Here is a 211,114-nt window from a genome sequence, read left to right as displayed (position 1 = left end):
TTTATCACTGCACAATCCTCTGCCTTTTTTATCCTATTGATTTTCATGCTCTGCTGTGTATGCCACTGTGTCTAGGGGAACGAGTGTACTTGTGAGCAACCTTGCAGTTGAGTGGAGATAACTTAGGTAAATTAGAACTTCAGTCAAACTCTCCCCAACCCCAACCTGTCCTCTGGTCCCCACTCTTCAGGAGAAAGAACCATGTGTGGTAGAAGCGGGTGGAACCTGTCTGCACGTCTCCGTCCATTACCATCTGTGTGTTCCCGTTGACTGTGAGCTCTGGAGGTCCAGGGCTTTGCAGTGTGTCCATCTCAGCAGCCTTCAGCTATTTCCCCAGTGTCAGATGAATGAGTGATGCGTGAAAGAATGCATGAATGAGTCTGAAGCAGAGCTGGTAGCCCAACTCTCTTAGAAGACAGTAAATCCCCATGGGCTTGATGTGACTGGGGAAAGGTCAAGAAGCATATCAGTCTTTCATGGGGGAGATTTGTTGGTCCCTGTCTTCTCCTCGCCTATGAAACATGTCTGGGGAAGCATAGAGGATCTTGGGGTAGCCTGAGATCCTGGCATGACAGTGAGAGCTCTAGGGTAGCCCAGATTATTCCTGATCCAGAGGAGCCTCAAGAATCTGGGATGATTCTAAGATAAAGATTCTAGGGCCTTCGAAGTACACTCAGGTTCCACTTACCTGACAAGAACCCCTGGGGGGATTGTGGGACCATAGGGAGGGTTGGGGAAAAAAGGGAGAGACCCTGCATGCCTTCAACTGTCATTTCAATGAGGGAGAGTACAGAAGGATGGGAATTCCTTGAGAAAAGGAATATGAGAATGAGCAGGGAGAAAGAGGTAAGAAATGGAGAAGGGCCTCAGAGAGGGCTGAGGGCTCCTGCCTCAGAGAGGCAGGAGGGAATGATGGAGAATTGGGGTCCCAAGAGCTGTGGTCACAGCAGTTTGAGGGTTGGGAGTCATTGCTGATGTGGGGAGGGAGAAGGCAGAAGTTGCTACATGTTAGAAATGCCAAGGAATACTGAAACCTTTGTAAAATCAGAGACACAAGAGCCAGAAAGCCTCAACTCTCCAACACCCTCCTTTTTTTTTTTTTTAACAAGAACACTGAGGCCATAAGTCAAGCCAGTATCGGGGCCATACAACCCAATAGCCCAGGGCTATGGAGGTAGGGCTCGGGGGTGAAGGCTCCTGTACGTTGCCCCCTGAGTCTCGTGCAGCACCTCTGGACCCCCAAGAAGAGGCAGTTTGACTGAAGAAGTAGCCAGAGTAAAGAAGAAGGATAAAAGGATTCAAAAAAGTCAGGAAGTCTATGAAACTTTGCCCAATAATAATAGACACCATTCAGTGAACAGTATTTAATCCTGTTAAAGCTTTGGAAAGAACTGGCAAATCACTGAGCCTTTCTTGAGTAGAAAGGAATTTCTGATGAAAGAATTTAATTGAGGCCACTGCCCTTCCCCAGAGGATCCCAGAGCAGCCATGAACATCAAGTGTAGCTCTTCTGAGATGCCAGCAAGACTCCCTGTGCCTCCCCAAACCCCTACTTCCCCCACCCCAAAAGAAACCAAACTCTCCTCAGCATGATCCCAAGGACAGGATAAATACATTTCTAATGAAGGATGTATTCATTATGGGTTTAGACTCTACTGTTTCTGGGCTTTCTTTAAACAGTCAACCAATTGAAGGAAGAACTAGGCCTGATATGAAAACTCACACAAGAGGCTCCTATTGTCTAGGACCACAGGTCTAGAGCACCCTCCCCGAGGGCTCTGTGAGACAAGGGAGCACAAATATCAATGCTCATTTCTCTGCCACCTGGTGTTACCGGGGTCTTCACGGTAACAAGGACCCAGAGAGAGCGTGCATTATGTGTTTTGGACTCAGAGATTAGAGATGGCGCCGACAAATCTGAGAGCACGTGAGTCAGGTTAGGAGAAGGAGAAACTGCTGTCAGAGGAAGCTCATTGCAGCGTTGTTATCTGTGGCAAGGAAGTTGAAGGTCACCCAGAGTCCACTGTGGAGAGAGAGAGAGGGGAAAGCTGGCTCGAAGTGCACAGAGCAGCGCACATAGATTTTAAAAGCACAGTGCTGGGGGAAGAAGGGAGAAAAAGAATGTGCATATGACACAGCACCATTTACATAAAATAAAAACACATCACAGGAAATACACAAAAAGATATAGGTTAAATCCATGGTTGCCTATAAGGGAAGGAGAATGGGAGGGGTGCACGGAGGAAAAAGGGAATGAACGCAGGAGCAGGGACTTGTACAGACCAAAGATGACAGTGTGCCTTGAGGTCCATGGGAGTTGGGGTGGCATCCAAGGGCCCTCCTTAAGAAGATCAAAGTCTTTCCTTGTGAGCTTCAGGAAAAAGTCCAAATAAACTAGTGCTCTAGGTTCTTTTCCTACTCTCTGAAGACGGCCTAATCCTTCAGGAAGGAAATCTGCCTGTGCCTGGTGTGTGATCTTATGGGGGCTGAAGGGACAATGGGCCAGGAGAAGAGGGGCCTCTTCCACTCAGTTGCCTCTTGCATGTCACAGCCTATCTGGGGGACTATGGCTTAGGATTCCAGGTGTCTTTAGGGGTACAGGATGGTGGCCCCCAATGAGATAGCAGCAGTAGAAAGAAGTGCTACTATCCACCAGAAAGGATGCATGCTCACGACACTGATGGAACCTTCTAATTAGCTCTGAAACAAATTTTATGCTTGGAGAGGGAGGAAGTCCCCAGAAAACTCTGGGGGTGCATATAATCAATTTGCAGATAAGTAAACTGAGGCTTAGAAAAGTTAGGCAGTTTGCTTAGGTCATGCAACTAATAAGTGGCAGAGGCAGGATTTAAACCTTGGTGTGTGTGACTCCAAAACCTGAGCTCACTGCCAGGTTATAATGCCTCCAGCCTAAGTCTTTGTGTCTCACACACACACACACACACACACACACACACTTACACAGGCATGTTACCAAAGTCACATGTCATGAAACAATCATACTCTGGTTGCTTCTTCCAACCTGAGCCCTCAAGGACACCGTGGAACAGTATTTCTCAGGGGCAGACAAGGGCAGTTGGGATTGCCACAGAGTTCCTTCTGCAAAACCGACAAGAATGGTAAGGAGAAGACAGGGGTGGGAGGTGGAGCACAGGGGAGAAAATGGGGAGGTTTCCCAGTGTGTAATGTGGCTTCAGAAATAGCCATTGAAGACGGATCAGAGAAACGCTTTGCAGCAGACACGTCCTTCTGTGTAATTCCATCTGAGGCCAAGAGAAGAGATGAAAAAAATGACTGTCATCCACGCACTGACTAGTGGGTCCACATGCACTAACTCTTCCCTGAAGCACCTCTCACGGCGGATGGTGATGGGAGAAGAGGTAGTGGAATTTCAGGGGCTAAAGGGATATTAAAGATCATCTCGATTAACTCTTCAGTGGGCGGTGGAGAAACAATTACTTGTGCCAGGCCACCCAAGAACAAGAAATTAGGCCTCTGGCTCCCAGGCTGGTGCTTGCCCACCTTGCCACATGGCTGCCCTCGTCAAGTCAGCTTGGAGGGACGACCCGCTACGGCCCACCAAAGACCCTGCTCCTCCCTCTCTGCTCCTTCTCTGCCAGCATTCCCACTCTCTCTGGGAAATGACTGCTTCTCAGGAGAAGGACGAGAGGCAGTGAGGCCAAGAGACGCCTCTTGGATTGGAGGGCAAGCACCCAGGGGTGAGATTCTGGACAGATGAGCAGTTTGGCCACGGCTGACCTCCTTCCACGCACCTTCTTCTCCAGCCTCTTCTTCAGGAAGCCCTCCCCACATCTTCTAAGCCTGCCCACTCTTTCTTTCTAAACCTGGGGCAGGGGCCATGACCTTACTTTTTAAAATTCTGGTCAATTTATTTTTCAAAGGAAGACCCAGGCCCTGTTACAACCACATAGGGGGCTCTCTCGGCAGGAGAAGCAGAGCCTGTCAAAACAGATTTTCTTTCTTTCCACCAAAGCAAGAGACACTCCCAAAACACAAAAGGCACTGAGAATCCTGTCTCCTTGAGGGATTTAATTATTGCCGGTAGTTGTTCTCCTCTTCGGCAGTGGCATCTTTGCCTCACTGCTTCTGGAGAAGAGGGACATAGAATTTCAATTCTTAGCCAGGCTGGGTGAGAGCCATTCCCCCAGAGGCACTCAGCGGGAGGTAAGATAAGTTGCCACCTACACAGTTTCAGAGGCTCTGAGCCTCCAAACACAGCCACTATTCACTAGCTGATCCCTGAAGTCCACCATCAATTTTAGTTTTTTAGCTTTGGAGTTTTTGACTGTCAAAATTCAAATATTCCTGGAAGGGATGATAGTTATGACCAGCCATTTGCAACTTAGTAGAATTTTTTTTCAGATCACACTCCAAAGGGCATTTTTTAGAGTGAGAGAGAAAATCAGATGGCCTAGGAAGGGAAGAAAGTGGAGAGGGAAAAGGGTCCACAAATGAGAGGGTAGGGAAGGGCCCAAGAGGAGGCTGGAGCGCAGAGGGCAGACGCAGCATGCCTCACCGGCTGGTCTAGAGCCCTGGATCTCAGTGTGCGCTCGGCTTCAGCAGCGCCAGTGCCACCTGGATCCTGTCAGACGCGCAGATTCTGGGGCTCCATCCCAGACCTACTGAATCAGAAACTCTGGGGGCAGGGCCCAGAAGTGTCTGTTTTAACAAGTCCATACATGACTGACTTTGAGACATCGTCAAGGCTGAGAAGCACTGGCTTGCAGCGTCTGTCCTATGCGGCAGGACCGTTCCTATACCCCGCTGCTCATCAAGCTCGACTTCTCTGATTTGCCTTCTTCTCTCTGCCCTGGAAGAGTGAGGCATGAGAAACCACCACCGTGTGTGGCCAGGAGAGTGTTCAGCACGCTGGAAACCTCTGTAGCTATAAGAGGCGGGATGGTGACAGAGCAGGGCTGCCTTTGGCCAAAAGAGCAAGGGCTTGGGGTGGAGCCTGGGGAATTGCTGATGAAGTTTGACGAGTGAAAGTGAGGGAGCAACTGAAGGAAGTTCCCCAGAGCAGCCATCTGGGCTTCTGAGAAACACGAGTGGGGATCATGCTGAGTGAGGTAGAAATATGGAGACAGAAGTCTGCTCAAGCCCTGACTGGGGTCCCATAGGGTGTGGGTTCTGGGCCATGAGGCACCACTGGGTGCCTCCCTTCCCTCCACATCAACTCTCCTTGGGTCGATATGCTCAAGATGCATCTCTTAGGCCAGTTCATCTCCTGCTTATCCCCACCATCCCTCAACTCTCAACCCCCATGCCTTGCCCAGGCAACCCTGTGGCAGAGGCAAGGAGGAGCCCCAAGGAATCAGACGGTGAAGCCTGAAGCAATCCTCTGCAAATTGGACATGGTTTTGAAGTCCCCTTCCCTGCTCTATTTTTCTCCATAGACCTTGTCAGCATCTGAAATATTATGGGGTGGTTTTTGTTTTGTTTAGTTTTTTTGGTCTATTTCCTTCTACTAGAGTGTGAGCCCCAGGAGGGCAGGGATTTTTTTTTTACTGTGTAGTGTATATTTACCTTTCAATCCTCAGGGCTTAGGACAAGGCCTGGCACACAGTAGGCATTCAATAAATATGTTTTGGAAAAAAATGAATGAATCTTAAATTTGTTCCATGATCTATCAATACTTAATTTAACATAAAAATTATCCCCCCCCAATACTTGAGTAAAAATTGATGTCTCACATCTTCCACAAAGTGAGGGCTTCAATGCCTGTACATACCACAGCTCCAGGCTCCACTACAGAGTGAAGCTTCACTTCTGATCAGACAGCCAGGATGAGAGAGGACGAGGCTGGGAGGGTCAGGGCCTCCTTGTGAAGGGAGGGTCAGTCACCAAGGCTCTTGTCTCTGGCCTCAGCCAGAGCAGTGTCTCTGGGAGGTGGAAGTGCAGGAAGGTTATAGCTCAGTGACAGACGATGTACACAAACTTGTCTACCCAGTGCCTGGCACACAGTGGACACCCAGGTTAGCAAAATCTCTATTTGCATCTGAACTCCAGTGAAATCTTGATGAACAAGACATTCAGGAAACAGCCTTGCAAGATGTGCTCTCCTTGACCTCAGGAACTGGGTCTTAGTTCCTATGTTTCCCTGGTACTTGGCACAGTATGTGTCTAGAAGGCCTAAATGAATGCTTGATGAATGAAACATATTGTTTCCATTGATATTTTTTCTGGATATTAAATTATATTTCAGGCCTTGTGGCTGAAAATCATTCTAAAATGCATTTTGCAATATTTCTATGTTAGCCAGTGAAGAGTACTGAACTTCCTCACATCTTCCTACACAAAATCACAGAATCTTGCAAATGGTCATCAGCAAGTACCGCAACTTCCCTGATCATGTATCACTGAGGGATGCAAAAAGGGTGTGTGAGATTGAATTTGTTTTAACCCTAAGAAATCATGGGGTGTTAAAAGAATTCCCTGCTCTTTTTTCTTAAATCTCAGGTTTAGAGCTCATAAGGGATTAAGATCATCTAGCCCCAGGAGCCTAACTTGACAAATGGAGAAACCAAGGCCCAGAGAGGGGAAGGGCACTCAGTATGTGAAAAACATTGTCAGAACTGGAACCTTGGTCTTTTGCTCCCCAATTCAACACTCTTTCCATTTTGTTGATTTGTCTCTATCTCCTAAGACTAGAAAGCAGGGAAAAATTCTGATTAATTCATGTTTAAATTCTATATTAAGGGAAAGATATAAATTTCTTGCTAAGGATATGTTTATTGAACTCTTTATACTTAGTACTGTCTTAGCTACTGCAGGGGACAAAGCAGACACAAAACCATCCCTATCTATTGCATATTGATGATCATGATGATAACGGTAAGTTTCAATTTTTGAGTACATGTTCTATAAAAGCACTGGGTGCTTTACATGTGTTACCACAAACAATTCTCACAGCAGCCTTATAAAATAGACTTCTATGTTAGGCCTCTTTGGGTTGCTCATGACAGAAACCCAACTCATACAAGCTAAAGATAAAATGGAATTAATGGCACACATAAATGAAAATACTAGGAGCTGTCTAGTTTCTGGGTAGGCTGGATCCATGTGCTCAAACAATATTATCAAAAATTTCTCTCTCCTTCCATCTCCTCTGTGTAAGCTTCGCTCTCTAGTATATTCTTTCCATGTGATAGAAAAGATGAGCCCCAGTAGCTCTGACTCCCATTAGCCTTACAGTTTATCATTTCAGAAGGAAAGAGCCCTATTCTGACCTGACATCCACATGAGCCCTCCTCAAGATCTCAATGGATGTTCTTTGGGTTATGCGAGCACATCTGCACCTATCATTACATCTAGAAAAATGAGATACTTTGGCCACTCCATATCTCCATATGGTGGAGGAGAGGTCTTTTATCAGGGGAATGGAGGAGGAGCAATTCATAATCCCATTTTACATAGGTTGAAAGTGAGACTTACAGAAATTAAGTAATTGCCCAAGGCCACGGGGCCTGTTAGAGGCAGAGATGGGATATAAATGCAAAATATTTGTCTCCACAGCCTATGCTTTTAATATTTCCTGATTTTTTTTTTTTGGAAAAAAATAATACTTTAAAATTCACCATTTTAAAAGTGTACAGTTCAGTGAAAAGCCTGTTTTAATCATCATCCCAACTTTGGTGTGATTGGTGCTCAGTTGTGAAGTATGTGGTAAGTAATTTGTTGCTATTAATGGCTGAATTACCAAAGTTATTGAATGATTTACTTTTAAAAATAGAAATCAGAATTAATTAAAGATTACCCATCTAATAATGTCGTCCTCATTTCCTTGTACTACGATATACTCTTTTAGATATAGCCAGCAACACTCCTGCTGAAGAGGGTGCTGTCACCCATTTTTAGTGTTTCCTGGGGAAAAAAATGCTACAGCTTGGAGTACTGCTGTGTCTTCCCATAAATAAAGCTTTCCACATTATAAGAGAGAATGGACATGCCTTCCAAGAAAGATACAGAGTATCTAGAAATATTAGTAGAAATGACAAATCTGGTCAGCAACATTGCAGATTATAAGATTCAAATTAAATCAATACCATTTCTAGATTCCAGTGATGAAGACTAGAAAGAAATACAATGGAAAAAGAGAGAGAGAGAGAGAGCGCGCTCATTCCCTGAAGAATAAAACATTAAGTATTTTGCATTTAACCTAAAAGGACATGCAAAAATCTATTCAAAGAAAATTACAAACCTCTTATGGGGGGAAAAAAAAGACTTATTGAACAAATAGAGCTTTTGGCTGGGAAGATTCTATCTGGTAAATGATACAAAAGCTAATGCAATCTTGGGCCACATTAATACTCTGTTTTAGAAGGAGAGAGGTGGTAATCCTGCTTCCCCTAAGATGCTCAGACCACACTCTTAGGGAAACCCAAACAAACTATGATAGAACATGTCTTCGGGTGGGTGTTGTATGTGGCCAGGCTGGCAACAGGTCTGGAAACCACGTTACACAGGGAACCGAGCAGGTTTCATCTGGATGTTAGAGAACTGTGGTCATTTCCAATGGGTTAGAGAAGATTTAGAGGTGAGGTGAAAGGCTGTGGCACAGAAGTATTAGACTTGCTCTGTGAACAAAAATTATAGGAAGAGAGATGTTGGCTCGAATAAGGTAGCGGCTTTCTGAAAGTCAGAACTGTCATTGATCTAAAGTACATAACCTTAGGTAGAGTTCCCTGTGCTATACAGTGTGTGCCCATCAGTTGTCTATTTTATACATAGGGAGGGGATATCTGTATGTGTATGGCTGATGCATTTTGTTATGCAGGGGAGGCTGACACAACATTGTAAAGCAACCATACTCCAATAAAAATTCATTTAAAAATAAATAAATAAATAAAGTAAATAACCTTGTGAAGCAGGCAGAATGGTGATATTATCATCCCTAACAAAGAGATGAGGAAAAGGTCCAGCAAGCAAAAATGACTTGTCTGTAATCAGCCAAGAGGGGCACATGAGACCGTGGACGCCCCAGTGCAGTTCCCCCTGGCCCAGGCTGCTTCCGGACCCAGCGCTGAGCTTCAAGAGATGCAGCAAAACAGGTGTGAACAGCCAGCAGGATGGAAGTCACAGGAAAGCTATCAATGTCAAAGCGTGACAAACAACTCTGAATATCCTGTGGAGAGAAGGATCAGGCAAGGAGCAGCGATTTCCAGTGGGAAAGTAATGACTTCTGACAACAAACAGGGATCTCTGTCAGGAGAGCAGGAATTTCTGACAGGAGAGCAATGGTTTATGACAGGAAAACAGGGATTTCTGACAGAAAATGTTGACTCCCGACAGGATATTAGTGCATTTCTGACAGGAGAACAAGGATTTCTGAAGAGTGGTGATTTTTCTCAGAACAGTGATTTTTAAAGGAAGTGGGGTGATTCCTGACCACAACAGTGATTTCTAACAGGAAAACAGGGATTGCTGATAGGAGAGCCCGGATTTCTGACAAGACATCTGTGCCCATTACATAGGAGAGTAGTGATTTCTGACAGGTCTTTGACAGGAATGAGGGTTTTTTTGAGGAAGGACAAAAAGCAGCAGCACAAAACAAACTGGAAAACAACAGGGAGGAACCAAATTCCCTCTGAAAATAGGGAATTGTTGGTCCTGGGTGTGGAGGGAGGTTCATCAATAATAAGAAGAAGCTGGATCTGGGGAGGCTCAAAATGGGCGAGATCGTGGGTCCAGCATGTCATTCGGCAGAGGGGGATTGAGTGGGCTGGAGGGAGAGTATCTACAAGATTTACATCACCGATGTGAGCCTAAATGACTACGAAATGCCTTCCCATCAAGAGACCTGGAGGAAGTCGAACAGAGGGAAATCTGCTCCTTCTTCGACACCCCCCCAACCCAGAAATAACAAAGCCTTGGTTTTGACTCAGGAAATTCGAATGAAAGCTTTAGCCCTCTTAATTAATTACAGATCCTTGGCAAAGCGGTAGGAGAGGAGGGAAATGATCTCTCTAAAGCTCTCGCCCTACAGTTATTCAGGAATGAGATCGTAGCTTGGTGAGAAGTTAGCCTTGTGGTAGAGAGGAAAATGAATTAAAGGAGATGGAGGTATCAATAACGAGACTCTGCTAAAAAAAAAAATCCTAGTCGGAAGGGAAAGTGCTTCCCTTCGTCCCGGCTCACCACGCATGCGCCTGAGACTCCCGCGCGCCGGGGAGCCCAGCAACCTGGCCCGGGTCACTGGCCCGAGCCTTTTCCCGCAAGTGGTGAGGTTTCCTGTGAGGAAAAGCCCAGCAGTGCATAGTGAAGCAGGATATGTCTCAGAGGGAAGGAATGCTTTTTCAGAGGGAAGGAACGCTTTTTCTCGCAGACTGAACTCTCATTGACCCCCCAGCTCCAGGCACCACGTCCACCACGTGACTAGATTCCTGCGGGCACGAAGCGCTAGGAGAATTCTGATTGTGCATTTCCCCCGAGCAGCTGCAGCATCCCGAGCCAGGAGCTCCAGACTTGTACTTCCGACCGGATGCAGAACTCCGCACAGCTCTTCACACTCAGCCCTGGAGGCCTGCGGCGGAGATGGACACACACGGTGTCCTGCAGAGAACCACCCCCGCCATCCCCTACCCACCTTTTGCTCTCTCTGGGGACCACTTTCCTCCTACAGACCCAGGGAGCATGGTCTTTTCTTTTCAGCTGCTACCACCTCTCCTCCCTCTTGGGGTTCCTTTCTACCCCACACTTGATTCAGAGGAGGACACAGAATTCCCCAGCTTTCCTCCCTGCGCCCCCCTTGATGCCCCTGACTGACCTTCCAGCTATTTTATTGCTGCACAAGTCAACTAGGAAATAGGATGGTCATTATAAAATTACAGATGAGAAGCAAATTTGAGATTTTTTTTTTTAATCTCAAAAAATTTGCATTTCTGAAGAGAGCAGTGATTTTTCTCGGGAGATGCTAGGTGGCTGGTCCTGCCTCACTCTGAGAACTGCCCTAATAGACCTTCCCAGGCAAAGCCCTTTCCTGCGTTCCTGTCTGAGGAGGCAGGTGAAATCTCTTATGTCCTCAGTGTGATTCTTAGTCCTTCATTGCCTGGGTCACTGCTTACCCACAATTTCCCAGGGAGAGCAGCAGTGGGAAACAAAAGGCTGTTCAGAGCCTCCAGATCAGTTCCTTTCTGTGAAGACTCAAAAAGTCTTCCTAGCTGCGTGATTTGGGGCAAGCTGCTTAACCTTGCTAAGCCTTAGTTACCTCATCTTTAAAATGGGGATAAAAATGCCTACTTCACATGATGGTTGAGGTGATTAAATGAAATTGTGTGTGTGTGTGTAGTATCTGGCATCCAGTAGGCTTCATAAATTTGGTCTCCTTACTTCTCACTGGGGTGAGCAGGGCCACGGCAGGAAAGACCGTGCAGTTTGTGCCAGTCTGAAGGCACCCAGCTGAGCAGCTGAGCCGAGGCTGAAATACCATGGGTGCTTCACTTTCAGTGTCAGGTGCCCTGGGTGGGGCTTTTCCACACAAAGACTACAGTATGTGTCTTGTGCACAAAGGCACCATAGGGCAGGCAGCAGCTGCTGGGTGTCTCTGCTGGCACCCAGCCCACCCTGCTGGGGAAAGAGAGAATGGCACTTGTAAGGCAAGCCTTTATATTACCCCCTGCCTCACAGTTAGACCAGGTTCCCCTCTTTTCCTGCTTGTCATGGGAGGACTTGGCCAGGTGGAGAACAGCTGCCACTGCGATGGGTTCCCCATCTCTCATTAGAGGGGTCTCCTTGAGTGAGGGCTAGCCTGCTTGCACTTCCTCCTCCCAGCAGGCTTCTCACTGGGGGTGATTTTTGCAAGGTCTCAAACTCAGAACCTCTACCTTTATATCCCAGGGACCCCAAAGAGGCTCTCCTTAACCCCAAGCAGGGTTTTTTTTTTCCTTTTCCCCAGCAGGAAAAGACTAAAAGATTGGGGAATTCCCTGGCAGTCCAGTGGTTAGGACGCCGTGCTTCCACTGTAAGGGGCACGGTTTCGATCCCTGGTTGGGGAACTAAGAACCCACAAGCCGCGTGGTGCAGCAAAAAAAAAAAAAAAAAATGGAGTTCAAGGCCCCAGCCATCCTGAATCTCTACATAGCTTGCATGGGAAGGGGCTTCCTGTGCAGGGCTGCCTTGATCATTACCCCTTTTCATCTTCATTTCTGTCTCAAATAGTTGGTAAGACACAAGACAGGGTTACATCTCCAAGAGTTAATCTGTATATTTCCCTTTTGCTGTGCTTCTCACTGGTACACAAGGGCACTCTAGTCCACACTGACAGAAATACACACAAGCGCGTACAATTCAATATCAAAAAAAAAACAAACAACCCAACCAAAAATGGGCAGAAGACCGAAATAGACATTTCTCCAAAGAAGAAATGGCCAACAGGCATGTAAAAAGATGCTCAACATCGCTAATTATTAGAGAAGTGCAAATCAAAAAAAAAAAAATCACAATGAGGTATCACCTCACACCAGTCAGAATGGCTATCATCAAAATAGTCTACAAATAATAAATGCTGGAGAGGGTGTGGAGAAAAGGGAACCCTCCTACACTGTTGGTGCGAGTGTAAATTGGTGCAACCACTGTGGAAAACAGTATGGAGGGTCCTTAAAAAAATAAAAATAGAGCTACCATATGATCCAGCAATCCCACTCCTGGGCATATATCCAGAAAAGATGAAAGAAAATCTAATTCGAAAAAGGTACATGCAGCCCAATGTTCATAGCAGCACTATTACAACAGCCAAGATATGGAAGCAACCCAAGTGCCCATCAACAGGTGATTGGTTTAAGAAGATGTGTATATATATATATATATATATATATATACAATGGAATATTACTCAGCCATAAAATAGAATGAAATATTGCCATTTGCAGCAACATGGATAGACCTAAAGAATATCATACTAAGTGAAGTAAGTTAGGCAGAGAAAGACAAATAGAATATGATATCACTTATATGTGGAATCTAAAAAATAATACAAATGAATCTATGTACAAAAGAGAAAAAAATCCACAGACATAAAACAAGCTTATGGTTACCAAAGGGAAAAGGGAGGTGGGAGAGGGATAAATTAGAAGTATGGGATTAACAGATACACACTATTATACATAAAATAGAAAAACAACAAGGATTTACCGTATAACACAGGGAATTATATTCAATATCTTGTAATAACCTATAATAGAAAATAATCTGAAAAATATAGAAATATATAACTGAAACAATAAATAAATACAGAACCTGGGTTTAGACACAAAAGCTCAGAGAGTGCTTGTGGAACCAGATTTTCTTCTCCCAGAGACTAGACAGAACTGAGCTTGGGGAAGCAGGAAGAGGCAGCTGAGCCGGGATGAGAAGAGGGAAAACACCTGAGTCCTTGAAATGGGGGAGGGGCGGGGGAAGAAGGGAGCCCGTGGAGGCATTCAGTGTGGGGCTCAGTGTGAACCCTCACTGGGCACCAGCTCTCAGTGCTTATAAGGCCTGGAACAGCAAATGACGGCCTGGGGGTCCAGGAGCAGGGATGAGGCCAAGCGGGAAAACCCCACTCCTGAATGGAACTAGGTGGAAATTTCTCTTCGTAAGTAGGAGCAGTGATGAACTCTATGCTGCTGAAGGGTTTGACTGTGGTGAGAATGCTCTTCTCAGAAGAAGGAATTTCCAGTGGAAGAATTACTTAGGGAAAGCTGGAGCCATTTTAGCGAAAATCCTCAACTTAGTGGCACAAAACTGATTGAATTTCTCAGGTAATTGGAATGTCTTTTTTGGTACTGTTTTAAGGAGGAAGAGGTAAATAATAAGAAATCAAAAACAAATCAAGGGTTTATTTTTAAAAGCAACAAAATATCAACACCTTCCAGGGGCTCCCCTAGTCAGCACAATCCATCCCTATTACACTTTTAAAAAAGGGGCAGTTGATGTTCAGAAGGATGACCTAGAATCACTAGGGCATCAGAGGGAAGTTTCAGTTCACTCAGCTGCCAGAATCCCTATTTCCTTTGCATTATAGTGAAGTGGAGCTTGACCATATTTCTAAATTAACACAAGCTCCTTGAAATTGATTTTTTAAGAATTCTAACATCTTTTGGATAAAGGCGACACTGTATATAAATTGAAGGTACTGTTATTTGGGAATGAGCTAGTCTTTGAGAAGAACCCCATGTGGTTGCATCCTGTAGACATTTAACTAGAACGGTTCATGCCAATGGTTCTCAACTGGGCGGGGGGACGGGGGGTGTCATTCCCCCTGGCCTAGGAATATTTGGCAATGTCTGCAGACAGTTTTGGTTGTCACAACTCGGGGGGGGGGGCAGGGTCAGGATGTTACTGCTGTATATTAGGGAGTAGCCAGACATGCTGCTCAACATACTACGATGCACAAAACCGCACTCCACGACAAAGCAGCATTGGATCCAAAATGTCAATCGTGCTGAGGTGGAGAAATCATGGCTTGCGGTAATGAAAAAAGAAGATGTGCTCCAAGTGAGGGCCAATAGGGTGGCGGCCCCAAGACTACCCACAGGCCTCAGGGCCAGGTTCAGCCCTGTCAGCCATTGCTCGGGGCTGGTCTCACCTTACCCAAGCTCCTAGGATGGCTATACGATCTACAGCCAAGACATTCAACTGCAATTAAAATACAACAGTCAGGATGTCTGGCTGCTCTCAGCTGGCAGCAAGGATACTCAGTTGAGCCTGGAGTGGAACAGAAGGAGTTGTTCCACCAGGACCTGAGACTGAGTCTCTAGGTCAGTGCACATGTTCCCGGGCAGGGCTGGGAGGGCGCTGTCAGTGCTCATCTGAGTGGAGCTACCTCCTCTGGCTTCCACTGGCAACCAGGTCTTCTTGTAAACAACACCTTGTTTCTTTGGATACGTTAATGTCATCGGTAAAGTCTGACTTCAACCTGGGGCCAGAGTCCACTTAAGATGATTGTATTACTTGCCTCTGACCTGTTCATTATGTTTACATTTCACTGTTCAATGCAGGATTTCCTGATTTGAGAGCAGAGGGAATTCTTTTGAGAAGCCAACTAATCTGTGAGTGTTTGGTGGTTGAATAACTAACACAGTTTGCTTTAATCTAGTACCAGTATTTGTCAAAATTATTAATAAAATGTAGCAATTAATACAATTAAACCGTGGATATAACTCATAATAGCTTTTGGTCACTATGTATTTTCTTAATCGACAAATACTGTAAGTACAAACATTATCATGTGGGAGCGGGTCTGGGGAAGATTTTGATGATAAAAAGGAGGGCTTATACAGGAAAAAGTTGGGAACCACTGGTTTGACTCTCAGAAGGTTAATTTCCTATATTTCTTAGCTCTTGAGCAGGGAGGCACAGTACCCCGGGGTTGCCCTCCACCCCCATGCTCCAAAGGATCTGCTTGGTCACTCTGTCCCTAGGGACACATTGAGAACAGTGCATGCTTTACAAGTTCTAAAACGTTTTCACATCTGTTATCTCATTGGCTCTTCCAAGCTCCAGTGAGGAAGGTGGAACAGTGGCTATCACTTCTACTTTAGGGATGAGGGCAGGGCTTGGTGACCTGATTCGCCTCAGGATCTATAGCTCCAGAGCTGGGGCCTGGGCCCCATCTGACTCAGGACGCAGAGTTCTTTCCACTCTCCTTGCATTGGTAATAGACCCCTCTGAATGTTCTGATCCACCGAATACCAAACTCCACTCCATAGTAACTAGTGGATAAAAAGATCCAAGAAGTATTTAAGAGTTTTGATGAACTAGTCTTCCATGTACTTCTGAATCCCAGCTAGTTTCTGAGAATTGCACAAATGTAAAGAGAGCAGAAAGTAATGAAATAGCCCAGGTTCTGTTGCCATGGAAACCCATGCTTACCTTAGGGTTCATATTTGGTACAATTTCCTGAAATTCCTCTTGAGGCTTCCAAGTGATCTTGGGGCTCTCTGAACCTCGCTTTTGAAATCTGAAAAGTGAAAAAATACCGAACCAGATTGTTTTATCTTTGACATTCTGTTAGTCTAAATCTATGAGTTCTATTAGCATCATCAAAGGAAGAACACTCTAGGGTAAATGAATGTTTTGTCACCTCTGTGTAAGAGATATCCATCTAATCATTCATTCATTCACCTAGTCATTCAACAAACATTGATCAAGTGTAAGGTACTATGCTAAGCTCTATACAGAGTACAAACTTGAAAACAGAAAAAGTCTATTGAACACAAATCTGTGCAGCTAACCTCTGTAAGAAAATCAAGAACAACTACAAAAAAGTCATTATAATTGGCTTACAACTGATGCTTTAAACCACTTTTGACGAAAAGTTAAGGGCTCTTCTCTTGGAATGTAAAGTATGCAGACAAAGAAAATTTCCTGCAAGTGACTCAGAAATTCTCTGAACTCTAAACAGGCTCTCAAATGGCTATAGTGGTTAGAGAAAACTAGTAATGGAACCCTTTACCTTCAGTTCTCTGTGATGAGAATCTAAAATTTCATCATAAAAACTTCAAAACAAGTTCCAGTGCAACTATCTGAAGGGCAAGAAAAAGAATATTTGTTAGATTTAATCTAGAGTCTGGTATTGACTGCTGTCCACTAAGGGACTTTCCTCCTGTCTTAATAAAATTTTTATACAGTATAAATTCCATTACTCATACAGTATCTTTTCATCTGATCAAGAAGTAACTACATTTTATTTGGTAGGGGGAGATGAGATTGATCTGGCAAATGGAAATCAAGGAGATATTTCTAGATGGATGTTTTTACTTTCACTGTTATATGTAAGATGACAAAATTAGGCAGGAAATTACAAAAGCCTATGACACAAAGGAGGAAATTACTTGTGTGGTACCATGTAGAGAGGATACACTGAGAAGGTGCTGCAGACAGATAAAGTGAGGGGCTCACCAAGCTTTATTTTTTTTTCGTTTCTGAGCATCACTGCCCACACCAATACCGAGCACCATGCCCCGAGCAGGGGTACAAAGATGGGTAAGATGCTGTCCCTGCTTTCAAGGTGCTTATAGTGCATTTGGGGGAAGCTCAGCCAAGTAACTGGACAGTTCCAGCCCAGTGTGATCAGGACCCTAATGAGGCCAGCACTGGGATTACAGGCATAGCAGGGCCCTCACACCCAGGCTGGGGGCCTCTGGTGCTGCCTGGACAGGAGTCCTACCAACATGCTTTCCAGGACTGATGTTTCACCTGTGGCTCTGAAGAGACAAATATATACAAAATCACAGGTGTGATAAGAAACCCCTCAGAGGAAAAACAAGAGACATGAAAATACCATCAAATCCTCTAATGCCTTTATTCAGTTACACTTGGAAAGAGGAGACAGGTACACACGAAGCCTCTGGGGTCGACAACACCTTCCTCCCAGGTTTGCTCAGGTTGTTAGGGGATCTCCAGGGACATCCATTCTTCCCATTAGCAGTGCGTTGGGCCAAAGGATGCACCACGGCTGCACTAATACTCGCTATATTGGATTACGAAGCCGAGTAATTGCCATTTAAGTGTCAAGTAATGGTGAGAGCATTCATCTGTGTTTTCATTCATTTGTACGGCAATTAATTTGTACCTAAATTAACAATAAAAATGGTTATGTGATCCAATAAAGTAGAAATGGTGGCAGGAAAAAAATATAATGTCTGCTTTACCCTACTAGCAAGGCCAAATCACACTTTTCCCCTCTCACTGTTGTCTTTCAGGAGAAGGTTATTTTCAGGCAGGCAGAGCAGGAACCAGGCGTGTGTGCTGGCCCCTGTCAGGGGTCCAGCCTGAAAGGCTGTGGACAGGAAAATGGGATTTGTGGGATGAAAAGTATTGTTGACTTGGAATGGTACAGGCAGGTCACTACTGCAGCCTGCTCCCCAGTAAGGCCAGGAAACAGGCCCTCTGGAATTGTTTAAGGCAAAGATAGACACAAACTCAGATGTTAACACAGAATTAACAAACTGGTACTTTTGGGCAGCATATGGCTAGCAGACACATTTTATTTGTCATGAAAGGGTTTTAAGTCTTTGGATTTGTTGCCAATGTTTAAAAATTAGGCTATTTCACATGAATATTCAGATCTCCAGTTCTCTTGAGAAGCTGGAATATTGTCTGCACTGCATCTACATTCCTGCTTGGCAAAACTTGGTTGGAGCTGAGTTGTCACCATTCCCTTTAGTCAGGCAGCGCTTGCCAGTTTACTGCGGTCCCCACCACTGCCTACTGTCCTGTACTGTGCCTGCCTCTCTCGTTATTAACTTGGCTGGCTCCTGCAGGAGTTTCTGACCCCTGTTTTCACATCTGCTTAGTCACTTACAGAAGTAACCTGCTTTGTTCACTCTTTATAAATCGGCTTCACTTTTTAACTTCTTGGAGCATTTTGTTTTTATAGAGTTTGGATGTCTTGGGCATAGAGGGTTCTCCCTAACCAAAAGTCTTACACCTGCTGCTATGCTGTTTGGTTTGGCATTGAACCTTTTGCCATAGAACTGTAGACCTATCCAAAGGGAAGTTACTTTGGAGAGCATCCTATCCACCTGCCTCATTTAGAAATTGAGTCTCATAGAGGCCAAGGTACTTGTTTAAGTCACACAGAAACTTGAGATAGAGCCAACACTGGAACCAATTCTAGTACTTTTCCTACTACATTTCAGCCCCTTCTGGGTGCTCATTCATGACACTGCATGTCCCAAAGCAAGAATATAATTTCTCAAGTTATTGTTCAGTCTTCCCACCTTTGAAAAGTTTGAACAATGTAGGCCTATTGGGCACGGCTATCTGCACTCTAAGATGGCCCCTGGTGATGAGTTACGGTATTTAAAGCTTATTATCTGATTCCATCTGCTGACTTCTGAGAGCCTTGAACTGGGAGTGAGGCCAACTGGGTTGGAGTCCCAGCTCTCCCTCTTACCAGCTGTGTGACCTTGGGCAAGTTTCCTCACTTCTCTGAGTCAGAATTTCCCAAGTGCAAGACAGGAATGCCTGCCCCACAGGACGTTATGACCATCACAGGACATAACAAACATGAAAGTTCTCAGACAAATGTAAAAAGTTAGATAAACAGAAGTTACTATTACAGGCTATTGAGCTTAGATATCAGAGAATCCGAGAATTCCCTCGTTTTACAAGTGAGGCACTGAGCCTCAGGGAACAGGGTCATGCAGCCAGCTATGGGCAGAACTCAGATTAGAGAGCAAGTCTCAAGTCTTCCCTGCTATTGCCACAGTTGGATTCACAGATCTCAGTTAAAGCCATGTGGGCTCCAGCACGCGGGCAGCTAGCTATGGGGTGAAATGGGAAACGCCGTAACCTCCCCTCACAAAGGTTTGGGGAATCAGAGTCACAGCCTCAGATACAGAACAATTCAAGGGCTCTCATTCTAAGGGCAGAGCCCACATTCACCGGTGGCTGATTCCCAGTCTGCGAGCATGGACTTGGGAGACATTATACTGTGCAAATGAATGCTGTTTTTGCAAATTTGTGGGACCTGCCAGCTCTCTCAGTTTAACTGGATCTCTGCAGTGACATCCAGACATGTTCTGCATTAAATTAGAGCTGGTAATTTCAGAGGGAAACAGCTCTGAAATGGCAAGAAAGACAAAAATCTGTTCCTTGAAAAATGACACCATATGTGCCCGCATCACTGCAGTTAGGGTAAAAGGCTTTTCCTCCCTTTGTTTCTCCTCAAGCCGCCAATGTTAATGTCAGATTTGCAACAGAACCATATACTAATGGAACCCAAATTAGCTCTAAAATTAGCTCTTAACAAGAAACTGGAGGCTAGCTCAAGGCAAGCAGATTTCTCTGACTGTGAGAGACAGAAAGCATTTTAGCAAAGCAGCCGCATATTGATATTCTCAAGCCTCAAAAAAGATCCCTCTTTGCTCTAAGTGAATTGCCCAGGAAGAATTGTGCACAGCCTGCTGTCTGCCTGTGCGTCAGGAACTGGCATCTCAACCTGCAGTTTTAAGAAAGCCTTCCCTCAAGCAAAGCAGCTATTGGGAGTCTGGAGTGTGGGTGAGGAGAAAGGGATTTCAGGGGTCAGATCTGGGTTGGAGACTGGGTCCTGGGGGTGGTAATGTTCCAGATTTTAGAGGATGTTTCATTATCGCTGTTTGTCTAACACCTTTAGAGAACCCAGAGACTATGGAAAAACCAGTGATGGAAAATATTTATATAGATAAGCAATATTTAGCAGCTAAAATGGCTAATCGTGAGTTATCTTCCAGCATCCTGAAAAATTACCATCTGAAAATTTTTCTAAAGAGTATCCTATCAGTAGTAACATTTCTAAGATGTTAATAGAGAGGTGAATTTCATTAATGGGCCTCCAGACCCACCAAGTTTTTGCTACCCCTGGTTCCTCAGTGGCTCCAGGTTGGAATTTGAAGGTCGATGAGTCTACATGTTGAAGGCCACTTTGTTTTTGGAGTTCCTCCAGGTTTGTGGACCAGGGCTGGGGGCAGGAAGGCACAGGAGGTAGGGTGGGTGGTTAGAACCTCTGACACCTACCCAAGGAAAAAAACAAAAGAGTGAAGAAACCAAAGTAAAGAAGTAGTTGGGGAGTAGCAAGAAGATGGCATTAGTTTAGGTGTGGGGTAGTGTGAATTAGTCATCCTTCCATCAGGAAAAATGTATCCAGTTCTTGTAGATGAGGCGCCTATGTTCCCATACACTCCGAGAACTCCTGTTTGGCCAAAGAGCACCTCTGACATTTGGGGCACGTGAGTGCAATTCATCTTCACATCCTTAACACACATTGAGCACTGTCGGTTGAGCATTGGGGTGGCTGGGCTGAGGAAGTCCTCCTCTCAGCCTCACAGAGCTCAGTCTATTGGGATGATAAAATGGGTACATAGAAAACCAAAATATAAACAAAAGGGAGTAAGAACTGTGAGGAAGGGCCTGAAAAAGTGCTCTGGGGCTGCAGATGAAGGAGCGATTAGGTCTGTGTTGTAAGTTATCTGGGGAGTCTACACAGAAGAGGTGACATCTGAACTGGTCCAGGAAGGATGGGTAGGAAATTAGTTCCAGGACTTTTAGACCATCAGAGACCAAACTCTAAGCCTATTTGTAAAGAAAAAAGATGGTGTCATGGAAAAAGCTCTGGCTTGAATTCTAATCCCAGTTCAACGTTAAAGATTGCTGTGTATCTTCAACCAATTCATTTAACTTCTCTGGCAATTAAACAAGATGGTGTATATGAATGTAAGATATAAAACGCTCCACAAATGATAGTTGTTAGTAATGATATGTGTACTGCCTCACAGGGTTGTTATGTGACTTCTTTGAAACTGCTATTCAAAAGAAAGTTGTTTTTATAAAAAAGTCTAGAATCTTCTGGCCCCAGAAAGAACTACAAAGGTACTAAAGGTTTATTGAATTATCAACAACTGAAGCCCAGAACATACTGTATTAGGTTAGCTGGAATTATAACTGGCAGAAACATATTTCTTGTTAAATAAAAAAGAGCCTTTTAAGTGAAACAAGTATCAAGTTCTCTAACGATGCTTATAAATCAATTTTTAAGATGAAAAACTTGCTATCATAATTACTCATTTTTCCTCGTACTACTTGGCAGGACAAATCCCATAAACTCACAACCTCTTGTGTCAATACAAATACATCCATCTCCTCCGATTATCTCTATGGTTTAGGATACGTGGTGCAAATATACTGACATTGGTGAGCGCGGGCTTGCATTTTGTCCTTTTCTAAATCTGCCAAAGAGCTTCAGCAGGTGATTTCTAGCAAATCTTACTCATCAATAAAACAACCTCCCCTTGAATCTATCCTTCAAACTCAAGAAAAAGAAAGACTCCCAATTGAAAACAAAAACAGACCACAAAACTTGACAGTGCATAAATGGGAAGTACACTTTGTTAGGGATGCCATAACAAGTACCATAGACTGGGTGGCTTAAACAATGGAAATTTATTTCCTCACAGTTCTGGAGGCTAGAAGTCCAAGATCAATGCGTCAGCAGTGTTGGTTTCTCCCGAAGCCTCTCTCGTTGGCTTATAGATGGCCATCTTCTCCCTATATCTTCACATGGTCTTTTCTCTGTACCTGTCTGTGGCGAAATTTCCTCTTATAAGGATACCAGTCATATTGGATGAGGGCCCATCCATATGACCTCATTTTACCTTACTTACCTCTTTAAAGGTCTTATCTCCAAATCCAGTCACATTCTTAGGTACTGGGGGTTAGGACTTCAATATGTGAATTGGGGGTGAGGGGGAACAGCCTACAAGAAGGCGGCACTCGGTATCTCGTGTAACCTTTGAAAAAACCAAAAGCCTATAGATGACAAAGATTCACACTCTCCTGCACAAACTGCGCACATCTGTAATGTGTGTTTCACCCACTCATGGAGCTGTGTGTGGCCCAAGAAAGGGCACAAATGGCCCAAGGCCATACCTTTCAGTTAAAGGAACCCCATAGGAATGGGTTGTGGGAAAGGAGGCAGGGCTTGTCTGTCAATGTCAAGGTCAGCTGTGCCAGCATCGGAAGAGCAGCTTCTGGAGCAGGGGGAAGGAAGAGGAGAAGGAGGGAGGGTAGCCGTGAAACTTTTCCAGGAACCACCTTGGTCTCCTTCCCCGACATTTTTAAAAAAGAATTCTTCCTAGACAGGATATCTGGGGGCAGATCCTGAGTCCCTGGAGATCTGATCCCCTCCCAAACCCCCAAGCCTAATGACAGACAACATCTGAGAGGGAAGACACAGATGGAAAACACTGTCTCGCTAGCAATAGGCGCTGCCCTTTCAGATTTCCAAAAAAAATCTGCAAAGAAAAACAAGTGTGTTCAAATACCACTCCACCCCACCCTCCAGATGGGGGGCCTGGGCCCTTCAGTCTGGAAGCTTCCTGATTTTCCTGTGAGAACAATGGGTGTGCTTTGAGGCAAGCTCCAGAATGCCTGTAATTTTTCACCTGTGGACCTTCTTGACAGATACAAGCCTAAACAGGAATGACCAAGGGAACCAGGGAAGCACGGCTTCCAGTCTAACAAAATCGGATCACCTAGAGACACCGGGACTAAACCAGTCATGACAATGACCGTAATTACTGAGTGCCTCCGTGTGCCAGGAACTTACATATATTATACAATTTAATCTCCTCGCTCTGAGGTAGAGATCATTACCTTCATTTAGCAGATGAGGAGGCCCAAATTCAGCAAAGTTAAATGACTCACTTCCCCAAGACCACCAACTCTAAGTGACAGCGCTGGTGTTTGAACCAAAGCTAGGACAGCTGTCCACAGTACCGTGCTGCCTTCCCCTGTGCCCTGGATAGTGGTGACAGAAACCCACAGCCCCTGCTGCTTCCCTGCAGGACTACCATACCTTGGGGGCCACAGTCACTGGAGTCAGCACCAAATGGTCTCTCTTGTGCCTCTCTGCCAAGTGCAGCCTCTCTCAGTGCCCCGCTCAGGACAGCATATAGAAGGCCCTTAACAAAGGGGGACTGAACTCAGGTATCATCAGCTCATGACACAAGCCACACGAGGTCACTGGGGCGAACGCCAGCACGCAGATTCCAGATAAAGGTCCTGGGAGGCCCAGGAGAGTCCTCGCTGGCTTAGCAGAGTGCTGGCCTGTCAGCCACTGATGAGACGTCAGCTTTAGAATGAGAAAAAAAACAAATGTCCAGACCTGAAGGAATGGCCCTCTGTGATCCCTGGTGCCCCTCTTCTCCCCGCTTTACAATGAGGTCCTTAATCTCATTGGGTCCTTACCATAATTTCTAGTCTGAAAGAGCAACTTAATCAAGAAGACAAAGTGGAGAACAGCTATGCCTAACACTGTTGCTGTGTTCTTTTGGACAAATCAGTCCCCCATCACATGCTTTGCTTTACTAGCTGCCAAATTGGACCAATAATGCTGGCCACCTAATTCCCTTAGGGGAAAGCAGAGAGTGTTTACACACAGCAGGGCCTGGAATTCCTGGAGAAAAGTATTAGATAGACACCGTACCATTCAAATGGAATCTGGGCTTGTTTTTACTTTCACTGCCAAGGGTAGAAGTACACAGCATTTCAAATACATCCTCTAGAGCTTTAAAAGCCTTTTTCATTTTCCTGAGTGCTTTGGGAAAGAAGGTACTAATATGTTTTAGAAAACTAGGTAATTTTCCCTTTTGGAATTTGGCATCTCTGGATGGGTAAGGGAAAATCAGATTAAGAAATCAATCTAGGGCTTCCCTGGTGGCGCAGTGGTTGAGAATCTGCCTGCCAATGCAGGGGACACGGGTTCGAGCCCTGGTCTGGGAAGATCCCACATGCCGTGGAGCAACTAAGCCCATGCGCCACAACTACTGAGCCTGCACTCTAGAGCCCATGAGCCACAAGTACTGAAGCCCGTGTGCCTAGAGCCCGTGCTCCGCAACAAGAGAAGCGACCGCTCACCACAACTAGAGAAAGCCCGCGTGTGGCAACGAAGACCCAACGCAGCCATAAATAAATAAATAAATTTATTTTTTAAAAAAAGAAAGAAAATCAATCTAGTGGTTCTACTAGTGGTTTCTACTCACACACACAGACCCTCCTTCTTGGCAGGTGTCAGTCAAAAGTTTACAGAAACACTGTCAATCTGGGGGAAATCCTGACTCATCGTCTCACCCTCACTCACGGAGAGCAAGTATGTGTTTTTCCTTTTTCTTCATGGACACTTGTTTCTTCTCCAAAGCCCTTTCTAGAGAGCTATTGATTTCCTCTGACTTGAATAGGCCGTCAGTAATGCTGGGTCCTCAGGAGTCCCTTTAATGTCTTGTCTTCGTGTGGGGTTGCATTTGCTCGCCGAGGCCCTCAGGGGGCCTGCCTCCCAGCCAGAGGTGAGCAGCCCAAATGGGTTTTCAGGGTGATTCGCATCACAGCCACACGCCAACCTAGGACCGAGGGTGGGGAAGTGAGCTTGCCGGACGCCCACCCTGTCCCCGGCACCTCCACCCACTGCCACGTCCCATCCGTGTCTGGCTCCTGCTCTCACTGGTCACCAGCAGGCAAGCACCTGCTGAAGAGCTAACTGGTAACCCAGGCGACAGCTGCTAATAATAAGATGAAGGACCGTCCCTGAACCAGATACCACATGGGCATCTCCAGAATCTCTCTGGCCTCTCCAAAGGCCACTTGTTTCAGTCCCAGTCTCCACTGCAGACCAGTTCTGTGTGGGTCCCAATAACCTTCACCCAGTCCCGGCCACCACAGTGCTACACCTCAAGGCCACGCCATTCACCACCGTCATGGGGATGGGGCTTACCTGTTGACCCTGACACATAAAGTGCCTCGTGGCCTGCCTGGTGCTCACGCATGTGCAATGTGAAAGAGCAGAGGAACTCATGCCCATGGGCCAAATGTCTCCATAGGAGATGGGAGCTTGCAGATGCATTCTTCTTCCTTCCTCTCCTGACCAAGAAGGAATGTTGTATATGGTTGTCATATGGCCTCTCAGAAGATGGTCTCGTGAAAGCAGAAGTTGTGGTTTTTATACAAGTTGTGGCCAGCTTGAAAATATGCCCCTCTATTGGATCTCCCTCAGCCTCACTCCCCTTTGCCCTTACATCTGCTTCTTGGGGTTGCACACCCTAATAAAGCAGATACTTAAGCATTTACCTCAGGCTCTGCTGTCTGAGGAACCCAGGGTAGACAGTCCTTCATAAGGATGTGAGCATTTTTAAAGGGACATCTTGGAGGAGGAAGGGGGTGTTGAGACTCAAAGAAAGGCAGTCTAGTGATAAGATCATGGATAGTGGGGCTGAAGGAGGGTAAAGTCAATCCAGATTTTCAGAAGGGGGTGTGGGAAGGGAACGATTCCCTCTTTTGCTGCCTTGTCACCGCATACCAACAAGCCTCCTCCTCCTTCTGCCCTTGCTGCGACCCAATTTCCTCTCTGCCCGGCTCTGCTGTGACACGCTTTTTTTCCACTTGTACATTCTGCTTCCCAAGGTGCTTCATCCCAGAGAAACACCTGCTCCCTCTGAAGGAGGTTGCCTGAATTATAAATGAGTCTCCAGCAGAGGAAGATGTGCTCAAGTGAGGGGAAAGAGAAAAACAGGTAAACAGGTGGGTCAGAACATTTCTCTGAGCATCCCAGGACAGTGCAAACTTTGCTTTCCCTTGAGTCCCTGGTTTGAACCCTGAGACCAACCTCAGAATGGTCCGAAATCTCCCTGATCACCACTTTCTTCTTGTGTTCTGGGCTTCTCCAGCTCTGTTCCTTGCCTTGCGCTCTCTCCTCTGCTTGTGTGTGACCTGTCTCCCCCACCCACCCATCTCTACATGTCCAAATCCTATGTATGCTTCAGCCCTCACAACAAAATGCTAGCTCCTCCAGGAAGCCTTCCTGGATTCCTCCGTTGGGCATGATCTCTCTCAGGCCTCAGTTCTTTCCCCTTCTTAACTTTCTTACCTCTGATTGTAGGCATCCTATTAGTGGGACTCTGGCTGATTCTCCTCTGTGAGTAGTTAGTCAGGAAATAATGAGGAAAGGCAGGAAGGAAGGGAAGGAAGGAGACACTGGGGCCAGACAAGTGTCTCCTGAGGCGGGAGTACAGCACAGTCAGTGGCCAGTGTTCTTTGCTTTCTCCTTTTTGTGCACGTCTGGTGTTGCTAATGACAAGTTGCGGAGAAAATCTCAAATTTGCTTCCCTCAGAAGAGGCGTTGCCCAAGGTAATTCCCTCGCTGCTTCCCTTCAGCTCACTGAAAAGCCTGTGTCCAAAGCCCACTAGTGACGGCAGTGTGTGGACTTTGCAGGGAGGAGTTGCATAAGGGCGTGACAGTCAGGGGGCCCAAGCGCCCAGTCAGCGGGGAGAGAGGCTGTGCTGGGGGATGGGAAGCCCCTGCCCTTGGCTTCTCCTCAGTCCTCCTCCCAGCACACAGCCTCCTCACCTTTCACCGTGTTGTCTCCTTTGAGTCCGGTCTCCTCTCCTTCCTCTAACACTCTCTGAGCTTTACGTCTATAGCGACTAGATTTATGGTCTTGCACACTTAGACAATGCCCTTTTGCACATAGGAAGCCCTCAAACACACATACTGAATGAGTAAAGACAGACCATTTCCTTAATCCGAATTGCTTGAAGGGTAAGGAGACCCTATGCTGAAGGCAGGGCAGTCTCCTGGGGACACGGCGAGGCATCTTGGCCATCCACGTGGCTTTCTAGACCTACTGAATCCTCTGCTTGGTGCGGCCCAGGCATCCTGTAGAGCTGCCGGATAAAATACCCGACACCCAGTTAAACTGGAATGTCAGATAAACAATGAATAATTTTTTAGTATAAGTATATCCCATGCAATATTTGGAACATACTTATACTAAAAATTATGTGTCGTTTATCTGAAATTCCAACTTAACTGGACATCCTGTATTTTTATTTGCTTGATCTGGCAACCCTCCCTGGGAGGCTCCTGGAACCCTGTGTTGTAGCCATTCTCTGGCACCCAGTTACAGCCCCACTTCTGGGCCCCTGGGGCCAGGGAGATGTCAACTTCGAGAAACTTCAGGAGTTTCTGGATTATTGATTTCTTCCCCCTCTAAACTATTTTGCAACTAGAAAAGAATGATTCCATTATTTTTCTCTTAGGGTTAATTTTAAGATGGGTTAAAAATACACACTTTGTCTTATTGTATATGCTTATACGTCACAGAAACCACTAAACTTGGAGAGGGGCCTACAGTTTACGGAGCATGGCCATATGCATTCTCTCTTCACCCTCAGGATGACCCTGGAAGCACAGGACAGGAAGGTGGACAATCACCATCTGCTTCATAGCTGGGGAACCAGAGGCCCAGGGAGGTCAGTGAATTACTGACAGTCCCAGGAACGGTGCTGGAGGAACCCAAGCAAGCCCCAGGTCTTAGCTCCTGGTGACCACTCCTCCCTCCTTACAGCCACCTCCTTCACAGGCCACTGGGCTCCAAGTTAATTAGGCAGGAAAGAAGTCTTTGGAGGAAGCTGAAAGTGAGAGGAAGTGCCCTGGAAGGACTGGTGTAGGGAGAGCAAACCAGAATGGCATGTTTTAATTGATCTTTGATTGTGCCAACAACTGCTGGCTCCCAGGGCAAGCAGCTGCTATTTCTGAGTCAGCACCCTCGAGTGAGGCTTGGCCTGCCCAGTGTACAGGAATTTCTGGCTTTTTTTTTTCCCCCAAGCTCTTTGTGCTGGAAATGAGTCTGTGCAAAGCAAAAGTTTCTTCTGCTTTCTTAATTAGTCAATCAGCTCGGAGCCTGGAGTCCTGGAAATACTGCCCAGGGTCACCTACAGCTTCCCCCAACCCTTCCACCCAGTTTATCCTGGAAGCTCCAGGAGACCTGACTCTGCAGATGAAGCTAGACACAGCTCTGAAGACACTGCAGGAAGCACAAAATACTTTGTGAAGGAGTTTAAAAACTTCCACACTACTTAGCAAGTTTGTTAGCATTAGCGGTTATTCAGGGCCACTCAGGAGGCATATGCCCAGCTATAACCCTGGACAAAGAGAAGCCTTCCAATAGGAAAAAAGAAACTCTCTCCAATCTCACTGGAGGCCTTGGGATTTGGAAAAATCTTTTGTCACCATACAGGGAGAAGGACCCTGGTCTTGGAGGCCCTCCTGCCACTGAACTCACATAACCAATGGCTTGCTTGCACCTCCACAAAGATGTTTAACAGGCATCTCAAACCTAACAGAGCTCTTGATTCCATCCCTCTCACCCCCAACATGTGCCTCCCCTAATCTTCCCCACTTCAATAAAAGACCTCACCATCTACTCAAAAATGAACGGTTTTGGCTTAAGTCAAAAATTCATCCTTGCTTCCTCTCTTGTCACATCTCCACAGCCAATCCGTCAGCAAGATCTTTTGGTTCAATCAACACGAAATATCTCGAATCTGTCCATTTCACTTCACCTCCATTGCCACCGTTCCTTTCAAAACCACCGTCATCCATTTGAATAACCCAGTTAGGTCTGTCCACAGCCACCCTGGCTCCATGACAACCCCTTTTCCCATACAGCTTCCCAAGGCCCTACATGATCTGGTTCCAGCCCACCGCCTACACAAAGGGCTTCTCTTCCTTCAAGTAAGAACTACAGTATCACATGACCCTACTTTTAGTACCTGAACCCGCTATTTTCATATTTACTCATCTATGTCTATTGTCATGCCTCCTTCATCCAAATGTAAGTTCTCTATCTTATTCTCTGCTAGATGCCCAGTTTGCCAATGTATTAGTTTCCTAAGGCTGCCATAACAAAGTACCACAAAGTAAGTGGCTTAAAACAAAAGAAATGCATTCTCTCATAGTTCTGGAGTCTGGACTTCCAAAATCAAGGACTTGGTAGGGCCATGCCCCCTCCAAAGTCCCTAGGGGAGGATCCTTTCTTGTCTCTTCTAGATTCCAGTAGCCCTAGGGCTTCCTTGGCTGTGGCAGCATAACTCCAATCTTTGCCTCCATTTTCATATGGCAGCCTTCCCTCTGGGTCTGCGTCTGTTTCTTGTCTCCTCTTCTTATAAGGACACCAGTCACAATGGAGTAGGGCTCACCCTACTCTAGTATGACCTCATCTTAACTTGCAAAGACTGTATTTCCAAATAAGGTCACATTCACAGATACCAGGGGTTAGGACTTCAGCATATCTTTTTTGATAGGCACAATTCAACCCATAACAACCTGGCATACATAGTAGATGTTCAAAAATTATTTTGGAAATGAATGTATATTTTCAACTGGAGTCAGTAGATTACAGTGAGCTGATTTCCAGAGCAGCAAATACAAGGGCCTCAGGGCTGAACCGCAAGTGGTAGGAAGCCTATAACTGTATAATGCCACAGCAACCTACTAGAAAGAGAACATTCAGATAAACTGGTTACTTGGTATTACACAATTTTTTGAAATCTTAGACACTGACTTTACTTTTTTTCCCACTGATTTCAACAGGCTGGCCAACAAGGCAGCCTGCAGTTTATAAATGCCTCTATATGTACCTGTCTTTGGCTCCTCACAGAGGAGTGGGCATGTGTAATGGCTGAAGAGGCCAGGGCTCTAAGGGAGAGCGTGGCTTGCTGAGGAAATGGCAGGGCCAGGATGGGGGGCCAGGTCATTCGGACTCCTTGTCCAGTGCCCCTGAAGGCAGCAACTGTGTGTGTTTCACAGGCCCTGGTCAAGGTCAGTCAGTGTTCATGTAGAGCTGCATGATAAATGCTCAAGAATGAGGAAGAGGACAAGATGGAAGGAACTTGGCTCAGCTTTAAAAGAATCTAACTAGCCAGGACTTAGGTATTCAAAACTGAGACTGATTCTGTACAATTCCATTTGAAAAAAAAAAAAAGAAAAGACTCTAGAGTAACACCTTTTGAGATCATAGCTTCATGGTATTTTAGAGCTGGAAGAAGACACTGTCTTAGGTTCTGGGAAGGGCCTTTGTCCTCAAAAAGGATGAAATCTCAGGAGTGGGATTAAGCCTCAAATGACTCTAAGACCAAAGCGGAACATCCTAAGCATGTCACCAAAGATTCCAGAGGGACTCAGAAGTGAGACTGTGAGTCTCTCTCACTATGATCCTTGAGGAAACTTCATAGGGGAGGGGAGATGCCTTTGATCCAGGTGTGGAGGGGAAAAAAAATGCAAGTTTCGTAGGCAGAAATACATTCTGAGAAGAGGAAATAAATGGCTCGAGCAAAGGAGACTGGAAAGGATTGGATGTGTTAGTAATATGGGCGACAGTAGGGGATTATGACCAAAAAGTGAATTGGGTCAATCAGTTCATTCTGCATGGGGACCCTTCAGTGGGAATACCACCAGCTTGGGGTTCCAGCCCCAGCTCACAGATTCCCCGAGGGACCTGTCCCTGGGCCTCTGGGCCTGTCTCCTCATGTACAATATAAATAAGAGGGTTTTCCAAAGATATTAAGTGAAGCCTCAAGTTCTACAAAGATGCTGCTTTGATAGGCTTTCTTATTGAGATGCCTGGTAAAACTGAATTTTAAGAATGGTTTTTGTGCTTTAAAAATGTTTAAAAGCCACTGGTCTCAATAAACGAGTTCCCTCCAACTGTATAATTCTATTTCTTTATGCTGCAGGCTTCAGAGTTCCTCTGGTTTGTTATTCAAATGAAGCATGACTCATTTAGGATTTACCAGGTCCCTCTGAATTCCCTACAGTTTTATTAAGTCATTTGACCTGTTTTTAGCAGAAAATCCATTTTTATTCATATCCTTAGGAGAAAGAGCCTGGTGCGGCTGAAAGAGTCCTGGGAAGCAAGTCAGCAGATCTGGCTTCATGCTGTAATAACAAATATCAACCATAAAGCAGTATAAATAAAACAATGACTATCTGTTAAATAAATGCTAACTAGTGACACCACCTTGAGCAAGTCTACTTGCCCCTGTGACCCTTGCTTTTACCCTCTCTAAAATCAGGACAATGCCTGCTGGCCTGCCTCACGGCACTTTTGTGAGGCTCAAATAAGAGAATATACTCGAAAGCTCTTTACAAACTGTAAAGCACTCCAAGTATGTAATGTACCAGATGGTGCTGGGGGACTCAGGGCTTGAGAGAGCAGCTCTCCTGGGTGATAGTGGAGGGGAGGTTTGACTCTGAGACCTCAGGAAGTGTCTGATGTTCTCTGACAAGCATTTCTAAGCTTGGTCATATAAAAGAATAAAAAGAAAAAAAAAAGGATAAATGCATGTGCCGCCTACTTAAGATGTTTCACCTCACTCCAAGTCCCAGCTAGCCTTCTCAGCCATAAGGTAACAGAAACTAAGATGTGTCATGAAAACTGGTAGAGGCCTAGTGGAAGGAGGCTTGGCCAAGACAAATCTGCAAGGAAGACAGAGGCAGGAGGTCTTGTCTAGCTTCCAAAGATATTTATCAGTTCTTTGCATTGTTTGTGAGCTCAAGATGGGGCTTATTAATCTATTTCTACCTTTCATTTTACGTCTTTAGGTGTATTTTTTTTATTGAAGTATAGTTGATGTACAATATTATATAAGTTACAGGTATACAATACCTGTGATTCACGATTTTTAAATGTTATATTCCATTTATAGTTATTATAAAATATTGGCTATATTCCCTGTGTTGTACAATATATCTCTGTAGCTTATTTATTTTATGCATAACAGTTTGGACCGCTTAATCCCCTACCCCCATATGGCCCCTCCTCCCTTCCCTCTCCCCACCGGCAACTAGTTTGTTCTCTATATCTGTCAGTCTGCTTCTTTTTTTGTTATATTCACTAGTGTGTTGTACTTTTTAGATTCCACATACAAGTGTTATCATATAGTATTTGTCTTTCTCTGAGGACTTTTTTTAGTTATTGTTGAATTCCTAATTAAAGCCACATCATTAGGCCAATGAATGGGCACAATTTCTCATGCAGTTTAAGAAGCACTGATTCTTCCACTGAATTTATCCACTGAACTTATCCACTGACAATTCATCTATTTACCAAAACTCAACCAATGACACCTGTCCTTCTCTAGCCCAAACCACCATCCCCACAAGTGTCTTTGACCCTGCATTGCTGGAGATAGTTCTTAGATGATGCAAATATGCCAGCCTCCTCAATAAAGGGATTGAAACATCAAGAGAGTGCAGTCTGAGCTAGGCTGCCACACTAGAATGCCAGAGAGAATGCCTTTGCCCAAACACATTCCATCGTTCTCCATCTTGTGGAACCCACATTCCTTAGCCCAGTGGAAGGTCTCCCCAGTCTGGCCGCATTCTGGAGGGAGTAAGGTCTACTGGGGGAAGCCCTGAGCTGGGGAGAGGAGACAGACCTCAATCTTGTCCGCCTCCGCTCCCGAGAGCCAATGAGCATGTCCTTCGGCTCTCTGTGCCTCAGTTTCCCTGCTGGTCCAATCAGAAGGTTGAACTAGTCCAGCTGTAGAGCTCCATTCCTTTCCTGGGGGGCTAACCCCGGGGTGAGAGGGAAGCTGAGCAGTTCTGCTTTTAGCACGTTGATCCCTAAGTTTTCCTTTGGTGAAGGATTCTGCTGCTAAAAAATGCTTGAAAAACACTACTAGCCCGTGGGCTTCCCTGGTGGTGCAGTGGTTGAGAATCTGCCTGCCAATGCAGGGGACATGGGTTCGAGCCCTGGTCTGGGAAGATCCCACATGCCGCAGAGCAACTGGGCCCGTGAGCCACAACTACTGAGCCTGCGCGTCTGGAGCCTGTGCTCCGCAACAAGAGAGGCCGCGACAGTGAAAGGCCCGCACACCGCGATGAAGAGTGGCCCCCGCTCGCCGCAACTAGAGAAAGCCCTCGCACAGAAACGAAGACCCAACACAGCCAAAAAAAAAAAAAAACAAAAAACACTAGCCCTCACCCCGTGACTCTGAGGCTGCCCCCAAAGCTTTCCATCCCCCGCCCCTGCGAGAAGCCCATACAGTCTTGCTGCAGTGACTTTACTCAAAACCCTCACCCAGCGTGTAATGCTTGGGCTCCAATTCCAGCCTCACCTCCTCCAAGAAGCCAACTTACCTGCGAGGATCTCTGCTTTTATCTGAGCAACCCACTCGGTGTAGCCAGAGCCGTGCTGGCCTTAGAGTGCCTGGTGCTGGGTGTCTCAAATGTGCCCTAGTTCCCCAACAAGATTTTAAGACCCCTGGGGGCAGGGACCAAGCTCTGGGTCCAGCGCCAATCCTGGGGCACACGGGATACCTTGTCTAGGGATGTGACAGAAGATGACATCACTGATAGGGCCCTGAAGGCTGCTTAGAAAAGAGTCACTTCCAACTCTGGGCCTCTCCCCAACCCCAAAGAGGGGCCAGTGCAAGGGACAGGGGCAAGGTAGGTTCCCAGGGCTGGCAGAAAGTGGAGCGAGGCGGAGACAGCGCAGAGGCATGCAGCCGGCTCAGGTCCTCTCACAGCGTCCCACCCACACCCCCGACTCCTGACACGCCTCGGGCGACGCTGCTGCCGCCCTATAAACAGAATCCGCAGCTGCACCATATTTCCTCTGGGACTTGCTCTGCCTCCCTCTCTTCCTCGCTGTTCTGAGGAAGAGAACATCTTCCCTCTATGAAGAGACCATCCCTGCCTCGAATCCGTCTCTGCCCTGTTAGTGGGTGAGCTCGGGCAGGTCCCTTCTGCTCTCTGGACCTTGGTTTCCGATGCCCTGCCTTACTGACTTTCCCAGAATTCTGCCACCCGTTTGCCTGGATGTCTTGCTAGGCTCCATCCTGCCTGTGACCCTGGGGCCCTCACTCTTGGCTCTCCTTTGGCTCCAGCTCTGGGTCCTGCGCCGCCAGAGACACCAGCCTAAGTTGAGAGCCCAGGTCCAGCCTCTCCATCAGGGGAGTTGAGACAAAGCCGGCTTGGCTCTTCTGATGCTGTTCACATCACAGACCAGGGGAGCGCCCCGGGGCCCTGCTGTGGAACAGCAGATGCCTTGGGGTCTGGTATCAGTGACACTTTCTGGGCAATAGAGAGAGCCAGCCTGACCTGCGGGAAGGCATCGACTAGAGCTGGCAATGCTGAAAGGAGATGCGCAGCTCCCTGCGTGGCCAGCACGCCTGCCTCCGGACAGAGGCCTGTGGGGTAGGGGTCTGGTTCTGCCACTACAACCTGTGTGACCTTGGGCAAGTCCCCTTCCCATCCACCCTCCCTCCCTTTCAGAAACATTTATTGAGCATCTTGCAATGGCCAAGCCATCTGCTAGGCTGTGAGGCTTCAAAAAATATAGTCCTGGCCCTCGAGAACCTCATAATCTAATTGCGGAAGCAGAAATGTGAATGAATAACTATAATATTTTCCTCCCTGGGGCTCAGTTTCCTTACCTGTAGAATGAAGGAGTTCCAGCCTTGACACTCTGTGATGCTCTCATCACATTAGACCATCTGTTCCCACCGGTCTGGTGAAGTGGTAGGCCACAGTCAGCAGGTCATCAATGGAGTTAGTAATAAATGATGACTTGCATTAAGGGGAGTCTGCAGTGTGGCTTGTGGCCAGCAGATTGCTGTGGTCTGGGTCTTGCTCTCCAAATTTCCATTCTCTCAGCTACTTCAGCTGAAACTGTCAAAGATTATTTCCAGCATATCCAGGGGATCCAAGAGGGATCAGGTGAAAGACAGATTATATGTTGGTGTTGGAGCCAGCACCAAACTCAAGCTCCTTCTGATTGTTGGTCCAGGCTACCTGCAGGCCCACCAGGTCTACATCCTTCCCTTTCTTGGCTAGGATTTGAGGAATATGAAATATATGTCTGGGTGCATAAGAGGCTGTCAAGTTGAAAACATTCCACAGGATTTCTGAGGACACCGTATTAGGTGACCCAGGGTAGTGCTTAACGAATGTTTTCCTGGCTGGTGGCAAATCTCAGATGTTAGCTGCAGAGTTCCTTACTCTCACATCCCCATCTGTATCACACACACATACCCCACACAGCAACCATCCTCCCTCTTCTGTGTCTCAAGTTGAAACACAGCAAAGGGCAAAGAAGATACCCAGGTTATTAGACCCACCCAAGATGTCTTCACAGTCCAATAGAGGGCCTTCAGCCTGGGGTGAGAACCAGTGGAATGATGACCCCCCTCTTGGGAACCAGCAGTATCCTACCAATTCTATATTTATGCAGCAGTCTTGGTCACTTGTCTTTTCTTTCTTTTTTTTTCCTCCACTTGCCTCTTCTTGATATCTTCTAGAATTTGGTTTTCAAGGTCCTTGCCTTACAACTGCAAAATCTGCAGAGAAAGTGGTCCTAGACAGTCCCAGCTCCCATGAGCTGGTAGTTCTAGTTCCCTGATTCAGGAGGACACACCCGTTGGGCAAGCAGGGGCTACCAAAGCACTTCTCATTGCATTGTTCAGCTGGAGCATCAGGCCAGAGACAGAGGCGTGGCCAGGCAAAACTTCCGGGATAATTGTGGAGCTATCAAAAGTCTCGCAAAAAAATGCATCTAGAGATTTTCATCACTAAATGTGCAGTGTGGATGCTGCCCATTCTGTCCAACAAGGAACCATACTTGCTTCTTCCCTGGGAGATGAGAGGGTACATGGAAGCTGGTGGGACAGAGCTGTCTTTACCCTGCACACCAGCTGAATATCAGCCCTGGTCACAGGGAGTCGAGGAAGGCCCCACTGCCGTCTCTGACAGGCTGATATCAAAGCATCCAGCTTGACCAACAGAATTTGGTCTTGTATTTGTTTGCCTTTCCTTTTAGGTTTGAAAGCAACTCTCATCTTCACTGCCCTGTTGTTTGGCAGAACAGCTTTTGATTAGGCATAGAACAATATCTTGCAGTTTCTTCTTGAAATTGCTGGATGAACACGGAGGCTAATAGCGAAGTGTCGCATCGAGACAGTCTGGGGTGCTGCATGGGTCACGGCTTCAGACAGAGTGACTCACAGAGGAAGCCCAGGCCTTCCTGGCAGGCAGGAAGGGTAGCATTTAAATACTGATAGGCCCTGGACCATACAGACAGATGCAGACGGGATGAGGTCCACAAGGACATTGCATCCTTCTGGGGGTGACCTGGACGGTGCCAAAAGCAGAAAAAACTGCCAGGAGCTCCACTGTTCTCTCATTTGATGGGTCTGCAAAGCCTTTTCTCTTGCCGTTTTCTTAAAAGAAACCTCTTCCGAATTGTCTATGATTTTAGTTAGGTTCTAGCCAAGCTTTCTTTTAAAAATAGGACACTTTACATAGATACTGAATTATCAAGCGTTTGTCAACACCAACATCATCATTATCAAAATACCATCCAGGTGTTCGGCTGAGTGGATCCTGGCGCAAGGCAATTTAAATGAATAAACACACTTCTTTGTCATCTTTGGGAATTTAGCCGAGAAGCAAAAAACAAAACTGGTGTGGATAAAAATGTAAAAAGACGTGCAGACATGCACCATGCGCACAAAAGCTGAGCACACAGCATCACGAAGGAATAAAAGGTGAGGTGTCTAATCCTCAGTCACACCTGCATCCATCTGATGAAATGATGGCGTGCTGATGGCTATCAGTCTGGGCTGCTGGATAGAGAACAGTGGACTTGAAGGGTCATTGCAAATTCTTTTGAGTCAAAATGACCCAGACTCGGAGCCCTTGAAGACAGAGAGCATGTCCTGTTTATGACTGACTCCTCACCATCCGTTACAGGGCCCAGCTGTAGTTTGATTATAAGAACTATTATTTTATTGTTGTTATAGTCTCTGCTGTGAATGTCCCTATGTTACCTACTAACTATCCCACCAGATGAGACTGTCATAAGGAGGGTTAACACTCACAGACATCTTCAATTTGCTTGATTTTGTGGCAAGTACAACATATCACTATTCTGGAAGCTCTTTTCCCCAGAATTCTATAAGCTGGAACAACCATCTACGAACACCATTTATTAAGAGATAACAATTGCCAGTACAATGAAATAGGTGCCATGGAGAAATAAAATTTAGTGTTCTGGTCAAATAATTAAATATATGTACAGATCAGAATAGGTTTTTATATCCCTCTAACCCTTAGTCCATTCAGGCTGCTATGCCAAATATCATAGACTGGGTAGCCTATAAACAGCAGGGACTTCTTGCTCACTGGAGGTTCGAAGTCCAAGATCAGGGTGCCAGCATGGTCTGGGATCCACACATGGCAGAAGGAGCTAGGGAGGTGTGTGGGATCTCTCTTACAAGAGCACTAATCCCATTCATGAGGGCTCCACCCTCATGACCTAATCACCTCCCACAGGCCCCACCTCCTAATACATAACCTATGGGGGTTAGGATTTCAACATATGAATTTGGAAGAACACAAACATTCATTCCATAACAAACTCCCACCCCACTCCCCTGCCTTTTCCTGGGGGCTGACAAACCAAAGTTAGGCCAACTCCAGGGGGACAGAGAGCAGAGATTCCCTCAGCGCATCAATAAACAGGAGATACAAGCTGATACAAGGTATCAGCTTGGTCGGGAGCAAGCTCAGCTTGCCTTACAGAACCCAATGACCAGCCCCCACCCGGGTCCAAGCCCAGGCAGAGCAGAACCCAGGGTGGCCAAATGCCTGCCCTGTCTTGGAGGCTGCGGACGCAAGGCAGGACCTGGGAGTAGGAGCAGTGGGTTGAGAACATCTGGAGGGGCAGGATTTGGGGCAGGGAGTGCTGAAAGGAGAGAGAGCCAAATGGAAAGGGCCCTCTGCCCTAGCTCAAAGGATCTAGGGCTGAGGAGGGCCCAGAGATGCCCCAGCTGGAGTAGAAGAGCCACTTCCAACTGATTTGGAAGATACAACTCACACTTGAAGGGCTGTTTGTACATTCTTTGGGATTCCATGGCACATTCATAGACTAAGAGTAAAACGGTCTGAGAAACTGAATACTGCTCTTCCCTTCCACTCTTCAGGGAAAAGCTCTGGATTTGTTTTATAGGCATTTTTTCCTTTCTCCCATAAAATAAAAGGAATCATACTGTCATCAGTGCCCAGCTTCCTCAGCTTTTCCTGTGTCTGATGGGGGCCAGTCAGTCACTGGGACCTCTCCACACAAGTAAGGAGGAGCTTTCTAAGTGGACATTTGTGAAGCCCTGCACGCTGGCTGGGCAGGGCGGGGTCAGGGAAATGCGAAGCATCCCAGGCCTCAGCCTGGGACTTTATTCCCATCCTCTCCACTGTCCTAGGACCGCCCTTCCCCCGACCCCCACCCTGCCCCAGCCCCCAAGGCCTCAGCCTTCACCCCTTGGAGCTGAAATTACACCAAGCCTTCTGGTGGAGATTTACCTTGTTAGCCCAGGTGAAGAGAGGGAAGAGGCTCTGGTCAGAAGGAATGCTTGATGAGTCATCATGCAGTAGGAAAAGGCAGAACTGCAGCAGCTGCCTCTGCCGGTCAGGTCCAGAGAAAGGGTAATTCCAGACCCAGGAGTTCGATGGACAGGCAGCAGGGGGAGAGCCCACGGCCAATGGAGATAAAATTCCTGGAAGTTCTGCTTCCTGAACCCTGGGGCAGGCTTGAGCCTAGCTGGAGGGGCATGGGCTGGGGGTGCCATCACCTGAGTATGGCAACCAGGCCTGACACCCTCAATAAGGAGGAGGGATGCTGAATGAGGATGGAGGATTAAAATGGATTTGGGGTCTGTTCTAGCCTGAGGAAAGGAAACACGTGAGAAAAAAATCTACTTGATTGACTGTGAATTCCAACAAATTCCAGGGAGAGGTGGGATAGGGGTTGGGGAAGTTTTCCATTAGCAGCTCCTTTTGCAAACCTGGGGTGAGCAGCTAACCTGGAATGGGACAGGGACAGGAGAGCCACATGAACGCCACTTTAGTGAACTGCACTTTACAAAGCATGGTCACAACCAACACGCTGCAGAATAGGACAACAGTCCCAGGAAGCAGCAGCATCACATCACACCCATTTTACAGATGAGAAGACAGAGGCAGATGCCAGCACTCGCCCACAGCATTGTTCCTTAAAGCCAGGGCAGGGCTCCCCTGGTGGCGCAGTGGTTGAGAATCTGCCTGCCAATGCAGGGGACACGGGTTCGAGCCCTGGTCTGGGAAGATCCCACATGCCGCGGAGCGGCTGGGCCCGTGAGCCTCAACTACTGAGCCTGCGCGTCTGGAGCCTGTGCTCCGCAACAAGAGAGGCCGCCATAGTGAGAGGCCCGCGCACCGCGATGAAGAGTGGCCCCCGCTTGCCACAACTAGAGAAAGCCCTCGCACAGAAACGAAGACCCAACACAGCCATAAATAAATAAATAAATAAATAAAATTAAAAAAAAAAAAAAAAAAAAAAGCCAGGGCAGACGACCCCTGGTTGTGCACAAGATGAGTTAGTGCTACAGGGTGAACACATTTACTTTAATGGGCATGCATTGTTGCAAAGAGCCATTAAAACCTAACTAAAACCATCAAACTTGTGATTTCAAGGATACTTTGCTTAGGAGGAGGCTATGTTTCAAAAGTGAGTTTATTTAAAGTTCGTTTGAAGTATGAAATAAATAATGTTATGTATGGTACTTGGTTTTGATTTTTTTTAAAAAAAACCATGAAGGTGGGAAACCAAGTATTGATGGTGATTATGATGATGACAGCAACCCATTTCGCAATACTGACTATGTGCCAGAAACCTTTACATATATTAAATCATGTATTCTCATGACAGCTCTGTGGAGGTGGTACAATTATTATCCTCATTTTATGCAGAGGCCTGGGGGAGACCCTGGAAGGCACAGGGTGGAGGGTTGCATCCAGGCTCTCAGACTGCAGAGCAATGCTCACCAGGCAGAGCATGGCCCATCATGCAACTGTGAAAGCACCTGGCTGAGAGCCCGGGTGCGGGAGGTGGGTGGTTTGAGCCGCTGGGGTTGGGAGGGGGTCCATGTGCTCTTCCCGCTTCCAATGCAGAACTACAGGAGACTGAATCTCACCACAGCATTACTTCCCGATTCAAATGAGGACAAGCCAGTGACAACAGACTAGCTCTAGTGCAACCTGTTTTCTGCACCGGGCAGTGATTATGTTGCATAGTTGATGTGAGGGCCTTGGGCAGAATCCCGGCTAACTCAATTTCAGGCTGGCTTTCCTGCCTGCCTGCTAAACTCTTTCAGATGGTTCTGGTTGGATTTGCAAGGCTTTGACAGACAGGTTGTCTCTGTGTTGGGTGAGGGTGGGGTGGGGTTGGGGGGAAACATCTGGAAAATGCCTGAAGAGAGGAAAGGAGAGAAGCTCTGAGTTCAAAGGCTCACTGGACCAGCGTGGACAGGAGAGGAAAGCAGAGGCTGATAGGGCCTGGGAACCCCTCAGCTGAGAGCACAAAAAGCAGTTGCGCTTCTTACTTTCACATGGCAGTTAAAAATCTTCCAGCACACCCTCCAGGTCAGCATGGTATTTAAGAGCAAGAGCTCTGGAATCTCAGTCACCTCTCATTAGCCAGATGCCCTTGCCTCTGGCCGTTTAACCTCTCTGGGCCTCAGTCTCTCCACCTGTAAAGTGGGAATAGCAAAAGTGTTTCTCCCGGAGGGTACTGTGAGGATTGAGTGAGATGGTCCGAGTACAGCAAAGGCTTCGTTCGTGGTAGTTGTTACTGTTATTATTATTATTATCCCTCGGGATGGGGTGTAGGTTCATAACCTCTCTGAGGAGACCTGACTCAGAGTTTAAGTCCAGGCTGATCTACCAAAGCAAATTAAATTTTAGAAAGTTTTAGTTTGATGTATTTAATGCCCCCGAGATAATAAAAAAGAGGCACATGGGCAAGTGTATGGATTTCATGGGACATTTTAGTCAAAGGTAAGAAATCAAAGTGGCCAGGAAAGGGATCCAGAGCTGAATTCATGATCTCTCCCTTAAAACCTACTCTTGCTTAAGTGTTCCCTGTCTCAGTAAATATGCCTCTAAGTGTTGGGGCTTTGAAGCGCTGGGGGGAGGCGGACAGAGGGCAAGAAAATGACAGTTCTCTTCCATTTCCAGGTCAGAACCATGGTTTGGGGCTGGTTGAACTGGTTAGGCGGCCCTGAACTGAAAGTGCCTCCCAAACTATAGGCTTCTAGCCGGGGGCAGAGCCAGCCCCGCTAAGCTCGCTGCGTGGCCTTGAGAACAAACTGGATCACACCCATCTGTGGCAGGGAATGGTGCCTAGAAAACCCAGAAGGCCCTGAGCCGCACTAGCCCGGTCCCTCCTTCCTAATGCACCAATCATAGCCATGGGGACAGAGCTCAGGAGTGCTATCTAATAGGAGTCCCTTCACCTGGAAACATGAGGAGTGGGGAACAAGCGCTCCCCTAACACCCTCCACCTGGCTGCACAAGTCACAAGCCTCAGAGTGATCTCAGACACATGGTCTCCCTCATCCCCGACCCCTCCCCATATCCTGCTCACCACCAAGTCCTGTCAATTTCACTTCTTAAACTTGTCTTGAATCTGTCCTCTGCTCCATTCTACGCCCACTACTCAGTAGGCCAAGACCCTATTATCTCTCACTGGATCCTCATAGACCTCCTCATCCACTTTTGCTGTCTCCGATCTGTTCTCCACGCTGCAGGCCCAACTCCTCCTTACTTTTTTTTTTAACAGTCCCTTGTTGCTCTTTGATAAAAACTAAAATCCATTATACGAATCCAATGCTCTGCTGGTCTAGCCCGTTCCTACCTCCTCAGCCTTGGGCATCATAACTCTCCCTCTCACAGTAGGAACTCCAGCCTCCCTCATTTCTTTAACTTCTGGGAGGGCACAAGCTTCATTCTGCCTCAGAATCCTAGCTCATGCTGTTCCCTCTGCCTAAAATGCCCTTCCTTCTTTTCTCCCTCCCTCCCCCTTCCCTCCCTCCTTCTCCTTCCTCTGGCCAACTCTTGCTCATCCCTCGTATCTTAACTCAAACATCACCTTTCCAGGGAAGCATCCCAGACCAGATCAGGTGTCCCTACTAAAACGTTCAAGGTTTTGGTGAGTTTTTCCTTCATAGTATTTATCACAGTTGGTAATAAGATATTGTATGGTTCTTTGGTTAATGCCTGTGTCCCACACTAGACTCTAAGCTCCATAAAGATAGGGTTCTCCTATCCCTCATCACCCAGCACAGTCACTGGCACATAGTAGATGCCCAGTAAATATTTATTGATTGACTGGATGAAGGAGAAAAATTATTGGGGGAAAAGGTGCAATCCTACTAGATGGTTCTGGAGATCAAATGGGGTAGGAAATTGGGAAAGTGGGGTAGACCAGGGAGACATGGGTTAGGGTGTCTATGTATGAGTTGGGGCAGGGGGAACAAGGGTTGGTCTGGAATCAGAGGCCAAGCTAGCAGCTCCACACTAGCTGTGTGTGAAACATGAGTGTAGCAACATGAGGAATAAATAGGGCAGAGCAAAGGAGGTGATATCTGGTAGGAACCTTCTCAGATGGAAGGCGCACAGGATTTGAAACTTGGCTGGAAGAATAGGAAATGCTATTATTGGCACCAGCCACAGCAAAAATCACCAACAACATTTCTCTGGGTGTAGAGTTTTTCGTCAGGTGAGTAGAGAATTTGTCATTTTGTGGGATGCACAGCATCTAAATGCCCTCTTTAGACCCATGGCATGAGTCTTTCTGAGAGGCAGCCAGCTTTGTTTCTACCTGTTTTCCAAGGCTGGTTCTCTAGCCTTCCTGGTGGGTCTCAGTGCTTCCCAATATCCCTGAATAAATTCCTTTTTTTGCTTAAGTCAGCCAGAATTAGTTTCTGTTGTTTTCAGCCAACAACCATAACTGGTATAGTCTGGTGCCAGCAGGGCAGTGACATCTGGCTTGTCTGTGTAGCCAAGCATGTGGCTGCCAAGGATGCAGACACCCCAGGAGGTGCAGGACTACCCTGGCAGCCCGCAAGTTAGGGCCTCCTGAGGAACAGGGAGGAAAGTTGGCCATTGTGAGCCAGATAGAGCCTTTGGATGGACTCAGGGTTCCCACAGATCTGTGGGTAGAGGCCACATCAGAGAAATCATCTTATTGCTGGGATATGCCCATGGGGTGGGTCACCTAGTACACCGCAGACTGGAGGCCCAGCAAACCCACAGTTGGCTCATAGCCCCCTTGAGAATGCAAAATCCAGCCCCTCCTGGGCCTTCTCGTACTTGTTGTACTTTTCCTGAAGAGACTGTACTCTGGGAATCTATTCAAGATATTTTCCACTTCTAGGACCCTGAGTCTACTCTAAAGAACAAAACATGGGAGGAAATAAGCAGAGAGTCAGAGTGCACTTACCACACTTCCTGATGCCTCAAATAATAGGATGTCGTGCAGGAAAGGCCCTTGGGACCATCTAGTCTTGTGGTCTCAGACGTCAGTGGGCCTCAGAATCATCCAGAATCACCAGGTTAACCATGTGGGTTCCCACAGATTTCTTCAACCCCACAGCTGATCTACTTGGCCTAGGGTGAAGCCCCCAGATCTGGGTTTTGTACAAACTTTCCCAGGCGATTTTAACATGAGTTGTTTGAGAAGAGTGATCCCAGTCCTTCACCCCATCTTACAGAGGAAGAAACTGAGGCTCAAAAAAAAAAAAAAGTCTACCTGACCAAGGCCCCCAGAGAATCAGTTGTTGACCTGGAGCCCAAGCCCAGGCCTCCTGACTCCCACACCCCTGGACCGGCTGCGGCTAGGACAGGGCATGGAAAGTGCTTCTTTCCCAAGTTGCTTGCGTGATTTTGGTCCCCTAACAGGGCCCTCCCTTTTCCGATTGTAAGAAGGGCCGCTTGTCATGGGGAAATGCTGGAAATCAGGATGGATACCCCACTCTTGTCTTTGCTAGAGAGACTGCTGTGGCCTTAGCTGAGGAGGAAACCCTGTGGGCAAAGCCAGGAATTGATACAGCAAGGGCCTCACTCAGCCTGACTCAGTCACAGGCCCAGGTTCCAGTTCTGGGTCTTTCAATGCCCCGCGTGACCTTGGACAAGTCATTCCCCTCCCCGAGTCTCTGTTGTGTCCAGTTCATAAAATGGATACATCTGCGATCTGCTATCTACCTGCCTACCTCGTGGACCTCTGGTGTGAAGGTGCTTTGTAAACTCCCAAGTGCTGCCCAAGCAGGCGGGATTACAAACACTTGGAGATGTGACTGGAATACTGATTTCCACTCAAGGTCCCTTGAGGATGTGCCAGGCCCATCTTGGAAACACCAGAAGAAGCTAAGAAGCTGCCGGCGATGCTTAGGGTAGATTCTCAGAGCCTTCTGGGCTGGCTGGCAGGGAGAGCCCTTCCGCTCACGTGGCACTTCTGCAGCAGAACCTGCCATGGCCGAGGAGCCCCCTCATTTCCGGGTGTGTGGGTCGTAGGCAGGGGAGTCACCGGACCAGCGCCTTCCTGCCGCTGGCCTGGTACTGCCAGGACCCTCTGTCCATTTCTTAAAGTGTCCTGGCTCAGGAGTACTAGGAAGTGTTCAGAGGACCCCCAGGGGTCCAAGAGAAGTCACAGCTAGTGTGGAGCTGCTAGCTTGGCCTCTTTCATGCCACGGCCTGTTTTGGCTGTTAGAGCAGGTTCAAGAGGGCGGGTTAGCTCATTCACAGTATATTTTTCTTTCTCACCACATCACACCTCTCAGAACCATTTCCCCAGCTGGCAGGAGTCCCAGTTTACCTTAAGTTATCAGGACGCCAGGATTCTTACACCATTCTGCCAAAAACTTGCCTTGTCACCTTGCTCAAACCCTTCACCTCTTTGAGCCTGTTTTCTCATCTGTAAATGGGGGAAATAATTCCTGTCCCTCCCTCCATCATAGGTCTGCTGTGTCAAATGAGAACACTGTCAGGGAGGGCTTTGTTGTCATGGTCTTGTAGGAGAAGCAGACAGAGGAGGCCTGGACAGGCAGGGAGATGGGGTGGGCATAGAAATGACCTTCAGCTCCAGGAGGCAGGAAATCTCTGCAGAACGATTTCAGTCCTGTCTTCTCTTGGGGCTGTCTCAGGGTGGTGATGAAGCCTAAAGAAAAGTTTTCCATCAGAGACCTAAGCAGACACTTCCTTGACACAGGTGTGAGGTCACCTAGGCAAGTGCTTTTCAAACCATCCCCCGCCCTTTTTTTTTAGCAGACCCCATTCTTCACAAGATCTGAAAGCAAACCCCTTATCAGTTAATTCTGAAGAATCACTGAGACCCTAGGAAGCACCACTGATTCACTGTGCAGATGGAGGAAACAAAGCTCAAAGCAGGGATGGAATGCTACCAAAGCCACACAATAAACTGGTGGTTAAAACAAACAAATTTCAAAAACCACCTGGAAAGCAGGTCTCTAACCCTCAGCACAGGTGTCTGCAGCTCAGTAAGGCATCAAAGAAATAGGGAAAGTTACCTTCATTTCCAGGCCATTTACATACCCTGAGGGAGGAGGCTCAGAAAGGGGGTGTGGAGAGGTAAATAGGGAGATGTATTGACATCGCTGTAATAAACAAATCTTACCGCAGGGCAGGGAACTCATGGTCTCCTTTGAAAACAAGAATGTTTAGCAGGCTGTTTTCTGAGGCACTGAGTCCCTTGCTGAAATAAAGCAGAAGCAGGCCCGGCAACTCTAGACAAATGGAAATTCCTTCCAGCTGCCTTAGCTCCGCCTTCTGCATTGCTCCCCCGAGGGCTGGCGGCCAGGCTTCGCCAGCGGCCACGAGGAGACCGACCCATAGGAAGAAGGGCCCCAGGTATTTCCCACAATGGTTAACAGGGCACTTGCATGAGTCATCAACCAGAGAGTGGCTTTTTGGTGGACCTTTGGGTCTGGCTTCCTGCCGCGGGGAGCTGACAGCCTAGGGGCGGGAGAGGGCAGAGTCAGACAAGCCAATCACTCCACCACGTTGATGTGGGGCAGGTGCTAGAACAGAGGCACAATCCACACTGGGGGGGGGGGGGAGTGGGGAGAGGACCGGCAGAGACTGAAGGCCAGGCACGCGGCTCTTATCACAAAGAGCTTTACGAGACTCGACCAAGGTCCCACGTCGCTCCTACAGAGCTGGAGCAGGGGGTCACCAGCGGAGGAGTGCGGAACGCAGCCCAGCTGCCCGCCGCGGGGGGCGGTGCGGGGGGATTGGGGGAGGCGGGAGCTGGACGAGACCGGAGGAGACGCCGGCAGCCGCCGGAGCGCCCGGGGCCAACGCGGCGGGGTCACCCTGGCCGCCCGTGGCTCGGAGCAGCTGAGCGGACGCCAGGACCGCCAAGACCGCGGCCGGAGCGCATCGACCGCCGGGACAGACTGCGGCTGCTCCAGCTCTGCCCGCAGGACGTCGCAGCCTCCCTTCCTCTGTTCTCGGGGGTGGGTGTCGCCTCTAGTTTAAAGCAGAGATGCTTTCTGAAAGCAGCTGAGGTCAAGCAGAAGGCCCCAGCTCTCCTAGGGGGGAGATTTCGCTCCCCTGGGAAACAGGCCATTCTGGGGGGTTAATCACCTTGCAGGGGAGCTAGCAGACAGGTTCTTATCAAGCCCTTAATCCCAGTGTCATCTGGCAGATGGCAGGGCACCCTGCCTTCCAAACCCAAGGGACTCCTGGCCAAGAGAGACTCAGAATGTTCCAATGGGAGGGGCCCTTAGAGACTAGAGCTCTGGAGTTTTGTGGCTTTCACACTGTTCTAGATGGAAGGCGAGGCCTGCAGGGTGGTGCAAGGGAGGCTGCGGGGTGAGAGATTAGACCCCACCCCCATTCCGCCCCCGCTTTCATCTGTACTGCATTGAGACTGCAGGAGACATCATTAAAGCAGAGACTGTAACTGAACACAAGTTTGAGGTCCTCTTTAAAGTCTATTGTTCTCTCATTTTTACTTTGTTGTGCATGACCTTGGGCAACTTAAAAACCTCTGTGTCTCAGGTTCTTCAACTGTAAAACAGAAATAGGAATAGTAGTCCGTTCTTAATAGGGTTGTTGTAAGGATTAAGCGAATTAATGCACGTAGTGCACTTAGAACGTATTGTGTTGGGACTTCCCTGGTGGCGCAGTGGTTGGGAGTCCACCTGCCAATGCAGGGGACACGGGTTCAAGCCCTGGTCTGGGAAGATCCCACATGCCACGGAGCAACTAAGCCCGTGCCCCACAACTACTGAGCCTGTGCTCTAGAGCCCACGAGCCGCAACTACTGAAGCCTGCGCGCCTAGAGCCCATGCTCCGCAACAAGAGAAGCCACCACAGTGAGAAGCCCGCACACTGCAGCAAAGAGTGGCCCCTGCTCAGCGCGACTGGAGAAAGCCCATGCGCAGCAACAAAGACCCAATGTAGCCATAAAAAAAAAAAAAGAAAGAAAAAAAAAAAAAAGAAAGAACATATTGTGCCTGGGTCACAGTGTGTTAGGGGTTGTTATTATTGTTATCATTACTATTATTTTTAAATGAGGAGAGTGAGACCTGGAATGGAGAAGGGACTTGCCCAGGTGACAAGGGAACTTGGTAGTAAAGCGGGGAGTAGTACCAAGCTTTCCTGTCTAGATGGAGTTCTTTATGTCTTAGACATTTTGGGATTGATGCTCCATAGAAATCTTTGAAGATAAACAAAAGCCCATTCGGGGGAGGCCACACTGTATAAGGAGCCTCTGGAACAACCTCCGTGATCCTCAGAAAGTAAAGCAGGAGGGGGAGTACAGAGAAAAGGAGGGAGAAAAGAGGAGGAGGAAGAGAGAAAGGCGGGGAGAGGAGGAGGGGGTGGAAGAAGAGGTGTCTGGAGCCCTCTCAGCTCAGCCACTAAATAGGAGATGTCTTAGCTCTGGCTGCCATAGCAAGATAACACAGATGGGGTGGCTTATTACCAACAGAAGTTTATTTCTCACAGTTCTGGAGGCTGGAAATTCCAAGATCAAGGTGCCAGCATGGTCTAGTGAGGAAGGGCCCTCTTCCTGGTTCATAGCTTGTGCCTGTCACTGTGTCCTCACGTGGAAGGGGCTGGGGAGCTCTCTGGAGCCTCTTTTATAAGGCACTAATCCCATTCCTGAGGACTCCACCCTCATGACTTAAGCAACTCCCAAAGGCCCCACCTCCCAATACCATCATCTTTGGGGGTTAGGATGTCAGCATATGAATTTGGGGAGCACACAAACATTCAGACCATATCAGATGATCACATTGGAGATGCCCTTGAGGGGATACCTTCATTAGGTGGAGGAACCAGACCTCAAAAATATTTAAAGCCTAAGAATTTTGTTTGGCGAATAAGGACTAGAGTTTGGGTTGCCCAGAGTCTTCAGCCTGATTTATGGTCAATTTCCGTGCAGTCACAGCCTCCTGAATCTCTCCTCTCAATCTAAGCTGAGCCCAGCTTGGCAGGGACCCTCCTCACAGCCTGAGGAACAATCAGGGCTTGTGGCCAGCAGTTAAAGAGATTCTGATTCGGAATCCTGTCACTTTCTGACTGACTGGGCAAGTATTTAAACGTAAGCCTCAGTTTAATCATCTATAAAATTGGGATTATAAATCTTGCCTCATAGTATCATTAGGAGGATCAAATAGGATAATGCATATAAAGTGCTTAACTCAGAACCTGGCACTAGGAAGTGCTCAGTAAATGCTCATGACTATTATTATCAAACATGGCTGCCTGCCCCATGTGTGTGCAATGGCTTCCGCATCTTGTGTCTAGCTGTGGCCTACATTAGTTAGGATTTGGTTTGCCTCCGAAGAAAGAATTCCAAACTAGTGGTAATGCAGAAAAGACAGAAGTTTATTTCTTCTCACATAAAATCTGAATAGGTGATTAAGGGTGGAAAATAGTTCCCTAGTGTCTGGGATCCAGACACTATCTTATAACACCATACATGGCCTTGACCTCGTGGTCTAAGATGGCAGTATCCAAGTTCCAGGCAGCAGAATGACAGAATGAAGGAGCCAAAGTATGCTTATAAACTACCTCTTAAGGAAGGTTCCTGAAAGCTGTTGTACTACCATGTCTGCTTATGTGCCATTGGCTAGAACATAGTCACATGATCACCTATAGCTGCAAAGGAAGCTGGGACATGTAATCTTTATTATGGGCAACCATGTGCCCAGCTAAACATTGGTGGATGTATTACTATAGAAGGGGAGAATGGATATCAGAGACCTGTAGCAGGCCCTGCCCCAAGCCTCTGGCTTATGCAGGAGAGCTAGGCAGCTGGGAGCCAGGTCCCTGAGCACTAAAAAATCAGGGATGGGAGCATGTTGCTTCTCCTCACCTATCCCCAGTGGCTCAGTCTGCAATGAGAATGTGGAACTGGAACTCAGGCCTCCTGCCATGGGTCAGAGTAAGTCCTATCCTGTTTAACCACCTCTGGGCCCTTCCAGGCCTCAGCTCTAAAGGCAGGAAGAAAACTGGAGAGGCAGCTGACTGCCCGCTCCTGGCCAAGGAGAGAACACTGAGCAAAACAGGGGTTCCGAGGAGCAGAGTGACACAGCAGGTGGGCTCGGCACAGCTTAATGGAATCTTCCATGGTAGGACGCACACCTGAAAATTGTGGCGAGGCTGGGCCCCCAACTAGTGCCACAATCCAAATGCCAAACTGGACAGACAGATCTGCACTGGGGCCTCCCACCCTTCTTTTCCTGATAATGGTAACACTCCAGCAGGCCACCTGGCCTCCGCCAGGGCTCAGGGAATATCTTTCCTTCTCCCTCCTAGCCTTCACTTCACCCCACAAAGGTCTCTGAAAATGGAGGAAAGTTCACCAGCATCTCCCTACCCTGGTGCTTCTAAAACAAGCCCTCAGGCCCTTTCTGCTTCAGGAGTTTCCCTGCGAGTAACTACGAAGGGACAGGCAAACCCACAGTCACAGATGCCCTGGCTCTCCCCTCATGTGTACAGTGGAGGAGCACAGACTAGCGGTGGGACACCCAGCTTCTAGCCCCAGATCTGTCACTAACTCAGGGTGTGGTGTCCCCTCTTCTTTAACTGTCCCTTTCCTCGCTGTGCCTTGGAGTCACCTCTTAGAAATAAGGTTCCTAGGCTCTGCCCCAGATGCACCGGTTCTGTTTTTTCATCAGATCCCCAAGAGATTCACATGCAGTTAGTTTGGGAACCAAGAGGCTGGATGACTTTGAGGTCCAGCTTGTAGTGATATGGTGCTGAGGGTCAGGTCTGTCTGAACAGAAAATACCTCCTTTGCCTGGGATGCACTTGTTTTCCAGGCTCTGAGGCTGAAGACTTTCTGGCTGATAATTCCTTAATCCACCTGCCATCCTCTTCAGGGATTTCCAGCAAGGAGGTGATGCAGGGCTGTAGAGCTTGTTCTGCGTTTAACAGTCAGAAAGGGGCACCTGAAGGAAGAAATTACCTCCTCTGCCCCAGGCCCCTGGAAGGAGCAAGGTGAACAGGAAGGTGGGCTCTGGCCACTAGGGTTCAACTTTGAGTGTTTCCCGATTTCTGTCTCTGCCTCTGGAACACCCTTGGAGTAAGGCCTAGGCATTTCTCAGAAAGGTTGGGATGGGGTCGGGTAGGGATGGGAGAGGGTTATTTAGGCCCTGGCTACACTGGCCGGGATGCCTTCTGAGTCCCTCCCCCATGCCAGGTGATGTGCTAGGGACCTTAAACACTCACCTAACAACCCTGCAAGGTACCCATTGTTACCCCCATTTCAGACATACAGAAACTGAGGCTAGGAGAGACTAGATTATTTGACAGCATTATGCAGTCGGAAGGTTGCAGAACAGGATTCAAAGTCAGGTCTATCCAGCTCCAGAACTTGTGTTCTTTCTACCCAACCTTGCCCAGAATGAAACTTCCAGCAAGCCTTGTTTCTCTCCCATCCTTCTGGCTGCAGGCTCTCTGAACTCCTTCCATCTCTAACAGGGCATCACCAGTGGGCTCCATTCCCCAGGAGCTGCCTGCTCAGGGACCCCCAGATTTGCCCCTTCTTTCTCTGCTGCAGGAAAACAAGAGCTTCCCCAAGAGTATCTTTTTAGTGTTCTGTTGCATTCTTTTGTTGTACACTTAACCGCATAGAAAGTCAACCCCCAATGCTGAAAATTCCAACTTGTCGCATTCCTTGAGTCGGCGTCTACCCCTGCATGTCTGTGCTCAGCTTGAGCATATGGTCTGCTTCTACCTTCAGCCTCTAGACCACGCGCCCAACCCCTGGTGTCACAGAGCTCCTTCCTGATCATTCTGCAAGTGGTCACAGCACTGTTTGCTTGGCCACTTCATGTTGTTGGCATCTGGGCAAGGCGCAGCAGTGTTTTTCCAGGGACACTCACTTTTTATTTTTCCTTTGAGAAAGTCGGGTGACTCCATAAGTAGGAAGAGACCCCTGCCCATTCCCGTCCCCTCACATCTGCGGTCGACCTGGGGCGCTGAGGCTATAAGGGGAAGAAGACAATTTAGGTTGTGTGTAGATTGAAAATGACTATTGTTATTCATTGCTGGTACAATAAAGCATTTCACTTCCTCCACCAAACCGTGGAATCTGTCACCCTGGGTTAAAGTTTCCTAGGAGAGCAGTGAGCTGCCTGCCACGGGATGTCCTGTGCCCAGTACAGCACCTGGCACAAAGCAGAGACTCAAATAATAAAGGGGGCAGAGGGAGAGGGAGCAGATGCTATTAAGCACAGAGGTCCCGGTGCACCTCCAAATGTGGGAACACCGAGGGCACTTGTATTATCCTCGGTATTGCTCCTCCATTCCCATCAAATGCCCTGAAATCACACTGTGCCTTCTGCCAGTTTCTTCCATTGGAGCAAGTCCATCAATCCTGCCAGTATGCAGGGATGTTTATGGTGCCCTTCATTTATTTTTTTATTTTTTGGCCACACCTTGCAGCATGTGGGATCTTAGTTCCCCGACCAGGGATCGAACTTGCGCCCCCTGCAGTGGAAGCACAGAGTCTTAACCACTGGACCACCAGGGAAGGCCTATGGTGCCCTTCATGGTGTCACAGACGTCTCACCAATCCCTAGTGGCCTGCTGCTCTTTACTTGTTTCCTTGAAGGTGCTCTTGAGACTCCACAAAGTGTGTGTTTTCTCATCCAGCACCATATTCTTTTCTGTCTCTTTATTTATTTTATTTATTTATTTTTGGCTGCATTGGGTCTTCGTTGCTGTGCACGGGCTTTCTCTAGTTGCAGTGAGCAGGAGCTACTCTTTGTTGCGGTGCACGGGCTTCTCATCGCAGTGGCTTCTCTTGTTGCGGAGCACGGGCTCTAGGCGCGCAGGCTTCAGTAGTTGCGGCACACGGGCTCAGTAGTTGTGGCTCACGGGCTCTAGAGCACAGGCTCAGTAGTTGTGGCACACAGGCTTAGTTGCTCCACGGCATGTGGGATCTTCCCGGATCAAGGCTCGAACCCGCGTCCCCTGCATTGGCAGGCGGCTTCTCAACCTCTGTGCCACCAGGGAAGCCCCCTTTCCTTGTCTCTTAAGGCATGTCCTGCACTACTTTGCACACCTTCAGTCAGACATTATGAGCCAAAACCTTTGGCTAGAACACAACATGAGTAGGAGAGTGGGAGAGGCCCCAGCAGAGTAAATAACCCAGTAATGGAACAGAGAACAGGCCCAGCCAGGAAGTGGCCAGGACAGAAGCATGCTCGGTGCATTCCCTCCTGCAGCCTGAGAGCAGAGTTTAGCAGCACTGAGAGCCTGGTAACAGTGGGCACTTCCTCCTGAAACCCAGGTGGCTCCAGCTGAAGCTGAGAAGAGCAATCAGCCCACTGCTATTTCTGAAGGCGCCCAGTGTGGTTACTCGGTGAGCTGTAATTAAGCTTATCTATAATTTGATAAGTGGGAGCAGCCTCACATTTTATAGAGTAATTAAGTCTCACTGAGAGAGCAGCACAGGAGTTTCTGGGCCCCAGCATCCCTGGAGGTTGGTCCCCATTCACACTCTCTCCCCTCTAACGCATGCCCATGGATGCTGAGGCCAGGATGGTCCTCAGCCACAGCCCTGGAAATACCTCCTGGCCCTGCTCTCTCCACCTCAGGCCCTCCATCAGTGCCCAGGCCACTGGCAGATCCAGACACAATGGATACACCTGCAGTGAGATGCAGGAAAGGCTCAGCCTCCCTTTCCCCGTTGTTCTCTGCAAAACTGTGGGCTGGAAGAAAGTTGAGTTTAATGCTCCCCACCCATCACTCCTTCACAGGCTACATGGCCAGCCTCTGACTGACTGGTCCAACCCAGCTCCAGGGCCCTGATGGAGAGACTGAGGCAGCCTGGGGGTAAAGGAAGGGGCCCTAGGGATGGAGGCCAGGCCTGGATTTCTGTCTTGGCTCTCCCACTTCCTGGCTCTGTGATCTTGGGCAAATGACTCCACTTCCCTGAGGCTCAGTTTCCTTATCTGTAAAGTGGGAACAGTAGCCCTGCCTAACTCATAAGCCATTTATGAGGATCAGATGAGAGATGATTTGGGAGCACACTTACTTGTGAGGGGGCACATGTGTGTAAGAAATTGTCAGCATCTCTACAAATGTATTATACCCTGTCTCAAAGTTCTTGCTGCTTGAGGGGACTTAGGTGACCATTCAGCCTGATGTGTGTCATCAAGAATGAGAGATGGGATAATCACAGCTGAAACCTTCTGTTCAGACAGTGAGGGGTATGGAAACCTTGTCAAATGAGGGACCTTGGCTCCTGAACCTGACTTGGCCATTTCCAACCTAGTGTTCTGTGCAGTTCTGGGTCATAGCCAAGTGTCAAAGGACTTAAGTCAGAGGTGGTAGATTTCAGCTCAGTCTTTGGGTAAATTTTCCCTAACCAAGGAAATGCCATCTTAGGAAGTAAGGAGATCCTTGTCACTGGAGGGTTTCAAAGCCTGGCCAGCTGCCTGGAGTTTGGGAGTCATGCTTGAGGATGGCTGAGTCCCTTTTCCTTCTCTGAGGTTCCAGGAGTCCTGGCAGCCCTCCCAGCCCTAATCCCAGGCCCTGGGCCCTGGGCCCTGACCAGTATGTGCTCACCCTATACCTCTGAAGCCACAAACCTCACAAACCACCTTCCTTGGTACCTACACACACCAGGACGGCCTTAGATGCTCTGGGTTTGCTTGTTTTCTTGTTTGTTCTACATCGGAGCACTGGGTCCCCAGAGTCCTCCTTGTTCCACCTCCGTATCTGAGGATCCTCAAGCCTTGTGCTCAGACGACCCTCGAGCTCTCTGAGGGCAGCTCCAGAATCTGTTCCTGTCCAAGGTTTAGGTGTTGGTGTTCTTAGAGCATGCCCTCAGAAACGCCCAGGATGGGGCGGTGTGAGCCCAGGCCAGGCAGATTTCCTCCTGGAGGGTCGCTGATGGGCTCCTCCGGCACATCCCCTCCCAGGGAGCAGGGCCCAGAGCCTGGGGGAGGGAAGAAGGAGATGGGGGAGGGAAGGAGGAGATGGCTTATGGGGCAGCGCTCTGTGGTTGTACTATGCGTATGCCTACGGATCTTTCTCACTGTTACATAATTGAGGTATTTTTTTCCCCTCCTTATTTTAGATCCGGGTGCCATCTGCCCAGCTTTTCATGCATCACTAGCTCCGGGCTGGAGGTTAGATCTGACTTGGTCACCAGGTTCTATCCCTCTCTTGGTGAGAGACTTGGGGTAGTTTGCTTCCTCATGTGTAAAATGAGGTAATAACCCCACCCCGCCTACCTCCCAAGGCCGCTGTGAGAATCAGAGGAGAGGAGGGGCGGGGCTGGCTGTGGACTGGGCCCAGCACTGCACAGTGTGCCTGCTTGCTCTCTGGCAGCCAGGGCCCGGTGCTACCTAAGCCGAGAGAGCCTCTGCTTGCTCATGTCTGCACCTGCACCAGAAAGACTTGGTGCAGCTTTGCAGAGCCAGTTCCCGCTTGAAATACAGGAAATGAGCAGGCCTCCCAAGTGGGGAGTCTGGCAGAGCCCACCACCCTGGGCAGCGGAGGCACTCGGAGCAGCTCATGGCAGGGAGGGCCAGGCCGGCTTGTCACCTGCTTGCACAGCCCTTGGCCCCGGGTGGAATGTAAAGCGCAGCATGTGTTCTGTAACAAGGCGCCGTCAGGAGCATCTTGCAAAAAGCTCTCATCCAGCCTCCAGCCATCAAGGGAGGGGCAGTGCGGGCTGAAGGCACCCGTCCGTGGGTCCCCACAGACAGAGATACCACTGGGCAAAGTCCCAGGTGCAAGCCGAGTCCAGCCCACACCCCCCCCCCCCCTGCCCGCAGTGCCAGGCTTTGTCTGCACGCTGCCCCTCCTCTTGCCTGAGGCCTCGCCGGAGGCCCTGGAACCAGAGCCACTTACTCAAGATTACACCACGGGGTGGCAGAGTGGGATTGGGGTGTAGGACTCTCCCCCCATCTCAGAGGCCTTGAGGAGGATCCACTGGTACAGTGAACGCCTGGTTCCTGGCCCAGGGCCCTGTGCGGGTGCCTGTTCACTAGCGCCCTGCCCTGCATAGCTGACCGGTACCTGCTGCTTGGGAGATGGGGTTATACTCCAAGGGGCCCAGGCCCAGAGCTGCAGGCCTGAATAGACAACAGGAGATGGGTCCTAAGGCCTCACTGACTGAGCGAATCCTTCCAAGGGGAGGGTGCTGGAGACAAGGCTCCCACCCAAGGCGGTGCTGGTGGACACAGTTAGTCCCCAGCAGCCCCAGACAGTGGGCGCAGGTGGCAGCCTCCCCTCACCCCCACAAGCAGGGGCAGCTCTGCTGACAGGCAGTGAGGGTCTAGGTACCAGGCGACCCTGACCCATCCACCTGGTTCCCAGGGCTCCTGGGGCCACAGAGTGAGGTGATGGTGAACAGCACCACTCAGGAGACTTTCGTGCTGGCCCTGGATCTGCTCAGACCCCCTGTGATGCTGGGTGAGTCACTTCCCCCCTCTGGGTCTCAGTTACGTCATTTATAAAAGTGGAACAACCACCTCTATTCTGCCCACCTCAGCTGTCTCTTGTAAGGATCAAAACGAGACCTGCCCCCAAGGAGGCTCTCAGCTGCCAAAAGGTGAATAGTAATTGTGAGGTTTTCATTAGCATTGAGATGATCTGGAGGGAAGTTGCTCTGGGCTTTCCAATCACTGGGATAAAAATTAAAAATCAGGGCAGCCTGCAGGCCAGCCTAGCAGTTCTGACTTAATGCCTGATGGTCCCAGCAGACACAGATGCGTCTTCTCCAGTGTTCGGTTTACTGCTGATCCTGACGCAGAGCGTATGACCATCTCCCTTTCCTGCCAGTTCCCAGGCATCCGTGCACACGAGTGACTTCAAGTTCTGCCTACATTTTCCTTTAATAAAATTAAGCATGGAAGCAAAATCTCCCAAGATATAAAAATGAGATTCTGAAAGGCAAGCCTTGTGGTTCAAAACGCTCTTCTTGTTATGTAAAGACAATGACCATCAAGGGTCCCTCCCTGGGCTCTGGAGGGTTTCAGTCTCCCTGCCCACCCTGTCCATCCACACAGGCCCTCTGGGCCTCACCGTGCAGATAGGGAGCTGGGCAGGGCATCCCTGCTTGATGACAGAGGGGATCAAGGCCCAAAAGGCAGGCTGAATTTTCTCGTTGTGAGACCCCCTCCTTCTTTGGCACTGCCTGAGCCCCGTGGCTGGTTCCAGCTCCCCAGGTTCTGCTTTCTCCTGGAACCAGGCTCCACGATTAAGCCAGGCAGCTACTAGAAGAGAAGGAAGAGTTGTTTCTAAAGGGGCCTTGTGTCTTTATGCCTGGACCACTTCCAAGGTGGGGAATCACCAACCCTTTGAGACCTCAGGCTTGGGTGGGAGCTCCCAAATCAGGAGCTGAGGCCACTCTGGCTGCAAAGGAGACAGGGCACCCTCTAGCGGCAGGCCTGGCCCTTCCAGGGCGAGGCGGAAGGGCTGGTACTCAGGAACCTGTCCCAAGGCCTACAGATACCTGGAGGAGGGTGTTGCCTGGTTTGGGTCCAAACATGCAGGGTCTGGGCAACTGCAGGGACACTGGCCTTCAAACCCAAACCCAAGGGCTTCCCTGGTGGCGCAGTGGTTAAGAATCTGCCTGCCAATGCAGGGGACATGGGTTCAAGCCCTGGTCCGGGAAGATCCCACATGCCGTGGAGCAACTAAGCCCGTGCGCCACAACTACTGAAGCCTGCACGCCTAGAGCCCATGCTCCACAACAAGAGAAGCCACCACAATGAGAAGCCCGCGCACGGCAATGAACAGTAGCCCCCGCTCACTGCAACTAGAGAAAGCCTGCGAGCAGCAACGAAGACCCAACGCAGCCAAAAATTAAAACAAGTAAAATAAATAAATTTATTAAAAAAAAACAAAAACCCAAACCCAAGAAGTGATAAAACAGACTCTGCTGATCAGTGACCTGGTTTAATTAAAAATAAGTCCATAGCAGGAAGGTGAGCCATCAATGAAGGCCACCCTGGGCACCATAGAACAGGTGTGTGTGTGTGTGTGTGTGTGTGTGTGTGTGTGTGTGTGTGTATAAGCACCAGGTGAGACAGACAGGGAACTTGGACCCACCCCTGGGGGAGGAGAGGCCACACGGCTCCTGCCAAGAATGTCCCATCAACATGGGTCCCACCCCAGGCAAGACCAAGCGGACCCAAACCAGAAACAAATTACCTCTTAACCAATGAGCACCTCCACACAAGTTTGTCCTAAGATAAGCTGGAGAAACCTCAAATGGAAATCTCCAGAACGTTGCCACCCCCTCCACTCAGCTCTGAATCACTGGCTGCAAGCTGCACACAGCAGCACCAAGGACATGCAAAGAGGTGCATGGTGGGCACATGGTATATATGGCCCAGGTGAGGGTACGGAGCTCATCACAGGATCCTCAGGTAACTGGATCCAGAGCAGCCCCGGAACATAAAATGTGAAATGTTTCTACAGCAGTGGCAGGAACGCACGACTTGGACCTTTATATTTTATATAAAGCAATATAAGCAAAATTGATTTATAAGCAATAAAAGGGTAATTCATGTATCCTCTTTGAGCCAAAAATGCTTCATGTACAAAAGAAAAAAAAAACTGCCCTTTTTACTCATGAGGCTGGTTTAAGGATCAAATGAGATAAATTTTTTTTTTTTTTGATGTGGACCATTTCTTTAAAGTCTTTACTAAATTTGTTACAATATTGCTTCTGATGTTTTGGTTTCTTGGCCCCGAGGCATGTGGGATCTTAGCTGACCAGGGATTGAACCTGCACCTCCTGAATTGGAAGGCGAAGTCTTAACCACTGGACTGCCAGGGAAGTCCTGAGATAAATTTTTTGAACTGATGCTTTGGCTTTAAAATATAAAGGATTTGGATTCTATTTTATAATAAATCTGTTTTTAATATAAAGATGTCTACCTAAAATCGTTGTATAAAATCAATTCCAGAAGGACAGATTCACCATGTTTGCCCTGAGGTTTATGGGCCCTGCCCACCACTCTGCACCCCAGTTGAGAAGGCCAGAGCCATTCACTGGGCACACGAGTTGAGCTGGGCTGCCTGCTCTGGTTAATGCTCAGACTGGTAGTGGGTCCTCCTGGGATTGGGATAATCCACAAGTGGGTAATCAAGAGGTAATGATACAAGCCCCTCCCCCTCCCTCCCTCCGTCCTCTTCCCTACCCCCCAGGGCTCCCCAACAGAGGCCAGTGCGAAACTCCTCAGTGTATGTAGATCCTGTCGGAGATCGCTCCGGGCAAGTGGGTCGTGATCCGCATTCGCACCCAACAGTAGTGGTTCATGGGGTGGTAGCGAGTGTAGGGGGTAGCCGGAGGTCAGGGTGTGGGTGACAGCGCGGATGACGGGGGACGTGTCCGTGGAGCCGCTGTTGCAGTAGGTCTCCATCTTCGCGACCCTCTCGTCAAAGTACTTCCTGCCGTAGTCCTTGCGCACCCCCTCAGGCAGCTCATCCCACATCTTATTGGCGATGGCCTGGATGCGCTCAGCGCCGTAGAGGCTGGTGGTGGCGTTGAAGTTGCCGGGTTCCACCACGCCGACCTTCCCTCCCAGTGGGTGCACCTCGTAGCGCAGGCAGTCAGAGAAAGCCTCCACCCCAAACCTGGTGATGCAGTACGGGGGGCCGGCCGCGTGGGCCATGCGGCCCAGCCTGCTGCTGACGCTGACCGCGCAGCCTGCGGAGGAAGGCAGCAAAGTCCTGCTCACAGAACAATACCTGCAGAGGGTCTGGGGCCTGGCACGTTTCTGGAGGTCTGGCCAGAACCCGGCCTCCTGGCCCCTGGCAGCTATTTTGCGGCCCGTCAGGCTGGGGCTCCGCCTTCTGAACCAGCCAGGGTCAGGGCGCCCCCTCGTTTATAATGAAGGCCAGCTCAGGCCCACACATCAGCATCAGCATCTCTGCTATTTCCTGGGTAGCTGGCTGTTCCCAAGCAGGACAGGGGAGGAGGAAAGAGTGGAAAGCAGGCCTACACAGCGGGAGGGCACAGTAAAATGAGCAACACACAACAAGCTCTGTCTCGCCTGCCATGTTCTCCTATTGCCAATAACCCCAAATTGTTATCACCTGGTCGGGCTCTGTCACCAAGCAGGCAGGGGCAGGGCTCTGAACCTGACTTCAGATCTAAGACATGTGGACAGAGTCTCAGGCACTGGGAGAGAGTGGGGAGCTGGAGAAGCTCTCCCATAGGCCCAGCCTGGGGGTGCTAGGAGCTGACCACAGCCTCTGCCAGCCGTGGGGCAGTGGATGGAGGAGGAGCCATCCAGCCTGCCCAGTAAGCCCAGGCAGACTTGAGACCCACTCGCCCTGGGTGTGCACCCAGGAAGTTAAGGCACAGCCCCACCTGGGCACTGTGAGGAGACACCTTTCAGAAACCTCTATGTTGGAAGTTGCTGAAGGATTGGGGTTTTCTTCCAAAACCCTACAGCTGCTCTCTGGGTTCCTCCCGTCATCGCTGGGACGCTGGGATGGAGGGTATGGATCTTCCCCTTTTTGCCGTAACTGTTTGCTACTATAGGGAGAAAATTTGAGTCAGGGACTTCTTAGGTGGTTTGCTTACATTTGGCTACCTAACGTGGTTTGGGCGTTTGTTTTGGCAATTTCTAATCTTGATTATTACTATTATTATTTTCACCTACTACCACAATTGTCTCCTTGTTTAACTATGGCATAGTAACCCATAGAATGGATATACCAACATTTACTTAACCACACCCCTCTCCATACCTGATGTGTACACACAGCTCTGTGCACAAAGGGGGTTATTTGTCTAGATTAGGTTCCCAGACTGGGATTACAACTGTAATCTTTTAGCCTTTGGTGCAGACTGCTGACCTCTTACCTGATCTACTTTCTGAAAATCACACATCTCTTTCTGCCCCCCGGTCCAGTGCATCCCCGCTGGCCACCATCCACGGCCCCGTGTGGCCCCTGGGGGTCATGCAGTCAGCCAGTGAGGGCAGTGGATGTTGAGTCTGCTGAGACCTATTTCCATTCTGAGCAAAGATGAAAAGGTAGAGCAGGCCCAGGGGGCAGGAAGAAGGTCCCTTTCCAACTCACCTGTGGCCCTCTGGATGAGGGGGAGAAAGGATTTTGTCCCCCGCACTGTGCCCCAGAGGTTTACTTCCGCCACCTCCTTGTAGGTAGGTCTCCATGCTGGTGAACTCCACATCCCCCGAACATTGAGATGCCCGCATTGTTAACCAGGCCCTACAAGCCTGGACAGGAGGGGACAGAACCGCACTCATCACGGGGCTCAGCCTCCGATATCACCCATCAGCCTGCAGGCCATTCCCCTCCTCACTTTCATTCCTTTTCCCCATAACTTGCCAGCTTCTTGTCCAAGGCTCTCGGGACACGTTCTAGAGTCACCCAGGAATGACAGGAGATGGTGAGGCCTAAGCTGCTGGCTGTGACCCTCCCTTCAGTCTCGTGTCCAATTCTCATCTCACTTTTGCCTGCAGCGACTCTCTGACCCATCATGACCCAGACCTCCCCCAGCCTGGAGCCCCACCTCACCTCACTCATTTCTACCCTATTCCCTCCAGTCTCATCCCGCTCCCTGCACCTGGGCACCTGTTTATTCATTCCTGCCTCTGAGCCTTCGCTTGTATTCTCCCTCTTGCCAGAAACCAGGGGAACCTCAGGAGTCTTCCAGGCCAAGCCCTCTCTGGAGGACCAGAGAGGGGACGCAGCATCCAAGGTCACACAGCAAGTTAGAGGCTCAGCCAAGCCTTGATGTCGGGTGGGGGCCCCAGTCCAGCTCCACTCCAAGACCCTCCTAACCACTACTCCATCCTCTGTGAACCATGCACTATTGGCTGGGTGTCATGTGGTGAGCCCCTGGCACCTGGTAAGCTGTTCATCAATATGAACAGTGGACACACCTGGTCTTTACAGGTAGCAAACACCCCTCAGCTTTGTGTGGTGGTCCCACGGGGCTTAGTACAAGGTCAGAGCAAACATACTCTCTCTGAGTGTACTTGGGTTGACTGTTTCCTGCAAGGCCAGCTAAGGGCCACATAAGTAGACTCAGAGAACTGGGTGCTAGAAGGATCACTGGAGTCCGTTTAGCCTGACTACTTCTCTCACAGCTAGGGAAACAGAGGACCCAAGGGGGAAGCCTGACTCCGGTGTGACCAGTGAGGCTGAGGCAGAGGCAGAGCTGAACCGGGGGACGGGGCAATGAGGAGGCAGCCTTGTGCTGCAGGGCCCCCTCTGAGCTGTCTTTTGGGTGCAAGGACTGGATGTGCTGGGGCCTCAGGACGGCGGGACACTGCCTCTTCTTTGTGGAATCCCTCAGGATTTAGTCTCCTGTGGCCATGAAAGTGCCCCTTGCCAAGGCGTAGCCTCAGGGCAGAGCTGCCTCCTGGGGGCCTGACCCCTGCCTGTGGGAACTCTGGCCCTGCTTCACCCCTAGTTAATCATGGAAATGAGTTTGTGTAAATGACAAAGTAATTGGTCTCTAGCTGCTTTCCTTCATGTTACCCAAATTAAAGCTTCGTCAACTGACCTCTGGTGACTTCTCCTTCAATTATGGAGAATTAAGGTCATTTATTAGAGGAAGGAAATTGCCGCTTAACAAAGTGCTCATGACACGCTCACCCCCACTCCCCATGGTGGCCAAGCCGAAGCCTCCCCCCGCTCAACTCTCACGGGTGACCTCACAAAGCCACTCCCCGCCCTCCTCCTGCCCGCAGACTTTCCCCTGGAAGTCTTTGCCCCACTCCTCTCACCACTGTCAAGGCTGCCACTTCACCCTCCACTTTCCACACCGTCAGCCATCCATACTCCTCTCTTATGCAACTTCCACTCCTCCCTTGCCCCTGGCTCCCTCCCTCCAACGTTGTACACAGCAGATGCTCAATAAATGTTTGTCAGGTGAATGACTGTCTGTAAATACCATGTCCCCATATCCTAAAGAACTTTTTCTTAATCATCCTACCCCCTCACACCACCGTCTTGCTCTCCTTCCCTCCATGGCCAGGCTTCTGAGAACACAAGCTACACTCTCCAGTTTCCCATTTCCCTGCCATTCTGGGTCCCAGTCCCATGCAGCTCCAGGGTGTCCAGGGCGGCCCATGCTAAGGACGCCTCCCTCATCCCTCACCCCCACCATCTTCACTGGCCTCAGCCTCTCCCCCTGCACCTGTGTAAGCACCACTTAGGGATCCTGACCCTCACTCCTCCCTTTGCATTAATGATACCCAAGCATCTCCTCCATCTTCCCTGACCCCTTTCTTCCACCTGTCCCCCAATGTCCTGTCCTAGTGCACCTCCCCTCAAATGACACTCAATGCTTAGGCAGCCTCATCTTCTTTATGTTCATGGAAATTTCCAGCTGCTTTGTGTTTGATTCATATGGCACAGTATCACACAACATAAAGTACATACAGTCCTTTTATCCAGCTAAAAATTAATGACATCTGACACCGATAACGAAAAAAGTTTAACTGAACTTGACCTGTGGAAGCACACTATTCCTGGATCACAGCTCTGACGACATGATAAGTAGCAACAGTCTGTGGGTGCAGGAGCTCGCTGGAGTCCTCAGCCAGCATTCTGAATAAACTCATGATGTTCCTGCTGGTCTGGGTGACAGCTGTTTTCCTGCAACAGCCCCATCGCCACCTCCGAGTAACTGTTCCAATGTACCCCTGGGGAGTCATGGCTCTCTCCCAACCCCACCTCCTCCTCCCGACCATCACTTTTACCTGAATGTCCCACAGGTCCCCAACTCATCCTAACCAACCAACACACCAAGTGCCCAGTGGCCCAAGCCTGCTCCGCTTCCTTGCTAATAGTTTCACTGTCATCTTCAACTCCTCCAGCCCCTTCATTTCTTCCCCATCTAATGAGTCTACAGTACTATTAATATTACTGAGAAAGATCAAAAGGACAGCTGCCAGGCCCTGAACTAAGCACTTTGCATCCATTCATTCACCTGATCCTCACAACCAACCTATAAAAAAGTACGATAGATACTAAATTGTTCCATATCTGGATGAGGCAACTGAGGCTCAGAGAGGTTAAGCACCTTGCTCAGTGTCACCCAGCTAACCAGTGGACAGGAGGGCATTAGGACCCAGGTCTGTGTGAGGACACAGCCCTTGCACTTAACCCTGTGCTGCTGTTGCCTTCCTTTGCTGCGTCATTAGAATCGGTGCCTTCTTTCCTGTGTCTACAGCATTAGTTTGGGTCCTTGTTGCCTCCCTCCTACGTTGTTGGAGAAGCCCTCTCAGGTCTCCCTGTCACAGTCTCTTTCCTGCTCCTCCATCCTGATCTGACCCCCTCCGGCAGACTCTCCTCCTCGGTCAACCACTTCCTGCTCCTATGCTTCCCTTCCGGAGTGGGGCGTGCGAGGCCTCCTTTCCCATGCTTCTCACCCACTCCCCACCAAGGACTCTGCCCTCTCTGAGCCTGAACAGCCTGCCACTCCTCTGACATCACGGCCCCTCCTGCCTCCGCTGCTTCCTGGCTCTGCTCAGCTCCCCTGCCCCTCACCCTGAGAGCAGCTTTAGTTGAAATACCCCTGCCGTGGTCAGATTGACATGTGAGCCTCACAGATGGACAAGCTGAGACCCTCACAGGTGAGGGGACAAGCCCAAGATCACACTTCTAGTAAGAGGCTAAGCCCAGAGTAACTCCAGTCTTCTCACTCCCAGACCAAGAGTGCTCCAGATGTAGGGTCTTCCCTGTCCATGGCATAATGTCTCCAGTGCTATAACTGTTCCTCATAGTTCCCACCGTGAAGCCACTGACTTCCACTTGGCTGGTGCCCAGCTACAAACTTCTCCTCCCAGCTCATACCCTTTCGGGTGCTCAGCACACTACCAAGTATACAGTAGGCACTCAATAAATGTTTACTCAATGCAAGATAAGGGATGGTTTCAAGATCAGGCCAGGCCCACAGCCTGCTGGTTGGTCTACTCACTTGGCCTTTCCCTGCAGTGGGGAGGAGAGGGCTGGTTACAGGCTCTGGATGTCCAGTCCCTCAGAGCCCTGCTGGGGAGCAAAGGGGCTCATGGCAGATGGCTCACCAGCGCTAATCTGACAATCCCCTTCATCTCACCACCACGGCTGGCTCCCCTGGCTTTGGCAGCAACTGTTCCACAGAGCCAGGGTGAAAGGCATCAAACTCGCCATCAAAATGTGCCCTCCATGGTGGTGGCAATGGGGGTGGGGAGAATGCACTTGTCTCCCTGAAGGTTCCTGCTGGGGTCGATGGGTGGAGTATGAGTCAGAGCGGCCACCAGTTTAGGAAAGGCATCTGGTCTGAAAACTCAGGGAGGGCACCACCTGGAGGTCAAAGACAGTATTGCCTCAGAAGGCGGGAATTTGCACTGTTTTACCAGGAAAAAGACAGTTGGTGGGGGCGGGCAGGAAGGGAGAGAAAGAGGGAGAGAGAGACATGTGCAACCACGTATCTGACAGATTTATTTTCTTTTTCAGACCTAAAAATCTTCACATCTTTCTTCCAAAAAATGCAGTATTGGTTAAGTAAGGTCATGGTGAGTGGTTTAATAACCCTTCCTGAAATGCATCGAGCGGAAAAAAGCAGCAGGGAAAGGTTTGTGTGTCAGGGTGGTGCTGGGGTTTGAGCCCAATCCAAGGGCAGGGGGTGAGTGCTCCCCCCTGCAACGCAGGGTCCTCCCCGCCTTGCCCAGTTAGGCTAACTGGCCAGACTAGTACAGGGAACGGAGGTGATTCTGCCCTGGTGGCAGAGGACAACAAGGACCAGGGTCTGTGTACTCAGGTGCATCCCTTAAGAGGTGCCCAGTTGTTCCAGCTACAGTTGGGAATAAGGGCATCGCCACCTGTCCTGACCTGCTCAGGTTAATGCAATAAGGAAATTGCTTTTTAAAAAACCTGTTATATGACAAAGCTCTATGCAAATTCAGGTATTATTAAACAGGAGAAAAGTGTCATTCACTCAGCAAACATTTCTTGGGCCTCTGTCATGTTCCAGCACTGTGCTAAGAACACAGACACAAAAATAAATAACTCAGCCTCTGTTCTCAAAGAGTCAAGTTTTAGGGAAGGAGGCAGATGGGTAAGTAAACAATACAGGGTGACTTTGCTGTATGAAAGCTTGTGGGAGGTGGGAGGCTGCACAGACGGTGGGGTGGGCAGGGAAGAGCCTCCAAAGGCAGTGCCAGCTGAGGACATTAACCAGAGGGGGCCTGGGGATGGGACACTTCAGGAGGAGGGGCACTACGGTCCTGCCGTAAGCCACTGCAGGCAGAGCAGAGGCAGAGGAAGTGGTGGGACATGAGGCTGGAGAGGTGGGCAGGGGTCTGCTTGGGGGCAGGGGTGAGCTGCTGGAGGATTTGAATAAACTAGACATCACTTATTGTTTACCCGCTTCACACTGTGCTAAGCATTTGACATGCATTATCTCATTAGTCCTCACGTCCTAAGCAGGTTGTATTACCATATTTCTTGTATTCTATGACACATATTTTTTTCACCATAGGGATGAGCTAGGATCAATGTGAAAATTAAACACTGTCAGTCATAATTTAATTGGTAGTGACTTTTCTCAGTGGTCTACAGAACAGTGATGCATCTTATGAGAGGAAAGGAGTAGCTGCCAGAGGATGAAGTGATGGAGAAATGCCCACTCTCAGCCGAGGGCTTGCCTGGGCTACATCTGGTACTGAAACAAACATCCCCAGTAAGGCCAGAGCGGGAAGCACGAGGATGGTCAGCATGCATCCGCGGTGGAAAGTTCTCTACAGGTTGGGCTGAGTGTCAGTGGTTTGAACCAGGAGGCCCCTAACCCCAGGTTCCCCAGGGAGCCTGCCCAGTGGCCCTGGAAGAAGCAGCACGGCGTGGCACCAGGAATGCCAGCCACATGCAGACTCACCTCTGCACAGAGCAGCCAGGTGTGAGGCTCAGTCCACGCTGAACCCCCCTGGTATGCCAGTCTTCCCAAACGACACGGTGTTCCAGCTATGGGGGAGCAGGCAAGCCTGGAGCTCCTGCTGCCGTCCCCACGGAGGGCTCCACCAGAGAAGAGCTCCCTGGACGCCATCTTCACGTCCAGAGGCTGGAGGGGCTGGTGCCCACAGACACCCCTCTTTCCCACAGACAGCACGTGGACATTAGGAAAACACATATCTTGTTTTAATTCAGTCTTCATATCGTGGTTCCTCCAATGCCCCTTGGGGTAGAGCCCGCGTGGCCTGAGAGTCTCCGAGGGATGCGGATGTCTACTCCCGATAGCGTGGATTCCAGCTGCTATCAAGAGCTGAGTGACGTTTCCTCCTCTGGACTTTGTTAACCCTGCTGCCATCTGGCAGCAGCTCCTCGGGCCCCACGCCAGACCTCTCCTGTGCCTCTAGCCAGCATCAAGTCAATGCCCCCGCAGTGCCCGGGGGAAGCCCCTCACTCTAGGCCAGGGTAGCGGCAGGAACGTAAGTCTGGCAGCTTGGCAGCTAAGAGCCTTCTCACAGAGGAAACTGGGGGTTAATCTCACGGCCCACAGCTTCAGGCTCAGCATTCAGGCCCCAGGAGAGAAACCCCACCCTCCTACCTTCTCCTGACGGACCTCCCAGGAGTCCTCATCTGCCTCTGAGCAGCGTGCATGTCTCGCTGTCAGTTTGCCTCCAGCTGTTCAAAGGAAACTTTTCCCAACCCCCCTCAGCCCGCAGCCCGCAGCCCGCAGCCTATGGCAGTCTGTCCCCCTCTGGATCCACCTGTCCCGGGGCCCAGGCTGCACTGCCCGGGCCACACTGCCTCTCTGGCTCCAGGGTTTCTGTCTTTGTCCATGTCTGTCTTGCTGCTCAGGGACAAGCATTCGGTCCTACTGTGTTGGTGCCTGTGTAACCGGTTTATTGATAAACCCACTTCTTTCACTATCCCTTTCAACTTCCTCTGTAAGCTATTTTACCACCCCTGGATGAAATTTCAGGCAAGTCTTGTAGCTTTTCCACTCATTCTCAGATAACAGAGAACCTCTTTGTTTTGGCAGGGAGTCCAGTTCAGTCTACTAATCAAATAACTCCTGTCCAGTCTGGCTTGAATACCCAAACTCTCAAACTTATATCCAGTTTAGATATCCAGTTTGGATCTAGAGACTGTCATACAGAGTGAAGTAAGTCAGAAAGAGAAAAACAAATATCGTATATTAACCCATATATGTGGAACCTAGAAGAATGGTACAGATGAACCAGTTAGCAGGGTGGAAATAGAGACACAGATGTAGAGAACAAACGTATGGACACCAAGGGGGGAAAGTGGCGGGGGGGTGGGGGTGGTGGTGTGATGAATTGGGAGATTGGGATTGACATGTATACACTGATATGTATAAAATGGATGACTAATAAGAACCTGCTGTATAAAAAAATAAATAAAATAAAATAAAATTCAAAAAAACACAACAACTTACATCCAGTTTAGAGCCTGCCCTGACCCAGGCCTGGCAGGGCTGTGGGAAGTGGGAGTGGGGTGCCAGGTAGCAGGGCTGGAGGCTGGCCTTCTCACTACTTTCTAGTTCGTCCTCCTCTCCTATTCCTTAATCTCTGACCCTTCCAGGGCTGGATGCAGGGGTTGGCTAATGAAAGGGCAAGATGTAGTCTTCTGAGGGTGGTGCCATTGTTGTCTGCTCTTGGAGCCCTGGGACGGCAGATACACAAGAGCTGGTCTTCCCTTCTTGGGACACTTTTGTGGTTTCCGCAGAGATCTTTCCACTGGACCATTCCCTCCTCTATCTGGGCATCTCCTCCCTCAGCCTGGGCTTCAGTGGGACACCCTTCTGGCTGAGTCACACACCCTCCTAGAAGTCTCACTGCACAGGTGCCCTTAAGATGACTCCAGGCAGCTCTCCCATTGTCCATATCAAGTCCAGGCGGCAGTGTCCTGCCTGGGTAGAAGGACAGCCCTCTCTCTAGGGGCTCTCTTTGCTCTGCTTCCAGATGAGCCACTCCACCCTCATTTGGGGGCTTTTAGACTTCTTTTGGTAAACACTAACACACCATTTTGTGACCTCCAAACTCCAAGGCACAAAATGTAAGTTCTCCAAGTAAGTTCTCTTGAAGCCCACCTCATTTTAGTTGAGACCAGAAGGAAAATAGCACAGCACCCTAACTACCCTTTCCAACCTTTCAACCTCTTCTACCTCAATTTATTACAACATCAAGGCAGGTCATGGGCTAATCCCAGCAGAAAGGCTTCACAGTCTCTCAGCATTTATCGTTAGGCGGTCTAGCACCTCAAGGCAGAATGCGAGGACACTCAGCACATATTATATGTGAGCGTCTACCACATGTATTAGAAACATGGTGACAAGAGGAACAAGTCTGGGATGTTGTAATATTACAGGATGAGCCAAAGGAGGAGCCAGCAAAGGAGACGGAGAAAAACCAAGAGTGCAGGTGTCCACAAAGTCAAGAAACAAAGTGTGACAAGCGGGAGTGATTTATTTGGTCAAAGCTGCTGACAGGTTGCGTATGATAATGGTCTGAGAAGTAGCCAATGGATCTGACAAAATAGGGGCTTACTGGCATCCTTGATAAAAGCCATATCAGAGGCATTCAGAGCCCCTCCTGGTCTGGTCCTGCCTTCCTTTCTCAGCTTCCTCTTCCTCCACAAAGGGCACTAGGCTTCAGCTACCTCAAAGTACCAGTGGTGTCTGGATATGCCACCTCCGCCCATCACGGGGAATTCCTGTTCGTCCTTCCAGATGGTGATGAAATGCCATCTTGGCCCACCAAGCCTTGCCTGCGCTCCCAGAGAGGCAATCTGTTCCTCCTCCGACACAAATCTTCCCACTACCACCCCCCATGCTCATTCACACTACGCCCCTCTCACTTACTGGGCTTCAGCCACAGAGGTCTCCTGCTGTTTCTCTAGCCCCCCAGGCACACGCCCTCCTTGGGGGTTTTGGCTTGGCCGTCCCCTTTTCCCACACGCATCTGCAAGACTTGCTCCCTCACTTCTCAGTGAAGTCCTTCTTCCCTCTTTAAAACTGGGCACCCCTTCCACCACATTCACCCTCCATCTTCTTTTCCTGCTTATTTTCCTCCATAGTTTTATCATCCCACAGAGAAGCAATTTACTTATTTACCGTATTCCTTGTCTATCTCCTCCCCCCACGTAAACTCCACAGGGCAAGAACCTGTCACTGAATTGGTACATGCTGTAGCTCCAACAGAGAATGTTGTTGGATCATAGCAGGTGCTCAATAAACATCTTTTGGTGAATAAACAAATAAACAGAGTGGTAGGAGCAAAAGCCCCATCTAACTAGGTTGGGGGAAAAAATGGAAAGTAAATGAAAATATCTAGTACAAGAAACCCTCTCGGGGTGCTTTTCTATAAAGGTAAGCAGAGAAATGGGGTGGTAGCACACACAGGAAGTGGAGTTGTGTCGTGGTGTGTGTGTGTGCACACGCATGTACATGTGCCAAAATGATCTGGTAGAGAGTGAGGGGTTAATGATGTGGGAGGGTGGAGACACCTATCTGGTGGAGCCAAGTCCTTGAGTTGGCCTGAGGCACTGAGATCTGAAGCACAAGAGGAGGGGTAACTAAATAAGAGCAGACAGAGTGTTTGGCAGATGTAGCCAGACTCTATCATGTGGCTTAACATCTCAGAACCAGCTTGGAAGACTAATCTCCCATTTTCAACTCCTGCAGCACTTTATCCATAGTCCCTAATGGCTCTGACCATTTTCTGGTTTGCGTAACTAATTCAGACCTCTAGTGACTTCTGCCCCCTCTAGCTCTTAACCAGAACAGACAGACCATGACACCGTAATAGTCAAGAGGTAGACACCACCAGACATAACCTGGCAGTGACCTTGCCTGGTATTCTCCTCAAAGTACGTGTCACTAACTCATAAAATCACCACTGCAGGAGTGGAAAGACCTAAGATCACCCAGTCGGACCCTCTCATTATAAGTAAGAGCAGACTGGGGCTCGGGGAGGGGAAGTGCTTGCCCAGTTCCCAGGTTAGTGGCTGATCTAAGACTAGCACCCAAGGCCCTGACTCCCTCTCGAAAGCTCCTCTGCAGCATTAAGTCCAGGTGTGCTCCCACCTTGTCCCTGGACAGGCCAGCACAATGGCACAGGTGCTGAATATATGAATGAGGAATTTTAAAGGCACAAAATGTTTTGAGGCGTCACGACTCCTGCCAGGACCTGTTAAGGCAGGTCCACATTATACAGAGAACCCAACCTTAAGCATGGCCACACCCATTTCCCCCCAAATCCCTTCACCATTAGAGGGAGTAGGCACTCGTATAGCTTTTGAGGGGAGCACTTTGGCAGATTTGAATAAATTCTAAAATCTGCACACCTTTCCACCTAGCACTTTCACATCTAGAAATTCTTCCTAAGAATTACTAATGAAAGATAGGTGCAAGACTATTCACTGTGGCTTTGTTTATAATAACAAAAGTAAGAAATACAGTGCACAGATGAATTGCAGTTACTTTGGGGCAAGAGACTGAAATGAAAAGACGTCACTTTTTTACACCACATACTTCTGTATTGTTTGAATCTATTAGGAATATGTACTACTTTCATAATGCAAAAGAAGTAAAAATTAAAAGGACAAATAAACTCTTCTCTGATCTAGAAATATGTTCAGACCATGACAATGTAAATTACTTTACTATTTGTACTTGTTTATATTATTGAATTTTTTACATTGAACAGATATTGTTTTATAGATATTAAACCTAGTAAAAAAAACAAAATTCCTTCCCAGGGTTCCTACTGCCTTCAAAATAAAGAAAAATGCCTCATCCACTGAGCAGAGACAGCAAGTTGTCCAGAATACCTATTCTTCCCTTCTTCTATAGCAGTAAAACCCCTGACTTAAAGCAGGGTACATATTGTTTCCTAATATCAATTACATTTCTTAGCATCCCTAGCACTCAGGAAGGCCAAGTGACTAAGCTCTGGCCAATAGAGTGACAGCACGGGTGCCAAATGTGCAACTTCTGGATCATGGCTTTAAAGAACAGTAAAAGAAGCACTCACAGTAAGAGAAATACAAAGTAAAACTATACTGAGATACATTTCTCACCTAACAGATTGGCAAAAATCAAAAGTTTGAAGCACACTCTGCTGGTGAAAGTATGAAGAAACAGGTATTCTCATACGTTACTGGTGGGAATATAAAATTACACAACCCCTATGATAGGAAACTGGGGGATATCTTTTAAAATGATGACTTATTTCCTTAACCCTTTGACCTAAGAGTAATCTCATTCCTAGGAATTTACCCTAAAGATAAACCTCCAAAAAATATGTGAAAAATACATACTCACAAGGTTATTCATTGTGGCATTATTTGTAATTGCAAAATATTGGAAAACAACCTAAATGCTCATGCGTATATAGGAAACCAGTGCAGTGAACTATGGTCCACCCACACAATGGAGTACTATGATGCTGTTTAAAAAAAGTGAGGAAGATCTCTGTGAATTCACATGGAGTGGTTTCCAAGATATATTGGTAAGTTTCTTAAGTACAAAAGAGTATACACAGTATGCAAACATTTGTGTAAGAAGGGGTAAATGAAAGAATGGAGTGGAGTAGAAAAAAATAGGAGGTGGGAGAGTAACACTACTTTGAGTTTACCTTTTTATATAATTTTGACTTTAGATGCTTGTTAATGTTTTATATCTTCTAAAATTAAATAAATCAAGAAGAATAGGAGGAACAAAATACAAACAAATGAATCAAACTTTTTCAAATTAATAATAATAATAATTAATCCAAGTAACTTTAAACACAGTGCTTTGTATACCTTTGGTCAATAGGTAAAAAACACTTTAAAGAAATCTTAAACTCTACTGTGGTGGCCACAGTAGACTTCCTTTCAGGACAACCTGCTGTGGGAGCAGCTGACAGAAGGTCTCCAGCTGCCGCAACTTCAGATCCACTGCGGCATGAATGCCATGGCCATGGCCATATGTGCCTGAGTTACTCTCAGCCAATGGCCAAGCATGACAAAACTACAGGGCCATTCCTGCCTAAGGCAGGTCTCCTCTAACAAATAACCTTTGCTGGGGACGTCCCCATCGTCCCAGCCGAGACTCTCAGACTGAACTGCAGTCTGACCTGTGCCTACCTATTCCTCTTTTCACAGACCTGCATTGCAGTCTAAAGGATTGCCCTGACTTTTCCTGCCCTCTGCCCTTTAGCCATTACAGGCATTCCCTAAATCAAGCTCTTGTACATCGAATCCTATTGCAGCACCTGCTTCTTGCAGGATCTGGCCTGACACAAAAACTTAGTAGCTTTGCTGTTTGTAATGGTATGAATGTAGCAATTCTGAAGCATTTGTGTATATATTGTAGGATTAACTAAATTAGTAAATATATCAATATAGTTGGGAATCAGCATGCTAACTGCAGGAAAAGAAGAAACAAATATGGAATGAGGGAAGCAGGAAGAATGCTGTTGTGTTGAATTGGAATAGGTCAGTATAACCTCATGAACTCTGTGTGTGTGATATTTATAGGAAATGTATACAGGAGATAGATATAAATAGATATAGTGTGGGTATATGTATATATGTGGGTATGATTATATATACGTCTTCTAGCTTCGTCCGCTGAGGAGATCAAGGAGCAGCAATGCCCCATTAGCAATGAGAACATCTAATGCCCAGATGTTGGTGTCTAAATTCCATTAAAAGGAACCAGGTAAAAACACATGTCTACACAGAGACATGTATGTGAATGTTCACAGCGGCATTAGTCACAATGACCAAAAATCCAAACATTTTTATCCAAATATCTATCAACTAGTGAATTTTTTAACGTAGCATATCCATACAATAAAATACCAACCAGTAGTAAAAAGGAATGAACTACTGATACATTATACAATATGGATGAATCTCAAACACATTATGCTAAGTAAAATAAACCTGGCACATAAGACTACTCATTGTATAATTCCATTTATTTGAATAGTCCAGAAAGGCAAATTTAAAGAGGCAGAAGATCAGTGGCTACCTAGAACTAGAGGTAGGTGTGGGTAGGTGTGCAAATGAACAAGAGGGAAATTTTTGAAAGTTGGAAATGTCCTAAAAATGGATTGTGGTAAAGGTTGCAGAACTTGCTAAATTAGGGGAACTGTCTCCTAATTACTTTTGCAGCTTCATGTCCCAATGCTTCCTTTCATGCATCCTAAATTCCACTTTATGAATCCCAGTGGAGCCTCATACTTCCAAGCCTATGGTTAGGTTACTTCTTCTGTCTGACAGGTCATTCCTCCCAGTCTCCATCTATGACAGCATTATTCATTCTCCACGGCCCAGAACAAATGTCACCCCTTTTGTCATGCCAGAGTCAATCCCTTCCTTCTGTGCATTCTCATTAAACATTCTTTGCACAACCCTGAGAACACTCTCCACTCTAATTCTTCCAGCTGTGTCTGTGCATGGCTGTCCCATCACCACTGGACAATGCTCCTTGGGGACAGGGATCAGGTCTTACTCTTCTTCAGCACCTAGCAAAGTGTCAGGCACATCATTAGCATTTGGCAAATGAATGAATGAATGAATGAATGAATGAAGCTATGAAAAACAAGAGACACGGAAGTGAATGGAAAAGATATCAGCTGTTGTAAGCAACAGATGAGCCAGTTGTTGGGAAGGCAATTAAAAAACAACTACAAACACTGGCCCAGGTTCTGGGCAGTACTGATATTAAATACTCAGCTTGAAGTAAGATTCTGGGAAGATGGCAGACTAGGAACCACCAGGAATCTGTCTCCCCACCTAGACAATAAGTGCACTGGCAGAATCTGTCTAACATAACTATTTTGGAATTCTAGAATCTGTTGAAGGCTTGCAACTTCCAGGAGACTGTATGGATAGTAAATTGCGGTTGATTTTGGCCAATCTAACCACTTCTATTCAACATATTACTGGAAGTTGTAGGCAGAGCAATTAGGCAAGAAAAAGAAATGAAAGATATCCAAACTGGAAAGGAAGAAGTAAAAGTATCTGCTTGCAGATGATATGATCTTACATGTAGAAAACCCTAAAGATTCCACAAAAGTAAAACCCTGTTAGAAATAGCAAGTGAATTCAGCACAGTAGCAGGATAAAAGTCAACACACAAAAATCAGGCACATTTCTACCCGCAAACAATGAACAATCTGAAAAGGAAATGACAAAAACAATTCCATTGACAATAGCATCAAAAAAGAATAAAATACTTAGGAATTAGCTTAACCAAGAAGGCGAAAGACTTGCACAATGAAAACCACAAAACATTTCTGAAAGAAATTAAAGATGAAAGAAATAAATGGAAACACATCCTATGTTCATGGATCGGATGACTTAATACTGTTAAAATGTCAATACTACCCAAAGCAATCCACGGATTTAATCCAATACCTGTCAAAATCTTAATGATGTTTTTTTAGAGAAAGAGAAACCTATCCTAAAATTCATATGGAATCTCAAGGGACTCCAAATAGCCAAAACAAACTTGAGAAAGAAGAACAAAACTGGAGGACTCAGACTTATTGATTTCAAAACTTACTACAAAGCTACAGTAATCAAAATAGTCTAGTACTGGCATAAAGACAAACCAATGGAATAGAATTGAGAGCCCAGAAATAAACCCTCATATATATGGTCAAATGATTTTTGACAAGTGTACCTTGACCACTCATTGGGGAAAGGACAGTCTTTTCAACAAGTGGTGCTGGGAAAACTGGATATCCACATGTAAAAGAATGAAGATGGACCCTTACCTAATACCACACACAAAAATTAACTCAAAATGGATCAAGAACCTATATGTAAGACCAAAACAATAAAACTCTTAGAAGAAACATAGGGCAAAAGCTTCATGACACTGGATTTGGCAATGATTTCTTGGATATGACACCAAAGGCACAAGTAACAAAATTAAAAATAGGCAAATTAGACTTCATAAAAATTTTTTAATTTTGTATATCATAGACACTATCCCCAGAGTAAAAAGGCAACCCACAGAGTGGGAGAAAGTATTTGCAAATCACATATCTGATAAGGATTTAATATCCAGAATATATAGAGAACTCCTAAAACTCAACAAACAACAAAAACATACCATTAAAAAATGGGCAAAGGACTTCAATAGACATTTCTCCAAGGAAAATATATGAATAGCCCGTAAGCACATGAAAAGATTCTCAACATCAAAAATTATGAGGGAAACACAAATCAAAACTATAATGAGATATCACCTCACACCCATTATGATGACTATTATCAGAAAAAAACCCAGAAAACAACAAGTATTGGCAAGGATATAGAGAAATTGGAACCCTTGTGCACTGCTGGTAGGAATGTAAAATGGTACAAACACTGTAGAAAACAGTGTGGCAGTTCCTCAGACAATTTAAGATAAAATCATCATATGATCCAGTAATTCTACTTGTGGGTATATACCCCAAAGAATCGAAAGCAGGATCTTGAAGAGATATTTGTACACCCATGTTCATAACAGCATTATTCACAATAGCCAAAATGTAGAAGAAACCCAAATGTCCATTGACAGATGAATGGATAAGCAATATGCGGCATATACACACAGTGGAATATTACTCAGCCTTGAAAAGGAAGGAAATTCTGTAATATGCTACAGCGTGGATGAACCTTGAGGACATTATGCTGGATGAAGTAAGCCAGTCACAGAAAGACAAACACTGCATGAGTCCACTTATATTAGGTACTTAGAGTAGTCAAATTCATAAAGACAGAAATTGTAATGGTGGTTGCCAGGGACTGGAGGGGAGGGGAGAATGGGCAGTTATTGTTTATATTAGGTATAGACTTTCAGTTTTGCAAGATGAAAAGTGTTATGGGGATGGATAGAGGTGATGGTTGTACAACAATATGAATATATTTAATACCACTGAACTGTACACTTAAAAGTGGTTAAGATGGCAAATTTTATTTTATGTGTATTTGATTGCAATTTTAAAACCCTACCAAACAATAACTATGTATAAAGGGACAATGATTATGAAGATGACCCATCTCTTACCTTCATCAAGTAGCCAGCAAATACAAGGAAGCCTTCTGAATGCAGATGCTTGGCCAAGGAGAACCCAAATCCAGAGTCAAAGCCTGTAACCAAGACAGCTTTGCTGCCAACCTGTTTTAAAAGGTCAGACCCCCACATTAGGAACCCAGGATCCTGAGGGCTGAATGACCAGGCCTCCTCTGGGCAGTAAAAATTAGGACTTCCTGAGTGGGCCAGGCCTGGCCCTCCCCACTTGTCTCTTGCTGTTTGGAGAAGCATCCTGGTATAGTAGAAATGCTTGGACTCAGAATCAAGAGACCAGGTTCTAACCCAGACTCTACCACCAACTAGCAATATTGCTTGGGGAAGTTACCTCCTCTTTCTGGACCTCAGTTTCCTCATCTACAATCACCATCATCACCATCACCACTGTCATCTTCATCGTCAAGTACTGAGTACCTACCATGGGCAAGGCACTGTGCATGCATTATTTTAATTCTCACAACAACTCCATATAATAAGTATGATTATTATATCACGTTACAAGTGAGGAAATAGACATTTTTAAATGGCCAACATAATTAGCGATAGAGCTGGAACTGAAAGAAGGACTGAGAGATTTCGGAGTCTAAACTCTTAACCCCTAACTTCATTTGACGGGGCAGGGGTTGTTCAGCGAGTGAGAGAGTGGCCCTGAGTGCCCTGGAAGCACTGAAGCCCTTACTCTGAGGGTGGGTCAGGGCCTGGGAGCCCAGGGAGGAGGGCTCTGACCACCTGGCTGGCTCCCAGGTAACCAGGCTGCCACTCACCGGGTTCACCGAAGCAGCGTAAGTCCGACGGTCAACAGGGACAAAGGAGGCAGAGTGAAACAGCAGCGAGCCTCTGCAAGAGGAAAGAAAGCCATGAGCAGAGGCTGTGGTCACACCAGACCTTGTTCCGGGGTGGAAGCAACTCAACAGGCCCTCAGGCACCAGTACCCACCCTACTCACTACTCCCACCCCAAACCCCTGAGGACAACCTGCTGGTACCACTGAGGAGGAGGGCCTGTTTCCTCCAGGTTACTTGTCTGGGACAAAGTGGGCCAGCAGTTGCAGTGGACATTTTTGCCACTGTGTAGGAAGAGCCTTTCAGTGATAGACCTCTGTTAACAAAGCCTTCTGCAAATGCAACGTCTTAACCCTTAGGTTTTACATGGCTTCCTGATAGTTTTTTATTTTGAAGTAATTCTAGATTCACATGAAGTTAAGAAGTAATACAGAGAGATGCCCTGTACCTTTTACCCAATTTCCCTTAATGATAACATCTTGCAAAACTCTAGTACAATATCACAACCAGGATATTGACATAGGCAGTGAAAATACAGAACAGTTCCATCACCACAAGGATCCTTTGTGTTATCCTTGTATAGCCACACCCACTCCCACATCCTCTTTAACCACTAATCTGTTCTCCACCTCTATAGTTCTGTCATTTCAAGAATGGAGTCATAGAATATTAACCTTTTGGGACTGGCTTTTTTCACGCAACATAATTCCCTAGAGATTCATCCAATTGTCTATTGTCGCATGTATCAATAATTTGTTCCTTTTTATTGCTAAATTGTATTCTATGGTATCCTGTACCACAGTTCGTTTAACCATTCGACTATTGAAGGTCATCTGGGTTGCTTCCAATTTAGGGCTATTACAAATAAAGCTTCCAGGAACATTCCTGTACAGGTTTTGTGTGAACCTGTTTTTCTCTTGGGTAAATGCCCAGAAGAGCAATTGCTGGGTCATATGGTAGTTGCATGTTTAGTTTTTTAAGAAACTTTTAAACTGTTTTCCAGAGTGGCTGTAGCATTCTACATTCCCAGCAGTGATGTATGAGTGATCCAGTTTCCCCATATCCTTGCCAGCATTTGGTGGTATCACTATTTTTTATTTTAACCATGTTGGTAACTGTGTAAAGATATTCACTGTGGTCTTAATTTCCATTTCTTTAATGGCTAATGATGTTGAAAATCTTTTCATGTGCTTATTTGCCATCACTATATCCCCTTCGATTAAAATGTCTCTTTATGTCCTTTGTGCATATTCTATTGTAATTGGAGTGTTTGTTCTTTCACTATTGAGTTTTGAGAGTTCTTTATATGTTCTAGATGCTAGTCCTTTGTTGCATATGTGGTATGCAAATATTTTCTCCTAGTGTATAACTTGTCTTTTCATCCTCTTAACAGGATCTTTACGTAGAGAAACAGTGTTTCATTTTAATGAAATCTGATTATTCAATTTTTCCTTTTATGGATCAATCATATTTTGGTGTCAAGTCTCAGAACTCTTTGCCTATGCCCCAACCTAAAGATTTTCTCCTGTTTTTTTTCTAAAAGATTTATAGTCTTGGTTTTTTTTTTTTTCTGTTTTTTCATTTTTTGGCCATACCGCGAGGCATGTGGGACCTTAGTTCTCCAACCAGGGATCGAACCCGTGTCCCTTGCATTGGAAGGTCAGAGTCTTAACCACTGGACCACCAGGGAAGTCCCTAGTCTTGTGTTTTATAATTTAAGTCCATGATCCATTGTGAGTTAACTTTTGTATAAAATGTGAGATAAGTCAAAGTTGGTTGTTTTTGTTTTTGCCTATGAATATCCATGCTCCAGCACCATTTTTTGAAAAATGTTATCTTTCCTCCATTGAATTGCTTCTGCACCTTTGTCAAATACTGGTTGGGCATATCCATGTGGTTTTATTTCTGGATTCTCTGTTTCATTGAGCTATGCGCTCCCACCTTATTTTTCTTTTTCAAAATTGTTTTTGCTATTCTATTTCCTTTGCCTTTTCATATAAATTTTAGAACAATCTTGTCTTTTTCTATAAAAATCTGACTGGGATTTTGATAGAAATTGTGCTAAACTTGTATATCAATTTAGGGAAAGTCAACATCTTTACTTGTTTGAGTCTTTCAATCCCTGAACATAGTGTGGGTCTCCATTTATTTAGATCTTTGATTTCTTTCATCAGCATTGTATCGTTTTCAATGTACAAACCCTGTATAATTTGTTGTATTTATACCTAAGTAACTCATTCTTTTGAGCAATTGTAAATGGTATTATTTTAGATTTTGAAATCCACAAGTTCATTGCTAGGATATAGAAATACACTGACTTGCGCGTGTTATCTTGTATCCTGTGTCCTGCTGAACTCACTTATTAGTTCTAGGAGTGCTCTGTGGATTCCTTGGGATTTTCTATGTAGTCAATCATGTAATCTGCAAATAGGGACAGTTTTATTTCTTCTCTTACAACCTGTATGACTTTTATTTCCTTTTCTTGCTTTATTGCACTTCCTTATTGCGCTATGGCGAGTCAGTGGTGAGAGTGGACATTCTTGCCTTGCTCGCATCTTAGGGAGAAAGCATTCAGTCTTTCACCAGGAAATGTAATGTTAGCTGCATGGTTTTCGTAGATGCTCCTTATCAAGTTTAGGAAGTTTCCATCTATGCCTATTTTTCTGAGAGTGTTTAACACAAATGAGTGTCAAATTTTGCTCTTTCTGCAATAATAGATTCATGTGATTTTTCTTCTTTGGCTTTCAGTTTGGTGGATTACATTAACTGATTTTTAGCAATGAGCCATCTTTGCATCCCTGGAACAAATTCACTTTTTCATGGCTTTCAATTCTTTTCATATATTGCTGAAATCTATTGGCTAATATTTTAAGAATTTTGGCACCTATATTCATGAGGGGTATTGGTCTGCAGTCCTCTGTTTTGTACGGTCTTTGTCTGGTTTTGGAATCAGCTAATACTAGCTTCATAAAGTAAATTGCAAGGAGTTACTCCTGGGTACGGATAGGAGTTCCGGCTTCCCACTGGGTCTCCACCAATACCTCCCTGGCTGTGAGGGGTCGGAGTGCCTCACTACTGCTCTCCACTGTATGGGGGTGTGTGGTCTCATTACTGCTGAGAGGTGGAGGAAGTCCTAGCTCTCTGTCTCTACTAGGTGTCCTCTGACACTCCTCCACACCCCGCCCCTCCCCAAGCAGGCAGGGTTCCTTATTACTGCTGGGTGAGAATGTAAGTCCTGGCCCCTACTTGGCTTTCTCTGACACTACCCCTGGTGGGGGCATTGGTCGCAAGTGAGCAGAGTGGTATGGTCACTACACCCAAAACTAGTTAAATGACTTTATCTAAAATTAATCACTGTTTTACCATAACCCCAGGATTTGCTGTACAAAAAGAACAAGGTGTCCCTGGCAGAACTGTCCTTGTCCCCTGCCATCCTTTTGCACTATTTGATATTTTAAAAAGTAACGAAAAGGTCACAGCAAGAAAAAAAATTATTTCAAACTGATTTGTTGACAGATTTTCTCTAACCCACCTCCCCATATTCAAATATATCCACTCAAACTTGACTGTCTCTGGGTGTATTATACCAGGCGCTACTGCTCACACCCAGCTATCAATGGCATATTTCTACTTCTCCAGAGAACACAAGGCTCCATCCCTCCACACCCGATCCCCAGGAAGCAGAACCCTGATAAGGCGAGGGCCAAGAACACTGCTGGGGAGCTCCAGCTGACACAGGAGTGCCCTTCTGGACACCACTTGGTTTCTCAGCCTTTCCCTTTGGCTGCTGCTGGGACTGCCTCATCCTGCTCTTATTTCTTCTCTCACTTTGCGGCTCCTGCAGGTGCCATGGGATCCCTGGCTTGGGACTACTTCTCAGTTCAGAGGGGCCTTGGGGCTAGGAAGGCCTTAGCACCTCAATTCTTTAACTTTAGTTAACAAGCACCTGGGAAGCTTGTTAAAATGCAGGCTCCCAAGTCCCTGATTGACATTCTGATTCAGTAGGATGGGGTGGCCCCTGGAAATCTGCATGTTTAACCAACACCTGTTTCCAGTACAGGCAGTACTGGGAAAGGCCTGGTTGATGTAGGTCCAGAGCAGCTGTTCTTAGGTTCTCCTCCCTCATTGTTTATTAGAATCACTTGGTAAAACGATCATGATTATGTGCTTACGTTATTAAAAAGAGATCTTACCATTTAGCAATAGATACCTAAACACCAACATGATGTCCAGGATTTGCTTTGAAACAATCCAGTAGAGGGAGGGGGAGGAAAGTGGGTGGGAACACAGATGAAACAAGATTGGTCATGAGCTGATAACTGTTGAAGCCCAGGTACACCAGGGATCAATTTACTACTTTCTACTTTTGTATGTGATTGAAATTCTTCCCAAAATAGCTGAAGAAGAACTAAGGAACCAAGGAAGCTTTTTAAACTATTCCCATGGTTGGCCTCACCCCTAATGAATGAAATCTGAGTCCCCAGGGGTGGGGCACGGGGATTTTTTTCCCCCACTGCGCTCTAGGTGAGTCTAACCTGCAACCAGAGTTTATAACTGCTGCCTTAGGAAAAGAGAAAAAGGACTTTTTCCCCATGCGGTTTCCTTTTCAAGCCTCTTGACTGCCAAAGTCAAGGTGCAAGGTGCAAGCAGAAGTCTGCAATGATTGCTGGGAGAGTTTTGCTCTCCTGATGCGGGGGCAGCTCCTCCCTTCTTCCATGTTGCTTTGCTTCTTCCTGCCTGGACGGAGGCTGGAGGTGGAGGAGCATCATGGCATTCTGAGGTGAGGGCCACCAACAGGATGACAGAGCAGAAAGATACAAGAAGCCTGGGTCCACTGATACCTCTCCAGCCCTGGCCTTCTGGAAGTCTTTGCCCTTCTAATTGTGATGCAGTCCTGATACATTGGCTTATCAAGGCTAAGAATGCCCCTGAGGGGTTAAGTCCGAATCCCATAATATAAAATAGTGAGCATTGCCCTGGAGGGTCACCTCTCCCCAGGAGGGTCTTGTGGTGGCAGCAAACTGCTGGTCACCCAAACCACTTACTCTAAGGGCTGTGCCAGTCTCACAGGTGGTACAAGTTAAACTCAGGATAGTCAGTAAACTTGCTGAGGGGTGAATCCCAAAGAGGTGGCCTCCAGATTCAGAGGAGGAGAGCTTGCTGATTTCCATCCTAACCTAGAAGAGCAATCAGATGGGGTGGAGAGGTTGCAATCCGGCATTTCCCCACAGGCCTGTGGAAGAACCAGCTGGTCCCCAGAGCACTGGCACCCAGGAACTTACGGGGCCACATTCGAGACATCGCCCTGGGCTGGCCAAGGCATTAATGCTGGCTTCTTTTCCCTCCTTCCAGTCTATGTCTCTATCCCTTTTGTTCCTTCCATCACGAATCAGCAACAATAACCAGTTACCCAGCTTTCTGCTGAGAGGAGACAGGAGTCAGCTTGACAGCCTGAATCTAACAAGATGGGTTTAGGAAGGACAAATGTTGATGACACAAGGGCAGCTGGGGAGGAATGAGGCCTCACACAGCAGCACCTGTGAAAAAAATTAGTCTGATCAACTACGAATCACAAGTGAGGTGGCCGCCAAAAGAAGCTATGTGAGCCTAGGCTGGACAGGAATAGGGAGGCAAGGGCCACTCTCCATTCTGCCCAGGTCAGGCTGCCCTGGAGTATTACACGCTATGCCTGGGCAGGCAGAGCTGAGCACTGGGGCTGAGCCAGCTGGTGTGTGTAACCAGAATCCGGGAAGTAGTGTCCTGTGTGGAGCCAGAGCCTTCAGAAATCCAAAATCTGAGGGCTGTATAGAGCCAGGAAGCAGAGCAGGTTGTCAGGGCAGGGACCGCATCCGGCCACTTCTGGGGAGGTTTCATCTGGACAGGTGCTGTGTACCGGGTCACTGCTGCTCTGAGCCATGCAGGGGAGGGGAGGGGGGTGTTCTGTTTGGGGCACCACATCTCAAGAAAGAGCACAGGCCAAATGGGCATCATTCAGGTGGGGAACCTGGATGCTGAGTGGGAAAACCATGGGAGATGAGCAATGAAAACACATGCAGATGCAATAAGAGAAGTCAGGGGTATTAGGGTGGCACAGTATCCCCAGGGATCAGAGATTAACTTGTTCAGTATGAATACAGAAGGCAGACCCAGAAACAAGGGGTGGCATTTACAGAGGAAAGATTTCTGCCCAGTATGAAGAAGGACTTTATAATAGCACTGTCCAAAGACAGGAGGTCTGCTGTGAGAGGTACTGACTGCCCCATGGCTGGAGATATTCAAATAGAGGCTGTAAGGTCACTTGTTAAGGATGAGATCAAAGGATCGCCCACAGGTGGGGACTGGAGCATGAGGCCCTTTCCAACTGAGATTCAAGCAAAATGATCGGGCCACCCAAAGACCTCCTGTCTGATCCAGGCACAGTGATCACCCACCATTCCTTCCACCTCACACATCTGGGTCTCCCTCCCTGACGTCTGCTGACAACTTTTCCCGGAGGACAGCTAATGCACTCTGACTCAGCTCTGCCCCTGACCACCCTGTGCCCAACCCCTTAGCCTAACGAGGTGATTTCTACAATCCTTCCAGAAGACTCAGAGTCTCCTGGGATAGCCTCTCTTTCCCTTCAAATAAGCCAGAAGCTTGACTAATGCCTCACTTCCCTTTAATTTTTTAAAATAATAAAGCGTTGAATATTTCATGTGATTTATTGAATACTGTACTAAAGGGAAAAAAAGAATGTTTGTATGGGTACAGAATGGTTGTATCACTCCCTTTAATTTGAGGATAAAATCTTTGTAAAAGTATTTAAACTTCCTTTGGGATTCTTTTCTCCTCCATAAAAAATCTCCAGAAATCTCTGAAAGCCATTTTTGAGACAGATTTTACCATTTCTGTGAGTCATTCACTGAAAAAAATTACAGCAAATCACCTTCTTTCAAAAGCCCTTTAACAGAACCAAGCTCCATTCCCTCTTTGATGGGATATCGACTCTTCTTATATGGTGTCCTCCAGCAGTTGAAGCCTCACCTCCAACCAAGCTTCTGTATCCTGTGGAAATGCTTTTAAGCAAATGCTGCTAAAAACTTCAATGCGTGTTCTTCTAGATATATTTATTGGCACAGAAAATAACCATCAATTTTCTAGCTGCTGGATCTTTGAATTTAACCTGCCACTTGATTTCACTCCTCTCAAATATAAAAGAAAGGGCATTATTTTTTTCTTTGCTCTAGCTGCAAAAGAAGAAAATGAAGTAGCAGAGCACACTAAATTCCCTTGGAAAAGGCAATTTCCAGAAGCTCTCAAAGAAGAAGAGCTGCTTGTCTACTTTGTACTTAATGCTTTCTCTAAATCACCCAGTTCAGTGAAGTCTCGCGACATTTTAGTTAACTATAGTTTCATGTGCGAGATTTTAAAAGAGCCATTAACCAGGTGATTAAAGTAATGAGATCTGTGCCTCCTGATGTGATGCACTAAGAAGGGCACCACCTCACCTGGGTGGGATTCTTCCAAACACACAAACCTGAATCTAAACACGAGGACATCCCACAGCCCACACTGAGAGACATTCTTCCAAGGTGTCAAGGTCATGAACAACAAAGACTGAGGAACTGCCCCTGACAGGAAGAGAGTAAGGAGACATGACAACTAAATGTACTGGGAACCCTGGTTTGTATCCTGGACCAGGAAAATGTCCATTCGTGGGCCATCTGGTGAAATTTGAATCAAGTCTGCAGATTAGTTAATAGTATTATATCAGTGGTAATTTCCTGGTTTGGATGATTGCACTATGGTTTTGTAAGATGTTAACACTTGGGGAAGTTAGGCGAAGGGGTTACGGGAAACTTTGGTACTATTTTTACAACTTTTGTGTAAGTGTAGAGTTACTTCAAAATAAAAAGTTAAAAAAATATATATCTGATGAAAGATATTCTTCTGTGCCTTGTGTGACATGGGAAGGTCTCTGTCTTCCGACAACACCTTTGAGTGTCCTTTGCTGGTGGACAGCGGGTATTGAGGGACGCCTTTGAGAGTCAAGCCTTATTATGTGTGAAGAGCTCTGCTTTGCCCAGAAAGTGTAACCCTCAAGGTCACCTCCACCCTTCATTTTCTTACCTTGCTCCATTTACTCTATCAGAGAAATTCAGGGTTTTCCTCGGGAGCTGTGACGGGGGTCTGGAGAAGCGGGCAGTCAGCATACTGGCCACGAGAGGCAGAATGGTCAGGCTCCTCCGGGTGGGTTCTGAAACACAAAATGTGTCCCCAGCATTGTGTTGCTGCCTTCAGGAGTTTAGGCAGAAGGGACCATTTTCCTTCCAGGTTGTGAAAGTTAAAGTGGGCTCTGTTTGACCCAGGTTCAGTCAAGGCACCAGGCAGTCCCCGCCTGCCACACTCCTCTCAAGCTACAGCCTCATGTGATGAAAAGAGTCAGGAGGCTGGGACATCTAGAAACCTGGGTTCTGATTCCAGCTGTGCCACCAACTCATGGGGTAAACCTGGGTGAGTCATCACCCTTTTGTAGCATGAGGAGGTTGGACCAGACCAGTGACCCTCAAACTAGGCTGTGCAGAGACCACTGGGGCGCCCAGGGTCCCGCCCCCCTCAGGGATTCCAGCTCCATGAGTCCCATTCTCAGTGTTCCCCACATCCAGCAGAACATCCATCTCAATTTGCCCACATGCCTCCAGGCAGCTTTTTGAGCCCTGGGCCAGGTATCTTTTGATTCAGCTCTCCACCTTTCTCCACCCCACCACGCACAGGGTCCAGCTCTGGGGCTGAATTCATCAGTAACTCATCATAGCACGGAGACTGAAGCTACAAAATGAGACACACTCTAATCAACCTAAATTAAAACACACACACCCCCACAGTCTCTCCCACCACCCTACCACTCCCTTTCCAGGTGAAACCAAACTTGTTGCAGCAAGGCCATGTGTCAGTAAGGCTACTCAGCATAGTGACTAGCTTTGCATTATTAGTAGACGGGTGTGTGCATTAGTTGTGCTCCTGTTCTGGTTAATTGCCCTCTAATGATCCCTCCTGGCCTAAGGGAAGGAAAGGGAGATGGGGAGGGAGCTGAGCAAGGCAATTCCAGCCCTGGGAGCTGTTGCTCTTTTCCTGGGGAACCGTCCTAGTCTCTCTTTGCACACCTGCCTGTGCTTTGTTATACTGCCCTTAACAGTAACAAGGTTCTGCCTGAGGCAGCTCCTCCCCTGCCATTTTGCTGCCGCCCCTAATCTGATCACCAGTCACCTGCGCCAGTGGGTCTGTGATAAGTTCACTAACTAGCCAACAACCACAGTATTTACTGCAGAAGGCAGGTCGTGGTGTTTCATCTGTTTAATCCTCAGGAGAGGAAAACAAACAGGGCTCTTTTGTCTTGCGTGATCCTTCCTGGACTGTGCAGTAGGCTCTTGCTTCCGCTCAGGCCCCTACTCGCCACACTCCAGTCTCAGCACTGCAGCCAGAAAGGTCTTTCTAACACCAGACAGGTACGTGACTCCCTTGACTAAAAGCCTCCTCTCCGTGCCTTTTTGGAGCTGGCCTCTGCCTCCCTTCCTATCCGGTACCCCCTGCCCTGTGCTCACTGCTCTGAAGCCACGCTGACCTCCTGAACATACACGGAGCTCTTTCTCGCCTCAGGGCCGTGGACCTTGCCTTTCCTCTCTCTAGAGGGCTGAGTCCTTCGGACCCTTCTGATTTCAGAGAGGCTGCCCAACCCCCCATGCGACACACAGGGGTTGCTCTCCATAAGGTCGCGCTTCAATCCAAGATTCTCTTGTTTCTTTACTCATCTCCCCCTTCTAGATCATAAGCTCAGTGAGGCCAGGCACCTTGTCCATCTTAGTCACCACTGAATCCCCCATGCCTGGAAGAACCTGACACGAAGGAGGCACTCAGCGAGTCCCTGCTGAGTGGGGGTGAGCTGCGTGCTCGAACCTCACCCCCATCCCCACACACAGACTGGCCCTTCATGGAAGGCACAGGCCCATGCTGTGGGTGCCCCGCACCCCTCCCAAGTACTGACCGGCTGGCTGAGCACACACATGTCTGCCTCCTCCCTCCAGGACTGGAGTCTGAGGTCACCACCACTGGGTGATTTAAAATCCAGTCGTCTGGAATTCAAGCGCTTTCCATCCCTTCTGCTCAATGCCTGTGGCACAGAATGCCTCAGTGTTTGCCTCAATGTCTCTCCAAATAGAGAGCTGCTTTTAATTTTATCTTCCTTTGAGTCAGCAATATCTAAAAGCACTGGCGTCAAAATAGCTTAAATTGCATGAAAACTCAGCCCCTTTAATAATGCATTATTCACAATGTAGTCTCTCATATACAAAATGCTAGAATTTTAGATATCTTTTTCTTCTACTACTTTTTTACATTCCTTAAATATGTTGCTATTTTCACCCCAAACACAATGCTATAGGCAGTGGAATTCCTGTACTCTTCAGGGCTGTTTGTCATCTTAATGTCTTGTGCTGGGCTTTAGTCTCTGTAAACATTAGTTTCTCAAACTTGAAATGCCACTCAGTTGCCTTTTGGTTTGGAAACAGAAATGGCCGTGGGAGGCGGGCGCTGCAAGGGGACAGGCAGAGCCCCTGTGAGGGCAGGGACCATCTCTTTAGCTTTGGATTCAATTAGCTGCTCCAGGGTGACCGAATTTATATGATACTGTCGCAAAATCAAGATGTTCACGTATTATCCTGGAATCTGGGAGAAACTTTTCTAATTCTGAGAACACTTAGGTCTGCTCTCAAGGGCACCTCCTTTCCACTGTCAATGCAAAACCCACGTGCAGCCCACGGAAAGCACCCCCTCTCCAAAAGAAAAAAAAAAAAAAAACTGTGTGTATCCTTGTCTTGGTGCTGGGCTCACTTGCTGCATTCTGACAGGACTAACTTGCAGAAGACACAGCTGGCTGCATTCCTGTGGGTCAGGGTCAAGGTCTCCCCTGCAAGTGGCAAACATTCCCAGTACTGACATCCTCAGAAGAGGCAGGGCATCAGCAGCAAATAGGAATTCAGGAGGCAGGACTTAGGCAGGAAAGAGAACTCAAGTTTCTGGACACGAAGTCTGGAAGGGTCTTGGTACTACCAAGTGGGAGAGGGAGGTCCTGTTTCACTGGGTAGGGCGAGCTGGGTTTAAGCTAAGAACCATCCTGTGTAGGGACGCCACACTGAGGTGCTCAAAGCCTGTAACCTGTGTGAGATTCCAAGGTCTGACAACTGGCAGCCAGTTTCCAACATACTCTACTTGGCTATTTTGTTTGGCCTGCCTAGTGTTTTAAAAGGCAATGTAACAAGGCAGCTATGTTATGCTTGAACTCAATAGCAAAAAGTTTTCACTTACTATCTCAAGCATACCCACATCACCTCTGCTAACTGCCTGGACACTGTGGGCATTAGAGTTTGAGATCTCTTACCAGATAGATGTCTATTATCCTTTGGCTATTTCCCTTCTGATCACTTAGCATAATCTTGCCTAGAAGTTCCAGCTCAGCTCAGCTCAGCTATACGTGTTAACTACAGTTATTGGAGGCTTCCTTGAGGCCATGCAAAAAGAAAACCTGACAAGTTTTAAAGTCCTTATTCAAATAAGATGTCTATTATCCCTTAGAGAGAGAACTATTCTGAAACAAAAGTCTAAAGACATTATACAGGAAGACCAAATGATATTGTAGGTGACGTTCCCACTACCATTTTATTGTAAATGCAGAAGTGACTTTTATATAGCTGCCTTTAACAGGGACCTTCAATAAAAGCCAAGTATTTAACTTTATAGCCCAGTTCAGCGAAGGCAAACCTAATGCAGACACTTGGATTAGTCTGACAGACACTAGTCACCAGATTAGACTTAGGTGATGGCCATTTCTCTTCAGAGAACACATCACACTCTCGGCAGTTGCCATCTTTCCGGTGTCTGTCTTGCTCAGCTGATCCGTGTCCCTTTCAGACTTGCCTATTGCCCACAGGATTTGGCCCCTGCAGCTGTAGTTGTGCAGTGAGACCCTCCCCCCCACTCTCTGGCCATGGAAGACTGGGTCAGGGAGAGACACCTGACCCCAGACGAATCCATCATTCTGTCCCCTGGCACTGTGAAAGAATGCAAAGCAGCCTCTGTGGGGCAGAGACATGTGATCTGGTTACTGGAGTTGGGGGGAGGGGGGTGGGCAACTATGCGACATTTGAGTCTGAAGCCAGAGAGAGAGATGGAGAAAGCCAATCTGCAAAGAGAGAAAAGAGTCAGGCACACATGTAGAAAGAAGCAGAGATGGAAGTGAAGAAGAGAGAAAAAAACAACAGAGCCTCCTCTCCTGAGACCCAGCTGCCCTCCTGTCTCCAGCTCTGTAAGGCATGTGATGTCTTTATTCCCTGTGTTGATTTAAGCATGCTTAATGTTTCTGTTAGTTGCAGCCAAAACAATATTGGTGAAAACACACTGAAAGCAGGTTCTTTCTGCAAATCATTATCATTAATTCTTAAGCTTGCCTGATATTCTGAGAATGCCACACTGTAGACCTCATAATGATAACAGGAAAAGGAGCCTCTCCCTCTTCACTTCTGTCAAGGAAACATCTGTCCTTCCCCAAGAGAAAGTGTTACCAGAGCTATCAAAATGGCCATAATTACAACCACCAGGTGAAGCAGGCATTCCATCCCTAGGAGAACAGGGCTTGCCTACCAAATTCAAGTCAGACCTGTACACAGTAGGCACATAATATTTGAATGACTTAAGAGAGTTTTCAGCAGAGGAATACCATATCAGGCTTATATTTTAAAATGATAACTCTCACTGGGTTAAGAATAGACTGAGGATGGACAAGGGCAGAAGCAGGGAGACCATTTAGAAGCTATGGCAGTAACCCAGGACCATAATGCACAGCCATGCAGGTTGTGCACTGCAGAACTCCAGCAAAACGTGAAGAGGTACTCCCTGGACATATATAAAAGGGCTGCCAGCCCCGGTGGAAACCATGGAGCTAATTAGACGTGGTCAGAGTCTGGCTGTGTTTTGAAGGTAAAGCCCACTGTGATTTACTGACCAATTAAATGTAGGCTATGAAAGAAGGAAGAATCAAAGATTATTTCCAAGATTTTTCGTGCAGATGTAAAAAAAATGACATTAGTACAACTGACAGTTTAAGGAGCCATCCTATTCATAAGCGCTTACCACACTTCAAATCAGAGCGTACAAGCCCAGCATCCTGGTCCTCACCGGGCCCCTCCAAATCATATCTCCAACTATACTTTTCTCATCTACTCATTATACCATTTGCTACACCATCTCTCTATAAGCCCTGTACTTTCCAATTTTTGTGCCTTGCTCATCCTATACCAAATCCGAGGTCTCCTTCATCCACTAAGCCCTAACTGATTCAAATAACCTCCTTCAAGAAACCTTTCCTGATCCCCTAAATCAAAAATCAATCTCTTGTTGCGGGACTTCCCTAGCAGGTCAGTGGTTAAGATGCCGCGCTCCATATTTGCATTTTCACTGCTTCCTTACGTGCCTCTGAAATAGCACTTAACCTAGGCCGGGTAGTATTAGAGGTATTTCTGCTTATAACCATTCACAGCACCCAGCTCCACCATCTGACCACCAGTCTCAACCTAGATTGTTTCATTGACCTCCGGCTCATCCAAAATGACTACTCTGGTGTCTGACAGGAAGCAGCCACTCTGTAAATGTGTGTTGAGAGACTATGCGAGCTACACTCATTTCAAAGTTCAGCTCCCTCGCCCGCCACGGGTATATGCCCTGGGCACGGCCGGGCTGCAACGCTCTGGTAGAAAGTGCTAGGATATTTGATGCGTCATAAAGGATCCTGGCAGCCGGAAGCCCACCGTAACAAAACGTGTGCCTCTGTAACCCCTCGCAGGGTTAGACGGGGACTTTGCATCAGCTGACTCCGGGCAGATTTTGGCAGACTGGTTGGAAAAAACCACGCAGAACTCAAATGAGCTCAACGTCCCGCGCGGCTCCAAACCCTCCCCCTCAGGGCGCAGACCGCCCGGGTCCCTGTCTCTGACGCGTCGCCCCAGCGCGCTGGCAGAGCGCGGGACGCCCGAGACTCGCCGGCGCCAACTCGCTAAGCGCGCAAGCAGCCCCGCGTCCGGGCCAATCGCAGGGCCGCAGCCCCTTCCGGCAGACCAGAGGCTGGGAGCCGAGGGGGTTCGGCCCGAGCCACGCTCCCATTGGCTGAGACGGCACCGCCCAGACCAAGTTGAGCTGTCCCCGCACCTGTGAGCGGCAGAGGCTCCCGGCCTTCCCCGACCGCGGGCCCACCACCAACCCAGCACCTCCGGCCTGCTCCCGCGGCGCCTCCAACTTGCTCGATCCTCCTCCTCCCCCCGTCCTGCGGCCTCTGCGGTCCTCCAATAACAGCCGGCTCAGCTCGTGCTCGAGGAAACTGGACCGGAGGCCTGACTGCTGTCCAGCATCCTTCCCGAGGGCGCAGCTTGATGGGAGGAAGTACTCCCCACCCCCAACCAAGTCCCCGAGAACAGAGCCTCGTGGAGGACGCGGGAGGAGGACGAGGGATGCGGGCAGACCCAGAGAGATGCGGTGAGGAAGGGAGCCTAGGTCTCAGGCTAGAAAGCAGGACTACTGGCTTCGGTCCTGGCTCGGCCTCTGACTACGATGTGACCTTGGGCCGGTTTCTTCCCTTCTCGGGGCTGGGCTCGTCTTCTGTAAAATGCGGCGGCAGACAAGGATAAGTGTCGAGGGTTTCACCTGGGAGACTCGGGGCCGCGTGTTCAACCTAGGCCTCCCCCTGCCAAGCACATTTTCTGAATAATAAACGTCAGGCTGGGCTCCCAGAGCACGGACGTAAGGCCCGGGAGGGCGGAGGATGAGGATCACCTGGGGTTGAGACGGCTCTGGGCGGGATCAGTCCATCTTTACACCGTTACTTCGGCCGCGGCCGTGGGGCCCAGCCTACAGGACTTGGTGCCCCCTTCTCCACTCGCATCCCCGCGACCCGAGTAAAGGGCAGCGCAAGTCCAAACCAAACCGAGCATCACACCGGTTTAGGGGCGCCGGCTCATCACGCCCGAGCTGCAGAGATGCGGACCCCTGCTCTTACCCCAAACCAAACTGGCGCGGGGGCTCCCGCTGCTGAGGGCTCAGCTGGTGCGTTCGCCGGAACCTGGCGCTTCGCAGGTACCCGCGCTCGCGTCTTGGACCACCGGGCGCTACCGCCGTTTCCTTCTCGAAGCCCCTTACTGGCTCCCACTCCTGCGGCCTCCAGCCTCAGCTGCCGGGGTGCGCTTACGCACAGGGGCTTTGCTCTGTAGGGCTGCGCGGGGCGGAGCCCGACGGCAGGCGGCGCAGGGGCGGGGAGCCTCTGCACCGCCTCCTTCGCCTTGGGGCGTCAGGCCTGGCCCTCCTCGCGCAGAGGCTACTCCTATTCGCTAGGCGCCCAGCCCGGGATTAACCCACTGCCGCCCATTTTAGGTCTAAACCGCGCTCTGATCTCCTCCACCGCCATCCTGGTTCTGGAACGAGCGGGGAACGATTTTACCCCGCGGGTCGCGGGTAGGGAGGTGGAGGTGCCGCTCCAGGAAGTGAGGAAACCCGGTGAGGTTGAGGCGCCTTTCCAGGTCCTACGCCTACTTGCTGTCTTTGGAGCTCATTGGGGTGGGTTGGTTTGTTGGTTTGTTTTTAAATTTGTCTTTTGATCAGATGAAATTTATTTAAAATTTTCTTCCTACGATTTTAAAAAATAATTTAAGAATAGCACAGCTTCCCAGAGTTTCAAGAACGGAACATCGGAGGCCAATCTGCCACAGATCAGGCTCCCCTGCCAAGTTTCCAGGATGAGAAACCAGCTGAGGAGAAGGAACCTATCAGGACAAATTAGTGGCAGAGCTATGTTTAGGTCAAATTATAGAGAAGGACTGATTGGAAAGGGACCAGGCAGATGAAAACAGGAAGGAAGGAAGGGCCTGGTGGGGCTTTAAAGAAACCTGTCAGCTCCGTTACATGAGCTTCTTGAAGGCTGAGGCTGTATCTTCCTTATCTCCGGCTCCTGGCATGTAGAGCTTTGAAGACCAGGAGAATTATGAAGGTAGGAGGCACTTCGTTCTCTGTACCCATTTCACAGACAGACTCAAGCTTGCTTCAGTGCTGTGTTTCAGAATAGTCACTGTTATAGCATGCCATAGCCATAACATAAATCCTTATATTGGGTCACCAGGTTACACTTTGAGGGTTATGCATTGCTAGAAAAGCAGTTAACTAAAGGAAGAGTTAATATTTCCACCTAGGAAAACCATAGATCCTGACTTTGGACTGAGAATTAATGGAAATAAAGTTCTATTCATGAAAGACAAGAACAGGACAGTTGATCTGTCTGCGGTTATATCCGACTCCACCTGTGGCTGACCTCACACCTTCCCAGCCCTCCTTTTTATTCCAGTTTTGCTCTGGCAACCAGCTGCATACAGGTGAAACCTGAGAGCACCTTGCCTCAGCTGTACCTGGTATCTTCCCCTCTCGGGGCTTCTCTGTCACTGCAGCCTGGGCTCCCTACAGGAAGCCGAAGCCCATTTTGACACAGCATAAACTTGGAAGTGCAAAGGAATTAATACGTCCTGGGACAACGTTTGACCGAGGCAGACAGGAGCTGGTGGAGAACTATTCCACTCTTCCGTTCTTCCAGTGGGCAGTTCCAAGGTACATTTTGTACAGCACCAAAGATGATAGACCCCTGGCTGCCCACAGTAGTGCCCAACTTGATCAGCTCAATAATGCACCCTTGGATTGCCTTTCTCTTTCCTGCCTTGACTGTTTGACTCTTCCCAGTCCTCCACTCCTGTTCCTCGGGATTCGTTCCCAAAATAAACTACCTGTATCATGAAGGTAGGATGCACTCTGAACAAGTTCTTGTTCAGAGTTTGTTTTGGGGGGGGAACCCAGACTAAGCCAATGGTTAATCCAAAAGACTCATCTCAACAGGGAACTATATTCAATATTCTGTGATAAACCATAATGGAAAAGAATATGAAAAAGAATGTATATATATATGTACAACTGAATCACTTTGCTGAACAGTAGAAATTAACAACATTGTAAATCAACTATACTTGAATAAAATAAATTTTTAAAAAAACACAAAGAAGACCCCCCCCCAAAAAAAAACCCCAAAAAGGCATCTCAGCCCAACTTTCGGGGTCATTCTCAGCAGACCTTTCCCAAGTCTGCTAATGAAGAATCCATTTGTTCTGTTTGAGCTGTTGCTCATTTTATTGCCCAGCTGCCCTGCCCTTTAAGGCATCATTAATAAACTCTCAGAGGCAGGCAGGAAGTATCAGAGACTCCCAGGAGACAGGGCCAGCTGAAGGGCTGGGTCTAGGTTAGCATTGGACAAAGCCATTCTCAGCCTTACCTTAAACGTTTTCCCTCCTTCCAAGGTAGGTCCTGTTTGCTGACCTTGAAACGAGAAACTTTCAGCTCTGGGGTTGAACATGGAAGCAGAGACAGTGTGGGACCCAGGTCACTCCCAACACAGCATGTGCCCACATTACATCTCCTTTTTGCCCTCCCTTTCCCCCTTGCCCCCGCTGTCAAAGCAGTTCCTCTGCCCAGATACAAGGTCTCAGGCTAGGGTCTTTGGCACCTAGCACACTTCATCTCATTTCAATAGCAAGAGGGTGCCGTTGCAAATTACTAAGCTAGGTTTGGGAGGAAAGAGCCCTTAGTCCCAGCCTTCAAGAAGGGAAATGAGACATGTAGATAAGCTAAATGAATCCTTAGAAGCCCTGTAAGTCTTCTAAAAGAGGGACTTGTAAGTGTAGCGGGAGTTCTGGTGAGGCTTCAGGACAGGATCTGTAGAAAGGTAGCATCCTGAAAGACTCAGAATGAAGCCCCCTCAAAAGATCCCCCTCCTAATGGATTCCTCGTTAGCAGACTTGGGAAAGGTTTGCTGAGAAGGACCTTGAAAGGTGGGCTGAGATGCCTCTTTTGCATTAACCATTGGCTTAATCTGGGTTCCCCCTTAAAACAGACCCCTGTCCAGAGAGCCATAGTGTTTGCTCCTGTCCCTCTATCAGCTCCTAATTGCCTCCTAGCTCACACCCTTCTTGAATCCCAGCTCAGACTAATCATTCATCTTCCTAGGCCCCAGCCCTCCCCTGCTAGATCTGGCCCTGCCTCATCTCTGAATGCCCCTGCTCTTCTCTGCCTTCAGTGTTGTGTCCAGCACCAGATGGTGCAAGTTAAATCCTGCCCTTAGCCAGCCACGTGGGAGCCCTCCAGGAACCCACGAGTGCAGCGCTCTGTGCTGAGTTCTGCTGGGGGGTAGAGAATCACAACACCGTTTACTATCCCAAACACTACAGGTCTTCCGTTTGTTTAATGCAACTGAATTTTCTTTTTAAAAAAAAAATTTTTTTTTTTTTTGGCTAAAAATCATGTCCTTAATCTGCAGAATTTTAGAAGGGTCAAGTAGCTTTTTCTATAATTTACGGTGAAGGAATGAAAAAGCCCAATGTACTATTCTAAACAAACTGTGATGCTCAGAATCTAGTGTGCTGAAGACCCCTGGATCCTAACATGACTGTAACACTGAATTCTGCCCATGGATGAGAACTGGAGGCCCAACCTTCTCCCTGCAGTGAATGAGCAAGTAGAACAAGGGCTTGGACCTTATGAGGAAAAAAAGTGGTGTATCGGGCACCCACATCCCCACTCCCTTCCTGTCCCTTTTTTTTTTTTTTTTTTAGGAATTCCTTTATTTTTATTATTTATTTAGTTAGTTAGTTTTAGCTGTGTTGGGTCTTCGTTTCTGTGTGAGGGCTTTCTCTAGTTGCGGCAAGCGGGGGCCACTCTTCATCGCGGTGCGCTGGCCTCTCACTATCGCGGCCTCTGTTGTTGCGGAGCACAGGCTCCAGACGCGCGGGCTCAGTAGTTGTGGCTCACAGGCCCAGTTGCTCCGCGGCATGTGGGATCTTCCCAGACTAGGGCTTGAACCCGCATCCCCTGCATTGGCAAGCAGGCTCTCAACCACTGCGCCACCAGGGAAGCCCTGTGTCTCTTGACTCTAATGTATTTAACTAAAATGATTGTTTGTTTAAGCCACAGAATTGTGGGTTTTTTTCTTTTTGTGTGTGTATTGCGGAGGGGGGAGTAGTTTGTAAATTTAACCAAAGTTATTTTGCGGTAATTGGGACCTTTGAAGAGGGAAAAGTATGGGGAAATAAAAAAACAACTGTAGATAAAAGATCCAAAGGGAAACAAGGGGTCCAAGCAAAAGAAATTCAGATTAAACTTTCACTTAGCATAAAATGCCTTTGACTCTACATCATGGTCCTCAAGGCCAGAAGAATGAAGAATTACAAGCAAGACAAATGAGAAGGGGCCCATGCCGAGAGAAGGCAGGAAAACAGCAGTTACTGGAAGAAGTGAATGCTAGAAAGATGGCTCTCAAACCTGGCTGCATATTGGAACCACCCAGGGAGCTTTAAAAAAAAATGCTGTTGCCTGATTACCACTCCCAGAGATTCTAATTTAATTGATCTAGGGTATGGCCTGGTTGTCAGAAATGCTAAAAGCTTCCCAAGGTGATTCTAGTGTCAGCTCAAGGCTGAGAACCAGTGTTCTGGAGGAAAGATACTTCTGTTCTTGATTGTGTTTACTTGTCTCCATCTGTTACTCTCCCCCATTACCAAGCCAAACTTGGGTCAGCTCGCCCATGCACAGTAAAGCCAATCTACTGACATCGAGTTGTGGTGAAGGAAACTGCAGTGTTTATTGCAGGACACCAAGCAAGGAGTCCAAACGGCTAGTGCTTAAAAGACCTGAACTCCCCCATGGCTTTCAGGGAAAGGTTTTTAAAGACAGGGTGAGGAAGGGGGGTTTGGGAGGTGCATGATCAGCTCATGGACATTCTTCTGATTGGTTGGTGGTGAGGTAATTGAGAGTCAACATCATCAACCTTCTGGTTCCAAGCAGTCTGGGGTCTACATGCTTTTGGTCAGAATGCTGTTAACTTCTTCCACCTGATGGGGGTTTTAGTAGCTGTCAAACAGCTCAAAGGATATGGCTCAGGATATTATCTATAGCCCTTGAGACGGAACTAACTATCCTTAACTTTGTTTAATGGTTAAACTATTATTATTTTGTCTTCCTTGACTGTTTCCCTTTGTTTTTGTATTTTCTCATTTCTCCAATTAAATTTACTCTTTGAAACTCAGGGAAGGCCTAGGAGGCTAAAGTTTTCTACAGACAAGAGGCAGGCGGAGGACATGGGGTGGGGGGGGTCTGTCCCAGGAAGGTCCCAGAGGATCCTGCTCAGTTACACTACCTGTTCTTAAGAACTGTTGGTCAAGGCAGCTTGCCCCAGAGCTCAGAGGGGTTGTGCTGACTGCTCAGGTTGAAGAGTGGAAGTCGGCTCTGGGGTGTACCCTCCTGCCTACTAGTGCAGGGACTCAGCCCCAGCCTCCCAGCCTCCAAATTTCCTCTGCCACACAAGTAGAAAAATTTTCCACTCTGCTGGCAGCGTGCTGCATACAAAACAAAGCTTGGGGAAGAGTGCCTTGAGTAGTCCGGAAAGTTCCACTAGGAAGAAGTACATGGAAGAGGGCAACTTGAGATCTATGCAACCATAATTCTCTTCATTTCCTTTTCAGTTTATGTCTAGTCAAGAAAAGCCCTCAGCATGGAAGGTTGAGGGTTCTTTCCTTGTTGATAAGTCCACACCCATAAGACTGGTCTGCTTCAGTGGTGGGCTGAGCAGGTAAAACTGTTAGGCTCATTGTGCCTTGAAAAGTGAATCAATATTCTTTCAGGTTAGGACAGACTATTTCTGCTGAGACCCATTTGGAAATGTGAAAATCTCTTTTGGAAGGGAATAGCAGTTTCTACAGAATTCTACATTCTAGTGCAAAAGTAAAAGGCTATAGCTTTCACTTCCTGGAGACCTGATTAACCTTTAAAAAAAAAATAAATGGGATCCTTTTTAATTTATCCCAACTGGAAATCAGCCATAGATATCAGAGGCGGAAGACTTAAGTGTTTTTTCTTTAAAACAAAACGAAATTGGGCCATCAGATCGTAGTGCTCTCAAATCTGGCACACATGAAATGCTTGGTAAAGGTAGTGTGTATTATCCAGAGCTGGTATTGGCTAGGCAAACCATCAGACAGGGGCCATGCAACTTCATTTTTGAGCAAGTGTGAGGGCCACACCTGAAAAACCAATTGTTATTAGGAGTTTAGAAAGGACAGCCTGCCTGCGGGGTAGGGAGAGCAGCAAGGGGGGAGAATTGCCACAATTTTGTTTCTCTTCTCTCTAGGAAGCCAGACAGGGCCCTAAGAACAGCCTGGAGCGGTGATCTCAACCCTTAGTGTGCAACAGAATCACCCCCAGTTTCTGATTCAGTGGGTTTGGGGTGAGGCCTGAGAATTTGCATGTCTAACATGTTTCTGGGTGATGGAGATACTGCTGGTCTGGGACCACACTTTGAGACTTACTGGCTGGGAGGAGGAGAAGCTGAAAAGAAGGTCGTGCCATAATGCTGGAAAACCCCCTGCTGGAACTAGTCCCAAAAGACTGTGCCCCTGGAAACCAGACTGGGAGCAACTTTTTTCTTAACTTGCAAAAAATAGATGGCTTATTCTTTCAGCTGAGAGTGACTCAAACAATCACCACGAGAAGCTTTCTGTCTTGCTAAAAGAAAATTATGTTAATAACATCTCTTTATGATGATGACTTAAAACACCATTTCTAGCATCTCCATCTGGGCCACTACTGTCCAAAGCCTTTCTGCCTCATCTTCCCACCCCACCTCCAGCCCACACTGGATGCCTGACAGAATCTCAGAATGTCATGGTGAACAGCTCCCTGAGGTTTTATTAGCACTGAGGGATAAACAGGAACCTTAACCCCTGTTTTGTCACTAAGTAGCCACATTACTTCTCTCTCTCTGGGCCTTGGCTTCCGCATCAATAAAAGGAGGGTTTTCAACAAGGTAATAAGAATGAAAATGACAGTATTTTGATATTTATAGTTTACTTGGCACTTGTATACATATTATCTCAGTTAACCCCTGTGAAATAATTTTTATTCCCTCCCCATTTTTCACAGAGAAAGAGAATTGGAAAAGCACAATAATTTTAAGGACCAATATTAAAAATGGCCACATAGAAAATTCTGCAAAAACTAACATGGAAGACACAGTCCCTTATGTTACTCAGTGTCCCTTATGTAACAATTTATGTGAAAAATTCCTCCTAAAATTAAATGCCTGATAAATATGTCCCTCCAAAAGATGTAATATGCATCATTTTACAGGACAGAATCAACTTCCTAACTCTTCATATTTTTCTTCTGTTTCAGCTGCCAGAAAGCTTAGAGCTAATTATGCCAAGATTATAATAACCATTTAAATCTCAAATTCCTGGTAACATTATCTCTCACATCCTCTAAATCCTAATGCCTAAATGTTTTCTTACATAGATTATCTGTGATTAGCGTGACAGTGTAATTCACCATCTAAGTGGGGCCCTTTTCGGAGTGAAAGAGAACACCATGAATAATTATGCCCAGGTGACAGATGTAAACCAGGACTGTTTCAGGCAAACTGGGATAGGTGGTCACCCTACCTATGGTTGGAAATAGACTTGGCAAAAATTATATACAAAAAACACTCAATTTGACCTTGTAAGTGTGGCAGTTTGGAGTCTCATTAAACTCAATAAAGTCACATAAAACTGAATATAGATTATAACTCATAAGAAAAAACAGCAAAAAATAGGTTCTGAATATACTTGCGAGACTGGGAAGGGAGAGGGCGTAGTGCTGAGGATGGACCCTTCTCCCTTCAAACATCCCCAAACCCTTCATTTCCTAAAGCCTCTGCCTCCTAAGCCCCATGGGCGTCACATCCTGTGGCTGGTGGCAGCTCTACAATTCCTTATAGGAGGGGCTTAAGCAAGGCCGTCTGTTTAGAAGGGAAAGGGGAAGGAGGGCTTTAAGCCGAACAGTGTAGCACTTTACTGAAGATTGTGGATTTTCCATCTCAAAGAATGGGGTGGTGTTGATGAAGGTGGTGGAGCCCTGAAAAGTCACAGTCACCAGGCAGTCCCACTGCCTCACAAGGGCACGCCACCCAGTATTTGTCTGCTCACACACTCCCCACCGCAACCCCCTGCCGAAGACAGGACTGACCGATTGGTTATGGCAGGACCACGGAGACATAGATGGAGGCCACCTGAGGATTGGTGCATTCAACCAGGTGCCCTGGTTCATACCCAGACACACTGCTTGATGCCTTTCCCACCTTCCCCTTCTCCAGTCACAGGAGTGTAACTGAACAGCGCTTCCCCAAACAGACCCGCCTCCCCATGTCCTCTGCCTGCCTCTTGTCTGTAAAAAAAACCTTAGCTTCCTAGGCCTTCCCCAAATTCCAAAGAATAAATTTAATCAGAGAAGTGAGAAAATGCAGAAAGAAAGGAAAACAGTCAAGGAAGACAAAATAATAATAGTTTAGCTATTAAAGTCAAGGACCGTTAGTTCCTCCTCAAGGGCTATAGATAATATCCTGAGCCATATCCTTTGAGCTGTTTGACAGCTACTAAAACCCCCATCAGGTGGAAGAAGTTAACTGCATGCTGCCCACAAGCACGTAGACCCCAGACCAATTGGAATCAGGAGGTTGATGATGTTGACTCTCAATTACCTCACCACCGACCAATCAGAAGAATGTCCCCGAGCTGATCACACACCCCCAACCCCTCTCCCTCACCCTGTCTTTAAAAACCTTTCCCTAAAAGCTTTTGAGGAGTTCGGGGCTTTTAAGCATAAGTAGCCTGGACTCCTTGCTTGGTGCCCTGCAATAAACACTGCAGTTTCCTTCACCACAACCAGGTGTCAGTGGATTGGCTTTACTGTGCACAGGTGAGCTGACCCAAGTTCGGTCTGGTAACAGAGGCAGGTGAGCTTGTTTCAGCCAGGTGAGTCAGGGGTGAGGGATGGGCTGAGTCTTGGGTGTTACAAAAGAGGAAGATGTTACAAGAGGGGCAGGTGTGCTTGGACAATGAGCAGGCCTCAGAGGCCAAGTGTGCACGGTTGGGCTTCCTGGAGCTCAAGAGTCCCCTCTGTCCTTCTTCCCCATCTCTCTAACAAGTCCAGTTAAGCTCCGCCCCTCTCAGTTCCCTGCTGGACTGGCCCCAGGAGCCTCACCTCGGTTGCGGAAAGCCGCTGCGTCCCTTCCAAGAACCAACACTAGAGGTCGCCCTTCTCCAGCGTCAGGCAAGTTGGCGCGGAAGGAGACGGACCAGCTTTTGCTTAAATTGCACGTTGGTGGGCGGGCCCAGTGGCCCTGATTCCGGGCCAGTTCCTGGACGGCCTGCGTCCCAAGTGGGAAGGCGCGGTTCCGGCCAGAAGAGGAGGCTGAGCCACAAAGCTCTGAGGAGAGGCAGCGCTGGGTTGAACAGTGAGGTGTGAGCGGGTGATGAAAAGGACCCGCCTTCATAGTCCTTTCCCCGGTCCCGGCCATTCCCTGGGGGGCAGGGTGCTGTGCTCTGCGGGGAGTCCAGTGCCTTGGGATCTAAGGAGTTGCCTGGTGGCAGGACTGGGAAAGACCAAATCCGGGGGAAATACTTTCCACAAGAGATGAAACTTCCAGGAGCAACAAAAGCCCGTGCAGTCTGAAGAGCCCATGAGATAAAGTGTGTGTGTGAATTGTTAAGTGCTACCCACACCCTTTTAAGTGGGCCTGTTATTCTCTGCAGATATGGACACTGTGTACGGGAGGCCCAGGTGTCCCATAAAGGCCGTCTTGGGCCGGGGCTCACAGGAGGGCCCCCAGCCTGGCTTGCCTGTGGTTCTCTCCCCCTTGTGCTCTCCTTGGCCAAGGTTTTCTCAGAGACCTAGTTTTCTGCGTAAAAAGGGAGGGTAGCTTCCAAAAGGCAATTCTACAATCTTTAGTTTTCTGGTCACAGCCATTTTTAGCTGGAAGCCGGAAGGGCTGGTTCTGTGAGCAGTTGGGAACTGAGGTTCAGGGAGGTTTAATACCTTGCTGGGACCAGACTAGAACTCCCACCTGCTCACTCTGAAGCAGCACTCCCTCCCTGCCCCGGCTGCCTCTTCTCACCGGAGAGCTACTAGAGCTGAAAAGAAAACTGCCTGGGCTGAAAAACTTTAAACTCGGCAAGGGCCTCAAAACAAAAACAAAACAGAAAACGAACAGAAGCAAGCATACCTCTGGGCCCTGTGAGCAGTCCCTCAGTCCCTGAAGCAGTGCCAAACTAACATCCATCAGCCCTCGACTTGAGGCTTCGGGATGGACAAAAAGGTCAGCTGCCTGCCTCTACACTGTAGAGTGCTATAGCACCCCAAGTGATTCTTCCTCCAGACCATATGGCAGAGCTCAGCTGGGGTGGTTACGCACCACCAGTGCTCCGTGCGTCCCAAGTGAAGTGCAGCCGTTTGTGTCTTCAGTTGGAGAAGAGATAGGAGATGTTTCCACATAAAGCCCAAGGGAACCGGGCAGGTCCACAAATATGGCCCATGGCGGCCCCTCCTCTTCCCGTTGGGAGGAACAGCGCAATCCATTGCCCACATGTAAAGTGACCTAGAGGTCCTCCCTCGACAGACCATCCAAGCCAGGCATCCTCAGGGGCTACGAGTCATGCTGATTTGTGGCACAGAATGAAGGTCTGTGTAATGGCAGAACCAGTGTTTAATGTACATGTGGATTTACTCACCCAGCTGAGCACTAGCTCTCTCTACGGCTAGAGTGTGAGCGTCTTGAGGACGATTCACTTAGTGTGGCGGTTCACTTAGATGTGTCTCTCCCACAAGCCTGGACACAAGGCAGATGGGTGCTTTAGGGAGTACTCTTCCAATCCAACCGCTTCTTAACCTCACTGCAGAATTGAATTAAGCTACTTCTCTTGGGAGAAATTGTTATTCCAGAACACAGGGAGGATCCTTGGATGTAACAAGTCAACATTTTGAAACACAAAAACCATCAAAAGTCATCTGTTTGTTATTATTTTTAATTAACTCCTAAAGAAAGAGCCCTTCATAAACGGTTCTGAGTGTCTACCAAGAGCACATGTTGTCATATTTCTTCTCTGTTTCTCTCTCAAGAACCAAAAAAATTTTTTTCCCCAAGAGAGTGCCTTCCTCAATATGTTTCACCACCCTTGAGAAACTGGATTGTGCCAGAAGGGAGGGAATCCTTGAGAACAGGCTGTTATTCCACTCTTCTTGACTTCGACTTGACTTATCTTTAAACTGTCAGGGAATAAGACAAAATATCCCTGAGATTTTTATGTGTTTTCCTTGCTGGTGGATATAAGTAAGATTTCTTCTATGTATTGCCAAAACGTCCCCAAGCTCCAGCCTGTGGCTACAAGGAAGGTTATGTTAACATAAAAGTCACATTTTAATTTTCTGTCACCTACACCCACCTGATTGAGGATCTTGGCCCACCCCGCCAGCATCTCCCACCACCCCCACTCATCTCTGGGAATCCCCTGAGTGGTAGACCTGTTCAAGGTCAGCTCCCTCACACACTGCTCTCCAGCCGCTGTTCACGCTCCTGCCCCAGGGCTTCATGGCTTTCTGGCTTCATCACCCAACCAGACAGATCCCAGAAAGGATTCACCAGGCATGACCACTCTGCTAAATCAGTTCTGCACCAAAATAAACATAACCCCCAAATGACCCCTTTCTCAGGACTTTGCCTGGAAAAAAAGGAGTTTAACAATTTAACTGCATAATCTTAACTGAGTAAGATTATATATGGGGAACCCAGAAAAGGAGTTAAATTTGGAGGAGATAGAATCTAGGGTAAATTTTCTTTCTTCTCTTTTGCTTTCTATTACAATTGATTGAACTTTTCATTTTCCTCCAAGATCTGTTAGTGTGAGATGATTATTTGATGATGAAATGATTCAGTCAAATAAGTGATCCTATGCATGACATCAGCATGATAACCAGGCCTCATTTCCTTGGAACTGGGCTCTCCATCCTTGTCCCAGGCCACTTTCAGTCTCTTTAAACGATTTAACCTAGGCTTACAACCTGCTGGCTGCTGCTTTTCAAAACTCTCATTCTGGTCACAGTTATTATTTTTAAAACATGTTTATAAAGTTGAAGGTTACATGGCAATTAAGCCATGTAAAGCAGAGAATGCTTAGATTTGGTACAGTTGCCAGGGAAAAAAATATACCTCTCTCTCCTGTTGTTTCCACCTCTTGCCTGCTCGAAATAGGATTTGCATCTCTGTGGGTGGGTTGTGGTTAGTTCGTGAACCTAATCATTTTTCCCCGCCTCAGAAATCTTTATCTTTTGTCATGAACCTTTTCAAGGAGAAGGCTGTCACTGACAATTGTTTCTCTTCCCCACCAGTGGGAAGGGCATGACTGTCATCCCACCGGCCAGTGTCTGAGTCCCCCTGTTTCAGAGGCAAGAGGCTCTCCTGGGTGTCTCCCTGTTCTTAGTTCTCAGACTCATCAGGCTGCCATCCCAAGGGAACTGCTAGAGCCTCAGGGTTGGTGATACACGTGCCCCTGGATTAGAGGCATTTGCCTTAGGGGAAACACAGAGACCCCTCTCATGTTAGGGTATTTTCCCCCAGCCTTTCCTTACAAAAACAAAGGGGACCATCTGGACCAGCCATTTCTAACTGAGAATAATGTCAGAATTCTAGACACACAACAGTCTCCCCCCAAACCTAGTCTCATGCCCTGATAATAGAAGTATTAATCACTAATGTTCATTAAGTACTTGCTATGTGCCAGGGGCTATACTAAACGTTGTACATGTATTATTTCATTTAAGCCTCATAACAATCCCATGAAGTAGCTAATGATATTATGCCTACTTTACAGTGAAGCACACACTGGGAGGGTTGTCAAAAATAAATCTTTTTGGCTTCACAATTCTGATGCAAAAATTGGTCCCAGGTGGGTTGTCCTAAGACTCAGGGTGGCGGCAATAGTCATCCTGGCCACGTGGGAGCCACGCACATGAAGCGTTTTCCACAACAGCAAGGAATTGGGGGGCCAGAGAGGGCCGTTTCCCGATCCTTCTTAGGATAGACCCAAGAATAGTTCCAGTTGCAGACAGGCTGGCTTTGTTATCAGCAAACTCACTTAGGAGCTGAATACACCCCTCCTAGGATCACTGGCCCTTAATTTTCAGGGACCTGTGGAGAGGTTAAGCAGGAACTGCTGGATGCCCCTGGCCCACGCTGGCCCTAGGTGAGATAGGAGGAAAAGACAGACAACATTGAGCACCTATTGTGGCTAGGTGTTTGATCTCGTTTAGCCCTCCTGATAACTCACTGAGGCCCGAAGGTCCTATCATGCAGAAAGATGGTTATACACCTGCAAGTGGCAGAGCTCTGAGGACTGGAGACAGGAATCTCTTACATTTATACGGTATGTCATTCTTTTTAAGACAGCCTGGCAACCATTCCATTACCTCATTTCAACCTCACAGAACAGGCATCATCCTATGACACTGAGTCACATGGTTGGGTGAGGCCTGGGGGAGGGACTGGACCTCCTGGCCGGACATCCTGCTCTTTGAACAAGCTCCTTCTGCACCACTCCTACAGTGTCTTCACTTCCTTTTCCTTCTCTTGCTGCCCCCTCCAATCCCCCCTCCCATTCCTCTTCTATCTTCCCCCTCCCGTTTTCATGGAAAGAGCCTTGAGTGTAGAAACCTGAACTCTCCTCCTGGTTTGCCACTTTCTAACTGTGTGGCCTTAGGAGGCCCTGGGCTTCATTTTCCAGGCTTGCCTGGACCTCACAGCCCGCTGCCCTGACGTCAAGGGACAGGCAGCCCAGCAGCCTTATACAGAAGATGCCCACTGGCCTGCTCCACTACATCACCCGGGGGAGCCCCCCCACCTGCAGGGCACACAGGTATTCAGGTGTGTTTCTACCCTCCAGGCACTTGGGGGTAAAAGTAAAAATCCCTGAGTCTGCGGGATCTCTCTGTTCTACAAGGCTGAGCGTGGCAGGTGCTGGAAGAGAGGCACTTTGTGCTCCAGGTGTTTTTCATGCATTATCTCATTTAATCCTCACAAGAACCCCCTAGGTACTTTTATCCTCACTTTGCAGGTAAGGAGGCTGAAATTTAGAGACTTCCTTTATACCCCCCTTACCACCCCCAAGCACACAGTTTCCTCTATTATCAACATCTCACAGTCATATAGTACTTTTGTTGCAACTGATGAATCAGTATTGATACGTTATTGTTAACTAAAGTCCATAGTTTATATTAGGGCTCACTCTTGGTGTTGTACATTCTATATATATATATATCTGTAATGATATATATCCACCATACAGTATCATACAGAATAGTTTCACTGCCCTAAAAATCCTCTGTGCTCTGCCTATTTATCCCCTGCCCCCAGCCCTTGGTAACTACTAATCTTTTTACTGTCTCTATAGTTTTGCTTTTTCCAGAATGTCATATAGCTGGAATCATGCAGTATGTAGCCTTTTCAGAATGGCTTATTTCACTCAGTAATATGTATTTAAGACTCTTCCATGTCTTTTTATGTCTTGATTACTCATTTCTTTTTTTTTTTAAAGTTTTTTTTTGTTTGTTTTGTTTTGTTTTAATTAATTAATTTATTTATTTTTGGCTGTGTTGGGTCTTCATTTCTGTGCGAGGGCTTTCTCTAGTTGCGGCAAGCGGAGGCCACTCTTCATCGTGGTGCGCGGGCCTCTCACTATCGCGGCCTCTCTTGTTGCGGAGCACAGGCTCCAGACGCGCAGGCTCAGTAGCTGTGGCTCACGGGCCTAGTTACTCCGCGGCATGTGGGATCTTCCCAGACCAGGGCTCGAACCCGTGTCCCCTGCATTAGCAGGCAGATTCTCAACAACTGCGCCACCAGGGAAGCCCTACTCATTTCTTTTTATAACCAAATAATATTCCATTGTTCGGATATATCACAGTTTGTTCAGCCACTCACCTACCAAAAGACATCTTGGTTGCTTACAATTTTGGGCAGTTATGAATAATGTTGCTATAGACCTTTTTGTATAGGTTCTTGTGTGGACATAAGTTTTCAATTCATTTGCGTATATACCAAGTGGCATGATTGCTTAATCATATGGTAAGAATATGTTTAATTTTGTAAGAAACTGCCAACCTGTCTTCCAAAGTGGCCATTATGTGCTGAATTGTGTCCCCCACAAAATTCATATGTTGAAGTCCTAACCTCTAGTACCTGAGAATGTGACTGTATTTGGAAATAAGACCTTGAAAGAGGTAATTAAGGTACAATGAGGTCATATGAGTGGGCCCTAATCCCACACATGGACACATGACTTGTTGTCCTTATTGGAAGAAGAAGTTTGGATATATAAAATATTTATATATATCACATTTTATTTATCCATTCATCTGTCAATAGATACTTAGGTTGTTTCCATATCTTGGCTATTGTGAATAATGCTGCAATAAACATGAGAGTGCAGATATTTCTTTGAGATACTGATTTTATTTCTTTTGGGTGTATACTCAGAAGTGGGATTGCTGGCTATCCAAAGCAATCTTAAGAAAGCTGGGAGAATCACATGTCCTGATTTTAAACTATATTAGAAACCTATACTAATCAAAACAGCATGGTATTGGGTTGAAAACAGGCACATAGACCAATAAAACAGACAAGAGAACCCAGCAATAAACCCTCACATATGTGGTCAACTAATCTTTGGGAAGTGCACCAAGAATACAAATGGGGAAAAGATAGTCTTTGCAATAAATAGTGTCACGAAAACTGGATATCCACATGCCAAAGAATGAAACTGGACCCTTATCTTACACCATATACAAAGATTAACTTGAAATGGATTAAAGACTTAAGTGTGGGTTTATTTCTGGGCTCTACATTTTGTTCCATTGATCTATGTGTCTACTCTTTCACCAATATGAGACTGTCTTGATTATTGCAGCTTTATAGTAAGTCTTGAAGTTAGATAGTGTCCATCCTCTGACTTTGTTCTTCTTCAATGTCGTGATGGCTATTCTGAGTATGGACAAGATTTTGATAGGTAGAAATGGAGGTGAGAGCACTCAGGAGAGGGAACTGAGCAAAGGTTCAATAGAGGGAAGGGGGAGATGCATTGGAGGACAGTGAGTAGTTCCAGTTGTCTGTACCCTAACTTTATAAATGTAGTAAGACTGTGTTTCCTAGAAAATAGATGCTTCCAATCACAGGTAGAGTTGTTCTTTCCCATGGGAATTTGAGTACCCAGGCCTGGAGAGGAAGAGGGGAAGGAGACCTTAGAAATACTTGTGACTGGCTGTCAAGGGCATTTTGCCAGCCATGGAGCCTGGATTTAATATTGTGAACTTTTGTTGATAACATGTCTAACTTTCAGTCTGATATAAGGACAGAGAGAGAGAGCCCCCAAAGGGTTTTCCTGGGCAGTTGGTGATACTTGGGAGAAGGCCCTGATTTGGAGTCAGGAGACCTGAGTTCTAGCTTGGGCTCTGCCATTTCTGGCCTCATTATGTGGGACAGTTCACTTCCCCCTCTGTGCCCCAGCTCCTCCATCTCTACTGTGGGGTAATTAGAGGTGCCCTATCAGATTCCCAGGGAAGAGATTATGAGAAGCAGTTAGGTAATGTGTATGTAAACTATGAAGCACTACACAAGTATATGCAATTATGAAGGAGGTGATCCTTGAAGGAAAGGCACTGTAAGGCATGCAACATATAGTCGTCATATTTCACTTTTCTGCTTCCTTTCCCAAGTAACAGAGCGTGCATCTCATCAGTGGGCTTTCATAAGTAATTAGGAGCATCATTGAGGATGCTCCATATACAGACCCAATCCTGCCCTAGATTTGCCTTCATATATGTGTAAATTCCTGGAAGGCAAAGGACCTACCATTTTCTGTATGCCCATGGTTCCTAGCACAGTGTCTTACATATAGGAGACATTCAGTGAGTACAACGTTGGCTTTTTAAAAACAAAACATATCGGGCTTGATAGGTGTTTAAATGAAAACATTAGCTGGTCACAAGCTTAGCATGAATCAGATGGTTAAAAAAGTTTGTGTGCAATGTTTAGTAAAGGAAAAAATGCGCAAATGCCATGACTCAGCCATTCCAGTCACAGCTACTGACCCTAGAGAGACTCCCACACATGCGCACAAGGAGTCGTGGTCGACAGTGTTCATCTCATCATTGTCTGTAATGGAAACAACCTAAATGCCCGTCGGACAGGGGCATGAATAAACACATTTTAGAAAATTCAAAGGGTTGCTGAATCACAGTTAAAATGAATCAAATCTCAAAAACTTAAGGTATAGAAAAATACATACTGTGTGTCACAATTTATTTGAAGCTGAAAACATGTAAAACAATGCTAAGTACTGTTGATTCATGCATTTAACCATATGAAAGCATGCGTGGGGAGGATTAATCACAGTTCTTTTTTTCATTTTTATTGAAATATAGTTGATTTAAACGCAGAGTTCTGATAATGGTTTCTCTAGGGGAGACAGGGAAGGGAGTGTGAAAGGGGTGAGGCTTCAATTGTAGCTGTAATATCTGAAGTAAGTGTGGCTTAAAAGGTGACTTTTGAAGTCTGCAGCAAATGTGGCATCATAGTATATTGCCAAAGCAGAGGGGTGGGTTATTAAGTGATTATTTTACTCAGTGCTTCTTATATACCTGATATATTTCACAACTTGAAAAGCCCTTTGTCAACAAGGGTTGGGAGAGCTTTAAAGGAAGGTTAGGCTACACTAATAAAAGCAGTGTGCCCCAAACTAGACACAGGATCAGTCTCTCAATTCTGCCATGTGGTGGCACCACAATCCCCAGGGAACACTGACAAATCAGAGCCCAAGGGGTGGGGAGGGGGTTGTGGGTTGGATGCTGGAGGGCTCAGGAAACTTCTAGTGTGAGGAAAGTTAAAGGAACAGGAAATGTTTAACTTGGAATAGAGAGGATTCAAAGGGACATAGGACCCCAGTCTTCAAATATCTCAAGTGGGGCAGAAAGCATACTCCATACCCCGTGTGGTCCCACAGGAGCAAGTGGGGTAGAAGCTGGGAAGGAGAGGGGCAGATCCCACTCACCCTCAGAGCCATAGCTGTGGGACTCTGGATGCCAGCTGCCGGGTAAAGTCTGAGCACCCTTGCCCAGCAGTGATAAGGATGAGGAGCTGATCTTCCAAGCTCTGGGGATGCTGCAGGGGGCATTCTTGCTCTGTGTCAGAGGCTGGCTAGGTAACCTACAAGATCCTTTCTACTGCTGAGAGCCTTACAAATTCAAATTTAAATGAGCCTATAGTTGTAAAACTATTACAACTTTTATTTTTTAGTGCTGATATTCCAAAAGGTAATAATAACGAATAGTATTCTATTGTCATATCTTCTAGGAGTTTCTATTCTTTTTTTTTTTAAGCTGTTTTTTTTTGGTTGCACCAGGTTTTAGTTGTGGCAGGCAGGCTCCCTAGTTGTGGCTCACGGGCTCCTTAGTTGTGGCATGTGAACTCTTAGTTGCAACATGCATGTGGGATTTAGTTCCCTGACCAGGGATCGAACCCACATCCTCTGCATTGAGAGGCAGGTTCTTAACCACTGCTCCACCAGGGAAGTCCCTAGGAGTTTCTATTCTTTTTTCCTTTCTTTCCTTCTATTTTTTTCTGAGCGTGTCTCTGTTGCTGGTGGTTTTGTACCTATGTTTGTATGTCTCTCTCTGCATTTCTTGTGTCTTTGTCTTTCCTTTCTGGTTGTCTGTCTGTCTGTGTCTCTCTCTTATTTTCTCTTTGCTTCCCTCTCCTCACCCACCAACACTCAACTTCCTCTACCTCATCTTTTTTCCAAGTAGCATTGTCTCATGTATATATATTTTAATTCACTTTATTGAGGTAAAATTTACACATGTAATAAAATTCACTCATTTTAAGTTTTGTCAAATGTATCCATTCAGGAAGCCACCACCACACCAAGACAGAGCATTTCATGTTCCCTGCTGCCCTTTGCAGTGGGTCCCCTCCCCCATCCCCTGGCACTTGGTGACCACTGATTTGCTTTCTGTCACGATTGTTTTGCCTTTCTAGAATGTTATATAAATGATACGTATTTTTTTGTGCTTGGCTTCTTTCACTTACCATAATGCTTTTGAGATTCATCTGTTCTTGTGTGTATCTGTAGTTCGTTCCTTTTTGTTACTGAGTAGTATCCCACTGTATGGATTTATCACAGTTTGCAGTATTCACCACATAGATATTCATCTGTTCACCAGTTGATGGATATTAGAGTTGTTTCCACTTTGAGTCAGTAAGAATAAAGCTGCTGTGAACATTCATGTAGCAGGTCTTTATGTGGACATATGTTTTTATTTCTTTTGGGTAAATACCTCGGTGTGAAATTGCTGGGTCATATGATATGTGTGTATTTAACTTTATAAGAAACTGTCAAACTGCTTTCCAAAGTGGCTGTGCTATTTTGCATTCCCACCAGCAATATCTGAGGCATTCTGTTGCTCCACATCCTCACTAACACTTGGTATGGTAAGTCTTTTTAATTTTAACCATTCTAGTGGGTCTATGGTGACATCTCATTGCAGTTTTAATTTGTATTTTCCTAGTGACTAATGATGTTGAACATGCTTATTAGCTGTTCATATAACTTTTTTGATGAGGTGTCTGTTCCTTCTTTTGTCCATTTCTTTTTTTTTTTTTTGCATATGCTTTTTATTACTGCTAATTTAACAAACATGTACACAGCATCTCCTGTGTGCCAGGCACTGTTGTGTGTATTTTATTTTATTATTATTATTTTTAAAGGTGATTTTCTTTTTTTTTTTAATTTATTTTATTTTATTTATTTTTATTTTTGGCTGCGGGCTTAGTTGCTCTGCGGCATGTGGGATCTTCCTGGACCAGGGCTCGAACCCGCATCCCCTGCATTGGCAGGCAGATTCTTAACCACTGCGCCACCAGGGAAGCCCCTGTCCATTTCTTTAATTGAGTTGTTTGTCTTCTTCTTTGTAAATTGTAAGAGTTCTTTATGAATAAAGCATATAAGAACTTCATCAGATATATTTGCCAAATTTACCTCCCAGTCTGTGGCTTGTCTTTCATTTTCTTGACAATGTCTTTTTTTTTTTTCTGCTCTCTTTTTTTTTTAATTTTTAAATTTTATTTAATTTATTTTTTTATACAGCAGGTTCTTATTAGTCATCAATTTGTATACACATCAGTGTATACATGTCAATCCCAATCTCCCAATTCATCACACCACCCCCCCCCTACGGCTTTCCCCCCTTGGTGTCCATGAGTTTGTTCTCTACATCTGTGTCTCTATTTCTGCACTGAAAACCAGTTCATCTGTACCATTTTTCTAGGTTCCACATATATGGGTTAATATACGATATTTGTTTTTCTCTTTCTGACTTACTTCACTCTGTATGACAGTCTCTAGATCGATCCACATCTCAACAAATGACCCAGTTTTGTTCCTTTTTATGGCTGAGTAATATTCCATTGTATATATGTACCATATCTTCTTTATCCATTCATCTGTCGAAGGGCATTTAGGTTGCTTCCATGACCTGGCTATTGTAAATAGTGCTGCAATGAACATTGGGGTGCATATGTCTTTTTGAATTGTGGTTTTCTCTGGGTATATGCCCAGTAGTGGGATTGCTGGATCGTATGGTAATTCTATTTTTAGTTTTTTAAGGAACCTCCATACTGTTCTCCATAGTGGCTGTATCAATTTACATTCCCACCAACAGTGCAAGAGGGTTCCCTTTTCTCCACACCCTCTCCAGCATTTCTTGTTTATAGATTTTCTGATGATACCCATTCTAACTGGTGTGAGGTGATACCTCATTGTAGTTTTGATTTCCATTTCTCTAATAATTAGTGATGTTGAGCAGCTTTTCATGTGTTTCTTGGCCACCTGTATGTCTTCTTTGGAGAAATGTCTATTTAGGTCTTCTGCCCATTTTTGGATTGGGTTGTTTGTTTCTATAATATTGAACTGCATGAGCTGTTTATATATTTTGGAGATTAATCCTTTGTCCATTGATTCATTTGCAAATATTTTCTCCCATTCTGAGGGTTGTCTTTTCATCTTGTTTATGGTTTCCTTTGCTGTGCAAAAGCTTTTAAGTTTCATTAGGTCCCATTTGTTTATTTTTGTTTTTATTTCCATTACTCTAGGAGGTGGATCAAAAAAGATCTTGCTGTGATTTATGTCAAAGAGTGTTCTTCCTATGTTTTCCTCTAAGAGTTTTACAGTCCTGTCTTACATTTAGGTCTCTAATCCATTTTGAGTTTATTTTTGTGTATGGTGTTAGGGAGTGTTCTAATTTCATTCTTTTACATGTAGCTGTCCAGTTTTCCCAGCACCACTTGTTGAAGAGACTGTCTTTTCTCCATTGTATACCCTTGCCTCCTCTGTCATAGATTAGTTGACCATAGGTGCGTGGGTTTACCTCTGGGCTTTCTATCTTGTTCCGTTGATCTATGTTTCTGTTTTTGTGCCAGTACCATATTGTCTTGATTACTGTAGCTTTGTAGTATAGTCTGAAGTCAGGGAGTCTGATTCCTCCATCTCCGTTTTTTTCCCTCAAGACTGCTTTGGCTATTCGGGGTCTTTTGTGTCTCCATACAAATTTTAAGATTTTTTGTTCTAGTTCTGTAAAAAATGCCATTGGTAATTTGATAGGGATTGCATTGAATCTGTAGATTGCTTTGGGTAGTATAGTCACTTTCACAATATTGATTCTTCCAATCCAAGAACATGGTATATCTCTCCATCTGTTTGTATCATCTTTAATTTCTTTCATCAGTGTCTTATAGTTTTCTGCATACAGGTCTTTTGTCTCCCTATGAAGGTTTATTCCTAGGTATTTTTTTTCTTTTTGTTGCAATGGTAAATGGGAGTGTTTCCTTAATTTATCTTTCAGATTTTTCATAATTAGTGTATAGGAATGCAAGAGATTTCTGTGCATTAATTTTGTATCCTGCAACTTTACCAAATTCGTTGATTAGCTCTAGTAGTTTTCTGGTGGCATCTTTAGGATTCTCTATGTATAATATCATGTCATCTGCAAACAGTGACAGTTTTACTTCTTCTTTTCCAATTTGTATTCCTTTTATTTCTTTTTCTTCTCTGATTGCTGTGGCTAGGACTTCCAAAACTATGTTGAATAATAAGTGTGAGAGTGGACATCCTTGTCTTGTTCCTGATCTTACAGGAAATGCTTTCAGTTTTTGACCATTGAGAATGATGTTTGCTGTGGGTTTGTCGTATATGGCCTTTATTATGTTGAGGTAGGTTCCCTCTATGCCCACTTTCTGGAGAGTTTTTATCATAAATAGGTGTTGAATTTTGTTGAAAAATTTTTCTGCATCTATTGAGATGATCATATGCTTTTTATTCTTCAGTTTGTTAATATGGTGTATCACATTGATTGATTTGCATATATTGAAGAATCCTTGCATCCCTGGGATAAATCCCACTTGATCATGGTGTATGGTCCTTTTAATGTGTGGTTGGATTCTGTTTGCTAGTATTTTGTTGAGGATTTTTGCATCTATATTCATCAGTGATATTGGTCTGTAATTTTCTTTTTTTGTAGTATCTTTGTCTGGTTTTGGTATCAGGGTGATGGTGGCCTCATAGAGTGAGCTTGGGAGTGTTCCTTCCTCCACAATTTTTTGGAAGAGTTTGAGAAGGATGGGTGTTAGCTCTTCTCTAAATGTTTGATAGAATTCACCTGTGAAGCCATCTGGTCCTGGACTTTTGTTTGTTGAAAGATTTTTAATCACAGTTTCAATTTCATTACTTGTGATTGGTCTGTTCATATTTTCTATTTCTTCCTGGTTCAGTCTTGGAAGGTTATACCTTTCTAAGAGTTTGTTCATTTCTTCCAGGTTGTACATTTTATTGGCATAGAGTTGCTGGTAGTAGTCTCTTAGGATGCTTTGTGTTTCTGTGGTGTCTTGGTAACTTCTCCTTTTTCATTTCTAATTTTATTGATATGAGTCCTCTCCCTCTTTTTCTTGATGAGTCTTGCTAATGGTTTATCAATTTTGTTTATCTTCTCAAAGAACCAGCTTTTAGTTTTATTGATCTTTGCTACTGTTTTCTTTGTTTCTATTTCATTTATTTCTGCTCTGATCTTTATGATTTCTTTCCTTCTGCTAACTTTGGGTTTTGTTTGTTCTTCTTTCTCTAGTTCCTTTAGGTGTAAGGTTAGATTGTTTATTTGAGATTTTTCTTGTTTCTTGAGGTAGGCTTGTATAGCTATAAACTTCCCTCTTAGAACTGCTTTTGCTGCATCCCATTGGTTTTGGATTGTCGTGTTTTCATTGTCATTTGTCTCTAGGTATTTTTTGATTTCCTCTTTGCTTTCTTCAGTGATCTCTTGGTTATTTAGTAACGTATTGTTTAGCCTCCATGTGTCTGTGTTTTTTACATTTTTTCCCCTGTAATTCATTTCTAATCTCATAGCATTGTGGTCAGAAAAGATGATTGATATGAATTCAGTTTTCTTAAATTTACTGAGGCTTGATTTGTGACCCAAGATGTGATCTATCCTGGAGAATGTTCCATGCGCACTTGAGAAGAAAGTGTAATCTGCTGTTTTTGGATGGAATGTCCTATAAATATTAATTAAATCTATCTGGTCTATTGTGTCATTTAAAGCTTCTGTTTCCTTATTTATTTTCATTTTGGATGATCTGTCCATTGGTGTAAGTGAGGTGTTAAAGTCCCCCACTATTATTGTGTTACTGTCGATTTCCTCTTTTACAGCTGTTAGCAGTTGCCTTATGTATTGAGGTGCTCCTATGTTGGGTGCATATATATTTATAATTGTTATATCTTCTTCTTGGATTGATCCCTTGATCGTTATGTAGTGTCCTACCTTGTCTCTTGTAACATTCTTTATTTTAAAGTCTATTTTATCTGATATGAGTATTGTTACTCCAGCTTTCTTTTGATTTCCATTTGCATGGAATATCTTTTTCCATCCCCTTACTTTCAGTCTGTATGTGTCCCTAGGTCTGAAGTGGGTCTCTTGTAGACAACATATATATGGATCTTGTTTTTGTATCCATTCAGCACGCCTGTGTCTTTTGGTTGGAGCATTTAATCCATTCACGTTTAAGGTAATTATCGATATGTATGTTTCTATGACCATTTTCTTAATTGTTTTGGGTTTGTTTTTGTAGGTCCTTTTCTTCTCTTGTGTTTCCTACTTAGAGAAGTTCCTTTAGCATTTGCTGTAGAGCTGGTTTGGTGGTGCTGAATTCTCTTAGCTTTTGCTTGTCTGTAAAGCTTTTGATTTCTCCATCGAATCTGAATGAGATCCTTGCCAGGTAGAGTGATCTTGGTTGTAGGTTCTTCCCTTTCATCACTTTAAGTATATCATGCCACTCCCTTCTGGCTTGTAGAGTTTCTGCTGAGAAATCAGCTGTTAACCTTATGGGAGTTCCCTTGTATGTTATTTGTCGTTTTTCCCTTGCTGCTTTCAATAATTTTTCTTTGTCTTTAATTTTTGCCACTTTGATTACTATGTGTCTCGGCGTGTTTCTCCTTGGGTTTATCCTGTATGGGACTCTCTGCGCTTCCTGGACTTGGGTGGCTAGTTCCTTTCCCATGTTAGGGAAGTTTTCGACTATAATCTCTGCAAATATTTTCTCTGGTCCTTTCTCTCTCTCTTCTCCTTCTGGGACCCCTATAATGCGAATGTTGTTGCGTTTAATGTTGTCCCAGAGGTCTCTTAGGCTGTCTTCATTTCTTTTCATTCTTTTTTCTTTATTCTGTTCTGCAGCAGTGAATTCCACCATTCTGTCTTCCAGGTCACTTATCTGTTCTTCTGCCTCAGTTATTCTGCTATTGATTCCTTCTAGTGTAGTTTTCATTTCAGTTATTGTATTGTTCATCTCTGTTTGTTTGTTCTTTAATTCTTCTAGGTCTTTGTTAAACATTTCTTGCATCTTCTCGATCTTTGCCTCCATTCTTTTTCTGAGGTCCTGGATCATCTTCACTATCATTATTCTGAATTCTTTTTCTGGAAGGTTGACTATCTCCACTTCATTTAGTTGTTTTTCTGGGGTTTTGTCTTGTTCCTTCATCTGGTACATAGCCCTCTGCCTTTTCATCTTATCTGTCTTTCTGTGAATGTGGTTTTTATTCCACAGGCTGCAGGATTGTAGTTCTTCTTGCTTCTGCTGTCTGCCCTCTGGTGGATGAGGCTATCAAAGAGGCTTGTGCAGGTTTCCTGATGGGAGGGACTGGTGGTGGGTAGAGCTGACTGTTGCTCAGGTGGGCGGAGCTCAATAAAACTTTAATCAGCTTGACTGCTGATGGGTGCAGCTGGGTTCCCTCCCTGTTGGTTGTTTGGCCTGACGCAACCCAACACTGGAGCCTACCTGGGCTCTTTGGTAGGGCTAATGGCAGACTCTGGGAGGGCTCACGCCAAGGAGTACTTCCCAGAACTTCTGCTGCCAGTGTCCTTGTCCCCATGGTGAGCCACAGCCACCCCCTGCCTCTGCAGGAGACCCTCCAACACTAGCAGGTAGGTCTGGTTCAGTCTCCCCTGGGGTCAGTGCTCCTTCCCCTGGGTCCCACTGTGCACACTACTTTGTGTGTGTCCTCCAAGAGTGGAGTCTCTGTTTCCCCCAGTCCTGCTTGACAATGTCTTTTGAAGAGTAAATTTTTAAAAATTGATGAAGTCCAGTTGGTAATTTCTCTTTTATGGCCCATACGTTTTGGTCCTAAAACAATTTATCTAACCAAGGTTCACGAAGATTTTGGCCTAAGTTTTCTTCTAGGCTTTTGGCCAGAATATGATTTGACTGAATCCTGAGTCTCTCCAGAATAGCTGCACGTGCCCCCTCCCACCAGTAGCTCAGGTTTCCTCTAACCCACAGCTCCACAACATTTGGCATTATTCAGCTTTCTAACATCTGCCAGTCTAATAGGTAAAAAGTGATATTGCTTTGTTATTTTACTTTGTACTGTTCTGATGACTGAATTAAGTCAGTGTGCCTTTTATCTATGTGACTCCCAGTTGATTTTCTTCTCTTGTGTATCCTCAATTGAAAGTGTTTCCCAGGCCCTTTTTTGAGCTTCCCACAAGTATCATTTGGTCCTTCTGCCTTGTTTATTGTCATCACTGATGGCAATCAGACGTAATCAGAGGCAAACTAATTCTTTCCCCCAGTCATTGGTTTACATGGTGAGTGGTATGATGAACAAGCAGGTGCCTGAATTTCAGGAGGAAGCTTCCATCAGTAGGGCTTTTGCTCCTACAGTGTTTGTTTTCTTTTTAATTGCAACAAGTAATGCAACAGCCAGACTTTTTAGACATCATATTTGGGGCTCTGTACTCAAGAAGGGAAACCATTCCTTTCTCAAGATGTTTGCTCCTTGCTAATAACATTGGAAAGTCATCATTATTCTGTCTTTCTCCTCTCTGGGAAAGACAGATGTGGCTGCATGAATTATCTGTTTTAGAGTCCAAGGCTCTGTCTTGAACATGTGTGCAATTCTGTGAGGCAGGTCAGGCCTATGCTGTGGAAGAAGTAGGCTCAAAAGTAGAATTTGAAAAACGAATAATACTCTGTCCAAATACTCTCTCGGTAACAAGCCAAATAAAAAATGATATAAACCTCCTCTACATACTTTAACAATTATAAACAACATTTTAGGTATTATACTAAAATGACAGTGCTTAGAACACTGCAGGCTGACTGCACAAGTTAAGCAGTGTCAGGATCAAGCTACATAAACCCTCTAGGGGTAGATTCTTGTAAGGTCAAAAGTGTAGTCAGATTTCCCTTTCAGAGTCCCTGGGATCCTGTCACACATCATCTCAGAAACTGTTTTGCAAGTGTGGGTCATCATTTTCTCTGGTCATCTGTAGACTGTATTTTCATCCTGGATATTCTCTGAGTTCTACCTGCAGTATAGTCTCCTCCTCCTTCTAGTCTGATCTCATCTCCTGCACAGGTGGCCACATTTTACTACTCAATGTACTACATTTAGCAAGGAAAATCTGGTGCTTTAAGAAGCAAAAAATGTGCGTCTCTACACCTCACCCCCATTGATGCACATCACCTCAGCTATGGATACATTCAAGAAGAAAAGGGCTGTCCTGTTTTCAAAAGAACAACTCATTGGCAGCCACCCCAGTGTTTAGTAGCAGAAGGGTAATGTTTGTACAGGGCCACAGCATACAGTTGTGCAGTTGGTGCACTGCACATAAAGGGCCAGTAGAGCTTGTGAATGGGGACTGAAATCCAAGCTGAGTGTCCTGACTTGGGGATGGCTCTTCCCAAAAGGGGCAGCACAAAGGTGCCCTGTAAGCTACCAGAGGCCCCCACAGGGTCAGTGCTGGATCCCAGAGGGCCAGACCCAGGGCTTAGGGAAGGATGAGAACAGGCTCAGGTTGCTGTTCTATTGCACCTTGTAGAAATGACATGCTTAGGAGGCTGCCTGAGAGATTGCACATGAGTGCCGTCAGAGAAAAGGGCTACATCAGCAGTTCTCAATGGAGGAAGGGGGAAGGGGTTGCCCCCGAAGGACAGCTGGCAACATCTTGAGGTATTTTTGATTGTCATGACTGGGGGCTGCTACTGGCGGTCAGAGGCCAGAGATGCTGCTAAACATCCTACAAGCCACAGGACATGCTCCATATTAGAATTATCTGATCCAAAAAATCAATAGTGCCACTGTTGAGAAACCCTGGGTGATGTGAAGATAAGAGGAATGAGTTTCCTCCATAGGTGGATGTGTGGGTAATAATGTGGTTGTTTTAACCTATATTTAAGAGTGGCCAGTTGTATACTTCAGGTTTTTCCTTGAAGTAAAGGTTCCTCCTCCACCCCAATCCTACCCCGTCCCACTCTCATTTCCTTCCCACCTGTCCCCCTGGTGCCGTGGGAAAACAAGATGCTCAAAAGAAACTTCTGCATAATGATTGTGCGAGTGTCCATGTGCATGTGTCTACATGTGTGTGAGAGAGAAACCAAGACAGACTGAGAAACAGAAAAAGACACTTAGAAATGCAGAAAGAGGTGTGCAGAGAAAGACATAGTGAGGGAGTCGGGCGAGAGGTAGACGGAAAGAGAGAGAAGAAAACCCACAGAGGACTGATCTCCAACTAATTTTTTTTTTCCAACAAATCCCACCTATAATATGCCAGAGCCTGGAAACTCAGTGATAACAAGTCCAGGTCCCTGCATTCCACGGTCTCTCCAAGTGACAAAGGCCACCAGCTGTAACAAGTGTGGAAAGTAGAAAGCTCACAATAAGTCACAAGCAAAGCTGGAGGGAACACGGAGGAGGGGCGCACTTTGTGCTGAGGGGGTGGTGGGAGCACCGGGGGAGGCTTCGGGGGGGAGGTGACCACTGAGGTGAACAGGGAGGAGAAGCATTTTGTTGTGGGAACAGAATGAGGAGTGACGATTCTTGGTAGGTGGGTTTGGGGAATGGCAGAGGGTTGGGAGGTGAAGACGCAGGGTGGACCTGGGCATGGAGGAGTAGAGGTGGGAAAGGAGGTTGAAAAGGGCAGTTATGACCTGCATGAACCCCCAGGGCAGGATTAGACCTTGAATCCGTGCTTGAAGTTGTACACGTGGAGGATGCCTAGAGTTTCTTTTTTATTTTTATTTTTTAAGATTTATTTATTTATTTATTTATTTATTTATTTTTGGCTGCGTTGGGTCTTCATTGCTGCCCGCGGGCTTTCTCTAGTTGCGGCGAGCGGGGGCTGCTCTTCGTTGCAGTGCGCGGGCTTCTCATTGCGGTGGCCTCTAGTAGCGGAGCACAGGCTCTAGGTGCACAGGCTTCAATAGTTGTAGCGCATGGGCTCAGTAGTTGTGGCTCGTGGGCTCTAGAGCGCAGGCTAAGTAGTTGTGGCACACGGGCTTAGTTGCTCCACGTCATGTGGGATCTTCCTGGACCAGGGCTCAAACCCATGTCCCCTGCATTGGCAGGTGGATTCTTAACCACTGTGCCACCAGGGAAGCCCCCTGGAGTTTCTTGTGTAATATTTCCTCACCTCTTCCAAGCTTTTGCCCTTTCAGTGAGGCCTACCCCAATGACCCTATGAAAAACTTCAACCCACCCCCTGGCATCCCCAGCCCCTCTATCTTTTCTGTAGTACTCATCACCAAATTACATGTTATATACAATTTATTTATTAATTTAATGTTTTTATTCCTTGACTAGAATATAAGCTCCGTGAGAGCAGGGATTTCCTTTCTTTTTTTTTTTTTAATTAATTAATTAATTAATTAATTTCTGGCTGCATTGGGTCTTCATTGGTGCACATGGGCCTTCTCTAGTGGCAGTGAGCTGGGGCCACTCCTCGTCATGGTGTACGGGCTTCTCACTGCGGTGGCCTCTCTCGTTGCAGAGCACCAGCTCCAGGCACGCGGGCTTCAGCAGTTGTGGCACATGGGCTCAGTAGTTGTGGCTCACGGGCTCCAGAGTGCAGGCTCAGTAATTGTGGCTCGCGGGCCCAGTTGCTCCGCGGCATGTGGGATCTTCCCTGACTAGGGCTCGAACCCGTGTCCCCTGCATTGGCAGGCGGATTCCCAACCACTGCGCCACCAGGGAAGTCCCAAGGATTTTCTTCTGTTTACTAATGTGTCTAAACCAGTGCATCGTGCATCATAAATGCTCGATAAATATTTGCTGAATGGATGAACATGGGAGCTGGAGACATTCCCCCAGCTGTCAGCCCCTTCCCAGAACTTTACATTTCTGATAGCTGCTCCTCAGGAGGTATGATAGTTTTCTAGTGTTGCATAACAAACTACCACAAACTTAGGGGTTTAAAACAACACACATGTTTTATCTCACAGTTGCTGTGCGTCAGGAATCCCAGCAAAGCTTATCTGGATCTGCTGTTTAGGGTCTTTTAAAACTGTAATCAAGGTGTCAGCTGGTATAACTGAGACACTTTGCTGTACGGCAGAAATTAACACAACATTGTAAATCAACTATACTTCAATTTAAAAAAAGAAAAGGGTGTCAGCTGGGCCTGAGTCTCACCTGAGGCTCTGCTGAGGAAGGGTCCACTTCCAAAGTTCCCTCAGGTTGTTGGCAGAGCCCAGTTCCTGAGGCTACATGACACAGAGCTTCAGTTTCTTGTTGGCTGTTGGCCAGAGGCTGTTCTTAGCTCCTAAAGCCCTTCTGCAGTTTCTTGGCATGTGGGATTCCCCAACGCGGTCACTTGCTTCCTCAAAGCTATAGCAAAGGAGACAGAAACTCCAGCAAGATGGGCACTACAACTTTATGTAACAGAATAATGTAATTACATACACATAGTCACCCACATCCTGTCTCCTTTGTCTTATGGTAGAATCAAGCAAGTCATAAGTTCTACCTACACTCAAAGGGAGGGGATCACACAAGGGCGTGAACACCAGGAGGTGGGATCAGAGGGGCCATTTTGACAGAAAGTCCACCTCAGGAGGTGACAGCTGGAGGTAATGCTTCTCCTTTGAATGCAGGCAGTCCCTTGGTCCTATGCATACCTCAACCTCTGCACCATATTAGAGTTATTTACATATGCTAAATATGTATAACATATTTACATATGCCTCTCCCACAAGACTGGGGGCAGGAATCATTCTCACTCCTCTTCAGAGTCAGCGTCTAGCACAAAGCTTGGCACATAGGAAGTCATCAGTTTGGGAAGAATGGGTAAAAGGATGGATGGATGGATGGATGGATGGATCGGTGGGTGGATGGATGGATAGTGAATGGATTTATGATATATGGATGGAAGAAAGGCAGAAAATAAGGGAAAATGTGGTAACAAAACAAGGTGAAGGCAAAGCACCTGGACAGAAGGAGTGTGGCCCTCACCTGACAGCGGGCCACACACTGTGAAATGAGAAGGTGTAAGCAACAGGTATGGATCTGTTCACAGTCCCAGCCTCATTCCTGGAACTGTCACTTGGACTCTTCCTACCAGGGTAGCCAAGAGACCAGAGGCAGGTAGCCCCTCTTTCCCAGATCTTCTGCTTTCTCTTCAGGAAATAGGAGTGAAAAAAATCATGAGGGATGACCAAATGTTCCATGTCTGAAGACACCAATGAAATCCTGCATCTCTTTGTGACTTTGGCAGGTCTGAAGGCAATTTCCTAAGAAATAAGCTGAAGGAAGAAAGCATTACTTTGTAATCCTCTCCAAGGCTCAAGGGAAAGGCTTTGGATAACAAAGGACTTTAAAAGTGCTTCAAGCAATAAGCATTGAATTTTGAGCAGAACCTCCTTGAGCTCCTGCTGCAGCGAGGGGTGATGAATCCAGGCCTTGGCCTCTGAGTGCAAGATGGAAGCCAGGTCACAGGCATGCCTGGTGCTGGAGATGGGGTCTCAGGCTGTTGTTCCTCTATCAGAACTGTGAGACGGCTATCCCAGGGCAGACTCTACTGATGATGCTTATGTGTTTTCCACCCAGTAATGCCTTGTGGGAGGAAAGATGGTGACACATTTTCTGGCTGAGAGCTTTAGGCTGGGTGACCTTGGGTTAAAACTTTACACGTGCATATATTTTTTCCCCTTTTGCTTGAATTTTTATGATTTCTTTTATTCACTTGATCAATGACAGGTCATTTGCTTTATGTCAGGTAAAGGCCACTAATAGCCAAGGTGAGTGAATTTTGTGACAAGGTCACACCAGAGGCTATACTATTTATGTCTTTGCTAATCAGGGCCAGACAGTAAGGCTGAGGAACACCATTGTCTTTAGAGGTGATAACTGAGCCTTTGCACCGGTCCATGTTTGTAAAAATCTTTGTAACAGAAATCTGTGAAATGTTTGGTGCTTAGTCTCCCTGGTGTTGATGAACCACAGAAACTCTGGATATTCTGACCCATGAAGAAAATGTCAGATTCCAGGACAAGGCACTTTCTTTCTTTTTTAAAATCTAAAATGAAATTTAATGCCATCTAGGAAGGAGTGGATATTCATGGGTATTTTGAGGACATATAAGTAAAGTGAGTTCAGAAATAATAGAGTATATGGAAAGATATGCAGAGGCTGAATCAAATGGTAACCTCAAAGGCACTAACTTTTAAATAAATATTTTAACCTGGATTTCTCTTCCTGTGTTTTCTTTATAACCTATCAGCCTGCCACCACCAAGCTAAAGGAGCTTAAAGCAAATCTGGAAAATTCAATGAATAACAGTGGGGTTTTATTTACTAAAATTGCCCTGAGAGCAAAACAGTAAGGAGAACATGAAATTTCCCAGCACAGTGTTCATCCTTGTTTTGAAAGCAATGTCCTCGTTTGAGAAGAAAGGGGCTTTAATCTCTTCCTCATCACATTGGCTCCTCTCCTAGCTTTTTGTTTGAGTTCTTCCTCTCCTCCATAGAATTCCAAACATGAGGAGCATCATTCCTCTGGATCCAAAACCAGTAACTTGACCTGGAAACATCATGAGAAACATTAGAAGACCACTAGTTCCCTGCTGGGGTCTCTGTGTCCTGAGTCCACACTTCAGGCCCAAACCTTTAAAAGCCTTTTTTTTTTTTTTCCCCCCTAAATTTTATTTATTTATTTATTTTTGGCTGTGTTGGGTCTTTGTTGCTGCGCGCGGCCTTTCTCTAGTTGCGGCGAGCAGGGGCTACTCTTCATTGCGGTGCACAGGCTTCTCATTGCGGTGGCTTCTCTTGTTGCGGAGCACAGGCTCTAGGCACGCGGGCTTCAGCAGTTGTGGCGCGCGGGCTCAGTAGTTTGGCTCACGGGCTCTAGAGCGCAGGCTCAATAGTTGTAGCACATGGGCTTAGTTGCTCCGCGGCATGTGAGATCTTCCCGGACCAGGGCTCGAACCTGTGTCCCCTGCATTGGCAGGCGGATTCTTAACCACTGCACCACCAGGGAAGTCCCTAAAAGCTTTAAAAGTTGACTTGGCTCAGGTGGGAAGCTTTTGTATAAAGGCATCAATAAGTACCGATTCTCCTGCTGGGGGCATAGCACATTGCTTAGCACGCTGAGGGAACACAAAAGGATTAAAGTCATGACCCTTACCCTCTGGTGACAGATGTGACTTATTCCAGGATCACTGGGAACCCCTGACCAGGGAACTAACTCTAATTGGGGAGCATTTCCAACTCAGGTAATACCTAGTGTTCACAACCAGTCTGAGTGGCTTCATCCTGGGTTCCTGGGCAGCGTCAAAGGAAATGCAGAGCCATCACCCCACTTGTTTCCCCAGAATGGACTAATCTAGAAGATTTCCTGTGAAGAAAAAAGTGCATATCACACACACACATACACACACACACACACCCCAGTTGTTTGTCGCAAGCATGTGCTGCATATTCTCTCAGGGTCCACCTTGTGTCCCATCCCTTCCCCTGACTCCTATCTTAATGGAGAGGTTTTTGATGACACAGCCTGGACTCACTCTCAATAACTCATTCTTAGTAAATCGTCTCTGTTAGAATGAAGGACTTGCTTTCCATATATTTCTCCCTTTCAACATCAGATCAAAAGGAAAGAAAAAGATGACTCACCATCTCCTGTTCTCCCAGTGAACTTGTATGACTGTCTCTTTCCTCCTGAACCTGGGTCTCTCAAACTGCTAGCTTTCCATCTCTACTCATATTTCTTCTTAAGAAATTTAACCATTGTGGAGTATTTTTCAAATGGATGAACACTTCTAACAAAAACTGCTTTCTTGATGGGTCCATATCCTTTTGACTTTCTAATATTCAAAAATGCATTTGGATACAAAGGCCTTCCCCATCTACCTTATCTGGAATAGGTCCTACCCTCCTGTCCACCCTGGCTCACCTTTCTCTATTTATACAGCCCCACTCATTTTTAAAATCAAGTTTTGTTTGTTTACTTGAATTTTTGGTCTGTCCTCCCCCGCTGGGCTGTAAGCTCCATGAGGGCAGAGACCACATCTGTTCTGCTCTCCAATGTACCCCCAACACCTAGCAGAGTGCCTGCCATGTAGGAGAATCTTGTTAGAACATTTGTTGAATGGATAAATAAAGTAGAATGTACATAATAAGTGATATATCACTTAGCTAATTAACTTTAAATACGTTTAACAAATTTAAATAAATTTCCTTAGCTAATTAAAAGTGAAATGCAGGATGAAGTAGAGTGGAGGGTAAGCAATGCCAGCTTTGTCAGGATTGAGTCTTTAGAGAGTGAAGCAGAGTACATAGGAGCTAACAGAGCTGACGGGTCAAACAAAGGCACCTGTCCTCATGGGTGTAAATGCCCACAGCTGCCCAGGGGTCAGGGAAGCTGAGGGAGGACCTAGGGGAGGTGAGGGCAGATATGGGCCTGGTCACTGCTTCATGCAAAGGAGGTGGGCCAGCAGATACACGACCCTATGTGTGAGCTACAAAATGACTGCTGCTTCACTTCCACCCTCCAAATCTCACATGAGAATCCCTCTGGTGGCCCACCCTACCCAAAAACATGAAGGAAAGGAAAGTGTAATGTAGCCTAGCCAAGTTAACACATTACAAAGCCACTATAGTAGGCACTCACTGTTTGTTGAAGGACTGCTTGAATGAATGAATGCTTGAACAAATGAATGATTGAATGAGCTGGCATGGCAGCAAGAGGCATTTGGCCATCTGGTCTCACCAGAATGAGCACTCTGTGAGGGATGGGATTTTTGCAGGTTTCATTCATTGCTGAATCCCCAGTACATGGAATGGTACCCAGCCCATGTGGGTGCTTAAGAAAATTTTGTGGAACGAATATTGAATGGTTCTGGCCCAAAGTCAAAAGGACTTGTGTGGAGTCACTAGAAGACACAACTGAATGAAAATTTTTCTTTGGCACAGGGTGTGGGAAATGCATGAGGAGCCATTTTATACATTTAGCATAAATGGGCATGACGTGAAACAAAGGCAAAACCATATTTCCTTCTCTTACAACATATCTCAAGAGAGCAAAATATAAAATCGTTGTAGTGACAGTGGAGCAAATATCATAAATAATATGTCAGTTATAGAGAAGCTTGGCTACTAAGAGCCAAGAATCCTGGCTAAGGGGGACGAGAGGGGAGAGGAAAAGTGAGTTAGAAACATTTTATTCACAGCTTTCTCCAGGTCCAGGTGGGAAGCTACAAAGCAGAGTAAATCCTAGAAGTGGCCTTGACCTGCTGTGAAACCTGACAGGCCACGGATACCCCAGGGCCAGAGTTATTCAATTACAACCAGGCTATACCCTGAGGCAGACTCCTAGAACTTAGTCCTGGGAGGGCTCAAGGTTTAGCTCAAATATTCCACTTCTCTGTTGGAAGGTCTCTGTCGGAAGAGATACACATGAACTCTGATGCAATTGGAGCATCACTTTCACCTTTTTGTCTCCCTGCCCCTCATATGATCTCATTTTTGTTTCAAAAGATACATGCCTCCTCTCTATAACTCTTCTACAACCCTATCCCTATATATCAGAAATACCAAATGGTAACCATGGTTCTCTCTGGCTGGTGGAATTACTGGCTTTCGTATGCTTTTCTTCTTTGTATTTTCCTGTGTTTTCCACTTTTTTTGAACTTGAATTACTTCTATAATCATACACACAAAACAGTACAAAAGTACTTTTAAGTACTATAACTAAGGGTAACTGGAGCAATGAAAAAGAGAACTATTGTTTGCATGTTTTCAAAATAAATATTGCCGGCAGCATCTTACATCTCAGCATGAGCAACTTAAAGTGTAGATGCTGCTTCTAAGCTACAATGTCATTGATACGTGAGATACCTGTGATATAGCAACAATATGGTACTTGTACTTGGTACTGAATTTCTTCTAGATGTAGCACCCTGGGAAAGTTTATGATCAGCCAAATGTTGTTGGTTTTCAACTTAAATTAGACTTTCTTTGATCTTTATACCTGATATAAACTAAAAGACTCTCTATTTGTCCACAAAAACGCAATAAAGAAAATGAGATAACTTTCCATTTATTATGTGTGGTATCTGCAGAATTACAGACCTAAATATAAAAGAAAAGATGTCAAGGTGCCAGCAGCAGCACCAGATTCAAGATGGCAGCCAGCAGGAGGCTGATGAAGGGGCTTGAAAACATCCTCAAATGTGAGATGAAAAACTTCCTTTACATCTAGGTTGATGAAGCTAATTTGTTGACCTGGCAAGGGCTTATGGTTCCTGACAACCCTCCATATTGATAAGGGGGCCTTCAGAATCGAAATCAACTTTCCAGCAGACTACCCATTCAAGCTACCAAAGATCACATTTAAATCGAAGATCTATCACCCGGAACATGGATGAAAAAGGGCAGGTCTGTCTGCTGGTAATTAGTGCTGAAAACTGGAAGCCAGCAACCGAAACCAACCAAATGAACCCCCCAGCACAAGGACAGTAAAAGATTCTGTAAGAACGTTGAAGAGTTTACAAAGAAATATGGGGAAAAGCGACCTGTGGACTAAAATCTGCCACAGCTGATTCCAGCGTGTGAGCAGAGACCCTGAGCAGTGCATTCAGATATCCCAAAAAGCAGGACTCCGTGGAAAATTGACATGTGCCACCGCCCAGCATCCGCTTGCGGCAGTTACTAATTTTCTACAGTTTTCATAATCAAAAGTGGTCTAGGTAACCTGTAAAGAAAGGATTAAAATTTTAAGATGTTCTAAGAAAAAGAAAAGAAAAGATATCAATAAATGGTGTCAGTGGACATGAAAAATGTGGTTACCACTGTGTCATGGATCTAATAAGCAGTATAATGCAAAAAAAAAAAAGAAACAACAGAAAAGAAAACTAAACTGAATATTTGGCTTTAAATTAAAGCGATGGCATGGGCTTCCCTGGTGGCACAGTGGTTAAGAATCTGCCTGCCAATGCAGGGGACATGGGATCGAGCCCTGGTCCAGGAAGATCCCACATGCCGCGGAGCAACTAAGCCCGTGTAACACAACTACTGAGCCTGTGCTCTAGAGCCTGCGAGCCACAACCACTGAGCCCACGTACCACAACTACTGAAGCCCCCACACCTAGAGCCCGTGCTCTGCAAGAAGAGAAGCCATCGCAATGAGAAGTCCGCGCACAGCAACAAAGACCCAAGCAGCCAAAAATAAAATAAATTTATTAAAAAAAAATTATAACCAGGGCATATTTGAGGACCAAGTTTTATGATTCATCCCTATTTTCATAGCAGGTTAAAACCCATTGACAATAAAAAAGTATCAAAGTTTCTTCACCCAAATATCTCCAAACAAATCACTAGAGGTGTCCTCAGTAAAGTGGATATGGAAGATTAAGATCATTCTAGACTTTGGAGAGCTAAATTTTATGTTTCCTCCTGCCCTAATTCTTGGTAGAGGTGAGTCAATAAGAGGAAAACTCACTTCTGTCCCCAGGTCACAGCCCTGGTCTTCCTCTGCTTCTCCTCTTCTCTCAGACTTCTTCCTTATTTTATCCCCAGGTTGGGTGCTTCAGCTAAGCTAGGCCCAGGGCCCTCCTGAGGAGTGAAGGCTTGGACTGAGGACAAGCTCACTGCCATCTCCCATCATTTGTATCCAGGCAAAAGTGGGTGAAATGAGCATCAAGGGCAGTCTTGGGAAGGGAGTGAAGGATGGAGACAGAGGGAGAGTCAGCAAAGGGGAACTGGCTGCCTGAGAAGCATGTGGAAGGGAAAGGAGCAGTCCTCTTGGATGGGGAGAATTGCAGGAACACTGTATGTACGTGTCTGTGTCCCAAGTTTGGTTTGCACTAGATGAGAGAGTGACCTCTTTTTCCCACAAAGAACACTTGTCCAAAATCAGCCAGGCACTTCGTTCTATGCTCTCCAGATCAGCTCAGGGCTCTCACTAACTTCGCAAGGCTGGCTGATCTGACCACTAGAGGCTTATTATAACGAGTCTGCCTTTCTCCTGGAGTCCAAGGACCTCAGCTCTCGGCCACACACAATCACATAGATATATAATTAATATATCTATGATAAACCCTCCTCAAATAATCAGTTCTTCAATTTGGTGGAAGAACCAACCAGACCATTTGGGTCCTGCAAATAAACTAACCCATGGAATCCTGGAATGTTCCCATTCTCAACACTTATTTTGTGCTGGAGACTTTCATATTTACCAAGTGTCCACTAGACAGTGCTAAACAAGTTCATAGGGGTAAGACCATGAGAAAAACACACAGAAGAAATTCTTCTGGTGTTAAAACAAACTCTGTGAGGACAAAATGTACTTGGAGTTCGACTTCATCTCTTCTGTCTCGTGGTGGGTTACTACAGTTCATCAGGAAAATAGTTTGAAATTTGCAAAATCTCCAAATCCTGCCTTGCGGAGTCTGTGCCTGTTGGCTTTCTCACAGCTTCTTTGTGACCATAGGATGGGTTTAATAACCACACTCCGGGTTGCACAACTATTATTATCCCCATCAGAGAAATGCAGTGCAGTAAAATAGAACCTGTGTTTGCATTTCCTGTTTCATATAAACAGTTTCATCTAAGACAACAGCATATGCTATTTATCCATGACTATAGTCCTCTCCTGGTGCTGAGGCTGGAGGGCCTGCAGCAAATGGTTTCAAAATGGAAGCATCTTCCTCAACCGCACTCTCCACATGGCCTCCTTTCTCACCTCACAGCCTATCTCTCTGACTCTCTACCCCCATGGTGGGTGCATAAAAGAAATGGGGACCCAGTGAGTCTTGGTGCTTCTGAGGAAGCCCACAGGCCCTGATCAGAGCTGACAGTTTGGGAGGTAGAGTGAGGCCAGTGGACTTAAAGATGCAAGCAGAGTTATGTAGGAATCCAAGGATTTTAATGGTTCCTAAGCTAATACAACCTTCCCCCAACTTCCCTTTCTGACTCCCCTGACCTGCCTGGGGTCTCGTCTTCTTCCCATACTAGGTACCAAATCACAGTCATAGAATGTTAGTGGCAAGAAAGCATGAACTTTGATCTGGGCGGAGGAAGTTCCTTGCCAAAGTCAGCCACAGATTGATGACAAAGCTGGGCCTAGAACCCTTCTGTCTTGATTCACAGACCTGTGCTCTTTCCAGAAGCCCTAACATGAAGAGGATTCTTTAACTGAGCTGTTATGGAGATTCTCACTGATTCTTGGCTGTAAATAGTAATGGCCTGTCAAGATACCAAAACTGAAATAAGACAAAATAGGATAAACCTTCGTTGGCTACAACATCATTGAGAGGAGACTACAAACTCCCTCATCCCTGATACTCTCAGGGATCTGAGTAGGGTCTAGTATCATGGAGGACAAGGTTGGTCACTTGAATCCTTCCTTCCCTCTGCTGTCCACCTGGTGACCATTCACAGCATGACTCATCCCTAACATGTTTAGCTATAGGTCTCTAAAATTTTAGACGCTCAGGAAAGGAAGAGGCCTTAAAGAGCATACAGAATAACCACATGTCTGCATGTATCACATATGTTAGAAGCAGCTGCAAGTCTAAAGGCAGCCTCCTATGCCTGTGTCCACAGATCCCTGTGGGACTTGAAGATCTGGCAGTTATCTGGTTAATCTGAACAGGTAGCAGTTAAGCTGTGTATTTCAAGCCAGAATATTCACTATGCCACTTGCATTATTCTATTTGGCAGTCTACACTGCAGGACTCCTATAGTAGAGCTAGAAATCCCCCTCCATTTATCCAGTTTTCCAATCTAAAGTCCTAAGGGTATCCCTCTGCTCTGCAGGACGTCCTAATGTAGCCATTTATCCCCTGGGCCGTTTCCTTGGCCCACGCTGTCCCTGGACCAGAGATGTGCTTCCTCCCAACCCAGCACAGATGCTATGGGAGGCCTGGTACAGTGACCTGGGCTCAGCTGACCCCGCCACTCCATGTGTTCATGGGAACAGTGCTTCCTTTGTACCATTGTTTGGTTTTTTGTTTTTTGGTTGTTGTTTTTTTAAATTTTTCCTTCTCCCCTGTTTCAAACTCAGTCCCTCAGGGCCTCAGTTGAAGCCATCCCTGCCCAAGCACATACCCACACCACAACTTGTAATTATTCCCTAAGCAGGCCATGGATATCTTTTCAAATAACCCTCCTGAAGTGGGAAGGTCCTGGGAAATCCAGTCACTTCCCCTCAACTGGAGGCACCAGCTTCTGGAAAATTCCACAGCTCTGGGCCCTGGCTAGTGGGAGAAAAGGGGAGGGGGTGAATTAGGTTGATGCCTAAATCTTTAGACCATCTGTTGGGTTCTTTTGAGTGAGTTAGGGTAAATCTCAATGAAGTGAAATTCTCAACCTGGAATAGTTATGACAACCTGAGGATCATCTCAGGCCAAATGTAGAGAAAAAAGACAAAGTGTGTGTGTTCATCCCTTAGGGTTGTGAGGTGGGACCTTCCTTCAGGCCCAGCAGACTTTCTTCAGGAGACCCCTTCCTTGGCCCTTTTAAGAAAATCACGGGCCTTCTGGTCATGATTGAAATCTCCCTTTGAAGCAGATTTGATGAACCAACGCTTTCGTTCACATATTTTTCTTTTAAAAGTTGAGTCTGTTTTCCTAAATTTTTGTTATTCTAACTACATCAAAGCAGCCCAGTCCAAAGACATAGAATGTGCTAGGAAAGCAGACATTGGATCATTTAGGGCAAAATGTATATAAGGCATGTTTACTTGAGAGTTCATGACACCAAAGATAAAAGGATTTCTGGCTGACAGGTCAACAGGCTTCTTTCCCTGGAGACTAGGGTCCCCTGTGGTCCCAAGTTACCCAGAGTGGTACCTGCAAGGCTGAGCCCTGAGATGCTAAGAGTCCCTAAGCTTTGCCCATCTCTCGAGTGGATATGGCTGGGGGAGGGGAGGGTAAGAGACAATTTGCAGCCCCTGGATGGGCAGAACGGAGCTGCCCAGGGCCCTTCACAGTAGGGTGCAGAGATCCTGAGTCTTCAGGAGTTCGTCTGGTTAATGGCCACGTTCAGCTTCTGCTACAAAGGCCACTGATCCAGGTGAGGGAAGCTGAGAAACAAGTGACCAGAGCAACTACTCAGAGGGGAAAGAAGCCAGAATAGCAACGTCCACAAGGACAGGGATTTGATCTTGTACATCTCATCTTCCTGGTGCCTAGCAAAATGACTGTCCTTACGAAGTGCTCAGTAAACATTTATTAAATTAATAAATTATTGATTTATGAGAACAGGTCAAAGATTTAGGCCTGGGGTGGGGGAGACAGAAGGAAGTCTAAGGGGATTAGTCAGAAACCTCAAGGGAATCTTGGTAAGTCTCAGAATCATTGACTCAACAGAGGAAGTCCCTTTACTCCAAGACCCAAGTCCAAATGCAGCTCCCACTATGGTTGTGACATATGGTATGAGCTTAGTGACACTTGAACCTTCTCACGTCAAATTAGATGGTGGCCTGAGGTTAGGTATTGCCACTGGGGAAACAGAGAAGGGATGAAATAGATATTTAGGAGGCTGGATGGAGAATATTTGGAGACAAAGTACGTAGGTACTGAAGAAAAGTGACTCAAAGGTAAAAATAATATAGAGACAATATCTACTTCACGGGGTTACTGTAAGGAGTAGATGAATTAGCACACAGAGTCTCTGGAATAGTATTTGAGTGCCATTGGGTAGGTTCTTAATAGAAAGAGCTTTCCTCCTCCTCCTCATCCCTCTCTATTTTCATTAAAGATAAGACTATCCCACCTGAAAACCTCAGAGTACCCACCCCAAGGAGGCTCTGCCAGCGGTGTCTTTATGTGAAACTCATGATTGAAGGCCATGGACACACCCGTGCCTCTACTCGTCCCCACTGAACAGATAGAAATAAAAGTGTCTTCTCTCCAGGGCTGCGTCAGGAAAACCCTGAAAGCCATTCTCTCACAGTCAGAATGTTTTCTTTGTTCCTCTGAGACAGAACCAACATCTCTGTAAAGGACAAAGAGCTTGACTCATAAGCCGAGCAGACGCTACGGGCTGAGTGATGGCTACACAAGGGTAGCTGGAGCTGAACCCCTGAGACTTCAATATTTGTTGTGGTATATATTATGACAAGGTGCGGGAGACCTTTTCAAAAACCAAATACGTGTATTTCTTAATGTGAGGTTCACGTGCAGCCTCAGACCTCTCCAAACTCACTCATCCTAAGCTCTCCTGATGTGTCTTCAGGGCCCCCAGAGAATGGAAAAGGACCAGACGTGTCTGGCCACATTTCTGATTCTTTCCCTCCAAATAGTTTCATGCCCTCACTTATTCAACAAACATTTACCAAGCTCCTACTTTGTGCCAGGCACCGTGCTGGAAGCTGGAGCTTCAAAGAAATAAGCCCACATCCCGTCCCACATACAGCCCTGTAGGGAAGACAGACAAACCACACACTAGAACACTGGGGGATGTGTTAGAGAGAGATTGTGCAAACAGTCCTGGGAGCACAGAGGAGGCCACAGAGCCCAACCAGTGTTTCAGTGTTCCTGGAGGACCAGCAAGAGTTGACCAGGTGAAGAAGGCAGGGAGGCCTTCCAGGTAAGGGAGCAGCAGCAAGCAGGATGGCAAAAGGCAAGCAAGACAATGACTCAGTGGTTCTCACCTCCCTGCACCTTCAAATCATTGGCAGAGCTTTTATTTTCTTAATTTTATTTTTTATTGAAGTATAGTTGATTTACAATGTTGTGTTAGTTTGTGGTGTACAGCAAAGTGATTCAGATATAGATATATATATTCTTTTTCATATTCTTTCCATTATGGTTTATTACAGGATATCGAATATTGTTCCCTGTGCTGCACAGTAGGACCTTGTTGTTTATCCATCCTATATGTATATACTAGTTTGTATCTGCTAATCCCAAACTCCTAATTTATTCCTCCCCCGCTTTCCCCTTTGGTAACATAAGTTTGTTTTCTATGTTGGCAGAGCTTTTAACAGTTACTGATGCCTAGGCCCTCACACAGATCTATTAAGTCAGAATCTTTGGAGATAGGGCCCAGGAATCAGTCTTATTAAAAGCACCCCAGGTATATGTGACCAGAGTTAAGGACCACTGGACTAAGGAAGAGTCACTAACACAAGACATTTGGGGAAAAAAGCACAAAAGAATACTATAATAGTTCACTCCATCAATAATTCTGAAATAGAGGGTCTTAGACCCTATGCAAAGCATGCAAGACCAAGGGATGCATTGATGTATTCCCGAGTCAGTAACAGATCTACTATACAGTCTCCACCCAAACCCAGAAACCAATGAAATCTGTGGTTCTCAGTCACCTCCTCTCCCCCACACCCACTTGCTCCCTCCAGGAGATGTAGCCCATGGAAAACCACTTGCCATTCTTAATGGAGTATGCTGTGGCTCTCAAATCCAATAATACTCTCTTCATTGCTGTAATGAGGACCTACTTGTATTTCAGAAAACTTAAAAGGAGGCTTCCAGGCCAAACACAAAACTCCAGACACAGTACAACAATACCACTTTTGACAAAGTGCATAATAAATCAATAAATCAAATGGTCATTTTCTTAAAGACTTAGATGAAGACATAGAAATCCTGTTCTTCAAATTGGGGCATGTCCCATTGTAAGAGGGACTACCTTGGACCAAGAGACTGGCCAGTAGCTCCCATTCATGAGAAGATGAATTCAGAAGTGGTTATGAATCCCAGTTCAGCCACTCGCTGCATCATGTTGGGCAAGTACTAACCTGTGATCAAGTTCTCTGCTCCACAGAATGGATATAATTATATCTACCTTTCATGGTTGCTCTTGGCTTAAAGGAGATAATATATGAAGAGTACCCAGCATAACAAGTGTCTAGTACCCGAGAGCTGGCTCATCAGTCAGTGAAAACTCTCTATTTATTCTACCATCACTTTATTATCGGAAACTGTGTTACAGGATCGAAAGTAACACAGAGGTAGAAGGATGGGCCAGGTCACGGTTCTCCTCCTGCTGCCACCCTCTCCCTCCCTCTTATCTTCTCCCTTGAGGCAGCACGTGGCACCTGAGACTCTCAGTCTGCAGGCTGCTCCTGCCTCTCGGGGGTGTGCCCCAAATACACATCTAAGTGTGTGATGGTTCAGCCCCTCTACCCAGATGAAGATAGCATGTGAGAGCCTGGAGTCTGGCTCTCTCCCTCTGTCACCTGGGCCCCAGCCCAAATGTGACGCTCCATCACCTCCTATTTATTGACCTCTCTCACCAGCATTGCGAAACTGCCCTTCACTCCTGCACACTCAGTTGGACTTAATTAAAGAAATTTCTCTCCCAGAAGGTATGTTCATGGAAATTATGTCGAATCAAGCAGGGACCCCAGACATCCTCTCTCAGGTTCCTACCCTTTTTGTGCCATGGACCCACTGACAACTCAGCAAAAATGTCCATAAATTCGTAAAACAAAACAGGATCGCAAAAACATTCAATTTTATTGAAATGGGATTCTATCAACCTCCCATGGAGACCCATGGATTCCATATTACAAACACCTGATAGTCAAACCCTGGACTGAAAGCTCAGGAAACTCTCCAAAGTCACCCAGCTAAGAGGTAAGAGAGCCGAGGCAAGAACCCCATCGCCCTATTTCCGAACCCAAGCTCTGTCCACCAATCTATTTATTATCTTAGAAAATTAAAAAATCAAAACAGAGCTCTTACTGCTTCTGCATTAAAAAATCCTGAATTTTGGTCCCATTAGAAGGCTTGGAGGTGGCCCTGCCGGCCCTGTATATCTTCATAAGAACTGGCCTCAGTCTATATTGGATTACAAAACTGGACAAAGATTGTTTCCCAGCAAACATCTGGAAAAGCTTAAAGCCACAATAAGTTGACTGAGGTAACTGGTAGCAGACGTCCCAGCTCCTGGAATTTGTTGGATGACAGTGTTGGATGATAGACTAGATGGATGGGTTCAATTCCTCTGCTTTCAGGTGGCCTTTGTCAAGGAGTCCGGAACACTAGTTTCTGAGCCTGGTGCAGAAAACTCAGCCCTCCTGCTTGCCTCAACATTTCTCAGGAATTAGTAAGCAGTTGGTATCATCTTTCTCTGCTGAGAAGGTTGGAAGGTATTAAACCCCTGGCCAGTCTCTCAGTGAACCCTTTTACCCCTTTCTGTTGCTGGGGCAATAGAACATAATGGTTAAAAGTATGGGTTTGGAGTTACACGTTAGGATTTAAATTCTCACTTCATCACTTTAGAAAAGTTGCATGACCACATCTTCCCACCTCAGTTTTTTCATCCCTCTAATGGGACTAGTACTAATGCCTGCCTTGCAGGGTATGTAACAATTAGAGCTAATATATGGAAAACACCTATACAGGACCTGGTGTTGCAGTGTTCAATAGTCAGGAGCTATGATTATAATTAGTCCTAGGTTGAACCCTGCCCCTTCCCCACTATGTCCCTTAATAAATGAAGCAGGTGTTAAGGCAGGTGTCATTAGCAGAGTGACTGTGTTCAAGGAAACCCATTTACCATGATCAGAGCAGAATTGTTGAGTTTCTCCAACAGATCTCAGCAAGATAAGTGACTTGACCACAGTCACACAAAGAGAAAGCCCCACATCTTCTTACCACCAGATCTACACACCTCCCTGCATCTGGTTGCCTCCCCTCTGCATCCCCTCCTGTTTCTATGGGCCCAGAACCCTTGCTCCTCTCAAAAGCCGGCCTCTCCACCTGTGCTCTGGATCCCACGCCCTCTCTCCTGCTCAGGATTGCTCTTGCAGTCTCCACCTCGCTCTCCTACAGCGTCAGTGTTCCTCCTCTACTGGATCAGCCCCATGTGCATGCCCTGAGCTTCCTCCTCAACCTCCATGTCTCCCGTCAGCTACTAAACTCATTTCTCTATTTTCCTTCAACTTCAAAACTGACTTGCTATTTCCACATCCCTTCCTCAGCACACTCAAATTGGACTTCTATTCCCATTATCCACAGAGACTACTATTGTCAAGGTCACCAGTGACCTCCATTTGCTAAATCCAGGGGCCGCTTCTTCGTTATCTTCTTTGAACTTTCAGTAAAAGTTGATTATTTCCTCCTTCTTAAAGCATTTTCTTCCCTTGTCTCTGTGATAACCCACTGTCCTCTTTTACTTATGTCTCCTTTACTGGCTCCTTCTCCTCTAGTCAATCTCTCTAAGTTAGAGCGTAGTAGGGATCTGTCCTGAGCATCCTTTTCTCCCATTACTGTGTGCTCTCCCTTCATAACCCCATCGAGTCCCATGACTTTGAAGACCATCTACGTCTGGGGTCCCCAACCCCTGGGTCTCGGACCATTACCGGTCTGCAGCCTGTTAGGAACTGAGCCGCACAGCAGGAGGTGAGCGGTGGATGAGTGAGCAAAGCTTCCTCTGCCGCTCCCCATCGCTCGCATTACTGCCTGAACCAGCCCTGCAACCTCCTGTCCGTGGAAAACTTGTCTTCCACGAAACCGGTCCCTGGTGCCAAAAAGGGTGGGGACCGCTGATCTATGTGCTTATGATTCCAAAATCTCTGCCTCTAGCCCTGACTCTTCCCCAAATCTTGACTTGACTATCCAACTGCCATCTTCACATTTCCACATGGATGTCTAACAGGCAACTCAGATATAATTTATCCATGAAAGAACTTGAGTTTTCCTCCCAAACTTGCTCCTTCCTCAGGCTTCCTAGTTTTAGTCATTAGCGAGAGCGTTCACCCAGTTGTTCAACCTATAAATCTAGGAGTCAGTCTTGATTCCGTTTTTTCTTCATTATCTATATTCAATATATCAGCAAATCTTGTCCACTTTATCTCCAAAGCATATTCCAAATTCATCTATTTCTCTCCATTTTCATCACAGTCACTGTGGTCCAAGCCACCATTACCTGAATGACTGCAATAGCTTCCCAGCTGATCCATCTGGAACCATTCTACAATCCACAATTGACAGGGAAGCCTGAATAATCTTGTCACATTCTTATAGAATGTACAAGTACATGGCTTCCCATTGTACCTGAAATGAAACCTAAATTCCTCAAAGCAAGATGTAACATGGTTTCTGCCTACCTCTCCAAACTCACTTTGAATCACTTTCCTCCTCATCTCTCCACTCCAGCCAGACTGGTCTTTCTGTCCCTTGAAAACCTGCAATCTATTCCCACCCTAGGACCTTTGCACTGGCTGTTCTTCCTGGAATGCTCTTCCCCCTGATCCTTGAATGACTGTTTCCTTTCTATCATTAACATCTCACTGTAATGTCAGTACTCAGAGAGGCGCTTCCTGACCACAAAACTGAAGTAGCCCACCCAGTCACTCCCTATCACATCACCCTATTCTCTCATATATGTTTTCCTCTCTGTGTGTCTGACTCTATTCTGGATGGTAAGTCCCACAAGGGCTAGGACCTTGTCTTTCTTCTTCACCATTACATCTGCAGGACTTAGAACAGTGCCTGAACATGGCAGTGCTTGATATCTGTTGTCGAAAGAGTGAATGAATGGATAAATGAGTTAGTAACAGAGCTAGGACCAGAACCCAGGCCTCCTGCCTTCCAGTTCCGTGTTCCTCCTCCATGCCATGTCAAGTTGTAGTTTTCACCAGTTTGATTGCTTTCTTGCTGTTCAGCAGATGCTTGGCATCCTTCAACTCTCAGCTGGTTCCAGCTCCTAGTGATAAAGTAAGTGGCCACAAAGGAGCAGGAAGGAGAGGAAAGAGGGCATCTGAATAAATCATGAAGTATGTGGTCATCTCCCAAAATAATGAGAATTAAACACTCAATCATCCAATTACATTTAGTAAACATTTATTACCTACCAGGCATTAGGCAATTTACCAGGGACAAAAAGACAAACCTACTCTGAAGGATCTGACAGTCTCCAGGAGGAGATGGTGGGCCTAGTGGTGATGCTTGACATGGTGTGGTGGGCCTGAGAACAAAGTAACACGTGCTGTGGAAACACAAAGTAGAGAGTGATGAACACTGCATGGAGTGAGCCAGAATTCAGGAAGACAACCGGAGAGTGGAACTTTTTAACTGAGTCTTAAAGAGTGAATACCTGCTATTGAAAACTCATAGTCTGGGTTTTCACATGAAAAGTACAGTTGTGTTTCCCCTTCATTTTACTTGACAAAAGAAAAATCACTTTAGAAAGGCATACAGGATGACTCTGGTAGTTGAAAGAGCCACGTATTAATAAACAGAGAAATTTCCATCTGGGAAACTTTTTTTTTATGATGGGATAGTTCTCTATTTCTTGCTACAAAAAGTCCACCAAAACAATTTCATCTTCCCTGAGGGTCTTATGGTGAAACCACTGAGGAAATTACCTACATGATGAAAGATCACCCAACTAAAGAACTACTTCCCTATAAAACCACAGGCCATCTCCTTGAAGAAATGTGCTGTCATGTAAAAACAAGCTTTTACAGCAAGTGAAAGAATGAAGTAGATCTATGTGAATTGATATCAAGAGATACATTATTACATAAAGACAAGAAAGCTTCAGTACACTGGATATTGTTGCTATTATTGTTATTATGTTGGGATCTGTCTAGGACTACTTAGAAGAATAAATGCAAATGTAACAATCTCTGAGGTGTGGGATTATGAAACACACTTTCTGAGGCCTACATTTTGGTACTATTTTAATTGTTTACAACAAACTGCCCTATTTTGGAATTTAAACATAAAGACTTGTTTAAAACACAGTTCTGATTGGTCTTATAATGCTTAAGAACTTGTGCTTGTCTCTACATTCCAGAAACATATAAAAAGAGGATTTCCCTAAATTATATCATTTGCTAACACCTGCAGAAAAAAATAAACTGAGACCCAGAAAGATAATGTGATTTTTCTCACACTATGACTCCTAGACTAGTACCTTCAGTACTAGTACCTCCACTAGTACCTTCAGTTCTTGATTTCATGCTGAGGATTCAAATATATAAATATATCAATCTTAACTTACACATTTGGAAATTTAGCAATATTGCTTTGTGGAAAACTGTGCAACAATTTACTGTAATAGTTACAGGCCAGTACTTTCCCCAGAAAACAATTCAAATAGAAGTCTCTTGAATATTACCTCTAGTCCTTGTGCATATCTTAGAATACTCAGTAAATTCTTTGAATAGATAGGTCCCTTCCATTCAGTTTATAAGTAGTTACTGAGCACTTATGATGTGCTCTAGCCACTAGGGGTACAGCAGTAAGAAAATGAGACAAATTCTCTGTACTTGTGAAGCTTAGATCCCCGTGGGGAAAACACCATAAGCAAGAAAAAACATAAATAAAGGATATAATTTCAGGTAAAGATATAGTAAGGATATAATGAACCAAGTAAAATGATAGTGACAAGAGTGCTATTTTTGAAAGGTCAGGAAGGCCCTTAAAGGAAGGACATTAGATCAGAGACCTGGACGAAGGAGGGAGCCATGCAGAGTTCTGAGGGGAAAGCATTACAGGAGTACAGTCAGAGTCAGTGCCCTGAACAGGAAGAAGAATTCCTTCTTTTCCTGAAAAGGTAAAGAACATCCCAAAGAAAGAGCTCTCAAAGTTTGGTATGTTAAGGTTTCACTCTTGGTGCTGTTGTTATAAGGTTTAAAGGTCTAGTGTTGTAAATTTCTCTCTATTGCTTACAAATTTGAGAATGAATTTTATTTAGGAATATAAGTCTGGTACAAAAGTATTGTCTTATCTATGTGTCACCTTCTGCCAATGTGGTAAATATATATACAATGGAATATTACTCAGCCATAAAAAAGAATAAAATACTGCCATTTGCAGCAACATGGATGGACCTAGAGATGATCACACTAAGTGAAGTAAGTCAGAAAGAGAAAGACAAATATCATATGATAGCACTTATATGTGGAATCTAAAATACCAATTTATCTACAAAACAGAAGTAGATTCACAGACATAGAGAACAGACTTGTGGTTGCCAAGGAGGAGGGGAGGGGAGGGGAGGGAAGGATTGGGAGTTCAGGATTAGCAGATGCAAACTATTATATATAGGATGGATAAACAAAAAGGTCCTACTGTATAGCAAGGGAAACTATATTCAATATCCATGATAAACCATAATGGAAAAGAATATGAAAAAGAATATATATTTTTATAACTGAGCCACTTTGATGTACAGCAGAAATTAACACAACATTGTAAATCAACTATACTTCAATAAAATAAAATTAAAAATTAAAAAAATAAAAAACCTTCTGCCTATCACAAAGGCACAGAATCCAACGCCTAAGAGTCTTTCCAAAGCTGTTCATTCCACAGAGAGAGACGAGGCCCAACCAAAAGTGCCCCTGGGCTTAAATCTGCTCCCCGTCCCCACTCCCACCCCAAGCAGAACGGGCTGCCTAAAATATGTAGCTGAGAGAGTCATCCAAGACTCAAGAGAGAGGAGCTACAGAAGACACCTTTGGTGTTCTCAGCTTTTAGCCCCTACACACCCAACTCTGGTGGGGACAGAAATGACAGTCTATCCTTCACAGTGGGGAGACTGAGGCTCAGAGAAGTGGGTGGCTTGCCCAGGATCACATAGAAAGCCAACTCTGATTGCTAACCTTCACTCTGTTGCCTGCGTCATGTTCCAGGCCAGGGACCACATGGGTGGAATTCAGGCTCCATTTTCAGGAAATGTGACTGTTGCTTTTTCATTTACACAAAAATGAAAAATAAATAACAGATGTTTGAACACATGTTGCAACTCATCTTACTGGAACTTAAAAGTGCATTCTGACTGAGAAAATTAAATTAGAAAATCCACACAGCAAAAAAGATGTTTTGAATGAAATGCACTTTGTCTTTCTCTCTCTCTCTCTCACACACACACACACACACACAAACAATATCTCGTTGTTTCTTCTTCAGGGAGCAGCTGTGAAGGAAACTGGGGGAGGGAGATGAACATAACATCCCATCTTTGTGTTTCATACAGAGCGAAGCTTTTAGGCCAGCCTTCCTGAACTGGAGGGGGTGTGGCATGCATTAAAATTAAACATCAGTGACCTGAGAAGCTTATAAAATAGCTTGGGAGAAGCCAGTCACCAACAGAAGGCATCTCAAATTGGATGATTTTGCATGTGGAAACTGCTTTCATCTTGAAGAAAAAGGTATGTACTGTGGTATTAATTCTCATTTATGATAAATAATGCTTAAAATAGAGACAGTCTTGAGTTTTCATTGCCCCTTTTCAGCTAAAAATAGTAACTAACACAACTGAGGGCCTTTGACCAGTTGCTTTGCAGACTTGGTCTCATTTTTCCATAAACAATCTTACAAAGAAGATATTGTTAGTGCCATTTTTCAGATGAGGAAAGTGAAGTTCAGATATCCTAAGCAACAGGCCTAAGGTAAGACCACCAACAAATGCCAGAGCTGGGGTGCCAACGTGGTGCTGACTCACCTCAAAGTCTTCTGCTAGCACCACGCACCCCCCTCTATACTATATGAGACAATGAGGAATTGTTCCATACACCAATACTGTGGTAGATGAATTCTCAGGGGGTTGTTATCCAGTGTACATTACAGTAAAATTGACAGAAAAGTGAATTGGAATGCACTATGTGAATAGAAAATGCATTTAATATTAATAGAATTAATTATTATTAAATTAAATTAAATTAATAGAAAATGCAAAAATATTTTCTTCAGAAGATATGTTTTCTTGTTAGATTCAATAGCGAAATGGTTTTTAAGTCCCATTTACTTGTGGAAATGTGTTTTTTTTTTGGTCACGTGAAATCTAAAAGCCTAGTCCTTAATATTCTGCAGCTCCTTGAGACCAGGCACCAGGTCCAGGCTAACATGCCGGTGTGTAGACTCTTAGGAAACCTGACCTAAGTTCTGGCTTCACAGCTTGTCAGGAAGTAACCTCACTGAGTACACAGAGAATTGTCAGCACAGGACACTTCCAGTTAGGGTGTTGTGAAGATTCAATGCACATGTAAAATACTGAAGCCAGGGCTCCTCCCTGGAGAAGCTCAGTAAGTGTGAGCAGTGATCCACAGAGTCAATTCTGGCCCAGTGTGGCTGCACCATAACATTAGTAGAATTGTTTTTTAATTATTTAATATTTAGTTAAAATAATACTTAAATTATATCTTTTTTAAAAGTATTTAAACTCTCCTCATTAGGACAGTCTTCCCATTAGTATTAGGAGACAATGCAAAAATAAGTCATGCATACCCAAGTTCATAGATATATGTTAATAATGTGATTTACCCTCAGAAGGTGCTCAATAAGCACTGGGTAAAGTAGAATGCAAGGGGTACTGCAGAAAAATGATGGATGCTATCAACTCTTTCTCTCACAAAAAGTTTTCATCATAGGAATAAAACTACTGCAATAAAGAGGCATCTTTGGAAGAGTTGCAGGCAAGGGGAATTAGTTTTGCTCTGAAATCCTCCTACAGAGCTAAAGAACATGTTTCAGCCCACAATAGAACATTCTGTAACAAGATATTTGTCAGAGTAAGACGGGGAACTGACTTTTGGTGGAACTGTCACGTGGTGAAACGAGACTTATCGGGTACAGAGGTAGATGTTTATTGAAGCCACCGAAGGTGGGCACAGAAGGAAGCGTGGCTCAGGGGTGTGACAGAATGGAGAGGTGGAGATGGGGCCCGAGTCCCAGCGCTCTGCCCCTTCTGGGCCTCAACTTCCCCATCTGTACACCTGAGGGGGTGGTTGGATAAATGACCTCTAAGGTCCTGTCCAGTTTGGGGGAGGGGGTGCCTGTAGAATGTGTAGAATGTGTGGCCATCCTCTGGGCTTAGAATTCCTGGGCAAGGCACTGAGTTTGGAGCCTACTAGGGGCCAAGAGTAGAACTTCAGTGGTTCTAAGAACCTCTTGGAAAGAAATGCAAATTTTTGTGGATTTAGGCTGGATTTTGGCATCCATCATCCCCCAAAAGGTTAAAAGACAAGTGTCGTTTACCTGGTGGTAGGGGCTGACGGGAAGTGGAGCCTCAAAGACTAAGGAAAGGGCCCCACGGCAGACGTGCTCAAGGCAGGGACTCAGGGACCACCCCTCCTCCCGCCAACCTCGCATCAGCTTTTACTCATTAGGTAACTGTTCTTTCGAAAAACGGGCAACAAAACTTCCAGAAGAAAAGCTATTGATTATTAAAGGTTATTTGGAAGTTTAGAGATTCATAAGAAAGTGGTTATAATTATTCCTGTTATGACACATCCTTTTAAATATTCAGACCTGAGAACATCTTGCTTGCATTGATTCAGTCCTCTTCATCACAGGGAGAAAGGCAAAGCACTGGAAATAGCTCCTGTGCAGCTACAGGCAAGGAGTCACAAGGGAGAGAACAGACTGAGAGCAAGTCAGTGAAAGAAGCAGGGAGCAGCCCAGGCTACTACCCTGTCAACAGCGCTGCAGCCCTCACCCCTGCCCACTGCCCCTCCTCAAAGAAGCTTCCACGCCCGAGGGTGCTGGGCTCAAATGCTTTTTGCACAATTACAAGTCAGCTACTGGTCCTTCTCTGGTTAAATGTACAGCATCTATGAAAAATACCTTCAACAGCATGTCAAAGGAAGGAAGGAAGGAAGGGAGGAAGGCAGGGAGGAAGGAAGGGAGGGAGGAAGGAAGGAAGGAAGGGAAAGAAAGAAAGAAAGAGGAAGGAAGGAAGGAAGGAAGGAAGGAAGGAAGGGAGGAAGGCAGGGAGGAAGGAAGGAAGGAAGGAAGGAAGGGAAAGAAAGAAAGAAAGAGGAAGGAAGGAAGGAAGGAAGGAAGGAAGGGAGGAAGGAAGGAAGAAAGAAAAAGAAATTCAGGAAACACAATATTTTGCTCCTGCTTTTCATAATAATAACTAGCATTTATTGAGCATTTTCTCTGTCAGACACTGCTCTAAATGCTCTCCTTATATTTTCTCATTTAATTCTCATGAAACTTCATGAGGTTGGTATGATTATTATTCCCACTTAATAGCCAAGGAAACTAAAGCATCCATTGGACACAGCTATACTTAGTATGTGCAGAGCCAGAATTAAAACCCCGTCAGGGTGACCCTGGAGTCCCCAGCACGCTGCTCCCTGTTTAAGTTCCCAGGCCTACTCTTGGGTTGGTAAACAGCCAAGCAGATGGGGGCAGGGTGGGGAAATGGAGTCAGGGAGGCATTTCTTTGATGAATCTCACAGGGCACTAAATGTAGTGAACAGTTTGTTTTCGGTTTCTTCTCTCATGGTTCACTTGATGGCTTCACTCTCTCCCTTTGCCTACCCACCCGCAACACACACACATTGTTTCTGTTCATACAATAAGTACCTACTGCACCTGGCACTGCGAGGTTCTGTGGGTGAGTCCAGGGAGAATCAAAAATGATGTCCTTGAAAAATGCATAATTAGGTGTGTAGGGTCAGGGGAGCTGGCAAAATAAATCCAACAAACTAATACCAGGCAGAATGTGTTCTAATGGTGGCACAAAAGCTTCTAGAGAGGCTCACAGGGGTGGAGGGCCTCACAGCGACACTGATGACTGAGGTGGCCCTGGAGGATGAGGGGCTCAGACGGGCTGAGTGGGAGGCTGTGCACAGAGGGACCAGCCAGCCCAGAGATTTTCCTCTGGGGACTCTGTACCCTCAGGAGACTCCGAGCGCCTCCAGCTGCTTTGTTCTCCCCACTCCAGGTCCACCTCCAGCCACCCAGCTCCAAGATGGTACCAGCGCTGCTGCTGCTGCTTCCTGCCCTGGCCGGACTCTTCGGAGCAGCTGAGGGACAAGCTTTCCATCTCGGGAAATGCCCAAATCCTCCAGTGCAGGAGAACTTTGACGTGAATAAGGTGCGGTAAAAGGCTAAACTCCCGCTTGTTTTGCTGTCTCCTGTTTGCATAAGCATCCTACCAGGTTCGGTTTTATTCTTCTGCTTTAATGGCCACAGCAAGCCTTGGGGTAGGTACTTATCTTACTGGGAGCTCCCCCAAAGCAGACCCTGAGACAAGAACTGGGGAGCAGAGATGTTTTAGAAGCTGATCCCAGGAAGCCTGAGTGGGCATGTGGGGAAACAGACAGAGAAGGCAGGAAAGTAACCTGTTCACATGAGCAGGTTACTCTGGGAACAATGGGGTTCAATCCTGCTGGGGATCCTCTGAGGAAATATGTAGAATGTGCCTCAGGTTGTCTCACGGACAGATGTAGGTGGGCAGTGGGAGTTCCCATGGCACTGTCCAAGCCTGTGGCAGAGAAGGAGACCCAGGGGCTCAAGGTGGGAAGCTGGCAGTGTGTATGGGAAGCCCGCTGTGATGGAAGTGAGCCCAGAGGTGGGCTGAAAGGACATGGGACAGGGCATTGACAGCAGCTGCTGCAGAAATATTATCCTCACTCTACAGCTGAAGAAGCTGAACGTCAGAGAGCTTGCAACCCACTCAGGTCACACAGCCAGTAAATGCAGAATAGGATTCAAAACTAGGCTTCCCAGGAGTGCAGGACCCCCACAGGTTACTCAAACAGAGCCCTGGAGAGGACAGCACTCCCCCAAGGGGCTTTCTTGTTACCTGCACTTAAAAGATATCGATAGAATCAACTCCCCCATATATGGTAAGGATTGTCTTTTCACCTTATTGATGTGTCTTTTGAGCACAAAACTTTTTAATATTAATGAAGTCCAATTTATCTATTTTTTCTTTTGTTGCTTGTGCTTTTGGTGGCATATCTAAAAAAAATTGCCTAGTCTAAGGTTATGAAGATTTACTCCTATATTTTCTTCTAAGTGATTTACAGTTGTAGTTCTTACATTTAAGTCTTTGATTCATTTTAAGTTAAATTTTGTATACTGTGTGATGTAGGAGTCAAACTTCTTTCTTTGGCATGAGGATATCCAGTTGTTCCAGGACAGTTTGTTGATAAGACTATTCTTTCGCTATTGAATGGTCTTGACACCCTTGTTGAAAATCAATTGACCATATGTGTAAGAGTTTATTTTTGGACCCTCAATTCTATTCTATTGATCTATATGTCTGTCCTTATACCAGCACAGTATAGTCTTGATTACTGTAGCTTTGTAGTAAGTTTTGACGTCAGAATATATGAGTTCTTCAACTTTGTTCTTCTGGCTATTCTGGGCCCTTTGTATTTCCGTATAAATTTTAGGCTCATTTTGTCAATTTCTGCAAAGAAGCAAGTTGGAATTTTGATAGAGACTGTATTAAATCTTTTGGTCAATTTGGAGAGTATTGCCATCTTAACAATTTTAAGTCTTCCTATCCATGAACATAGGATGTCTTTCCATTTACTTAGGTCTCCTTTAATTTACTTCAACAATGCTTTGTAGTTTTCAGAGTATGTTTTATGCTTCTTTGGTTAAATTTTTTCATAAGAATTTGATTCTTTTGATGCTACTATAAATGGGATTTTCTTAAATTAATTTGCAGATTGGTCATTTTAAGTATAGAAATACATTTTATTTCTATATATTAATTCTTGTATCTTTAACCTTGCTGAATTCATCTGTTAGTTCTAATAATTGTGTGTGTGTGTGTGTGTGTGTGTGTGTGTGTATTCCTTAGGATTTTCTATATATAAAACCCTGTCATCTGGAAATGGAGATAGTTTTACTTCTTCCTTTTCATAATTATCTTTAAACATTGCATTCTCCTCATAGAGATAGAGAAACAGAGACCTCCAAAGACAAAAAGACCTTCACAAAAATATTATGAGATCATGAGGGAACATGACATGAAAAGCAATCTTCCACCTCTGAGTTTCTTCCTTTCTGGAAAATCGTGTGTTCTTGTTTTTAATTGTGGAGCATTAAAGTCACCTTAACAATAATAGAACTATTTAAAATACATTGTATATAATGGAGATTTTCTGAGGATGCCTATGAAACCAGCTGACCTTTAACCTTATTCTTCAGTGCTTTAAATGCCTGTTAAGTTCAGTGATTTTAATTGAAAGATGTCCTTTAACAAATGAGTGGGAAATTTATGCCCTAAATGTGGGTAGATATTTTAGCAGAGAGCCAGGTGACCGAAGCAATACTGATACCTATTTGCAGTATGCTCTCATTTCAAATTCTGACTTTTTTGAAGGTGACTGCACCTCCTTGATTTTGTTTTGTTGAGTAATACATTTTTAAATTTCTAAAATAATTTCAATCAATATTTTGACTAGGTAAATATATTCACATGGTTCAAAATTCTGAAGATGCAAAAGGACATACAATAAAAACTTTCCTTTCCACCCCTATATCCCAGCCTCAGTTTTCCTCCCCAGTAGCAACCACTAAAAACAGCTTATGGTGTATCTTTTGGGAGATAATATGTACATACATAAAAAAGCACATACATAACTGCAGTAGGAAGAATGATGTCCATGCCATATTCCCCAGAATCTGCAAATTGTTTCTTTACATGGAAAAGGGGATTTTGAAGCTGTGATTAAAGTAATGGAGCCTGAGATGGTAAAAGTATCCTGCATTATCAGGTGGGTCCAATCTAATCATTAGAAGCAAAGAACCTTACCCAGCTGTGGTCAGAGAGATGTGATGATGGAAGAATAGTCAAAGAGATGCAGTGTGAGAGGGATTTGACCTGCTTTTGCTGCCTCTGAAGATGGAGGAAGGGATTCACAAACCAAGGAATGCAAACGGCCTCTAGAACCTGGAAAGGGCAAGAAGATAGATTCTCCTCTAGAGCCTCTGGAAAGGAATGTAGCACTGCCAGCACTTTGATCTTAACCCAGTGAGACCCGTGTCAGACTTCTGATGTACAAAACTATGAGACTATAAATTTGTGGTGTTTTAAACTTGTGGTAATTTGTTATAGCAGCAATAGAGAACTGATATAATAACCTTTTCCCCCATTTTTACATAAAAGGTAGTTTAATATATACACTATTTTGCACCTGGCTCTTTTTCCATTAAATGTATCTTGGAGATAATTACATATAGCTCTTTTAAAAGAGGGTGTATAACATTCCATTGTATGGATGTGCCATCATTTATTTACCCAGTCCCCTACTAATGCTCACTTAGGCTGTTTCCTGTCTTTTATTATTACAAATAGGACTGCAATGAATAACCTTATACGTACATCATTTCTTAATTTCAGGAGGATACCTTCTCAGAGGTGAAATTGTTGGGCCAGAGTATATGTAGTTTTAGTTTTGCTAGATATTGCCAAGTTGCCCTCATGAAGGCTGTAGATTGGAGCAGTCTCTATGCCCAGCAATGTATGGAAGCAGGAGCGTGCCTCTCTCCCCTCACCCTCACCCGTGCAGTTGCTCACTTCCTTTAAAGATGACTCTGTGCAGCGAAATTATGGACAGAGAGCAAGCCCCCAGGGGAGGAATGATACAGGTCTTCTAAATCTTGACCACCTGCCAAAAGCCTTTGTGACCAACTCCCTGTGTGGGGTTATATGAGGAGAATTTAACCAACTCTGGAGACCCAGCTCCCCACAGTAAACACATCTGACTTTGCACACAATTCAAAGATGTCTTGGAGAATCATAAAATATTTGAGATGGCACCTTACATCATCTAAACCAATCCCTTCCTTTTACAGAGTTTAGAATTTCACATAGATTTTGACTGAAAGGGACACTGAAAGCATAGCTAAATAAAAAGCACTTTAGGAATGGACTGTGGCATTCAACAAATGCCCACACATCCGATTCACTTATTACCATTTGAGTCAATATCTTGCTCAGTGGCTGCTGGGAACAATGCAGCCCATTTTGCCTGGTTACCCCAGGAAAAGGCTCTGCTCTGAAAGACAACAATGGGGAAGAGTTTGCAGGTCCCCAGAGAGCCACAGGGTTTGCTCTGCTTGTCGTTGTCTCTGCAGTATCTTGGAAGATGGTATGAAATTGAGAAGATCCCAGCCAGCTTTGAGAAGGGAAGTTGCATCCAAGCCAACTACTCGCTAATGGAAAACGGAAACATCAAAGTGATAAACAAGGAGCTGAGGTGAGAGGCTGTGCTTTCAAAGGCAACACACGTCCGGGAGGGAGCCCTGCAGAGACTGTCCTGGGGTGACTGGTGTCCTTGCCGTCTAGTGTGGGGAGGATGCAGACATTGCTGGGTCTGGGCTGCTCATGACAGGTCCTGAGAGGAAAGCTTTTGGCAGGCAGGATGGTAGGGACTAGAAGTCACTCATTCATTTCCACGACCACTTGCTGAGCACCTTATTGTGTCCCACACCCTGTGAGAGGTCCTAGGCACTCAATGGTAACACAAACTGCAAGGTTCCTGCTCTCATTGCAAAAGAGACCCTCTGGTAGCAAAGGACAGCAAAGGACCCTCTTGTCTGACCTCCAAACCAAGAGAGAAGCACTTTCTATATCATCTGCTGATGGAGGGCATCCAGCATAGCTTGAATCCTTCCAGAAACTGGGAGCTCAACATCTTCCATGACAATTTATCCCATCTCCAGACAGCTTTAACTCTTAGAAAACTCCTTTTCTTATTAAGCAAGAATCAGATACATACATAGTCACACTCTAGGTTGTGTGAACAGGAGAACCTACAGAAAGATATTTTTCTATTACTTCTAACAGACATGATATTTGATCCCAAAATTCATACTTTAGAAAGCAAATATAAACTTAAAAAGAAACCTAGGAAGAACTCCTACCCACCTGCCATCAACAAAGATAAGAGTAACAATAAACAATGGTGAGTAATATTAATTAAGCATTTCCTATGTGCAAGGCACTGTTCTGTATGTGTACGTATATATACATGTGTGTACATATACATCTATTTATGTATGTACATGTAAATGAGCATAGATATTCATTTAATCCCCGTAGCAACCAGAGGTTGGTACTATTATTAACCCCCTTTTTATGGATGAGGAAAATGAGGTACAGGGAGGTAAAGTAATTTGCCCAAGGGTCACACAGCTTATAAGTGATGAAGCTGAGATTTAACACTAGGGAGAAGTGAAATGAGGAAGAGACCAGAAGACATATGAAAGAGGCGGGGCATGAATGGTTACCATTCCTGTTTCCTAAGTTGTCTAAGAACTGTGTTCAGCTGCAAGGAAACAACTACCACCCAGCCTGGAAGTTACTCAGGCTCAGAGAGGCTTTACATGGCCATCCTATTACCCATTAAGCTTCCTGTGAGCCACAGTACAGTGGGCTGACTCTCTGACTCTGCATAAACCAAAGAAATAAAGTAAGAATCTTGAGCAACTCTAAAGAAAAATCCCACTCATTTCAGAGCCCAGTAAGGGCTACAGGAATTGAGACGCAGACCCCCAGAAGGTCTCACAGGAATCTTATAGGCCTCAAAGTAACAATGACTTAATTTGAAATATTTTGTCCCATTCTAAGGTCAAGAGTCAGACAATGACACAGATCCCAAAACCCATCAGATGCCCCCAGCTCTCCTTCTGAGTTGGCCAAGAATCATCTTTAACTGTACCCAGAGTATTAGGTCACTCTGCCTCTAGGGTCACTTCTACTTAAGAGCAAAGGCATATGGAGAAAGGTTTGTTAGTCAGGAAAATGGTATAGATTCTGCAGAACAAGCAGGGGGCATGGCAGGGAGCCTGAGCAAAATACCCTTAGCCAGTGTCAGAATGCTGGGGCCAAAGCAGCTGGCTCAGGGCTGGGAGCTGAAGGGGTTAGGTGCCCAGTTTCAAATCCTGGTTCTACCACTTACTAATGATGTGATCTTAGGTTAGTTATGGTAATTTTCTAGGCCTCAGTTTCCTCCTCTGTAAATTGGCAATAATCATAGTACGTCCGTCCATAAGGCTGTGTGAACATTAAATGGGGTAACACACGTAAGGCACTTAGAACAGTGTTTGGCATGTGGTAATCATTTAATATTACCTATTATTGCTAATATGCTGCTACCCTTGAAAATACAAATGCATTTTTCCTATGAACAAATTGTGAATTTATGATCAGAGACTGGTATTTTGAAAACTGTCCTGGAGCAAAACATAAATGATGGTGAAAAGGGGGAAAGTCTGTTGGGAAGAGACTGGTTTGTTGCTAAGCAACTGCATGTAGATAGAAATGGACCGTCTTCCACCTTACAGGTTGACTCCCAGGTGAGAGCCGGGCACGGTCTCCAGCCCTACTCAGTGATAAACAGACTATGCAATCCAGGAGCATCAGAGAACATTTCCCACTCCCAACCCCCTTACCTGCTGCTTATTGTCTGGTTTCTAGGATATCCATCCCCACTAACCATAGCCTACTGACTTTCTAACACATGCCATTGCTCCAATTTTAGTTTGTCTGCCCCTCTGAGAACTGGTGAACAGGAAACTCCTCTGTTGGCCTGCTAGGAAGAGCACCCTCCTTCACAGCCTCAATCCCTAGGCCTTTCCCTTTTCCCTTAGATCCAGGGGGTCATTGGAAGTTATCCAGAAATGGGGCCAGCTCCCTTCAAAAGAGTGAAAGTATTTCATCCATCCAAGCAAAAAGACCATCGCTTTTAAGACACTGCCATTTTATATACCACTAAAAAAGAAATGACACTAACAATTGTAAGGTGGCATTAATTGTAAGATGCACATTTCTTCACATCTAATGTCTCTGAGATCTGGATGCCTGGGAGAATCCCTGAAGTGAGGTAAATGTTTCCTCACTGCCTGCTTTGACCTGGCCTACGTCAGAATCTCCCACACTCGATCAGAAGCTTGCTGAACTGGATGGGGTCTCAGAGCTATGAACCCAGGCATATGAACCCCTTTATGGGACAAATGATGCCACGTGATATCACTGAGGCCCAAAGAGGGGGAAACTTGGCAGATCTCCAGACTCCACGTTTTACATGATTTTCAGTAATCCAGTCAGTCCTTATTTTTTCCTTTCTCATTTTTGAAGAAGTGAATCTTTGTTCTGTGTTGGGTTGTTTTATTTGCTTGTTTTTCCCTTCCCTTTTCCTCCCTCTTGGTTTGGAGCCTAGGAGCAGAAAATGGCCTTGCAGGCTACTACATACACTCCAAAAAACAGTGTTGAAATACCAGGGCCTCACATATTATCCAGTCCTGGGGCATTGCAATTGTTGATTCTTATCACCCAAAAGTTGTCTTCCTCTGCTCCGTCTCAGAGACAGCAAGAAAGCGAAGGGGAGGGAACGGAACTAGGACCCAACCTGTTTTCAAGAACCTCCTACCCAGAAATTGCAATGTTGGCCACCATGATTGTTGGTGTCACAAATCTTGCCTTTCCTTGATTTGGGTCTTTTAATGAGTTCAGGTTTTTTGGTTTTTGTTTTTAACTCATTGCAGAGCTGATGGAACTGTGAATCAAATTGAAGGTGAAGCCACCCAGGAGAACATCACGGAGCCCGCCAAGTTGGGAGTTAAGTTTTTCTGGTGTAAGTATACACTTCTCGCAGGAGGTGTCAGGGACAGGAGATATGCAAACGGAAGGCTAGAGCCCTGGGTCAGAGCACTCCCGTCACATCTGAGTGTCACCCATATTGATTCAATGCATAATTATTCGTTGAGCACCTCCTACCTGCCATGCGCTGGGCTAGGCCCTGGAGATGCAAAGATGAGCAAGACAGAGCTGGCCCTCGTCCCTGAGAAGCTTACATGTCAGTGTGGATACTGACGAGCACCCAGGTGATTTACTGTAAAACTACAGTAAGTGTGTCAATAGAGGAAGCACAGATTGGAGACCACTGGGCATGAGCCGTGGGAGACCCAAGCCAGTCTTGTTTCCCAGAGGAAACTAATAACTGAAAAATTAGTAGTTATTAGCAGAACAACTAACATGTGAGAAATCTTGGAGGTAAGATATGATAAGAGTGAAGGTAAATTGGAGTCCTGGCTCTGTATGCCATTTCCTAGCCAAATTATTGGAGTTTCATTTGGGTCCACCTTCCCCTTAACTTTAACAAGCTGGGCAGTGAGTTTTCCTTGGTGTTGGGAAGTGGAGTTACTGAATAATATCATCTGAACTGAAAAGGAACTTTGAGGCTGGAAACGAAGCCGACAACTCCATAAAGAACGATTAAGAAGTTGATTGTGGGTAGAATCAGGTGGACGACCCTAGGAGGCATTCACAGCTGCACTGCATTCCTCCAAAAGGGGTACAGGGGCACTTAAAGGAGCCAAAGCTAAAAATAGAATGACTACTAAAGAGAAGCACGTCCACATTGACAGGAACTGAGGGCTTTTCCTCCACGCACTCTCACCCCAGGGGTCTCGTGACCATTAACCCCCTGTGTCAGCAAAAGGCGTTCTTCCAGTTTTCATGTCAGATGAAGTTTATAGGGAACTAATCTGGCTTGGGTGTATTGCTTGTGAGTAAGCTAAAGCTCAGTCGCACAAAAAAAGGGAGAGGGTAGGACCGCAGGCCTAAGATGGAGCTGACAAAATGGAGCCAGTGTGGTTCAACCACACACTTGACTTGGACCTTGGCTGTGGAGGTCAAGTTCACAGAGGAAGTTTCTGGATTCAGATGGGGAAAGTAAATTCTCCATCTCTCTTAAGGACCGTTTTAATGTTGAGCTTTCAACACTATACAGATGTCAATCAGTGAATCGTAACCTGTTACCACCTGATTTACTGTATTCTTAAGAATGGTGGGATTTTCAAAGTTCGCACAAGATGAAAAACAAGCAGACCAACATTAGCCCCTACCTCCTTCTGTAGGTGGGTTCTAGAGGAAGCTGAGTGGTACAAACTTGGAAAGCCTGGGGCCCCTGACCGTACATTCTTGACTCCGCTTAGCTAAGTGGTGGTTCCATACACACTAGTGCTAAATGCTGCCTGTTGGTCCAGGGGGTACAGCCAAACCTCCCAGGTATTATGGACTTCCAGGTACCAACCTGCAATCAGGGAGTGGGGGGGATCCAGAATGATGACTCTGAACACTGGCTGCACACTGGAATCACTGGGGAGCTTTCAAAAGTACCAACAGCCTCCAGTTCAGAATTTGGGAGTCGGGGTGAGGGGAGGTGGGCCTGGTATTTTTCAAAGTTCCCGTATGATTCCCACGTGAAGTCACAATTAAGAACCACTGATGTAGAAGAATTAGAACCCCAGAGCCTGGCTTCCAGGGCGCTAGAGGTGAAGGTTTCTCTTGCCCTGGTCCCTCCTAATACTGCCTTTCTCTGGTTTTCAGTCATGCCATCAGCTCCGTACTGGGTCCTGGCCACCGACTATGAGAACTACGCCCTCGTGTACTCCTGTACCACAATCATCTGGCTTTTTCACATGGATTATGTTTGGCTCTTGGGAAGAAACCCTTATCTCCCTCCAGAAACAGTGACTTATCTCAAAGATATCCTGACCTCTAATAACATTGACATTGAGAAAATAACTGTCACAGATCAGGTGAACTGCCCCGAGTTCCTATAACCAGGCTCTAAAGGGAGGCTGCATTCGCTCCATGTTCCTTCTTTTGCTTTGCTTTTCCCCTACACCACCCCTCATAAAGACAACCCAAACCACCACAGCAAACTATTACAAATACCAGAAGGGAAATGTGACAGCAGAAGCTAGTGGAGAGGAACTCAAGGCAAGTTGGCCCAAACACTTAGCCATGCACCATCCTGTTACCTTGCAAGCCTGATAATAAACTTGCTGCTGACCTGCTGTGCTCACAGTAGACTACAAATTGGACTAATTATTGGGAGTTTTAAATTCTAAGCTTATGTTTGGAAATCCTTAAGCAGTTATGTTGAAAAAAAAAAAGAAGCACTGAACAGTTTAAAGGTAAAAATCTTGTTTCTAGAAAGGGAAAGCTGATGGCAAAGGCACATACCAGGTGACCTGAATCCAGGTGGCCCCATCCTGCAGTAGGCAGTCCATAGCGGAGAATCATTTGGAGTTTTTGAGTCTCTGACAGGCAGTTTCCTGGAGGCATTTACTTTCTTATCAGGAGGTCTTCAGAGTCAGGTGAAGAATGGGACCATCTTGGGTCTGTGCCAGGAAGAAGAGAATCTATGAGGGTGAAGCTATGGGAATTTTTTTAAGAAAATAATTTTTGGGTCTTTTATTCAACTGATATTTACTGGGACCCAACTGCATTCCAGGCATTGAAAAATACAGAATCCCTCTCCTCCCACAGCAGCTCACAGACTAGGGAGGGAGACTGACAAGTAAAGATACAATTTTAATCCAAGCTGAGGGGTCCATAGGCAGAGGCATGTGGAGGGAGACATGGGAGCTCCGAGAAGGTCTCAACCCCTGCCAGGCATAGGTACCCACAAGGTTGTACAGTCACATCTCAGAGTGTCCCGGCTTCAAGGAGTCAGGAACCACCTGGAGTTTGTTGTTGTTGTTGTTCTTTACATTTTACTATTAAAATCAGAACAATCTCAAAATCATCACCCTGCGATTACTCTTAGGTCACATAATATTTGTAATCCACTAATGTTTTGGGAAATGAATAGAAAATTAAGCCATCTGATTAGCTTTTTGCATTTTCAGCATGAATATAAAATATTTCCTTGAGCACTTGTGACGCTTCACTGCTTTATATTAAAGGTTATAAAAATTCCAAGAAACTTAATATGTATCATTTTCATTTTACTAAATAAATATGACCTCAAAATGTAGCTTGCTATTCGAAACTCCTAAAGGCTGAAAACCATTGGACAAAAAGGCGGTGATGGAGAGGTAGGTATTGAAGAAGAGCCTCTTCCCACAAGCTCGGCCTACTGTTGCATCTGTGTTTTATCACACTGCCCACCCCACCAGAGGGTACCTGGCTCCTCTTCTAAAATACAGTTCTTCCCAAGAGTGTTAAGCTGCTTATCTCTCTCTTAACTCATGGTACAAGACAAGCTATGATTGTGTTCCTCTTAACAGCTGTCTGGTAGCATTTAAAACAATGAACATGGCTACATTTTGCACCTTTACAGTGCAGGTACCAGAGGTGACTGAACCTCAGAAAATGGGGGGAATTCAGAGGATAGCATGGGGGCACCACGTATCTAGAGGAAACGTGCGGAAAAACAACAAAACATCCAGAAGGGAGAGCAAGAGAAGGGAAATGGGAAGTAAATGGCAAAATAGAGACAGTAGTAAATCCCCCTGTGCCTATGTACCCATCATCAGCTCCAACAGTCATCAACATCTCACCAATCTTGCTTCAGCTATCACCCACCCACCCCCAATTTTTTTTCATAGAGTGTTTTGAAGCAAATCCTAAAGAGCACATCCTATTATTTTGCCTGTTAGCTACCTAAGGATAAATCTCTAGCAGGTACAGACATTTCTTAAACAACAACAAAAAATACAAGGTTATGTTTTATATCCTGCAAGTGCTCAGAGAATATAATTTAATCCATGTAATTTAAAGATTATATTATCCAGATGAAAGGGAAGATATATGTAAAAAATGTTCATCACTCGTAGCAGCCCCCAAACTAAAAGGAGCTAAACTAAAACTAAAACAGCAGAGGAATGAGATCATAAATTATGGAACAGCCACTTGTTGTAATGTGGTGTACTCATTAAAATTCATAGTTATGAAGACTACAAGACCACATGGGAGCTGTGCCTGCCTGCCCACACTCACCACTTGTGTGTGGGGGGGGGGGGGGTGGAAAAAGGTGGAGGAGGGGAGGAAGAGGAGGGGTCCCACATGTGGCCTTGCTGCCTGCAGAGATAGAGTCTGGAACATGTGCTCTGCTCACCCAGCCACATCCGATAAGACCAAGGTGTGTCCACCTGCGCTAATGACAGCCAATCCACAGGCTGAACAGAAACCTCTGATTTTTGTGGCCTACCTGGATGAAAAAGATAAATTAGGCCAATCTAATCAGAATCTGACTTTAAGAGATCTAGAGAAAGGATAATTGAAAACGCTGTAAGTCATAACCATAAGGTCGTGTAGTTTGGGGTGGCCATTTTTGGTGATGCACAACTGAAGTTATGAGAGTGCAGAACAGAAATGCAAAGATAAGCCCAGACCCCACCCAAGGTCCCACCAGCAGCTTCAGTAGCTGACTGCTGTCTGTGTCCTAGCGCCAGTTCCTGTGGAGCTTAGCTGTCTTAGGTTCCTGAGTTTGGATTTCTTTAAGATTAGGCTCACACACACACCTACACACACACACTTTTTTTTGAGCTAATGTAACTTGACAGAGTGAATGTTCCTTGCAACCTCAAATAGCCCTAAAACAAAAGTGTTCACTTTTTGAGTGAAAAAAAGAAGGCAACACTGTACCTAAGTTGTACTTGTAGTTCATAAAATGATGGCATAAAATCAAGGACTAAAAGTGAACAGAGAAATGAAAGCAATTAATATGTTAGAATGGTGGAATTACAGAATGATTTATTTTCCTTTTTTATTTTTGCTGTTGGTGTTTGTCGTGTAGGCCCTAAAACTTTAGACCCTAAAACTTCCTCCTAGTTCAGCCTGGCCCTCTAGCAAGTCGAGTGCCAAACCCCAAAGAAACAGGCTTCTTCCAATAATTACCTCAGGCTTTGAGACCTTTCTGGACTCTAATCTTATCACACTGCATTTCCGTTACACCGGAGATGGTGGCTTGATTTGTGAATATAGGACCTGTGATTAAAGCAATCTTTATTTACTACCAACAAGGCCCTCTGTACAATTCTAGGTGGCATGAAGGGAGATAAGTAATTTAGAAAGTTTTTGTTTACACAGTTGTCTAAATGTTGTGTTCTTTTATTTAAAAGTTTCCCCCCAAAGCAATCATTTTCATCTTGATGATTACGAGAAACTATTAACATTTTGAATATTTGTTAAATATGGCCAACTTTTATGCTAAAATCAATATTTTGACTAAATATCAAATATGAGACGAAAATAGGTTCATCAGATCTAAGGTTTTCCAGCAGAGCAAGGTGAACTGAACTAGTTGGGAGTGCTGAGGGGTGATGTGGTGGAAAGCACACTGGGATGGGATCCAAGGACAGTCCCTGCTTCAGTCGACTTAACCGCGTCCTCCAGCATTCCCCTCCCCTCCTGGCTGTTTCCTCACCTTCGCGCGTTATGTCATTAAAAGAACTAGATGAGGTACCTCTAAGACTCTTCTAGGTCAAACATTTATAGGTCTGTGCATTATAGTTTTGTACAAGATTAATTAAGTAAATTTTTTTCTACAAAGGAAGGGATACCTGTACCTTTATAGAGAAAAGAAGCCATAAACTTAAAAGACATAAGCAACTCTTTGAATTGTTTTGTTTCCTAATCCTTATCAATGTATACACACACACACTCACACACAGGTACACACACTTTGTTTTTTAATCAATACGTGTATCTTTTTTCATACTATACATTATTTGGATGTATACATTTTTCCATAGGGATGAACACATACTACTCACATAACATGTTATGTTCTATAAATGCATTGGAAGTATTATATTTAACTTTTCTGAATTTTCCTAGGCTGCTAATTATAATTCAAGTATAAGAATGCCAAACGTAAGTCAACTCTTCAGCCTCTTCAGAGACCCAGGGGAGTGATAGCTCATTGAATTATTTTTTTTAATCTTTTTTTTTTAAATTTATTTATCTTTGGCTGCGTTGGGTCTTTGTTGCTGCACGCAGGCTTTCTCTAGTTGCGGCGAGTGGGGACTACTCTTCGATGCAGTGCGCGGGCTTCTCATTGCGGTGCCTTCTCTTGTTGCAGAGCACAGGCTCTAGGTGCATGGGCTTCAGTAGTTGTGGCACACAGGCTCAGTAGTTGTGGCACACGGGCTTAGTTGCTCCACGGCATGTAAGATCTTCCCAGACCAGGGATCGAACCCATGTCCCCTGCATTGGCAGGAGGATTCTTAACCACTGTGCCACCAGGGAAGTCCCAGTATGATTCTATATATAAAATGGCATATTATTCCAGGATACATACATATGCAATAAAAGTATAATGAAATTCAGAGAATACTAAACACCAAATTCAAGGTTACATCCAGAGGGTGGAGAGAGGGGATTGCAATTGGATACAGTAACATAGGTAGCTTCCATTGCATTGGTAATTATATTAGTTTCCTGTAGCTGCTGTAACAAATTTGTGAGTCTCTTTTAAGATGTTAAATTAAAATGTTTAGAGAGTGACCCCTCCCCCCAAAATTTAGTCTTCAGAGACCTGAAGACTAAAAAACAAAAAAACTTTCAAAAACTGAGTGGATTGGATGCTAACTTCTAGCAGTAGAATTTCAGGCATTGAGGTGAGGACAGGTCAGAGGAGAAAAATTCCAGTCATATTACATAGGCAGTCACCAGCTTCACCTGCTTTTAATCCAAGCCTTCTGTCTCCAACCCTTCCCAGGTCAAAAGAGCTGCCAGTGCTCTGTGAATCTGCTCTGTCCCCAGAAGGTGACAAATGGGCTCAAGAGCTCCCTAGCCAGAATGGGCAGTACTGGAAAAAGCAGGTGCCCACTCCTTTGTCAGCACAGTTCAGCTGTGACTAAGCACATGTTCATTCCTTGCCTGCAGCCTGTTCAGAGCAGGACTGGTGAGGTCAGGGCCTGCACACAGAGTCAGAGGACTCCCTCCCCAAATGAGGGAGTGGTTGGTAATGACCAGGACCAGCCCTACTGTTGGATGCTATGGAAATCTACAAAACTGGGACTGACATCTCTGGCATTCTGCCTAAGGGCATTATGTCAACAAAGTGTTCTGTACATGGGGAACAGTCTATATGGGTCATTTTTGCACCTATGAGTTACTGATATGAACAGCCTCTCTACCTTGGCAAGCTTAGAGGCTAAGGTTGTTGGCATGTCATTTGGCATTCATTTCTCAGCTCAGATGGCATCTCTACAGGCATCTACCTAAAAGTGATTGCCCCAATTACCACCTATCCCATACACTTTTATTTTTTTTATCTAACTTTTTTTTAAATTAATTAATTAATTAATTAATTTTTTTATGGCTGTGTTGGGTCTTCGTTTCTATGCGAGGGCTTTCTCCAGTTGCGGCAAGCGGGGGCCACTCTTCATCGCGGTGCGCGGGCCTCTCACTATTGCGGCCTCTCTTGCTGCGGAGCACAAGCTCCAGACGCGCAGGCTCAGTAATTGTGGCTCACGGACCCAGTTGCTCCGCGGCATGTGGGATCTTCCCAGACCAGGGCTCGAACCCGCGTCCCCTGCATTAGCAGGCAGACTCTCAACCACTGCGCCACCAGGGAAGCCCTCCCATACACTTTTTAAAATTTCTTTCTTACCACTTTTCACAATCTGCAATTATCTTGTTTACTTATTTGCTTATGTATTTATTGTCTATTTGTCCCACTAGAATGTAGGCTTTCTGAAGACAGGAAACTTGTTTTGTTCATTCTTGTGTCCTCAGAGCTTAGGATAATGCCTGACATGTAGCAGACACTTAATAATTTTTTACTGAATGAATGAGTGAATGAACAAATGAATAAATGCCCTAGGGTCCAGAAAGAATCAGTCGTGGAAATGAAAACAATGCAAATAAATGTAAATATCCTATATTCATGTGCTTTGCGACATATTCAACTAAGATTGCCTCCCAATTTGCTATTTCTGCTACGTTCCCACAATTTACCACTGGAATATCATCCCCCTCATATGCATATTCATTCTCCAAATGGAGAAACTGATGCCCAGCAAAGTGAAATGACTTGAACAAAATTATTTGGCTAGTTACAGTGATGACTTGAACTTGGACACTAATTTCTATCAGAGAAGTAATTTACTCATGGGATAATTGGGATTTTTTTACTTCTTCCTGTTCCTTTTCCCCACAGACAACAACAACAAAACACCTCCTATGAGAAAAATGTTTTAGTCTCCATGAGACAAAAAACTATGGTACAAAGTCAGTGTCACATTTGGCAAGTCAATAACCTCTACATAGGAGGCTATAGTCAAGGAATAATTACTAAGGAGGTAATTTTGGCTAGGCTTGGTGATACTCTATGCTATTAGAGACGAGTGAGAGGAGGACATCCTGCTCCCCAGGGCTACCAGACACATGAGATGTCACAAGGAAATCTTGGACTCAGACTTTGGTTATTTTTAGCATTAGGAATATGGTTTCATATGGCTAAGGGGCAACTCTACCAGAAAGCAGGGGACTGACTGACTTTATGAGACCTTCCCAGCATCTAGAGCCATCTGGACAAGGACAGCACAGGAAGCGTGAAGAACAGGAGCTTCAAACGCCCCTCCTCCCATGAAACTCTGCTGCCTCCTTCTGATTTGAGGGACAAATGCTGATTGCATGTACTTAACACGTTGATTGAGAAACTACTAATTTCTTACTAAGTGTGAATGCTTTCTCTGTGTCCAGTTCTCATTGTCCCTTTGTGTGTTATAGAAAGTACACCCCAGCTCATTCATTCCTTCCTTCTTACTTTTTTCTCTTTGAAAATGTCACCCATTCTGAAACCTGTTTTGAATTATGATAGAAAAGTATGACTGTCATTGAAAGGAGAATTTTTTTCATGCACACAAATAAAAGCCCTGAGGTACCATATCTTCTTATAAGTAAGTTCACTGCCAACTGACAGCAAAAGAATTACCACAGTAAAGGGAGACTCTATGAAGATGTGTGCTTTACCAAAGAATAGCCTAACTTAGAGAATCTTTCTTAGCTCTCAAACAAACCTCACCATTAACTGATATTGTTTTTTGTCTTGTTTTGTTTTTTTAATTTTATTTATTTATTTATTTATTTATTTATGGCTGTGTTGGGTCTTCGTTTCTGTGCGAGGGCTTTCTCTAGTTGCGGCAAGTGGGGGCCACTCTTCATCGCGGTGCGCGGGCCTCTCACTATCATAGCCTCTCTTGTTGCGGAGCACAGGCTCCAGATGCGCAGGCTCAGCAATTGTGGCTCACGGGCCAAGTCGCTTCACGGCATGTGGGATCTTCCCAGACCAGGGCTCGAACCCGTGTCCCCTGCATCAGCAGGCAGATTCTCAACCACTGCGCCACCAGGGAAGCCCCTGATATTGTTTATTAATTATGTCTAGTATCGTAACAACCACCTCTACCACCATCTTAAAGAAAGACATCTCCCTTTAAAGTCACAAAGAACAGCCAATGGGTGGCTTGCTGAGAGACAATTTTCAGTACAGAATGATGGTACCCTAAATGCTAAACACAAACAAAAAAAAATCACAAAGCAATTTAAAATGAAGAAAAATTCTTATTTCAGCATAATATAAGAAAACTAAAAGGAAACTCTTCGGGTAGTAGAGCAACTCTGTGAAAACAGAATCCACAGAACATCCCAGAAAACATTATGTTAGGCCACCAAATTCAATACGGTCAAGAAACAATGTGATCGTTTTCTGCCTTAGGGACAAAGACTGGTAACCCACGCAATGTTTTCAGTTCTCTGCTCTGAGGACTGGTTTGACTCATTATTTGAATTATGCCTAAGAATGCCAACAGCTCACATACTCCCTTTGGCAGGAAGGCAGCTCTTCTTGTTCTTGGAATTACTGCCTCCAAAGACAAATCCAATGTGTCAACCCTAAATCATCTCCTTCATTCTTAGCTATTGGTTGGCCAGCCTATCTTTCCCACTAGATGATGAGGGCCTTAGGGCAGGGACGCTGTCATTCATTTTTGTTTCCCTCACTTCCAGTTCAGAGGAGTGAAGTTAATACATGGGTAGGTGTGGAGCCTGCCTCAAAAATCAATCCCCTTGAAAGTATTTTTTATAATTTTATCTGTTCTATTCTTTATTCCTATCTTTTTGGCATTTGAAGAACTTTTTAGAGTATTTTGACATACAAAGCACCTCGGACTTTGTATTTCAAATTAGTTTATGATAGATTTGCAACATTTATGAAGGATGGTGTTGTTAGTTCCCTTGTGGCTGTTATTTTTCTTTTATTTACTATGAATCAAGACCTTAAAATCGCTAAATAATACTCTGGATTCTAAAATGCTAGTTATAAATACGATACATTATAAAAACTAACTTGTACCAAATATTATGGGTGACTGAAAGCAAGTTACTTCAAGAATTTACAATTGGGATCCACCCATAGACAACAGTTTTCAGGGTCTCCATATAATCTCCACATCTCATCTGCAGCAATGCTTCCAGCTGCCTGCAAAGTGCTCCATCCCCACCTCATTCGGGCTTTGCTGCTCAGTCTCCATCATGGGTAACTGCCGACATTACCTGTTTGAAGGGGGTTGCCTTAGAGTCCACATCTAATGTCTGTGTAAATCCAGCAATTCCATCAAAGAAAGCAAAATGAAAACGCCAAAAAGTAGGCAAAAAAAAGCATAAGATACCTCCACAGATGCCACAAGGGCAGTACTGTGGGTACAGTACACTGCTTTTGGAGAACAGATCTGGAGCCTGCTTGAGTTGCTCACAGTCTAGAGAGAAAGATAAACAAGAAAATCAACTGTTGCAATGTAGGATTCAGAGGCCACGAAGGATTAGGAGTTGGAATCCAGGTTAGAATTGGGCACTAGGGCAGCACCAAGGAGGGGCACCTGACCCCAGTCTGAAGAGTCAGGGAAGGTTTCTCTCAGGAGCAAATCCTGATCTGCCTTTGAAGGAACAAGCTGGAGTTAGCCAGAAATAGAAGGGTGAGGAGGCAGCATCCCAGGCAGAAGAAAGACTGTCACATGAGAGAACTCAAAGAATTCAGTAGCAAGTGGGGTCCAGGGTCTATGGAGGAGCAGTGGAATATGAAGCTAGGTAAGTGGCCAAGGTCAGATTACCCACAGCCTTGTAAACCATGACAAGGAGTTCGGATGTCAATTTGAAGGTGAAGGGGAGTGACTGAAGGATTTAAATCTAGGAAATAATTTAACTTGCATTAAAAAAATAAAACCAGAATACCAACTTATTAATTCACAGTGAAAAAAGTCCTTAAAGAGCAGATCAGAGGCTGGAGTCCTCTGGGAGCTAATGCTCTGCCTTCAGTTGGCTGCAGGGGATGCCAGGGTCTGATGAGGAAGGGGTCGGTGAAACTCAGGCAGCAGGCCAAGGCCACCTCATTCATGACACACTGGGCCTACTCAGACACCTTCCACCTACCACCTACTCAGACACCTTCCTCCTGGGAAGGGCACTGTCCTGAGCTGAGTGATGGCTCTGACATCAAAGGAAGATAGAGAGGGACAGGTGAGCTTGAAAGTAGGAACATCCATGAGGTGGCTGTTGTACTAATGTGTGTGATGATGAGGGACTGAACTAAGGCAGTGGGGATGAAGAGGACAAGGCAGATTTAGGAGAGTCTTAGGAGGCAGAATCAGGTGGACTTAGGGACCAACTGGATGTGGGAAGTGATGGGGAAGTAGGAGTCTAAGATAAGTGGTTACGAGGAGCCAAAGAGGGAGAGTAAAGATGTGAAGGCATGTTTGTGTGGGAAGATAATGAGATTCCTGACCTGCTTCCTGCCACACTTTAGGATTATCTCTTGCCACTACTGAGTATAGATCCTTTACACCTGCCAGACTAGGTCACTTGCAGTTTCCCAAAGGTGCCATCCTCTCAGACCTCAGTCCCTTTGTACACATTGCTCCAGATGACATGACACAATCTCACTCTCCTGCTCTACCTGGATGACTCCAACTTACCAGCTCACCAGTTCTGTCCAGCCAGTCTTCTACAGCCCTTCCCTTGCTTTCCTTCCTACCCAGCTGTTATGGGTTGAATTGTGTCCCCGCAAAAGATATGTTGACATCCTAACCATCAGTACCTGTGAATGTGACTTTATTTGAAAATAGGGTCTTTGCATATTTAATCAAATTAAGATGAGGCCATTAGGGTAGACCCTAATCCAATACAACTGCTGTGCTTATAAGAAGAAGAAAATGCTCTGTGAAGATAGAAATACACAGGGAGAACACCACGTGACAACAGAGGCAGAGATTAGAATGATTCAGCGGCCATTAAGGAAGTCTAAGGATCGCCGGCCACCACCAGAAGCTGGGAAGAGCCGAGGAAGGATTCAACCCAGAGTCTTGGAGGGAGCATAGCCCTGCTGACACCTTGATTTCAGACTTCTAGCCTCTAGAACTGTGAGAGAATAAATTTCTGCTGTTTTAAGCTGCTTGGTGGTACTTTGTTACAGCAGCTACAGAAAACTAATATACCAGCCATTTTCATGTGCCCATGTTTCCATACCTATAAATGCTTTACGACCGCTCAGGCATTTACCATCTAGTCTGAGTCTTTGTTTTATATTTATTCTTTAAACTATGAGCTTATCTTTAAGGACAAGAAGCCTTACACATCTTACACATCTCTGTACCTACTGCACACTGGCACAATGAATGCTTAATAATGAATTTTTTTTTTTTTCCCGGCCACGCCGCGCAGCCTGCAGGATCCAAGTTCCCCGACCAGTGACTGAACCCAGGCCCCCTGCAGTGAAAGTGCTGAGTCCTAACCACTGGACCTCCAGGGAATTCCCGAATATTTCTTACATAAGAAAAAAATGAGCCAAAGTTCTTGATGAAATGTAGAGATTGGCAGGAGTTTGCCAGATGGCCACAGCTGGAAAGGGCAGACAGGGATACACAGTAGCTGATATGAGCCTCCAGGAGTTTTTATCTTGGGGTGTGGGTCAGGGTAGGGGGAGTGATGATGAAGGAAGCAGCCTTGAGAGTAAAGGAGAAAGGCCCACCCCTTCCTACCCCCAGGCTCCATGGCACAGGGATGAATTACCAGCCATGATTTGTAAGAGCTGCATGGGAGAGAAAAACCAGAATTCTGCTAAGGTGAGGAATGCAGGCAACATTCTGGGAAGTCATTTGGAGCCTCAGACAGGCTGATACTCAGCATGCGGGCCATCACAACAGTCCCACTTGGTAAGCAACCACTCTCCTGAGCCTCTAGAGTGCTCCCCATCACTTGGCCGTCCTTGGGCCCCCCAGTGAGCCCAGAAACTAAAGGAGGAACACTCGGTACTGCAGAGGCCTCCATGAATTATATGAACCTGCACCTGCATCATGGTTATTTTTCTGACTGTTTGGAGCTAGCCCACACCGTTTTGGTTATCGAATATTCTGAGCAGTTTGTTTGTGAGGAATGGAGGCTGGAGTGCCAGCAGAAAGGGTTGAGGAGGAAAATGAGCACTAAGATGCCTGAAGATGACAGTGGCGAAAGAGGTTACATGTCCAGGGAGGCTGAGGGTGACAGGGCTGGGGGCCTAATGAGCAGAACTGGCCTTGGGTGTGAAACGGCTGGTCCACGGTACCATTTGAACTCTCTGAAAGCTGCCTGAACTAGGAGAGAAGCATGGCTAGCCTACTTGGCTCCTGGAAGCAGCTGTCCCAGAAGAAAGGCCTTGGCCAGGTCCCAGAGCCTGGAAAGATTGAAATGGAGTTTGATGCCTGAGCCGGGGAGGTGGGGGCAAAAGACATTTATGCTAAATTCCACTTAGAGTTATTGACTTAAGTCAATTAGCATTGACAACTTTATTATATTCTTATCCTTCAAGAAGTATAATCTCGTATTTAATAAGTATGCTAACGTGATTAACCAGAAGACTTTACTCCTGCCCACTCTGTATAAATTTTCTTTATTTCTATGTCCCTCTATGGAAGGAGAAGAAACATGAAACAAAAGCAGTGAACGTGTTTATGTGTTCTCTTTGAAAGAGTTGGAGGGAGTTTATCCTGCAGCCTTAATTCATTGTTTCCCATTTAGAGGGGATTTAGCAAGATCAAAGTGAGTTTCAGCTATAGTCACCCAGAAAGGTCCACAATCCTGCACTGCAGCCATTTTAGCACAGAATCAAATATGCTTCTGGACTCTCCTCTGAGATGTGGCAAATACAACTCATTGCCTTTGACAAGCACAGCTGAGCAGTGTATTTAAGAATGCTGGAGCATTAGGGGTACAGTGGACCTTCATAAAATTAAGATAAAATTAATGTTTACTAAGGGCCTATCTTGGACACAGTTGGGTTTCCAAGTAGGTAAACCATTAATGACAGGCAATTAGAAAGAACATTCTAGTTAGTTACCTACAATACAACAGTATAGGTGCCACAGTTAAAAAAAAATTCTAGGGATGGACTTCCCTGGTGGTCCAGTGGTTAAGACTCCGTGCTCCCAGTGCAGAGGGCATGGGTTTGATCCCTGGAGGGGATTAGATCCCACATGCCACGTGGTGCAGCCGAAAAAGAAAAAAAATTCTAGGGACAAAGCTAGTACACATTTTGGCTTCATTTTTAGTTCAATTCAGTTCAAGATGCTGGCTAGAAAACCCCACATATGAGGAAATGTGAGGAGCAAATTCCTTCGTGCCCTAGAATGCTCTTGATAGGAGCTATAAAAAAAGATTATTGGAAACCTTCAGCATTTCCTGCTTTATGTTTCACAGATGAGAATGTTTGCCCTGAAACCACCCACCTACGCAGCCATTGGTTTCCCAGGCGTGAGCTTTTCTCGCAGTCTCCCCTCCCCCGCTTTCCCCTGACTGCCAGCCCAGGAGGGAGAAAACAGCTAGGCACCAGTTGCTCCTGTGAGAGCTTTGTGGTTCCTAGAGGGGAACCTGCCTTAGCCACAGGAGAACACAGAGGGTCTGGAATCCCATCTAGAGCACAGGCCCACTTCATAAGAATGCCTGATGATGCAGATAGGAAGACATACCTTCGTGAAAACAGCAACGCTGCTCTCACAGAGCACAGACCCAAACGCAGAGAGAACTAATTAAAACTGGATGTGTGTGTGTGTGTGTGTGAGAGAGAGAGAGAGAACAAAGAATTTTTTTTAGAAAGGGTTCTGAACCTAAAATGTAAAAAGAATAGCTGCCATAGTTCAATTTATGAAACCAAGCAATCGGTGGCACCTAGAAAAGGGCCCAGCACATAACAAGTCCAAGTCCTCGATAAAGATTTTTGACAGACTGTGTTGACAGACAACCACTCCCCCACCTTTAATGCCTTCTCTGCCTTATTCAGCAGGCTTTCTTATCTCTACTATTTCCTTTCCAGCATTATAGCTGGTTAATAACTCACTCTGCCGTGTAGGACAAGATATGTAATCAGATAGTTTTCCAAGAAATTGATGTTGTTAAGGGAACCATTGTTTGATTGGGGAAGAATTTCAGAAGCGTTTATTCATTTATTCACTGATTCGACCAACACTCATCAGGTGCTTCTCATGGACAGACACTGCATTCGTTGTTATACTGCTGGGAAGCTGAGGGGAGAAATGCACCTGCTCCCAAAGAGGCCACCGTGAGAGAGACAGACAGACACTTAGAGAATTATGATACCACGAGATAGAGGGATGCAAACAGTTCCTCAGGATCCCGACGGAGGCAAAGACTAACTCTGCCTGAGTGGAGTGGGAAGGAGGTGACCTTTGAACTGGGATGATTCCAGGGCAAGAATGGAGGACAGCATTTCACACAAACTAGTAGAGCATGAAAAAGTGAAGGATCACGGGGTGCTCTGGTTACAGAACCACATTTGTTTTGCCTGACGTGCAGCAAGCCCAAACACTGAGACGATGAGGTTTGCAGCAGAGAGGGTTTATTCACAAGGCAGCCAAGAGAGGGGAACAAGTCTCAAATCCGCCTACCAAATGCTTGGGGCTCAGGGCATTTATGGCATAAAACAGCAAGGTGTCTTGAGGTGTCAGGAGCGTGGGGGAAGGTGATTGGGAAGAGGTGTGGTAACCGTCATTCCGTGCAGGTGTAAATAAGCTATGGGCCTCTGCGCATTCAAAAATGGAGGCACTTAGCATCATTTGAGGGCGGGGTTTTTTGGCCCTGTGACGTCAAAAGGTCACCGAGTGGACACTCGCTCATGTCCGGTTGGAGGGTCAGTGGTCCTATCCAGTCTCAACCAGCTCAGCTCCAACTAGACACAGCTGACTCCAGGTTCCTGGAAAACAGCTCTAGCAAACACCTTATTGCTTAGGCTACATGCTGCGTGGAGGACACACCAGTCTTAGAACAACCTTGATTAGTGAAGGCAGGGGAAATGGATTTGACTCATTGCCCACGGTTTCTTTCTGGCACCTTGAGAATGGTAATAAGATTGGTCTGAAGAACATGGGGAGAAAGAAAGTGGATGTGAAAAGACAGGGAGCCTAGAAAAACAGACAGGGCTAGATTGTGAAGGCCCAAGGAGTTTGGACTTTATTCTATGCAATAAGCAGTCACTGAAGGCTGAGGTCCTTGAGTAAAAAACGAAAGTGGGGTAAGGATCTAATCAATTGTTTGCTCCATGCCAAAAGCAGAGTTGATTTTATAAATTACATTTCATTACATAACACAATTTATTTTTTTTAGTTTGAGAGCAGTATGAAGATGATAGACAGTAAGGAAAAATGGAGATTGGTCGCTAGATCAATCTAGAACTGTTACAAGAGTCAAATAAAAATAAGGTTACATAGTTGAGAAATATCAAAGTAGAACAAACGCAAGTGAGCATAAATACAGTTTTTAAAATAAGAAGTCTTCCCATTATAAACAATGACTATAGGCTTCAAAATATATTTAGGATTTTCCATGAAGTATTTATACCAACATCACATGTATTCTGAATCAAAGTCTATACTCCTTATTCCATTATGAGTTCACAGAATAATAAAATGCAATAGAATCTGGCAATATGGACTTCCCTGGTGGCGCAGTTGTTAAGAATCCGCCTGCCAATGCAGGGGACAAGGGTTCGAGCCCTGGTCCAGGAGAATCCCACATGCCGCGGAGCAACTAAGCCTGCGAGCCACAACTACTGAGCCCGCATGCCACAGCTACTGAAGCCCGCTCGCCTAGGGCCCATGCTCTGCAACAAGAGAAGCCACCGCAATGAGAAGCCCACGCACCGCAACAAAGAGTATCCCCTGCTCACCACAACTAGAGAAAGCCTGAGCGCAGCAACGAAGACCCAATGCAGCCAAAAATAAAATAAAAAATAAAAAATAAAAAATAAAAAAGTCATTAGATGTCAAAGTGAAAAAAAAACAAACAAAAAAAAGAATCTGGAAATATTAGCACAATGAAATTAAAATATGTGTCATTGCTTGCTTACTACTTGCAGTAATTTACAAACCAGACTCAATGACACTTACGGAAAATTTACAGTCACAAAAAGTTGAGAGATTTCTGGCAGGCCCAAGATAAATTTGTAGCTTAGCCAAGAAATAATTCACATTTCCTACTTACCATTCCAAGGCTCTTCACACTTCTTATCCTGCCTTCTTTTTTCTTTCCATTTTTTTGTCTTATAGGTTTTGAAAAAAGTAAGTACTTCTCTAGATTTCCTCAATTTAACTGGTTTTTAATGGGTCAGGAAACATCTAGGAACTAATGAAACCTTTGTACACTTGACAGGTGTACCTATGCTGTGTGGGTCTTCTCCGAAAAGTATTTTGGCGGTATTTGATGGTGAGGGTAAGGAATCCTTTTGGTAGGTATCTTTGAAGAGAAGAGAAACAGTGGAGAGTTGCAAATCAAAGTCATTTTTTAAGCAAAAAATGATTAATATTTGTCCTTGGCTTTCTCTCCCTCTTTTGAATACTTTTGTATTTTTGTTTAAATAATCTTGCCCCTGCTACCATGAATTTTTCCATGCACTATAAAATCTGTGATTTTTCTTGTCCCATGGAGGGATTACCTGAAAAGGAAAAGAACAATAGCTATTCTTGACAAGCAAAGAGCTGCTGCTGACTCAGTGGTCATTAAGTCCCAACCCTTGGGTATTTCTCCAGAGGTTAGGGGTGGGTACTATCGCTTCTCTGCTCAGTGAGCCCTGGCTGATGACTTAGACAGGTCAGTCACAGAAGCCATTTCTAGCTTTGGAATTCTGTTTTTGGTGAGAAACCAAGTAGTGTTGGCCTCAGTTGCCTACTCCAATGAGAGCCAACTGTACCTGTAAGCAGGTACATTCAACTTGTCTCCTCTCTTCCTCTCTACACATAGCATTGAATCAGGCAACCATGATGAAGTCTTCAAAAGGAGAGCAGAAATATTGGTAATTGTCAGATAGTTCTTAAACATGTATATACATATTTTTAAAATTAATTTATTAATTAATTTATTTTTATTTTTGGCTGCGTTGGGTCTTCATTGCTGCACACGGGCATTCTCTAGTTGCGGCGAGCAGGGGCTACTCTTCGTTGCAGTGCGCGGGTTTCTCACTGTGGTGGCTTCTCTTCTTGCGGAGCACAGGCTCTAGGCATGCGGGCTTCAGTAGCTGTGGCACATGGGCTCAGCAGTTGTGGCTCACGGGCTCTAGAGTACAGGCTCAGTAGTTGTGGCACACGGGCTTAGGTGCTCTGCAGCATGTGGGATCTTCCCGGACCAGGGATCGAACCCATGTCCCCTGCATTGGCAGGCGGATTCTTAACCACTGCACCACCAGGGAAGTCCCTAACATGTATATATTTTAAATACATGATTTGCCTTGATCTCAATAGCTACCTCCGGAAACTGAAACAAGAATGGAAGATTCCATCCACAATCCATCTCTTGGCAGCCAAACCCTCAACACACAGGAAACGTAACACGAATACAGCCAAATTCAGTGCCTGGGCTATTTGGTCCAGATGAATTCCTACAAAAGAGTATCTCAGTTAGAGGCATAGAAGGAGAGCTCTGTTTAGAAGCATTTGGAAATTTTCTTTGGGCTACACTAAGGAGTAAAGTGGTTCAATTATTCTAAAATATAAAGAAAAGCTGTAATGGCACTCATAATCTTGCAGTCAAACTAATGTCTCATTAATATTTTTACACACTAAGAAAGTCCTCTTCATCTGCATTCACTTTTAGTGGTGTTTGGAGTGGAAAAAATAATACAAGAGGCAACAGTTTGACTTTTGATGATAGAAATTTTTTTTTCAAGATTCTCCAGAGAACTCTTTACCACTCCCTGTTCCAATGCTTTTTATTTTATTAACTGTAATAAAACACATTATGTCATACTGTGCTAGCCCTTTTCATTAGTGTCTCAAAGCAAGACAGTGCTTAATTTAGAGCCTAGTCATGGTTAGGTCCAGGGAGATGACTGCTGGGCCCAAGCAGGAACCAAGCAAATCTGCCCAATAATTTACATCATGAAGGGAAGTTTTGTGTATTCCCTTGAGAACAGGATTATCACCGCTGAGTTGGGCTCCTGCTGACAGGGCAGAAGAGGCAGTACAGGTGTTGGAAACTTGGATGGAAAGAACTCAGGAAGGGAGGTGGCCATCCAGCTTCCCCTCACTGAGAACCCTCTCTCTTCTCCGGGGCTGGGCAGGGGCTTCAGGGTGTGACGTCAGATCCACTGGGCAGTGGAAGACCTGTGGCTAGGAACAGAGGTGGGGCCAGGACAGGGAGGTGCCAAGGGGGGCTGTGGACGCCTCTGCCTGGGGAGATCCCTGGGGAACACATGCAGCTCTGACAAGCAAAGTTGTTGCCCTCCTGCCCTTCCTGCTCACTGCCCCCTCCATTGTCTCCATTCAGCAATCATTCCTTTACTGAGGCCCTGTTGCATGCCAGGAACTCAGCTACAGGCTGGGGGCCAGGCAATAAAAGCAGAATAGTTTTCAGGAACCCTACAGTCGTTCCTGAGGAGCAGAGTTCTAAGGCAATGAACTGATTGTTGCTCTTCAAGGTACAGAGCCTGTATTAAGGGAGATGAGAGGACTTCCCTGGTGGTGCAGTGGTTAAGAATTCACCTGGGGGCTTCCCTGGTGGCGCAGCGGTTAAGAATCCACCTGCTAATGCAGGGGACACGGGTTCGAGCCCTGGTCCGGGAAGATCCCACATGCCGCTGAGCACCTAAGCCCGTGCACCACAACTACTGAGCCTGCGCTCTAGAGTCTGTGAGCCACAACTACTGAGCCTGTGTGCCACAACTACTGAAGCCCATGCACCTAGAGCCCGTGCTCCGCAACAAGAGAAGCCACCTCAATGAGAAGCCTGCGCACCACGACAAAGAGTAGCCCCCGCTTGCCGCAACCAGAGAAAAGCCCATGTGCAGCAACGAAGACCCAACGCAGCCACAAATAAAAATAAAATAAAATAAAATAAAGTAAATTTATTAAAAAAAAAAAAAAAAAGAATCCACCTGCCAATGCAGGGGACACAGGTTCAAGTCCTGGTCCGTGAAGATCCCACATGTCACGGAGCAACTAAGCCAGTGCGCCACAACTACTGAGCCTGTGCTCTAGAGCCCGCGAACCACAGCTACTGAAGCCCGTGCGCCTAGAGTCCGAGGTCTGCAACAAGAGAAGCCACCGCAATGAGAAGCCCGCGCACGGCAACGAGGACTAGCCCCCACTAGCCGCAACTAGAGAAAGCCCGCGCGCAGCAACGAAGACCCAACGCAGCCAAAAATAAATAAATAAATAATTTTAAAAATTTTTAAAAAAAAAGGGAGATGGGATTTGGGGCCCAGGACTAGGAGACTTGAGTGAGATCACTGCCATTGGGGTATGATAAAGTACCTCCACCTTCTCTCCTCTCATCCCTTACACCGGTGGCCAGATGTTGCTGGGAACCGGGAGGCAGATCAATTTAAGGAAGAACTTTCTGACTCAGAGCTGTCCAAAGATAAAATGAGCTGTGTTGAGGGGTGGCGAGCTCCCGGCCACTGGGATTGTTGGAGAAGAGGCTGGATAGCTACCTGGTGGGACTGACAAGGTCCCTTCCAGACCTAGTAGTACATGAATCCACAGGGGTCTGGTAAGCTGGCAGTGGCAATTCTGGATGAACTAGTCTGTCTGCTCTGCTCTGACCTGTCATGAAGATAATGAGGAGGACTGATCAAGGAAAGGGTGATGGGAAAGAGCCTGGTGATGAGGGAGTTGGGGACTAAGGGTAGGAGCGGGAGGGGAGGGGTATATACAGCTGCCATAACAAAGTACCACAAACTGGGTGGTTTTAAACAACAGAAATTTAATATCTCACAGTCTGGAGACTAAAAGTCCAAAATCAAAATGTCAGCAGGGTTGGTTCCTTCTGAGAGATCGAAAGGAGAGTCTTCTCCATGTTTCTGCCAGCTTTGGGTAGCCCCAGGTGGTCCTTGGCTTGTAGATGCATCACTCCAGTCCTCTGTCTTCACATGGCCTTCTGCTTATAAGGACACCAGTTATATTGGGTTAGGGGCCTACCCTACTCCAGTACAACCGCATATTAATTTGACAAATTAGATCTGCAATGACTCTATTTCCAAATAAGGTTACATTCTAAGGTATTGGAAGTTAGGGCTTCAATATAACTTAGGGGGACATAATTCAACCCATAACAGGAGGCAACTTGCTTAATTCCTGAGCCCTCCACTTTTCCCACCTGTACAACTCCAGTGGTGGCGCTGCATGGAGAGAGGCTGGGTGGCTGGAGTGGACACCACCCCCTCTGTTGACCTGAGCTTGACTTTAGATACAGCCTAGCTCCCAGAGTGTTCCCAGGGCTTCAAACTCCTGCCCTTCCCTAGAACCCACTTCTCCTCACGACGGCCACAGCACCCACCACCGGGACACACATGTATCCTGGCACCTTAGAGCCTCAAGGTCTCTTCTCTCTCAACAAGGTTCTCCCGGCTATCTTTCATTCACACCCAGGCAGAGATAACGTGCGGAGAGTGTGTGCCGGAGGGTTTTGTTTTTTGTTTTTCTCTTTTGGGACTCATCTTACAAAGACCTAGACAGTTCCCTAGGCTTTTGGCCTGTTTCACCCAGTGTTGGAGAGCTGGTTACACTAAGTGAGTTCCCAAGATCTGGGGGGAGAAAGATTATAAACTACAATTCTAGGAACGTCTGCCAGCGATACCTTCCATGAGATTACCAACACAGAGGCAGAATGTGGTAAAATGGGGAAACATCAGACTAGAAGCAGAAGTCTGAACTTCTATGACCACACACTACGGATGGGCCGTGTGACAGTGGTGGTCCCGTCACTTCTCCTCTCTTTCTGCTTTTCCAATGGTAAAAATAAGACTATTTTAATGCTGATGTTCTATGATTTCATAAAAGTCAATATTCTATGATCTCACAATAGGTCTCTAAGGACCATTCCAATGCTGATATTTCATGATTTTATAATGGAGAGTTAAGCTTTTTATGCTGGTTAAATGGAAGGAAAGAGGAGACATACTTCATTTCTCTGAAAGTCAGTTAAAATCTTTGGGGAATGATGTCACCTTCGAGCTTCAATTTTCATATCTATAAAATACAGAAATAACAATATGAACCTCATGAAGTGGTGGGAGCGAGAGTGCTTGGAGAGGTGTACAGCTCGGTACAGAGTCCAGCCGGAAACCTCTCCGAAGGTTTCCTCACCCAGAGGCCCAGCCACGGCACGCGAGAGCTCACCGAGACGGCCGGGAAAGGGCGGGGCGAGGAGGTGGGCATGGTTCTCGCCCCGCCCCCGCCCCGCCCCAGATATCGCGAGAGGGCCGGCCCGCTTGGGTTTGGTGTCGGCGTCGCTCCGGTGTTAGGCCGGCTTCTCTCCGCGGGCCGCGGTTAAAGTGCGGGTGGCCTAGGGTGTTGTAAGGGCCGCCTGGCGCGTTAAGGACCGCAAGCCACGCGGCGTCGGCTGGACGCCAGAGCGTCCGAGTCGTTGTGTCGTGACAACGACTCTGGTGGCTGTCTCCGCGACAGCAGGTGCGGCCGCTTCAGCCCCAGGCGGGCTTGGCGGCTGACTGGCGAGTCTCTGCTCGCGCCCAGCCCTTTCCTTCCTGTACCCGGCGCCAAGCAGCGACGCTGAGCCGACCGCCGGAGCGGCGGGCAATGGCGGCCTCGACGGCCTCGCACCGGCCCATCAAGGGGATCCTGAAGAACAAGAGCTCTACGACTTCCTCTGTGGTGGCATCGGCCGAACAGCCCGGCAGGAGTGTCGACGAAGAGCTGAGGTAAGAGCCGCGAGGGACGGCCATCGTCGCCCGGGTCGGCCTGGCCAGCCCCTTCTTCCCCGCCTGGGCGGCGTCGCCCTCCCCGCTCCCCGGCACTGTTGCCGAGCCCCAGCCCGACCCCGGACCCCGAGCCCGAGCGCGGCGGGCGGGCGGGCGGGCGGGGCGGCTGCGTAGATGCGGCCCTTGTGCCGCTCGGGTCTCCCTCCGCCGGCCAGGCTGAGGGGTGGAGTGATTATAAAGAAGACAGGAGCTATGACGTTTGTTGTGTGGGGTTGTTTTTAAGTATATACGCATATATAATAATTTTAAAACATACACCATGATCTTTGAGCTTCTGGAAATTGGGAATGTTAAAGAATCAAATTGAAGTTAAAGCTTCACCTGTTAAGCGTTTATTATTTCTTCACCTCGTATCCGAGTGTCTAAAATTCAATGATTAAAGTGTATTTTCTTGGCTTGGGAGCCCTTTAAGATCTAGTCTCAAGCTAATAAGAGACTCCTCCGAAAAAGAGATAATTTCTCCATTTTTCTAATTGCCCTTCTTCCATAGTCGTTCCTTTTTAGGTGAACATTATCACAAGAATCATGCCACATTCACTCTCTTGGGTCCTGGTTTGTCATTATCTCTGCATTAAAAGAAACCGAAATTTTCCCAGTCTGATCTATATTTAATGGAAAGCTACTTATTGCTAATTATTTTTGCATCTGCAACGAGAGTTTGAGCGCTTTCTAGTCTTTCTTCCTCTTGAAAGACATATGTAAGCTCAGAACAGTTCAGAAAGTACCAACTTAAAATGATCCCGTGATAATTTAGTTGCTTTTGCATACTCACAAATACATATGTGAAAAGATGTTGACCCATAGCATTGTGTGTGATAGTAAATAATTGGGAACAACCCAAGGTCCATTAAGAAGGACTGGTGAAATATTAATTATGGTACATTAGTATAATGGGAAAACAGACCAGCCTTTAAAAAGAATGAAATAGATGTTAATGCGCAGAGAAAGATATCCAAGGTGCGGTCCTCAATGGGGAAAAAAAAGGGTGCAAAACCGTATATATAGTGTAAAATATAACACTGGGTTAGAAGTCCTCGGGGGCTTGGGTGTTCTAAGATACTAAACACATAAGGACTCTACATTCTGGAAATAAGGCCTAAGAAAAGTTGTTGAAATCTGTGAAGTCATAAAGCTAAAATGACGATGTTCCCGAAAACTTGGAATATTGGAACTAGGGCACACCTGTTCAAAAGGATCATTTTAGGGCTATAAAAGGAACTACAGTTTGGTGATGGTAAATTTATGTGGATTTGTGTTACCTTGAGGAAAACATTAAGTAGGATCACAGCTCAGAATCATGGCCTTTGGGGGTTGGAAAGGACCTTAATTTGTCTAGCACCTCTCCTACTCCCACTCTCTTTTAGATGCTTGACTCTCTTACGTTCTCCAACATGCAATTTTCTAACCTCTATTTGGGGTAAGCCGCTTCATATGGGAAGGGGGGGGGTTGTAATGGGATTAAGAAAACAATCTTACCAGAGCATAGCTATAAAAGGAAGACCAAGATAGTCTTAATAACAAAACAAACTGTGGAAGGCTCTTGTATGATTTCAGGGTGTTCAGCAGCAAGAATGTGGTTCTCACTGGCATTTAAGTTATTTACCTATTCTCCAGTGTGAGCTTCTTTTTGTTTGGCTACCAAGTAGCTTATTATTTTCTTCTGTCTTTCGCTGCTGCTTCTGTTTATTCTCAACTTTGGTCTGCTGTAATTTCTGGTGGCCCCACTCTGTGTGTTGGCCTCTTTATATAATTGACTGGGGTTTACTTCCAGGTCCTTCTGCCTGGAAAGCCACTATACTAGACTGTCTCACCTACATAGGGCTGCTCCTTCTCTAGGAGCTGCTAACAGGGCAGATTGACTTAAAGGGGGCCTTTTGCAAGGCAGTTGACTTTGAATTATGTAAATTAGGAGTTTATGGTCCTGTCTTCAAAGGCAACTACCAAGCCCTAATTCATTGAGGTTTATGATATTTGGTTCTAAGTAGTAAAAGGGGATGGGTTTTTTCATGATAAGTGTTATTTGAGTGGAAAGCAAATAAACTAATTCTATTGGTAATACAGTACACATTATTATTTATGGCACAGCTTATGCAAACAATATTAGTGACTTTATGAGAGCCTCTTTGAACAGAAACAATGAAAGTATAGGTGAACACATTTGAAACAAACTTTTTGTAATGTTTAAGTACAACCAGTATTTTCCCTTTCATGTATGAAGGACCAAAATAAATAGCTCTTTCAAATACAATGCACTTAAAATTCAGAAACTAAAAAGTATAGTGTAATGGTCTAACTTCAAATGTTGGAACCAGAATATTAGGCAAAATAATCTCATATTAATGTGAAAATGACCTGGGATTTAAGTCAGTTCTCACTGTTCTCAGTAGTGACATTCTATAAAGTCACCACAAACACTGAGTTAGTTAATACTGAACTGTTGTTACTCCTAGGGGGAATACAGACTTAGGTTCCTGTAAGCCTCTGGTCACAACATTTTCATCAACCAGTCAGTCCATAACCTTTTAAAATTTCTGTTTCTGTTTAAAGACACCTAATTTTATACATATTGTTGATTCATCAACATTGAACACATGGCCAATACCACTAGAACTCATGCCTGAATGAAGTTTATCTAACACATACTTTCTCCATAAGACACATAACAATCTTCTTGGGCTTAGGAGCATTGGACAGCACTTAAGCACGATCTTTGGGAGCTGTTTTGAACAGCTAATTCACCAAAAAAGCAAAAAACATGGTACTAAATAGATAAAAAGGACACATTTACAGTAAGAGAGCTGAAGCAAGAAGGTTTAATCTCAGCTGGGAACATGTGCATCGGACAACTCAAATTTTTCCCTGCTCTATGTGTGTCTGAGAGAGACAGAGAAATCTCCTCAAGTATTGATTTTGGAGTTACAGATAAATTTTGGCAAGTAGTCAGATTTGCAAATACAGAATCCACGAATAACCGTACCTTTTATTGGTGCCATTTTCATGTGAAGTACAGTGATAGTTTCCCTTTTCTGCACAAACCACCCCCCACCCCAATGCCATCAGTTGTGAGAGGGTATAATTTAACAGAACATTTTATTTAACAAAGAGAGATGTTACTAAGGGATTTTTTTTTTTAAAACATCTTTATTGAAGTATAATTGCCTTACAATGGTGTGTTAGCTTCTGCTTTATAACGAAGTGAATCAGTTATACATATACAATATGTTCCCATTTCTCTTCCCTCTTGCATCTCCCTCCCTCCCACCCTCCCCATCCCACCCCTCTAGGTGGTCACAAAGCACCGAGCTGATCTCCCTGTGCTATGCGGCTGCTTCCCACTAGTTATCTATTTTACACTTGGTAGTGTATATATGTCCATGACACTCTCTTACCCTGTCACATCTCACCCCACCCCCTCCCCATATCCTCAAGTCCATTCTCTAGTAGGTCTGTGTCTTTATTCCCGTCTTGCCACTAGGTTCTTCATAGCCTTTTTTTTTTTTTTTTTTTTTTCCTTAGATTCCGTATATATGTGTTAGCATACTGTATTTGTTTTTCTCTTTCTGACTTACTTCACTCTGTATGACAGACTCTAACTCCATCCACCTCATTACAAATACCTCCATTTCATTTCTTTTTATGGCTGAGTAATATTCCATTGTATATATGTGCCACATCTTCTTTATCCATTCATCTGTCGATGGACATTTAGGTTGCTTCCATGTCCTGGCTATTGTAAATAGAGCTGCAATGAACATTTTGGTACATGACTCTTTTTGAACTATGGTTTTCTCAGGGTATATGCCCAGCAGTGGGATTGCTGGATCGTATGGTAGTTCTATTTGTAGTTTTTTAAGGAACCTCCATACTGTTCTCCATAGTGGCTGTATGAATTTACATTCCCACCAACAGTGCAAGAGAGTTCCCTTTCCTCCACACCCTCTCCAGCATTTATTGTTTCTAGATTTTTTGATGATGGCCATTCTGACCGGTGTGAGATGATATCTCATTGTAGTTTTGATTTGCATTTCTCTAATGATTAATGATGTTGAGCATTCTTTCATGTGTCTGTAGGCCATCTGTATATCTTCTTTGGAGAAATGTCTATTTAGGTCTTCTGCCCATTTTTGGATTGGGTTGTTCGTTTTTTTGTTATTGAGCTGCATGAGCTGCTTGTAAATCTTGGAGATTAATCCTTTGTCAGTTGCTTCATTTGCCAATATTTTCTCCCATTCTGATGGTTGTCTTTTGGTCTTGTTTATGGTTTCCTTTGCTGTGCAAAAGCTTTTAAGTTTCATTAGGTCCCATTTGTTTATTTGTGTTCTTATTTCCATTTCTCTGGGAGCTGGGTCAAAAAGAATCTTGCTGTGATGTATGTCATAGAGAGTTCTGCCTATGTTTTCCTCTAAGAGTTTGATAGTGTCTGGCCTTACACTTAGGTCTTTAATCCATTTTGAGTTTATTTTTGTGCATGGTGTCAGGGAGTGTTCTCATTTCATACTTTTACATGAACCTGTCCAATTTTCCCAGCACCACTTATTGAAGAGGCTGTCTTTTCTCCACTGTATATGCTTGCCTCCTTTATCAAAGATAAGGTGACCATATGTGTGTGGGTTTATCTCTGGGCTTTCTATCCTGTTCCATTGATCTCTATTTCTGTTTTTGTGCCAGTACCAAACTGTCTTGATTACTGAAGCTTTGTAATATAGTCTGAAGTCAGGGAGCCTGATTCCCCCAGCTCCATTTTTCGTTCTCAAGATTGCTTTGGCTATTCGGGGTCTTTTGTGTTTCCATACAAATTGTGAAATTTTTTGTTCTAGTTCTGTGAAAAATGCCAGTGGTAGTTTGATAGGGATTGCATTGAATCTGTAGATTGCTTTGGGTAGTAGAGTCATTTTCACAATGTTGATTCTTCCAATCCAGGAACATGGTATATCTCTCCATCTATTTGTATCATCTTTAATTTCTTTCATCAGTGTCTTATAATTTTCTGCATACAGGTCTTTTGTCTCCTTAGGTAGGTTTATTCCTAGATATTTTATTCTTTTTGTTGCAATGGTAAACGGGAGTGTTTTCTTAATTTCACTTTCAGATTTTTCGTCATTAGTGTATAGAAATGCAAGAGATTTCTGTGCATTAATTTTGTATCCTGCTACTTTACCAAATTCATTGATTAGCTCTAGGAGTTTTCTGGTAGCATCTTTAGGATTCTCTATGTATAGTATCATGTCATCTGCAAATAGTGACAGCTTTACTTCTTCTTTTCCGATTTGGATTCCTTTTATTTCTTTGTCTTCTCTGATTGCTGTGGCTAACACTTCCAAAACTATGTTGAATAATAGTGGTGAGAGTGGGCAACCTTGTCTTGTTCCTGATCTTAGTGGAAATGGTTTCAGTTTTTCACCATTGAGGACAATGTTGGCTGTGGGTTTGTCATATATGGCCTTTATTATGTTGAGGAAAGTTCCCTCTATGCCTACTTTCTGCAGGGCTTTTATCATAAATGGGTGTTGAATTTTGTCGAAAGCTTTCTCTGCATCTATTGAGATGATCATATGGTTTTTCTCCTTCAATTTGTTAATATGATGTATCACATTGATTGATTTGCGTATGTTGAAGACTCCTTGCATTCCTGGGATAAACCCCACTTGATCATGGTGTATGATCCTTTTAATGTGCTGTTGGATTCTGTTTGCTAGTATTTTGTTGAGGATTTTTGCATCTATGTTCATCAGTGATATTGGCCTGTAATTTTCTTTCTCTGTGACATCTTTGTCTGGTTTTGGTATCAGGGTGATGGTGGCCTCGTAGAATGAGTTTGGGAGTGTTCCTCCCTCTGCAATATTTTGGAAGAGTTTGAGAAGGATGGGTGTTAGCTCTTCTCTAAATGTTTGATAGAATTCGCCTGTGAAGCCATCTGGTCCTGGGCTTTTGTTTGTTGGAAGGTTTTTAATCACAGTTTCAATTTCAGTGCTTGTGATTGGTCTGTTCATATTTTCTATTTCTTCCTGGTTCAGTCTCGGCAGTTTGTGCATTTCTAAGAATCTGTCCATTTCTTCCAGGTTGTCCATTTTATTGGCATAGAGTTGCTTGTAGTAATCTCTCATGATCTTTTGTATTTCTGCAGTGTCAGTGGTTACTTCTCCTTTTTCATTTCTAATTATATTGATTTGAGCCTTCTCCCTTTTTCTCTTGATGAGTGTGGCTAATGGTTTATCAATTTTGTTTATCTTCTCAAAGAACCAGCTTTTAGTTTCATTGATTTTTGCTATTGTTTCCTTCATTTCTTTTTCATTTATTTCTGACCTAATCTTTATGATTTCTTTCCTTCTGCTGGCTTTGGGGTTTTTTTGTTCTTCTTTCTCTAATTGCTTTAGGTGCAAGGTTAGGTTGTTTATTTGAGATGTTTCCTGTTTCTTGAGGTAGGCTTGTATTGCTATAAACTTCCCTCTTAGCACTGCTTTTGCTGCGTCCCATAGGTTTTGGGTCATCGTATCTCCATTGTCATTTGTTTCTAGGTATTTTTTGATTTCCCCTTTGATTTCTTCAGTGATCACTTCGTTATTAAGTAGTGTATTGTGTAGCCTCCATGTGTTTGTATTTTTTACAGATCTTTTCCTGTAATTGGGGATTTTTTTTTAAAGTCATGAGTTGTGCTATTCCAGTGGTCTCTAAACTTTTTGATTGTGTATCATTTTAGTAGGAAAAACTTGAAATATGTTTCAAATATGTTTGTTTATGATTTATATACATATACTACTACCATTAGATAATATCTCAAGATTCAATATATACTTAAAGTGAGATTTATATACTGCCGTATTTCAAGTAGTCTTCAGGATTTTTTTTATACAGTTCTTGTCCAACCTTTATTTTTTGTTTTAATGTCCCAGTGGTGTTATCTTATTCTCTATACTTTGCATTGGTACTGTTATCTTCAGTGAGTGGTTTCTTCAGGTACCATTTGTCAGGTACCACTTTTTGAGGGTTAGTTCAATTAAAACTGGATAGAGTCTGTAAATCCACATAATTAGGCATAGATAATGTCAGTATATTGCAGCACTCTGCTCAACTAATTAGAACACCACTGTCATCACTATGATTGTGGAATTCCCATTCTTTCTGGATACTTTGAATATAGTGAGCAACCTATGAAGGTCAGACATAACAGATCTAGTGAGTAAGTACGTGTGTTTCATCAAAAACAAGACACCATTGATCCTAAGATGTACCATGATTTTAGGTAGCACCAAGAAAGAAATAAATACTGCCAATTGTAAGATACCATCCATTTAAAGATATATTCTGTTTTCAGAAATATTAAAGTGAGAAAAATGTTCATTTGGAATTGTTGAAAATATAATATTGTGTTACTAAAGCCTATCTTATTAGAAGTGTTAAAGGTTAGTGATTAATATGGGGCCAGATTGCCTGGGTTCAGATCCTCTTTGCTACTTACTAGCTCTGTGACTTACAGTGTGTTATTCATTATATCCCTGCCTAGTTTAATTATTAAATGAGTTACCAAATGTAAAGTGTTTAACCCAGTACCTCACCCTCAAATGTTGGTCTTATTCTATTAGAAATACAGAAATCTAATTTTCCCCACTTTTGGGGTTGTTGTACACAGTATGCTTTGGATTCACTGTGTTCAATTCAAATTCTGTAGTAGTCTTAGGTAATGTAGGCAAATTCTGCTTGGAAAAATTGTGCTTAAATTAATTTCCTTTAATATAATTTTATATAAGCATGCTTCAGCTTTGTCTTTTTCTGCCTATAAAGGGATATGGAATACGGTCAAAGGCCCACTGAGTAAAGTTTTCAAAAAGTGACCTTTTATTTACTAATTGCTTTTATTGTTAAGTCTTAGTTTAATTGTTCAAGCTTCAAAGGCTTGTACTTTGTCAACCTACAGAAGTTGAATCTTCATTTAAGAAAGAACCATTTCTTGAAATGTGGGGTTAAAGTTTAACACATTGAAGCAAAATCCTGCTTCCCACTCCAAACTCGGCTAAAACTGTAAAAACGAGAAGGTCACAAGCAATAAGAAGTATGAGTAGGTCTTTGAGATGGCATCATATGAGCTATCAAAGTGAAAGTGAGAATTGGTGACTTTTTTTGGTGCAGATTTAGGCTGCCAGAAAACCAATCACCCAAGAGGGAGGAGGGAGCTGAAACTAGCAGGTGCTTTCACCCTCACAGCAGATCTTCAGTGTAAGTGGTACTGCGCCTATTTTTTGTAAGCGGAGATGATGACCCAAAGAAGGTCACACGAACAGTTTGTGGTACTATTGGGAATAAACCAAGTTCACTCCTTGGGTTTTGTTATTCAACTGATGTTAAGTCTACCAAAATTTAAGAGATGCTAATTTCCATATCCAGCGTCCTCTGCAGACAGTTTCTTCGACTTCATTACTTTCCTCCTAAGAATTTCCAGCATTCTTTGGAGTCTGTTGTTTTATGCCCGTATTGAAAGTTCATGGTTTTGCAAGATAATATCTTCTCTGGATCTTGACAATTGTAAGGTTCTTTTTCTCTTAGTATTGTGGTGAAGATGTGGAGTGAAGCTTTGGATATACAAAACTTTATTTCTGTTTATAGTAGATAGTAAACTAAATGGCAAGCGAATGGGAAAAATTTAGGTTATATGTAATGTGGTTCTATATAATATGGCTTAAATCTTATATATATCTTTGAGTTATATATAATGTGGTTTAAACCTTCTCATAAATTTCAATGAGTTCTTTACATTTATGTAGATATAAAGAACTCACTCAAATTAATGAGAATGTTTCCAGTAAATAGGCAAAGGATGTAAACAATTCACACAAGGAAAGTAAAATAAGCATTTTTTCATATTATTTATTAGGTAATGAGCAGAGAAACATAAAACAGCGTTTAAATATCAATTTATACCTCTCAGGTGGCAAAAACACACACAGATACCCAGTCCTGACAAAGTTTTGGCAGTTATTTGGGGGCATTACAAATAGTCCTCTCTTTAAAAAAAAAAAAAAAAAAACTATATGGCAACATAGAGTGAACTACAAAGCTCTTGATAAATTTAACCCAGATATGCTCGTCCTAGCAAATTATCTTGAAAAGTCATTGAATACAATATGCACAAATGTTCATTTCTGCTTTACTTTAAGTAGGAAGACATTGGATTCAATCTAAATATCTAATATTAGGTAAATAGTTTGTTATTGAATATTATGCATGTAATATTAAAAAGGTAAAGGCTAGAAAATACAAGCAGCTTATGCTAAAATACATATACTGATATAGAAGCTATTTTTATATATACTGTATATATACTGTTTTGTCTATATTTTTATATATACTAATAGCTTGGGTATTTTTTCATATATGTTAGAGTGGAAAGAATATACAGAAATCAAAATTGTTAGTGGGTTAAGGTACTAGGATTGTGATTCTTAAATTTTATCCTTAATTTCAAGAAAAAATCATTTCTTCTTATATCCTACAATTCAGTTCTTTTTCTTCTATCATTATCTCACAGAACAGATTTGCAGGGTGTTCGGGGGTACCTCTGTAACTTCAAAGGGCCATCTTCATTCTTCTAATGATGATAAATTGTCATTTTAATTCAATGTTGTTAGCATCACTTAGGAAGTAGCTTGTTTTACTTTGAGATTAGGACACAGCTAACAAAGTCATTTTGTATGTGTTTATTTTTTAAATATTTTATTGTAATTTAATACACATACAGAAAAGTGTATTAGATGTAATTTTAAAGCTTAAGGAATAATTATAAAGCAAACACCCCTATAACCGCCATCCTGGTCAAGAAGAAGAATGTTTCCATCATCTCAGAAATGTCTCCTGTCTTGGGACTTCGCTGGTGGCCCAGTGGATGGGACTCCACGCTCCCAATGCAGGGGGCCCGGATTCGATCCCTGGTTGGGAACTAGATCCCTCATGCGTGACACAACTAAGATCCGGTGCAGCCAAAATAAATAATAAATAAATAAATATTAAAAAAAAACCAGAAAGAGAAAGAAAAGAAATGTCTCCTGTCCTTTCCAATCACAGTCTCCTCCTCCCCTGTAATATAATCACTATCCTGACTTTTATGGTAATTCCCTAAGTATACATCCCTGTACACTTTAGTTTTTGCGTGCTCTTGAACTTTATATAAATAGATATGTGCTAGTTATCTTTTACAATATCTTTAATAGGGAATCTTAATTGGACTGTATTAATACAGGTTTTATGAAACTTTTACCTGTGCTTTTGTGTTTCTGACTCGGACTTAACTCTGGCTTATCATTTCAGAGGCCTTGTCTATCAGGAGGGAACATTGAGTTACCATATAATGGGTCTCCCTTTGTCTATTAATTCAATTGCTTTCTTCACAAAATTAATCAAGTTCTCATAAAATTTGTATATGTCTTTAATTATCCTTCTAATCAGAAGCTTCTTGATCATTTCTGCTGTCTAAAATCTTTCAAGTGTATCTCTTTTCACTGTGAGTTTCCTTACGTAGAATATGACCATGAGAAGACCTAAATCATTTGCTTTCTAAATTTACAGAAATTTGTAGATAATAGAGCTATTTAGCAAAATAAAAATATGAAACTGTAGATTTAGTCAAATAGAAAACTGACTGCTTTTTAGAAAAACTCATTCTGTAGCAGATCATAAATATTTCAAAATCATTTAAATTTTGAATCTTGTGGGACAGTGGGAGAAGGCATTTGTACATAAGCAATTTTTTCAGAATTTTTAAGAATTTTCTCAGAATGCCTTATCGCAAGCCATTCTCACAGTGCTAAGTGAGATAGGGTTTCAGGACTTTTAACAAAACTTTAGATTTAAAAATCCTAGAAATTCCATTTTTTATAATTTCCATGTAGAGTAAATACAGCCCAAGAGAGAATGTTTGTTGGACTTGCCTATAGTAACAGGAATAATGAAGGGTAAGTGGAACTTGAACCTTAAACATCTATCTCCCAGTTGTATGCTACTGTTGTTTTCTTTTGCCACAAGACCAACTATTACTCTGATGGTCAGAAACTAGGCATCTAAAGAAATCAATACTATTGTAAAGCAACATGTATATACACAGTCTAGTTCAATCAAGTGTTATATACATACACACACTAGCAACATTTAAGTTTGATTAATTGAAAATTCAGGTGAGTACCTTGCTGAATGAATAAAAAAGCAGTTCTTTAAAGAAGAAATGTTACTTCTGTGCTTTAAAAATAAACGACCCATTAATTTTTATAAACTTAAATTCTTATAAACTTAAGATTTTGATTTTTTCGTGGTGAAGAAACTTATGTTTGGTGCAGGGTGGGGAATGGGAGTTGTAGTGTCAGTCACCTGTGGAATATATCTAGGCCGACCTTTGCCTCTTGATAAAACTAAGGGTAAGTAGGCTTAAAAGGAAGTTGTAGTTATAGTACTTAGTCTGCAATTGAATATTATTCAACCTTAAAAAGGAAGAAAATTTTGACACATGCCACAACATAGATGAACCATGCAGACATTAAGTGAGATAAGCCATCCACAAAGGACAAATACAGTATGAGTCCACTTATAAGAGGTACCTTGAGTGGTCTTAGAGACAGAAAATGGAATGGTTGTTGTGGCGGGGGTGAGGGGTAGTGTTCAGTGGGTACAGAGTTTCAGCTGGGGAAGATGAAAAAGTTCTAGAGATGGGTGATGGTGATGGTTACACAATAATGTGAATGTACTTAATGTCACAGGACTATACACTTAAAAATGGTTAAAATGGTGAATTTTATGTTATGTATATTCTACCACAATAAAAATATGAAGGAAAAAAATGATTAGCCTTAAATGGGGACACTGTGGGCCTTTTAGGGTAGAAAGCAGAAGAACATAAAGTCAGGCTCAACTGCCACGAGTGGGCACATGTAATTTTTAAGGTGACTCAGAACATGGAGAAGAGAATATGATATTAAAATTTTAAATATGTCTTTCTTCAAGAGCAATTCAAGATCCAGGTATTGGTAGATTTAGGAAAATTGAAAATATCAGCAGTAAAACCTCACCAATGTTGAGCAAATATGGAACGGATGATTTGAATCTGTGTAAAATCTACATTGATTTTTTTTTAAGGTAGTTTTATTTTTAAGTATATAACCAAGTCACAAATTGTATATGTAACAGAGTATTGTTGGCTGGCAGAGAGGTTGTTGATGTCCTTTTTAATGAGTAGATAAGGATTTGTAATTAAGGCATTTAATTATTGAGCACCTTAGTAGCTGTACAAATATTTTGTTGAATGGACACTAATGGATGTTCATAAAGCATTTACAAAGCATTTCTAGTTTTCTTAAGTAGATTTATTCCAGGTGATCTGAAACCATTTATCAGCAAATCGTTATATTTCTAAATAAAAAAAAAAACAAACTGAGGTATAATTTTATGCGCAATCTAAATCTTTATTAATGGTATCTGAATTTAATGAGGTTTTCTCTGTACTTTTATGTTATGATTCTTTTGATTGTTATAGATACCGCTAAAAAAAATTAGGCCAAGGAAAATATTCCTGTTGTGTTTTTTATCAAACTATTAAAAAGATATCATAGATCCAAAATCCTTAACTACTGAGATCAGGCAATGTGTAAATTCCAGCTTTTGCTGTTATTCTATAGGCCAGGTGAAGATTAAACATGTCATAATGTACTAGTTTTTTGAATGCCTGGAGAAGAATCTGATTACCCCTCCGTATCCACAGGTTCTGCATCCTCAGATTCAACCAATCATGGATCAAACATATTCTGGAAAAAAATTTTCCAGAAAGTTTCAAAAACCAAACTTGAATTTGCCATGTGCCAGCAACTATTTGCATTGTATTATATTGTATTTACAACTATTTGCATAGCATTTACATTGTATTAGGCATTATAAGTAATCTAGTAATGATCTAAAGTATACGGGAGGATGTGCAGAGATTATATACAAATATTACGCCATGTTATAGAAGAGATTTGAGCATCCTTGGATTTTGGTATCCGTGTCGGTCCTGGAACCAATCCCCTGAGGATACCGAGGGACAACTGTAATGTGTTTTTAATATGTGGGCACCAAGTATTCTGTAAAATATTTACTGACACTTTATTGTAGTTACTTATGGCTTTTACCCAAGTCAGTTTCTGTTCCAAGAAAGTAGATGTAAAAATAGACGTTAGCAGTCAAATAGAAATTGCAATATGGGATTGGGATGTTTGTGAATTTTAGATATGTACATTTTGTATCTTTTACTACATTGAGGAAAATTTTTTTTCTTCTTTTTTTAGTAAAAAGTCTCAGAAGTGGGATGAAATGAACATTCTGGCGACATATCATCCAGCAGACAAAGACTATGGTTTAATGAAAATAGATGAACCTAGCACTCCTTACCATAGGTAATGTTTTGTACACAGCATTCCTTTTTTGACTTGTTTCCATTTTGCATTTGACATGAGCTTCTGGATAACAGATGATTTGAATCTTTGTTTTTTTATATTTGTTAGTGGAACACTAATTAATAACCCAACTGCATATTTCTGTGTAATAGTAAAAGTAATATGGAACTTTATGGAATCCATTTTTTACATTATAATTATAGTAGTAAATGTTTATTCATTGCACCTCAGTGGTCCCTAGCTGCTAATGATATATACAAAGTGACTTTTGCCTTCCTTAAAGTCATCTATTTGTAAAGGAAGATGAGAGCTGGGCTTGTTTGCTTCCTAAGTAGGTGTCAGGGGTTTATTCATTCTCTTTGCAGAAAAGGATAACTTCACAGATGGTAACTCTTTTTTAACCCATGCAAAGACAAGTGGACATTACTACTGTTTCATGTCCTTATTTTTGAACTTACATGATATTGTAGTTCATATAATTGCATTGTAATTGTTAGTTCTGAGTCTTCCAGACTCAAATGACTCATTATCATTTTTTTAATGAGTTGTAAAATGATAGTGTATGGCTGTAGTTAGTATGAAGCAAAAATAAGGCACCAGTAAACATAATGAGATTCTAAATAAGTTAGAAATACCTAATTCAGATCATGCCTAGATTGTATTGAAAAAAATAAAGATTTTCAGGACTGAAATATTTTGTATTTGTCACTGAAGTAAAACAACATAAATCCAGAAGTTACTATTAAAATAGAGTTAAAGAAATTCTGTTTTAAATCAATGGATGAAACTTTGGAAGATAAGTTGAGATAACTTGATAATAGCAAAAACAGTAAAAACAAGAATTATAACATGATTGGGGCTTCCCTGGTGGTGCAGTGGTTGAGAATCTGCCTGCCAATGCGGGGGACACGGGTTCGAGCCCTGGTCTGGGAAGATCCCACATGCCGCGGAGCAACTGGGCCCGTGAGCCACGATTACGGAGCCTGCGCGTCTGGAGCTTGTGCTCCGCAATAAGAGAGGCCGCGACAGTGAGAGGCCCGCGAACCGTGATGAAGAGTGGCCCCCACTCGCCGCAACTAGAGAAAGCCCTCGTACAGAAACGAAGACCCAACACAGCCAAAAATAATAAATAAATAAATAAATAAATAAAAGAATTAACATGATTGTGACAAGGGGAGAAAAATAGTGAAATAGGAGGTACAGATACTGAAACTCAGTACTAATAAAGCTTGAGGGAAGAAGTAGACATATCATTTATGAAAGTAATCCTTATTTTTTTCCTAATTACAGGTATATACTTTAAAACATAACCTAAAACTTTTATTGTACCAGAAACCAAAGTCAATGCTTTCTTCCTTTTCAATAAAGGTAGTAGACATCCCTTATCTGTGTTGGTTGGAAATAACTATCCTAAAAAAATTAAGATCAAACATGATTCAAAAATAAATAGCTGTAGCCATTATTTTAAAGCTGTTTATATTTAAATAATAAAGATAACCATTTTTCACAATTATGTGGGGAGCAAATTTTTCATTAGAGAGTAGATTGGGAAAGCTAAATAGCTTTTAAACTTCCTGAATTAGGTCTTAGGATCTAATTTTGTTATTTTACCTAACCTGTGTCTGCATAGATCATTTGTGTCTTATCTTCAGGTTGATGTACAAATACATATTCTAAAGCTGGATAGGGTTCTTTTGCATAATTTTTTCCCTGCCACTGGATGGACTAACTGAAGTGGTTTTTTTTTCCCCTTCAGATGATTCGCGTTTTCAGTATTTGTTTTCATGGTTGCAGTGGGGTTTTTTTTGCATGTGTTTTTTTTTTTTTTAATTATTTGAAGGCTTTTCTTGATTGGTGCTATACTTTTAAATATTTGCATCAAATAGAAACAATGTAAAATTAAACTTCAAAGATGACAGCAGAGCCATAAATACATTGATACTTTCAGTCAATAGAATTATGTTTCTCTACCTTGTTTTCCTGCTGGAAAAATTATAGTTCAGGTATTAATTTATAATGTGCTTATCATCCTAGTATGGTAGGTGATGATGAAGATGCACTGAGTGATTCAGAAACCACTGAAGCCCTGACCCCAGATATCTTAGCTAGGAAGTAAGTATTGATGATTATAAAGCATTTTTCTCAATTTGTTTTTAATTCTGCAGAGTTAAAGGCATTTTACTTTACTTGTACAAGTGTAAATAAAAAGCATGTGCTAAATAAATAAGTTTATCTGGATTTTTCATAGCAACTTACATAGTCTTATTTCTAGGTTAAAATCAAGATATGTAGATGAGAACCAGAAGCTGGTACACAGATTCCCTGTGTCAGTTCCCTGAGTGGAGGTTTTTCTGTTTTTGCTTTTTAATATCCTGCCACCTGGGTTTTAAAGATAGAAGTGAGAAAGGCAAAATAAGTTGAATTCCTGAAAAAAAGCTCTATTCCTTTGCTGTTCATGGGTTTGTCAACTTCCACTCTTCTTGTTTATTGGTTTCTATATACAGTCCCACTCTCTTGCTTTTTATGTTCCTCATCAGGTTATAGCTAGCATATTAATGATCTTTAGATGTTTTTATGAGACTCAAAAGTTGAGTAAGACACTCAACTAATATAAGACTATCACAGTATTGATTTCTTTGTAAATGATTGTTGTATAGATTAACTGCTGCTGCTGAAAGCTCGGAGCCAAAGTGTCGAGTTCGTGAACAAGAAAGCAGTGAAGATGAGGATAGTGACCTCTCACCTGAAGAACGAGGTAGTTTCTTTCTTTTACTGCTTTTAGCATTGCTAATAATTTTTGCTAAGATAAATCCATTATATAGAAGACTGTCAAATGGTTTTCCTTTTTAGGAAGTAGATGGTGGGAGATTAGGGAGCATCATTTTTATAATTCAGATTCTACTTGTGTGGGTTTATTGTATAACAGCTCCACCCCCACCCCCCCCATTTCAAGAAAATATTACTGTCTTTAAAGGAGTTAACATGTGTTCCTTTCTTTGTACTTTTTGTTCCTTTCTTTGTACCAAGCATCTATACCAGGTAGATGCTCAGTAAATATTTATTAAATTAATGCATTTAGGGTCATTGAGTGTTTGGATGATCTTAAAGTGGATAGCAGTAAGAGCTAATTTCTCAATTGCTTGTGCTTTTTCTGTATTAAGGCAGTGGTGAAGCTTACCAAATGAATCAAGATGGTCAGACTTGGAATAAAGATTTTTGTTAGGTCCCATTGAACAAAAAGAACAGAAGTGTCACAGGAAAGGAGATAAAGATAGCCCTCTCAACAAGGATGAAAGAGGCTCTTGTAGCCCACACAGTACATACACAGTTAAGGCATTGCTACCTATTCAGTGTTCCAGTTTTTACGAGTAATAGTTCTTATCTGTGGAGGTAAGGAAAGATGGAAGATATTTCACTTTGTTGCTTTTTATAATTTTGAAGGATGTGAATGTATAATCTCAAGAATTGAAAATTGCTTATATAGTTTACTTTCAATTATTTTTTAATAATTTATTTATTTTTAATTTAATTTATTTATTTGACTGCGTTGGGTCTTCGTTGCGGCGAGTGGGGGCTACTCTTCGTTGCGATGCGCGGGCTTCTCATTGTAGTGGCTTCTCTTGTTGCGGAGCATGGCCTCTAGGCACGCGCACTTCAGCGGTTCTGGCTCACGGGCTCAGTAGTTGTGGCTCACGGGCTCGAGAGCACAGGCTCAGTAGTTGTGGCGCACAGGCTTAGTTGCTCCGCGGCATGTGGGATCTTCCCAGACCAGGAATTGAACCCGTGTCCCGTGCATTGGCAGGCGGATTCTTAACCACTGCACTACCAGGGAAGTCCCTTCAATTATTTTTAAAAGGGAAAACCAAGCCTATGTATAGGAAAAAAGATGCAAGAAAAACACACACCCTCACAAAAAAGAAAAAAGAGATCGAGTAGTTTGTTTACTTGAAGACTTGAAATGCTGAAACTACCTGTACTGTAAAGAAGTTTAGAAACTTTAGAACTAAGATTCTGAATATTTGGTAGTTAACTGTCAGGATCTTTGTCATGTGTAACTGTAAAGGTACAATTTGCTCTTCCCTCCTATCATCTTTAGAATGTAGTGTATTGAACAAAACTATGATAGTCTGAGCCTAAGTACTATACAAGAAAGAAATTATACATATAGCATAATCTCAAATTGTATTATAATTATCTTCTATCCTCAGTGACTTCCTGATTTATTTTCCCAAAATATACCCCAAAGACCCTTGAAAGATAGAAATTGTTCCTAGAGTTTGTTGATTCCTTATTCTCTGAAAACGTGATCTATTGAGAACAGGGAATTTTTTATTAACCTCTATTGTCAGTTTCATTAAGGGATTTTCCCTCAAATTGTAGTTCCAGGAGTTAGCCAGCAGGGGGAACCATTTTACTAGTTACAGTTTCACAAGTTCAAGTTCCCAGTAGTAGAGTTACTGATACAGGTGTTTATTGCTTTTAAATAAATTACATGTCTGAACATCCTTGTTTATTAAAGAAATTCTTAGAAAATTTTATCTTGTAACTAGTAGCATAACAATTAAAATATTGGCTATGGAGTCAGATAGATCTAAGTTTTTACTCTAGGTATGTCACTTACCTAATTTGCTTAATTTCTCTGACCCTCAGTTTCCTCATTTCTAAATGGGGGGTTATAAAAATATTTAGAGTCATTTTTGAGTATTAAATGAGATAAAGAATTTAAAATACTTAGCACTGATTCTGGCATATTGTAAGTACTCAGTAAATATTAACTTTTAATAACTTAAAATAATTGGTATATTCTCCATTACATTATTTTGAAAAATAGCAAAAGAAAGTATAAAAAGGATAATTTACTTGTCAAGTTCACATGGATAGTTGATTATTATTAGAGCTGGGCCTGAAACCTGAAAATTTTTGTACTCTTTGGCATTATGTTGCTCTGCCATACAAAGATTATAAGTAAAATTAATATTCAAAGAAGGTTGAGACCACTTATGTTAGCTTTCTACAAAATGAATACATAAATTATATAATAAATTTTGAGTATTGCAAAACTAAAATGTATAACAAGCAAAACCAAGTTTAATGTCTCTTAGAATTAAAAAGAAATCATTTTCTTAGACTATTAGTATAATTGACAAAAGAAAAATACCATAAGATCAACTCTTAGCAATAAGAAACTACAAATTAAAACAGCGTCGTGGTGCATTTCTTTCCTTTCAGATCAACAAACTTAAAAAGAATGACAATTTCCCTTTTGGTATGAATGTGGAGAAATAAGTTATTCATAGACAATTGGTGGGTGTGAAAAATGGTTTGGCTTTTCTGGACAGCGGTATGGCAACATATGAGCCAAAAGCTTTAAAAGAAAATGACACCCTTTGCTCTAGCAATTCAGTTTCCCAGGCTTTATTTCAATGTTTCTCAAACATTTTTTTACCAAGTGCCACTCAGTATACATGTAAACATAAAATTATAAAAATTAAAATTTCACAAAACATTACTTAACCTTTACTATATGTGGTATGTTCTGTCTAGTTTATTCTGTTTTGTTTCATTTCTTTAAAATGCTGGTTATGACTTAAATAAAGGATTATAAGGCACAGTTTAAAAAAACACTAACTAATGTTGAGAAAATAATAGAACAGATGCACAAAATGTATGTGCAGTTGAACCTTGAGCAACGTGGGTTTGAACTGTGCGGGTCCACTTATACTAAATACCTACTACAGTACTACACAATCTGCGGTTGGTTGAATCCACAGATGCAGAACTGCGAATATGAAGGGCGAACTGTAAAGTTATATGTGGATTTCAACTGTGAGGAGAGTAGGTACTCCTAACCCCCACGTTGTTCAAGGGTCAACTGTATATTACATCATAAAAAACAATGAAAATACAAAGGGGGAAATCAGAAACCTTTGACCAAGATAGGGGATTAAATTATAACTCACTACTTTATAACCTTTTAAAAATTATGTAAATCTGCTATGTACGTGGCAGAATTTTACTCTATCTTCATATACTTTATTATCTAAACTCTGGAATATTTTAAGAGTGAAAGGGTCACTAATACAGCTCCATCAGACAATAGGCATAAACTGAGACTTCCTGGGACGTGGTCATTCTAACTATATAGTAAGTGAGAAAACAGCATATACAGCAAGGTATGATTCATTTTTATAAAAAATACATTTTTAGAAAAAAGTCGAGTCATAAAATATTAATGATAATTTCTGAGTGAGGAGACTGAGTGATTTTTTTTTAAGTTTCTAGCTTTTTTTTAAACTTTGTAAAAGTTTTTTTAAGTTGCATGAAAAAGAACATGTGTTACTTTGTACTGAGAAAAAGTCTTACCTTTTTAGTAAATGTATCTGGTATTGGAGGCAATTAGAATCATTTTTTGTTGTTTCTTAATCTTGGCTTTTACATCATCTGAAAGTCATCACTAAAAATTTAGTCATGAGGATTTGGTCTTTTATTGATTTTCTTAAAAATTTTACTTTCTTCTACAATATGGTACTCTCAAAGAGTAAAACAAATCACAGAAGTAACTTAGAGAAGAAGAAAGATGGCTGGCAAGATCTTCTTGGTAGTTAGCAACAAATGTTTATGGGATGATGATATGGCTGTTGATCTCGGAACTTTCCTTCTCCCAACCCAAATAGAAGCTGAAAAGTGATTGATCAGTAGTGACAACTGTAAATGCCAGTGTTTAGAACATAAATAAGTATAGATGATAAAAACTTAAAGGGAGGGACTTCCCTGGCAGTCCAGTGGTTAAGACTCCACACTTCCACTGCAGGGGATGCGGGTTTGATAGAGGGAATTAGGGGACATAGAGAAAGTACTTTGAATAGCCTTATTCTGAGAGATTTCTCTTATGCCTTTTTGGCATTAAAATATTTTTATGAATACCATAATAAACCTATGGTGAATGAGTTTTAATGCTCTTGACAAAATAAACAGTTGGCAATTTTATGTCGACTCCTTTTTTGTTTTTCAATTTACTGGTCTAAGAAATTCTAAAATCTTATAATATTTCTTAAACAGTTGATCTTTAAAGTGCTATCTATTGATAAAATATGGTCAGTTGTGTTGATTTACAGCTATTTTTATGTTTCTGTGGTGAAGACTATAAATAAAGAATAGTCTAGAATCACTTTACGTTTCCTAATAACACATTTTTCTTAAAATTACTCTGGGAATGAGGTTATGTTTTTAGGCCAGCAATGTTTGTTTGTTTTTTTCCTCCCCCCGTCCCTTCTTCCCTCCCTCCCTCCCTCTCTAGAGCCAGCAATGTTTTTAAATCATGGCAACTTCTTAATGGATAATAAGAATTTTTTAAAGGAATTTTTTCTGAATTATAAAAGTAGAAAACTTGAAAACATGAAAATTACCCCATGGTTCCTTGACCTAGAATTAACGGCCGTTAATTGCCAAGTCTTATTTTGTGTGTGTGTGCACATGGGCATGCACGCAGGCTTTGTACATAGTATGTATATGGTATTATAGTTTTCCTTTTTTCCCATTCAACTCTATCTGGAGAATTTTCCTATATCTTTAAATTTCCTTCACAAGTATAACTACTAATGGCTCTTACTCTTAGTCTCCCATTAAGATGTACTTGAAGCATCTAAGGCAAAGGTTGGTAAACTTTTTCTATAAACGGCCAGACAGTAAATATTTTAGGTTTTGAGGGCCATATGGTCTCTGTTGCAACTACTCAGCTCTGCCATTGAGTACAAAAGCAGTCTTAAGCATTACAAAAGCAAATGAGCGTGACTGTGTTCCAGTAACACTTTACTTACCAAATAGACACAGGCTGTAGTTTGCCAATCTTTGAGCTAAAGACTTCCTACGCCTATTTTTTTGTATCTTGTAGAAAAAAAGCGACAGTTTGAAATGAAAAGGAAGCTTCACTACAATGAAGGACTGAATATTAAATTAGCTAGACAATTAATTTCAAAAGACCTACATGATGAGGAGGAGGATGAAGAAATGTCAGAGACTGCAGCTGGAGAAAGCATGAATACAGAAGAATCAAATCAAGGTTAGGTGTTTTGAAAATATCACTGAGACACTTGTGATCCTTTGTACCTAAATAATATACTTTATTTTGCTCGCAACTTTGAAGAACCTCAGAAAATTTTGCTAAAATTCACTTTTTATGCCAAAAGTTTAGAAAATTTCAACCCCTGTTGGTCAGTTTCAAAATAATGTTTTTATGCTCAGAGTTGATTTAAGACCATATGTTATGTTATATGTCTGTGTTGTTTGGTCTACTTGGCTTTAAGCAATGATGTTTGTCTTCGTATTAAGCTATACTTTTGTTTTTAATGGTTCAGATCATATTTTGTCTGTCTTAACAATGTCAATTAAGGTTTAAACTTTTTAAAGAAACATGTTTTTAACATGAAAGATTTGTTTTAATGTCCCGTCAGGCATAAAGTATGTCATGTCTTTCCAGTGTTGATTCTTTTGACTGTTGGGTCAACAAATTATTTGGCTGATTTTTGTTTGTTTTGTTTTTAAGTCTCCGACAACCAGCCACTGCAGCCTACCAACTCTCGATCAGTCATAGGAAATTGATTTTATTTATTTATTTTTAATAAACTGTTATTCTGGCATTCAACAAAGGTGAATCTTCTATACCATTAATACAGATTTTGTGCCCATCTACCTACTCTTTGTGCTGCAAACTGGTGCTTTTGAGTGGAGATGTAACTTACTTTTATATGTTGTGCCTTGGATGATTAAGTCTTAGGAAAGTAAATAATTATTATATTATTGTTTTGGTGAGCAGATATGAAATATAAGTGATTCTATGGTAGAACCTGATGACTGTGCTCATTATAATAGCAGGATGACAGTATTTTTTTGTTATTCCATGTTATGCTTTTGCGTTTCAGTTTGTTTCATACAGCGTTTTCTTTCCATTTTATTCACCATAGTCTGTTTAACTTGAACAAACTTTATCTTGAGTAATTATTGTTGTATGTCTCTCTCTTCTCTCTCTTTAAATTTATTATCCATTTTTAGGTGACCTATCTCCTAGTTGGTCTTTGTTTCCCTGTTACCTATATCTTGGTGATTTCTTTTTATGTATTCAATACAGATGTTTCTGGGTTATAACTTTTCATCAGTTTCTTCTCAGGCTTTCAGTATCCATTTATAGTGACTCTAACAAAGCATTGGGAATACCCTTCATTTGCCAATGGAAATTTGTACCAGCACCACTATGCCAAATATTAAAGGGATTTGTTTTTTAAGCCACAGCTTTTGAAAAATAAATCTGACCTTTTGTCTGTCTCTGCTTCTAAAACATTGGATTTCACAGATTTAACGCATAAATACATTTTTTTCATTTAAGTGGAATAGATGATTAAAATTTGTATTAACGCCGATTTTTCTTCAGTGGAGATGAAGTACTCCTTACATAGGCGTATATACTGCTTCGCTTCAATAATGTCCACAAAGATAGAAAAGACTACATAATAAGGCATAGAGAAGAAAGTTCATTATTTATTTTCTGTTCTTGGGCCCTTAAAAAAATTTTACCAGCTTTTAAAATCTCCAAGGATCTATGGAACCCATTACTTTTTTATCATTTTCCTTCTTTTCCCCCTCTTCTACACTCCTGCCCATCCCCACCTGTTTTATTACTGTTTTTATAAAAAGAAATGTGGCATGTTTAGACTCTCAGGAAATTTTTTATCATTTTTATGTCATAAACACAAATCTTTTATAGTTCTGGATATTTGAGTTGTAATAAACTCTTAGCTATCCACCTGTGATTTATTCACAAAAGTGTTCAACCTGAAACCTGTTTGTCCTGTCACTTAAATAGATACACCTGTTCTGCTCTTTATATTATTTACGGGGTATACAGATTCTTTCATATCATACTGATCAGTCTGCATGAAATATATCTTGTTTTTTAGATATTTCTATTTGTTTATCATACGTAGCAGTGGAAGGAAACTTTAGCTCAGGTAGTTCCAAGTTTGGCAATACTCAACAAACAAATTATGTTGCTGTTTTTTCTTTTATCATTGCAGGATCTACTACATGTGACCAACTGCAAAACAAATCACAGAGCTCATAGAAGGGATTCGTTCGGCACAGTAATTGTCAGATACAAACCCTGTTACTATAACATACTGCTTCTTGTTCTCTACAATTCATGACTTAAGTACCAAAATGCGTACCAGTTATTATATATTGCCAAGAATTAAATAACTTTAGAGACTAAATAGACTGAAAATGCCTAATTGATACATATATTCTTGTGCCTAGTACTTCACCACAAATACAGCATAATGTCATCAGTCCAAAACTACATTACTTTTGTAAGAACACTGGTTAATTTGTATAAGATATATAGCTTTTTATGCTTTAGAAGTTAATATCTTTTGGGGAGGGAGAAGGGATCTAATTTATTTTCTTCACTTCTAGATGTGATAGCTCTTATAAAAAGGTTTTTTAAAAATCAAAATCCAATTGGAACAACAGATCATACAGGCTGATAAATATTCAGTCTGAAAAGTATTTTAACATGCATCTTCAACTTGTCTGTTTAATTGAAAAGAATTATAAGAGTTACTGTTGCATTTTCTGGTATACTACCTTTAAAATTCCTGTTGAATTTCTTTTATGTTTACAAGGAAAGGATTAAACTTTTTCTCATCAAAACTAGCTTTTTCCACAAATAAATTATCAGGTTAAACTTGCACTAACGTCTGCTCTGACTTTTTTTTGTACACTCGATGGGCAGACTTCAGATCAGTTTTTAAAATAAATATAATTCTAATATAGTCTCAGCATTCCCTTTATCTATTTGTCTTAACTTCCTACCTTTGTTTCTTACTCCTTTCCACGCATATGCACAGAATCCTTTACCTTTATAAAGGATCATAAAGATTGTCGTGACATTAGGAACTTTTCCTTTTCTCACATATTGTCATTTGCTGCAACAATGAAAATCTTATTTTGACTATCAATGCCTATTAGTTCTTCTAATACATGGAGAAAATAGATTGAATAGCAGCAGTACTATAGACAGGAAATACAATTCAACTGCAGAATTTCTACACCTCTGTGATTTACAGCTTGCTAATTAAAGTACTATTATTAGTTTATTGTTTGACTTAATTAGACCTTAGAAAACAACTAACTGAGGTTTTTGGGGGGTTTTTTTGCATGATGAGAGAATTGTGTGTAACCAGTGATATGATGATAGTTCCTGAATGTATAGACAGAAGTAAATCTGAACACTTTTTAAATTTAAAAATCTTAAATAGTTCCTGCTTTACGGGAATATCATGATGTATACTATGACAAATGTACTTTATTCTTCTAACACAGTAAGATTTGGACTTCTTCCCTGAAATGAAGTGCAGTTCCTGTGTATCTTAGTTTAGTGATGGTTTCATTTCTAGTCAATTATTTGTATCTTAATTTTTTGTTAGTACCAAAGGAATCCATTATATGAACAGACTTTTAAAATAATTTCTGTATACTGTATGTATGAATTGGCTTTTATTGAACAGCTTTTCTTCCACTTGCAAGTTTATGGAAATATCAATATGTCAAAATAAATAAGAAGCGGGAGAATTCTTTGCTGTTAGAAGAATGTTTCTATTAATTTGAATGTCTTTTTTTTTTTTAATGGAATCCAATCAGTACTTTTGAACTGCAGGTATAGTGTTCTAATTAAAACATATTAGCTAGTAATACTACTGATTTATAAACAATGTTTATCTCTACTTTCTGAATTTAGAATGTTGAGGTATTCTTACCTGTTTAAACCTGTTTGGGGGTATTTAAGCTTATACATATGTGTGTACATATGTTCATGCACACAGACCTCTGTTTTTGGTTTTCTCATTTCGAGTTCTTAGAAAGTATCCACATGCTCTTTATTTGTAGAAATAGCTGCTATACAGTGAAGAAAAGGTAAGACCTTTAACAACTGATCCTTTTGGTGTTTTCTGCAAACTATTTCTTGAAACTTAAATCACAGGCAAACTCACATTTCTGGTTTCAGGAAGTAGATAGTTATGTCAGAGGAATAAGACATGGCAAATAGCATGCTCAGTAGGATTTTAGGTAGTCAAATGTGACTGAGTAAAACTGTTCATCATCATGAGTTCCTAATTGACACAGTATTGAACTATACAAAAAATGGACCTTCATGACTCAAGTTAGATTTTCCTTTGGAGAAAGTTACCTGTCAGTGTTCAGTTCTAGCCAAAGTAGATTTTACTTTCAATTTTTTAATCAATATTTCTTCTCTGCTTAACTCCTTTGATGTCATGTTTTCTGTTTATTTTTCAGTCTGAAATTCAGCAATGATGCTCTTTAAAATCTGAGACATATAATGGTATAAATGGATTGTTAAAAATAACTTTAAACTGAAGATTAAAGCAAAGTGCCATTTTTCCCTAGACTTCCGTTTTGTTTACATTTTTTCCTCTTAAATTAGTACACCGAACATATTGTAATAAAATACAGTAATATGACGATTGTGTGTGGATTTTGTTTTCTTACCCAGCTGTCGTGTTCCATTGGCTAAATGTTCTGGATACCAGGGAGAGGGTCTTGAACTACACTGTGGCAGAGTAGTTTAGTTGCCCAGCATTGTGCTAGGTGTCCAATATATAATCCTCAAAACAACCACGCAGAACAGGTATCTTATCAGCACTTTGTAAGTGAGGAAAATGCTCTTGGTCAAATTGTTCAGTCTCAATGTCTCATACCTGCCAGTTGACAGGATTCAAATCCAGATGTAATTAAGTTTCATACTCTTTATCCATGCCTTTGTACATGTAGAAATTCCCTCATTTTTGCAGTTGTACCTTACAAGTAAACTTTATTTGGATTATTGATACACATCGTGTGCTTTAGGAGTAACATTTTTCAGGTGTTTAGTTTGAGTTTTTGTTTTTTACTTTAATCTGAAGAAATTTGGAAATTTTGTTTGAGGTTTATATACCATTGAGGAAAAATCTCAAAAGTAAAATTATACAGTGGCTGGAGATGTCTAAATGCATGTGATTTGGTTGCATTCCACAAGTTTGTTTCTAAACAGGATGTTTCAAACTCAAAAAATGATTTTTTTTCATAGACTCTGTGTTACAAAGTAAGTACCAAGCTAGCCTGTAAAAACTAACATATACCTAAGCCAGCATTTCCCAGTGTGTTCCGTGAAACCCTCAATCCCACATGTTCCATGAAAAGGATTCCATGAGCAAATGTGCTTTGCACATGCTATATGCTTTATTCCCCTACCTCCCAGAGATTTATAATAATGCACATCATCATATTAAAGAGTCTGAGACATCCTGCTAAAGGAACTGTTTAAAACTTGGTTTAACCTAGTATTTATCAAACGTTTCATAACCACTCCCAACCCCCTTTTCCCTCAAATAGAATCCCAAATAGGAGTAGGGAAATAGTCTGGGATCTCTAATATATGAAAGTTGAACTTCCTCCTAAAAGAAGAGAACAGTTTACCATTGAAAGAGGGAAGACACAGTAGCAATAACTGCACATTACAGATTGTATATAATTTGCCAGATATAAGACTTTAATTTTTGGTAACTTATGCAAGAAACTGTAAAATACATACCCGGGACAGATGAGGGTGTGGTTGATGTGTTTGGTTATAAGCTGCTGTGGTTTAGTATTGATATGACTATTGCTCAAAGACTTGCTGCTCTAAGCAGATTTCCAAAATGCCTTGTCCTCCCCATCAGCTCCCATAACTGGTTGACAAGAGCACATCTGCTACTCATTGGTAAAATAAAAGAGCAGATAGCAAGTGTCTCTGGTCTGTGGCTTACACCCCCAAGCCTTGGTTAGCTGCCTCAATGTTTGGGGATGTTGCGGGGTTTTTGGCTCCTACACTTCAAATTTGGGGTTGACTCATCTAGTCTATTTGAGGAATTATTGGTGGGAGGTAATGCTGAGAGGAGGTAAGTGAGGGTGGATTTGGCAAGTGTTCAGTCATGATTTTATCTCAACTGCCCGACCTGAAATTTTTTTCGGTAAGTCTGCCAAGTGAGTGTTTAGCATTTCAGTTCTGTTACCAATGGGAATTATTGGAATTGGAAGAAAATACACATTTTTGTTCTCCGTTTAATTATTTTGGATTGTTGACTGTGTTGACTAGAAGTAGAAGAGGATTGTGCAGGCTGATCTTTGGCATCTTAATATCATTTGACCTCACTTTTTAGGCAAAGGGATTATAAGCAGCTTTGTAGTGTGCCTTGATCTAATAAATGATACAGCCTGAAGAAGTGTTAACCAGCAATAGACCTAAGATGCATAGGAAGAAGAAAGTTTAATTATATTTTTGTTTAGTTACACTCCCTGGTATCTGCAGTATCACATAAGCAATTACTTAAAAGATAATATATATATTTTCATCTTCATTTGTAAAAGAGATTCCCATGTGAAAAATAAGCACTTTATTGTAGGGCATCATGCCAAGCTAATTGGGAAATACGGACGTGAGACTCTTGCCCCGCCTTTAAATATTTTAAAAGTTACACGTACATACAGAGCAGAGAGCACACTTTGGGGGTGAACAAGGAAGGAGTAAGCTACACACTTACCTTCTCTAGTCATTCTGAGGAGGCCTTTCTGGTCGGGAAGCCCGGGCTGATTATTATTAGCAAGACTTTGTTATTTAGCAGATTACTTATGCCATTTTCCTGAAGGTAAGATTTCTTTAGTGATCTAAGACAAAATTGTTACTAAGCAAGCTAGAAAGTTCCTACAGAAATCAAAAATGTTAAATGACCATTTTTTTTTAACAAAACTTAATCCGAAATGTTGCATTTTAAAAGTTAAAGCAAAATTGTGGATTGTTGCTAGTTAACCTTCTGCTGCCATTTTTAGTTATCCCTAAGTCCAGTTATTGGGGGAAAGGGAGTGGGTTGAGAGGGTCTGGGTCAAGACCACAATTATGGGAGTCCCACTGTAGTTTGAAGCTATCAGGAAATGTGCTCTGGTTCAGTGCTAACTTTCAAAAGCGGTCCCTGCTTGTCCAAGTAGGAGTATCTTGAGTTTTTTTTTATGGCAAATGACAAAGTATAGAATTCAATCTAGGAATTTTAAAACCAGCCCGGGGGTGGGGGAATGGGAGGTGGGTAGTGGGAAATTGGCCAGACTGCAAAGTGAATTCGACCCAGAATAGTATTCTCTATTCTAAGCTTCAAGTACTATTCGGAAGACGTGGACTAGAATCATCTGAAATTTTACAGTCGGGATGAGGACACACTGATAAATGTAAAGTTTAGGGGAAAAGATGCTTATTTTTGAGAAGATTATTAAATATGTATTAAGCACCAACTGTGACCCCAGGAATTTGCTGGGTAATGTACATAAAAAGGTAAATAGAAGATGGTTCTTAGAAAAAAAGGTATGCAATTACTGTGACCAAAATCAAAAGATATAAGAACAGAGGGTTCAGATATCTATTGCTTACATAAGATGTCTCACATATATCAAACACCACATCTAAAACTGAGCTCTTTATTTTTCCTCTAATTATTCTTTTTTTTTTTAATGTCTGAAACATTTATATTAACATATTTCCATACACATTTCCATACAAATACAAATATAAGATTTTTAGAAATTTCATGTAATGTCTGAAACATTTATATTAACATATTTCCATACAAATAACCCAATGAAAGTTTAGTATTAGTTGTTTTGTTTGTTTTTTTATACTGCAGGTTCTTATTAGGCATCAGTTTTATACACATCAGTGTACACATGTCAATCCCAATCGCCCAATTCAGCACACCACCATCCCCACCCCACCGCAGTTTTCCCCCCTTGGTGTCCATATGTCCATTCTCTACATCTGTGTCTCAACTTCTGCCCTGCAAACTGGCTCATCTGTACCATTTTTCTAGGTTCCGCATACATGCATTAATATACGAATTTGTTTTTCTCTTTCTGACTTACTTCACTCTGTATGACAGTCTCTAGATCCATCCACGTCTCAACAAATGACTCAATTTCGTTCCTTTTTATGGCTGAGTAATATTCCATTGTATATATGTACCACAGCTTCTTTATCCATTCGTCTGTTGATGGGCATTTAGGTTGCTTCCATGACCCGGCTATTGTAAATAGTGCTGCAATGAACATTCGGGTGCATGTGTCTTTTTGAATTACGGTTTTCTCTGGGTATATGCCCAGTAGTGGGATTGCTGGGTCATGTGGTAATTCTATTTTTAGTTTTTTAAGGAACCTCCATATTGTTCTCCATAGTGGCTGTATCAATTTACATTCCCACCAACAGTGCAAGAGGTTTCCCTTTTCACCACACCCTCTCCAGCATTTGTTGTTTGTAGATTTTCTGATGATGCTCATTCTAACAGGAGTGAGGTGATACCTCATTGTAGTTTTGATTTGCATTTCTCTAATAATTAGTGATGTTGAGCATCTTTTCATGTGCTTCGTGGCCGTCTGTATGTCTTCTTTGGAGAAATGTCTATTTAGGTCTTCTGCCCATTTTTGGATTGGGGTGTTTGTTTCTTTGATATTGAGCTGAATGAGCTGTTTATATATTTTGGAGATTAATCCTTTGTCCGTTGATTCATTTGCAAATATTTTCTCCCATTCTGAGGGTTGTCTTTTCGTCTTGTTTATGGTTTCCTTTGCTGTGCAAAAGCTTTGAAGTTTCATTAGGTCCCACTTGTTTATTTTTGTTTTTATTTCCATTACTCTAGGAGGTGGATCAAAAAAGATCTTGCTGTGATTTATGTCAAAGAGTGTTCTTCCTATGTTTTCCTCTAAGAGTTTTATAGTGTCCAGTCTTATATTTAGGTCTCTAATCCATTTTGAGTTTATTTTTGTGTATGGTGTTAGGGAGTATTCTAATTTCATTCTTTTACATGTAGCTGTCCAGTTTTCCCAGCACCACTTATTGAAGAGACTGTCTTTTCTCCATTGTATATCTTTGCCTCCTTTGTCATAGATTAGTTGACCATAGGTGCGTGGGTCAATCTCTGGGCTTTCTATCTTGTTCCATTGATCTATGTTTCTGTTTTTGTGCCAGTACCATATTGTCTTGATTACTGTAGCTTTGTAGTAGAGTCTGAAGTCAGGGAGTCTGATTCCTCCAGCTCCATTTTTTTGCCTCAAGACTGCTTTGGCTATTCGGGGTCTTTTGTGTCTCCATACAAATTTTAAGATGATTTGTTCTAGCTCCGTAAAAAATGCCATTGGAAATTTGATAGGGATTGCATTGAATCTGTAGATTGCTTTGGGTAGTATACTCATTTTCACAATGTTGATTCTTCCAATCCAAGAACATGGTATATCTCTCCATCTGTTGGTATCATCTTTAATTTCTTTCATCAGTGTCTTATAATTTTCTGCATACAGGTCTTTTGTCTCCCTAGGTAGGTTTATTCCTAGGTATTTTATTCTTTTTGTTGCAATGGTAAATGGGAGTGTTTCCATAATTTCTCTTTCAGATTTTTCATCATTAGTGTATAGGAATGCAAGAGATTTCTGTGCATTAATTTTGTATCCTGCAACTTTACCATATTCATTAATTAGCTCTAGCAGTTTTCTGGTGGCAGTTTTAGGATTCTCTATGTATAGTATCATGTCATCCACAAACAGTGACAGTTTTACTTCTTCTTTTCCAATTTGTATTCCTTTTATTTCTTTTTCTTCTCTGATTGCCGTGGCTAGGACTTCCAAAACTATGTTGAATAATAGTGGTGAGAGTGGACATCCTTGTCTCGTTCCTGATCTTAGAGGAAATGCTTTTAGTTTTTCACCATTGAGAATGATGTTTGCTGTGGGTTTGTCATATATGGCCTTTATTATGTTGAGGTAGGTTCCCTCTATGCCCACTTTCTGGAGAGTTTTTATCAGAAATGGGTGTTGAATTTTGTCAAAAGCTGTTTCTGCATCTATTGAGATGATCATATGGTTTTTATTCTTCAATTTGTTAATATGGTGTATCACATTGATTGATTTGCGTATATTGAAGAATCCTTGCATCCCTGGGATAAATCCCACTTGATCGTGGTGTATGATCCTTTTAATGTGTTGTTGGATTCTGTTTGCTAGTATTTTGTTGAGGATTTTTGCATCTATATTCATCAGTGATATTGGTCTGTAATTTTCTTTTTTTGTAGTGTCTTTGTCTGGTTTTGGTATCAGGGTGATGGTGGCCTCATAGAATGAGTTTGGGAGTGTTCCTTCCTCTGCAATTTTTTGGAAGAGTTTGAGAAGGATGGGTGTTAGCTCTTCTCTAAATGTTTGATAGAATTCACCTGTGAAGCCATCTGGTCCTGGACTTCTGTTTGTTGGAAGATTTTTAATCACAGTTTCAATTTCATTACTTGTGATTGGTCTGTTCATATTTTCTGTTTCTTCCTGGTTCAGTCTTGGAAGGTTATACCTTTCTAAGAATTTGTCCATTTCTTCCAGGTTGTCCATTTTATTGGCATAAAGTTGCTTGTAGTAGTCTCTTAGGATGCTTTGTATTTCTGCGGTGTCTGTTGTAACTTCTCCTTTTTCATTTCTGATTTTATTGATTTGAGTCCTCTCCCTCTTTTTCTTGATGAGTCTGGCTAATGGCTTATCAATTTTGTTTATCTTCTCAAAGAACCAACTTTTAGTTTTATTGATTTTTGCTATTGTTTTCTTTGTTTCTATTTCATTTATTTCTGCTCTGATCTTTATGATTTCTTTCCTTCTGCTAACTTTGGGTTTTGTTTGTTCTTCTTTCTCTAGTTTCTTTAGGTGTAAGGTTAGATTGTTTACTTGAGATTTTTCTTGTTTCTTTAGGTAGGCTTGTATAGCTATAAACTTCCCTCTTAGAACCGCTTTTGCTGCATCCCATAGGTTTTGGGTCGTCGTGTTTTCATTGTCATTTGTCTCTAGGTATTTTTTTATTTCCTCTTTGATTTCTTCAGTGATCTCTTGGTTATTTAGTAACGTATTGTTTAGCCTCCATGTGTTTGTCCTTTTTACGTTTTTTTCCCTGTAATTCATTTCTAATCTCATAGCGTTGTGGTCAGAAAAGATGCTTGATATGATTTCAATTTTCTTAAATTTACTGAGGCTTGATTTGTGACCCAAGATGTGATCTATCCTGGAGAATGTTCCGTGCGCACTTGAGAAGAACGTGTAATCTGCTGTTTTTGGATGGAATGTCCTATATATATCAATTAAATCTATCTGGCCTATTGTGTCATTTAAAGCTTCTGTTTCCTTATTTATTTTCATTTTGGATGATCTGTCCATTGGTGTAAGAGAGGTGTTAAAGTCCCCCACTATGATTGTGTTACTGTCAATTTCCTCTTTTATAGCTGTTAGCAGTTGCCTTATGTATTGAGGTGCTCCTATGTTGGGTGCATATATATTTATAATTGTTATATCTTCTTCTTGGATTGATCCCTGGATCATTATGTAGTGTGCTTCCTTGTCTGTTGTAACATTCTTTATTTTAAAGTCTATTTTATCTGATATGAGTATAGCTACTCCAGCTTTCTTTTGATTTCCATTTGCATGGAATATCTTTTTCCATCCCCTCACTTTCAGTCTGTATGTGTCCCTAGGTCTAAAGTGGGTCTCTTGTAGACAGCATATATATGGGTCTTGTTTTTGTATCCATTCAGC

The 211,114-nt window shown here is 44.2% G+C and overlaps 3 protein-coding genes, 3 long non-coding RNA genes and 2 pseudogenes across 11 annotated transcripts; 4 read left to right on the top strand and 4 right to left on the bottom strand.

Moving 5' to 3' along the window:
• Positions 1–15,944: 15,944 nt before the first annotated feature.
• LOC132364746 (uncharacterized) lies at positions 15,945–20,489 on the bottom strand. Its single transcript, XR_009502904.1, has 3 exons — positions 20,328–20,489; positions 16,454–16,523; positions 15,945–15,958 (listed from the first exon to the last, which is right to left on the bottom strand). It is a non-coding gene; the product is annotated as an uncharacterized LOC132364746 (long non-coding RNA).
• A 1,484-nt stretch (positions 20,490–21,973) lies between these two features.
• LOC132364744 (uncharacterized) lies at positions 21,974–25,316 on the bottom strand. 2 transcript variants are annotated; one of them, XR_009502900.1, is made up of 5 exons: positions 25,247–25,316; positions 24,610–24,875; positions 23,336–23,611; positions 22,143–22,268; positions 21,974–22,060 (listed from the first exon to the last, which is right to left on the bottom strand). It is a non-coding gene; the product is annotated as an uncharacterized LOC132364744 (long non-coding RNA). The 2 variants fall into 2 exon arrangements; XR_009502901.1 differs by having other exon boundaries at positions 24,620–24,875.
• A 33,521-nt stretch (positions 25,317–58,837) lies between these two features.
• BDH1 (3-hydroxybutyrate dehydrogenase 1) lies at positions 58,838–92,852 on the bottom strand. Its single transcript, XM_059919978.1, is given in 9 exon segments — positions 58,838–58,976; positions 58,978–59,339; positions 60,722–60,809; positions 60,811–60,837; positions 60,839–60,871; positions 76,659–76,784; positions 77,462–77,534; positions 85,591–85,717; positions 92,558–92,852. Coding segments are annotated over 8 exon segments (900 nt in total). The 5' UTR covers positions 85,674–85,717; positions 92,558–92,852; the 3' UTR covers positions 58,838–58,868.
• APOD (apolipoprotein D) lies at positions 91,694–157,580 on the top strand. 5 transcript variants are annotated; one of them, XM_059920812.1, is made up of 6 exons: positions 91,694–92,037; positions 143,264–143,438; positions 146,963–147,115; positions 151,120–151,241; positions 154,531–154,619; positions 156,377–157,580. In XM_059920812.1, exons 2-6 carry the CDS (start codon positions 143,397–143,399, stop codon positions 156,610–156,612), a joined length of 642 nt encoding a protein of 213 aa, XP_059776795.1. In that variant the 5' UTR covers positions 91,694–92,037; positions 143,264–143,396; the 3' UTR covers positions 156,613–157,580. The 5 variants fall into 5 exon arrangements, with proteins under 5 accessions (XP_059776795.1, XP_059776793.1, XP_059776791.1 ...); XM_059920810.1 differs by lacking the exon at positions 91,694–92,037 and adding an exon at positions 92,941–93,074; XM_059920808.1 differs by lacking the exon at positions 91,694–92,037 and adding an exon at positions 92,941–93,111.
• On the top strand, positions 128,484–128,957 carry LOC132365390 (ubiquitin-conjugating enzyme E2 L3-like; annotated as a pseudogene).
• An 18,426-nt stretch (positions 157,581–176,006) lies between the features above and the next one.
• LOC132364742 (uncharacterized) lies at positions 176,007–177,429 on the bottom strand. The gene is made up of 2 exons (XR_009502899.1): positions 177,318–177,429; positions 176,007–176,197 (listed from the first exon to the last, which is right to left on the bottom strand). It is a non-coding gene; the product is annotated as an uncharacterized LOC132364742 (long non-coding RNA).
• A 92-nt stretch (positions 177,430–177,521) lies between these two features.
• PPP1R2 (protein phosphatase 1 regulatory inhibitor subunit 2) lies at positions 177,522–203,970 on the top strand. Its single transcript, XM_059920807.1, has 6 exons — positions 177,522–177,977; positions 191,333–191,440; positions 193,475–193,552; positions 194,098–194,195; positions 199,332–199,499; positions 201,508–203,970. Exons 1-6 carry the CDS (start codon positions 177,856–177,858, stop codon positions 201,552–201,554), a joined length of 621 nt encoding a protein of 206 aa, XP_059776790.1. The 5' UTR covers positions 177,522–177,855; the 3' UTR covers positions 201,555–203,970.
• LOC132365634 (U6atac minor spliceosomal RNA) lies at positions 194,689–194,805 on the top strand (annotated as a pseudogene).
• Positions 203,971–211,114: the final 7,144 nt, after the last annotated feature.

The sequence above is a fragment of the Balaenoptera ricei genome, chromosome 4 (genome assembly GCF_028023285.1).
Source record: "Balaenoptera ricei isolate mBalRic1 chromosome 4, mBalRic1.hap2, whole genome shotgun sequence".
In the NCBI taxonomy this organism is placed as follows: Eukaryota; Metazoa; Chordata; class Mammalia; order Artiodactyla; family Balaenopteridae; genus Balaenoptera; species Balaenoptera ricei.
This window is presented reverse-complemented; position numbering and strand designations above follow the sequence as displayed.

Bases quoted from the DNA above. Each gene is read 5' to 3' on its own strand.
- APOD (XM_059920812.1), top strand. From the start codon at position 143,397: ATGATTTTGCATGTGGAAACTGCTTTCATCTTGAAGAAAAAG. The intron at 151,242-154,530 runs GTGAGAGGCTGT...AACTCATTGCAG, and splicing joins GTGATAAACAAGGAGCTGAG to AGCTGATGGAACTGTGAATC. The intron at 154,620-156,376 runs GTAAGTATACAC...TCTGGTTTTCAG, and splicing joins GGGAGTTAAGTTTTTCTGGT to TCATGCCATCAGCTCCGTAC.
- PPP1R2 (XM_059920807.1), top strand. From the start codon at position 177,856: ATGGCGGCCTCGACGGCCTCGCACCGGCCCATCAAGGGGATCCTGAAG. The intron at 177,978-191,332 runs GTAAGAGCCGCG...TTCTTTTTTTAG, and splicing joins AGTGTCGACGAAGAGCTGAG to TAAAAAGTCTCAGAAGTGGG. The intron at 191,441-193,474 runs GTAATGTTTTGT...TTATCATCCTAG, and splicing joins CCTAGCACTCCTTACCATAG to TATGGTAGGTGATGATGAAG.